At 43.2% G+C, this 288,358-nt stretch overlaps 1 protein-coding gene across 1 annotated transcript; it reads right to left on the minus strand.

Moving 5' to 3' along the window:
- Window positions 1–22,286: 22,286 nt before the first annotated feature.
- LOC138366008 (beta-1,4-galactosyltransferase 4-like) lies at window positions 22,287–151,242 on the minus strand. Its single transcript, XM_069326730.1, has 6 exons — window positions 150,999–151,242; window positions 112,430–112,584; window positions 75,825–75,906; window positions 66,182–66,365; window positions 47,067–47,306; window positions 22,287–22,524 (listed from the first exon to the last, which is right to left on the minus strand). Exons 1-6 carry the CDS (start codon window positions 151,240–151,242, stop codon window positions 22,287–22,289), a joined length of 1,143 nt encoding a protein of 380 aa, XP_069182831.1.
- Window positions 151,243–288,358: the final 137,116 nt, after the last annotated feature.

The following is a 288,358-nucleotide window of genomic DNA, read 5'->3' on the forward strand; positions in this document are numbered from 1 at the left end:
TTTGTCTGCCGGTCATTGAGTCGTGATTTTTTTCCGTGACACTTTGTCTGCCGGTCACTGAGTCGTGGTTTTTTTCCGTAAAACTTTGACTGCCGGTCATTGAGTCGTGATTTTTTTCCGTAAAACTTTGACTGCCGGTCATTGAGTCGTAATTTTTTCTGTAAAACTTTGACTGCCGGTCATTGGCGCAGGGGTTTTACAAACTTTTTTTCCCATGCCGGTCATTGGCGCAGGGGTTTTACAAACTTTTTTCTCCATGCCGGTCATTGGCGCATGGGGTTTTCTTGAATTTTTTCTACAAGTCGCTCTATGACCCCTACCATTAAGCTCAAGGGGATTAAAATGCCGGTCCCTGGCGCATCCAAATTCCGTTACCCCGGCGACCTTGCACGGGCATCGCCAATGGTCAATGACGTCACCAGCTAGCCGCTCAGCGTTCCTGCACAGGCACGTTCAAGGGGATTAAAAAGCCGGTCTATGAGTCGTGTGTTTTGCGATACAACAGTGACCTTGAAACCTAATGTAAAATACCATCATCCCTAGTCTATTTTTAATTTCATATTTACTTCCAACCATCGCCCATTACATTTATCAAAGGGGATCATGTAAGTGAGGGAAGAACATAACTTCAGCACTGCAAGAAGTTATGTGTGTATTTTCAAGTTCGTCCCCTGCTGCCTGTAGTTACCCAGGTCTTTTTCCTAAATATAAAACTTATCCAATTCATTCCTATTCTGTTTCATGTTGATACGTTTAATAGGTTATTAATATTCCCCTTTACTATGACCATTCAGTCACTCCTCTATCATGTCACCCCTATTTCTTCTTCGTCATCGTTCTAGAGAATGTAATTTGAGCTTTGACACTCTTTCTTGAAGGATCGTTTATTATGCATAGGGCAAAAAATAAAATGAAAAAACTGCTATCAGTCATTTATATGAAAAAACAGAGCCCTGGGCATTTGTAATTTCAATGCGTGGTCAGTAGTAAACCAATATTGTCCTTAACCGCATACACATCTCACATTCACTCAAAACATACCTACCACACCTTACTGTAGCATATAACAGATCAAAAATACTCATTCAGTAAAAGCAAGGCCTTCTGAAGTTACCGCCTTTTGTGCCGTCATCATCCCTAATGCGGCGAGGCGCGCTAAATGCGGATCCCAGGAGGTTCACACATAAGTGTGAACTCTTAATCTGGCTTAATACCTCAACTGTACTCTATGCTTCATCAGAGTTGATATTCAGCTACAATAGCTCGTATTTTCGCTCATTGCTTATATTTTCTGTTATTCATAAACCCTATCAAACCATCCTAACCTAACCTAACCTAACGTATTATATATAACAAACAAATACATTCTACAGACCAGTTATTGTTGTTGTTTAGTGACATCGTGAAAATCGACCTCAGGTATAGGGATAAGGTATTGCTGGCCATTAGCATATAGGTGTCAAGGTATTACAGCACCTGACTGGTCAACTATGTATGACGTCACCAGATGGCCAATGCGGCCTTTAGCTTCCTACCTGTATATGTACTGTATTTGATGTTATTATTAATCAAAAAATGACTAGACTAACCATCCTCACCTAACCTAATCAGAGGTTTAAGAATATACATTTTAGTCATTCCCAACTGTAATCATTATTCAGTGATAAGTTCAAAACTAGAATAGCAACCCAAATGTCGTACCGCAATTTGAGCAGAATCGTACGTCTGGCATCATGACAGGTAAGTTGACCTGGTTTAAGAATATACATTTGAATTATCCACAACTGTAATTATTATTCGGTGATAAGTGCAAAAGTATAACAGCAACCCAAATGTCGTACCGCAATTTTTTGTAAAATCGTACATCTGGCAGCATAGCAGGTGAGCTGAACATAAAAATAAAGGTAACTGCAAAAGTCCTATTGGCCCATACGAGGCAGCTCCTATATATTTCCACCCAATCTCATTCATATTCATGTCCACCCTATGCTTAAAGCAACCAAGGGAACCCACTTAAAGTATTAGTGTACAATAATAGTTTTAATAAATAGCTATCATTCTAGTTTTATACACAACAGCAATTATGAAACCCTATTGCTAGATATTCTACTATAATCCACAAGTAGCCACCACACATCTGGCAGCACAGCGGATTAGTAGCTGTGTTCATAGGCTAGTCAACTGTCCTCACATCCATCAAATAGCTATCCAAATGTCGCACCTCAATTCATCCATCTAGCAACTCAGCTGGATCCTAGCCACTATATTCATAAGCTAATCATTTCTACACCTCGAAAATAAAAAAATCCTAGTTTTGCTACACAAATCAGCTAACTTGTTTCTAAACCAACAGTCGCAAATACAATCATATATACCTACACATACTTCACACTATATATTCATAGAGAATAGCCTTATTATTTTTTACCACCATTTCCCCATTAATCAGATGTAATTTATGCCATACACATAAAATACAGCATTTACACACCAAATATGCCATTTATGCACAAAATATATTATTTACACACAAAATATACCATCACACAAAAATATGTCATTTATAGACAAAAATATGTAATTTACATACAAAAGATGCCAGTTGCACCCAAAATATGCCATTTACACAATATTGCATGTACACTCAGATTATAACATTTACAGAAAGTATGATATTTGTACAAATATATCAAAATGCTTATGCATTTAGACAATCAAAAACGCGCTTTTACTAAAATTACACAATTCCACAAACATAATTTTCACAAAATACTCATACATTGTCTCATAAACCAAATACACTTACACCACTAAGGTCTATTTTTTCAGATTACAGAGCTTACACAAAATACACAATTTGCACACAAAAATACAGTTGCACCAGTTCCACGTCAATAAATTAAAAACACAACTTGCATAAAAGCACTATTAGTACAAAAATTATTATAAAACATGTACAATTATTGCACAACTTGTGTAATTATTGTACATCTTTGCACAATTAATACAAGAAAACTTGCTATATAACTTCTCGACTTGCACAATGACAATATATATACAAAGGTATAAATAAACAATTCGTCCATATGCAATTACATAACATGCGCAATTAATAAACAACTTTCACAAATATTACACATCTTTCATAATTATTACACAACTTGCACAAATACATATCTAGCTCAAATACGTACAATACATAACTACCCCAAATATGAAAATACACCACTGGCATAAAACACGATTTACACAAATACAATTGTGACATTTACACAACTTGCTCAAAAATAAAATCAATACGCAACTGAACAATACATAACTAGCACATATTCATTAAATACACAACTAGAAAATTTCCACAAATACATATACAATTAATACATACGACTTGCACAAAACAATACACAATTTATAGAAATATAATCAATACATAATTGCAATAATCATACGACTTATGCAAAATATATAATCTACACAATCAATACACAAGTATATTAATTGTGCAATATATGTACAAATACAAACACAACCAACTGGGTCAAACAATACACAATTTGCAAGATATTTTTCTAGGTATATTTAGGACATTAATTACAATATGCTGAGTTTAACCAACTCCCCAAAAATCATAATTTCACATATTAAAAAGGTACATATGACTTCCGATGAGCGTTATTATTAACACATTCATTTTCCATTAATATTTCAACATTATCAGTGCTAAACTATTCATCTAACATATGTCCATTGTTTGTAATACATTCCTTGTTACATCCTCTCCAATCAGACCACCCATATATATTTATGCAAACCATCTAACAGACTTATTTATTGTAGCCTTAGTTATATTAGGTTTGGTGAAGTCAGTATTTTATATGATAATTTTAAGAAAATTTGCTATATCTTATCAAAAATGCATGCTATCAAAACCTAAATTCATCAAAATCTATAAAAAAAAATATACTTATACTTCACAAATTTACCTAAACTCAACCTAGTAAAAGCTAAACTAACAAAATATGAGCATCCCATATCCTCACATACAAGCCTATAACACCTCTATAAATACATTACATGAGTTGGCCATATAGCTCGAACCCCAAATAGGAAAATTTACACTATTTCATAAACATGCTAGTTCATGACCCCTAAGATATTATATGTATATGTCCTTCCCTACACGACCTCATCTAACCTGACCTAGCATATCCAAACCTGGATTTGGTTAAAGTTGGCGAAATTTATGCTATGCCACCTAAATATGACCTAATTTAAGGCAATTTCCACCAAATATACCCAAATGTTGTGTATCATAGCATCACCAAAGCCCATTTTTACCTACAATTTCTCCTATTCCATCCTACCCTACACAACCTCACCTCACCTATCCTAGCATATCCAAACCTGGATTTGGTTAAAGTCTGCGAAATTTAAGCTATTCCACATAAATTCGATCTAATTTAAGGCAATTCCCACCAAATATCCCCAAATGTTGTGCATTACAGCACTGCCAAAGCCCATTTTTACCTACATTTTCTCCTATTCCATCCTACCCTACGCAACCTTACCTAACCTATCCTACCATATCCAAACCTAGATTTGGTTAAAGTCTGCGAAATTTAAGCTATCCCACCTAAATTCGATCTAATTTAAGGCAATTCCCACCAAATATCCCCAAATGTTGTGTATCACAGCAATGCCAAAGCCCATTTTTACCTACATTTTCTCCTATTCCATCCTACCCTACGCAACCTTACCTAACCTATCCTAGCATATCCAAACCTAGATTTGGTTAAAGTCGGCGAAATTTAAGTTATCCCATATAAATTTGACCTAATTTAAGACAATTTCCACCAAATATACCCAAAAATGTTTTTGGAACATAGCACGGCCAAAGCTCATTTTAGCTGAGTTTTCACCTATTCCAACCTGCCCTAGACAACCCTACCCAGCCTCTCCTGGCATATCCAAAGTCAGATTTGCTTATAGTTGGCAAAACTTATGCCTTTCCCACCTAAATTTAACCTAATTTAAGCCAATTTCTACCGAATATACCCAAATGTTTTGTATCTTAGCATAGCCAAAGTTCATTTCACCCAAGTTTTCACCTATTCCATCTTACCTTATACAGCCTTACCTAACCTGACCTAGCATATCCCAAGCTGGATTTGATTAGAGTTCGTGAAATTTATGCTTACTCACCTAAATTCAACCTAATTTAAGACACTTTCTACCCAATATACCCAAAATGTTTTGTTACGTAGCTCAGCCAAAGACCATTTTAGCCGAGTTTTCACATATTCCAACCTACCCTACATAGCCTTACCTATCCCTGACCTAGCAGATTTGATTAAAGTTGGGGAAATTTAAGCTTTCGCCATCAAATTGGAGACAATTTCCACCAAATATGCCTAAATGTTGTGTATCATAGCACAGCCAAAACCTATTTTATCCAGATTTTCACCCATTCCAACTAAACCTAGACCCAACCTCTGATGCAACATATACTCAGAGAAGTGATGTTTTTTGGATATGAACCTAAATGCCCGTGCCTAACCTGCAAGAGTCTTGGAGCTTTGTTGAATATTTTATCTATTTTTCTTCGAAAACTGAAGTTTTGGATATGAACCTACCCGCACTGTGCCTAACCTGCTAGGTTCTTTGTTGAACATAGTAACCATATTCATAGAAAAGTGATGTTTTGGATATGGACCTAACAGCCCCTCTCCTTTAAAACTTGGAACTGTGTTCAATATTGTAGATATAGTGTTGGGTATGTGTTTTGTTTTTACACATCAACCCAACCGTCCTGGACCTAACCTCCCTTCATCTAACTTCAAATTTATCGTAAATATGGAAGGACGTGTTGTTTGTGCATCAACCCAACCGTCCTTGACCTAACCTCCATTTATCAAACTTCAAATTTATCATAAATATGGGAGGACCGTGTTATTTGTGCATCAACCCAGCCGTCCTGGGCCTAACCTCCCTTTATCTAACTTCAAATTTATTGTATTTATGGGAAGAAGGTGTTGTTTATGCATCAACCCAACCTCCCTGGACCTAACCTCTGATACACGAATCTTGGTTCAACATTGCATCATACTCGTAGCATATTTTTTTCACATAATTCAACCATCCTCAACCTAACCTCTATTACCTGGGGGGGGGGGAGGGAGGTTAATGGAAAATATGATAATAATGGGAATTTTCTCTACATCAGTTCAACTTAACCATCCTTAACCTGACCTTAGTTAGAAAGGGTTATAACTCACCAAAACTATTTAATTACCATTTACCTTATTTTCCTTATCCCATATTTCCCTGGTTATCCCATAACCAGAGGGTTTAGACCCCCCTTTACCTCGAAATTAGAGTACAGGGCTAAATTAGGGAATGTTAGGTTTATATGTGAAAATATATTCCTACCTTAAATATATAGTATAATTTCGAGGTAAAGGGGGGTCTAAACCCTCTGGTTATGGGTTAGGATAAGGAAGTCTGTTAGATGGTTTGCATAAATATATATGGGTGGCCTGATTGGAGAGGATGTAACAAGGAATGTATTACAAACAATGGACATATGTTAGATGAATAGTTTAGCACTGATAATGTTGAAATATTAATGGAAAACGAATGTGTTAATATTAGCGCTCTTCGGAAGTCATATGTACCTTTTTAATATGTGAAATTCTGATTTTTGGGGAGTTGGTTAAACTCAGCATATTGTAATTAACGTCCTAAATATACCTAGAAAAATATCTTGCAAATTGTGTATTGTTTGACCCAGTTGGTTGTGTTTGTATTTGTACATATATTGCACAATTAATATACTTGTGTATTGATTGTGTAGATTATATATTTTGCATAAGTCGTATGATTATTGCAATTATGGATTGATTATATTCCTATAAATTGTGTATTGTTTTGTGCAAGTCTTATGTATTAATTGTATATGTATTTGTGGAAATTTTCTAGTTGTGTATTTAATGAATATGTGCTAGTTATGTGTTGTTCAGTTATGTATTGATTTTATTTTTGAGCAAGTTGTGTAAATGTCGCAATTGTATTTGTGTAAATCGTGTTTTATGCCAGTTGTGTATTTTCATATTTGGGGTAGTTATGTATTGTACGTATTTGAGCTAGATATGTATTTGTGCAAGTTGTGTAATAATTATGAAAGATGTGTAATATTTGTGAAAGTTGTTTATTAATCGCGCATGTTGTGTAATTGCATATGGACGAATTGTTTATTTATACCTTTGTGTATTTATTGTCATTGTGCAAGTCGAGAAGTTATATAGCAAGTTTTCTTGTATTAATTGTGCAAAGATGTACAATAATTACACAAATTGTGCAATAATTGTACATGTTTTATAATAATTTTTGTACTAATAGTGCATTTATGCAAGTTGTGTTTTTAATTTGTTGACGTGGAACTGGTGCAACTGTATTTTTGTGTGCAAATTGTGTATTTTGTGTAAGCTCTGTAATCTGAAAAAATAGACTATAATGGTGTAAGTGTATTTGGTTTATGAGACAATGTATGAGTATTTTGTGAAAATTATGTTTGTGGAATTGTGTAATTTTAGTGAAAGCGCATTTTTGATTGTCTAAATGCATAAGCATTTTGATATATTTGTACAAATATCATACTTTCTGTAAATGTTATAATCTGAGTGTACATGCAATATTGTGTAAATGGCATATTTTGGGTGCAACTGGCATCTTTTGTATGTAAATGACAAATTTACAAATGTAAATTTTTCATATATACGACTGATAGCAGTTTTTTCATTTTATTTTTTGCCCTATGCATAATAAACGATCCTTCAAGAAAGATTGTCAAAGCTCAAATTACATTCTCTAGAACGACGACGAAGAAGAAATAGGAGTGACATGATAGAGGTGTGACTGAATGGTCATAGTAAAGGGGAATATTAATAACCTATTAAACGTATCAACATGAAACAGAATAGGAATGAATTGGATAAGTTTTATATTTAGGAAAAAGACCTGGGTAAATACAGGCAGCAGGGGACGAACTTGAAAATACACACATAACTTCTTGAAGTGCTGAAGTTATGTTCTTCCCTCACATACATGATCCCCTTTGATAAATGTAATGGGCAATAGTTGGAAGTAAATATGAAATTAAAAATAGACTAGGGATGATGGTATTTTACATTAGGTTTCAAGGTCACTGTTGTATCGCAAAACACACGACTCATAGACCGGCTTTTTAATCCCCTTGAACGTGCCTGTGCAGGAACGCTGAGCGGCTAGCTGGTGACGTCATTGACCATTGGCGATGCCCGTGCAAGGTCGCCGGGGTAACGGAATTTGGATGCTCCAGGGACCGGCATTTTAATCCCCTTGAGCTTAATGGTAGGGGTCATAGAGCGACTTGTAGAAAAAATTCAAGAAAACCCCATGCGCCAATGACCGGCATGGAGAAAAATGTTTGTAAAACCCCTGCGCCAATGACCGGCATGGAGAAAAAAGTTTGTAAAACCCCTGCGCCAATGACCGGCAGTCAAAGTTTTACAGAAAAAATTACGACTCAGTGACCAGCAGTCAAAGTTTTACAGAAAAAAATCACGACTCAATGACCGGCAGTCAAAGTTTTACGGAAAAAAATCACGACTCAGTGACCGGCAGACAAAGTGTCACGGAAAAAAATCACGACTCAATGACCGGCAGACAAAGTGTCACGGAAAAAAATCACGACTCAATGACCGGCAGTCAAAGTTTTACGGAAGAAAATCACGACTCAATGACCGGCAGTCAAAGTTTTACGGAAAAAAATCACGACTCAATGACCGGCAGTCAAAGTTTTACGGAAAAAATCACGACTCAATGACCGGCAGACAAAGTGTCACAGAAAAAAATCACGACTCAATGACCGGCAGTTGTTGAGGGGAGCGACGCATCAGCGGGGTAACGAAAATCACACGACTCAATGACCGGCATGGGAAAAAAGTAAAATTGCCGGTCATTGAGTCGTTTCCCACTACTCCTGTCAACGACCCCAGTGGGTCAAGCCATGCCCTCCCCAAACCCACCTTCCCATCCCCCCTCCCCTACTACCCCTTCCTACTCCCCTGCCCCTTCTACCCCATTACCTTCAATTCCATCTACTCCATCCCAGCTTCCACTGCACCCCTCTTCCACACACCCTGAAACCCCACCCAACCCTCACCCCTCCTATGCACCTCCAGCCCACATTTAACTCCCTCACCTTGTGACCCCCTAACACCTTCCCCAATCTCCCTCTCCCTCTTCTCCTCTTCTACCTCAAAACTCCCACCTACCCCCTATTCCCCCCTAACTAATACACCCTCTCTTCCACTCCCAGCACCCATGCTCCATTCTCCTCTCAGTCCTCTGCCCTCAATATCCCTCTCCCCTGCAACCTCTCAACCTCTATCTGACTCTCAGTCTCACTCTACTTCTCAACCCCTGTATGCCATTCAGACCCTCCCTAACTTTCAGACCCATTATGCCCTTCCTACCCTCCTAGATGCCCAGACCCCATTCGCCTACCAGGCACTCCCAGGCACCTCCCCAGCACATCCCCAGACACCTCCACAGCCCTCATTCGCTCCCCAGACCCCCCAGTTCCCCCCAGACCCCCGGTGAATAGGGGAACTCTGGCACCAGAGTTTCCAAGAAGAGTCTCAAGGTTTGGTACACCAATGCTGATGGGGTATCCAATAGAGCAGAAGAGATAAAAGAAAGAGTTAGTGAGGCAGACCCAGACATAGTGGCAATAGTGGAAACTAAAATAAATGGCATGATCTCGGATGCGATCTTTCCAGAGGGGTACCAGGTGATAAGAAAAGAAAGGACACAGAGACAGGGAGGAGGAGTGGCACTCCTAGTAAAGCGGAAATGGAAGTTTGATGAGCTGGAAAATCCGGGTACCAATGAAAGCACGAGCTCCATACATGGAACTCTGACAGTGGATGTAAAGAAGATTGTATTCTTGATACTCTACAATCCCCCACCAAACAGTGGAAGGCCCAGGCAGGAGTATGAAGACACCAACAAGGCTTGTATAGATGAACTGCAGAAGGCAGCAACAATAGCGCATAGAATGAGAGCGAAGCTGATGGTCATGGTGGACTTAAATCATGGAGAGATAGATTGGGAAACAAGGAATCTCCATGGCGGGGAGGAGACCTGGGGAGCGAAGCTGGTAGATGTTATTGACAGGAATTTCCTAACACAGCATGTGAAGGAAGACACTAGGGAAAGAGGAGAGGATACGCCCAGCCTATTAGACCTCATTTTCACCCAGAATGTAGAAGACATCGAACATTTGGAACATGAAATACCACTAGAAGCCAGTGACCATTGTGTCCTAGTCTTTGATGACTACATGATGGAACTTAAAATTGTGACCAAAGGACAAGAGGTCCGGGAAAGGAGACTTGATTACAGGAAAGGGGACTACAGAAGGATAAGGGACTATCTGGGAGAAGTGCAGTGGGAGGAAGAAAATAGAGGAAAGACAGTCCAAGATATGATGGACCTACTCATATAGAAATGCAAGGAGGCCAACGAGAGATTTATACCAACAGTAAAGGAAAATAGTAGGAGGGAATATAATAACCCATGAATTAATAGACAGTGTCAGGAAGCAAAAAGAGAAGCAGGAGGGAGTAGAGTAAGTACAGAAGACAAAGGACAGAGGACAACAGAATTAGATGCTATAGAGCTAGGAACGATTACATTAACATAAGAAGAGTATCGGAAAGAAATTATAAGAAAGATATTGCGATCAAAACGAAAAGGCAACCTAAATTACTACATAGCCATATAAGAAGGAAGATGTTGGTGAATGACCAAGTGACAAGACTAAGGAAAACAGAAGGGGCATATACAGAAAGTGACAAGGAAATCTGCGAGGCACTGAATGCCAGTTTTCATGGAATGTTCACAACCGAGCCTGAGCAGCTCCCATTGTTAGAAGAGATTACCCTCGATGAAAACGATATAGAGGTGACAGCAGAGGAGGTAATGAAACAGCTGACAACACTGGATGCCACTAAAGCAGTTGGACCAGACAAACTATCACCGTGAATACTCAGAGGCAGCGCAGACTCCCAACGTGCCTCTGGCAAGGATCTTTAATGGGTCAATTATGTCGGGAAATTGCTCCATTGCTGGAAGATGGCAAATGTCGTACCGATTTTCCAAAAAAGGGATAGGGAAGGCACTTAACTACAGACATGTATCACTGACAAGCATTCCCTGCAAAATACTTGAAAGAATAATTTGGCTAAGACTTGTTGTACACCTAGAGAACATTAGGTTTGTAAACAAACATCAACAGGGGTTCTGGAAAGGGAAATCATGCCTAACAGACCTTTCGGAATTCTATGATAAAATAACGAGGATAAGGCAGGACAGAGAAGGATGGGGGTAGACTGCATATTTCTGGACTGCCAAAAAGCCTTTGGTACAGTACCGCACATGAGACTGTTAATCAAACATGAGAGGCAGTCGGGAGTAAACGGAAAGGCCCCTAGCATGGGTAAGGAACTACCTAACAGGAAGGAGCTAGAGAGTGACGGTAAAGGGCGAGAAGTCGGACTTGCGAACAGTAACGAGTGGAGTACCTCAAGGATTGGTGCTGGGACCAATTCTATTTCTAATATACGTAAATGACATATTTACAGGAGTAGAATCCTACTCTTGTAATCCGCGAACATGTCGATGTTCGCGGATGATGCAAAATTAATGAGAAGAGTTGTGACAGATGAGGATTGTAGGATCCTCCAAGAGGACCTGAACAGGTTGCAGATTTTTGTTGTTGTTGTTGTTTATTTTTTATTATTTTCTACCACAGACGTGGTCACACATTTACAATGCTAACCAGCATATATACATTTTCTTCTGTCCCCTATGGACAGGGTTAGAGATCAGTTAAACATATAGTTCAGGGATTTATTGAACAATCAACCACAGAAGGTGATTCGGTACTTTTAAAATGCTAAGCTAACCTACATACATAAATACATAGATACACAGATTTACGTATGCCCTACATAAAGTGTTCGAAGTGTCATTAATGTGCATTTACAAAGGTGAAATGCAATTCTGATCAGCTTCCATATGTACTTTATACACATACATATACATACACACACACATATATACGTACATATACATATATACATGCATATATACACACATGCATTCACATACATTTGTCTCTTTTACTCTGACAGGGTGAGATAGCTGACAGAGAAACTAGTGTGCAATTAAGCACTTAATCACTGAAGGTGATTAAGGTGCTTTTACAAGCTCAGGTTATATAGTTACATCACATACATACATTGTATAAATGATACATTACATGGTCAATCTTGGATACAAGTCCAATATATCATCAAGTGTTCCAGTACTCATATAGTAATTACACAGTTCAGCATACCTCAGCCCAGAACGGCGAAAGTCAGACAATATGGGACATTCTACAATATAATGTTCAAGAGAGTGCATGTTTTCTCTTTCACAAAGTTGACACATTGTGTACTCGACATTTGGGTTTTGAGAAAGCTGCCAGATACGTCTATATCCCAGGCGTATTCTGGCCACTATAACATCACATGGCAGAGATGGTCAGAGAAAGGGCTACTGGAGTTCAACATGAGCAAATGTAAAGTTACGGAAATGGGATTAGGTGATAGGAGACCAAAGGGACAACACACAATGAAGGGGAACTGCCTACCTGTGCAGATTCGAGAAAAATACCTGGGAGTAGACGTAACACCTAATATAACTCCCGAGGCACATATAAATAGGATATCGACAGAAGTGCTATACAATGGCAAAAGTTAGAACATCATTCAGAGACCTAAGTAAGGAGGAATTTAGGGTGTTTTACACTGCCTACGTGAAACCTGTCTTAGAGTATGCCGCACCATCATGGAGTCCCCACTTGAAGAAACACACAAGGAAACTGGAAAGGTTCAAAGGTTTGCAACGAGGCTTGTCCCAGAGTTACGAGGGATGGAATATGAAGAGCGCATGAAGGAACTGAATCTTACGACACTAGAAAAAAGAAGGGAGAGGGGGGGATATGATAGGAACGTAGAAAATACTTTAGGGAATTGACTGAGTGGATAGACGAAATGTTCACATGGAATACTAACAGAACGAGGGGACATGGGTGAAAGCTGGAAACTCAGATGAGTCAGAGATGTTAGGAAGTTTTCTTTAAGGGGGCGTCTGGTTATTATAGTGAAAGTTGTTCAATGTCAACCAATATTTTTTGACTAGTTGTAAATGAAAAGTTCTGAAATTGTCCCAAGTTTCAGTACTGCAGCATAAATAGAAAGGGAGTTTTTTTTTTTTCCTCAACGTTTTTTACACATTTTCAAGTCCACACTTCAGAACACACGTTTCAGATATAATTATTCTGTGACACTTTTCTGACACATTAGCATATAATAAAGGATTTGGGGATTTAGAATTTCCAAAACATCTTTAGTTTTCCTAATACAAATGTTCAAAGTTCCCCAATTTTTTTTTGCAAATATGGCATGTTTATTGCTATTATAAAATCAATAAATGAACTTAGAGAAAAATGAAAGCCCCCCGATGTAGAGACATGCCCTCCACATATACTGTGTAAGTTTCATGTAAAATGAATAAAAAAGGAATCAGTTTTGTAAACGTTTGTGTCAATTGAAAAAAAAAACAGAAATTACTAAAGTCTAAGGTTCTAATATCTGTGGCTGAGGTTGACATCAACCAATTTTCTCCAAAATTGGCATCCTTACAGATAGGCTTACGTGCAGTCACGTGTGTAAGTTTGATTCAAATCGCCCCCCCCAAAAAAAAAAAATATATAAAAAAAGAAAAAAAATCCTTTTTTTTTCTTAAAATTTTTCTCCAATTAAACTAATTATAATATTTGTTTAATATATGCTATTGTGATAGCAAAGAGTCGTAGTTATGATTTCAGTTGACACTTTTGATTGATAATCGATTTTGACCATTTTTGCATAATTTTCACAACTACTTCAACATTTTTTTTCTCCCTTCCTATTTATGCTACGATGCTGAAACTTGGACCAGATGAAACACTTTTCATATAGAACTTGTCAAAAAAGTTTGATTGAAATCGAACGAGTTTTCATTTTTGCATTTTTGATGCAAATACATGGAACATACATGGAACATCAGAACATAAGAATGAAGGTAAGTGCAGAAGGCCTATTGGCCCATACGAGGCAGCTCCTATTCATATCTACCAAATCTCATTCAAATATATTTATCCACGCTTGAAACAATCAGTGAACCTCACTTAAGAACATAAGAGTAAGAGGTAATTGCGGAAGGCCTATTGGTCCATACGGGGCAGCTTCTATTTGTAACCACCCAATCCCACTCATATACATGTCCAATCTACGCTTGAAATAATCGAGGGACCCCATCTCTACCATGTTACCCGGTAATTGGTTCCACAAATCAACAACCCAGTTTTAGTGGGCCAGCCAGAGGCTTAGGGCCTGCCCAGGAATATCCCGGCCAAAAAAAAAATAAAACAGTTACCAAACCAGTATTTACCCAGGTCTTTCCTAAATCTAAACTTATCCAATTTACACTCATTGTTTCGTGTTTTGTCTTGTGTTGCTAGTTTTAACGCTATTAATATCCCCTTTGTTATTGCCATTCATCCACTTGTAATCCTCAATCATATCACCCCTAACTCTTCGTCTTTCCCACGAATGTAATTTAAGCATTGTCAATCTTTCTTCATGACAGGTTTCTAATTTGCTGGATTGACTTTGTCATCCTGTGCTGGACGTGTTCAAGTAAATTTATATCCATTCTATAGTACGGCGACCAAAACTGAACTACATAATCTAAATGGGGCCTAACCAAAGCAGATATAGCTGAAAAACAACAACAGGTGTCATATTACTAATGCTTCTATTAATAAATTCTAGTGTACTATTTGCATTATTACGAAATTTTATGCATTGATTTTTTTTAAATTCTTAGTGATCATAACTCCCAGATCCCTTTTGCAATCCGACTTCGCAATCTCAACACCATCTAGCTCGTATCTTGTAACTATCATCATTCCCTAGCCTCAAAACCTTACATTTGTCAGCATTAAATTGCATCTGCCAAAATTTTGACCATTTCAAAACCTTATTTAGATCTTCTTGAAGTGATAGTGAGTTTTTTCCATGTTTATTACCCTCCCGATTTTTATACCATTGGCAAATTTACAAATATTGCTGCTTAAATCTGAATCTAAATCATTTATATATATTATAAACAACAGAGGTCCCAGGACAGAGCCTTGAGGCACTCCACTTACAACATTTTCCCACTCTGACTTAACTACATTTATACTAACTCTTTGTTTCCTTTGGTATAGCCATGCCCTTTGTAGTACCCTCAATACCATGAGCCTCTATCCTTTTAATCAGTCATTCATGTGGCACTATATCAAAAGCTTTGCTAAAGTCAAGGTACACAACATCACAATCCTTACCACAATCAACTGCCTCAACTATGCTTGAATAAAAGGATAGCAAGTTTGTTGAATATGAACGGCCATTTGTAAAAAACATGTTGTGTATCATTTATTAATTTATGCTTTTCAAGATGAAGGCGAATGGTATTTGCAATTATCGATTCAAGTAACTTTCCTACAATAAACGTTATCAGCTCCTTTCCCACAAGTTAGGCGTTAGGCCGATAGTTTTACGCAAGTAATCTATCTCCTTTCCTGAAAATTGGTACCACACTAGCAACTTTCAACGACTCTGACACTCTGCCTGACTCTAATGATTTATTAAATATGGTAGAAAATGGCTCGCAAAGCTCTTCTTTTCATTCTTTAAGCATCCTGGCAACCACTTCGTCTTGCCCTGGGAATTTCTTTGGTTTGAGTTTCACTATTTGTTTAATAACATCCTCATTGATAACTGCTAAACTAGTCAACCTGTCCTCGTCCCCACCCACATAGACTTGTTCGGCTGAAGGCATAATGTTCTGTTCTTCTTTAGTAAATTACTGATATAAAATATTTATTAAAAATACTACACATCTCTTCGTCATTACAAAGTTATCTGACCTTTCTAAATTTTTAATGGTCTAATCCTTTTTTCTACTCTTAGTTCAATACAACTGAAAAAATCCATTAGGATTTGTCTTTGCTTGCCCTGCTTTGCGAACTTCACAGTTTCTTTTTGCCCTCCTTATCTCTTTTTTAACATTTCTAACCAGTTTTACGAATTCTTGTTCTAAACTGACTTCCTCATACCTAATCATTTTGTACCAAGCTCTCTTTCTACCTAAAAGGTTCTTCAGCTCCTTTGTTATCCAGGGTACTGTGCTTGGTTACTTATGGCGTTGCAAGAATATCATGTAGGGTACTGTGCTTGGTTACTTATGGGGTGGCAAGAATACCATGAAGGGTACTATGCTTGGATACTTATGGCGTGGCAAGAATACCATGTAGGATACTGTGCTTGGTTACTTATAACGTTGCAAGAATACCATGTAGGGTACTGTGCTTGGTTACTTATGGGGTGGCAAGAATACCATGAAGGGTACTGTGCTTGGATACTTATGGCGTGGCAAGAATACCATGTAGGGTACTGTGCTTGGTTACTTATGGCGTGGCAAGAATACCATGTAGGGTACTGTGCTTGGTTACTTATGGGGTGGCAAGAATACCATGTAGGGTACTGTGCTTGGTTACTTAGGGTGTATCAAGAATACTATAAACGTTCTTGTTTTATATTGAACTTTATTAACGTGATCTTTCTTAAATATATGCGAGGCCAACGTTTGTCAGTGCATGTTAGTCACAAGCTCACTTGGCTTTCTCCTGCTGCCACTCTTGACAATACGGCAAAGTGATCTTTATGTTCTCAATCTCTGGCTAAGTATCTCCTCTACCTTGCAGGTGTTGCTGCTCCTGCCTGACGGGGATTCTCAGCTAAGGAACAGACCAGAGTATAACATAGTTATCAGCAACATGATTTACTCTGATAGTCCTGGTCGTCGCCTGAACTTGGTGGGGTCCTTCAACGCTGTGCCATAACGTTTAACCGATCAGAAAAGTTTATTGTATAAAGTCTTATACAAGTTAGAATCTCAATAAGTAAGCCCGGTTTGTATTTACAGACTTCGGGATGATTAATTCGATCATGCACCAGTGATAAATGACTTATTTCAGAGTAGCTTAAACATAACCTGCGTGTCCAGCACTTCTTAATGTGGCTGTGAGGACAGATGATATTGTGGGCCTTTTTATCAAAATAAACCTTTACATAAGTGCAGTAGAAGGCTCTCAAATATATAATCAATATATAAGTACACCCGGGCCATAATATTAAAAAAAAGTTTATTTGAATTATAATATAATATAATTTAACATAAAACAGTGCACAGGTCTTTATAAGTTAGAATAATGGTCTTACCAGCGGTCTCATGTCTCAACCACAATAAACAGAACATAAACAATTATGACCTCAAATTCAGGTTCAATATTAATCCTAGACTATAAGAGAGAATGCAAGCAGTCAATGTCTAACACGTGCACTAAAGTTAAGCTTGTAATTAAAATTAATTAAATCACAAAATGTCAATGTGTTTCCTTCCAACATTAACCGTTGACTAATCTACTAAGCTGTATACGGATAAGAATATTTAGTCATAAATTCCAAACCAAAAGAAATATATAATTAAACATTTGTACCAAATCATTCCGTTTCATTATGAATTGGAAATATATGAGCATCACCAACACCTTGAAATGGTGAGAGCAAGAGACGACCAAGTGAATACTTGAGAGAGCCAACTGAGGTAAGGCAAGGAGTTAGAGCAGCCAAGCAGGACTCCGGCCGGAGATGAATTAAGTTCTATATAAAGACAAAAGGCAAGACTGGTCCATTATACCTAGAATCAACACAAACCTCTTCCGCACCTCATGCCTCTCCTCCTGTCTTCGGGGGCTCCATACACTGGACATACCCGGGTGCCTCTATACAGTGGATATACCTGGGTGCCTCATTACTCGGGACATGCCCGGGTGTCTCATTACTCGGGACATGCCCGGGTGCCTCTATACAGTGGACATACCCGGGTGCCTCCATACACTGGACATACCCGGGTGCCTCTATACCGTGGACATACCCGGGTGCCCCCATACACTGGACATACCCGGGTGCCTCCATACACTGGACATACCCGGGTACCTCTATACAGTGGATATACCCGGGTGCCTCATTACTCGGGTCATGCCCGGGTGCCTTCATACCCTGGACATACCCGGGTGTCTTCATACCCTGGACATATCTGGGTGCCTCCATACACTGGACATACCCGGGTGCCTCCATACACTGCACATATCCGGGTGCCTCCATACACTGGACATACCCGGGTGCCTCCATGCACAGGACATACCCAGGTGCCTCCATACACAGGACATACTTAGGTGACTCCATACACTGCACATACCCGGGTGCCTCCATACAGTTGGAGTTTTAATGGGTAATCAGGGCTGTGAGGGTTTCAGTGACTACATATCAGGTACCATAGCAACTGAAGGACAGAAAATTATTGTAGTAGTCATATATAACCCCCGCCAAATAACAGAAGACCCAGATAAGAATATGATAGAAACAATATGGCCAACATCAATATAATAGAGAGAGAATCTGCTGTAGCTAGCAGGAACGGATCTAGACTACTAACCATAGGAGAATTCAACCACGGGAAGATAGATTGGGAAAACAGAGACCCACATGGAGGACCAGACACATGGAGAGCTAAACTGCTGGATGTGGCAACAAGAAACTTTCTAAGTCAAACGTCAAGGGACCGACAAGAATGAGAGGAGACGACGAACCAGCTTTGCTTGATCTGATATTTACCCTAAATGAGTCGGTTGTAAGGGAAGTTAAGTTGGACGCCCCCTTGGGAATGAGTGATCATATTGTATTGAACTTTGAGTACCTGGTTGAGCTAGGAATTATCTCCCCCCAAAAAGAACTGGAAAACAAAGGGCTGGCATACCAAAAGGGAAACTATGAGATGAATAAATTCCTAAGGGATATACCATGGGATACAGAACTCAAAAACTAAGTCCGTACAAGACATGATGGACAATGTCACCCAAAAGTGTCAGGAGGCAGTAAGCAGGTTTATCCCGGCCCGACAGGAAAAACCCGAGAAGCAAAAGAAGAATCCGTAGTTTAATCAGGAATGTATAAAAGAAAAAAGGGCGTGGAGGAACTTCCGAAATAAGAGAACACCTGAAAGTAGAGAGAGATACCAGAGAACCAGGAACGAGTATGTTAGTGTAAGAAGAGCCGCTGAGAAAATGTATGAAAATAATATAGCTAATAAAGTCAAGACCAAACCAAAGCTACTACACAGTCGGCGGCACTCGGTTGGTAATCTTGGGCATAGCATTTTACCAAATCACCTCATTCTTTGGGGCACACGTGAGGAACACGTGTGCCCCAAAGGCTGTGGCTGTGAGGAACACTGTGAGGCTGTGGCTGTTTGGGGCTGTGAGGAACACAGCCTGATGCTATGACAAGCCAAAAATGCTATGCCCAAGATTACTATCCGAGTGCCGGCGGTGGGGTGGTTCAAATAGCCTCGGCTATCACCTCATTTTGTCCGGTCGTGATGGTCAAGTGGATTAAGGCGTCTTGTACATACCAGTTGCGTTGCTCCTGGGAGTATGGGTTCGAGTCACTTCTGGGGTGTGAGTTTTCAGTTGCATATTGTCCTGGGGACCATTCAGGCTTGTTTGCATATATATATATATATATATATATATATATATATATATATATATATATATATATATATATATATATATATATATATATATATATATATATATATATATATATATGTCGTACCTAGTAGCCAGAACGCACTTCTCAGCCTACTATGCAAGGCCCGATTTGCCTAATAAGCCAAGTTTTCATGAATTAATATATTTTCTCTATTTTTTTTCATATGAAATGATAAAGCTACCCATTTCATTATGTATGAGGTCAATTTTTTTTATTGGAGTTAAAATTAACATAGATATATGACCGAACCTAACCAACCCTACCTAACCTAACCTAACCTATCTTTATAAGTTAGGTTAGGTTAGGTAGCCGAAAATGTTAGGTTAAGTTAGGTTAGGTAGGTTAGGTAGTCGAAAAATAAATAATTCATGAAAACTTGGCTTATTAGGCAAATCGAGCCTTGCATATTAGGCTGAGAAGTGCGTTCTGGCTACTAGGTACGACATATGTATATATATATATATATATATATGTCGTACCTAGTAGCCAGAACGCACTTCTCAGCCTACTATGCAAGGCCCAATTTGCTTAATAAGCCAAGTTTTCATGAATTAATGTTTTTTTGACTACCTAACCTACCTAACCTAACCTAACCTAACTTTTTCGGCTACCTAACCTAACCTAACCTATAAAGATAGGTTAGGTTGGGTTAGGTAGGGTTGGTTAGGTTCGGTCATATATCTACGTTAATTTGAACTCCAATAAAAAAAATTGACCTCATACGTAATGAAATGGGTAGCTTTATAATTTCATAAGAAAAAAATTAGAGAAAATATAATTATTCATGAAAACTTGGCTTATTAGGCAAATCGGGCCTTGAATAGTAGGCCGAGAAGAGCGTTCTGGCTACTAGGTACGACATATATATATATATATATATATATATATATATATATATATATATATATATATATATATATATATATATATATATATATATATATATATATATATATATATATATATATATATATATATATATATATAGTGTGTGTGTGTAGCTTTTTCGTTAGTAAATTTCGTATAATTTTCCTGGCGTGTTTGAGTGCACCTCCATATATCTCTACGAGCATACACGAGTGATATCATAACCTCTACATTCGAAAAATGAGATTTTATATGAAAATGTCCTAGTGGCTGGCATAGTCAGAGCAACACAGACATCTATGGAAATGTATCCTAGGCTGGCAGTCCTGTTGTAGTACTGTAGGAGTAGGAACACTTTCGCTATCAGGCAACATAGAGTGTAACCTCTGAACTGCATTGCTGGGGTGCAGAGATGATCCCCAGCAACTGGGGACCCAGTTTGCGACCTTATTGGATAATTGAGAAACACAGGTGTGTATGAGGGACTTGTGAACTCTTGTTACAGCGGGCAAGACTAAGAGAAAGTGCTGTTGAAGGTAAATCTGAGTTTTCCCTCGCTCCTCTGTGGGGCAAGGCAGGAAATACTGTAGCAGTTTCCCCGTGGTTGACGGAAGGGCTCCCAAGGCGATCAGTGGCACCCAGGTGGTGGGAGCATAGACCTGCGGTGTTGGGCTTGACGTGGTCCTCATCTTTGGGACCAACATTCTCTAGTGAGTTACATGAGGCAGACAGACTGACCTTCTTTCCCCTGAACCCCTAGTAGCCTCCTCACCCACCCCCAGATGTAACAATTTATGGTCCTTAGGGATTTTAAAATTAGATAACGTCACCTTGAGTACAACTTAACCACGTTACACGCTTGTAAAACCCAAAACTTGGGGCCAGTATGTCCCACAATAACATACTTTTTAGACCCCCAAACTTGGGACCAATATGTCCCACTACAACTCGCTTTGAACCCAAACTAGGGACCAGTATATCCCTCAACAAGAGGCTTGTGAGAATCCAAATTAGGGACCAATATACCCCACAACAACACGCTAAAAAATACACATGATGAATTTTAGCTTGAAAACATTTAAAGAAACGTTCGTCAGTGTGGCAATAAATATTACGTCTGCAATATCTGTGCAACATTCATATTACCTCTGATGCAAGATGAAAAAACCTGCATCTTGAAAACAACAAATTGATTGAAAGCTTAAGTGTAATTGTTGTATTTATACAAGTAAAATATAACATATGGTTAATATGACGATATAGAAGATGACGAGTGACATTGTTCAACTGTCAATTTGCATTTATTGATTATACGTCATTCACAAAACAATGAATATTACATTTGTATTTCTTTTTCAGCAAATATTTTATATTATCTGTCACAATACTGTTATTCAGCCTTAACCCTAACTCGGAAAACCTTATATATTTCCACCGGGAAGTAATTATTGGAGTGAACTTGGTATGGTTGGTCAGTCTTTCCAACATTGGACATTTCTGTTGCCTTGACCTTTTCTTATTATTTTATTCATCAAGTTCTTCTCTTTACTGACTGTAATCTTATGTGGGGTGGGGATGGGGGTTGCTGACAGTGGTGGACTTGACAGTGGTGGACTTGACAGTGGTGGACTTGACAGTGGTGGACTTGACAGTGGTGAAGATATTAGGAGCGCTGGGGCTGATGTGCGCTAAAATGTTGGTGTAGAGTGGGTAGCGGGTGGTGTTGATGACGGAATATACGAGGGAGTTAAGGCCGTCGGTGCGCAGCCTCTCGACGCTGTGTGCCATTAACTTGTGCCTGTAGAACATATACATAAACATTTATCTGAGGACTAAGGTTGTCTGCCCACTAACGGAGAGACTCTGAAATAGTTTCATAACTATAAAATATAGTTATGGTGTAGCCGATCTTCATGAAATGAAATATACAACCCAACCACCTATTTTGATACAACGTTTTGTAACTGTTTTGTTACACCATCCCCACTCCTCCGACCCCTCGTCGTCCCCACCATTCCATCCTCCTCCGTCTCCTCGTCCTCCCCATTATTCCCCCCTCTCCCATCCCCTCGTCCACCCCACTATCCCCCACTCCCTCATCCCCTCTTCCTCCCAACCATTCCTCCCTCCCCCATCCCTTCGTCCTCCCAACCATTCCCCACTCACCCATCCCCTCGTCCTCCCCACCATTCCTCACTCCCCCATCCCTTCGTCCTCCCAACCATTCCCCACTCACCCATCCCCTCGTCCTCCCCACCATCCTCACTCCTCCAGCCCCTCATCCTCTCCATCATTCCTCCCTCCCCCGTCCCCTTGTCCTCCCAACCATTCCACATTCCCCTGTCCCCTCTTCCTCAACCATTCCCCCCTTCCCTGTCCCCTCATCTTCCCCACCATCCCCAACTCACCCATCCCTTCATCTACCCCACCATTCCCCACTCACCTATCCCTTCGTCCTCCCCACCATTCTCCACTCCCCCGTCGCCTCGTCCCCACAATCACCCACTCCCCCATCCTCCTCACCATTACCCCCTCCCCTCATCCTCCAACCATCTCCCACTCCTGTCCCCTTTCCTCCCCACCATTCCCCACTCCCTCGTCCTATGCGTTCCCAAATTATCTGATGTTCCCATCAGAAAAAAGGGAACATCAAATGATCTGATGTTCCCATCACTACAGAATAAGAAGAACAGTTAAAAAAAGATATTAAAACAAATGAAAAAACAAACAAAAAACTATCCTCACGAAATGAACAGAACAGTAAACAACACAGCTCAATTCCAACGCAATGTCACACAAAATAATTAAATTAAAATGAAAATAAATCGAAATTTATGAAAATTCATTTAATCAATGAAATTGGAAACATTGAAATGGAATCATAATGTATTTAGTGTGTGTTGCTCTGACGTGCAACAGATGGCGCTGTTTTAAAAAAGAAAACATTTTTTTACCTGTTACAGGTATGGCATCTATATATAGTAGGCATATAAAACACAGGCATATTCGAATGGAACGTTGTGTCAAAATGTCAAAGCAATCGGTGAAGAACTTTCAGAGATTATACCATGTGTTGCTCTTATGTCCAACAGATGGTGTTGTATAAAAAAAAAAAATTTTCTTGTCACAGGTGAGGCATGTATATAGTAGATATATAAAAACACGCGCCTTTTCGAATGCAACGTTGTGTCAAAATGTCAAAGCAATCAGTAAAGAGGTTTTAAAGATTTCCCTCACATGAAAAACACAGTTTTTCAAACAAACATGTTTTTCCCCTCACAAAAACAAAATTGTGCATTACACAATAGTTTTAAAATTAATACAATAATGTTAAGAAACGTAATCGTAACAAAACAAGAAAAATGTATTTAGTTTGGAATTAAAAAAGCATCAAGGAATAGAAGTAGCAATATAGTGGGAGATTTCTATTTTGATAAAATACACTAATCAGAAATGCAAGGTGATGCTGAGGCGGAGGTCTTTTGGGGAGAGGTTTGTCAGTGATTGTTTTTTGACAATGTTTAATAATGATATATCTTAGCAGAACAGTATTTTTTATTTAGTGTTAGCAAACTGTGAATAACTGATTTAAAATATTTAAGTGAAGTACACCTTGGAAGAATGTGATCATTATCAAATTAGATTTACTTGTTCAGACACATCATGCATGAAAGAATCATGTCAGGATTCCCAATTATCGTTGTTTTGATTATTTAAAATTGAAGTTGTATTTAAGATAGATCAAATGCACAATGCCTAATATTTGACCACAGATTATCCATTCCTAAAATGAAACAAACAACATTTTTAACAGCATCATATGTAATCACAAACCATAAATTAACAAATCAAAAGCATACCGAAGCCTCCAAGCCTCACAATAAACAAAGGTCAATTCTAATATCACAAAACCTCACTGACAAAACCTTACACAACCACCATCTTTTACTAACAAGAATACAATAAATCCATTACTTATTAACAAGACATGATCCCATCCAAACACCACCATTCTATATAAATAAAAATGTAAATGTTCATTTGTTCAAAATCGTTATTTCCGAAAGTTCTTCACCGATTGCTTTGAAATTTTGACACAGGGTCCCATTCGAATATGCACGTGTTTTTATATACCTACTATATGGATGCCATACCTGTGACAGGTAAAAACGTGCTTAAAAAACAGCGCCATCTATTAGATGTAAAAGCAATATACTCTATACTAAATATGTTACGATTCCAATTCAATGTTTCCAATTGCATTGATAAATATAATTTTCATAGATTTCGATTTATTTTCATTTGGTTTAATTATTTTGTGTGACTTTGACAGACTTAGACTTGCAATTGAGCTGTGTTGTTTACCATACCATTCATTTCATGAGTATAGTTTAATTTTGTATTTTTTCATTTTTTCACATAATTTTTTTAACTGTTCTTCTTATTTTGAAGTAAAGGGAACATCAGATCATTTGATGTTCTCATTTTTCTGATGGGAACATCAAATCATTTGAGAATGCATAGAACGAGGGAGTGGGGAATGATAGGGAGGACGAGGGGAGAGGAGTGGGAGATGGTTGGGAGGATGATGGGACGGGAGAGGGGGTAATGGTGAGGAGGACGAGGGAGTGGGGGATGGTGGGGACAAGGGTATGGGGTGGAGAGGACAAGGGGACGGGAGTGGGGGATGGTAGTGAGGATGAAGGGATGGTTGTGAGGATGAGGTGATGGGGTAGGGGGAAATGGTGGGGAGGACGAGGGACTGGGGAGTGGGGGATGGTGGGGAGGACGAGGGGATGAAGAATGGTTGGGAGGACAAGGGGATGGGGGAGTGGGGGATGATGGAGAGGACTAGGGGACGGGGGAGGGGGAATTCTTGGGAGGACGAGGGGATGAAGCTGTTGGGACGAAGGTCCAGGGGAGGGGGAGGGGGAAAGGGTAGGGAGGATAAGAGGCAGTAGAGTGGGGAATAGTTGGGAGGATGAGAGGGAGGGGGAGAATGTTGGGAAGACAGGAGGAGAAGGGGAGGGCTGTGGCTCAGCAATACACATGTGCTGCTGAGCCACAGCAACACGTGGTCGGGTACAGCTAGTTACGAATAAGGCAAAACCAAACACAAACTATCACTCATCAGTTGTAATAAAAAAAGAGTCCCTTGCTATCAAAATAAAACCCACTAAAGTCTCACCACTCACTAAAATGACAAAAATATAATTAAACCACCCATATGCACTATAAAGTGAAACGTTCACCCAAACCTCTGCAATTCACTAACATGACAAAACATCATCCAAACTATGACCTCTCACTAACAACACATAACCAGTTTCAAACTACCACCTCTCACTAAGAAGACAAGACAATTCCAATCCGCGAACCCCCATTAAGAAGACAAAAACACAACAGAACAACCACCTCACATCAAGAAAATAAGTAAGTAATTATCAAAAGAAGGCACCAAACCGGGAAGGCTATGTAGCACCATCAAATGTGCGGAATAATTAGAGGGCGCTAAATATCACCAAGGATGCCAATACGAGAACAAAAACGCATAGGGAGAACGATATCAAAAGTATCCGAGTCACCAAGAATTCTATTGAGGGACAGGTGACCGCGAGGGGCGGTCGGAAAGCAAGACACACGCTCGACCTGGAAGTCAGGACATTCAAGAAGGACATGCACGACCGAAATAGGGACAATGCAATTTGAACAATAAGGAGCAGGGCGGCGCTCCATCAAGTGACCATGGATTAAGCGAGTATGGCCAATACGCATCCTCGCCAGAGGTGTTTCCCATCGCCGGTTACGGTGGTAGGAGGACGGCCACAAGGAAACACAACATTTAAGAGTACGTAGTTTGTTACCAGTAACAGACAACCAAGAAGCCTGCCAATGGGTAAGGATGGAGGAATGGATAACCGGTTAAAAGTCAGAATTTGGAATACCTTTACGAGAGATGGGACAAGAGCGGACAGCTTTCTTGGCGGCAGCATCTGCACACTCATATAAAGACACACCAATATGGCTGGGAACCCAACAAAACTCTACCAACTAAAATTTACTGTGAACAAGAAACAGACAATGTTGGATCTCGACAACTACTAGATGAACCAGATTAAAGGACCCGAGAGCCATGAGGGCACTACGAGAGTCAACAACAACTACAAAGGAAGACTGACAACGAGAAACAGGAAACGAAGAGCATAGAGAATAGCATAAAGCTCCGCTGTAAAGATGCTAGTCTCCGGAAGTAAGCGACACATATAAGTGCGATCAGGAAAAACAACAGAGTAGCCAACACCGTCCGCAGACTTAGACCCATCGGTGAAGACGGAAACGGAGTAAGGTGAGAAGAAAAATGCTCAAGGAAAAGGCATTTTAGAACCATAGGAGGGGTAGAAGCTTTAGTGAAGCGGGTCAAGGATGTACAAAACTGCGGAAGGGAGGACTCTCCATGGGGGCAAAGAGGGAACAACACGAGGAGAAATATTAGAAATACGAACGGAAAGAGAAGCCTGTAAGCGAGATAACCGAACAGAAAGAGTGAGGTGGTGAAGAGGAACAGGAACCGCAGGAGGGGTAAAAGTTAAAGCACGACAAAGGCGAGACGAAGGATATTGCAAGGACCACACAAGATAGCGAAGACAGTAGCAATCACGGCGGTCCTGGAGAGATAGGAAGCCAGTGTCAACATTCAAGCTGAGGACGGAAGTCAAACGAAAGGCACCAGAACTGAGGCGCAATCCAGTATGGTGCAAAACATCACGACGGTGAAGAGTAGAAGGAGAAGTAGAGGAGTAAGCAGGGCAACCATAATTGAGCTTAGACAGGACGAGAGAGGAATGTAAAGCGAGGAGAGTGCGCCTACCCGCTCCCCATGAAGTATGGTACAATACCCGAAGGAGGGTAAGGGCCTTAGAGCACTCAACACGGAGGTAAGAGACATGGGGAGACCAAGACAAACGAGTGTCAAAGAATAACCCCAAAAGCTTCGCGGAATCTTTGTACTCAAGGGAACGACCATAAAGTGACAAAGAGGGACGAAGAACGACCCGTTTCTGAGTAAAAGTCATGGCACAAGTCTTAGTAGTAGAGAACTTGAAGCCATGATCGGTGGCCCAAGACGACACGGCATCAATCGCAAGTTGAAGCCGGCGCTGAAGGAGAAGCGAAGCATCACCCTGACAGCAAAGGGTAAGATCATCGACATAGAGAGTGGAGAAGACGCTTGAAAGAAGAGAGGAAAGACGACCATTGAGGGCAACGAGGAAAAGAGTAGTGCTCAGAACACTACCCTGGGGCACACCTTCGTATTGCTGGAAAGAGGTAGAGAGAGCGGTACCAAGCCTCACCCGAAAGAAACGACGAGAGAGGAAGCTGCGGAGACAGAGAGGGAGACAACTACGAAGGCCAAAAGAATGAAGCTAGGATAGAATATGATATCGCCAAGTGGTGTCGTAAGCCTTTTCCAGGTCAAAAAGGACGGCAACAACGGAGGTCTTCGCAGCAAAAGCAGTACGAATATAGACCTCCAAGTTCACCAGGACATCTGTTGTGCTGCGGCACTTGCGGAAACCAAATTGAGAAGGGGAGAGGAGGTGATGGTGTTCCAGGAACAACATCAGACGAACGTTAACCATACGTTCAAAGAGTTTGCAAACACAACTTGAGAGAGCAATAGGGCGAAAGTCCTTAAGGGAAGTACCCAGAGACCCCGGTTTGTGAACAGGGAGGACAACGGCATCAAGCCAGTCCTCAGGGACTGACGACGACTCCCAGATCCGATTATACAGACTCAGTAAATACTGAGACGTGCACGGAGGGAGATGGCGAAGCATCTCATAATGAATACCATCGGAGCCCGCCACTGTAGAACCGCAGAGGGCCACGGCAGAACGAAGTTCAGAGAGAGAGCCGGGATCGTTATAGGGAAGCTGAAGACGAGTGCAGAAATCTAAAGGACGAGATTCAAGGACAGGTTTACGAAGAAGGAAAGATTGGGGAAGATGAAGACCAGAGCTAACAGAAGAAAAGTGGGAACCCAGTTCGGTAGCGACCTGCAACGGGTCCCCCCACAGGAGTACCATGGAAGTGAAGGACCGGCGAAACATCAGGAACGAGCTTACCCGCTATCTTGCAGATACGCTTCCAGATCTGTGGTAGAGGAGTTTCAGATGTAATAGTGGAGACATAAGATGCCCAACATTCATGTTTAGCCGTACGGATGGTCCTACGGGCCCCCGCACTCGCCTTCCGAAAGAAAGGAAAAGAATCAGTCGTCTGCTGACAGCGGTCTCTCTTCCAGGCTGCACGCTTATAGCGGACAGCCCGAGCACAGTCCGCATTCCACCAGGGAATGCACTTCCGTGGACCCCGAGAGGAAGAGCGAGGAATAGAGCAGAGGGCAGCGTCGAAGACAGTATCATGAAAAAGGAGGAGAGATCGAGGTAGAGGCAGAACGGAGAGGTCAGAGCGAGCAGCACTGAAGGTAAATAGGTTCCAGTCCGTCTTAGCAAACTGCCACCTAGGGAATGAGAGGGGAGGGTCAAAAGAGAAAAAGGTAACAAGAATGGGGAAATGGTCACTGCCATGGAGGTCATCAAGAACCTGCCACGTGAAATCTAAATAAAGAGAAGACGAGCAAAGAGAAAGATCAAGACAGGAAAGGGTGCGAGTCCAAGAGTCCAAATACGTGGTCTCACCCGAATTCACAAAAGACAGGGAAGAAGAGAGGATAAACGGCTAAGGAAGGCGACCCCGGGTGTTCGTTAGAACATCACCCCAAAGGGAATGACGATAATTGAAATCTTCCAGCAGGAGCACAGGCTCCAGCAAGGAGTCCAGTAAGTGTTTCAGATCGGGAAGAGAAAGCAGGACACTTGGGGGGGCAGGGGGAGATAAATGGAACAAACGGTGTACAATTTCCCCACAAAGATATGAGCAGCAGAACAATGGCGAGAGGCGAAGGAAAAAGCAATGGGACAATGGAAACATCAGAACGAATCAAGAGAGCAGAAGAGTTAGGAGCCCCAGCAACAGCTGGAGGGAGGGGGGGGGGAGAGAAAGGAATAGCCACGAAAACGACCAGGACGAGCACCAAGCATCGGCTCCTGGAGACAGACACAAAGAGTCGAAAACCGCGAAATCAGAAGTTGGAGTTCAAGGAAATTGGCATAATACTCCTGAACGTTCCATTGAATAATAGACATCGACGAGTAGAGAAAGGACAACAACAGAGAACAAGGAAAAAAAAGGCAAAAGAGGAACATAGCACGTTAAAGAAGATCAGGGTCGGGATCTGGGTCAGCAAAGTCAGGGTTAGGGGGCATGGGTAAACTGAGCAGAGACGGAGGGAAGGAAGCGGGAGAAATGACCAGGGACCAGATTCACGAAGCAGTTATGCAAGTACTTACGAACGTGTGCATCTTTCTTCAATCTTTGACGGCTTTGTTTACAATTATTAAACAGTTAATGAGCTCCGAAGCACCAGGAGGCTATTTATAACAATAATAAAAGTTGATTGGCAAGTTTTCATGATTGTAAACTGTTTAATAACTGTAAACAAAGCCGTCAAAGATTGAGGAAAGATGTACACGTTCGTAAGTACTTGCGTAACTGCTTCTTGAATCTGGCTCCAGAGGTGGACGGGCGGGGTCCGGAGGAGGAGGAGGAGGAGGAGGAGGAAGAAGAGGAGGAGACAACCAAGAGGAGCAGTCAAGGACAGCAGCAGGAAGAGAAGGAGTAGAAAGAGGGGAGCGCACTTCAGCAAGGGCAGCAACCGAGAGGGAAGCGGGGGCCAAAGAAACCTCCATCACAGGAACAGGGGGCGCAGCCACCGAAATGGGAGGGGAAGAAGCGAGAAAGGTTGAAGCAGGGGCCAAGGAAGAAAGCAAAGCCTTCTTACCCGCCGAGGAGGAGGAAGGAGAGGAGCCAGGCTTACGCTTCTGACTTAAAGAGACAGGTGTCCCAGCAACTACGTACTGGGCAATGGATTCCAGCGTCTCAACAGAAGCTGAACGAGAGCACACACGACGGCCGTTGGGAGAGCGATGGACATCAGCCCGCACTGACAGGCGGCGGGGAGAGCCAAGAGACGGAAGAGAAGGATGAGAAGGAGGATCGGAGGGAGACGGGGAAGATGACACAGGAGACATAACAGACCGGGCAGAAAGAAAGGCAACCCCAGACAGAGGACCAGGAGGGGAACCTTCGGGACAGAACTCAAAGGGACAGAGGAGGGGGCAGTGGGCGTATCAGGGTCCAAGGCCCGGAAACGGTTGTGAGTCTGAGGAAGGTGGGAAGGACGAGGAGAGGAAGAGCGCAACACATAAGCATAAGAGACATTAGCATAAGGCGGGAGCCGGCGAACCTGGCGCCTCGCCTCAGGAAAAAATAAACGCTCCCGGTGCTTCAAGTTGAGGACGGCTGCCTCAAGCTTGTAATGAATACAGGCACGGGAGAAGGTAGGGTGGGCCTCACCGCAATTGAGGCAGCGAGCCTGGGAAGAAGTGACCTCCGACTTCGAGTGACCTTCGCCCACCACACAAAGAACAGAGAGACAGTTCCAGAGCAGCAGGGAGCACCATGCCCAAACCTCCAGCACTTATTACAGAGACGAGGAGAGGGAATGTACTCCAGGAGGGAGCACCTGGCACCAGCAAGAATAAAAGAGGGCGGAAGGGTCCTACCATCAAAAGTAACCTTCACAACCCGAAGGGGCTGACGGCGACGACCGCGAGGGGGACGAGTAAACATGTCCACCTGGAGGACAGAATGGCCCTGGGCCTCAAGGATATGCTGAATATCATCGTGGCAGTCCTGTAGATTCCGAACACCGGTTGCAACATAGGGCAGAAGGAGAATAGTGCTAACACAGGCATTCAACCGAGCGCTCTTGGAGACCCGAACAGGGGCCTCGCCAAGGCAGGATAAAGCAGCCAAGTGAGAGGGCCGCATCCTGAGAAGCAGCAGCAACGACACGGGTACCGAGACGGGAGGGGTTGAAGGTGACAGAGGCATCTATGGAATCAACAAGGTGCCTATGAAGGGAGAAATCGTCAGGAGGCAAAGAATCAAGAGGGAGGAGATCAAAGTATTTGGCCCACGAAGCAGGACCAAACAAGGTCCTTATAAACTTTATAAGCATCAGAACAGGAAGGAATCTGTGGCCGTGTCGAGGACGGCGTTGAGAACCCCCAGAGAGAGAGGGGTTAAAAGGCGCAGTAGTTACAACAAGAGACCGAGCCGTGCCAGGGGACGAGGTAGTCACCATTGGGGGCTTGGGGCTCGACCCAACCACATAGGAGGGAGGGGAGCCGAGAGGAGTAGTCAAGAGGGTCAAAGGAGGAGCTAGGTCGGGGCCCAACGCAGCGGGGGCTACAGAGCCCAGTCACCAATACAGTCCGAATCAAGGGCTTGTTCGCCCACCCCACGAGCCTGAGAGGAAACAAGAGGAACATTCATCAACATAGATACGAAAAACACACTTTCATCCACGAATGTGCCCCCCACACCCACCATAGAGCCACAATTAGAGGTAGGACACCCAACAAGAAGCTATCGCCGATCAAGCCGGGGCCCCCTAGGGGTGCGTCGTGAGTATACGCCCGACAAACGCCACCTTAAGAACCGTCAGTCCGTCGAGATCGGGTTCAGAGACGATAGGGGGATTGTCAATAAAAGGTTCCCCCTCGCTCGAGACGTTGGGTACTACAGTTCTACAGGTGCAAGAGTATGCCTCCTCAAACACCCGGGTGTCAAAACAAAAGTAGGCCAAAAGAATGATCAAAACAGGCACAAGGTCAGCAGGAAATGACAACGAGAAAGGAGAAGAGGGCGGAGAAAAACGAAACAAAAGGAAAAGGAAAAGGCGTCTAGCAAAATTCGTGAGGACAGCAGCAGGAGCACAAGGCTACAAAAGGACAGGGAGACTGCCCCAAGGAGCATCATACTCTGGCAGCCGCCCACCAAGCTCTCTCATGGCAGCAACGAGCTGGACAGGGAGGGGGTACGGTGGATGAACTACATTACCTACTCCGGGGTGATTGGGGATCATATGTAAAACATTGAATTGCTTCAGGATAAGCCTTCAGACTTCCTGTGATTTCAGTTGAAATCTGGTTGTAAGACTTTTACCAAGTCAAGGTGGTTCAGTAGTTAACATCAGTGGCTGGGATTCTCTTGGTTGCAGGTTTGAATCAACTCAGAGCTCCAGTGGATTTTCTCATTGATATGGATATATTACGTTAGTGTGATTTCCCTGTGTAATAGTTATAATGTCACCATTTTGTGACTAATTAAAAACGTTTGGAAACATTATGTGTTTTACTGGCAAGCCTGTTTGGTGGTTGATTACTTACTGTCTATTAAGTCAAATAGATAATTTATCATTTCACCAAACTCAAGCCTTAAGTTATGCAAGAAGATACTTATTACTATAGATGTGTCATGGAAACCTAGAATCACAGCTGTGTAATTTTTGACGTAACTGAGTTATCAAGGAGCACCACGAAGTGGTGAAAGATGAGAAATATTGAATTTCAAAGTGTTGCTGCATGATCAAGGTTCATCTATTTCCTCATTGACATAAGAAGGGTAAAATAGTTCTTGCCAACATTGGACCATTGTGAAGCACTGCGACGAGTATTGTCTGCATGTTCACCATAATATTGATTGTCAAGGGAACGAGACTTCAGCTGCTTGTTGTTCATCTGTCTTGTTTCAGGAACATCAAGTGTGTGTTACACACCAACAGGAGTAGCTACCTATAAGAGTGTGGAAAATGCCAAAGTTAGGAGTTGAACCCCAAAAGAGTTACCTGCCAACGGATCATTGTTACCAGCTACCTGTTCATCACCCATCTACCATGTGTTATAAGGGAATGTTGTACTCAGTGATACATTATCCTAAGAAGACTAGTGCATGCGACTGTATGAAGGAGACCTCCACCATTAAGTACCTGAGTAGTTGCATAAAAGTGTGAAAGAGGTCCTAACCACAATAAACACAGTATTCGGTATTATTGATAGATTATATTTATGTGTGAAGATCAGGGTGAAGGGATAGCAACTATCAGAAGAAAGCGCCAAGCCATTACGACTATATACCATTTCGAAGGGCGAAGGATTTAGGATAGACCGAAAGGAAGGAACAGTGTGTAACAACTTGGACCGTCGGGGATTGAACGCCAACCTGCATGAAGCGAGACCATCGCCCTACCGTGCAAACCAAGTGGTTGGGCTCAGCTCAGTGCGAACCACTAATGGGTTTTAACCTTCCCAGCAATTGGACAGGTTATGTCAGATATCAAAGGCAGTTAACGCGTAACTTATTTTTAAATGAAGTTCGTGGTTGAGTGAGTAATTTTCTGAGGATTACATACATACACATTTAGCTTGCTACAGATTAATGCATGATAATTCTGCATGACGAATACTTGTCCATTTGACATGATATCGAGATTTGTTGGACATGAATTGTGATTACCCGAACGACAGTAAGCTCCATTGTCTCAGGTGAGTACCAGAAATGGTTGATGAAGCCAAGTTAACGATTGGTTGTCCTAAGTGTTAAGGGAGGTTGTTCCTGTGGAAACCGTTATCAGTTAATAAGATATTTCATGTCTCTCCCATGAAATTTGGCTTTGACAGACACAAATTGCGAGAAAATTCAAGCAGCCAATGTATTAGCTTGCTTGAACTTACAGGCAGGACATGAGAGTGGTTGAGGTCATGTATGGCGTCGACTGCTGGTCAGACCACCGCTTTATCTGGTCCAAATACAACCTTCGCACCCAACCCAAGAGAAGACCTCAAGGTCAGAAAAGATTGTCTCCAAGCTGAAGATCAGTAGAGTTGCTGAAGAATTCTCCAACGACCAAGAAAGAAGTATGCAAGACACACCCCAGAATGTTCAGGACAGCACTAAGGAAGCGTAGGCAGCCTTTTGGGATTCAGTCTACTCGCATGCGTTGAGCACCTCGGACTAGCGTCCGGTAGAAATTGGGACTGGCTCGACGAAAACGATGAAGAGATACAGGCACTGCTGTCCGGAAAAAACATAACTATTCTGAGAACACCAGAATGACCCGTCATCACACGCTGTGACAGATGCCTTTGCCAGTGCACGAAGAAAGGTGAGAATTCCGTGAAATGCAGGACTGTGGGGAATATTTCCCACTTATAACATAATTAATATTTATTATAAACCTAATAAATATTTATAATAATGTACAGCAATGAGGATTCGTCCTCTGTTAAGTTTACATGACTAAATAAGAATTATTACTACTTAAACCGAGTTATTATGAGGATTATTCCTGTTCTCAATATATAAATTATAATAATATTACTGAGTGACGTGACATTTGTGACGTCAGTTAGCTCCACGTCACCACGAAGATTGAGGAACGGAACTACTTTCTTAGGTCTCGTTGGTGAGCCTCGTTGGTGAGCCTCGTTGGTGAGCCTCGTTGGTGAATTAAGGTGTGGAGAAAAAATCTAACATATATTCAACAAATCAAAATATTCAGTTCAGACTCTGTAATGATTAGAATTAAACAGCCAAACAGCCAATGTAATGACTATTAGTTGTGACATGACCGAGAGGGTGAGTGTTGGGGAGGAAGGACTGGCCATGTTGGTTTGGTCGGCAGTGAGAAGGGAAGAGACCTATCAGGAGAAGTCGCCAAGCCATTATGACTATATAGCACTTGGATGGGGTCAGGATAAAGATTTAGGATGGGATGGGTGAAGTAAGTAATTATCAAAAGAAGGCACCACACCGGGAAGTCTATGTAGCACCATCAAAGTGCGGAATAATCAGAGGGCGCTAAATATCACCAAGGATGCCAATACGATAACAGAAACGCATAAGGCGAACAATATCAAAATCACCAAGAATTCTATCAAGGGACAAGTGACCGCGAGGGACGGTCAGAAAGCAAGACACGTTCGTCCTTGAAGTCAGGACATTCAACAAGGATATGCATGACTGTAAAAGAGACAATGCAATTTGAACAATAAGGAGCAAGGCGGCACTCCATTATTTGACCGTGAGTTAAGTATGTATGGCCAATATGTAACCTAGCTAGAGTCGTTTTCCATCGCCGGTTACGGTGGTAGGAGGAAGGCCACGGGGACACGGGGCTTAAGAGTACGCAGTTTGTTACCAACAACAGAAGATCAACAACACTGCCAACGGGCAAGGATTGAGAAATGAATAACCGGGTAAAAGTCGGAAAAGGGAGTACCTTTATGGGAGATGGGACAAGAGCGGATAGCTTGTCTGGAGGCAGCATCCGCACGCTCATTAAAATAAACACCAATATGGCTGGGAACCCAGCAAAACTCTATGGATTTAAATTTACTGGGGATAAGAAACAGCCAATGTTGAATTTCGACGACCACCGGATGGACTGGATTAAAAGACCCTAGAGCCATGAAGGCACTACGTGAGTCAACTACAACCACAAAGGAGGATTGACAACGAGAAAGCAGGAGTCGAAGAGCATAGAGACTAGCATAAAGTTCTGCTGTGAAGATGCTAGTCTCCAGAGGTAAGCGACACATATATGTGCGGTCAGGAAAAACAATAGAGTAGCCTACACCGTCCGCAGACTTAGACCCATCAGTGAAGATGGAAACGGGATGGGAGTGTGAAGAAAAGTGCTCAAGGAAAAGGCGTTTCAGAACCATAGAAGAGGCAAAAGCTTTAGTGATGCGGGTCAAGGAAGTACAAAATTTCGGAAGGGGGACTCTCCACGGGGGCAAGGAAGGAACAATACAAGGAGCTGCTGTGCTACGGCACGTCCGAAAATCATATTGAGATGGAGAGAGGTGGTGATAATGTTCTAAGAACCACATCAGACGAACGTTAACCATATGTTCAATGAGTTTGCAGACACAACTCGTGAGGACAATAGGGCAGAAGTCCTTAGGGGATGTCCCGAGACACCCTGGTTTCCGAACAGGGAGGACAACAGCATCGAGCCAGTCTTCAGGTACTGACGACGACCCACAGACCCGATTATACAGACTCAGTAAATACTGAGACATGTACGGAGGGAGATGGAGAAGCATCTCTTAAAGAATGCCATCGGAGCCCGCCACCATAGAACCGCAGAGGGCCAGGGCAGACTGAAGTTCAGAGAGAGAACAGGGATCGTTATAGGGAAGCCGAAGACGAGTGCAGGAATCTAAAGGATGAGATTGAGGAAGATGAGAGCCAGAGCTATCAGATGAAAAGTGGGAACCCAGTTCGGTTGCGACCTGCAACGGGTCCGCCACAAAAGTACCACGGAGGTGAAGGACCGGTGAGACATCAGGAACGAACTTACCCACTATCTTGTGGATACGCTTCCAGATCTGCGGCAGAGGAGTTTTGAACGTAATGGTGGAAACATAACTCTTCCAACACTCACGTTTAGCTTTACAGATGGTCTTACGGGCCACCGCATTCGCCTTCCGAAACAAAACGAAAGAATCAGCCGTCTGCCGGCGGCGGTGTTTCTTCCAGACTGCACGCTTAAAGCTGCCCGTCCTCCAAAAATGGGGAGGTAAGTGTAATAGCCCCATAATGCAATTATGTACTTTGTATGGAAGTCAGGCATTGTACTTATTTACACTTAGTATTAAATCGTAGTCAAATATGTATTGTGAATGTTTGAATTTATCTGAAAAGCTGAATAGAAAACCACACCCTCACCTAACTGTCTTCGTTTTTGAAGATAAGCATTTTATTGCTTCTTAATTACAATTAATACGTAACCCATAGCTATATTGATATTACAGTTTTATAAAACAAATAAAACAAAACTAAAATATTTCAATGAATTGTAAAGTAATTCAGGATATTTTCAAATTTTGTATAAAATCTCTATTGTTTAATAAAACTGAAAAAAACTCCTTATATTTAAACCGTGGGTATAGTAAATTGAATTTCTTTGCACTGGCAGAACATCTTCAATCCCCCCCCCCCCCAGCCAACAGCAATACAAAACATAAACAGAGTAGAAACATGGATCCAACACTACCCTCAGGCCATCACACACTACCCTACCATTGACCTCACGACACTAGACGACTTACAAAGTGACCTCACAGAATCAATATTACCTGAAGAAGTTAAACTCATGCTCAAGAACTCCAGACGTAAAGCCCCAGGATTCACCGGCATTGGCCAAGCTCTCCTCAAGCAACTTCCAGAACCCCTAATCTTTGCACTCACTGACGTCTACAACGACTCACTAGCATCAGGATATTTCCCAAGCCCATTCAAAGAAGCCACAGCAATCCTCATTCCAAAACCCCCAAAATCCCCGACAGACCACAAAAACAACAGACCGATCAGCCTACTAGAGACACTAGGGAAAGTATATGGAAAACTCATTAATCATAAACTCAGGAATCACCTAAAACACAAAAACATATTGACAGACAAACAATTTGGCTTCAGACAACACCGCTCAACACAAGACGCACTGAACATAATAACAAACTACCTCTCCATAAATAAGCACCAGAGGGCCAAGACGGCCCTCATTGCAAAGGACGTCGAAAAGGCTTTTGACACAGTATGGCACGACGGCCTACGTTACAAACTCTGCACTCTATTTCAACTATCTGACAACATGCAGAGGTTACTTTGCAGCTTTCTAACAAACAGAAAGATGCAGATCAAGTTCCTCAGCAAGCTGTCAGGTTACTTCAACCTAAATGCAGGTGTCCCCCAGGGCTCAGTTCTCTCACCAACCTTATACATACTCTATAGAAACGACATTCCTGACCCAATATACTGGACATCAATGACCCTTTGCTACGCTGACGACGAAACCCATCTGATCTCGGACTATACGATTAACGCCCTCACACGGAAAGCACAGCAAGAAATAGACAAAGTCACCCTCTGGGAACACGACTGGCAAATAAAAACAAACCCCAACTAGTCTAAAATTACATACTTCTTCTACAACAAACGACGTAACCCTGCCCCAGTAAAACTCTACTCTCAATCACCAGATGCAACCCAGATCCCAAGAGTCAACAACACCACAGTACTTGGACTCACATTAGACTCTAACCTTCGTTTTCACACACATATAACACCCAAGAAAGCTATAGCCTCAAACGCTCTATCAAAACTCTTCCCACTCAAACATGCCTCCCAAGCCACCAAGCTCTATCTATACAAAACACTTATTCTCCCACTCCTAACATATGCACCGATCCCACTCTCACTTGCAGCACCAACAAATAGGAAGAAACTCCAGCGTACCCAGAACAGGGCTCTGAGATGGGTGTTCGATACCCATTGGCAGGACTTCACCACCAGTGAGGCCCTGCATGAGTGGGCGAACATCCCACCTCTGAACATAACCTGGGATACTATGGGGAAGAAACAGATTAATAGAATTCTCACCTATCATGACAACTACGACGCGTTCTTCAGAAACGTCCTAAGCAGACCCAGACATACGCACAACCTCTTTAACCTGATCGACGATCCACCTCCTGCTCCGTCCTTTACATGACCCCTCTCCTCTAATATACCACTACTCAAATCACCAAACTTCCAACTATAGCCTCCTAACTCTTCTCCCCCCCTCTTTAGGGGAGGGGGGGTGATGACTAGCTAGCTCCCGTTTTCTGGTGCCTTGAGTGGGGGCACGATGCTGATTAGCAGATCTAAGACCACATCTGGTGTGAGCCTCCAGGGCACACCCAGCTGAGGGCTGCTATCTCCGTGGGTGCTCAGAAAGACGAAATGTTGTCACAAAGATCCGATTCCTTGCCTTCATTGCCTAGTGTGGTCATAACGATTTCAATGCCATGCAGCTGGGTCTAGCCCTGCCACTTTACCTCATACTGAAAACCCTTCCTCTCACCCCCACTAATTCTTCCCCTATCCCCACTTCCACGCTCACCCATTAGGGTATCTTGACCTATATTTAATTGATTGATTGATTGATAAATTGAATTTTAAAGCTTCATCCTAAAATTCTGAGTGTTTTAACAGAAAACGAGGAGAATTAAATGGAGAGGTAAATGTACCAGCCCCATAAATGCAATTATGTACTATGCATGATAGTCAGGAAATGTACTATTACACTTAGTATTAAAACGTACTGTCAATTCGGAGGATGGGTTGCTTAAAGCGGACAGCTTGAGCACAATTCACATTCCACCAGGGAACACACTTCCGCTTTCCCCGAGAGATAGAGCAGAGGGCAGCGTCGAAGACGGCGTTATGAAAAAGGAGGAGGGCGCAAGGGAGAGGCAGAATAGAGAGGTCGGAGATAGAGGAGGGTAAATAGGCGCCAGTCAGCTTCGGCAAACTGCCACCTAGAGAAGGAGAGGGGGAGGGTGAAGAGAGAAAAAGGTAACAAGGACTGGGAAATGGTCACTGCCATGGAGGTCATCAAGGAACTATATAATTTATCTACTAAAAATTATCTGTTAGATTAAGGACCTGCCCGAAACGCTGCGCGTACTAGTGGCTTTACAAGATTGTAAATACCATGCTATGTATTCTCTCAAACCCAATGTACCTTCTTGTATATAAATAAATAAATAAAAAATAAATAAACATAGACCATTACCACATACTAACAAGACAAGACCAAACACACACCACTACCACATACTAACAAGACCAAACACAGACCACTACCACATACTAACAAGACCAAACACAGACCACTACCACATACTAACAAGACAAGACCAAACACAGACCACTACCACATACTAACAAGACCAAACACAGACCACTACCACATACTAACAAGACAAGACCAAATACACACCACTACCACATACTAACAAGACAAGACCAAACACACACAACTACCACATACTAACAAGACAAAAATAAACACAGACCACTACCACATACTAACAAGACCACACACAGACCACTACCACATACTAACAAGACCAAACACAGACCACTACCACATACTAACAAGACCAAACACAGACCACTACCACATACTAACAAGACCAAACACAGACCACTACCACATACTAACAAGACCAAACACAGACCACTACCACATACTAACAAGACCAAACACAGACCACTACCACATACTAACAAGACCAAACACAGACCACTACCACATACTAACAAGACCAAACACAGACCACTACCACATACTAACAAGACCAAACACAGACCACTACCACATACTAACAAGACCAAACACAGACCACTACCACATACTAACAAGACCAAACACAGACCACTACCACATACTAACAAGACCAAACACAGACCACTACCACATACTAACAAGACAAGACCAAACACAAACCACTACCACATACTAACAAAACAAGACCAAACACAGACCACTACCACATACTAACAAAACCAAACACAGACCACTACCACATACTAACAAGACAAGACCAAACACAAACCACTACCACATACTAACAAAACAAGACCAAACACAGACCACTACCACATACTAACAAGACCAAACACAGACCACTACCACATACTAACAAGACAAGACCAAACACAAACCACTACCACATACTAACAAAACAAGACCAAACACAGACCACTACCACATACTAACAAAACCAAACACAGACCACTACCACATACTAACAAGACAAGACCAAACACAAACCACTACCACATACTAACAAGACAAGACCAAACACAAACCACTACCACATACTAACAAGACAAGACCAAACACAGACCACTACCACATACTAACAAGACCAAACACAGACCACTAACACATGTGGAAAGTTCCCTTTATCATGGTAATATTATTATCTAAGTAATGTATTATTCATATCAAATCTATATCTCATCAAATCTATATCTCATCATCGGATTCATTATTTATTAATCATATCTACTTTATCTACATCAGCATCCTTCATGACCATTGGTCAAGTACACCATTGGGATTAATGCCTATATAATATTGTTGACATGATCACAAGAATCTAGAAGCTTCCATATAAACAAAAACATTATTGGAACTAAATTATCAGCTTCCAATGACGTGTTTTCAAAATCCTTAATAAAGAACAAATTTTACTTTCCATTACTATTATTTATCACTAAATCCACGTGGGAATTGTCTTGTTATATAACCTTATCACAATAATCAGTCTAAATAATGAAAATAATAAATCTATAAACACTGCCGGCACCTTGACTGACGCCACGGGCAGAGGCCAGTGGGACAGAAGCGCCAAGGGGAGTACCTGTTCGTCCCTTGTTGAAATCGGAGCGGCATGCAAGTGTGCAGTGTTGATAACATTTCAACGGACATTAAAAAACGAATTACATATCTAATCTCCAGTGTTAACTCTCTATATACCAGGGAACCTAGTGATCAATAATCTGATCAGCAATTTGATCTTTAGAACTCTTATCAAGCGGCGTGAGGCCAGCTCATGTACCCAGAGTCTCGTAATATTTTCTCCATTATAAACCTGATCCTACCAAGCAGCGTCCCTACAAGACGCTGTCCCACAGCAAACGCTGCCAGGGACAACCAGCATCAAGGCTGCCAGGGACACAACCAGCATCAAGGCTGCCAGGGACAACCAACATCAAGGCTGCCAGGGACACAACCAACATCAAGGCTGCCAGGGACAACCAACATCAAGGCTGCCAGGGACACAACCAACGTCAAGGCTGCCAGGGACACAACCAACATCAAGGCTGCCAGGGACACAACCAATATCAAGGCTGCCAGGGACAACCAACATCAAGGCTGCCAGGGACACAACCAACATCAAGGCTGCCAGGGACAACCAACATCAAGGCTGCCAGGGACACAACCAACGTCAAGGCTGCCAGGGACACAACCAACATCAAGGCTGCCAGGGACACAACCAACATCAAGGCTGCCAGGGACACAACCAACATCAAGGCTGCCAGGGACACAACCAACATCAAGGCTGCCAGGGACACAACCAACATCAAGGCTGCCAGGGACAACCAACATCAAGGCTGCCAGGGACACAACCAACATCAAGGCTGCCAGGGACACAACCAACATCAAGGCTGCCAGGGACACAACCAACATCAAGGCTGCCAGGGACAACCAACATCAAGGCTGCCAGGGACACAACCAACGTCAAGGCTGCCAGGGACACAACCAACATCAAGGCTGCCAGGGACACAACCAATATCAAGGCTGCCAGGGACAACCAACATCAAGGCTGCCAGGGACACAACCAACATCAAGGCTGCCAGGGACAATCAACATCAAGGCTGCCAGGGACACAACCAACGTCAAGGCTGCCAGGGACACAACCAACGTCAAGGCTGCCAGGGACACAACCAACATCAAGGCTGCCAGGGACACAACCAACATCAAGGCTGCCAGGGACACAACCAACATCAAGCCTGCCAGGGACACAACCAACATCAAGGCTGCCAGGGACACAACCAACATCAAGGCTGCCAGGAACACAACCAACATCAAGGCTGCCAGGAACACAACCAACATCAAGGCTGCCAGGAACACAACCAACATCAAGGCTGCCAGGAACACAACCAACATCAAGGCTGCCAGGAACACAACCAACATCAAGGCTGCCAGGGTTCAGAGATTCATAACAGGCACCATGACAACGGGAGGACCAAGAGTAGTAGTAGCAGTGATATATAACCCGCCACCAAATGAAAGAAGACCCAGGCAAGAGTATGACAGAAACAACATGGCAGTTAACATTATCATGGAGAGAGCAGCCACTGCAGCCTGTAGAAATTGATCCCATCTTCTCATAAGGGGGGACTTTAATTATGGAAGGATAGACTGGGAAACAGGGAACCACATGGAGGTGAGGAAGCATGGAGAGCGAAACTGCTGGAGGTTCAAGACATGATGGACTACATCACACAGAAGTGTAAGGAGGCAGCAGTCAAGTTCGTCCAAGTCCAAAAGGAAAAAAATGAAATGGAGATGAGAAAACCATGGTTTAATCAAAGTTGCAAGCTAGCAAAGCAGCTAAGTAAAAGGGAGTGGAGAAACTATATAAACAACAGAACACTAGAGAGCAGAGAAAGATACCAGAGCTCCAGGAATGAATACGTCAGGGTGAGAAGAGAGGTAGAGAGGCAATATGAAAATGACATAGCGAGAAAGACAAAGACTCAACCCAAACTGCTGCATAGCCACATCAGGAGGAAAACAACAGTGAAGGAACAGGTAATGAAACTGAGGATAGGGGCTGAAAGATTCACTACAAACGACAAGGAAGTGTGCGAGGAACTCAATACAAAATTCCAGGAAGTCTTCACCTCAGAGCAAGGAGAAGTCCCAGATATAGGGAGGGAACATCAAGCCAGACACCACTAGAGGAGTTTGTGATTACCAGTTGGGAGGTGAGGAAGCATCTGCTAGATTTGGACGTGACAAAGGCTATAGGCCCGGATGGAATCTCACCATGGATTCAAAAGGAAGGAGCAGAATCTCTGTGCCTATCACTTTCCATGGTGTACAACAAATCGCTGGTAACAGATGAACTGCCAAAAATTTGGAAGACGGCCAATGTAGTCACTATATACAAGAAGGGTGATAGGCAAGAGGCACTGAACTACAGGCCAGTGTCTCTAACTTGCATTCCATGCAAGATGATGGAAAAGATTGTGCGAAAAAAGCTAGTGGAACATCTGGAGCAGAAGAACTTTGTAACACAACATCAGCATGGGTTCAGAGATGGCAAATCGTGCCTAACAGGATTAATTGAGTTCTATGACCAGACAACAAAAATCAGGCAAGAAATAATAATAATAATAATAATAATAATAATAATTTTTATTTAGGTAAGGTACATACATAAAGAGATTTTACAAAGTTTGTTGGCTTTATAGATAGAGCTAGTACATACAATGCCTAAAGCCACTATTACGCAAAGCGTTTCGGGAAAGAGAGGGCTGGGCAGACTGCATATTTCTGGACTGCCAGAAAGCTTTTCACACAGTACCACATAAGAGACTAGTGTACAAACTGGAGATGCAGGCAGGAGTGAAAGGAAAGGTACTCAACTGGATAAGAGATTACCTAAGCAACAGGACACAGCGAGTCACTGTGAGGGGTGAGGTCTCGGAGTGGCGGGGAGTCACCAGTGGAGTCCAACAGGGATCAGTCCTTGGACCTATGCTGTTTCTGATATACGTAAATGATCTCCCAGAAGGAGATACATAAGACAACACACAAAAGACCGTCCCTCACTACAAAACAAGGCCACCCCCAGACCACCATCCCTCACTAAGACAAGACCACTCCCAGACCACCACCACCCCTCACTAAGACAAGACCACTCCCAGACCACCACCCCTCACTAAGATAACAAGACCACTCCCAGACCACCACCCCTCACTAAGATAGCAAGACCACACCCAGACCACCACCCCTACTAAGACAAGACCACACCCAGACCACCACCCCTCACTAAGATAACAAGACCACACCCAGACCACCACCCCTCACTAAGATAACAAGACCACACCCAGACCACCACCCCTCACTAAGACAAGACCACACCCAGACCACCACCCCTCACTAAGATAACAAGACCACACCCAGACCACCACCCCTCACTAAGATAACAAGACCACACCCAGACCACCACCCCTCACTAAGATAACAAGACCACACCCAGATCACCATCACCCCTCACTAAGATAACAAGACCACACCCAAACCATCACCACCCCTCACTAAGATAACAAGACCACACCCAGACCATCACCACCCCTCACTAAGACGACAAGACCACACCCAGACCACCACCCTTCACTAAGATAACAAGACCACCACCCCTCACTAAGATAACAAGACCACACCCAGACCATCACCACCCCTCACTAAGATAACAAGACCACACCCAGACCACCACCCTTCACTAAGATAACAAGACCACACTCAGACCATCACCACCCCTCACTAAGATAACAAGACCACACCCAGACCAATACCACCCCTCACTAAGATAACAAGACCACACCCAGCCACCACCACCCTTCACTAAGATAACAAGACCACACCCAGACCACCACCCCTCAGTAAGATAACAAGACCACACACAGACCACCATCCCTCACTAAGATAACAAGACCACACCCAGACCACCACCACCCCTCACTAAGATAACAAGACCACACACAGACCACCACCACCCTTCACTAAGATAACAAGACCACACACAGACCACCACCCCTCACTAAGATAACAAGACCACACACAGACCACCACCCCTCACTAAGATAACAAGACCACACCCAGACCACCACCACCCCTTACTAAGATAGCAAGGCCACACCCAGACCACCACCACCCCTCACTAAGATAACAAGACCACACCCAGACCATCACCACCCCTCACTAGGATAACAAGACCACACCCAGACCATCACCACCCCTCAATAGGATAACAAGACCACCCTCAGACCACAACCACCCCTCACTAAGATAACAAGACCACACACTGACCACCACCACCCTTCACTAAGATAACAAGACCACACCCAGACCATCACCACCCCTCACTAGGATAACAAGACCACACCCAGACCATCACCACCCCTCACTAGGATAACAAGACCCCCCAGACCATCACCACCCCTCACTAAGATAACAAGACCACACCCAGACCATCACCACCCCTCACTAAGATAACAAGACCACACCCAGACCACCACCCCTCACTAAGATAACAAGACCATACCCAGATCATCACCACCCTCACTAAGATAACAAGACCACACCCAGACCATCACCACCCCTCACTAGGATAACAAGACCCCACACATACACACACCACCACCTGTCGTTAACAAGAGTGAACCATTAAATAAACCATCACCCCCTTACTCGCAAGACTAAACTGCAACCGAACTACCACTCATCACTAACAAGACCAGCTCATCCTAACCCTAACACCTTACTACAAAGACAAAAAATAACCAAACTACCTCCCCCTTTTGGATTAAATAAGACAACACCCAATTTATATTTCCTCATTAAGAAGTCACGAATGGAACCAATAGACTATCCCTCTCTCACAAAACATGGCCACACTCAAACTACCGCCATTCTCACTACAATTCCCAATCCGAACAGCCCTTACAAATAATAACCAAATTACCGCCCCGTCTCTAACAAGAAAATATACCACCAAACCACCTCCCCTTAACAATACGTGAATACAATCAAACTACCAGCACACACTAACAAGAAAAGCTCTCACCCTAAACCCTAACTACATATAAATAACTACAATCGACCACATTAGGACAGAAAATGGCACTCACTGATATTTGGAGCCACCTGAACAACGGCCTCTCTCTTACCTCTCTTGATTGGGAGCTGCAGGTCTGTGTTGAATCATCTTGTATCTGACGTAAGGGTTCGGGTATCTCCACACCGTCATATCTGAAGACGTAACCCTATTCCACATATCATCGTCCTCGCATCCCCATCCCCAGTACATGTTGCTCCAGCCATTCACCTTTAATATGTGGCTCTCCATCATGAGACAACCACCTCCGAAATAGCTATGGTAGGGAATCCTGTGGGAGAAATAGAGTGAGCTGACATTTTGGGGCACTGAGATGTCCACTTGGGGAGTGAGTGTCGTGGCACTGTGGTGTCCACTTGGGGAGTGAGTGTCGGGGCACTGTGGTGTCCACTTGGGGAGTGAGTGTCGTGGCACTGTGGTGTCCACTTAGGGAGTGAGAGCGTCGGGGCCCTGTGGTGTCCACTTGGGGAGTGAGTGTCGGGGCACTGTGATGTCCACTTGGGAAGTGAGTGTCAGGGCACTGTGGTGTCCACTTGGGGAGTGAGTGTCGGGGCACTGTGGTGTCCACTTGGGGAGTGAGAGCGTCGGGGCCCTGTGGTGTCCACTTGGGAAGTGAGTGTCGGGGCACTGTGGTGTCCACTTGGGGAGTGAGTGTCGGGGCACTGTGGTGTCCACTTGGGGAGTGAGAGCGTCGGGGCCCTGTGGTGTCCACTTGGGGAGTGAGAGCGTCGGGGCCCTGTGGTGTCCACTTGGGAAGTGAGTGTCGGGGCACTGTGGTGTCCACTTGGGGAGTGAGTGTCGGGGCACTGTGGTGTCCACTTGGGGAGTGAGAGCGTCAGGGCCCTGTGGTGTCCACTTGGGGAGTGAGAGCGTCGGGGCCCTGTGGTGTCCACTTGGGAAGTGAGTGTCGGGGCACTGTGGTGTCCACTTGGGGAGTGAGTGTCGGGGCACTGTGGTGTCCACTTGGGGAGTGAGAGCGTCGGGGCCCTGTGGTGTCCACTTGGGGAGTGAGAGCGTCGGGGCCCTGTGGTGTCCACTTGGGAAGTGAGTGTCGGGGCACTGTGGTGTCCACTTGGGGAGTGAGTGTCGGGGCACTGTGGTGTCCACTTGGGGAGTGAGAGCGTCGGGGCCCTGTGGTGTCCACTTGGGGGAGTGAGAGCGTCGGGGCACTGTAGTGTCCACTTGGAGAGTGAGAGCGTCGGGGCACTGTGGTGTCCACTTGGGGAGTGAGAGCGTCGGGGCACTATAGTGTCCACTTGGGGGAGTGAGAGCGTCGGGGCCCTGTGGTGTCCACTTGGGGGAGTGAGAGCGTCGGGGCCCTGTAGTGTCCACATGGAGAGTGAGAGCGTCGGGGCACTGTGGTGTCCACTTGGGGAGTGAGAGCATCGGGGCACTATGGTGTCCACTTGGGGGAGTGAGAGCGTCGGGGCACTGTGGTGTCCACTTGGGGAGTGAGAGCGTCGGGGCCCTGTAGTGTCCACTTGGAGAGTGAGAGCGTCGAGGCACTGTGGTGTCCACTTGGGGAGTGAGAGCGTCGGGGCACTGTGGTGTCCACTTGGGGAGTGAGAGCGTCAGGGCACTGTGGTGTCCACTTGGGGAGTGAGAGCGTCGGGGCACTGTGGTGTCCACTTGGGGAGTGAGAGCGTCGGGGCACTGTGGTGTCCACTTGGGGGAGTGAGAGCGTCGGGGCACTATGGTGTCCACTTGGGGAGTGAGAGCGTCGGGGCACTGTGGTGTCCACTTGGGGGAGTAAGAGCGTCGGGGCCCTGTAGTGTCCACTTGGAGAGTGAGAGCGTCGGGTCACTGTGGTGTCCACTTGGGGAGTGAGAGCGTCGGGGCACTGTGGTGTCCACTTGGGGGAGTGAGAGCGTCGGGGCACTGTGGTGTCCACTTGGGGAGTGAGAGCGTCGGGGCACTATGGTGTCCACTTGGGGAGTGAGAGCGTCGGGGCACTATGGTGTCCACTTGGAGAGTGAGAGCGTCGGGGCACTGTGGTGTCCACTTGGGGAGTGAGAGCGTCGGGGCACTGTGGTGTCCACTTGGGGAGTGAGAGCGTCGGGGCACTATGGTGTCCACTTGGAGAGTGAGAGCGTCGGAGCACTGTGGTGTCCACTTGGGGAGTGAGAGCGTCGGGGCACTATGGTGTCCACTTGGGGAGTGAGAGCGTCGGGGCACTATGGTGTCCACTTGGGGAGTGAGAGCGTCGGGGCACTATGGTGTCCACTTGGAGAGTGAGAGCGTCGGGGCACTATGGTGTCCACTTGGGGAGTGAGAGCGTCGGGGCACTATGGTGTCCACTTGGGGAGTGAGAGCGCCGGGGCACTATGGTGTCCACTTGGGGAGTGAGAGCGTCGGGGCACTATGGTGTCCACTTGGGGAGTGAGAGCGTCGGGGCACTGTGGTGTCCACTTGGGGAGTGAGAGCGTCGGGGCACTATGGTGTCCACTTGGACGAGTGAGAGCGTCGGGGCACTGTGGTGTCCACTTGGGGAGTGAGAGCGCCGGGGCACTATGGTGTCCACTTGGGGAGTGAGAGCGTCGGGGCACTGCGGTGTCCACTTGGGGAGTGAGAGTGTCGGGGCACTATGGTGTCCACTTGGGGAGTGAGAGCGTCGGGGCCCTGTGGTGTCCACTTGGGGAGTGAGAGCGTCGGGGCACTATGGTGTCCACTTGGGGAGTGAGAGCGTCGGGGCACTATGGTGTCCACTTGGGGAGTGAGAGCGTCGGGGCCCTGTGGTGTCCACTTGGGGAGTGAGAGCGTCGGGGCACTGCGGTGTCCACTTGGGGAGTGAGAGTGTCGGGGCACTATGGTGTCCACTTGGGGAGTGAGAGCGCCGGGGCACTATGGTGTCCACTTGGGGAGTGAGAGCGCCGGGGCACTATGGTGTCTACTTGGGGAATGAGAGCGTCGGGGCACTTTGGTGTCCACTTGGGGAGTGAGTGTCGGGGCCCTATGATGTCCACTTGGAGAGTGAGAGCGTCAGGGCACTGTGGTGTCCACTTGGGGAGTGAGAGCGTCGGGGCACTATGGTGTCCACTTGGGGAGTAAGAGCGTCGGAGCACTGTGGTGTCCACTTGGAGAGTAAGATCGTCGGGGCACTATGGTGTCCACTTGGGGAGTAAGAGCGTCGGGGCACTATGGTGTCCACTTGGAGAGTGAGAGCGTAGTGGTACTGTAGTGTCCACTTGGGGAGTGAGAGCGTCGGGGCACTGTGGTGTCCACTTGGGGAGTGAGAGCGTCGTGGCACTGTGGTGTCCACTTGGAGAGTGAGAGCGTCGGGGCACTGTGGTGTCCACTTGAAGAGTGAGAGCGTCGGGGCACTGTGGTGTCCACTTGGGGAGTGAGAGCGCCGGGGCACTGTGGTGTCCACTTTGAGAGTGAGAGTGTCGGGGCACTGTGGTGTCCACTTGGAGAGTGAGAGCGTAGTGGCACTGTAGTGTCCACTTGGAGAGTGAGAGCGTCAGGGCACTGTGGTGTCCACTTGGAGAGTGAGAGTGTCGGGGCACTGTGGTGTCCACTTGAAGAGTGAGAGCGTCGGGGCACTGTGGTGTCCACTTGGGGAGTGAGAGCGTCGGGGCACTGTGGTGTCCACTTGAAGAGTGAGAGCGTCGTTTCATTTAGTGCAGTTATGTGTTGGAGGGAAACCTGGAGAATAGTTATTGCTGTGGCAAATTTGGTTTTGTGGGAGAGAATATAAGTTATGTATAATCAACCCCCACATCTGAAAATTATAAAGATAAAGTAAGTAATTATCAAAAGAAGGCACTAAACCGGGAAGGCTATGTAGCACCATCAAATGTGCGGAATAGTCAGATGGCACTAAATATCACCATGGATGCCAATACGAGAACAAAAACGCATAAGGCGAACGATATCAAAAGTATCCGAGTCACCAAGAATTCTATTGAGGGACACGTGACCGCGAGGGGCGGTTGGAAAGCAAGACACACGCTCGACCTGGAACATTCAGGATATTCAGAACATCCAGGACATTCAAGAAGGATATGCACGACCGTAAGAGGGACACTGCAATTAGGACAATAAGGAGAAGGGCGGCGCTCCATCAAGTGACCATGGGTTAAGTGAGTATAGCCAATACGCAACCTCGCCAGAGCCGTTTACCATCGCCAGTTACGGTGGTAGGAGGACGGCCACGAGGACACACAACATTTAAGAGTACCCAGCAAACACAAATCATCTACACAACGTTCGCCTATCTCTTCCCATAGGTGTGGGAATGATTTGCATTGAGAATGGTGCAGGAGAGCCTTTGAGAAACTTTTACTCAAAAAATCCAAACACAAAGGTTTAATTATAAATTGTTTTTCTACAATTATTTTCTTCCAAATGTAAAACAAATAGTTTTTACATGTTTAAATATAAAATTTATGGTGTTTTTTTGTAAAATTCATTAATAAATTGTGAATGATATATATTGGCTGAGTGAAACCTTTAAAATCCATTTAGTTATAATATGAACAGAAAAAAGTAGTTTTCCAAATTTTCTAAAAATTGCTCTTTTTAACACAATTTGACTCCTTATGCATTCCACTAAACACTAATATCATGTTTAAATATATAATTTATGTATTATTCCCTAAGATAATTTATATAAATTATAAAAGTTGCTGGAAAGTGGTGAGAAAGAATCTGAAAACGTTTTGTTGTCTTATATTGGCGTGTTCTTATTAACTAGAGTGAGTAAGAGTGAGCGCGAGTGGGTAAGAGTGAGTAAGGGTGACTGAAGGTGAGTGCCAGAGAGTGTGTAAGTGTGAGTAAGAGTGGGTATAAGTAAGAGTGACTGAGAGTAAGAGTGACAGAGTGAGAGTAAGGGTGACAGAATGAGTAAGAGTGAGAGTAAAGTGATTGAGAGTAAGGGTGAGTATGAGAGTAAGAGTGATTGAGAGTAAGAGTGATTGAGAGTTAGTGAGAGTAAGAGTGATTGAGAGTAAGAATGATTGAGAGTAAGAGTGATTGAGAGTAAGAGTGATTGAGAGTAAGAGTGATTGGGAGTAAGAGTGATTGAGAGTAAGAGTGATTGGGAGTAAGAGTGATTGGGAGTAGGAGTTAGAGTGAGAGTAGGAGTAAGAATGAGAATAAGAGTGATTGAGAGTAAGAGTGAGTAAGAGTAAGAATGAGAGTAAGAGTGATTGAGAGTAAGAGTGATTGAGAGTAAGAGTGATTGAGAGTAAGAGTGATTGGGAGTAAGAGTGATTGGGAGTAAGAGTAAGAGTGAGAGTAAGAGTAAGAATGAGAATAAGAGTGATTGAGAGTAAGAGTGATTGGGAGTAAGAGTAAGAGTAAGAATGAGAGTAGGAGTGATTGAGAGTAGGAGTGATTGGGAGTAGGAGTGATTGGGAGTAAGAGTGATTGAGAGTAAGAGTAATTGAGAGTAAAAGTGAGAGAGTGAGTATGAATGGGTAAGGGTGACTGAGAGTGAGTAAGAGTGACAGAGTAAGAATGACAGAGTAGGAGTGATAGAGAGTAAGAGTGACAGAGAGTAAGAGTGACAGAGAGTAAGAGTGACAGAGAGTAAGAGTGACAGAGTAAGAGTGACAGAGAGTAAGAGTGACAGAGAGTAAGAGTGACAGAGAGTAAGAGTGACAGAGAGTAAGAGTGACAGAGAGTAAGAGTGACAGAGAGTAAGAGTGACAGAGAGTAAGAGTGACAGAGTAAGAGTGAGTATGAGAGTGAGTAAGGATGACTGAGAGAAAGAGTGAGTAATAGTGTGTAAGAGTGATTGAGAGTTAGAGTGAGAGTAAGAGTGATTGAGAGTTAGTGAGAGTAAGAGTGATTGAGAGTAAGAGTGATTGAGAGTAAAAGTGATTGAGATTAAGAGTGATTGAGAGTAAGAGTGATTGGGAGTAAGAGTGATTGAGAGTAAGAGTGATTGGGAGTAGGAGTAAGAATGAGAATAAGAGTGATTGAGAGTAAGAGTGAGTAAGAGTAAGAATGAGAGTAAGAGTGATTGAGAGTAAGAGTGATTGAGAGTAAGAGTGATTGAGAGTAAGAGTGATTGGGAGTAAGAGTGATTGGGAGTAAGAGTGAGAGTAAGAGTAAGAATGAGAATAAGAGTGATTGAGAGTAAGAGTGATTGGGAGTAAGAGTAAGAGTAAGAATGAGAGTAGGAGTGATTGAGAGTAGGAGTGATTGGGAGTAGGAGTGATTGGGAGTAGGAGTGATTGGGAGAAAGAGTGATTGAGAGTAAGAGTAATTGAGAGTAAGAGTATGAGAGTAAGAGTGAGAGAGTGAGTATGAATGGGTAAGGGTGACTGAGAGTGAGTAAGAATGACAGAGTAAGAGTGACAGAGAGTAAGAGTGACAGAGAGTAAGAGTGACAGAGAGTAAGAGTGACAGAGAGTAAGAGTGACAGAGAGTAAGAGTGACAGAGAGTAAGAGTGACAGAGTAAGAGTGACAGAGAGTAAGAGTGATCACAGAGTAAGAGTGAGTATGAGAGTGAGTAAGGATGACTGAGAGAAAGAGTGAGTAATAGTTTGTAAGAGTGATTGAGAGTTAGAGTGAGAGTAAGAGTGATTGAGAGTTAGTGAGAGTAGGAGTGATTGAGAGTAAGAGTGATTGAGATTAAGAGTGATTGAGAGTAAGAGTTATTGGGAGTAAGAGTGATTGAGTGTAAGAGTGATTGAGAGTAAGAGTGATTGGGAGTAGGAGTAAGAATGAGAATAAGAGTGATTGAGAGTAAGAGTGAGTAAGAGTAAGAATGAGAGTAAAAGTGATTGAGAGTAAGAGTGATTGAGAGTAAGAGTGATTGAGAGTAAGAGTGATTGAGAGTAAGAGTGATTGGGAGTAAGAGTGATTGAGAGTAAGAGTGATTGGGAGTAAGAGTGATTGGGAGTAGGAGTAAGAATGGGAATAAGAGTGATTGAGAGTAAGAGTGAGTAAGAGTAAGAATGAGAGTAAGAGTGATTGAGAGTAAGAGTGATTGAGAGTAAGAGTGATTGAGAGTAAGAGTGATTGGGAGTAAGAGTGATTGGGAGTAAGAGTAAGAGTGAGAGTAAGAGTAAGAATGAGAATAAGAGTGATTGAGAGTAAGAGTGATTGGGAGTAAGAGTAAGAGTAAGAATGAGAGTAGGAGTGATTGGGAGTAGGAGTGATTGGGAGTAGGAGTGATTGGGAGTAAGAGTGATTGAGAGTAAGAGTAATTGAGAGTAAGAGTATGAGAGTAAGAGTGAGAGAGTGAGTATGAATGGGTAAGGGTGACTGAGAGTGAGTAAGAATGACAGAGTAAGAGTGACAGAGAGTAAGAGTGACAGAGAGTAAGAGTGACAGAGAGTAAGAGTGACATAGAGTAAGAGTGACAGAGTAAGAGTGACAGAGAGTAAGAGTGACAGAGAGTAAGAGTGACAGAGAGTAAGAGTGACAGAGAGTAAGAGTGACAGAGTAAGAGAGTGAGAGTGATTATGAGAGAGTTAAGAGTGTGAGGTGTGAGAGGGTATAGCAGGCCAGGGAGGCAGGATGTGTGGTCACAGGCGAGGCCTAGGCCTCGTGATCTCTAATGTTGGTTTTTATATATATGTTGGATTTTTTGTCCTGTTTCAAATTATAATTATTTAGCAGGAATGTAATAAGATATTGCACAGTATTAATGTGACAATAATATATGCATTATTTCCTTGATAATCAAACTTTTTGTTCAAAGATAATATACAATCTTTGAAGGAAACATTTTGAGAGCGCGAGCTGGCAACACTGGGCTGGTGGGTGAGAGAGACATGGTTAGTTGTTCTCAGACCTTCAGTGGTGAAGGGTGTGTCCCAGCTGGCCGCCACCAGCCGCCACCCGCCGCCCACCACCAGCCGCCACCCGCCACCACCCACCACCCACCCCCAGCCGCCACCCACCACCAGCCGCCACCCGCCACCACCCGCCGCCCACCACCAGCCGCCACCCGCCGCCACCCACCACCAGCCGCCACCCGCCACCCACCACCAGCCGCCACCGCCGCCACCCGCCACCACCCGCCACCCACCACCAGCCGCCACCCGCCACCACCCACCACCAGCTGCCACCCGCCACCACCCACCATCATCCGCCACCCGCCACCACCCACCACCAGCCACCGCCACCCACCGCCACCCACCACCGCCACTCACCACCTGCCGCCGCCACCCACCACCAGCCGCCACCCGCCGCCACCCACCACCAGCCGCCAGCCGCCACCACCCACCACCAGCCGCCACCCGCCACCACCCACCACCAGCCGCCACCACCCACCACCAGCCGCCACCCGCCACCACCCGCCACCAGCCGCCACCCGCCACCAGCCACCGCCACCCACCACCGCCACTCACCACCCGCCGCCACCACCCACCACCAGCCGCCTTCGCCACCAGCCACCACCAGCCGCCACCCGCCGCCACCCGCCACCCACCACCCGCCGCCACCCGCCACCCACCACCAGCCGCCACCCGCCGCCACCCGCCACCCACCACCAGCCGCCACCCACCACCAGCCGCCACCCGCCACCACCCACCACCAGCCGCCACCCGCCACCACCCACCACCAGCCGCCACCCGCCACCACCCACCACCAGCCGCCACCCGCCACCAGCCACCGCCACCCACCACCGCCACTCACCACCCGCCGCCACCACCCACCTCCCGCTGCCACCCGCCACCCACCACCAGCCGCCACCCGCCACCACCCACCACCAGCCGCCACCCGCCACCAGCCACCGCCACCCACCACCGCCACTCACCACCCGCCGCCACCACCCACCACCAGCCACCGCCACCCACCACCACCAGCCGCCGCCGCCACCACCACCCACCACCACCGCCGCCACCACCCATCACCGCCGCCGCCGCCACCACCACCCACCACCACCGCCGCCGCCACCACCCATCACCGCCGCTGCCGCCACCACCCACCACAGCCGCCGCCGACACCACCGCCACCACCCACCACAGCCGCCACCACCACCCACCACCACCACCACCACCCACCACCGCCGCCACCACCAGCCGCCACAAGCCGCCACCGCCCGCCACCGCCCGCCACCAGCCGCCATCACCACCACCACCACCACCAGCCGCCATCACCGCCACCAGCCGCCACCAGCTGCCACCACCACCAGCCGCCACCACCACCACCACCAGCCGCCATCACCGCCACCAGCTGCCACCACCACCAGCCGCCATCACCGCCACCAGCTGCCACCACCACCAGCCGCCACCACCACCACCACCAGCCGCCATCACCAGCCGCCATCACCGCCACCAGCTGCCACCACCACCAGCCGCCACCACCGCCACCAACACCTGCCACCATCCGCCACCACCGCCCGCTATCAGCCGTCACCGCCCGTTGCCACAGTCGCCACCGCAAGCCGCCACCGCCAGCCGCCACCAGCCCCCCCCACCGCCGATCGTCACCACCCACCACAGCCGCCGCCGCCCGCCACCGCCCGCCACCACCCACCACAGCCGCCACCACCCACCACCCGCCGCCACCACCCACCACCACCAGCCGCCGCCGCCACCCACCACCCGCCGCCACCACCCACCACCACCAGCCGCCGCCGCCACCACCACCCACCACCACCGCCGCCACCACCCACCACCACCAGCCGCCGCCGCCACCCACCACCCACCACCACCGCCGCCACCACCCACCACCACCAGCCACCGCCGCCACCACCACCCACCACGACCGCCGCCGCCACCACCCACCACCGCCAGCCGCCACCACTCATCACAGACGCCGCCACCCGCCACTGCCCGGCACCACCGCCAGACACAGCCGCCAGTGTCTGCCACCGCCGCCACTGTCCGCCACCGCCGCCACTGTCCGCCACCGCCGCCACTGTCCGCCACCGCCGTCACTGTCCGCCACCGCCGCCACTGTCCGCCACCGCCACCACTGTCTGCCACCGCCACCACTGTCCGCCCGCCGCCACCACTGTCCGCCCGCCGCCTCCACTGTCCGCCCGCCGCCTCCACTGTCCGCCCGCCGCCACCACTGTCCACCACCGCCGCCAAAGCCGCCACGGTCCGCCCGCCGCCACTATCCGCCACAGCCGCCACTGTCCGCCCGCCGCCACTGTCCGCCGGCCGCCACTATCCGCCACCGCCGCCACTGTCCGCCCGCCGCCACTATCCGCCACCGCCGCCACTGTCCGCCCGCCGCCACTGTCCGCCCGCCGCCACTATCCGCCACCGCCACCACTGTCCGCCCGACGCCACTGTCCGCCCGCCGCCACTATCCGCCACCGCCGCCACTGTCCGCCCGCCGCCACTGTCCGCCCGCTGCCACTATCCGCCACTGCCACCACTGTCCGCCACCGCCACCACTGTCTGCCACCGCCACCACTGTCTGCCACCGCCACCACTGTCTGCCACCGCCACCACTGTCCGCCCGCCGCCACCACTGTCCGCCCGCCGCCACCACTGTCCGCCCGTCGCCTCCACTGTCCGCCCGCCGCCGCCACTGTCCGCCCGCCGCCGCCACTGTCCGCCTTGCCGCCACTGTCCGCCCGCCGCCGCCACTGTTCGCCCGCCGCCACTGTCCGCCCGCCGCCACTATCCGCCACCGCCGCCACTGTCCGCCACAGCCGCCACTCTCCGCCGTACAGCCTCCCCTCTCTCCGTTAGTAAATAATTATAATTGTTAGTAAATAATAAAAGAAATATAAATTATTAGATTTTTTTTACCCTTAAATTGGTTTTAATATTTAAATTGAAAATAATAATATAATATAAAATATAATAAAAATAATATAATATAAAATATAATTTAATTTCAAGAAATTTAACTTTAAACACAAAGATGTGAAAAGGGTTCAGATTATTGGCTCAAACCTTTCATAAGAGATTCATATTGGTATATGAATGGATTATGAATGACTCATGTTAGGAGTGTAAAGTTGCCACAACATCTCAAATTAGTGTTAGATACATATGTCTTGGTTATAAGTTTTGGAAACCTATTTAAGTCCACACACAATATCGTATCTGATACGATAAAACAAACGTTTCCAATACTTTCAAATACTTTCCAGATATGTTGTGGCAACCTAAAATTGTTTGCTGGGTATGTAGTTTGTTACCAGTAACAGACGACCAACAAGCCTGCCAACGGGTAAGGATGGAGGAATGGATAACCGGATAAAAGTCGGAATATGGAACGCCTTTATGATAGATGGGACAAGAGCGGACAGCTTCCTTGACGGCAGCATCCGCATGCTCATTTAAAGAGACACCAATATGGCTGGGAACCCAACAAAACTCAACCGACTTAAATTTACTGTGAACAGTCAATGTTTGATCTCGACAACTACTGGATGAAACGGATTAAAGAACCGAGAGCCATGAGGGCACTGCGAGAGTCAACAACAACTACAAAGGAAGACTGATCACAAGAAAGCAGGAGACGAAGAGCATTGAGAATAGCATAAAGCTCCGCTGTGAAGATGCTAGTCTCCGGAGGTAAGCGACACATATAAGCACGATCAGGGAAAACAAGAGCAGCCAACACCGTCCGCAGACTCAGACCCATCGGTGAAGACAGAAACAGAGCGGGAGTGAGAAGCAAAGTGCTCAAGGAAAAGGGGGGGACTGCGGAAGGGGGGACTCTCCATGGGGGCAAAGAAGGAACAACACGAGGAGGAACATTAGAAATACGAACAGAAAGAGAAGCCTGTAAGCGAGATAACCGGACAGAAAGAGGGAGGTGGTGAAGAGGAACAGGAGCCGCAGGAGGGGTAAAAGTTAAAGCACGACAGAGGCGAGAAGAAGGATGTTGCAAGGACCACGCAAGATAGCGAAGACAGTAGCGATCACGGCGTTCCTGGAGAAACAGGAAGCCAGTGTCAACATACAAGCCGAGGACGGGAGTCGAACGAAAGGCACCAGAACTGAGGCGCAACCCAGTATGGTGCAAAGCATCAAGATGGCGAAAAGTAGAAGGAGAAGCAGACGAGTAAGCAGGGTAACCATAATCGAGCTTAGACATTACGAGAGAGGAATGTAAAACAAGGAGAGTGTGCCTATCCGCTCCCAAGAAGTATGGGACAATACCCGTAGGAGGGTAAGGGCCTTAGAGCATTCAACACGGAGGTAAGAGAAATGGGAAACTAAGACAAACGAGTGTCTTAATCACCCTGACAGCAAAGGGTAAGAACATCGACATAGAGCGGAGAAGACGCCTGAAGGAAGAGAGGAAAGAAGACCATTGAGGGCAACCAGAAAAAGAGTAGTGCTCAGAACACTACCCTGGGGCACACCTTCGTATTGCTGAAAAGAGGCAGAGAGAGCGGTACCAAGCTGCACCCGAAAGGAACGACGAGAGAGTCTTCGCAGCAAAAGCAGTATGAATATAGACCTCCAAGTTCATCAGGACAGCTGTCGTGCTGCGGCACTTGCTAAAACCAAATTGAGAAGGGGAGAGGAGGTGATGGTGCTCCAGGAACCACATCAGACGAACGTTAACCATACGTTCAAAGAGTTTGCAGACAACTTGTAAGAGCAATAGGGCGAAAGTCCTTAGGGGATGTTCCCAGAGACCCTGAGTTGCGAACAGGGAGGACAACGGCATCAAGCCAGTCCTCAGGTTTCTGACCACGACTCCCAGATCCGATTATACAGACTCGGTAAATACTGAGACGTGCACGGAGGGAGATGGCGAAGCATCTCATAAAGAATACCATCGGAGCCCGCCGCCGTAGAACCGCAGAGGGCCAGGGCAGAACGAAGCTCAGAGAGAGAGAGAGAGAAGGAATCGTTATAGGGAAGTCGAAGATGAGTGCAGAAATCGAAAGGACGAGACTCAAGTATAGGTTTACGAAGAAGGAAAGATTGGGGAAAATGAAGACCAGCCCTACAGAAGAAAAGTGGGAACCCAGTTCGGTAGCGACCTGCAACGGGTCCGCCACAAGAGTACCATGGAAGTGAAGGACCGGTGAAACATCGGGAACGAACTTACCCGCTATCTTGCGGACACACTTCCAGATCTGTGACAGAGGAGTTTCAGACGTAATGGTGGAGACATAAGATGCCCAACAATCACGTTTAGTTGTACGGATGGCCCTACGGGCCACCACACTCGCCTTCCGAAAGAAAAGAAAAGAATTGGCCGTCTGCCGACGGCGGTGTCTCTTCCAGGCTGCACTCTTACAGCGGACAGCCCGAGCACAGTCTGCATTCCACCAGGGAACGCACTTCCGTGGACCCTGAAAGGAAGAGCGAGGAATAGAGCGGAGGGCAGCGTCGAAGACAGTGTCATGAAAAAGGAGAGAGGGAGGGAGAGGCAGAAAGGAGAGGTCAGAGAGAGTTGCACTGAGGGTAAAGAGGTTCCAGTCCGCTTTCGCAAACTACCACCTTGGGAAGGAGAGGGGAGGGCAAAAAGAGAAAAAGGAAACAAGGATGGGTAAATGGTCACTGCCATGGAGGTCATCAAGAACCTGCCACGTGAAATCTAAGTAAAGAGAAGACGAGCAAAGAGAAAGATCAAGACAGGAAAGGGTGCGAGACCGAGAGTCCAAATGCGTGGGCCCACCAGAATTCCGATGAGACAGGGAAGAAGAGAGGATAAACGGCTCAAGAAGGCGACCCCGGGTGTTCGTCAGAACATCACCCCAAAGGGAATGACGACAATTTAAATCACCCAGCAGGAGGACAGGCTCCGGTAAGAAGTCCAGTAAGTGTTGTCGGAAAATCCGACACCATTTAATATCATACAGACAAATAATAGTTGCTGTGTTGTATAAACAAGTTACCCATAGAAAATGTAACTTGTAGTGGAATTCCCGCCTATAGAAAATGGGATATTACCACACACTATTATATATTCACCACCTATTATGGTGGGAATTATTCTTAAATATATTAGTCTTTTGACTTTACCATCATAAAAACATCTCATATAAATTAACTTAATTATCAATATTAAAGTAGAGTAAATGTGACCCTTCTATCACTTTCTGTCATCTGGACAATGTAAGCCAGGCGTCAGTGGTGAGGGAGGGGCAGCCATTGTTTATACTGAGACCAGAGGCGCAGGGAGCAATTCGGCTCCTGTTAATTTTACTTGGGTGAAGTGTTATGGAAACCAAAGGTGTACCATCATCAACACGCTGTCAACAAAACAAGTTAAGTGTTCTACGGAAACCCATTTATCTATCATTTGTGGCCATTAATGTCATTATGTAGGGTGACCTGGTTAGAACACGAGATCGCCTCATACTAAAGGTAATTAAGCCTAGGTATGTATGGTTCCATGTACAGTGTTTTCTCTGATATACCTGTCATATACTAGGATTCTGGCTTCACAGCTAGCGCCCTTTTGACAGGTCAAGACGAGGAAGCATGCTTTGTGCATCAGTTACCAGGGTGTTGGAAGCTACCTCAAAGAGGGAAAATGTGGTGTCTACATCCTGGTTATACCTGGTGGACTAAGGCCTGCTGTACAAATAAGATAAGGAACCTCTTCAATGTTTAATAATGTATGTAGTCTAATACTGTAGTTTGATTGGCTGCATATATATAAATTTAATAAACCCCCCTAATGTGTAGAGGATCGATTTGTGAGATTATGAGATTATTGCAGAAATACAGTCCACTTATCATCATACAAATTGCTATCGAAGTATATAAATTAACGTAAATATAAATTCTATATAAATTCATATAAATTAAATAAATATAAGTCTCACAGGTCGGTTCCCACAAGTGTTTCAGATCAGGAAGAGAAAGCGGGACACTCTTCGGGAAATTAATGGAACAAACAGTGCACCATTTCCCCACAAAGATACGAGCAGCAGAACAATGGAGAGGCGAAGGAAAAAGTAAGGAGACAAAGGGAACATCAGAGCGAATCAAGAGAGCAGAAGAGTTAGGAGCCCCAGCAACAGCTGGGGGGGGGGAGGGGAGAGAAAGGAATAGCCACGAAAGCAACCAGGACGAGCACCAAGAATCAGCTCCTGGAGACAGACACAAAGGAGCGAAAACCGCGAAATCAGAAGTTGGGGTTCAAGGTAATTGGCGTAATAACCCCGAACGTTCCATTGAAAAATAGACATCGACGAGAAGAGAAAGGACAACAACAGAGAACAAGGAAGAAACAAAGGTGAAAGAGCAACATAGCACGTTAAAGAAGATCAAAGTCGGGATCTGGGTCAGCAAAGTCAGGGTTAGGGGGCATGGGTAAACTGAGCAAAGACGGAGGGAAGGAAGCAGGAGAACAGACCAGAGATGGACAGGCGGGGTCCAGAGGAGGAGGAGGAAGAGGAGGAGGCAACCGAGAGGAGCAGAGGAGCGGGGAGGAGAAATGAGAGGAGCCAGACTTATGCTTCTGACTTAAAGAGACAGGTGTTCCAGCAACTACGTACTGGGCAATAGATTCCAGTGTCTCAACAGGAGAAGCTGAACGAGAGCACACATGACGGCCGGTAGGAGAGCGATGGACATCAGCCCGCACTGACAGGCAGTGGGGAGAGACATTAGATGGAGGAGAAGGATGGGAAGGAGGATCGGAGGGAGACGAGGAAGAAGACACAGGAGACATGACAGACCGGGCAGAAAGAAGGGGAACCCCAGACAGAGAACCAGGAGGGGGACCCTTCAGGACAGAACTCAAAGGAACAGAGGAGGTGGCAGTGGGCGTACCAGGGCCCAAGGCCCGGAAACGGTTGTGGGCCTGAGGAAGGTGGGAAGGACGAGGAGAGGAAGAGCGCAACACGTGAGCATAAGAGATATTAGCATAAGGCGGGAGCCGGCAAACCTGGCGCCTCGCCTCAGGAAAAGATAAACGCTCCCGGTGCTTCAAGTTGAAGACGGCTGCCTCAAGCTTGTAATGGATACAGGCACGGGAGAAGGTAGGGTGGGCCTCACTGCAGTTGAGGCAGCGAGCCTGGGGAGAAGTGCACTCCGACTTAGAGTGACCTTCGCCCCCACACAAAGGACAGAGAGAGACAGTCCCAGAGCAGCGGAGGGCACCATGCCCAAACCTCCAGCACTTGTTACAAAGCCTAGGAAAAGGAATGTACACCTGGACAGAGCACCTGGCACCAGCAAGAATGACAGAGGATGGAAGGGTCCTACCATCAAAGGTAATCTTCACAACCCGAATGGGTTGACGGCGACCACCACGAGGGGGACGAGTAAATGAGTCTACCTGGAGGACAGAATGGCCTTCATGGAATCAAGGATTCATGGATCAATGGAATCAAGGATATGCCGAATATCATCGTGGCAGTCCTGCAGATTCCGAACACCGGTCGCAACATGGGGCGGGAGGAGAATAGTGCCAACACTGGCATTCAACCAAGCGTTGTTTGAGACCCGAACAGGGATCTCGCCAAGGCAGGATAAGGCAGCCAAGCCGGACGCTGCATCCTGAGGAGCAGCAGCAACGACACGTGTACCAAGACGAGTGGGGTTGAAGGTAACAGAGGCATCCACGGAATCAACAAGATGTCGATGGAGGGAGAAATCATCAGGAGGCGCAGAATCAAGAGAGAGGAGATCAAAGTATTTGGCCCATGAAGCGGGACGAAACAAGGCCTGATACGCATCAGTACTGGAAGGAATCGAACGAGTGCGGCCGTGGCACGGACGGCGTTGAGAACCCCCAGAGAGAGATGGGTTAAAAGTCGCAGTAGTCACAACGAGAGACTTAGCCGCACCAGGGGACGAATTGGTCACCACTGGGGACTTGAGGCTCGACCCAACCACAGAGGAGGGAGGGGAGCTGGGGGAAGAAGTCAGGAGGGCCAAAGGAGGAGCAAGGTCGGGGCCCAACGCAGCGGGAGCTACAGAGCCTGGTCTTCCAATACAGGCCGACTCGGGGACTTGGTCGCCCACCCCACGAGCTATAGAGGGTACAACAGACACATTCAACGACATACAGATAAAGAGAGCCAAATTCATTCACGAATGTGCCCCCATACCCACCATGGAGCTGCAATTAGAGGCAAGACACCTAACAGTAAGCTATCGCCGATCATGCTGGGGCCCCCTAGGGGTGCGTCGCGAGTATACGCCCCACAAATGCCACCTTAAGAACCGTCAGTCTGTCGAGATCGGGTTCAGCGACGAAAAGGGTATTGACAATAAAAGGTTCCCCTCGCTCGAGACGTTGGGTAGTACAATGCACAGTTCTACGGGTGCAAGAGTATGCCTCCTCAAGCACCCGGGCGTCAAAATAGAAGAAGTCCAAAGGAATAACCAAAACAAGCAAAAGGTCGGCAGGAAACGACAAGCAGATAAGAGAAGAGGGGGAGAAAAACGAAACATAAGGAAAAGGAAAAGCGATCCAGCACAATTAAAGAGAGCAGCAGGAGCGCAAGGCCAGAAAAGGACAGAGGACTGTCCCACGGAGCATCACACTCCGGCAGCCGTCCACCAAGCCCCCCTCACGGCGCCAACGAGCCAGATGGGGAGGGGGTGAAAATTATAAAACTTCGACGTTTCTGTCCATCCTGGACCATTTTCAAGTCGGAGAATGACTTTAGTCCTGTACAACCCGAAATGTCGTAGTTTCTTGATTTTTAGATTTGTGGGTTAGTTATGAACTCCTCAGCCACATTATTATAAAAATATAAGGTATAATAAAATTATTTATTATAAAAGTATTATGAAAAGTTATACTAAACCATCGTGCTTAGTGATAACAAATCTTTATACATTTTCTCCATGTAATAATTTCTATCATACTCTGATAGATCTAGAGTTGCTATTGATTATTTTCCTATACTTTCTTCCTCAATTGATGAGGTCTCCAAGTTTCTCTTCTGTCGCCAGATCTACCTTTTATTCTACCACAGATCTTTCAATATTATTAGTTCTGTTTATTTTTATGTTATTTGATGACATTTGCACTCTTGCTTACGTTTCAATTGTAATCCTTCCCTTGCAGCCCACACTAAACCTTCACTCTTATGGCATGTACTCTTATTTACTCTATTTATTTATGCTCTTATTTACTCACATTTTATTCGTATATAAATATTCTTTACCTGTTTTCTGGAAAAAATCTTTTATCAATATCAAAATTACATTTAATATGTCCTTGAAGATAACACTACAACACATGAAAGACTGCCTCAACACTGGAGACTGTTGTAAAATGTAAATAAACATTTTCCTTTGTAATTACACTGCTCTACGAAAGTCTAATTAGCTTTTGTTTATAGCATGTGTCTCAAATCTAGTACTGCTCCTTTTTCACCAAAACGCTTCATTTATTCAACTTACACAAAAACTGTTCTAATTATTTGAACAGACATGCCAGGGTTGAGTCTTAAGCCTACAAAACATAGTTACATTACTTCTGTAGATACTTCTATGGCATCAGTTCTTAGGAACTTGCCATTTTAGTTCTCCTTTACACATATGTGATCATAATACTCACACTTCCGTCTCTATTAGCGGTAACCTTGAAACAGTCACTCAAGGTACTCAGCACTCTACTTGTTTCCGTTCGAAACCTTTGTCGTTGTATTGGCAACGACATAACTTTGCCGTTGTGGTGGCAACAACAAAACTTTGCCGTTGTGGTGGCAACAACAAAACTTTGCCGTTGTGGTGGCAACAACAAAACTTTGCCGTTGTGGTGGCAACAACAAATCTTTGCCGTTGTGGTGGCAACAACAAAACTTTGCCGTTGTGGTGGCAACAACAAAACTTTGCCGTTGTGGTGGCAACGACAAAACTTTGCCGTTGTAGTGGCAACAACAAAACTTTGCCGTTGTGGTGGCAACAACAAAACTTTGCCGTTGTGGTGGCAACAACAAAACTTTGCCGTTGTGGTGGCAACAACAAAACTTTGCCATTGTGGTGGCAACAACAAAACTTTGCCGTTGTGGTGGCAACGACAAAACTTTGCCGTTATGGTGGCAACAACAAAACTTTGCCATTGTGGTGGCAACAACAAAACTTTGCCGTTGTGGTGGCAACGACAAAACTTTGAAATGAGAACTAAATATTATCCCCATCAGTTTTGACTTCAAATTATTTAACAGTCGTCTGTGGAGTCTTATTCTTCCCTTCCAAAAGTTATACATTATTGAGTTAATAATGTTTCCTCTGATATTACCAGATAAAAACACAAATATGACTATTAGCACATGTCTAACATTTGATGCGAACAGTCAATATTTGACTAATAGCACAAGAAGACACGAGCATCAAATGCTGGTGTCTTTTTCTCACCTATAATTGAATGTTGAGAGAGCAACAGCCAGGTGTCTTGGCTGAGGTGAACAGTGATAGAGGTGGAAGTCATTTTCAGGCAGCAGATCAACGTCGTGAAAGGCGTAGCAGTCCCACGGACCCTCCTTGCGGGCCTCCTTGAAGCCCACGTTCAGTAAACTGGCGCGATTGAAGGGTGCCGACCCTGTTAGAGCAGAGATGTGATACATAAATGTATTGTCAACGTAATACGGGAACATTACCATTACTTGTAACATGATGGTTTGTCTGTGTAGAACGAATACATTGACAGGAAAATGAGAGTAGTAGTTAGGGAAATAAAATCAATAAACTAACAGACTTTAGAAAATATGAAAACAAAATTAGGTGAATATGAATATAAAATAGCAGGTAAACTAATGACTCCTGCACTTGTTTATTAAATTCCGGAACTCTGGTCGATTCAAATGATTTCAAACATATGTATGACAACCTGGATAAATAGCAACTGGCGAGTCAACAGCAGTTGCACACATCATGCCCTTAACTCAAGACTGGAACTTTAGGCCAGAAGTTACCAGGCTTACTGAGCAGGATAAAACATCTAATAGCATGCTAAGACATAGGACGTCTACTCTCCAGCAGGATACCCGGAGAGTAGACGATAAATGAGGAGCTAGAACCATGGCAAAGGACTGCCAGCTAATAATCAGGAAGGCAGCGGTTAATATGACAGACCATTTCCCTGTTTTACAGGATGAGAACTTGAACGAAAACTATGAGAACATTAGTGGGAACGTGTAAGCAGGACAGCTGCTCATTACTACAACAAAACAAAAGGAACAGAGAGGAATTTGATTGTTCTGGGATTTAAAAGTAGAAATATGGGTAGGATTTAGTCTAGGAATACAAGAAAAAGAGTTAGTGTATGTCTTCCAGGGACCATGGGGGTGTAGTCAGTGGATGGATTGATCAACATATTGTCAGGCAGCAACATCAGGCCTATCACCCGCGTCTCAGAACTTGGACAAGATACTTACCGTGGTAGAAGCTAGAAGCTGTTGGGTAAAAGAAGCTACTTGTAATAAAGTAGTACCAGATATAATTAGGTATTATGGAGTGGTCCCAGTCACGTGGCCGGAGTCGACAGTCAGGTGTGAGTGATGTAGTGAACGCCTTGTATAAACCGAGAGTGGTCCAACTTGCTCACTCTTTCAGCCACAAATGATAAAGCTCAGATGTTTGAGAGCCACAGACATCAACAAAATTTACACTTACGTTTTTATTGTTATATACAGTTTTTTTTTTTTACAAAAATTTGATTTAAATTTAAAAATCTGCACATTGAATGCCATAATATATATATTCATGCAGGCATTTTTTAAACTTAATTTGTGTTAGTTTCAGCAATCAGAGAGACAAATATTTAACAAAAAAATAGAGCAAAAAATTGAAATATTTTAAGATTAATTTTGTAAGTAAGAAATTTAATTATTAAAATTATATTTTTTTGACAAAAATACAATGCTACACATATCAAGCAATTTAAGACGCTATTTACTGCTAGTATTGGTCTTTTATGTCTTCATCTTGCATATAAGTCGTTCCCAATCTGGCTGATATGTTGTCAGAGCGAATTAGCTTCGGCAGGTGTTGGTTTGTAAGGACAGCACGATGCCTGCCCTTCACAAACCTCATTACAGAACAAACTCTTCCTCCGACTATGGCTGAAAATTTGAGTTTTCCTCTTCATATTTTCGTAATTTACAATTTGTAAGATATTTTCCTTCACAAAGTTTTCAAATACACTAAAAACTAGATTTAATATGAAGTGTACAAGCTAGGCCCGCACTTATTCTATTCTCCCTTCCCTAAGTATCCCAGCTGTTTATATAGCCATACGTTTCTTGCTCTGGATTCAGGACGACATTTCTAGAATATTTGAATTCACTAGAATTGCTCACGAACGGCATATTAAAGGTCAAATGGTCGCATGTGACTCCCGAGCCGCGGTATGGCCACCTCTGAAATAAACTAACGTCACGAAAAGTATTGTATGAATAATACAATATCATTCATGCACATCTGGGGCTCGTTGCTTGATAAGAACCAGGGAACATGCAGACAGAACAATGGGTTCCTCCTAGAAGTCAAGGAAAAAATACAGTACAACAGGCAACATGTCAACCAGAGGCCGCCCTTCTACCACACTGTAGAAGGAAAGACATGCAGACAGGATTTCAGTAGAGACACAAGGAACTACAGGACTCAGGGTAACAGTCGACTGGAAGGACGTGGAAATTGGTGGAATGGACATTTCTGTCACAATTAAAACAACAGCACAAGAAGAGACCAATCTTGGAACAGGAATGGAGGCGACAGACCTCCGAACCTCAACTGTACACAAACCCAGAGGTGACGCTCCAACCTGCGGCAAACCCAGAGGTGACCAACCTGCGGCAAACCTAGAGGTGACCAACCTGCGGCAAACCCAGAGGTGATGCTCCAACCTTCGGCAAACCTAAAGGTGAACAACCTGCGGCAAACCCAGAGGTGATGCTCCAACCTGCAGCAAACCTAGAGGTGACCAACCTGCGGCAAACCCAGAGGTGACCCTCCAACCTGCAGCAAACCTAGAGGTGACCAACCTGCGGCAAACCCAGAGGTGACCCTCCAACCTGCAGCAAACCTAGAGGTGACCAACCTGCGGCAAACCCAGAGGTGACGCTCCAACCTGCGGCAAACCCAGAGGTGACGCTCCAACCTGCGGCAAACGGAAGCAACAGTCTTATTATCCTCCTGGACAACAACTATGTGGACGGTCCAGTTCCAGTTGAAACCAGGAAAAGAGGAGGAATATTCTCAGCGGCATCAAGAGATAGCTTCATGGTCCACATTACTATGTTTCCTCCTCAATATTTCTTAGCAAGAGTGCATAAAGACTATCATCCCTCCAGAGGGTCTTGGTAGGACGGCCGGATCTGAATGGTTGGAGGGCTCCAACGAGGCCGGTAGATATAACCCTCACAGCGATCCTCTCTCCACTACTGAAACTATTGCTTGAGAGACTGTACGACCCTACATATTTTCTTCGTAAAATTGCTGACTTTAACCAACCATATCAGGAAGGAGCCAACCTTTTCTCTCTAGATGTCTCGGCCTTGTACCCAAACACACCTCAAGTGGCAGCAACCCGTTAAGTAACAGCTTTCTTTGAGGAACACAAAAGGAGAAATTGCAGACGACCTACCAGACGCCGGAGTAGACGTTTCCCCTGGGAGGGTGCTAGTGGGACGGTGCTTGCGCCATGTCTTAGACTGTAACCTAAAGGACACGCTCCTGTGTTCTGACAATAGCTTACCGACAGATTAAAGGAACAGCGATTGGAGTGTGTGTGAGGTAGAGGTCAATATTTTTCACACATGGGCTAATGGTTTCCGCCCAGATTGGAGTTTTACAGTCGAATCTATCCCTAAGGAGCTACCCTTCCTCGACACCTGTGTATAACTTGAATGAGAAAGAGACTCCAAACTAAAATGGTTTAAAAAGATTCTAACCTGCATTCTTATCTCTTGCATACTTCCTGTCATCCAGCATCCTTAAAGATATCTCTCGCCTATTCGTTAGTTATCCGAATAAAACGGATAACGAGTGTTAACAGCGAACTCAAGAAGGATTGTTATATAATTTGGTCGTGTTTCCCGAACAGAGAGGATTCTACCGGAAGAGGCACAAAAACTTTCTACACTACAGAAGCGCGACCTTTTGAGGACCGGACGACAGCAGATTCCCCTCTCCAGGATGGTGCTCCCTTCAACGTGTATTCCTACAGCATCAAGAATCTTCAGGGAGGAGATAACCAAACTTTGGCAATGGATGGAGGGCCCCTTTAAGGAGCACACAGCTTGGCTACATTTCCCTTCGGATCTCCCCTCTGATATCCTGGAAAATGGGAGCCTCTTTACAGGATATAAGGGTAAGGCCCGTTTCCCTGCTCACCCACAGTTGAAAGGGGGAGAACATGAATAGGAGCCAAATCTATTATAACCTAACCTAACCTGGGATCTCTTTGGTTTTGACTAACACATGTGATTTCTGGAGCTTCTAACAATTAGAAGCTACAGAAATTACATGCATTACAGTCAACCTCGTTATTCAAGCTCGTTCTGACAGTTCCTGCGACGGCGCAGGAACCAACTGTATTGGCGTTTGTCTTTCCATTGGAGGATTTCGGTGCCGTGGAGAGGAGAGACCTGCTGCATGGGTAACAGCTTCTCCACCGTATCAACCTACCCTGGATTTGCGCCCTGGAGAGGACACTCCAGACCGACAACCAGAGCGCAACTCCATAGTCTCCTGAGACTGACAGATGCCCACTTACTTACTTAACAATTAGGAGTGACTTCGACGTCGACCAAGCTCACGAGGCTCGTGACATCACCCTAACAAGAGAAATTCAGAATAAAAACATTTGCATATTAGACAAAATCCATTGAAAGATTTCAGATTCTTGAAGCCTTCAAATAAAAGTAGAACAACACACCATAAATACTCCAATAGCGGAACAATTAACTCTACCCACCATAAGAGTGAGAGCGAGACCGGAACGTGAAGATGCCAACGATGACGTCACGGCCCAAGACGCCATGCACACTACACGTGACTAATATTATTATGTATAGGTTATTTCCTCATGCCTCTTACCTTTACACCTTACTCGTCACCTAATTGTATGCATCTGACCTCCCAGCAATATAAATTCGACATGTTCTCTCCTGTCTCTCTCTCACAGCCCCGCTTCTGTGCCAGTTAAGTCCACTACGAGCTCACCATAGCCTGTGCTGCTTGGAACTTTTGTTATGAGTAGCTGAATCTAAAACTCCTGTCTCTGACCTCGAATAACTGGAGAAACCAAAGCAATACTCCACAAGGCAACAACAACCGAACAGATCAGGGGAGCAAAATGAGTACACCTGCTATTGCCTCCAAGACATCCCAAGCACAAATGACGACCCCCTTGATATTCTAATGCCCTAGTACCTGAATGTAGCAAAGACACCACGACCCAACCCAGATTCTCCTCACCTACCTAGAAAAAAGAAAAGGAGATAAAGATATATCAAGTGTCTACTGTTCCAATGATTATTGCCTCCCTGACAGACCTTCAGCAAGATGCTTGACAAAGTATTCCAAGCACTGGAACAGACCAACCCTCACTTAAAGAAGGAAATGTTAACAGAGGACCAAAAACAATCTATTGAACTTGTTTTTTCCACAAGTTTACAAGCCCTACCTGTAATGGTCTATGAAGTCGAAGAAGGTGACGAAGCTTAATGGTTTCAGCGCCCAGTGGCAGTCTCCACTCTAACTAAGACGACACAAGCAGTCGGGAAAATCAGCACATAATAAACTACAAACGAGTCAATGGTTTTGAGTCCTTGGTGGACTCTACTATAACATAATAATGGCCAATACCAACACTCATGATTATACATTGGATTATCAAAGGATTCAAAAACAAAACACAAACACTCAGAGCAGTGCTTCTCAAGGACAACATTGATATCGTTTTACTTCAAGAAACCTTTACAAGGACTGAAAGAAGTATCAATATCACAGGATATCAAGGTTTCCACTCCCCAATTGCACAAGGTGGCACCAGAGGCACTTCAATACTTGTAAGAAATCATATCAATGCCACAGCAATCAGAGACCTGCCTAACTGTGGTGAGGACGTCGGAATTATTCGAGTTAATCTCACTATGAGGAATTCAATCCTATACATCTTCAATGTATACAGGAGCCAATGTGAACACGATATGGATCTCTCTGCAATCTCTGAAATAACAGTCACCAAACCAACTATCATATCGGGTGACTTAAATGCTCATAATAAATTACTTGATTCACCAAAAACCGAAGCCAACAAAAGACATTGGAAACCTTTAGGATGAACAGGCCAAAGCTGCAGAAAGAATGGCTCTTAATTGATTTGAATGGAAAGCCAAACCACTGCACCAAAATGATTTTACTGACAGAAAACCCATAGAATGCCTTACCTCCCACCTGGATCAAATCTATGACAAACCAGGAATCCTTATTTTTCTGGACCTTGAAAAAGCCTTAGAGCTAGCCAATGCTCCAGCTACACTGTGCTGCCTTGTGGATAAGAAAATCAAGGGACACGCTCTTGCATTTGCCAAAGTATAATCAACAGAGAACCTAAAGTCAAATTCCAAGGAAAAACATCCTCCTCAAAGAGGCTGGAAAATGGGACTCCGCAGGGAGGAATACTAAGCCCCGTCCTCTTCAACTGTCTCATGGAACAATTCATGAAGCTCAAGTTACCAAAAGCCAAACTGCTTAACTATGCAGACGACTTTGTGGTTATCATCAATGGCAAAGGCGCTATGAAGGCACAAAAATGCCTAGATATCATCAGCAGGGAAGTGGAACACATAGCAGTTCCTTAGTTTATGCTCAGAACGCATAAACAACAAATGCAAAGCAATGGCCATTTTTTCACGGATATTCCTGCGCGGGCCCTAAGCCCCTGGCTCGCCCACTAAGTGTTGCTTGTTTCTGTTTTACTTGGGCGGAGTATGAGTAGTTATGATTCGTATGGTCGCTTCAGTAAGATTTTGCCATATGCGTTTAACAACTTCCTCTGCTCTGTTGAATCTAAGTTGAAATCTTAATGGATTTGTAACTGTGCACTGTGTTAGATAATGTTCCAGTGGTCTGTCGGGCTTTTCTCCACAGTGCCAATGGCCGTTAAAATGAGAACTCAAGGCATCAGAGCTGCAATTCAAGGAAAGGAAATTGAGTGGGTCACTAAAATTTTCAATACTTTGGTGTCATAATAGACACCTAGTTGTAATTAACTCAAGAAATTTAATATCTTCTGCAACGTTACAAAACCAGAAACTCAGCTTAGCATTCCCTGACAAGTTTTAGAGATGGTGCATCTCTACCAGTACTCAAAATGTACTACGTTCAAGCAGTTAGGTCACTCATTGACTATGCTGCTCCTGCTCATACATCCCCTAGCGATAACCAGTGGGAGAAACTGGAGTGTATCAAAACGATGCCTTCAAAACAATACTGCGAGCACCTATTCTCTCATGGCGAGAGAATCTAAGAATGGAAACCATCTTGCCAGCCTTAGAAAACAAAATTAAACAAAAAATATCCACCAAAACAGTAAAACGTGGTGGAACCACCGCCAGACTGCCAATCAAAGATTGCGTAAACAGATTACTGCATAGAAACCTTCAATATAGAACAAGTACTTGGACGGAAAATCTGGTCAAGATTGAAACGAAAGATTGAGAAAGTGGACTTGAAACTGACTATTAGAGAAAAAGGAGAAGATCGCCTATATCAACATTTTCGGCAAACTCCTCCATGGGAAAAACCGAGTTTAAAGGTAATCACTGAAGGATTACCAGTTAGAAAATCAGCTTGTGACTCCAAGAGGTTCAAAGCAGTAAAAGAACAACAAATGGAAACCATCTCATGACCGACAACCACTCACATCTTCACACATGGATCAGTTGATAAAAAAAAAAGATTCTGCTGGGGCAGCAGGTTACACTAAGAACCATGAAACTCACTAGAGCATGAACAGTAGGTACTCAACATTGCAAACATAATTATATTCCCTGACAGAGGCTATAAATTAAGAATAATTTACAAGATGCCATCATTCATACCATCTCTAAATCTTCGTTTCAGGCATTGTTATTCATCCAGCACAGAGATAATATACAACTTATCACATAAATCCTACATCTAGGAAAAGAAGCACACTATCTTTTTACAGCCAGCTTGGGGCCAGTAACAGGGTTCTTTCTGTTAACGTTTCTCATAACTTCTCCTTGATCCTACCCAAAGTCGATAGTAAGTTTTCAAGAATTGGTGGTAGCAAGTAACAGTGCAAGGAATAAAGGGGGAATAAACAACACGCAATTACACCTTCACCAATACATTATCACCTTCACCAATATATATCTCTAATTATAACTACACATTTACACTGTCGCTTTCACTCAGGACACTCAGTAGATCCGTAGTGTTCATCAAGCCCTAGTGAGTCCACTATCTTCACATATACATTATCTACACTCAATGGCAATCACTGGCGAATACACCTTCGACATGGGCCAGTCTACGCATCGTATCATCACAATGCCCTAGTACCCCACATCTGCTCTCAAGAAATTCACTGGCAAAGGGCTTCAGCCACAAGCTGACAGAGGTCCTAAATAATCATGTACAGGGTTAGCTAACACCCTGGCAGAAGTCTCTAGCAATACACTAGCAGCACTTCTCAACAGATGCACTACCGTCATCTCGTAACTCTTCTTGGCCAATTCCCAGGTACGTCTGTCCATACAACACTACATAAATCCAGCAACTAACACACTGCTACTATCGACGGCGGTCACTTTGTCCTCTCACAGGACCAAGTCAAGAGTTCTGGACTGCCCAAGGTGAACTGTCCTCCTCATCGCAATCGCCTCCTTACGTGACCACTGTGAACATAAAACGTCATTAACTAGACAGTCAGTATATTGGGTGACCTTAGGATAACACCCTTCTACCGGGGAATTGAAATTGTAATTGCTTTCACAACCTAGATGGCGTTGATATCGGTACGCAACCCACCAGAGGTCATCATCATCGACCTCACCATCTAACTGAGGTATGAAACAGGAGTCTTTCACCGGCGCCACACCACCACCAACAGATGACGTTGACTACATCGCACCTAATACCTGGGAGTTGGAATGCAGGTCCATAAATGGCACTGAAAATACCACTCCCCACTCCAACAACGGTGTCGATACCGAAACAGCTGTCAATCACCCTAAATTGGATACCAAGTCACATTGGCATAGTTGGTAATGAAAAGGCAGACTCACTAGCAAAAACTGCCACTGCTCTACCTGTTGTACAGGTAAAAATACCTCCACGTTTCTCACAGATTAAGGAGAAAATCAAGAAGAAAATGCTCCCAACTATCAAAAGTCGCCACAGAGCCAAATTAGCGGAAGGAAGATCCACTGCGATGTGTAATGAACAAGCCACTGGGTTCTCCTCTTTCATGCCTGGCAAAAAATATCCAAAGACATTGCAGTAGCCATACACAGACTCAGACTTGGTTACAAGTGCTGCTGGGAGGTAATAAACCCAATAGTTAGAGAGTGTCTTATCTTTGCAACAGAAGCAGAGGCGCCACTATTACATTACTTACTGGACTGTGAAGCATCTGAAGCCCTGCGCATCAAACTCATCATTCAACCAACAAGAGCAGCTGCATTAAATGCAAAATCCACATCGACTACAATGGTAAAAAAAATAGTTGAAGAATGTGACACACTTGTGAACATTGTGCATCTACATCCGCCACCAAGATAATGTTAATAAAGCAAACCTTCATTGAAAACTTTGACCCAAATAACACAGTAACAAGGTTATCGTAAATGTAAATCTATATAAACAAAAATGGAAATGTTCATTGTTCAAATAATTTAGATTTTTTTAGTTAACCTCAAACACATATGACATTTGGAGAGATCCTCTTCCAATTAAACTAAGAGGCAAGAGCACTAGTCAGAGGGATAGAAGCCCTCAACAAGGAAATATTAGCATCACTAACCTTCCTGCTCGACAAAGTAGATGGAGTAGTTAAGCTGCTGGCGCTGAAGGAACGGGTGCATGTGATTTAGGAAGGCCCCAATCTGGTAAAAAAAAAAAAATCAGTCAGGGTTGATGAATATGTATTATTAAGTTCTTATTGGTATCATATAGTTGTCATTGGGATTAAAACTTTCAAACCCATTAATTGAGGTGCACAGGTTGTTATATAAACATCAGTATATTATTAATAGCATTGTTCACATGTGGTTGCACACTCTCGTTATAAGTCTTGTTAGACTTATAATTTTCATAAGTGTTATAAGTCTTCAATCATGTCAAATAGATGTTAGTGGTTTCCGCATGTGTTCGGACCATGTAATATAGTGTCATCGCGGCTGCAACAGACATTGTCTGTACACGTGTTGACAAGGTTACTATACGCCTTCACTGGTGTGACGCAGATAATACACATTGTCTGTACACGTGTTGACAAGGTTACTATACGCCTTCACTGGTGTGACGCAGATAATACACATTGTCTGTACACGTGTTGACAAGGTTACTATACGCCTTCACTGGTGTGACGCAGATAATACACATTGTCTGTACACGTGTTGACAAGGTTACTATACGCCTTCACTGGTGTGACACAGATAATACACATTGTCTGTACACGTGTTGACAAGGTTACTATACGCCTTCACTGGTGTGACGCAGATAATACACATTGTCTGTACACGTGTTGACAAGGTTACTATACGCCTTCACTGGTGTGACACAGATAATACACAGCGGACACGTCAACATGCAGGTACTTGGGTTCTATTGCTAGTGGTCCAGATATTGTGGACTCTCCGCTGTTATATAAATAATTATATATCATTCCTGGTGTTATGTCGGCATTATTATTACCACTCATGTGTTATTCGGGGAGCATTATATCATCCCTGGCGTTACACAGGCAGCATTATAATATTCCTGGTGTTATGCAGGTATAATATGACTACACATGTGTTATATGGGGAGCCTAATGCTATCCCTGGTGTTATAATGGGAGCATTATACCATCCCTGGTGTTATACAGGGAGCATTATACCATCCCTTGTGTTATATGGCGAGCTTTCTACCATCTTTGGTGTTATACAGACATTATTATGACCATGTTATATGAGGAGCATTATACCATCCTTTTTTGTTATACGGGGAGCATTATACCATCCCTGGTGTTATGAAGGCATTATTATGACTACACATGTGTTATATGGGGAGCCTAATGCTATCCCTGGTATGATAATGGGAGCATTATACGATCCCTGGATGTCATGCAGGGAGCATTATACTATCCCTGGTGTTATACAGGGATCCTTGGTGTAATGAAGGCATTATTATGACCACACCTGTGTTATACGGGTAACATTGTACCATCCATCATGTTATACAAGAAGCATTATACTACTCCTGGTGTCATTCAGGGAGTATTATATCATCCCTGGTATTATGCAGGCATTATTATAACCACATGTGTTATATGGGGAGCATTATTCCATCTCTGGTGTTATAATAGGAGCATTATACTATCTTTGGTGTAATGCTGTCATTATTATGACCACACATGTGGTCATAATAATGCTGGGTCTAGAGGTTCTGCAGGGTCCTCAGAGAGGCTACCAGCCTGCTTCAGGTGTAGTACAGAGGTGGCCCTTCAGGTCCTCGTTCTCGTGTACGACCTCGTGCCTCTGGCGCCTTACAGCCAGCTGCTCCGGATAGATGGGACTCGACCGCCTGGGAAGGCAGCTCATCTAAGGAAAGGACAACCCTGATCTCAAACATCCGCTGCCTTGGGGCCATACCCAGTTTTGGGACGGGATTCAGGAGTCAACCTCGGGGAAAAATCTGGAGCTAGTGACCCTAAGGCAGATGTTGGCTTCAATCTCGTTCTGGCCGCTCCTGTGACGGTGCTGGACGCAAGCACATTGCCATTTGCCTTTCCACTGGACAATTGTAGCAACGTGGAGAGGGTGGAGCTGCTGCATGGGCTAACAGCTTCTCCATATCAACCATCCATGGTGTTATGCAGGCATTATTATGAACACACATGTGTTGTATGATAAACATCATACCAACCCCTGGTGTTATATGGGGAACATTTACCATCCTTGGTGTTACACTGCGAACATTATACCATCCCAGGTGTTATACAGGGAGCATTATACCATCCCAGGTGTTATACAGGGAGCATTATACCATCCCTGGTGTTATACAGGGACCATTATACCCAGGTGTTATACAGGGACCATTATACCATCCCTGGTGTTATACGGGGACCATTACATCATTATTGGTGTTATACTGAGAGTATTATACCATTCCAAGTGTTATACGGGGAAAATTATACCATCCCTGGTGTTATACTGGGAACATTATACCATCCCTGGTGTTATACTGGGAACATTATACCATCCCTGGTGTTATACGGGGGAAAATTATACCATCCTTGGTGTTATACGGGGAAAATTATACCATCCCTGGAGTTATTCGGCGAGCATTATACCATCACTGGTGTTATATGGAGAACATTATACCATCCTCGGTGTTATACGGCGAACATTATACCCTCACTAGGGTATAATGTTCATTATACAGGGAACATTATACCATCCCTGTTGTTACACTTCTTGAGGGTTTAGTGAAAGACTTGCGCAAGGATAAGAATCAATTGGAAACAAACTGCAAAGCCATGAAAGAAGAAAATAAACTCTTAAAAATAGCTTTGGAAGAAGTTAAAGTAAATTTAAACATAAATGACTACAATAGGTTAGGTAAGGAAATTCAACAGGAGAAACAGTTTTTGTCAGCACAGATGGAGGAAGTTACACAGGGAATAGAACAGTGCAAGAAAGATATGCAACTCACCTATGCACAAGTTGCCAAGGAGAAGGAAAAAATAGAAGAAGCAGTAAAGGAAGTCAAACACTGCAGCAACCAAGATAAAACAAACATTAGGCTGGAAGTGAGAAAAGAATTGGCATTCTAACCCGAAGTTGGTGCAAAACACAGTTGATCGGAGTAAGTCCCTGATCATTTTTGGCTGCAAAGAAAAGGAGACAACATCTAGGTCAGAAAGAGCTGTAGAGGAAGCAAAAGTAGTAGATGAAATTGTTGGCCTCGTGGAAGGTCATACAACCATAGAGAATGTGTGCGACTACAGGAGAATAGGCAGATATGTAAGAGGGAAAAATCAACCTTTGAGGATCACCCTAAATGGTGCCAAACAGATGGAAGAAGTACTAAGCCATGCTAGAAAATTACAAAGTGATGAGGATGGGAAAGTGTGGTCGTTAAGACGAGATCTTTCAAAAGAAGATAGAGAGAACCTGAAACTGAACCTCGCCGAGGCAAAACGTTTAAATGAGAGCAGGAATGAAGAAGAAATCAATTCTTTTTTCTACAAAGTGATAGGGGTAGGCAGGCCAGTAAAGTGGTACATAAAGGCAAACCAACAAAATCATTAGAGAGAGGGGGAGTGAAAAATAAGAAGAGGGGGAACAAGTTCCTCAAGATTGCATACACCAACATAGATGGAGTAAAATCGAAGATACTGGAGTTAAGTGATGTAATACAGCTGCAGACACCAGACATTGTTGCACTCACGGAGACAAAACTTGAAGATATTATTTTAAATGAGGTCATTTTCCCAAGGGGCTACTCAATTTGGAGACGGGACAGAAAAATTAGGAAAGGCAGTGGGGTTGCTGTGCTGGTGAAAGAACACTTAAAGGTGAAGGAAATAATGGCTGCCAATCCACAAGAAGTTGACATAATAGCACTAGAGATCTGCCATGAGGATGATAAACTAATGATCATAAATGCATACAGTCCACCGCCAAGCAGCACATGGTCAAAGGAGGACCTAGATAGTAAACGAGAAGGTCTTATAACAATAATGAGAGAGATCATAGCGAGAGTGGATAACGATAGTTCACGACTGTTGATAGTCGGCGACTTCAACTTGAAATCCATAGACTGGGAAGCATATGAAGCTAAAACAGAAGATTTTTGGACCTGTAAATTTGTAGACCTCATCCTGGAAACATTCTCGTATCAACATGTTAAACAAGCTACGAGGATGAGGGAAGGGGACGTTCCCTCCATGCTAGATTTGATATTTACCAGGAAGAAGGAAAAAATATTTGACATTCAGTACCTTCTTCCCTTGGTAAAAGTGACCATGTCTTTTTGGGAATAAAGTATGCAATGCGTTATAATCTGGAAGAAAATATGAAGGTTGATGCAATTGAAAAACCTGACTTTAGGAGAGAACATTATGGCAACCTTAGAAAAATTTTTAGTGATTATAATTGACAGACTTGTTGCTAGGCAAGGAAGTGAATGAGATGTATGTCAAGTTTTGTGAAATATATGATAAAGACACCAAAAAAATTATACCAAAACAGAGATGCAGAACTAGGAAACAGGATTGGTTCAACAGAAATTGCGAGAGGGCCAGAGACCAAAAGACACAAAAATGGAATCAATACAGGATTAGGCCAAACCTCCAAACATACCAGCAATTCAAAAATGCGAGAAACAACTACACGGCAGTGATTAGAGAGGCAGAAAGAAATTTTGAAAAAGGGATTGCAGACAAATGTAAAACAGAACCTGGTCTATTCTATAAATTCATAAACAACAAATTGCAGATAAAGGATAATATTCAGAGGTTGAAAATGGGAAATAGATTCACGGAAAATTAAAAGGAAATGTGTGAAACATTAAACGAAAAGTTCTAAAGTGTGTTTGTACAAAATCAAATCTTCAGGGAACCAGATCCAATAAGAAATCCAGAGAACAACATAGAGCACATAGAAGTGTCTAAAGACGAAGTGGAAAAAATACTCAAGGAGCTAAATAAGAACAAAGCAGTTGGTCCAGATGGAGTTTCACCATGGGTTCTGAGAGAATGTGCACCTGAGCTCAGCATTCCACTTCAACTGATTTTTCACGTATCCCTGTTTACAGGAGCTGTTACTGATGTGTGGAAAAAGGCTAACATAATTCCAATCTACAAAAGTGGAAGCAGGGAAGATCCACCTTAATTATAGACCGGTATCATTGACAAGTGTAATAGTCAAAATATTGGAAAAAATAATTAAAATAATGATGGGTAGAACACCTCGAGAGAAATTATATAATATCAGACAGACAGTACGGTTTTCGATCTGGAAGATCCTGTGTATCGAATTTACTCAGTTTCTATGATCGAGCAAAAGAGATATTACAGGAAAGAGATGGTTGGGTTGACTGCATCTATCTGGACCTAAAAAAGGCTTTCGACAGAGTTCCACATAAGAGGTTGTTCTGGAAACTGGAAAATATTGGAGGGGTGACAGGTAAGCTTCTAACATGGATGAAAAATTTTCTGACTGATAGAAAGATGAGGGCAGTAATCAGAGGCAATGTATCGGACTGGAGAAATGCCACAACTGGAGTACCACAGGGTTCAGTTCTTGTACCAGTGATGTTTATTGTCTACATAAATGATCTACCAGTTGGTATACAGAATTATATAAACATGTTTGCTGATGATGCTAAGATAATAGGAAGGATAAGAAACTTAGATGATTGTCATGCCCTTGAAGATGACCTGGACAAAATAAGTATATGGAGCACCACTTGGCAAATGGAATTTAATGTTAATAAATGCCATGTTATGGAATGTGGAATAGGAGAACATAGACCTCACACAACCTATATATTATGTGAGAAATCTTTAAAGAATTCTGATAAAGAAAGAGATCTAGGGGTGGTTCTAGATAGAAAACTATCACCTGAGGACCTCATAAAGAATATTGTGCGAGGAGCCTATGCCACACTTTCTAACTTCAGAATTGTTTTTATTTACATGGATGGCGATATACTAAAGAAATTGTTCACGACTTTTGTTAAGTCAAAGCAAGAATATGCCGCGGTTGTGTGGTGCCCATATCTTAAGAAGCACATCAACAAACTGGAAAAGGTGCAAAGACATGCTACTAAATGGCTCCCCGAACTGAAGGGCAAGAGCTACGAAGAGAGGTTAGAGGCATTAAATATGCCAAAATTAGAAGACAAGAAAAAGAGGTGATATGATCACTACATACAAAATAGTAACAGGAATTGATAAATTCGATAGGGAAGATTTCCTGAGACCTGGAACTTTAAGAACAAGAGGTCATAGATTTAAACTAGCTAAACACAGATGCCGAAGAAATATAAGAAAATTCACTTTCGCAAACAGAGTGGTAGACGGTTAGAACAAGTTAGGTGAGAAGGTGGTGGAGACCAAGACCGTCAGTAGTTTCAAAGCGTTATATGACAAAGAGTGCTGGGAAGACGGGACACCACGAGCGTAGCTCTCATGCTGTAACTACACTTTGGTAATTACACGGAGAACATTATACCACCCCTGGTGTTATACAAGGAGCATCATGCCATCCCTGGTATTATATGGAGAACATTATACCATTCCTGATGTTATATGGAGAACATTATGCCATCACTGGTGTTATACAGGGAGCATCATACCATCACTTGTGTTACACAGGGAGCATCATACCATCACTGGTGTTATACAGGGAGCATCATACCATCACTGGTGTTATACAGGGAGCATCATACCATCACTGGTGTTATATGAGAAGCATCATACCATCACTGGTGTTATACAGGGGGAGAGCATTATACCATCTCAGGTGTTATATGAGGAGCATTATGTTAGCCATTATATTCCAAATCGGTTGGTGTATAGCCAATCCTGAGGCCAGTGAGCCATGACCTGAAGAGCAGTGCCGTAGCCGCTTCCATGTAGTCCCCAGTACTACACAGACTGAGATTAGAGCAGGACCCTGGTGCGCTGGATATATATTTTCTTTGCTACAACTATTAAAGCCCAAGAAGTACAGGCTGTGTGTCTCTTCAGACCCAAGCACGATCTAATCAACAACTGAATTAAACACAAGGAACGAATACTGGTAGCAGCCCGTGGGACAGAAATTTTTTATCAAGCCGGAACCCAGTGTCTACTCAAACCACCGCCACAGCTAACTCGAGCCACCTGCCACAGATACACTAGTGTGTCATCAATATTCATACCAGTCCAAGGGCCCTATAATTAACCACCACTCTACGTCAACGTCTCAAGTACGGCACTATATCTAGCAACAAGAATATTACTTCATCAGGGAGAGAGAGAGCACAGTTCCCGCCCCCAGCCATTTTGAATTTCCGGCGTTTGTTGCCACCCCAGTCCACTTGCTCCAGGTGTTTTTCGTCTATACTCTTTAGCTACTGTCATCGCCGCCAAGTGTCGACTCCAGCTTCTATTGCATGTACTGCTCACTGGATGTGTGTGCAGTTATCTGAACAGTTGATATAATCCTGTGTTTCACTAACGACGCCATCATCGACGCAATTACCGACGCCACATTGATGTCACATCGACGTCATCACTGACGCGACACCGATGCCATTACCGACGCAACTGTTCTAGTACTCATCAGTGAACATCTGTCTACACTTCAACATACCACCTGTGCTTTTTCGCCGGTATCATCGCCTCTACAATAATTGCCGTCGTCTATCCATGACGTCACAGCAGTCCGTGACGTCAGCTCAGCTTCATGACACCGCCACTAGGAGTCCCACTCTCGCCTTCAGATGTAAACAAGAGTTGCGTGGTGACCGCCGGCCAGGTCGGACGTTCCTGAGGTTTCTCCGCTCCTGGCTAGTGTTTCCGTTGGGTGATTGCTTGTTTGCCCTGCTGGTGGTGGTTTGCCACTGACAGGGTGACGTTTGCTTAGCCATGGGGACGTCTCGCCCTCCAATGAAGAGGACGCTGTCGGCTGGTCTTCATGACACCGCCACTAGGAGTCCCACTCTCGCCTTCAGATGTAAACAAGAGTTGCGTGGTGACCGCCGGCCAGGTCGGACGTTCCTGAGGTTTCTCCGCTCCTGGCTAGTGTTTCCGTTGGGTGATTGCTTGTTTGTCCTGCTGGTGGTGGTTTGCCACTGACAGGGTGACGTTTGCTTAGCCATGGGGACGTCTCGCCCTCCAATGAAGAGGACGCTGTCGGCTGGTCTTCATGACACCGCCACTAGGAGTCCCACTCTCGCCTTCAGATGTAAACAAGAGTTGCGTGGTGACCGCCGGCCAGGTCGGACGTTCCTGAGGTTTCTCCGCTTCTGGCTAGTGTTTCCGTTGGGTGATTGCTTGTTTGCCCTGCTGGTGGTGGTTTGCCACTGACAGGGTGACGTTTGCTTACCCATGGGGACGTCTCGCCCTCCAATGAAGAGGGCGCTGTCGGCTGGTCTCGCGTTTACGGTGCCGGTGGACCATCCATTGGTTGGTGTCGCCCTAGTGGACGTGCTGCATGTGCAGCTATCTGACCTGGTGGGCATCCAGCTGCTTCAGGGCCACCGTGCTGTGGTCAAGTTCCGCCTCCAGGCTGCCTTTCAGGCGTTTCTCGAGTGGTGTGAGGGGCGTGTTTACCCTCTCCCTGATTCTGCTGGCTCCATTAAGGTGGTGAATCTTAGTGTCACCTTGACGTCTGTGGCGGTGCATGGTGCCCCCTTCGAATTTCAGGACGACTTTTTAACCTCCTGTTTCGAACGATTTGGGACAGGGTTAAGTATTCGTTGGAACAAGGTCGTTGCCGGGCACTGTGTTGGTATGCTTGACGGCTCCCGCACCCTGACGATGTCGCTGAAGTGTAGTGTCCCATCGTCGATGTCCGTGTTGGGTTACACACTCTGCTGCCAGTACCGGGGTCAACCGCGCACCTGTTATCTGTTTGGTCACGAGGGTCATCTGGAAGCGACTGGTCGGGTGCATGTTCTTCGTGCAGAGGATTTTCTGCCCCTGTTGCGTTTGGATGGTTCTGAGGACGGTGTGGGTGCTGTGCCTGAGGCGCCTGATTGCCTGTCTGCTGCTCCACCTGTTGAGGCGAGTTCTACGGCCCGTGCGACACAACAGGTGACTGCTGTGGCCCCTGGGGTTGTGAAGCCGGTGTGTGTGGGTGTCGGGCCGTCGCCTGCGCTGCGTGTAGTAAATGGTGTCCCGGTGGAGGTCATGTCCCGCCCCCGCCTGTGGATGTGATACCGGCTCCTGGGGACGCGGGTTCTGCTGTTTTGGAAGGGGTGCTTCGGCATGGTGAGGTGCCTGCCGTGTCTGTGTGTGTTGACGACTGTAGTTCTGCTCTTTCCATCCCTTTGCAGAAGCGTGCGCGTCGGTGTTCTGAGGCTGTTTCCGTGGATGATGTAGACAGTGTGAGTGATGTGGCCTCTGTGGACTCTTCGGACGGTGCGGGTGTGGCCTGGGTGGATGTAAAGATGGTGGCCGTGCCTGCGGAGGGGCCTGCTGGGCATGGTGTGGTGCAGCCTGTCTCGAAGCGTTCACGGCGGGCTCGGAGTGTGTCTACCTTTTGTGGTGTGCCTTGGGAGATGGTTGGGGAGTATGGTGATCTGGCGCCCCCCGCCGAGGATGATAGTACTGTGCGGGGCTCCGAAGTTCCTACCTGTGTCCTCCCTCCTTCGTCACCTGCTGTTGGATCTCCTCAGTGGGGGGTTGTTCTTGATGATCGGGACCTCGTCGTGATGTTGCGGAAAGATGTGCGCCGGGGGGCCTCGGCTCCTGTGCCCGGTGGTGGGGTCGATGCCGCGCCTGCATCCCCTGCTGTTCCCCCTCCTTCCTTCCTCCGGTCTGGGGGTTGCCTAGTCCCGTCTGCTGGGGTCGTGCCCTGTGAGGGTCCGGAGTTGGGCCCTTATCGGGATGCCCGGGTGCTTCCGGTCCCGTGGTGCTCGTCCACTATCTGGGTATCGTCGGAGAAGGAGTTTGTTTATAGGGTGCCGGATAGGATGTCTCAGCCGAGGGCGCTACCTGGTAGCCGGCTGCCTGCCGACCTGTGGGTGATTTGGGAAGCATACTGCTTGCGCTTTCTGATACGCAAGTTTCCGGAGAAGTATTAGTTGCCGTCTTGCATACACTGCTACGCCATGCGTGGATCAGCTGCCGCCGTGACCACGACGCCCCGCCCCCCAGTATGGGGTGTCTCCCTCTAACGTCCGCCTCTGTTTTTGTCGCCATTCCTCTCTCTACGGCCCGTCACATCTCCCGCTTTTGACTTTCTTCTCCTCCTAACCGTCAACGCGTCTCCTTACATCTGTCCTAGTGCAGTCATCGGGAGGGTTAACCCTTCATGCAAACTGCACCTATTCTCAAGAAGAAGATGTATACAAAGCCTCCACTCAGCTCTCCTGGTCCTGGTCGGCTCCTGGTTCAACCTTGAAGCCGAGCGGACGTCTGGGCACCTCCTCCGCCTGGGAGCCGCCTGTTCACATCTTGTTTTCGCGTTTTGGTTTTGCTGCTGCCGTTTGGCATCCCTTTTCAACGGTCCGGTTGTACAACGCCTGGCGTACATATCGCCTTGGGTCACGGGATTGTTGTTAGATTTTTTTTTTGCCGTGTTCTGGCTGGTTCTCCCGGCGGGGTGACGGTGTTCGGGGGCCGGCTTGGCCGAGAGGTGCCGGGGATTGGCCGGTCTTGGTGGGTTCCTGGCGGGCCCTCAGTCGTGGTGGGCGGCCGACTTCTGCTCTGCTGGAGGACATTGGATGACTTTTTGCGTTTTAGTTGGGGGCCGAGTTTTGGTTTTGCTACCTGGTGTTCTCTGTGTGGCACGGGGCCGGTGCTTGTCATCCTGAGGGACTCCTGGGGCTCCCCAATCATCTGCCCGTCTGTGCGTTTATTTGTCGTATGGCATATTAGTTTCTAGTGATTGGTGTCACTTGTTTCGCGGTTTGGCTTGGCGTTCCACCCTTCCAGGCTTCGCGATTCACCCTTAACGGGTACGCCGGGGCGCATCCGATCCCCCAATCGTCGTCGCCCCTAAATCAACAACAACTTACGAGTCCTCGCCGTTTCTCATGTTGGCCACTGTTGTGTAGGATATACTACACCGAGCTAAGTAAATTATAGCTGGTATTCACTGTGCTATACAATAATAGTGTTTCACAGAGGAATAACCCTGTATATTAATTATCTCTTCTTTTTGATAGTAGGTGCAGTTTGCATGAAGGGTTTGTCCTTCCAATGACTGCACCAGTTCAGATGTTGGCAGACGCGTTTATGTTGAGGATGATCGGAGTTACAAAGGTGCTTGTTGCGTTGTGCTGTAGACAGACGAGCAGTGACTAAAACAGAGGTGTGTGTTGGAGGGAGACTTGCCGCACCGTAGGGCGGTATGTTGTGTTTACGGCGTCAGCTGATCCTTGGTGCTGCAACGAGGCAGTTGTTTTCTGTGTTTGGCTGTTGGTGGCGCCAGGTATAAATGTAGCACGGGTCAGATGTGACCCAATTTGTTGGTCGACTGGAGATATTTAGCTAGTGCTTTGACTATTTGGTATTTTTCTTGTAACGAGTGGTCACCACCACCTAATATATGCTCGATGGTAAAGGGTATTTTAAGTGCGATAATGACTTGTTTGAAATTTACTCTGGTACTATGATGTCGGAAGCAGTGCAGGAGATAGTGTTCGACTGTTTCAGGCACCTGACAGTGAATGCAGAGTTCGTTGATGTATGTTCTGTACTTAGAGCTGTGTGCTGCTAGTTTGGTGTGTCCCAGCCTTAATCTGGTCATCGTTACATCAATTTCTCTGCTTTTATATCGGACATGTTTCCAAGTTTCCCATTTGTTTTTAATGGACCCTGTTACGGCCCTCTCGGGTCGCAACTGGGTTCTTACTCTGATGTCGTTAGAGGAAGGGTATCCGGCCCCAAGCCAATAGTGGCTTTCAAGGGATGTGATCCACAACACAAGTAAATCAAAAGGGGAAGGGAAATAAAGTCAAAACTTAATATAATATAATAACCGCCACCAATAAATAATATATAAAAGGTTACACAGGGGGAGGGGCATTAACACTACACAGGGGTATTATTTACACTGTCGTCTTCGTCTGAAGACCCTGGATCTTCTCGGTGCCAAGTTCTCGGTGCTCTCGTGGCCTCACGACGAATCCTTCGAAAAGCTGAGTCTACCCCGGTCACAGGCCAGCCAAAACACTGTTCCACTGGGGGCACCGCCGTGGAGGCCGTCAACCACAAGTCCAGCAGAGTGCTGGCAGGTTCCGAATCAGCAACGCTGGTTAGGCCACTCCACGAGCGATACTAGGGTAGCGCCCTAGTCAGGAGCCTCGTGTGATACCACAGATCACTCTCCTGTCCACAATACCCCAGTGGTTAATCGTCTCCACCAGTCAGTCCCGGGTATGACAATCCTCGACTGCCACTTCACAGGCAGGGTAACACCACAGTGTTCATCCGGGAGGCGACTCACAGCTGCTGCAGCAAAACACTTGGTGTCGAGACGGCTGCCTTGGGTAGACTGACTCAACTTCCCTTACAGCAGTCCCAGGTCGACTCTGTAAGCAGACACGTCATCAATAACAGGGACACACTAAAGCACCTCACTTACAGGCTCAGACACAAACGCCCGACGTATCCACTCCATAGATGGCATTGTCGTCTGAGCACCACCTCACCAGAGGTCAGCAGCGGCTGTGTTGTGAGCTGAACAGGACTGGAAACTGGCCCTTATGGCCAGTACACTTCGTCCTCACCAGGTGTCGTCGTCCATTTGGAGGGGGTTTCGGGAGCTGACCCACAGATGGCGCGGTCGTCACTGCTCCGTGCTTGGACGCTGGATTCGGGTCCGTAACAGACCCATAGTGCAAAGGTGAGCATGACGTTTTCCAGTTTGTTGCAAAATCCTGGGAGATGGTATCTTTGAAGGCTCCGTTACGTGCAACATAGGGAATTGGATGATGGGTAATGTGAGGCGTGTTGTGCATCGCTTTGGCTAGTTGGTCTACTAGTTCATTATGGAGAATACCACAATGTGCTGGGACCCATTGGATAGAGGTGTCATAACCGTTCAATTGATGTTTGTGAAGAAGTTGAAGGCATTGGTAGACAATCTCCTTGCACGTTTTTGAAGAGTACGTAATTGCTTGAATCGCGCTCTTGGAGTCACTACAGATTGTATGGTAATGTTGTGATTATTTTGGGAGTTTGATATAAGGCATATATTTCCGCTGTCAAAATAGATAGTTGGTTTGGTAACCGCCATCCCTGCTTGAGATGGTATTCCGGTATCCATACAGCGCTAGTGACCGAAGGTACGTTGTTCATGATGATGCGAGATCCATCTGTATAAATCGCTGTCGTAATTTTTCATTGTTGAGGTAAACACTGAGGCTATGGCTGAGTTTGGTGCAGATTTTGGAATGTTGTCTTCGAGTTGTGTTGCTATATTAGGAGTTGTATAAAGCCAAGGTGGAATAGGGGGAACAGGAAGCTGGGTTTCAGAGTTTTGGAATAGAGAGAGGTCTATATTGAGGTTATTTGTAGCCCGTGTGAGGAAAGGTTGCGAGTGAATGGTTGGGAAGCGGGGGTTATGTGGGTTAATTGTTGGGTTAATTTTTAATCTGTATGGGTGTGTCTGGTGAGCAGCGGTACAGAGTGACAGATAGTTGGCACACATTGCTACCTTCAGTGAACTTGATAGCAGAGGAGGTGGCTGCCCACTCCACACTCACAGCTTAATTGTGGTGTTTTGTGGAACAAGATTCCATTGTGCATTAGTAATATTCCAAGTGGTTCCAAGTTCATTCTGATCCAGTGCAGTCCAATAATGATGGTGTGCTTTCAGCCTCTGATACTGCTATTGAATTCAATAGGTTCTTCTGTCTATTGGGTCATCCATGGCTAATGATATTCCATCCTCCCGTACTAATGTTCATGACTTCCTTACAGGTAACTATCCACAGTCTCTGTACCTAACGCCTGCTAATTCCACTGATGTTAATGAGATAATCCTTTCCCTTAAAACTAAGTCTACTGCTTTTGCTGAGATACCAACTCTAATTTACAAAAAAAGCCTCCAGATTTTTAGATCCTGGCATTGCATTGCTGTACAACAAATCAATTGAAATCCAAATCTTTCCAGGAATTCTAAAACAGCGTGAGTAACCCCCCAATCCATAAATGAGGTGATCTCACCGATGTCAACAACTTCAGACTAATATCATTTCTGCCAAACTTGTCAAAAAATTTTGAAAAACTAATTTACAAGCAGCTCTACTCTTATCTAGCCAAACACAATATACTTAGCTCATGCCAATATGGCTTCAGACACAAAAAAAAACCACTAACGATGCACTTATTAGTATGATTAACTTGATACATGCAACTCTTGATAAAAATGAGTTCCCTGTTGGGTTATTTGTTGACCTGCGTAAGGCTTTTGACACTGTCAACCACCAAAACCTTCTTCTTAAATTACATCATTATGGAGTCAGAGGTCACGCCCTCCAATATCTTCAGTCTTACCTTACTGACAGGCTCCAGTATGTTTCTGTGAATAATTCCATTTCTTCCACCCTACCCATATCCATGGGTGTTCCTCAGGGCAGCATACTTGGCCCTCTCCTCTTTCTCATCTACATTAATAACTTTCCAAATGCCTCTCAACACCTCAAACCAATTCTATTTGCTGACGACACAAATTTCATTTTCTCCAGTCCTGACCCTCTTGCTCTTAATGTCACAATGAACACTGAACTAAATAAAGTCCATCTTTGGCTAACTGCCAACAAACTCGCCCTTAACATTGACAAAACTTTCTATATTTTGTTTGGCAATAAATCCTCAAATCAAATTAATGTAAGAATAAACAATATCCAAATTAATAACAAAGTAGATGGAAAATTTCTTGGTGTTCTCATCGATAACAAGCTGAATTTCCAGGGGCACATTCTAAATATATATAAAAAAATCTAAAACTGTTGGCATTCTTTCTTATATCAGATATTATGTACCTCACCCTGCCCTGGTGACGCTCTATTACTCTCTCATCTATCCTTATCTCAATGTATTTGTGCTTGGGGTTCTACTACACAAAATTATTTACGTAATCTAAATATTCAACACAAAGCTGCTATTAGAACAATATCTAACTTTGGCCCCAGACACCACTCGGTACCCTTACTCAAATCTTTGAATATGTTAGATATTAAGTCACTGCGCATCCTCTCATGCGTACTCTATATATTTCAAACTCTGAACTGCAATGTCAATCCTGACGTTAGAAGCTTCCTAGAAGATTGTAACATAACTCATGGGCATCACACCAGAAACAAATACCTATTTGATATTCCAAGAGTGCGACTTAACCAAACTAGAAATGCTCTACAAATTAAGGGACCCAGAATGTGGCATGATCTCCGCAATCATGTTAAAGGCTTTATCTCTCTCAACCAGTTTAAGAGTAAAACCAAGTGGTACTTAATTTACTCCATGTAACCTACCTTACCCCCTAAACATCAACCCATGTCTTGCTTTTGTTAAACAATGCTGTTTGTTATCCAACTTGTAAAATTGCTGATTTCTGCTATGTCCCCCCTTTTTTATTTTTTATTTATTTTTTAACACAATTTATACCTAATCCTAATTACTATTAAGTTTTAGTCTTAGTGTTTTTTTCCTCCACACCTTGCCCGAAACGCTATGCGTATTCGTGGCTTTAGGTATTGTATGTACTAGCTCTGTCTATAAATCCAACATTATGTTTGTAAATCAACTATGTATGTATGTACTTTTCCTGAATAAAAAATTATTTATTATAATTATTATTATTATTATTTATTATTTATTAAGTATGAAATACGTTTTTCCAGCAGTAAGAAGTGCACTATAGACTATTCATATATATATTTTTTCCCAAACCTTAATTGGAAGTTTTTCTTTCAGCATTTAAAATTAAATGTTACCTCTTCCCCCTCCCGGGAACCCACGCACCCACACCTCAATCTCTACCCACGGTGTCACACCACCACCCAACCCCCCAAACCCCTGCCAATGAACAAGACCCCTCCACTGTCTCCCATCTGGCTCCCCCTCCAGGCACTCCAGCTACCCACACTGCCCCTGCCCCACTAGTTGACCCCCATCCTGACTCCCAGGAGGTTGTCACTCCCGTTTGTGGCAAAGCAATATTAGACCGTATGATTCAACCTCATCCAACCGTCCTCCAAATATTGCAAAAGCAAACGGAACTTGAAAAAGCCCTCTGCCAGATTAAGACGACTCATGAACCAGTCCTCACCATCCTGCAACAGCAGAGTCCATCAAGAGGAGGTCCTGCACGCCAGAGACTGGTGCAAGATGGTGCAACACATGCTGCTGAGGTACGTCAGCAGACACAACCAGGACACCACCACACCAGTGCACACAGTAACACCAGTACACACAGTAACACCAGTGCACACAGTAACACCAGTACACACAGTAACACCAGTGCACACAGTAACACCAGTACACACAGTGACACCAGTGTACACAGTAACACCAGTGCACACAGTAACACCAGTACACAGTAACACCAGTACACACAGTAACACTAGTGCACACAGTAACACCAGTGCACACAGAAACACCAGTTCACACAGTAACACCAGTGCACACAGTAACACCACTGCACACAGTAACACTAGTTCACACAGTAACACCACTGCACACAGTATCACCAGTACACACAGTAACACCAGTGCACACAGTAGCACCAGTGCACACAGTAACACCAGTGCACACAGTAACAACAGTGCACACAGTATCACCAGTGAACAAAGTAACACCAGTACACACAGTAACACCAGTACACAGTAACACCAGTGCAAACAGTAACACCAGTACACACAGTAACACCAGTGCACACAGTAACACCAGTGCACATAGTAGCACCAGTGAACACAGTAACACCAGTACACAGTAACACCAGTACACACAGTAACACCAGTGCACACAGTAACACCAGTGCACATAGTAACACCAGTGCACACAGTAACACCAGTGCACACAGTAACGCCAGTGCATACAGTAACACCAGTGCACACAGTAACACAAGTGCACACAGTAACACCAGTACACAGTATCACCAGTGCACACAGTAACACCAGTACACACAGTAACACCAGTACACAGTAACACCAGTGCACACAGTAACACCAGTACACAGTAACACCAGTGCACACAGTAACACCAGTACACAGTATCACCAGTGTACACAGTAACACCAGTACACACAGTAACACCAGTACACAGTAACACCAGTGGACACAGTAACACCAGTACACAGTAACACCAGTACACAGTAACACCAGTACACACAGTAACACCAGTACACAGTAACACCAGTACACACAGTAACACCAGTACACAGTAACACCAGTGTACACAGTAACACCAGTACACACAGTAACACCACTACACACAGTAACACCACTACACACAGTAACAACAGTACACACAGTAACACCAGTACACAGTTACACCAGTACACACAGTAACACCAGTAGACACAGTAACACCAGTACAGTCAGTAACACCAGTACACACAGTAACACCAGTACACACAGTAACACCAGTACACACAGTAACACCAGTACACACAGTAGCACCAGTACACAGTAACACCACTACACAGTAACACCAGTACACAGTAACACCACTACACACAGTAACACCAGTACACACAGTAACACCAGTACACACAGTAACACCAGTACACAGTAACACCACTACACACAGTAACACCAGTACATAGTAACACCACTACACACAGTAACACCAGTACACACAGTAACACCACTACACACAGTAACACCAGTACAGTCAGTAACACCAATACACAGTAACACCACTACACACAGTAACACCAGTACACACAGTAACACCAGTACCGTCAGTAACACCAATACACAGTAACACCAGTTCACACAGTAACACCAGTGCACACAGTAACACCAGTTCACACAGTAACACCAGTGCACACAGTAACACCAGAGCACACAGTAACACCAGTGCACACAGAAACACCAGTGCACACAGTAACACCAGTTCACACCGTAACACCAGTGCACACATTAACACCAGTACACACAGTAACAACAGTGCACACAGTAACACCAGTGCACACAGTAACACCAGTGCACACAGTAATACCAGTGCACACAGTAACACCAGTGCACACAGTAACACCAGTTCAAACAGTAGCACCAGTACACACAGTAACACCAGTACACACAGTAACACCAGTACACTCAGTAACACCAGTACACTCAGTAACACCAGTATACACAGTAACACCAGTGCACACAGTAACACTAGTGCACACAGTAACACCAGTACACTCAGTAACACTAGTGCACACAGTAACACCAGTACACACGGTAGCACCAGTGCATACAGTAACACCAGTACACACAGTAACACCAGTACACACAGTAACACCAGTACACACAGTAACACCAGTACAGTCAGTAACACCAGTACACAGTAACACCAGTACACAGTTACACCAGTAGACACAGTAACACCAGTACAGTCAGTAACACCAGTACACACAGTAACACCAGTACACACAGTAACACCAGTACACACAGTAACACCAGTACACACAGGAACACTAGTACACACAGTAACACCAGTACACAGTAACACCACTACACACAGTAACACCAGTACACAGTAACACCACTACACACAGTAACACCAGTACACACAGTAGCACCAGTACACACAGTAACACCAGTACACAGTAACACCACTACACACAGTAACACCAGTACAGTCAGTAACACCAGTACATAGTAACACCACTACACACAGTAACACCAGTACACACAGTAACACCAGTACACACAGTAACACCACTACACACAGTAACACCAGTACAGTCAGTAACACCAATATACAGTAACACCACTACACACGTTAACACCAGTACACACAGTAACACCAGTACAGTGAGTAACACCAATACACAGTAACACTAGTACACACAGTAACACCAGTACACACAGTATAACACCAGTACACACAGTAACACCAGTACAGTCAGTAACACCAATACACAGTAACACCAGTATACACACACCAGTGTCACACCAGTATACTACATGATGGAATTCAAACTTATGACCATGGGACAAGAGATCTGGGAAAGGAGAGTTGACTACAGGAAAGGGGACTATAAGTGGATAAGGGACTATCTGGGTGAAGTGCAGTGGGAGGAAGAATTTAGAGGAATAACAGTCCAAGATATGAGGGACCTAGTCATACAGAACTGCCAGGAGGCCGAAGAGAGATTTATACCAACAGTAAAGGGAAAAAATAAGAAGGAATATAATAACCCAAGGTTTAATAGGCAGTGTCAGGAAGCAAAAATGGCCAGCAGGCAGGAGTGGAGGAAGTACAGAAAACAAAGGACAGAGGACAACAGGATCAGATACAACAGAGCTAGGAACGATTACATTAACATAAGACGAACATCGGAAAGGGACTATGAGAACGATATTGCAATCAAAGCGAAAAAACAACCTAAGTTACTAAACAGTCATATAAGAAGAAAAATGTCGGTGAACGACCAAGTGACAAGACTAAGGAAGACAGAGGGGGCATACACTGAAAGTGACAAGGAAATCTGCGAGGCACTGAAAGCCAGTTTCCATGGAGTGTTCACTACCGAGCCTGAGCAGCTCCCATTGTTGGAAGGGGTTACCCTAGATGAAAGACTATCAGATATAGAGGTGACAGCAGAGGAGGTAATGAAACAGTTGACAACTCTAGATGCAACTAATGCAGTTTGACCAGACCGTCGATACTAAAAGAAGCAGCGCAGGCCCTCAGCGTGCCTCTTGCAAATGATCTTTAATGAGTCACTTATGTCGGGAGAATTGCCCAGTTGCTGGAAGAAGGCAAATGTCGTGCCGATCTTCAAGAAAGGTGATAGGGAGGAGGCACTTAACTATAGACCTGTATCACTGACAAGCATCCCCTGTAAAATACTGGAAAGAATAATTAGGCTACGACTGGTTGCACACCTGGAGAACATTAGGTTTGTGAACAAACATCAACATGGGTTCTGGACAGGGAAATCGTGCCTAACAAACCTTCTGGAATTCAATGATAAAATAACGAGGATAAGACAGGACAGAGATGGTTGGGCAGACTGCATATTTCTGGACTGCCAAAAAGCCTTTGATACAGTACCGCACATGAGACTGCTGTTCAAGCTCGAGAGGCAGGCGGGGGTGGGGGGAAAGGTCCTAGCATGGATAAGGAACTACCTAACAGGAAGGAGCCAAAGAGTTATGGTAAGGGTCGAGAAGTCGGACTGGCGAACAGTAACAAGTGGAGTACCACAAGGATCGGTGCTGGGACCAATTCTATTTCTTGTATATGTTAACGACATGTTTACAGGCGTAGACTCCTACATGTCGATGTTTGCGGATGATGCAAAGTTGATGAGAAGAGTTGTGACAGATGAGGATTGCAGGATCCTCCAAGAGGACCTGAACAGGTTGCAGAGATGGTCAGAGAAATGGCTACTGCAATTCAACACGAGCAAATGTAAAGTTATGGAAATGGGACTAGGAGATAGGAGACCAAAGGGACAGTACACAATGAAGGGGAACAGCCTACCTGTGACGACGCGCGAAAGAGACCTGGGGGTGGACGTAACACCTAATCTATCTCCTGAGGCACATATAAATAGGATAACGACAGCAGCGTACTCTACACTGGCAAATGTTAGAACATCATTCAGAAACCTAAGTAAGGAGGCATTTAGCGAGCTTTACACTGCCTACGTGAGGCCAGTCTTAGAGTATGCCGCCTCATCATGGAGTCCCCATCTGAAGAAGCATATAATGAAACTGGAAAAGGTTCAGAGGTTTGCAACGAGACTCGTCCCAGATCTACGAGGGATGGGGTATGAGGAGCGCCTGAGGGAACTGTGCCTTACGACACTAGAAAGAAGAAGGGAGAGGGGGGACATGATAGGAACGTATAAGATACTTAGAGGGATTGACAGAGTGGACATAGATGAAATGTTCACACGGAATAGTAACAGAACGAGGGGACACGGATGGAAGCTTGAAACTCAGATGAGTCACAGAGATGTTAGGAAGTTTTCTTTTAGAGTGAGAGTAGTGGGAAAATGGAATGCACTTCAGGAACAGGTTGTGGAAGCAAATACTATTCATAATTTTAAAACCTGGTATGATAGGGAAATGGGACAGGAGTCATTGCTGTAAACAACCGATGCTCGAAAGGTGGGATCCAAGAGTCAATGCTCGATTCTGCAGACACAACTAGGTGATTACAACTAGGTGAGTACACAGTAACACCTGTGTACACAGTAACACCAGTGTACACAGTAACACCAGTACACACAGTAACACCAGTACACACAGTAACACCAGGACACACAGTATCACCAGTACACACAGTAACTCCAAACACCATGGAATACACGATAACACACACATGAACATAATAATTACACACACATAGCGCATCTGATGACAAACAACCTCAAAATGGATAATCACATCGCAGAATATCTCACTATACAACAACGGAACTGCAATAGAGTTCGCAATAGTATTAATGCTTTCATACACTACGTCTGTGAACACCAAATTGACGTCATAGTGCTACAGGAGACGCTGGTGGGTGATGACTTCAATCCAAGATTCAGCGGTTATCGCAAGTTTTCCCTTCCCTCAAGGTCAACAACCAGAACATTGAAACGTGTAGGCAGCACAAATACCTTGGAGTTGGTATTAACAGTGATATTGTAAATGATCTACACCGTAGGTTAAAAGAAAGACTAAAACCATTGAGAACACTTACTGGTAAGAATATTGGTATCAATATTAAATATGCTAGACTATTCTATATGATGTTCGTTAGATCTCTCGTTGATTGTAATGCTCTGCACTTAATTAATTTCCCCTCCTCTGTGTTGGACAAACTTGAAGTAGTACAGGATGAGGCCATGAGGATAATTCTTGGTGCTCCAAGATACACAAGAATCATCAACATGCGGGAAGATCTGAAGCTTCCAACCATACTAGAGAGAATAATGCAAGTCAACACCACCTTTTGCCTTAAAGTCATGAGAGATCCTACATCTCCTGCATTGCTCAGAGACAAATTATTTAGTGCTGTTAACACCCTTTTGACTTGTGCCGACATACCAACTCACTCCTTTTATGATAATTGGCTGAGCAACAATGCTGACAATTCCATTAAACTTAAAATTTCTTTTAAGTGCAATCTACCTGTCTCTGATATTCCTCTTTATCTGTACCCCACCATTCAAGTATCATAGACACCTGTCACCAGGAAAGATAATGAGAATCTTGCTCTTCTCAAAGCTGTCACACTTGAAACAATTGCCTCCTCCATCGAGAGTTTAAGATCTCACGAGCACTGTGTCTACGCCGATGGCTCAGTCCAATCCTTTACTGGACGGACTGCAGCAGCATGTAGGTTTTATAGAAATATTATTTGCACAAAGACTGTCTGTGTCAGGTTAAACAACTGGCTGATCTCCACACAAGCAGAACTAGCAGCATTACACCTAGCTACCAGTACATTAAAAAACATTGGAGGAGGAATAATATTTTGTGATTCAAAGTTTGCTTTTCAAGCAATCGAAAACTTCTCTTGGAAGATCGACAGCAAGAACCTCTTACTCCCAATTATAAATAACCTAATTGATGCACAGAGTAAAGGGTCTCGAATCTCCTTTGTATGGATACCTTCACACATGGTAATTATTACAGTCTTGTAAAGCCACTAGCACGCGCAGCGTTTCGGGCAGGTCCTTAATCTAAAAAAATTTTAAGGAGGTAAATACTTGCAAAATTTATAGACAAAAAAATGATAACAGTTACATGAAATGAAAAAAAGAAGATGAGAGAAAATTGTAGGTACAGTATATTAAAGCACATAGGTAGCTAAGATTGATTGCAATGACAGCTTGAATGGTAGTTGACAAAAATTGGTAGGCACAATACAGCAGAAACAATGAGTCATAATGAGACAGACATTGCAGCCAAATTAGCGTGTAACAAGTTTGAAGTTGAATTAGATCTAGGTATCCCCATCTCTGCTGTCAAAACTGTATTGGTTCAAACACTCAGATCTGATAGGAAAGAACTTACTGACTCCCAACGACCTGAAAGTACTAGTATTAGAAGCTATGATTTGTTCAGATCTGAAACCTATATCTATGGGCAGCACAAAACGTCCACTAGACTGTGCGACACAGTGGTTGCAAGGATCAGGTTGGGTTACCGTTACCTGTGGCAGGTGGCTGCAGGTGACAGGTCTCCCAATCCTGAGCACTCCAGTTTCAAACTCTGTGAACAGGAACTACGGCACGATCTCCCGCACTACATCACTGAATGCCCAGTTATTAGACCTTTCAGACCAATTGGCATGGGGTACCTGGAGCTCTGCAATTACTTTATTCACTCTCGTATTCTTGAAGATATCCTCACAGTGTACCCAAAATTTGCCAGTGCCGGCTACTAAACATATAGCCCTGTATGACTAACCATCCTGCGAGATGGGGGCTTTTATTACCACTGCCACCTTATTCAATCTTGTGTTGATGATATCCTCAAAATGCATCCGGAGTCTGCCAGTGCAGACTGCTTATCACATGCCTCTGTATGACTAACCATCCTGTGTGAAGGGGATTTTTTAGCATCTCCTAGTTAGCTCTTTTTTGACACACTGTACTCCACTTCATATAGTCTAGGGTAGCTGCACTAATGCAGATGTACCTCATAATTAAAAAAAAAAAAAAAATCCCGCTGGGGAAAGAAAACGGGGTCTCATCACTTTTGTAAACATCAACATACCTGCACAGATTATTGATGACCTCCACATGGGGGATGAGTATGAATCATTGGGGGTAACCCTTCACTTAAACAATAATGCCCTACATATAATCAGCCTATATGTGCCACAGACTAAACTTGATCTTGACACACTACCTGAATTTGTTAATGAGGAACCTACCCTGCTGGTCGGTGACCTTAATGCCAGGCACCCACACTTTGAAGCCAACTGTCATCAACCCAATATCAATGGACGGAAACTGTCACTCTATGTCAGGGGGAGTGAAAACCTTAGAGTCCTGGGTGATGAACAGCCAACTCAACTCAGAGGAGGAAGATTAGACTATGCTCTCCTGCTGAATGCACAGGACACGGATGCCAGTACACACATTGTACACAGTTTATGTAGTGACCACTGGCACTGATTACCACCGTCGACATGAGCAAGAAGAAGAAAGAGTCAAGTAGAAGAAAAAGGTTATTACTCGGACCAGATACGAGACCACACTTCATAAATAAGATGAGTGACTGGTTCACGGAATACCAAATCCCTGAAAACATTGATACATTTGTTGATGACCTTAATCACCAAATTGAGAGCTGTCTCAGAGTTCTGCGCCGTACGACTGGGCAAAGTAACCATCAGAGGAAGACAAATAAAATGGTTTGAGAACGATTACATAAAGATGCTTAGCGCAAATGAGTAGAGAGTACCGGAGACATCCCATTGAAAGTACCAAAGAGCTGTTTAAAACTGTGTGTCAAGTAGCCAGGGAAGAGAAGATTAAAGAGCGGGAGAGACAATGGCTTGAGTTCACTAGGTCTATTGGAAGGGAAACATCTGCAAGACAAGTGTGGGCAAAAATTCAGATAGCTAAGGGGGGGCAGAGCCAGGCCAGCGGCTCACAAAAACCCCCAGGGTAAGGCTGAAGAACTAATTCACAAGTGGAGTGATGCATCCTCCTCCTCCTACTCTTTCCCTGCAGAAGAAAGCTTGAAACAGCTCCTCCGACATAATGACAGAAGAATAAGGATAACAAGAGCACTGTCTAATGATGACGAATATGGAGAAACGATCACAGCCCAGGAAGTAAGGGGCGCTATGAAAAGGGGTTAAAGTACAGCACCTGGTGAAGATGGCGTCACCTACGACATACTCAATGCACTGTGTGAAGTGTCTGGGAATCCACTACTCCACCTGTTTAACAAGTCATTCCTAAGTGGAGTGTTGCCCACACAATGGAAACACGCAATAATTGTTCCCATACCGAAGCCCATTGAACCTGGTAATTACAGACCTATCAGTCTTATGTCATGCACTTGCAAGATGCCTGAAAAGATAATCCTAAGCCGACTGTTGAACAAAATAGGCAGGTTAGGGGAGGGGGTCAATGGATTTGTTACAGGACGGAGCACAGCAAACTGTATAGTTAATTACTTGGCTAATGACAAGGCTAGGTACTCTGTATTTGTTGACATCAAAGGAGCCTTCGACATATCCACAAGGGCCGTGACGAGGATTCGAACCTGCGTCCGAGAGCATTCCAAACGCTGCCTTAATCGACTGAGCTACGGCATGGACAAAAGGAGTTGAAACCGAAGTTCTACTGAACTTACTGGATCCTGCAGCCTCTCCGAGGCACAAACCAGGGTTTTACACAACTCCCCCCATGCACTCGAGCTATGTCAATAGGCCGTTCTCCCTCTTCGCCCTTACATCATCACACACAGAAATCACAATTGCGTGATGCATCAAATGAACAAATCCACAAGGGCCATGACGAGGATTCGAACCTGCGTCAGAGGCTCAAACCCTGGTTTGTGCCTCGGAGAGGCTGCAGGATCCAGTAAGTTCAGTAGAAATTCGGTTTCAACTCCTTTTTACCATGTCGTAGCTCAGTCGATTAAGGCAGCGTCTGGGATGCTCTCGGACGCAGGTTCGAATCCTCATCACGGCCCTTGTGGATTTGTTCATTTGATGCATCACACAATTGTGATTTCTGTGTGTAATGAAGCCTTCGACAAAGCGCAGGTAATTGTGATACTGGATGAGCTTGCATGCGTGGGTGTCAAGGGGAGACTCTTAAAATGAGTTGAAGACTACGTCACAGGGAGGAAGGTCAAGGTATGCTTCAATGGAGCAGTCTCAAAAACAATGAATATGGAACTAGGGAACCCCCCCCCCCAAGGCGGAGTCTTAAGCCCTACACTATTCAATGTACTTATGAACGCCATTGCAAATATTGATTTTCCGGAAGGAACACAACAAGTGGGATATGCAGATGATGTCCTAATACAAGCTCCCACCTTGGAAAAAATTAAACAGTCCATTGAACTCCTTGGAAGGATATGTATTGAGTTCGGTTTCACTCTCTGCACAAACAAGACGAAGGCATACTCCCATCACAAGCAGGGGGCAAATGAAGAACTACAAATTAATGGTGTAACACTTGATTGGGTTGACCACCACAGGTACCTTGGCATCATTGTCGGCTCTCACAAGGGAAAGAAAGAAGAGCTCAACCAACCCATAGGAACATGCAAAAGTCGACTCAGGGCACTGAAAACCTATGGCCTGGAATGGATAAGGAACCTCTATTGCCGTCCTTAAAATGGTGTACACAGCTCATGTGCGCTCCGTCATAGACTATGCTGCACCTGTTTTGTGTACCTACTCCCAAAACGATGTGAAAAGGCTCGAAAGCATAGAGAATGAAGCAATGACAATCATTCTTGGAGTTCCAAGAACTGCCAAATTGTCTAATCAACGAGAGGAGTTGTCCTTTCCCAGTGTTAAAAGCAGGATTAAGGAACTGAATGCTAAACTTGCAATTAGGATAACCAGAGATCCCTATTACAATGATATTGGCAAGAAAACTCTGGGTTCTGTGCTGTTAATAGGAGGAAACAGGAGAAGCAAAGAAGGGCATCACAGATCAGCCTGCTACTTCGAAGAACTTCACCTGCTTGAGCAAGCCCGTGAGCTCCTGCCTGTAGACAGGTTATCTTCCTGGGAGGATGACTCATGCAGGATTATCATCAATGAAATGGCAACAAAAACTCCAACATGATACCACAAGAAATGAGGCACAAGTATCTCTGGGACATTTATAAAGAAGCCGGAAATGAACTAGAACAAATTTACACTGATGGGACATCTAATTCTGTCATTGGCAGGGCTGGTGCAGCATTCTCTGTAATTAGGAATAATGCCTTTCAATGCAAAAACGGAGGGAAGGCATGCATTGAGAACTATGCCTCTTCATCGTAACCGGAGCTAATTGTCATTGTTATGGCGTTAAGATTCCTTGAATGAAACACTAATGGCGCAGTGATCTGCACTGACTCAAAAGCAGCACTACAAAGCCTAAGTAAAAATCGGGCAGAAAATCTTGCGATAGTCACTGAAATTAAGAGAGATATGAGGGTACTAATCAATCAGGGAAGAGTCGTCAAGTTTCTGTGGATCCCCTCCCATGTTGGAATATGTGGGAATGAACGAGCAGATGTGCTGGCTGCTGAAGGCGCTCTGCTACAAATTAGAGGTATTGTCAGGAAATATCACTGTGACAAGGTAACTGAAGAAAGGAGGATAGAAGCACAAACCAATAAATCTGTATGCTGATACAACATGGTTGCAGCTGGCAACCCTAATCATTATGAACGAAGAGGAGGTGGCCGTGGGAGAGTATCAGTAATAGTGAGAATCAGTCTTCGATACAAATATCCATGGCGATTCGGAATGGAAAAAAACAGTTGAGCAGCAGAGTTTCAGAATCTGTGATGAGAGTGACGGACACTGCCTTTACCATTACCTGAAAGAATGTGAACACCTGAGAGACTTTAGAAATATGTGTAGAATAATAAACCCCACATTGTTTGAGTTAGGAAAACACTATTTGTCAAATATTGATACTGTTCTTAAAGATTCCCCCCATTTTGCACCCGCAAGATAACGTAAGATTTTAAAGGCTGACAGATGTTAATCTTCTTGTTTGAGGAGCTGTTCACTTGAGACAGTTAAGCAAGTCCCAGCTGTGTCTGGGTACAAGTGACAGGATGAACAACTAAGTGGGTTTTCTTCCTACTGGGGAGTGTTGTACATGCTGCTAAGGCGGTATGTCCACTCACAGGATGAGTGGCGCTGCCCAATAAACTCACCCCTTGAGGGAAAATTAAAAAAAAAACTGTTACTGTACCATGTCATCAATTTAAGTGTTCCTTAAATTGCCTGTTTTTATAGTACTTTACCAGTTAATTACAGCATTTGCTATAAAATTGCAGTGTAATTTTTTTATTCTTTCAACATTCCATTTTATTTAAAATTTTACAGGAAGTTAATTTTGTTTTACATTCTTGATGCCTTATTGCCCAAATGTCCTGCATTACATGTTGATTCTTTTGAGTGCATTTTTCTGCATTGTATTAATTATTAAGCTTTTATTATGCCACATGTTGAGTGTTAAATTCTATTTTTGTTTAATTATTTTTCTTGAAATTTGCAATTACACCTTCTAGGTTTATAATCAAATTTGTTATGCTTTGCCTGGTTTAATTAATTACATTACTCTAGATTCAAGTCATGTTCATACCAGATTGCATATTTAATTTACAATTTTGCTGATTCCCATTTATTTTGTCGTGCCTAACTATAATTTAAATGTTTATTCTTTGCATTTACTTACTTGAGCCTAGTTTGATGTTCTGAATGTTGTTATTCTGTAAATTCTAATCTTATACCTAGTGTCTCAAGCACACACTAAGTTAGTGACAATGCCTGCAACTGTTGCAACTCCTTCTGACTCAAATGGAGCAGTTGCTCGTACTAATGTCCAGCGCTCCATACAGGAGATGGCTATTCTACTTTTTGCTTGAGTATCTCACGTATTGGAATCATGGTTTAGCAAAGTGGAAGCAAAGGCCAAAGTGCATTTCTCAGAACCTTCTGATGATGACTACTTGGCAATTGCTAGGTCAAGTTTTGACTCCACCAAAGGTGATGCTCATTTTGTAGATAATGAGAAAGCCATTGTTAGCCTCCAGTCATGGCCAGAATTTAAGGATTTCTTTCGCGTTTTCAAGGCTCATGACAAGCCTATTTAGTAAATTGATAGGTAGTACTCTTTTGGTATTCAGACTCACTTCCAGAACCTTGAGAAAGTACTTGCAAAGCTCGTAGAAGCAAATTTAAAAATAAAACTCTCAAAGTGCTCATTTTTAAAGGAGAAGATTAATTTCCTAGGTCATGCAGTCACCTCTTCAGGCATTACCTTAAATGAATAAAAAATTATTGCTGCACATGATTTTCCAATGCCTCGTACTGCAGAAGCCGTGAGGCAGTTTACAGGTTTTCTAGGATTTTATCGTTCGTTTATTGCTGGATTCTCTACAATAGCCACTCCACTTTACAAGTTGGAAAGAAACGATGAACCCTTTGTTTGGGAAGAAGCCCAAGAACAGTCTTTCAGGAAGCTCAAAGAAGCATTCATCTCTTCACCTGTTCATAGGTACCCAGATTTTTCTAAACCTTTTATGTTGGTCAGAGATGCTAGTGAAATAGGCTTAGGTGCAGCATTACTTCAAACTGAAGGTCACAGAGATCATGCAATAGCTCAATTAGCTGTACATTGTCTAAGGAAAAGAAAAATTATGGTGCAACAGAGCGTGAAGCTCTAGCAGCTGTATGGGCTTTTAAACATTTCAGGAATACAATTTACCCAGTTCATGCTGGCGATGAGTCACAATAACGTGGCTGAAGTATGTTGACCAGACCACACACTAGAAGGTGAAGGGACGTCGACGTTTTGGTCCTTCCTGGACCAAAACGAGGACGGACCAAAACGTCGTCGTCCCTTCACCCTCTAGTGTGTGGTATGGTCAACATACCCAGTTCATGTTCTTACAGATCATCAACCAGATATTTGCCAGATATTTACTCACAATTCAAGAATTTAATCCTTCATTTGGGTATATCCCAGGAAAACAAAATGTTGTAGCTGATGCATTTTCTTAACACATAGCTGCATATCCAGTTAAATTACCCAGCATGAGATGCTATAATAGTAGAGACAGAACAAAAACAAGACCACACATGGGCACCTGTCATTAAGTTTTTGATTTAGCAAGATACTCGTCGGATTCCCTCAGTAACATTGAAAGAACTAGTGATGATAGACAATTTACTGTGTAGAATAGTAAAGCTAGGGACACCCCCAAGGAAGTGTTATCAGTTAGTTGTTCCAGCTGTCTTGGTACCAACTGTGTTAAAGATCATCCATGATGCTCCTGTAAATGCACATCCAGGAAAGGATTGTACACTCCAGTAAGGTCGATTGAAGTATTTTTAGCCCAAAAGGGCTAAAGAGATTGCTCATTATGTTGACAGAAGTTTAACCTGCTTACAGTATAAGGGACACATCATTGGACCTAACCCAATTCATGTGTACCCAGCCCCTTGGGAATGAGTATCAATATATTTGTTGACAAATTTTGCAGAAACTGAAAAGGGTAACAAACACTTGCTTGTAATGGTTGAAAAATTTTCACGTTATTGCGAACTAGAACTGGCGGCCTCCGGCAACCAGGAGGCCTGGTCGACGACCGGGCCGCGGGGACGCTAAGCCCCGGAAGCACCTCAAGGTAACCTCAAGGTAAGGTAGTTCCTATCCTGAACAAAACAGCAGAAACTATAGCCAGTGCATTCCATGACCAAATAATTTGTAGATATAGTATGCAAAAAGTAATTCTCTCAGATAATGGTCCCGAGATCAGTAATAGTTTCTTAACTAGTTTGTGTGAATTATATAACATTAAAAAAATGTATTATTATGCCATATCACCCAGCAAGTACTAGGTTTGCAGAGCATACAAACAGACTATGCAGAGCGTACAAACAGAAAAGTGTTAGATGCCTTGAGAGTCACATTGATTTTTGATAACAGTAATTGGGATGAGTTCATATCCTTAATTCAGTGTGCCATACACTCTTCAATTAATGCTTCTACAAGAGACACTCCTCATGCTATTCTTTATGGTACATATAAGATTCTTCCCAATGAAGTGATCAATTCACCCCCTACTCCTTTGTATAACCTAGATGTTTTTTTCAAGTAATGCATTGACAAATGCAACCAGTCTTTAAGAAAATATGAGAACACTTGTCCAAGACAACTGCGGAGTTTACTCGAGCAAAGGAATGCTCAAGCTAAGTCCAGTAAGATGACTGTCGGATCTGTAGTAATGGTACTTAACGAACACAGGTCTGGCCCTATGTACACGTTAACTAAGAAATTTTTAGGTCCATATAAGGTAATAGAGCTTATCAAGATTAACAAGTACAGACTTAAGAATTTGTTAACAAGATAATTTATAAACGAATATTTATACCATATGAAGTTAGCTAAAATTACTGCTGGTGAGTCTGATGCAAAAGATGACAATGACCATGCCCAGACAGATTCTTCTATAGGGACACCACCTATTGTGGTTGACAGACCACTTGACGTAGACCTTCCCCTTGCCAGCACTTATCGTCTTAGATCTAGACCTTTAGTCTCAACCATGCACTCACCAAACGTCTATTGGCTAGATGTTAATGAGAATAACAACCCAGATGCTGCTGCTGCTAACAACACTGATACTGCTAGCATTAGTGTTGTCTGCTAGTATCAGTGTTGTTGCTGACATCAGTGTTGCTGCTGACATCAGTGTTGCTGTTGAGATCAGTGTTGCTGCTGATATCAGTATAACTGCTGACATCAGTATTGTTGCTAGCATCAGTGTTGCTGCTGACATCAGTGTTGCTGCTGACATCAGTGTTGCTGCTGACATCAGTGTTGCTGCTGAGATCAGTGTTGCTGCTGATATCAGTATTGCTGCTGACATCAGTATTTTTGCTAGCATCAGTGTTGCTGCTGACATCAGTGTTGCTGCCAGCATCAGTGTTGCTGCTGACATCAGTGATGCTGCTAGCATCTGTTTTGTCTGCTAGCAACAGTGTTGTTGCTGATATCAGTGTTGCTGCTGACATCAGTGTTGCTGCTGATATCAGTGTTGCTGCTGACATCAGTGTTGCTGCTGACATCAGTGTTGCAACCAGGATCAGTGTTGCTGCTGACAGAGTGTTACTGCCAGGATCAGTGTTACTGTTGACATCAGTGTTGCTGCCAGCATCAGTGTTGTTGCTGACTTCAGTATTGCTGCCAGCATCAGTGTTGTTGCTGTCAGCATCAGTGTTGCTGCCAGCATCAGTGTTGCTGCCAGCATCAGTGTTGTTGCTGCCAGCATCAGTGTTGCTGCCAGCATCAGTGTTGTTGCTGCCAGCATCAGTGTTGTTGCTGCCAGCATCAGTGTTGTTGCTGCCAGCATCAGTGTTGTTGCTGCCAGCATCAGTGTTGCTGCCAGCATCAGTGTTGTTGCTGCCAGCATCAGTGTTGTTGCTGCCAGCATCAGTGTTGCTGCCAGCATCAGTGTTGTTGCTGCCAGCATCAGTGTTGTTGCTGCCAGCATCAGTGTTGTTGCTGCCAGCATCAGTGTTGCTGCTGCCAGCATCAGTGTTGTTGCTGCCAGCATCAGTGTTGTTGCTGCCAGCATCAGTGTTGCTGCCAGCATCAGTGTTGCTGCTGCCAGCATCAGTGTTGTTGCTGCCAGCATCAGTGTTGTTGCTGTCAGAATCAGTGTTGTTGCTGCCAGCATCAGTGTTGCTGCCAGCATCAGTGTTGCTGCCACCATCAGTGTTGCTGTTGACATCAGTGTTGTTGCTGACTTCAGTGTTGCTGCCAGCATCAGTGTTGTTGCTGACTTCAGTGTTGCTGCCAGCATCAGTGTTGTTGCTGACTTCAGTGTTGCTGCCAGCATCAGTGTTGTTGCTGCCAGCATCAGTGTTGCTGCCAGCATTAGTGTTGCTGCTGACATCAATGTTGCTGCCAGCATCAGTGTTACTGCTGACATCAGTGTTGCTGCCAGCATCAGTGTTGCTGCTGACATCAGTGTTGCTGCCAGCATCAGTGTTGCTGCTGACATCAGTGTTGCTGCTGAGATCAGTGTTGCTGCTGATATCAGTATTGCTGCTGACATCAGTATTTTTGCTAGCATCAGTGTTGCTGCTGACATCAGTGTTGCTGCCAGCATCAGTGTTGCTGCTGACATCAGTGATGCTGCTAGCATCTGTTTTGTCTGCTAGCAACAGTGTTGTTGCTGATATCAGTGTTGCTGCTGACATCAGTGTTGCTGCTGATATCAGTGTTGCTGCTGACATCAGTGTTGCTGCTGACATCAGTGTTGCAACCAGGATCAGTGTTGCTGCTGACAGAGTGTTACTGCCAGGATCAGTGTTACTGTTGACATCAGTGTTGCCGCCAGCATCAGTGTTGTTGCTGACTTCAGTATTGCTGCCAGCATCAGTGTTGTTGCTGTCAGCATCAGTGTTGCTGCCAGCATCAGTGTTGCTGCCAGCATCAGTGTTGTTGCTGCCAGCATCAGTGTTGCTGCCAGCATCAGTGTTGTTGCTGCCAGCATCAGTGTTGTTGCTGCCAGCATCAGTGTTGTTGCTGCCAGCATCAGTGTTGTTGCTGCCAGCATCAGTGTTGCTGCCAGCATCAGTGTTGTTGCTGCCAGCATCAGTGTTGTTGCTGCCAGCATCAGTGTTGCTGCCAGCATCAGTGTTGTTGCTGCCAGCATCAGTGTTGTTGCTGCCAGCATCAGTGTTGTTGCTGCCAGCATCAGTGTTGCTGCTGCCAGCATCAGTGTTGTTGCTGCCAGCATCAGTGTTGTTGCTGCCAGCATCAGTGTTGCTGCCAGCATCAGTGTTGCTGCCAGCATCAGTGTTGCTGCTGCCAGCATCAGTGTTGTTGCTGCCAGCATCAGTGTTGTTGCTGCCAGAATCAGTGTTGTTGCTGCCAGCATCAGTGTTGCTGCCAGCATCAGTGTTGCTGCCACCATCAGTGTTGCTGTTGACATCAGTGTTGTTGCTGCCAGCATCAGTGTTGTTGCTGACTTCAGTGTTGCTGCCAGCATCAGTGTTGTTGCTGACTTCAGTGTTGCTGCCAGCATCAGTGTTGTTGCTGACTTCAGTGTTGCTGCCAGCATCAGTGTTGTTGCTGACTTCAGTGTTGCTGCCAGAATCAGTGTTGTTGCTGACTTCAGTGTTGCTGCCAGCATCAGTGTTGTTGCTGACTTCAGTGTTGCTGCCAGCATCAGTGTTGTTGCTGCCAGCATCAGTGTTGCTGCCAGCATTAGTGTTGCTGCTGACATCAGTGTTGCTGCCAGCATCAGTGTTACTGCTGACATCAGTGTTGCTGCCAGCATCGGTGTTGCTGCTGACATCAGTGTTGCTGCCAGCATCAGTGTTGCTGCCAGCATCAGTGTTGCGGCCAGCATTAGGGTTGCTGCCAACATCAGTGTTGCTGCCAGCATCAGTGTTGCTGCTAGCATCAGTGATGCTGTTTCTGCTGTCAGAATATGTCGGTCTGCATCAGGTGTTAGTATCTATACTGATGTGTCAGCTCTATCAATGAAACACTGACCCCAAACATTCTATCCAACTTTTTACCTTGTTCATCATTGACTAATTTACCAGTAATTGTTTCATTGCCCGCGATGAGAGCTTTCCCAGTGGCATTAGGACTGCCAGGTTCAGCTGGGTTCATCTTCCATCAGCATGTTCATTTTTGGCTGAATCTTTTTTTTTTAGATATATACAAGAGTTGTTACATTCTTGTACAGCCACTAGTACGCGTAGCGTTTCGGGCAGGTCCTTGGAATACGATCCCTGCCGCGAAGAATCGTTGTTACAACGATTCTTCGCGGTTTACAGTACAGTACACATTTTACTGTTGAGTTAAACAGAGGCTACAGTTAAGGATTTGCGCCCAGTAAATCCTCCTCGGCCAGGATACGAAGCCATGGCAAAGCGCTAGCGGAACGCCAGGCGAGTGTCTTACCACTACACCACGGAGACTGGTGACAAGTCAATCTTATCCCAAATCAAATGCCCCGCCCCGCTGACTCCTTACCACTGACAGACAGTGTCACCATTAACAGTGTCAGCACAAATGTCGGCCTGAGCAAAGCTGGTAATAGGCCCAGACCAGACGGAATATGTAGGCCCCATTTTGAACTGTTCACTAGGTATTACTCGGTGATAAATGCCTATGATTTATGCATTTCTATACACATGTACATGTATACACATGTACATGTGTATACATGTGCACATGTAGTGTAAGTTATATACTTACAGAAAAGAATGACAAATTATATTGATTGAATAAAAGGTTATTGGTAGCATTTTTATGAAAGTTGGCCCTCTGTGACCATTCATTGACCCCCCCTCCTGACCAAGCCTGAGCATAACCACCTGGCATGACCCCCCCCCCTCCTCCTGACCAAGCCTGAGCATAACCACCTGGCATGAACCCCCCCCCCCCCCCTCCTGACCAAGCCTGAGCATAACCACCTGGCATCTTTCACGTGATACGTCTTGCTAGTAAGAGAGAAACAGTGCAGTCACACTTGCCAGGTACAGTCTTTGTGGCGCAGTGGTAAGGCACTCGTCCAGTGCTTCGTGAGCGCTTTTTGGCCTGGGTTCGTATCTTGGCCGGTAGGTTTGACTGGGCGGCAGTCATTAACTGTAGTCTATATTCATCCAGCAGTGAATGGGTGGCTGGTTGTTAAACGATTTGGTGTGTCGTTTTCTGGGGAAAATTAAGATTAAAGTTTGACCTCGATAAAAGCCAAACGTGGATGCATACACTCTGGTTTCCTGTCCCCAGACGCAGTGAATTATTATTTCTCTAGTGGCCTCAACAGAGACAGGAAGTCGGCGGCTTGCCAAAGGTGCCCACTCTATCTTGAAGAAATATTCATACAACTTTCTTAGATCTGCAGAGTTTCATATTAATTAAATTCTGATTTTTGTCTTGAACATTCCTAATACTTTGATAGAAGTGTTCATCATCTTTTAAATTTTCTTTCTCCGGAATCAAAGAAAATTGTAAATATTTTATGGCACACTAAAGAAGAATTAAATTAGTCTGCGCATTATTTTCTTAAACAATTTGGTGAGCTATTAAGCAATTGTTTGTTATTTTAGATTTAGCTATTCGGAACAAAAAGTTTCATACAACACGGGCTATAATAAGCCCGTAGTGGACTTACCTGTCACAGGAGCGGTTCCTCCAAAACTCAGTTAATGAATAATAACATATAATAAGGATTATATGTTAAATAGGAAATAACTGGGAGTTTTTACCACGTTTCTGATGTTGACCTGACCATATGTAAACTGTGCAACCCGTCCTCGACTCAAGTCCATTTCATCCAGCGGTCGACCCCAAAGACGCATTGATAAATTTTTACATGTTGTTCATTCAATACAGGAATTTTCTCAAATATAAATTTATATTATAATATATTATCATATTGTGCATATATAGACATAGGTTAGGTTCGGTTAGGTTTGGTTTTTGTCTAGTGTTGTGTAACCCCCGTTTGGTTGTCACAGAGGAAAATGTATATATATTGCGGTTAGCATTGTTAATGCGTGGCCACGTCTGTGGTAGAAAATAATAATAGTGAAAAAACTGCTCAGTTCTTGATAACTTCACCCTCACTTGGGGTTGGATCTGTGAAGAAAGAGGCACTGACGCCTTATAGAAAGAGAGACGAAAAGAACCCGAATTATTGGCAAAGAAAGGTCATAACAGGCGTCATCTTGGGATTAAAGAAAACTTATTTCATAATAATAGGTAGTTGGGTCATTAAAAGCTTTAAAGAAGAGCAACAATGATAACAGAAAACTGAGAACCACAAAACAAATCAGTGAATACAAACCTGGGTTTCCCTATTCCTGTATGGCACAATTACAGCGAGGGACCATCTGGCTACACAGTGCTGGGGCGAGGAGAACCCGCCCTGCATCACTCCTGCCCTGTGACGCGCCTCCGCTTCACTCATGTTCACCTTCTCCTCAATTGCCAAATTACCACCTGTCGGTAGACATGGTTGCAAGTGGGAGATTGGTTAGCCACCAATCACATATACAAGGTGTGCAAGCACATTTTAAATTATAAGCACATGTACTGCCATTGGATAGTGAGTGCATAAATGAAATAACTAAAGTATTTGTTAAAACAAACTTGGCTTATTAGGCAAATCGGGCCTTGCACAGTAGGCTGAGAAGTGCGTTCTGACTACTAGGTACGACATATATATATATATATATATATATATATATATATATATATATATATATATATATATATATATATATATATATATATATATATATATATATATGTCGTACCTAGTAGCCAGAACACACTTCTCAGCCTACTATACTAGGCCCGATTTGCCTAATAAGCCAAGTTTTCCTGAATTAATATATTTTCTCTAATTTTTTTCTTATGAAATGATAAAGCTACCCATTTCATTATGTATGAGGTCAAATTTTTTTTATTGGAGTTAAAATTAATGTAGATATATGACCGAACCTAACCAACCCTACCTAACCTAACCTAACCTATCTTTATAGGTTAGGTTCGGTTAGGTAGCCGAAAAAGGTAGGTTAGGTTAGGTTAGGTAGGTTAGGTAGTCGAAAAAACATTAATTCAGGAAAACTTGGCTTATTAAGCAAATCGGGCCTTGCATAGTAGGCTGAGAAGTGCGTTCTGGCTACTAGGTACGACACACATATATATATATATATATATATATATATATATATATATATATATATATATATATATATATATATATATGTCGTACCTAGGAGTCAGAACGCACTTCTCAGCCTACTACGCAAGGCCCGATTTGCCTAATAAACCAAGTTTTCCTGAATTAATATATTTTTTCTATTTTTTTTCTTATGAAATGATAAAGCTACCCATTTTATTATGTATGAGGTCAATGTTTTGTTATTGGAGTTAAAATTAACAGAGATATATGACCGAACCTAACCAACCCTACCTAACCTATCTTTATAGGTTAGGTTAGGTTAGGTAGCCGAAAAAGGGAGGTTAGGTTAGGTTAGGTAGGTTAGGTAGTCGAAAAAACATTAATTCAGGAAAACTTGGCTTATTAAGCAAATCGGGCCTTGCATAGTAGGCTGAGAAGTGCGTTCTGGCTACTAGGTACGACATATATATATATATATATGTCGTACCTAGTAGCCAGAACGCACTTCTCAGCCTACTATGCAAGGCCCAAATTGCCTAATAAGCCAAGTTTTCATGAATTAATATATTTTCTCTAATTTTTTTCTTATGAAATAATAAAGCTACCCATTTCATAATGTATAAGGTCAGTTTTTTGTTATTGGAGTTAAAATTAACATAGGTATATGACCGAACCTAACCAACCCTACCTAACCTAACCTAACCTATCTCAATAGGTTAGGTTAAGTTAGGTAGCCGAAAAAGTTAGGTTAGGTTAGGTTAGGTAGGTTAGGTAGTCGAAAAACAATTAATTCATGAAAACTTGGCTTATTAGGCAAATTGGGCCTTGGATAGTAGGCCTAGAAGTGCATTCTGGCTACTAGGTACGACATATATATATATATATATATATATATATATATATATATATATATATATATATATATATATATATATATATATATATATATATATATATATATATGTCGTACCTAGTAGCCAGAACTCACTTCTCAGCCTACTATTCAAGGCCCGATTTGCCTAATAAGCCAAGTTTTCCTGAATTAATATATTTACTATAATTTTTTTCTTATGAAATGATAAAGCAACCCTTTTGTATGAGGTATGAGGTCAATTTTTTTTATTGGAGTTAAAATTAACGTAGATATATGACCGAACCTAACCAACCCTACCTAACCTAACCTAACCTATATTTAATGGTAAGGTTAGGTTAGGTAGCCAAAAAAAGCTAGGTTAGGTTAGGTTAGGTAGGTTAGGTAGACGAAAAAACATTAATTCATGAAAACTTGGCTTATTAGGCAAATCGGGCCTTGAATAGTAGGCTGAGAAGTGCGTTCTGGCTATTAGGTACGACATATATATATATATATATATATGTCGTACCTAGTAGCCAGAACTCACTTCTCAGCCTATTATTCAAGGCCCGATTTGCCTAATAAGCCAAGTTTTCCTGATTTAATATATTTACTATAATTTTTTTCTTATGAAATGATAAAGCAACCCTTTTCTCTAAGTATGAGGTCAATTTTTTGTTATTGGAGTTTAAATTAACGTAGATATATGACCGAACCTAACCAACCCTACCTAACCTAACCTAACCTATATTTATAGGTAAGGTTAGGTTAGGTAGCCAAAAAAAGCTAGGTTAGGTTAGGTTAGGTAGGTTAGGTAGACGAAAAAACATTAATTCATGAAAACTTGGCTTATTAGGCAAATCGGGCCTTGAATAGTAGGCTGAGAAGTGCGTTCTGGCTATTAGGTACGACATATATATATATATATATATATATATATATATATATATATATATATATATATATATATATGTCGTACCTAGTAGTCAGAACGCACTTCGCAGCCTACTATGCAAGCCCCGATTTGCCTAATAAACCAAGTTTTCCTGAATTAATATATTTTCTCTATTTTTTTTCTTATGAAATGATAAAGCTACCCATTTTATTATGTATGAGGTCAATGTTTTGTTATTGGAGTTAAAATTAACAGAGATATATGACCGAACCTAACCAACCCTACCTAACCTATCTTTATAGGTTAGGTTAGGTTAGGTAGCCGAAAAAGTTAGGTTAGGTTAGGTTAGGTAGGTTAGGTAGTCGAAAAACAATTAATTCATGAAAACTTGGCTTATTAGGCAAATCGGGCCTTGCATAGTAGGCCGAGAAGTGCGTTCTGGCTACTAGGTACGACATATATATATATATATATATATATATATATATATATATATATATATATATATATATATATATATATATATATATATATATATATATATATATATATATATATATGTCGTACCTAATAGCCAGAACGCACTTTTCATCCTACTATTCAAGGCCCGATTTGCCTAATAAGCCAAGTTTTCCTGAATTAATATATTTTTTCTAATTTTTTTCTTATGAAATGATAAAGCTACCCATTTCATTATGTATGAGGTCAATTTTTTTTTATTGGAGTTAAAATTAACGTAGATATATGACCGAACCTAACCATCCCTACCTAACCTAACCTAACCTATCTTTATAGGTTAGGTTAGGTTAGGTAGCCGAAAAAGTTAGGTTAGGTTAGGTTAGGTAGGTTAGGTAGCCGAAAAAACATTAATTCATGAAAACTTGGCTTATTAGGCAAATCTGGCCTTGCATAGTAGGCTGAGAAGTGCGTTCTGGCTACTAGGTACGACATATATATATATATATATATATATATATATATATATATATATATATATATATATATATGTATATATATATATATATATATATATATATATATATATATATATATATATATATATATATATATATAAATATATATATATATATTATTAAATATGACCGAAAAAGTAAGATTATTAATTCTAACACGAATTTTCTCGATCTTTCTTATATTTCTTTTCAGTGTTCATGGTAATTGAAAAATCAATTCTCCAAAATTCATTTTTATTTCTAGTCTGACGTGACACTTCAGCGCGTTTCATAAAACTTATTACATTTTCAAAGACTTTAGTTTACACACACACAACTATAACTGAATAGAGTTTAAACATCTTCGATTTTTTATACCTGCATTTGGGTGACGTGATATGTTACAACAGTTTTGGATGAGGTGAAAACAAACTTTCAACACAAGACAGAACACGAAATAATGGGTATTGAAGGTGAGAATGGAAGTAATTGCAGAGGGCCTATTGGCCCATATTTCTTGATGCTTCTATATTGGAGCGGAGCCTTGAAGTGGGTAGATTCTACCTCCTTCAGGTAGATTCTACTTGAAGGAGGCATCTCAAATGCCTCCTACAGCTCCTGCAGATGTCTGACATCAGGTACCTGTGTAAAAATGTCGTTAAGATACCTGCAGTATATGGCCGGTTTCAAGTTCATGTCGACTAAAACTTTTTGCTCGATGGTACCGATGTAGAAGTTTGCAAACAGGACACCTAGGGGAGAACCCATGGCGACCCCATCTACTTGCTTATACATGTGCCCATCCGGGCTCAAGAAGGGTGCCTCTTTAGTACAAGCTTGGAGTAGTTTCCTCAGAATATTTTCTGGTATATCAAGAGAAGTACAGGCTGGATCACGATACACTCTGTCGGCTATCATTCCGATTGTCTCGTCCACAGGTACGTTGGTAAACAGCGATTCTACGTCCAACGAGGCTCTTATCCCTGTGGCCCGTGTGCCCCGCAGTAAGTCAACAAATTCCTTTGGAGACTTCAGGCTGAAGGCGCAAGGAACATAAGGAGTCAGCAGGCCGTTGAGTCGCTTCGCCAGTCTGTACGTGGGTGTGGGTATCTGGCTAATGATTGGCCGAAGTGGGTTTCCAGGCTTGTGCGTCTTGACATTTCCATACGCATATCCAGGTTTATATTCCCCAATGATCTTTGGCAGGTGGAGTCCGGATTTCTTGGCGTTCACAGTTTCGATCAGTTTGTTGACCTTTGCTTTTAATTCGGCTGTAATGTCCTTCGTTACCCTTTGGAACATAGTTTGGTCAGAGAGTATGATGTTCATTTTCGCCAGATATTCGTCTTTTTTAAGAATGACATATATTGGCGACTTGTCACCTCTCCTGACAACTATCTCCTTGTTCTCACGAAGGCTTTTAGCTGCCGCTTTAAGCTCAGGGGACAGTATGGTGCTTCTGTAGTTGCCTCGATTCTTTCCTCCTTCTGCAATAAGTTCTGCTTGTAAGGTATCTTTGGTAGTGACCTTCTTTTGTGTCTCGAGGTCGAATATGTCGTCCAACAGAATTTCCAACTCTACTTTCCGGGCCATCTCATTCGGTCTGGACATACCATATCTGGACAGTTGTGTATTTGTTAACTAAAGTCTTTGAAAATGTAATAAGTTTTACGAAACGCGCCCGTGACGCGTCAGACTAGAAATAAAAATGAATTTTGGAGAATTGATCTTTGATTTACCTCCAACAGTGAAGCGTAATGTACGAAAGATTGAGAAAATTCGTGTTAGAATTATTAATCTTACTTTTTCGGTCATATTTAATAATATATGTATACAGGAAAGACTGCTACCAAAATATACTAATATTAAAGCGCACGACCCAGCAGCAAGGAATCAAGCCTTCATGATAAAATATCGCGTGAGGATATATCACACGTGATATATCCTCACGTGTGCCCCTAAGAATGAGGTGATTTGGTAAAATGCTATGCCCAAGATAACTATCCGAGTGCCGGCGGTGGGGTGGTTCAAATAGCCTCGGCTATCACCTCATTATGTCCGGTCGTGATGGTCAAGTGGATTAAGGCGTCTTGTACATACCAGTTGCGTTGCTTCTGGGAGTATGGGTTCGAGTCACTTCTGGGGTGTGAGTTTTCAGTTGCATATTGTCCAGGGGACCATTCTGGCTTGTTCGCATTTGTGTTCCTCACGTGTGCCCCTAAGAATGAGGTGATTTGGTAAAATGCTATGCCCAAGATAACTATCCGAGTGCCGGCGGTGGGGTGGTTCAAATAGCCTCGGCTATCACCTCATTATGTCCGGTCGTGATGGTCAAGTGGATTAAGGCGTCTTGTACATACCAGTTGCGTTGCTTCTGGGAGTATGGGTTCGAGTCACTTCTGGGGTGTGAGTTTTCAGTTGCATATTGTCCAGGGGACCATTCTGGCTTGTTCGCATTTGTGTTCCTCACGTGTGCCCCTAAGAATGAGGTGATTTGGTAAAATGCTATGCCCAAGATAACTATCCGAGTGCCGGCGGTGGGGTGGTTCAAATAGCCTCGGCTATCACCTCATTATGTCCGGTCGTGATGGTCAAGTGGATTAAGGCGTCTTGTACATACCAGTTGCGTTGCTTCTGGGAGTATGGGTTCGAGTCACTTCTGGGGTGTGAGTTTTCAGTTGCATATTGTCCAGGGGACCATTCTGGCTTGTTCGCATTTGTGTTCCTCACGTGTGCCCCTAAGAATGAGGTGATTTGGTAAAATGCTATGCCCAAGATAACTATCCGAGTGCCGGCGGTGGGGTGGTTCAAATAGCCTCGGCTATCACCTCATTATGTCCGGTCGTGATGGTCAAGTGGATTAAGGCGTCTTGTACATACCAGTTGCGTTGCTTCTGGGAGTATGGGTTCGAGTCACTTCTGGGGTGTGAGTTTTCAGTTGCATATTGTCCAGGGGTCCATTCTGGCTTGTTCGCATTTGTGTTCCTCACGTGTGCCCCTAAGAATGAGGTGATTTGGTAAAATGCTATGCCCAAGATAACTATCCGAGTGCCGGCGGTGGGGTGGTTCAAATAGCCTCGGCTATCACCTCATTATGTCCGGTCGTGATGGTCAAGTGGATTAAGGCGTCTTGTACATACCAGTTGCGTTGCTTCTGGGAGTATGGGTTCGAGTCACTTCTGGGGTGTGAGTTTTCAGTTGCATATTGTCCAGGGGACCATTCTGGCTTGTTCGCATTTGTGTTCCTCACGTGTGCCCCTAAGAATGAGGTGATTTGGTAAAATGCTATGCCCAAGATAACTATCCGAGTGCCGGCGGTGGGGTGGTTCAAATAGCCTCGGCTATCACCTCATTATGTCCGGTCGTGATGGTCAAGTGGATTAAGGCGTCTTGTACATACCAGTTGCATTGCTTCTGGGAGTATGGGTTCGAGTCACTTCTGGGGTGTGAGTTTTCAGTTGCATATTGTCCAGGGGACCATTCTGGCTTGTTCGCATTTGTGTTCCTCACGTGTGCCCCTAAGAATGAGGTGATTTGGTAAAATGCTATGCCCAAGATAACTATCCGAGTGCCGGCGGTGGGGTGGTTCAAATAGCCTCGGCTATCACCTCATTATGTCCGGTCGTGATGGTCAAGTGGATTAAGGCGTCTTGTACATACCAGTTGCGTTGCTTCTGGGAGTATGGGTTCGAGTCACTTCTGGGGTGTGAGTTTTCAGTTGCATATTGTCCAGGGGACCATTCTGGCTTGTTCGCATTTGTGTTCCTCACGTGTGCCCCTAAGAATGAGGTGATTTGGTAAAATGCTATGCCCAAGATAACTATCCGAGTGCCGGCGGTGGGGTGGTTCAAATAGCCTCGGCTATCACCTCATTATGTCCGGTCGTGATGGTCAAGTGGATTAAGGCGTCTTGTACATACCAGTTGCGTTGCTTCTGGGAGTATGGGTTCGAGTCACTTCTGGGGTGTGAGTTTTCAGTTGCATATTGTCCAGGGGACCATTCTGGCTTGTTCGCATTTATGTTCCTCACGTGTGCCCCTAAGAATGAGGTGATTTGGTAAAATGCTATGCCCAAGATAACTATCCGAGTGCCGGCGGTGGGGTGGTTCAAATAGCCTCGGCTATCACCTCATTATGTCCGGTCATGATGGTCAAGTGGATTAAGGCGTCTTGTACATACCAGTTGCGTTGCTTCTGGGAGTATGGGTTCGAGTCACTTCTGGGGTGTGAGTTTTCAGTTGCATATTGTCCAGGGGACCATTCTGGCTTGTTCGCATTTGTGTTCCTCACGTGTGCCCCTAAGAATGAGGTGATTTGGTAAAATGCTATGCCCAAGATAACTATCCGAGTGCCGGCGGTGGGGTGGTTCAAATAGCCTCGGCTATCACCTCATTATGTCCGGTCGTGATGGTCAAGTGGATTAAGGCGTCTTGTACATACCAGTTGCGTTGCTTCTGGGAGTATGGGTTCGAGTCACTTCTGGGGTGTGAGTTTTCAGTTGCATATTGTCCAGGGGACCATTCTGGCTTGTTCGCATTTGTGTTCCTCACGTGTGCCCCTAAGAATGAGGTGATTTGGTAAAATGCTATGCCCAAGATAACTATCCGAGTGCCGGCGGTGGGGTGGTTCAAATAGCCTCGGCTATCACCTCATTATGTCCGGTCGTGATGGTCAAGTGGATTAAGGCGTCTTGTACATACCAGTTGCGTTGCTTCTGGGAGTATGGGTTCGAGTCACTTCTGGGGTGTGAGTTTTCAGTTGCATATTGTCCAGGGGACCATTCTGGCTTGTTCGCATTTGTGTTCCTCACGTGTGCCCCTAAGAATGAGGTGATTTGGTAAAATGCTATGCCCAAGATAACTATCCAAGTGCCGGCGGTGGGGTGGTTCAAATAGCCTCGGCTATCACCTCATTATGTCCGGTCGTGATGGTCAAGTGGATTAAGGCGTCTTGTACATACCAGTTGCGTTGCTTCTGGGAGTATGGGTTCGAGTCACTTCTGGGGTGTGAGTTTTCAGTTGCATATTGTCCAGGGGACCATTCTGGCTTGTTCGCATTTGTGTTCCTCACGTGTGCCCCTAAGAATGAGGTGATTTGGTAAAATGCTATGCCCAAGATAACTATCCGAGTGCCGGCGGTGGGGTGGTTCAAATAGCCTCGGCTATCACCTCATTATGTCCGGTCGTGATGGTCAAGTGGATTAAGGCGTCTTGTACATACCAGTTGCGTTGCTTCTGGGAGTATGGGTTCGAGTCACTTCTGGGGTGTGAGTTTTCAGTTGCATATTGTCCAGGGGACCATTCTGGCTTGTTCGCATTTGTGTTCCTCACGTGTGCCCCTAAGAATGAGGTGATTTGGTAAAATGCTATGCCCAAGATAACTATCCGAGTGCCGGCGGTGGGGTGGTTCAAATAGCCTCGGCTATCACCTCATTATGTCCGGTCGTGATGGTCAAGTGGATTAAGGCGTCTTGTACATACCAGTTGCGTTGCTTCTGGGAGTATGGGTTCGAGTCACTTCTGGGGTGTGAGTTTTCAGTTGCATATTGTCCAGGGGACCATTCTGGCTTGTTCGCATTTGTGTTCCTCACGTGTGCCCCTAAGAATGAGGTGATTTGGTAAAATGCTATGCCCAAGATAACTATCCGAGTGCCGGCGGTGGGGTGGTTCAAATAGCCTCGGCTATCACCTCATTATGTCCGGTCGTGATGGTCAAGTGGATTAAGGCGTCTTGTACATACCAGTTGCGTTGCTTCTGGGAGTATGGGTTCGAGTCACTTCTGGGGTGTGAGTTTTCAGTTGCATATTGTCCAGGGGACCATTCCGGCTTGTTCGCATTTGTGTTCCTCACGTGTGCCCCTAAGAATGAGGTGATTTGGTAAAATGCTATGCCCAAGATAACTATCCGAGTGCCGGCGGTGGGGTGGTTCAAATAGCCTCGGCTATCACCTCATTATGTCCGGTCGTGATGGTCAAGTGGATTAAGGCGTCTTGTACATACCAGTTGCGTTGCTTCTGGGAGTATGGGTTCGAGTCACTTCTGGGGTGTGAGTTTTCAGTTGCATATTGTCCAGGGGACCATTCTGGCTTGTTCGCATTTGTGTTCCTCACGTGTGCCCCTAAGAATGAGGTGATTTGGTAAAATGCTATGCCCAAGATAACTATCCGAGTGCCGGCGGTGGGGTGGTTCAAATAGCCTCGGCTATCACCTCATTATGTCCGGTCGTGATGGTCAAGTGGATTAAGGCGTCTTGTACATACCAGTTGCGTTGCTTCTGGGAGTATGGGTTCGAGTCACTTCTGGGGTGTGAGTTTTCAGTTGCATATTGTCCAGGGGACCATTCTGGCTTGTTCGCATTTGTGTTCCTCACGTGTGCCCCTAAGAATGAGGTGATTTGGTAAAATGCTATGCCCAAGATAACTATCCGAGTGCCGACGGTGGGGTGGTTCAAATAGCCTCGGCTATCACCTCATTATGTCCGGTCGTGATGGTCAAGTGGATTAAGGCGTCTTGTACATACCAGTTGCGTTGCTTCTGGGAGTATGGGTTCGAGTCACTTCTGGGGTGTGAGTTTTCAGTTGCATATTGTCCAGGGGACCATTCTGGCTTGTTCGCATTTGTGTTCCTCACGTGTGCCCCTAAGAATGAGGTGATTTGGTAAAATGCTATGCCCAAGATAACTATCCGAGTGCCGGCGGTGGGGTGGTTCAAATAGCCTCGGCTATCACCTCATTATGTCCGGTCGTGATGGTCAAGTGAATTAAGGCGTCTTGTACATACCAGTTGCGTTGCTTCTGGGAGTATGGGTTCGAGTCACTTCTGGGGTGTGAGTTTTCAGTTGCATATTGTCCAGGGGACCATTCTGGCTTGTTCGCATTTGTGTTCCTCAAGTGTGCCCCTAAGAATGAGGTGATTTGGTAAAATGCTATGCCCAAGATAACTATCCGAGTGCCGGCGGTGGGGTGGTTCAAATAGCCTCGGCTATCACCTCATTATGTCCGGTCGTGATGGTCAAGTGGATTAAGGCGTCTTGTACATACCAGTTGCGTTGCTTCTGGGAGTATGGGTTCGAGTCACTTCTGGGGTGTGAGTTTTCAGTTGCATATTGTCCAGGGGACCATTCTGGCTTGTTCGCATTTGTGTTCCTCACGTGTGCCCCTAAGAATGAGGTGATTTGGTAAAATGCTATGCCCAAGATAACTATCCGAGTGCCGGCGGTGGGGTGGTTCAAATAGCCTCGGCTATCACCTCATTATGTCCGGTCGTGATGGTCAAGTGGATTAAGGCGTCTTGTACATACCAGTTGCGTTGCTTCTGGGAGTATGGGTTCGAGTCACTTCTGGGGTGTGAGTTTTCAGTTGCATATTGTCCAGGGGACCATTCTGGCTTGTTCGCATTTGTGTTCCTCACGTGTGCCCCTAAGAATGAGGTGATTTGGTAAAATGCTATGCCCAAGATAACTATCCGAGTGCCGGCGGTGGGGTGGTTCAAATAGCCTCGGCTATCACCTCATTATGTCCGGTCGTGATGGTCAAGTGGATTAAGGCGTCTTGTACATACCAGTTGCGTTGCTTCTGGGAGTATGGGTTCGAGTCACTTCTGGGGTGTGAATTTTCAGTTGCATATTGTCCAGGGGAAAATTCTGGCTTGTTCGCATTTGTGTTCCTCACGTGTGCCCCTAAGAATGAGGTGATTTGGTAAAATGCTATGCTCAAGATAACTATCCGAGTGCCGGCGGTGGGGTGGTTCAAATAGCCTCGGCTATCACCTCATTATGTCCGGTCGTGATGGTCAAGTGGATTAAGGCGTCTTGTACATACCAGTTGCGTTGCTTCTGGGAGTATGGGTTCGAGTCACTTCTGGGGTGTGAGTTTTCAGTTGCATATTGTCCAGGGGACCATTCTGGCTTGTTCGCATTTGTGTTCCTCACGTGTGCCCCTAAGAATGAGGTGATTTGGTAAAATGCTATGCCCAAGATAACTATCCGAGTGCCGGCGGTGGGGTGGTTCAAATAGCCTCGGCTATCACCTCATTATGTCCGGTCGTGATGGTCAAGTGGATTAAGGCGTCTTGTACATACCAGTTGCGTTGCTTCTGGGAGTATGGGTTCGAGTCACTTCTGGGGTGTGAGTTTTCAGTTGCATATTGTCCAGGGGACCATTCTGGCTTGTTCGCATTTGTGTTCCTCACGTGTGCCCCTAAGAATGAGGTGATTTGGTAAAATGCTATGCCCAAGATAACTATCCGAGTGCCGGCGGTGGGGTGGTTCAAATAGCCTCGGCTATCACCTCATTATGTCCGGTCGTGATAGTCAAGTGGATTAAGGCGTCTTGTACATACCAGTTGCGTTGCTTCTGGGAGTATGGGTTCGAGTCACTTCTGGGGTGTGAGTTTTCAGTTGCATATTGTCCAGGGGACCATTCTGGCTTGTTCGCATTTGTGTTCCTCACGTGTGCCCCTAAGAATGAGGTGATTTGGTAAAATGCTATGCCCAAGATAACTATCCGAGTGCCGGCGGTGGGGTGGTTCAAATAGCCTCGGCTATCACCTCATTATGTCCGGTCGTGATGGTCAAGTGGATTAAGGCGTCTTGTACATACCAGTTGCGTTGCTTCTGGGAGTATGGGTTCGAGTCACTTCTGGGGTGTGAGTTTTCAGTTGCATATTGTCCAGGGGACCATTCTGGCTTGTTCGCATATATATATATATATATATATATATATATATATATATATATATATATATATATATATATATATATATATATTTATATATATATATATATATATTATTAAATATGACCGAAAAAGTAAGATTAATAATTCTAACACGAATTTTCTCAATCTTTCGTACATTACGCTTCACTGTTGGAGGTAAATCAAAAATCACTTCTCCAAAATTCATTTTTATTTCTAGTCTGACGCGACACGGGCGCGTTTCGTAAAACTTATTACATTTTCAAAGACTTCACAAATACACAACTGATTAGAACTTACGTCTCTCTGATATTATATCTACATTTGAGTGAGGTGGGAAGGGTGATGTGGCATTAACACAAGACAGAACAGGAGGGGATATTAATAGGGTATTTAAAGTATCAACACAAGACAGAACAGAAACAATGGGTATTGAATAGAAGTGTTTGTAGAAAGCCTATTGGTCCATATTTCTTGATGCTTCTATATTGGAGCGGAGTCTTGAGGTGGGTAGAATATAGTTGTGCAATAATTGGCTGTTGATTGCTGGTGTTGACTTCTTGATGTGTAGTGCCTCGCAAACGTCAAGCCGCCTGCTATCGCTGTATCTATCGATGATTTCTGTGTTGTTTACTAGGATTTCTCTGGCGATGGTTTGGTTATGGGAAGAGATTATATGTTCCTTAATGGAGCCCTGTTGCTTATGCATCGTTAAACGCCTAGAAAGAGATGTTGTTGTCTTGCCTATATACTGGGTTTTTTGGAGCTTACAATCCCCAAGTGGGCATTTGAAGGCATAGACGACGTTAGTCTCTTTTAAAGCGTTCTGTTTTGTGTCTGGAGAGTTTCTCATGAGTAGGCTGGCCGTTTTTCTGGTTTTATAGTAAATCGTCAGTTGTATCCTCTGATTTTTGTCTGTAGGGATAACGTTTCTATTAACAATATCTTTCAGGACCCTTTCCTCCGTTTTATGAGCTGTGGAAAAGAAGTTCCTGTAAAATAGTCTAATAGGGGGTATAGGTGTTGTGTTAGTTGTCTCTTCAGAGGTTGCATGGCTTTTCACTTTCCTTCTTATGATGTCTTCGATGAAACCATTGGAGAAGCCGTTATTGACTAGGACCTGCCTTACCCTACAGAGTTCTTCGTCGACTTGCTTCCATTCTGAGCTGTGGCTGAGAGCACGGTCGACGTATGCGTTAACAACACTCCTCTTGTACCTGTCGGGGCAGTCGCTGTTGGCATTTAGGCACATTCCTATGTTTGTTTCCTTAGTGTAGACTGCAGTGTGGAAACCTCCGCCCTTTTCCATGACTGTTACATCTAGAAAAGGCAGCTTCCCATCCTTTTCCGTCTCGTAAGTGAAACGCAGCACGGAACTCTGCTCAAATGCCTCCTTCAGCTCCTGCAGATGTCTGACATCAGGTACCTGTGTAAAAATGTCGTCAACATACCTGCAGTATATGGCCGGTTTCAAGTTCATGTCGACTAAGACTTTTTGCTCGATGGTACCCATGTAGAAGTTTGCAAACAGGACACCTAGGGGAGAACCCATGGCGACCCCATCTACTTGCTTATACATGTGCCCATCCGGGCTCAAGAAGGGTGCCTCTTTAGTACAAGCTTGGAGTCGTTTCCTCAGAATACTTTCTGGCATGTCAAGAGGAGTACAGGCTGGATCACGATACACTCTGTCGGCTATCATTCCGATTGTCTCGTCCACAGGTACGTTGGTAAACAGCGATTCTACGTCCAACGAGGCTCTTATCCCTGTGGCCCGTGTGCCCCGCAGTAAGTCCACAAATTCCTTTGGAGACTTCAGGCTGAAGGCGCAAGGAACATAAGGAGTCAGCAGGCCGTTGAGTCGCTTTGCCAGTCTGTACGTGGGTGTGTTCAATGCGTACCCGCATTGAACAACACCTCGACATCCTCACAGACCAACATCACCTCAGCACTGAAACAAGGATTATCAAGAAACTAACAACATTATATGGAGGACCTATGGCAATTCCACGACCAACAGATGGCTTCCTGAACCTTGCAGGAATTAACCTCACTGAGGACCAAGTCACTCTCCTAAATCTGGCCATAAACTGTCATGTTATGTCCAGACCGAGTGAAATGGCCAGGAAAGTAGAGTTGGAAATTCTGTTGGACGACATATTCGACCTCGAGACACAAAAGAAGGTCACTACCAAAGATACCTTACAAGCAGAACTTATTGCAGAAGGAGGAAAGAATCGAGGCAACTACAGAAGCACCATACTGTCCCCCGAGCTTAAAGCGGCAGCTAAAAGCCTTCGTGAGAACAAGGAGATAGTTGTCAGGAGAGGTGACAAGTCGCCAATATATGTCATTCTTAAAAAAGACGAATATCTGGCGAAAATGAACATCATACTCTCTGACCAAACTAAGTTCCAAAGGGTAACGAAGGACACTACAGCCGAATTAAAAGCAAAGGTCAACAAACTGATCGAAACTGTGAACGCCAAGAAATCCGGACTCCACCTGCCAAAGATCATTGGGGAATATAAACCTGGATATGCGTATGGAAATGTCAAGACGCACAAGCCTGGAAACCCACTTCGGTCAATCATTAGCCAGATACCCACACCCACGTACAGACTGGCGAAGCGACTCAACGGCCTGCTGACTCCTTATGTTCCTTGCGCCTTCAGCCTGAAGTCTCCAAAGGAATTTGTGGACTTACTGCGGGGCACACGGGCCACAGGGATAAGAGCCTCGTTGGACGTAGAATCGCTGTTTACCAACGTACCTGTGGACGAGACAATCGGAATGATAGCCAACAGAGTGTATCGTGATCCAGCCTGTACTCCTCTTGACATGCCAGAAAGTATTCTGAGGAAACTACTCCAAGCTTGTACTAAAGAGGCACCCTTCTTGAGCCCGGATGGGCACATGTATAAGCAAGTAGATGGGGTCGCCATGGGTTCTCCCCTAGGTGTCCTGTTTGCAAACTTCTACATGGGTACCATCGAGCAAAAAGTCTTAGTCGACATGAACTTGAAACCGGCCATATACTGCAGGTATGTTGACGACATTTTTACACAGGTACCTGATGTCAGACATCTGCAGGAGCTGAAGGAGGCATTTGAGCAGAGTTCCGTGCTGCGTTTCACTTACGAGACGGAAAAGGATGGGAAGCTGCCTTTTCTAGATGTAACAGTCATGGAAAAGGGCGGAGATTTCCACACTGCAGTCTACACTAAGGAAACAAACATAGGAATGTGCCTAAATGCCAACAGCGACTGCCCCGACAGGTACAAGAGGAGTGTTGTTAACGCATACGTCGACCGTGCTCTCAGCCACAGCTCAGAATGGAAGCAAGTCGACGAAGAACTCTGTAGGGTAAGGCAGGTCCTAGTCAATAACGGCTTCTCCAATGGTTTCATCGAAGACATCATAAGAAGGAAAGTGAAAAGCCATGCAACCTCTGAAGAGACAACTAACACAACACCTATACCCCCTATTAGACTATTTTACAGGAACTTCTTTTCCACAGCTCATAAAACGGAGGAAAGGGTCCTGAAAGATATTGTTAATAGAAACGTTATCCCTACAGACAAAAATCAGAGGATACAACTGACGATTTACTATAAAACCAGAAAAAACGGCCAGCCTACTCATGAGAAACTCTCCAGACACAAAACAGAACGCTTTAAAAGAGACTAACGTCGTGTATGCCTTCAAATGCCCACTTGGGGATTGTAAGCTCCAAAAAACCCAGTATATAGGCAAGACAACAACATCTCTTTCTAGGCGTTTAACGATGCATAAGCAACAGGGCTCCATTAAGGAACATATAATCTCTTCCCATAACCAAACCATCGCCAGAGAAATCCTAGTAAACAACACAGAAATCATCGATAGATACAGCGATAGCAGGCGGCTTGACGTTTGCGAGGCACTACACATCAAGAAGTCAACACCAGCAATCAACAGCCAATTATTGCACAACTATATTCTACCCACCTCAAGACTCCGCTCCAATATAGAAGCATCAAGAAATATGGACCAATAGGCTTTCTACAAACACTTCTATTCAATACCCATTGTTTCTGTTCTGTCTTGTGTTGATACTTTTAATACCCTATTAATATCCCCTCCTGTTCTGTCTTGTGTTAATGCCACATCACCCTTCCCACCTCACTCAAATGTAGATATAATATCAGAGAGACGTAAGTTCTAATCAGTTGTGTATTTGTGAAGTCTTTGAAAATGTAATAAGTTTTACGAAACGCGCCCGTGTCGCGTCAGACTAGAAATAAAAATGAATTTTGGAGAAGTGATTTTTGATTTACCTCCAACAGTGAAGCGTAATGTACGAAAGATTGAGAAAATTCGTGTTAGAATTATTAATCTTACTTTTTCGGTCATATTTAATAATATATGTCTACAGGAAAGACTGCTACCAAAATATACTAATATATATATATATATATATATATATATATATATATATATATATATATATATATATATATATATATATATATATATATATATATATATATATATATAAATATATATATATATATATATATATATATATATATATATATATATACATATATATATATACATATATATATATATATATATATATATATATATATATATATATATATATATATATATATATATATATATATATATACATATATATATATATACATATGTGCAACAATGATCACAAAAACACTGATCCAAGTATGCAGAATAACCACATATGAAAATTAGAAACTGCTTAACGCGTTTTCGGCTAATTCGCCTTCATCAGAGCAAAGTAGAATGAGCTTTCTACTTTGCTCTGATGAAGGCGAATTAGCCGAAACGCGTTAAGCAGTTTCTAATTTTCATATGTGGTTATTCTGCATATATACATATAAATATGTATATATATATATATATATATATATATATATATATATATATATATATATATATATATATATATATATATATATATATATATATATATATATATATATATATAGATCATCCCCCCAGCCTCCAACCGCCCCCCACCCTCCAGTCTCCACCCGATGTCCACCCTCCCGCCCAGCGCCCGCCCAGCACCCGCCCATGTCGCAGCTCTCAACAGATAGCCAGGCTTCTCCAAGCCAAGATGAGCCATCAAGCAGGGGTAGACAAGGTAGATGTCAGACGTGTGACAGGGTATGCAGTATCCGGTTGAGTGACGATAATGTGCGCCTTCATTACCACAACGGAGCCAGGTGTTTGGGTTCTGGGTGCCCTCCCAGGGAGAATACCAATCAACAGCCCACACCGCCAGTAAGGCAAAACACCTCCCAGACCTTCATTCCCACAGAAAATTTATTAGAAGCTATCAATGCAACATCGGCCAGAAGCTTGCAACACATCCCTAAAGCAGCCCGCCCCCATGCAGCAGCCAAATTATCTGCCCTCCTGAGAAAGGTCAACGACTCTCCTGGAACGACCCAAGCATGGCACAACCTCCTAATGTTTGGCAACATATGTCTAGCCACCCCTGCAAGGAGAGACAAAACCTTAGCTGCCTCAGTCATCAAAGCTATAAATGAATTTCCCAGGGAGGACAACCAGGTGTGCCTTCCCACTCGCGCGAGAAACACCCACGGCAGGAAGAGCAACAGTGGCATATCCGAGACATAAAAAATCAGAACATCAGTCACCAAGAAAATAGAAGAAGGAAACACTATTGGCGTAATACGAGTCATCACCAGTGAGGACTCAATTGCCGACAGAGATGCCGCATCAGCTCAAGCCCTAAGGGAGAAACACCCCCCCAGGGCTCCACGTGAGGACGACATTGTACAAGTGGGGGCAACCGGAGCAGAACCTCTCTGGGTGGCTGAATCTGTGGTCCATAAAGCAGCCATGTCCTTCCCTACAGGATCAGCAGGTGGGTTCACAGGACTAAAACCCAACCACCTCAAGCAAATGCTCAACCCTGCACTGGGTGACATTGCAAAGAACCTCTTGGTGGAACTAACCAGATTCACCAACACATGTCTAGCTGGCAACATACCAGCGTCCATAAGACCTATCTTTCTTTGGAGCATCTCTCTGTGCTCTAAAGAAAAAGGATGGAGGGATCAGGCCAATAGCTGTGGGCAATTCTCTCCGGCGTCTCGTCGCAAAGGCAGCTGCAAGAACAGTTAGTGATGCAGCGGCCAACATGCTGAAGCCAAAACAGCTCGGGTTTGGCATTCCACAAGGGTGTGAGGCGGCAGCCCATGCAGCTCGAGCCTTCATCGCCAACATCACAGACGAAAAGGCCCTTATCAAGCTTGATTTCAAAAATGCCTTCAATTTGGTGCGGAGGGATGCTGTACTCCGTGCGGTTCACAGTCATTTCCCTTCCCTCTGGCCTCGTAGCCTGGTGGATAGCGTGCAGGATTCGTAATTCTGTGGCGCGGGTTCGATTCCCGCACGAGGCAGAAACAAATGGGCAAAGTTTCTTTCACCCTGAATGCCCCTGTTACCTAGCAGTAAATAGGTACCTGGGAGTTAGTCACCTGTCACGGGCTGCTTCCTGGGGGTGGAGGCCTGGTCGAGGACCGGGCCGCGGGGACACTAAAGCCCCGAAATCATCTCAAGATAACCTCTCAAGATATACCCGTTTGTACATTCATGCTACAGTATGGATCTTAAGCTACTTTTTGGCGAACATGAAATTGACTCGCGAGAAGGCGTCCAACAGGGTGACCCCCTTGCTCCTCTCCTTTTCTGCTTAGTCATCAAACAAGTCACAGAGGTCCTGTCCAGCGAGCTTAACATCTGGTTTTTGGATGATGGTACCCTAGCTGGTTCCCAAGACTCCCTCCTGGAGGACATCAGAAAAATCCAGGAGCAAGGTGCAGTTTTAGGCCTCACCCTGAACCCTTCTAAATGTGAAATAATATGTTCCAACCAGGGCATCGTAGAGAGAATAGAGGGTCTTCTGCCAAATATCCATAAAACTAAACCTGAAGACAGCACACTCCTAGGAGCTCCCCTGGGGTTGAAAGCCATCGATGAGGTCCTTGATAAGAAAATCGCCGACCTTAAGAGGATGGATGGGAGGATTGAGGATATTGATGCTCATGATGCACTCTACCTCATCACCAGATGTCTGTCCCTCCCCAGGTTAACCTACTTTCTGAGGTGTTCACCATCTTACAGTAGCCAAAAACTAAGTGAGTATGACCGGTTACTGAAATCAATGCTAGAAAAAGCCCTTAACCTCTCTCTCGATGACCTACAGTGGAAACAAGCCTCTCTTCTCGTAAGACTTGGGGGCCTCGGAGTTCGAACAGCAAAGCAAATCGCTGTTGCAGCCTTCCTGTCCTCCTTATCAGCATCCAACGACCTTGTGAAGGAAATTCTACCTGCCCACTTACATTAGCTGGCAGGTGTACATGATCCCAATTTTACACGCTGTGCCACAGAGTGGGCCGCTCGTGCAGGCCAATCACCTCAACCACCATCCCCAAAAGCCCACAAGCAATCCAGCCGGGATGGCCCCATTGTAGACCAAGTTGCTGCAGAGTGCCTGGGTGCTGCAACAACACAACACGACATTGCTCGCCTCACAGCAGTAGCAGCACCACATGCAGGGGATTTCCTGTTAGCAACCCCAATGTCGGCAACTGGAACGCGTCTCACACCACACGCTCTCCGAATTGCTGTGGCCCTCCGCCTTGCTGCCCCAATCCACACCAGATATAGGTGTATTTGCGGCGAGGTGGTGGCTGACAGGTACGGCCACCATGGCCTACTCTGCCAAAGCACAGGGGGGATGGCACTCGAGGCACAGTGAAGTTAACGACATCATCAAGAGGAGCCTCACCACAGCTGGATGCCCAGCTGAAAGAGAGCCCAGTTACCTAACGCCCCGTAACTCTGATGCTCTTATTGGTCGCCCGGATGGTATCACAGTGAACCCCTGGAAGAATGGCAAGCAGTTGGTATGGGACTACACGTGCGTATCAACCCTGACTAACACCTACATTAACCTCAGTGTTTCACAACCAGGTGGCGCTGCCACCCACAGGGAAGCGGCCAAATCCCGTAAGTATAGAGAACTGGATCACCACTACAATTTTGTCCCCATTGCTTCTGAGACACTCGGCGCCTGGGGTAAAAGTGCTACCAGTTTTTTGAAGGAACTGGGTTCTAGGCTCATTGAAACAACAAGGGACCCAAGAGCTGCAAGCTTTCTTTTCCAGCGCCTCAGTGTGGCGATACAGAGGGGAAATGCGCACTGCATCCAGGGTTCCTGCCCGCCATCTGAGGAGCTGGAGGAACTCGACAACCTATGATAACCATCTTTGTAACCCATATGTAACTCCTTTTTTTTGTAAGAAAGTTCAAATAACGTAAATATATATGTGTACATACAAAAGAATGGGGGTGGTAGGAGAAGATAATATTAGTGTTCAGTGAGAAACCACAAGGTCCCCTCTAAATACTTTTTATTTTCTTCTCCGAGGCTATGGGTCCCCACATTGGCACCAGAGGTGGTACCCTCACAAACTTTATATATATATATATATATATATATATATATATATATATATATATATATATATATATATATATATATATATATATATATATATATATATATATATATAGATATATATATAGGGGAAATTTCAGAGGGGGAAATGCCTGTTGCGTCTCCAGAGGGGAAATGCCTGTTGCGTCTTGGGCACTAGTCCAACTTCAGAGGATTTCGAAGAAGTGTTTGACTTGCAACAATGATCGAACCCGTCTGTGACATTCATCAATGTTTCCCATTGTTGTGTTTTTCAAGAGATCCATAACCTTTAAGCACCTTTTTGCATTATTATTTTTGTATCAACCCATGTATATCTTGTAACCATCAAATGCATAATAAAGCACAAAAAATAAAAAAGGAAGGGGGTGGTAGGAGAAAAGCACACAGAAACTGTATTGGAGGGGATCTAAACATTCCCTCTAATGCATTATGCGTGGTTTCCTCCGAGGCTATGGGTCCCCCTTCTTCCAGCAAGAGGTGGTACTCCCTTCCATATGTATATACATATATATATGTCGTACCTAGCAGCCAGAACGCACTTCTCAGCCTAATATGCAAGGCCCGATTTGCCTAATATGCCAAGTTTTCCTGAATTAATTGCTTTTCGACTACCTAACCTTCTAACCTAACCTAACTTTTTCAGCTACCTAACCTAACCTAGCCTTTAAAGATAGGTTAGGTTAGGTTAGGTAGGGTTGGTTAGGTTCGGTCATATATCTACGTTAATTTTATCTCTAATAAAAAAAAATTGACCTCATACATAATGAAATGGTTAGCTTTCTCATTTCATAAGAAAAAAAATAGAGAAAATATAATATATATATAAAATATATAATATATATATAAAATATATAATCTCCTTCTATTTGGGAATGCATGTCTAGCATTACCGCCCAGGAGAGACAAGTCATTAGCAACCTCTGTAATCAGGGCACTTAATGAATTCCCCAGAGCAGACAACCTGGTCCGACTCCCCCCTCGTGTCAAGAACACCAGCCGCAGGACGACCAACAATAACTCATCTGAGAACCACAAAATGAGAGCACAGATCACCAGGAAAATAGAAGAGGGCAATACCACAGGTGCCATCAGAATCATGACCAGCGATGACACAATTGCCCCCAGGAACGCCACGACAGCAGAGGCTCTTCAAGACAAACACCCACCCAGAGCCCCCGACAGCAGCAGGGATCCCCAGGAAAACAATGCTGGCATAGAACCCTTGACTGTTCGAGAATCTGAGGTGTACAAAGCAGCCATGTCTTTCCCAACAGGTTCAGCAGGGGGCTTTACAGGCCTAAGACCCCAGCACATCAAACAAATGCTGAACCCGGTGCTTGGAGATGCTGCAAAGGACCTTCTAGTGGAACTTTCCAGATTCTCCAACATGTGTTTGGCTGGCGGCATCCCTGAGGACATCAGGCCTGTCTTTTATGGAGCAGCACTCTGTGCTCTAAAGAAGAAGGATAGGGGTATCAGGCCCATTGCCGTTGGCAACACCCTCCGACGCCTTGTAGCTAAGGCTGCAGTGAGATCTATCAGCCAGGAAGCAGCCACCTTGCTGAAACCTCATCAGCTCGGGTTTGGGATTCCCCTAGGTTGTGAAGCTGCAGCACATGCAGCGCGGGCTTACATTGCTGATCTCCCGGACCAGAAGGCACTAGTAAAGCTTGACTTCAAAAATGCCTTCGATCAAGTCAGACGAGACGCTGTCCTCAGGGCTGTACACAACCATTTCCGTCCCCTTTACCCATTCATCCGATCGTGCTACAGTGGGGACTCTAAGCTTCTTTTTGGGGAGCATGAAATAAACTCCTGTGAAGGTGTCCAACAAGGTGACCCCTTAGCCCCCCTCCTTTTCTGCCTAGCTATCAAAGAGGTCACTGATAGTCTTACAAGCGAGCTAAACATCTGGTACCTGGATGATGGCACTCTAGCTGGAACTCCGGAAACCATTTTGGAGGATATAAGGAAAATCCAGGAGCAGGGAGCAGCCTTAGGCCTCATTCTCAATGCATCCAAATGTGAAATAATCTCCCGCAACCCAGACATCACTGGGCAAATACAAAATGTTCTTCCAGACATTCTCGTTGTCGAGCCACCGGACTGCACTCTCCTGGGTGCCCCCATTGGCCCACGAGCAATCGAGGAGGTCCTGGTTGCAAAAATCACTGACCTAAAGAGAATGCAGGACAGGATTGACAAGATTGATGCCCACGATGCTCTCTTTCTCCTTGCAAGATGCCTGTCTCTCCCTAAGTTGACCTACTTTCTGAGATGTTCTCCATCCTACAGCAGCCCTAAGTTAAATGTGTATGACACCCTTCTGAGGTCCATGCTGGTGAAAGTCCTGAACCTGCCATTGGACGACTCTCAGTGGGAGCAAGCAACCCTTCCTGTAAGACTCGGCGGCCTTGGTGTCCGCACAGCCTCCCAAATTGCTCTACCAGCCTTCCTTTCCTCCTCTCATGCATCGCACGACCTCATCAGAGATATTTTACCTGCAACCCTGAGAGATTCAGCAGGAATACACGATCCTGCTTTCACTGAATGTTCAAATCAGTGGGATGTTCTTGCAGCCCCAGCAACCATTATAGAGCCAACAAAACAACACAAACAGTCCGGCTGGGACCACCCTCTAGTGAAAAAAGTAGCTGATGCCATGCTCAGCGTCGCAACATCAGACAAGGAGAAAGCCCGCCTCAGAGCAGTGCGTGCCCCCCATGCAGGAGACTTCCTCCTGGCAGTACCCATGTCAGCAATGGGCACGCGCCTAGATCCAGAATCCCTTCGTGTAGCAGTGGCCCTCCGCCTTGGTGCCCCAATTCACACTGAATACAAGTGTATTTGCAACAGGTTGGAAGCAGACCAATACGGACTGCATGGGTTGCATTGCGGAAGCACAAAGGGCTGGCATGCAAGACACAACGAGGTCAATGACATCATCAAGAGAAGCCTCGTCTCAGCTGGGTGCCCAGCGGAGAGAGAACCTCGCATCCTAGGGGTCCAAAACCTGGATTTCCCCGCACTTCGCCCTGATGGCATCACCATATACCCATGGAAGGAGGGTAGACAGTTGGTGTGGGACTACACATGTGTATCCACCCTGGCTGACACCTATGTACACTTCGGAGCTGATCAAGCAGGTGGGGCGGCCAACCACAGGGAAACAGCAAAATCACTCAAGTACAGGCGACTGGAAGGTCAACACCTCTTTGTTCCCATAGCGTCTGAGACGCATGGCTCCTGTGGCAAGAGTGCCTTGGGATTTCTCAAGGAATTGGGTTCCAAGCTCATTGACGTCACCAGAGACCCAAGGGCTTCCAGTTTTTTATTTCAGCGTCTCAGTGTGGCGATCCAGAGGGGAAATGCTTGCTGCGTCCTCGGTTCTTGTCAAGAAGCGGAGGAGCTTCAAGAGATCCATAACCTTTAGGCATTTGTCTTGTATGTTTTGTAACCTTTAAATACACAATAAAGGAAAAAAGAAAAAAAAAAGGGAAGGGGGTGGTAGGAGAAAAGCACACGGAAACTGTATTGGAGGGGACCTACATTCCCTCCAATGCGTTATGTGTGGTTTCCTCCGAGGCTATGGGTCCCCCTTTATATTTTACAAGCAGAACTTATTGCAGAAGGAGGAAAGAATCGAGGCAACTACAGAAGCACCATACTGTCCCCCGAGCTTAAAGCGGCAGCTAAAAGCCTTCGTGAGAACAAGGAGATAGTTGTCAGGAGAGGTGACAAGTCGCCAATATATGTCATTCTTAAAAAAGACGAATATCTGGCGAAAATGAACATCATACTCTCTGACCAAACTAAGTTCCAAAGGGTAACGAAGGACACTACAGCCGAATTAAAAGCAAAGGTCAACAAACTGATCGAAACTGTGAACGCCAAGAAATCCGGACTCCACCTGCCAAAGATCATTGGGGAATATAAACCTGGATATGCGTATGGAAATGTCAAGACGCACAAGCCTGGAAACCCACTTCGGCCAATCATTAGCCAGATACCCACACCCACGTACAGACTGGCGAAGCGACTCAACGGCCTGCTGACTCCTTATGTTCCTTGCGCCTTCAGCCTGAAGTCTCCAAAGGAATTTGTTGACTTACTGCGGGGCACACGGGCCACAGGGATAAGAGCCTCGTTGGACGTAGAATCGCTGTTTACCAACGTACCTGTGGACGAGACAATCGGAATGATAGCCGACAGAGTGTATCGTGATCCAGCCTGTACTCCTCTTGACATACCAGAAAATATTCTGAGGAAACTACTCCAAGCTTGTACTAAAGAGGCACCCTTCTTGAGCCCGGATGGGCACATGTATAAGCAAGTAGATGGGGTCGCCATGGGTTCTCCCCTAGGTGTCCTGTTTGCAAACTTCTATATGGGTACCATCGAGCAAAAAGTCTTAGTCGACATGAACTTGAAACCGGCCATATACTGCAGGTATGTTGACGACATTTTTACACAGGTACCTGATGTCAGACATCTGCAGGAGCTGAAGGAGGCATTTGAGCAGAGTTCCGTGCTGCGTTTCACTTACGAGATGGAAAAGGATGGGAAGCTGCCCTTTCTAGATGTAACAGTCATGGAAAAGGGCGGAGGTTTCCACACTGCAGTCTACACTAAGGAAACAAACATAGGAATGTGCCTAAATGCCAACAGCGACTGCCCTGACAGGCACAAGAGGAGTGTTGTTAACGCATATGTCGACCGTGCTCTCAGCCACAGCTCAGAATGGAAGCAAGTCGACAAAGAACTCTGTAGGGTAAGGCAGGTCCTAGTCAATAACGGCTTCTCCAATGGTTTCGTCGAAGACATCATAAGAAGGAAAGTGAAAAGCCATGCAACCTCTGAAGAGACAACTAACACAACACCTATACCCCCTATTAGACTATTTTACAGGAACTTCTTTTCCACAGCTCATAAAACGGAGGAAAGGGTCCTGAAAGATATTGTTAATAGAAACGTTATCCCTACAGACAAAAATCAGAGGATACAACTGACGATTTACTATAAAACCAGAAAAACGGCCAGCCTACTCATGAGAAACTCTCCAGACACAAAACAGAACGCTTTAAAAGAGACTAACGTTGTCTATGCCTTCAAATGCCCACTTGGGGACTGTAAGCTCCAAAAAAAACAGTATATAGGCAAGACAACAACATCTCTTTCTAGGCGTTTAACGATGCATAAGCAACAGGGCTCCATTAAGGAACATATAATCTCTTCCCACAACCAAACCATCGCCAGAGAAATCCTAGTAAACAACACAGAAATCATCGATAGATACAGCGATAGCAGGCGGCTTGACGTTTGCGAGGCACTACACATCAAGAAGTCAACACCAGCAATCAACAGCCAATTATTGCACAACTATATTCTACCCACCTCAAGACTCCGCTCCAATATAGAAGCATCAAGAAATATGGACCAATAGGCTTTCTACAAACACTTCTATTCAATACCCATTGTTTGTGTTCTGTCTTGTGTTGATACTTTTAATACCTTATTAATATTCCCTCTTGTTCTGTCTTGTGTTAATGCCACATCACCCCTCCCACCTCACTCAAATGTAGATATAAAATCGGAGATACGTAAGTTCTATTCAGTTGTGTATTTGTGAACTAAAGTCTTTGAAAATGTAATAAGTTTTACGAAACGCGCCCGTGTCGCGTCAGACTAGAAATAAAAATGAATTTTGGAGAATTAATTTTTGATTTACCTCCAACAGTGAAGCGTAATGTACGAAAGATTGAGAAAATTCGTGTTAGAATTATTAATCTTACTTTTTCGGTCATATTTAATAATATATGTCTACAGGAAAGACTGCTACCAAAATATACTAATATATATATATATATATATATATATATATATATATATATATATATATATATATATATATATATATATAAATATATATATATATATATATATATATATATATATATATATATATATATATATATATATATATATATATATATATATATATATATATATATATATATATATATATATAAATATATATATATATATATATATATATATATATATATATATATATATATATATATATATATATATATATATATATATATATATATATCCTGATGTCAGACATCTACAGGAGCTGAAGGAGGCATTTGAGCAGAGTTCCGTGCTGCGTTTCACTTACGAGATGGAAAAGGATGGGAAGCTGCCCTTTCTAGATGTAACAGTCATGGAAAAGGGCAGAGGTTTCCACACTGCAGTCTACACTAAGGAAACAAACATAGGAATGTGCCTAAATGCCAACAGCGACTGCCCAGACAGGTACAAGAGGAGTGTTGTTAACGCATATGTCGACCGTGCTCTCAGCCACAGCTCAGAATGGAAGCTAGTCGACGAAGAACTCTGTAGGGTAAGGCAGGTCCTAGTCAATAACGGCTTCTCCAATGGTTTTGTCGAAGACATCATAAGAAGGAAAGTGAAAAGCCATGCAACCTCTGAAGAGACAACTAACACAACACCTATACCCCCTATTAGACTATTTTACAGGAACTTCTTTTCCACAGCTCATAAAACGGAGGAAAGGGTCCTGAAAGATATTGTTAATAGAAACGTTATCCCTACAGACAAAAATCAGAGGATACAATTGACGATTTACTATAAAACCAGAAAAACGGCCAGCCTACTCATGAGAAACTCTCCAGACACAAAACAGAACGCTTTAAAAAGAGACTAACGTCGTCTATGCCTTCAAATGCCCACTTGGGGACTGTAAGCTCCAAAAAACCCAGTATATAGGCAAGACAACAACATCTCTTTCTAGGCGTTTAACGATGCATAAGCAACAGGGCTCCATTAAGGAACATATAATCTCTTCCCACAACCAAACCATCGCCAGAGAAATCCTAGTAAACAACACAGAAATCATCGATAGATACAGCGATAGCAGGCGGCTTGACGTTTGCGAGGCACTACACATCAAGAAGTCAACACCAGCAATCAACAGCCAATTATTGCACAACTATATTCTACCCACCTCAAGACTCAGCTCCAATATAGAAGCATCAAGAAATATGGACCAATAGGCTTTCTACAAACACTTCTATTCAATACCCATTGTTTCTGTTCTGTCTTGTGTTGATACTTTTAATACCCTATTAATATCCCCTCGTGTCCTGTCTTGTGTTAATGCCACATCACCCCTCCCACCTCACTCAAATGTAGATATAAAATCAGAGATTCGTTCTAATCAGTTGTGTATTTGTGAAGTCTTTGAAAATGTAATAAGTTTTACGAAACGCGCCCGTGTCGCGTCAGACTAGAAATAAAAATGAATTTTGGAGAAGTGATTTTTGATTTACCTCCAACAGTGAAGCGTAATGTACGAAAGATTGAGAAAATTCGTGTAAGAATTATTAATCTTACTTTTTCGGTCATATTTAATAATATATATATATATATATATATATATATATATATATATATATATATATATATATATATATATATATATATATATATATATATATATATATATAAATATATATATATATATACATATATATATATATATATATATATACATATACATATATATATATATATATATATATATACATATATATATATATATATATATATATATATATATATATATATATATATATATATATATATATATATATATATACATATGTCGTACCTAGTAGCCAGAACGCACTTATCAGCCTACTATGCAAGGCCCGAATTGCCTAATAAGCCAAGTTTTCCTGAATATATTTTTTCTAATTTTTTTCCTATGAAATGATAAAGCTACCCATTTTATTACGTATGAGGTAAATTTTTTTTTATTGGAGTTGAAATTAACGTAGGTATATGACCGAACCTAACCAACCTTACCTAACCTAACCTAACCTATCTTTATCGGTTAGGTTAGGTTAGGTAGCCGAAAAAGTTAGGTTAGGTAGGTTAGGTTGTCGAAAGATAATTAATTCATGAAAACTTGGCTTATTAGGCAAATCGGGCCTTGCATAGTAGGATGATAAGTGCGTTCTGGCTACTAGGTACGACACATATATATATATACATATATATATATATATATATATATATATATATATATATATATATATATATATATATATATGTATATATATATATATATATATATATATATATATATATATATATATATATATATGTCGTACCTAGTAGCCAGAACACACTTTTTGGACTAGTATGCAAGGCCCGATTTGCCTAATAAGCCAAGTTTTCCTGAATTAATATGTTTTCTCTAATTTTTTTCTTATGAAATGATAAAGCTTCCCATTTCATTATATATGAGGTCAATTTTTTTTATTGGAGTTAAAATTAACGTAGATATATGACCGAACCTAACCAACCTTACCTAACCTAACCTAACCTATCTTCATAGGTTAGGTTAGGTTAGTTATATACGGTTAATATACGAAATGACGCAATAATTGCGTCATTTATAAAATACCTTGTAAGGAATGTAATAAGTTCTATGTCGGGCAAACATCTAAAGATTTAAAATGTAGAATATCGCAACATAAATACTCTGTAAGACATGGCCAATTATCTAATGCTTTGTTTGTGCATTTGTCAGAAAAAGCTCACCAAATTGATTGGGAGAGTGCGTCTTCAATAACAAATTGTAAAAGCACCTATAACAGAAACATAATTGAATCCGCTTTGATACAGATCACCAAAGAAAGTAATTTGAATATTAGCAGTGGTCTATATAACTTAGATCCATTTCTAATAGATCAGCTAAAGGGCGATTTAAGTAGAATCATTGAAAAACATTTGTCTCACTAATTTATTGTATATATTTACCTCTTTATGTTATAATTACCTATGTATTATGCTTGTATGTCTGCTGTATCAGATGGGCCATTGGGCTACATCAGATGGTCCAATTGGGTGCATCTGATGGGCCAATGGGCCTTCTGCGTTGTCCAAGTATTGTACCTCACCTTACTTCACCACTCTCTCCTGCCTATTTATACCCATCACTCGATCTGTAAAATGACCTTCTGAAGATGTATTTAATATACGAAAGTACTTAAGGAAATTTCCTGTTTCATTTTCCTTCGTGGTCTGACATTGTCACATTCTTAATCACGTGTTTATTTTCGTGATATACACATATATATATATATATATATATATATATATATATATATATATATATATATATATATATATATATATATATATATATATATATATATATATATGTCGTACCTAGTAGCCAGAACGCACTTCTCAGCCTACTATGCAAGGCGCAATTTGCCTAATAAGCCAAGTTTTCACGTATTATTATATTTTCTCAAATTATTTTCTTATGAAATGATAGAGCTACCCATTACATTATGTATGAGGTCAATTTTTTTTCATTGGAGTTAAAATTAACGTAGATATATGACCGAACCTAACCTAACCTAACCTATCTTTATAGGTTAGGTTAGGTTAGGTAGCCGAAAAAGGTAGGTTAGGTAGGTTAGATAGACGAAAAACAATTAATTCATGAAAACTTGGCTTATTAGGCAAATCGGGCCATGCATAGTAGGCTGAGAAGTGCATTCTGGCTACTAGGTACGACATATATATATATATATATATATATATATATATATATATATATATATATATATATATATGTCGTACCTAGTAGCCAGAACACACTTCTCAGCCTACTATGCAAGGCCCGATTTGCTTAATAAGCCAAGTTTTCCTGAATTAATATATTTTCTCTAATTTTTTTCTTATGAAATGATAAAGCTACTCATTTCATTATGTATGAGGTCAATTTTTTTTTATTGGAGTTAAAATTAACGTAGATATATGACTGTACCTAAACAACCCTACCTAACCTAACCTAACCTATCTTTATAGGTTAGGTTAGGTTAGGTAGCCGAAAAAGGTAGGTTAGGTTAGGTTAAGTAGGTTAGATAGACGAAAAACAATTAATTCATGAAAACTTGGCTTATTAGGCAAATCGGGGCTTGCATATTAGGCTGAGAAGTGCGTTCTGGCTACTAGGTACGACATATATATATATATATATATATATATATATATATATATATATATATATATATATATATATATATATATATATATATATATATATATATATATATATATATATATATATATAATCTTTGGACAACACCCACCAGTGGGACTCGAACCCAGAAAGCACAACTACCTTCCAGTAGCTGGCATAACTAGTATGCTTTAACCCACTACGCCATCAGACCTTACAAAAGAAGTAGATAGTTCGAGATATATATATCTCAAACATCTCTACCTCCCGAAGGCACCAGATGAGTGAGGGGTCAGTCTGCAATTTTCGTCAAGCCACTGTCAATGTGAGAGAACTCGTGTCCAGCTTATAAGCCTATACTTGCATAAACCACAAGTGAAGATAAACAATCTTTGGACAACACCCACCAGTGGGACTCGAACCCAGAAAGCACAACTACCTTCCAGTAGCTGGCATAACTAGTATGCTTTAACCCACTACGCCATCAGACCTTACAAAAGAAGTAGATAGTTCGAGATATATATATCTCAAACATCTCTACCTCCCGAAGGCACCAGATGAGTGAGGGGTCAGTCTGCAATTTTCGTCAAGCCACTGTCAATGTGAGAGAACTCGTGTCCAGCTTATAAGCCTATACTTGCATAAACCACAAGTGAAGATAAACAATCTTTGGACAACACCCACCAGTGGGACTCGAACCCAGAAAGCACAACTACCTTCCAGTAGCTGGCATAACTAGTATGCTTTAACCCACTACGCCATCAGACCTTACAAAAGAAGTAGATAGTTCGAGATATATATATCTCAAACATCTCTACCTCCCGAAGGCACCAGATGAGTGAGGGGTCAGTCTGCAATTTTCGTCAAGCCACTGTCAATGTGAGAGAACTCGTGTCCAGCTTATAAGCCTATACTTGCATAAACCACAAGTGAAGATAAACAATCTTTGGACAACACCCACCAGTGGGACTCGAACCCAGAAAGCACAACTACCTTCCAGTAGCTGGCATAACTAGTATGCTTTAACCCACTACGCCATCAGACCTTACAAAAGAAGTAGATAGTTCGAGATATATATATCTCAAACATCTCTACCTCCCGAAGGCACCAGATGAGTGAGGGGTCAGTCTGCAATTTTCGTCAAGCCACTGTCAATGTGAGAGAACTCGTGTCCAGCTTATAAGCCTATACTTGCATAAACCACAAGTGAAGATAAACAATCTTTGGACAACACCCACCAGTGGGACTCGAACCCAGAAAGCACAACTACCTTCCAGTAGCTGGCATAACTAGTATGCTTTAACCCACTACGCCATCAGACCTTACAAAAGAAGTAGATAGTTCGAGATATATATATCTCAAACATCTCTACCTCCCGAAGGCACCAGATGAGTGAGGGGTCAGTCTGCAATTTTCGTCAAGCCACTGTCAATGTGAGAGAACTCGTGTCCAGCTTATAAGCCTATACTTGCATAAACCACAAGTGAAGATAAACAATCTTTGGACAACACCCACCAGTGGGACTCGAACCCAGAAAGCACAACTACCTTCCAGTAGCTGGCATAACTAGTATGCTTTAACCCACTACGCCATCAGACCTTACAAAAGAAGTAGATAGTTCGAGATATATATATCTCAAACATCTCTACCTCCCGAAGGCACCAGATGAGTGAGGGGTCAGTCTGCAATTTTCGTCAAGCCACTGTCAATGTGAGAGAACTCGTGTCCAGCTTATAAGCCTATACTTGCATAAACCACAAGTGAAGATAAACAATCTTTGGACAACACCCACCAGTGGGACTCGAACCCAGAAAGCACAACTACCTTCCAGTAGCTGGCATAACTAGTATGCTTTAACCCACTACGCCATCAGACCTTACAAAAGAAGTAGATAGTTCGAGATATATATATCTCAAACATCTCTACCTCCCGAAGGCACCAGATGAGTGAGGGGTCAGTCTGCAATTTTCGTCAAGCCACTGTCAATGTGAGAGAACTCGTGTCCAGCTTATAAGCCTATACTTGCATAAACCACAAGTGAAGATAAACAATCTTTGGACAACACCCACCAGTGGGACTCGAACCCAGAAAGCACAACTACCTTCCAGTAGCTGGCATAACTAGTATGCTTTAACCCACTACGCCATCAGACCTTACAAAAGAAGTAGATAGTTCGAGATATATATATCTCAAACATCTCTACCTCCCGAAGGCACCAGATGAGTGAGGGGTCAGTCTGCAATTTTCGTCAAGCCACTGTCAATGTGAGAGAACTCGTGTCCAGCTTATAAGCCTATACTTGCATAAACCACAAGTGAAGATAAACAATCTTTGGACAACACCCACCAGTGGGACTCGAACCCAGAAAGCACAACTACCTTCCAGTAGCTGGCATAACTAGTATGCTTTAACCCACTACGCCATCAGCCGAAAATTGTTTTATCTTCACTTGTGGTTTATGCAAGTATAGGCTTATAAGCTGGACACGAGTTCTCTCACATTGACAGTGGCTTGACGAAAATTGCAGACTGACCCCTCACTCATCTGGTGCCTTCGGGAGGTAGAGATGTTTGAGATATATATATCTCGAACTATCTACTTCTTTTGTAAGGTCTGATGGCGTAGTGGGTTAAAGCATACTAGTTATGCCAGCTACTGGAAGGTAGTTGTGCTTTCTGGGTTCGAGTCCCACTGGTGGGTGTTGTCCAAAGATTGTTTATCTTCACTTGTGGTTTATGCAAGTATAGGCTTATAAGCTGGACACGAGTTCTCTCACATTGACAGTGGCTTGACGAAAATTGCAGACTGACCCCTCACTCATCTGGTGCCTTCGGGAGGTAGAGATGTTTGAGATATATATATCTCGAACTATCTACTTCTTTTGTAAGGTCTGATGGCGTAGTGGGTTAAAGCATACTAGTTATGCCAGCTACTGGAAGGTAGTTGTGCTTTCTGGGTTCGAGTCCCACTGGTGGGTGTTGTCCAAAGATTGTTTATCTTCACTTGTGGTTTATGCAAGTATAGGCTTATAAGCTGGACACGAGTTCTCTCACATTGACAGTGGCTTGACGAAAATTGCAGACTGACCCCTCACTCATCTGGTGCCTTCGGGAGGTAGAGATGTTTGAGATATATATATCTCGAACTATCTACTTCTTTTGTAAGGTCTGATGGCGTAGTGGGTTAAAGCATACTAGTTATGCCAGCTACTGGAAGGTAGTTGTGCTTTCTGGGTTCGAGTCCCACTGGTGGGTGTTGTCCAAAGATTGTTTATCTTCACTTGTGGTTTATGCAAGTATAGGCTTATAAGCTGGACACGAGTTCTCTCACATTGACAGTGGCTTGACGAAAATTGCAGACTGACCCCTCACTCATCTGGTGCCTTCGGGAGGTAGAGATGTTTGAGATATATATATCTCGAACTATCTACTTCTTTTGTAAGGTCTGATGGCGTAGTGGGTTAAAGCATACTAGTTATGCCAGCTACTGGAAGGTAGTTGTGCTTTCTGGGTTCGAGTCCCACTGGTGGGTGTTGTCCAAAGATTGTTTATCTTCACTTGTGGTTTATGCAAGTATAGGCTTATAAGCTGGACACGAGTTCTCTCACATTGACAGTGGCTTGACGAAAATTGCAGACTGACCCCTCACTCATCTGGTGCCTTCGGGAGGTAGAGATGTTTGAGATATATATATCTCGAACTATCTACTTCTTTTGTAAGGTCTGATGGCGTAGTGGGTTAAAGCATACTAGTTATGCCAGCTACTGGAAGGTAGTTGTGCTTTCTGGGTTCGAGTCCCACTGGTGGGTGTTGTCCAAAGATTGTTTATCTTCACTTGTGGTTTATGCAAGTATAGGCTTATAAGCTGGACACGAGTTCTCTCACATTGACAGTGGCTTGACGAAAATTGCAGACTGACCCCTCACTCATCTGGTGCCTTCGGGAGGTAGAGATGTTTGAGATATATATATCTCGAACTATCTACTTCTTTTGTAAGGTCTGATGGCGTAGTGGGTTAAAGCATACTAGTTATGCCAGCTACTGGAAGGTAGTTGTGCTTTCTGGGTTCGAGTCCCACTGGTGGGTGTTGTCCAAAGATTGTTTATCTTCACTTGTGGTTTATGCAAGTATAGGCTTATAAGCTGGACACGAGTTCTCTCACATTGACAGTGGCTTGACGAAAATTGCAGACTGACCCCTCACTCATCTGGTGCCTTCGGGAGGTAGAGATGTTTGAGATATATATATCTCGAACTATCTACTTCTTTTGTAAGGTCTGATGGCGTAGTGGGTTAAAGCATACTAGTTATGCCAGCTACTGGAAGGTAGTTGTGCTTTCTGGGTTCGAGTCCCACTGGTGGGTGTTGTCCAAAGATTGTTTATCTTCACTTGTGGTTTATGCAAGTATAGGCTTATAAGCTGGACACGAGTTCTCTCACATTGACAGTGGCTTGACGAAAATTGCAGACTGACCCCTCACTCATCTGGTGCCTTCGGGAGGTAGAGATGTTTGAGATATATATATCTCGAACTATCTACTTCTTTTGTAAGGTCTGATGGCGTAGTGGGTTAAAGCATACTAGTTATGCCAGCTACTGGAAGGTAGTTGTGCTTTCTGGGTTCGAGTCCCACTGGTGGGTGTTGTCCAAAGATTGTTTATCTTCACTTGTGGTTTATGCAAGTATAGGCTTATAAGCTGGACACGAGTTCTCTCACATTGACAGTGGCTTGACGAAAATTGCAGACTGACCCCTCACTCATCTGGTGCCTTCGGGAGGTAGAGATGTTTGAGATATATATATCTCGAACTATCTACTTCTTTTGTAAGGTCTGATGGCGTAGTGGGTTAAAGCATACTAGTTATGCCAGCTACTGGAAGGTAGTTGTGCTTTCTGGGTTCGAGTCCCACTGGTGGGTGTTGTCCAAAGATTGTTTATCTTCACTTGTGGTTTATGCAAGTATAGGCTTATAAGCTGGACACGAGTTCTCTCACATTGACAGTGGCTTGACGAAAATTGCAGACTGACCCCTCACTCATCTGGTGCCTTCGGGAGGTAGAGATGTTTGAGATATATATATCTCGAACTATCTACTTCTTTTGTAAGGTCTGATGGCGTAGTGGGTTAAAGCATACTAGTTATGCCAGCTACTGGAAGGTAGTTGTGCTTTCTGGGTTCGAGTCCCACTGGTGGGTGTTGTCCAAAGATTGTTTATCTTCACTTGTGGTTTATGCAAGTATAGGCTTATAAGCTGGACACGAGTTCTCTCACATTGACAGTGGCTTGACGAAAATTGCAGACTGACCCCTCACTCATCTGGTGCCTTCGGGAGGTAGAGATGTTTGAGATATATATATCTCGAACTATCTACTTCTTTTGTAAGGTCTGATGGCGTAGTGGGTTAAAGCATACTAGTTATGCCAGCTACTGGAAGGTAGTTGTGCTTTCTGGGTTCGAGTCCCACTGGTGGGTGTTGTCCAAAGATTGTTTATCTTCACTTGTGGTTTATGCAAGTATAGGCTTATATATATATATATATATATATATATATATATATATATATATATGGTGGAGCGATCACTGGGGTGATCGCTCCAGCCAACGGTGTGCTGCTATGGGCACCTCTGGGCTCGAGTGCCATTGAGGTAATCCTCAAAGAAATGCTGAATGACCTAAGGGGCCGTAGTACTGAAAAATGCGATAAATGAAAACTGGTTTGATTTCAATCAAACTTTTTTGTCTAGTCGTATGTAAAATGTGGTTCAACTGGCCCAAGTCTCAGCATCGTAGCATAAATAGGAAGGGAGAAAAAAATATTTAATTATGTGTTGAAAATTTTCCAAAACGGTCAAAAATTAACATCAAACAAAAGTGTCAACTGAAATCATGTCTATGACTCTAAGCTATCACAATAGCATAACGTATTTTAATATTTAGTTTTATGCCAAAAAAAATATAAAAAATATATTGAGATTTTTTTTCTCTCAATTTTTTTTTCATATTTTTTATCGGCCGATTTGCATGAAACTTATATACCTTACAGAACATAAGAATATCTGTAAGGATGCAAGTTTTGGAAGAAATTGGTTGAAGTCAACTTCAACCACAGGAGGCAGAATCTTTGATCTTATTTATTATCCATTAACTTAAAATTACTACGCAGCTTTCATTTTTTTTTCAATTTAAATGAAATTTACATCTTCTATGTAGAGTTTACGTCTCTACAGACTATATTAAGCACTTTTTCTAGGTTCATTTATTGATTTTATACTTCATTTTTAAACATGAAATATTGGCATATATTTTGGGGGAACTTTGACTACCTGTATTAGTAAAACTAAACATATTTTGGATAATCCTTTCAATACAAATCCTCTTTTATATGCTAATGTATTAGATGAGTGTCATAAAATGATTTCATTTGAATCATGTGGTTTGTGAAATATATTGAGAATGTGTAAAATTCGTTGGAAAAAAAAACAAAAAATAACAATAACTCCCTTTCTATTTAGGGTGCGGTACTGAAACATAGAACAGTTGCAGTCCTTCTTATAAACAACTAGTAAAAAATGTTTGGTCGACATTAAACAATAATTAAAAATCGTGTAATATGGCACCTAAGAAGGATGGAGGGAAGAATAGGGGCTTTGGATGCTGACGATGCTTTGTACCTCCTCGAAAGGTGCCTGGCTTTGCCCACACTTACATATTTCCTAAGGTGTGCTCTCTCCTTCGACAGCTCAAAATTAACAAAATATGACGCACTCCCAAAGTCAACAACCATGCAAGTGTTAAACCTCTCCCTGCAAGATGACCAATGGAACCAAGCAACGGTCCTCGTTAGACTCGGGGGTAATGGTATTCGCAAGGTGACACAGTTAGCATTGCCGGCATTCTTATCCTCGACCAGTATTACAGGTCAATTAGTGAATGAGACACTGCCAGAATACCCAGGTGACTCCATTGGGATTTATGATCCAAAATTGGCGGATGGGACATTCTTATCAACTCTCAACCTCGACCAACCTTTCCAAACGACTGCAAACGTGCCAAATGGGATAGCCCAATAGTGGAGAACATTGCCACATCAATGTTGGAGGCAGCTTCTGGGAAGGGTAAAGTGCGTCTCCTAGCTGTGCAAGCTCCCCATGCCAGGAGCTTCCTGTTGGCTGTTGCTAATTCCGCCTTAGGCACTCGTATGAATCATCGGGACCTAAATATTGGTGTTGCCCTTCGCCTTGCTGCCCCTTTCTCCACCGAACACTGGTGTATCTGCTGCTATGCGTCGGCAGACCAATACGGCAGCCTTGGTTTCATCTGTCATAAGTCACAAGGGAAGAGTGCCAGACATGAAACAGTGAATGACATCATCAAGAGAAGTTTGGCTACAGCTGGGTGTCCAGCACAAAGTGAACCTCAGTGATGCAGACTGGATTTACACTGGTTTTAGTCCTGTTTTTATAACATTATCTTCGTGGTGGATATCGATGCTCAGTATTCACTAGCCGTTTCCATGGCTAGTGGGAATGGGCTAGTAGAGGTCCCATTCTTCAACTGCTCTTTTAATCATTGTAGTCGCTATGGAGGGAGACAGGATTGATTTATGAAGACTAAGCCACCCAAAGGGTGGCTTAGTCTTCATTGATTGTTGTTATTGCTTTAGATGTCTTTTCATTTCTGCTTCTGTTCTAACGCACTGGTTTTAGTCTTGTTTTAATAACATTATCTGGGTGGCGGATATAGATGCACAGTGTGTCCCAATCTTCAACTGCTTTTCTAACTATTATAGTCGCTGTGGATTTTGCATCTAATGCAGCTGCTCTCGTTGGATGAATGTTGAGTTTGCTGCGCAGGGTTCCAGTTGCTTCACATTCCAGGAAGTAATGCAATAGTGGCGCATCTGCATCTGTTCCACAGATATGACACTCCTTAACCATAGGATTTATTACCTCCCAGCAGCACTAGTAACCAAGTCTGAGTCTATGTATGGCTACTGCAATGTCTTTGTATATCTTTTTGCTAGGCTTGAAAGAGTAGTACCCAGTGGCTTGTTTGTACCACATCGCAGTGGATATTCCTTCCGCTACTTTGGCTCTGTGGCAACGTTTGATAGTTGGGAGTATTTTCTTCTTGATTTGCTCCTTAATCTTTGAAAAACTTGGAGATATTTTAATCTGATCAACAGGAAGAGCAGTGGAAGTTTGCCTTTTTATTACCATCTATGCCAATATGACTTCGTATCCAATTTAGGGTGATTGACAGCCCTAGATTCTGCAACCCGTTCTCGCAAATTCGTAAAGTCAATATTGACTTATTAACTACGTGCATAGGTGATATACTAAACATAATAGATACCCCTAAAAAGATTCATAGAAAACACCGACCTTACCTAACCTTGTTAGTATCTTAAGATAAGCATCTTATTGCTTCGTAATTACAATTATTACTTAACCTATACCTATTATAGGTTAGGTAATAATTGTAATTACGAAGCAATAAGATGCTTATCTTAAGATACTAACAAGGTTAGGTAAGGTCGGCGTTTTCTATGAATCTGTTTAAGGGTATCTATTATGTTAAGTATGTCACCTATGCACATATTTAATAAGTCAATATTGACTTATTAAATTTGCGAGAACGGGTTGGATTCTGTGCTTCTTTTCCTATGTAGGATTTCTGTAATGAGTTGGATATTATCTCTGTTCTGGTTGGATAACAATGACTGAAGCGAGGAAGGGAATTATCAGGAGAAAGTGTCAAGCCATTACGACTATATAGCACTTGGAAGAGGTCAGGATAAGGATTTGGGATGGAACAGGGAAAAAGGAATAGTGCCCAACCACTTGGGCAGTAGGGCATTGAACGCCGACATGCATGTAGTGAGACCGTCGCTCTACAGTCCTGCCCAAGTGGTTGGGCAACAATGCCTGGAGCGAAGATTTAAGAGTCGGTAGGAATGATGACATCATGTAAATTATTCTCAATTGCATAATTTATTGCCACTTTCAAGACATTTTCCACGGTAAACTATTATTTTTTCTCTCTAGTACCAAGTATGGTGAACATGTCAGTGAAAAAGGTTTATAGGTGCAATTCTGCATATCCTCTTAAATAACCATACATATAACATTAGTTGTCTTACAGATATGTGATCATTCTTTTTTGCTTGTTTCAAATACATTAATGTTCAGAACAACTTATTCCTAAATAGTTGAACATATTTAATGTTCAGAACAATTTATTCCTAAATAGTTGAACATATTTAATGTTCAGAACAATATATTCCTAAATAGTTGAACACATAAAATTTGCTTTGGGTCAAACAATTGTGAGTTCATTTATTTCATGATATGTCACCGTCATTGTAGACTATCGTATGAGGTTATCAATAAACAACCTTGTTTTGTATCTAATGGAAGGCTTTTCCAATTCAACAGCTTTTGAAACATTTATGTTCTCGATTTTCTTGATTACCTTCTGTACTGAATCTTTTATTATGGTAATAATGTTACTAGGAACCTATACAAATAATATTGTGGGCTAAGTACTCACGGAGGTGTGGAGGTGTAGAGGGGCAGCCAGGCAGTGAGGGAGTGTTGTAAGCTCGCATTACATGGAAGTCAGGTCTGCTGCTCACCATCACACACACCATCACTATCATTGTAGTTATCAACAGGTATGCTACAGCTGTCTTTTTTACCACTTTACGTGCCGAATAACCACCAAGCCACGTCATAACTCGGCCTGTACATTGCCTGCTGATCCTAGGATAGCTGTGATTGGAAGACTGGTCTGGCGAATATTTGATGTTCACCATGATGAGTATACTGACACTGGTCAGTGTTGGCGTCGATCAGATGTCACACGAAGTCTGACTTGCGTGGCTTTCTCTTCTTCCAGACACGATCACCTCTAACAAGTGGAAGAAATAACAGTGTGCGAACTAAGTCTGCTTTTGAAACAACATAAGTTTGTATACATTCTTTATAAATGTATGTATGTGTGAAACAGGATGTCTGACAGTACGAGGAAGGCGGCCAGACACTTGGGACCTAACCCACTTTTCACACATATAACATCGAGAATCTGACTGTATAAGCCAGTTGTGGTAGGCGCGAGTACCATACCTTAAGAAATATCTGCATCATAAGTGGCCCCCTCCCCAATCCTGTCAATTTTCATTAAGCCTGAAATAAAATTGGGCAAGTTTTTCATATATATATATATATATATATATATATATATATATATATATATATATATATATATATATATATATATATATATATATATATGCGAACAAGCCTGAATGGTCCCCAGGACTATATGCGAATGAAAACTCACACCCCAGAAGTGACTCGAACCCATACTCCCAGAAGCAACGCAACTGGTAACTACAGGGCGCCTTAATCCGCTTGACCATCACGGCCGTCAAAAGGAAGTGATAGCCGAGGCTATTTGAGCCACTTCCCCGACGGCAACTCGGATGGTAATCTTGGGCATAGCATTTCACCAAATCACCTCATTCTTTGGGGCACACGTGAGGAACACAAATGCGAACAAGCCTGAATGGTCCCCAGGACTATATGCGAATGAAAACTCACACCCCAGAAGTGACTCGAACCCATACTCCCAGAAGCAACGCAACTGGTAACTACAGGGCGCCTTAATCCGCTTGACCATCACGGCCGTCAAAAGGAAGTGATAGCCGAGGCTATTTGAGCCACTTCCCCGACGGCAACTCGGATGGTAATCTTGGGCATAGCATTTCACCAAATCACCTCATTCTTTGGGGCACACGTGAGGAACACAAATGCGAACAAGCCTGAATGGTCCCCAGGACTATATGCGAATGAAAACTCACACCCCAGAAGTGACTCGAACCCATACTCCCAGAAGCAACGCAACTGGTAACTACAGGGCGCCTTATTCCGCTTGACCGTTACCAGTTGCGTTGCTTCTGGGAGTATGGGTTCGAGTCACTTCTGGGGTGTGAGTTTTCATTCGCATATAGTCCTGGGGACCATTCAGGCTTGTTCGCATTTGTGTTCCTCACGTGTGCCCCAAAGAATGAGGTGATTTGGTGATATGCTATGCCCAAGATTACCATCCGAGTTGCCGTCGGGGAAGTGGCTCAAATAGCCTCGGCTATCACTTCCTTTTGACGGCCGTGATGGTCAAGCGGATTAAGGCGCCCTGTAGTTACCAGTTGCGTTGCTTCTGGGAGTATGGGTTCGAGTCACTTCTGGGGTGTGAGTTTTCATTCGCATATAGTCCTGGGGACCATTCAGGCTTGTTCGCATTTGTGTTCCTCACGTGTGCCCCAAAGAATGAGGTGATTTGGTGAAATGCTATGCCCAAGATTACCATCCGAGTTGCCGTCGGGGAAGTGGCTCAAATAGCCTCGGCTATCACTTCCTTTTGACGGCCGTGATGGTCAAGCGGATTAAGGCGCCCTGTAGTTACCAGTTGCGTTGCTTCTGGGAGTATGGGTTCGAGTCACTTCTGGGGTGTGAGTTTTCATTCGCATATAGTCCTGGGGACCATTCAGGCTTGTTCGCATTTGTGTTCCTCACGTGTGCCCCAAAGAATGAGGTGATTTGGTGAAATGCTATGCCCAAGATTACCATCCGAGTTGCCGTCGGGGAAGTGGCTCAAATAGCCTCGGCTATCACTTCCTTTTGACGGCCGTGATGGTCAAGCGGATTAAGGCGCCCTGTAGTTACCAGTTGCGTTGCTTCTGGGAGTATGGGTTCGAGTCACTTCTGGGGTGTGAGTTTTCATTCATATATATATATATATATATATATATATATATATATATATATATATATGTCGTACCTAATAGCCAGAAATCACTTCTCAGCCTACTATGCAAGGCCCGATTTGCCTAATAAGCCAAGTTTTCATGAATTAATGTTTTTTCGACTACCTAACCTACCTAACCTAACCTAACCTAACTTTTTCGGCTACCTAACCTAACCTAACCTATAAAGATAGGTTAGGTTAGGTTAGGTAGGGTTGGTTAGGTTCGGTCATATATCTACGTTAATTTTAACTTCAATAGAAAAAAATTGACCTTATACATAATGAAATGGGTAGCTTTATCATTTCATATGAAAAAAAATTGAGAAAATATATTAATTCAGGAAAACTTGGCTTATTAGGCAAATCGGGCCTTGCATAGTAGGCTGAGAAGTGCGTTCTGGCTATATATATATGTCGTACCTAGTAGCCAGAACGCACTTCTCAGCCTACTATGCAAGGCCCGATTTGCCTAATAAGCCAAATTTTCCTGAATTAATATATTTTCTCAAATTGTTTTCTTATGAAATGATAGAGCTACCCATTTCATTATGTATGAAGTCAATTTTTTTTATTGGAGTTAAAATTAACGGAGATATATGACAGAACCTAACCAACCCTACCTAACCTAACCTAACCTATCTTTATAGGTTAGGTTAGGTTAGGTAGCCGAAAAAGTTAGGTTAGGTTAGGTTAGGTAGGTTAGGTAGTCAAAAAACAATTAATTCATGAAAACTTGGCTTATTAGGCAAATCGACCCTTGCATAGTAGGCTGAGAAGTGCGTTCTGGCTACTAGGTACGACATATACATATATATATATATATATATATATATATATATATATATATATATATATATATATATATATATATATATATATATTGTGACGGTAACGCGTTGGTGTTCGGCTGTTTAAGGCTAGGGGTATGGCCTCGTCACATAGTTATAAAAAAAAATAGAAAAAAATGGAACTTCGTCTGGGGTAAGGTAAGGAGAAGACACACAAAACACAAGTAAATTTTAACAATGAAATTTTAATTACGTTAAATAAATTAAAACATGAAAAAAATGGACAAACAAATTGTATAATAAAATCAATCAATCAAAAGAATAAGAATAATTAAATGACACAATGAAAAGTTACGTTAAGACAAAATAACAAGAAGTGCAATACAAAAATAAAGTGAGGTGCTGGAATATTGGCTTTAAGCTACCACCTCTCTCAGTACACGCTAACGTCTAGCCGGGAGGAGTGGTAACCGTGGAAGCACTGAATATTCTGAGGTCTGAGGTCGTGGCGACCCCAGACATCAAGTAGTATGGGGGGGGCGAGTGCAGTTGCAGCCAGACCGGCGACCAATCAGCGGAGCCGGTAGTGATCAACAGGTAGTTTGGCGGTTTGAGTCTGAACAGGTGTCCCTGGCTGCATACGTTTTGTGCTCTGGCAAACCTTGCTGGTGTTGTTGTCGTTGTTGGACATTTCTTTCATAGTAGCTTTATATAATTTTAACGACGTAATTGTGGAGGGAAGAGCAGGCTCAATCTCTTGAAGGAGATTATCGTCACAACTCTCCCCCGAAGCCTGCGGTTCTGGAAGAGGTACGTCGTTATGTGGTGGAGTAATGGATGGAGTCGCTTCTACTTCATAAACTCTGGAGAGATCATGGGCTAAGATGTTGTCAGACTCTTGGTATAGCGTGTCTCCAGGTTGAATTTTTGCAGGTAGCGAGCCCATAGTAGAAGACGTTGAGATGAGAAGTGGGCGTGCTGCAGGAGGTGTAGGGTGGTGTGGTCCGTATTGATGGTGGACCGAGCACTTTTCAGGTGTGGAGTGAAGTGCTGAAGCTTCAGGATGAGGAAGAGTAGCTCCTTGCCAATTGTTCCGTAGTTCCTTGTAGCAGTAGTCGCTGACAGGTGTATTCTTCTCGCCTCGTTGCTGCATCACGACACCATCAACGTCGGTACCATTGGCGTCGACATGGAGGATGAAGGGCTTATCTGACGAGGTGAGAGTGGAATTAGAAGAGGGCAAAGGAGCACGATTATTATCCTGAAAGCATTTGGGAAGATCATTAAGGATTTCGGAATTAGAAAGCGCTGACTCCTTGTCAGTGCTTTCGGGAGGAGAAGCTGGGAAGGTCTCACTGTGGATGTAGGGTTCTGTGAAGGTAGAACAATTAGTCAGGACAGTGGGAGGAGTACCATTATATTGCTTCAGGAGGTTGACGTGGCACAGCTGGGTCTTCCGCCGCCTATCTGGAATCTCTATTACGTAGTTGTTATTATTCCTGCACTCTTTGACGCGGTAGGGTCCTGAAAACCTGTTTTGTAAAGGTGAACCTGGGATAGGGAAATATGCAAGGATGAAGTCTCCCGGCTTGAATTTTCTTACTTTGCTCGTCTGGTCGTAATGAGTCTTCATTCTCACCTGGGCTTTCAATAGATTATCATGGGCAAAGCTGTGGACTCTCTCTAGAATGTGTTGAAGGTTTTGAAGAAACTGGGGCACATTCTGATGCTCACTGAAGGTGGCATCTCTGAGAGAGTCTTTGAAAGCCTTAAGGGGAGTACGGCACTTACGGCCGTAGAGCATCTCATAAGGAGATACTCCTAGGGACTCATTGGGGAGACTTCTGAAAATACACATTATTAGGTCAATCTGCTTATCCCAATCCTTCGAGGTTTCACTACAAAACTTTTTCAAGAGTGCTTTGATAGTCTGATGACTACGTTCAAGAGAACCCTGTGAAGCAGGATGATAGGGGCTGGACAATACCTGTTTGATGTTGAACTCCTCCAGTGTCCTTTTGAAGAGGTCACTGGTGAAGTTGGTACCACAGTCGCTTTGAATCTCCCTGGGAAATCCGTATTGAGTGAAGATCTTCAATAGATGTTTTATAACCGTAGCAGCCGTGATGTTCTTCACTGGAACTGCTATGGGAAATCTGGTGGTAGGACACAGGATGGTTAGGATGTAGGCGTTACCTGAACTGGTCCGAGGTAAAGGACCAACACAGTCTATTATGAGTCTGTGGAAAGGTTCCACAGGCACCTGTATGGGAATCAGTGGCGCTCTGGGAATGGAGATGTTCGGTTTGCCTGCCATCTGACATGTATGACACTGTTTTACGTACTGTTTGACGTTATTTACCATACCTGGCCAGTAGTAGTCTTGACAAATCCCATGGTAAGTCTTGTTGAAGCCGTAGTGGGAGAATGCTCCGTGGGCCAGGTGTAGAATAGTGGGCCGCAGGCTGGTAGGAATCACAAGTTGTTCGATGTTGGCCCAATCGTCCTCCTCCATCAGTTTACTGGGTCTATATCTGCGGTAGAGTAAGTCGTTCTCTAGGAAGAACCCAGGAATACTGTCGGGTTGAGTCTCAGCCTGGAAAAACAATGGTGTTAAAGTAAGATCTTCCCTCTGCAACTTACGGAACTCCAACTTGGTCAGATGCGGGGGGAGTTTCTGAGGGTCTTGAGGGACAGCGGTAGCAGTAGAGTCAGCTGGCTGTGGACGTGCGGCTTGTGCACGGGTGGTCACGAGAACCGGAGGAGAAACTTCATCACTCTCTTGAACCTCTGCTGGAACATACTCTAGAATAGGGTTTATTGGCACAGAGTTACAAACCTGGGGTTTGTCCATGACGATCAGGTTGGTCGGTTGCAGGTCTTCTGCCAAGTCGTTGCCTAGGAGAAGTTGCACTCCAGGCATGGGAAAAGGCTTTTCCCTGACGGCGACTTGGACTTCCCCGTTCACGTAGGGACAATCCAGGTGGACTCTGGCGAGAGGGTATGGAGTGGTAGCAGTGAGGTCAGTGATGAAGACAGTTTCTCCGGTGTAGGTGATGTTGGGCACAGCCGACTTCAAGATGATCGATTGAAGAGCCGCTGTGTCCCTCAAGATCTTCAATTTGAAACGTCCCTCCGGATTTGAACCGTTGGCAGAGACAGTTCCAGTATACAGGTGGTTACTGAAAAGAGAAAGATCATTAACCTCAACACCAACATTCATCACAGGCTTACCGGACTTAGGAGGAGTGGGTTTGGGTCTTTGTTGGTCAGTGATTCCCTTGTATTGAGACTTACCACACTTGTCTATGGTATGTCCATAGAGTCTACAATACTTGCAGTACAGTTGTGAACCAGCTTGATCGGGGCTCACCTTCTCGTAACTGCACCACGACTTCTTACTGGAGGATGGTTCGGGTGTCAGCCGGTGGATGAGGCTGTAAGTGTCAGCCGACTTAGCACACTTCAGGTAGTCGGTTTCTTCTTTATCTGCTAAGTAGAGGCGGACAGGAGGCGGCACACGTCTCAAGAATTCTTCAACAAGCATCAGGTTGACGAGTTCTGTAAAAGTAGAGACATGTGCTGCTTCCAGCCATTTCATGAAATACCTCCGTTTCGTGTTAGCAAACTCAAGGAAGGTAGTGGTACTTGCCTTCAGGTGGTCACGGAATTTCCTTCTATAACTTTCGGTGGAAAGTAGGTAGGCGTCTAACACTGCTTGTTTCAGAGTGTAGTAGTCATTCTCAGACGCCAAAGTACTGAGTGTGACTGCAGCTCTACCTGTAAGATGGACTCTGAGAAGTGTGGCCCATTGGTCGACAGGCCAACTGAGTTGATTAGCAAGGGTTTCAAAGGTGGTGAAAAACACATCAACTTCTGCTTCTACAAAGGATGGCATTAACTTACTTGCATGGGATATATTAAAACTGACGGGAAGATTGGCAGTAGCTTGCTGGCGTTGAGCGAGGTGTGAAGTTTCCAACGTGTATTCCCGTTGACGACACTCTAGAGCCAGAGACGCTTGTTGCTTGTCATGTTCGCGTTGCATCTCCAACTCGCGTTGTTTGGTTACAAGCTGTAAGCGTTCCCGCTCACGGAGTGTTTCAAGCTGTACTCGTTCCCGCTCCTGGAGTAAGGCAATCTCACGTTCTTGTTCTTCTCTTCGTATGGCAGCTGCTTCCCTTTGCTGCTCACGTTCAATCTTGGCCAGCTCTAGTTTGAGTTTCAGCGTTGCCAAATCAGTTTAATCTGCAATATAGTAAGTTTCATGAGTTTCAGAGTCTATCTTACCTTGCTCTAAATAGTAATCCAGCAACAGGTTGTATAGGTCATTTTTGTTGGCTTGGTAGGGAACTTCTAGTTGATACTCATGTGCAAGAGTTTGTAATTCAGTCCTCTTGGCACGACTTAAAGTCCCTATTTCACCTGCTGGATTTGCACGGAAAGCTTGGAGACGAAACATGGTGAAATTAGCAAATAAAGGTACACGAATATTCAATAGTGAATGTCAGAAACAGGACAACGTGGCAACTGGTACCTATCCTGTGTGATCTTTAACAATTAAAGTTAAGTAAAAGATATTAAATGATTAAATTAAATCAAGGGCGCAGGAAATCTTGTACCCGGTACTCATGTAAGAGGATAAGGGCAAGAAAATCCTACTAACAAATGAAACAGAGTTTTGAAAACAAATGAAACAATTAAATGCTTCAAAAGTAAAATTGGTAGTCCAAGGATGTAGGCATACCTTGCCAAGTCTCTATAGGACATAAAGCAAGTTTTTCCTACTGAATTTAATATGATACTTACAGAATTAGCGAACTTTTGTGCTCTGAAAAGTAAGCTAATTCCCTACCGTTGTATGTATCATCATCTCTGACTGACGTGTAGGGGTGCGAGGTGTCAACTGGTGACGAGAACTGCTGCTGAGGTCCCAATTCAGCAACTAAAGTTCGAGCTAGAGGAACTATGGCCCTCTTTGTCCTCCTACAGTCAGATTGCAGAAGATTGGGTACTCTTGACCCGAGGCAGACCACAGTACCAGGGTACCAATATGATGATCTGTCAAAATGAGAAATATTCAAGGGACAAAGATGGTAAACACGAGTAATAACACGGAGGGAGAGATGACCAATTAAGAGTATGACTGCGGCCTACAGTCACCACGTAATCCAAAGTTGTCTCACCTTCACTATATGTTACTCTCGTAATGCACAATACACCGCACCTTATAAAAGATGAAATTGAATGAAAAATAGTAAAGCTACGTTAACAAAGTTAAATACGCTTACCATAAATTACCACTTGGCACCAGTACCTGAGTGAAGCTCCTAGGACAGGCCCCCATATAACTTGTGACGGTAACGCGTTGGTGTTCGGCTGTTTAAGGCTAGGGGTATGGCCTCGTCACATAGTTATAAAAAAAATAGAAAAAACTGGAACTTCGTCTGTGGTAAGGTAAGGAGAAGACACACAAAACACAAGTAAATTTTAACAATGAAATTTTAATTACGTTAAAAAAATTAAAACATGAAAAAAATGGACAAACAAATTGTATAATAAAATCAATCAATCAAAAGAATAAGAATAATTAAATGACACAATGAAAAGTTACGTTAAGACAAAATAACAAGAAGTGCAATACAAAAATAAAGTGAGGTGCTGGAATATTGGCTTTAAGCTACCACCTCTCTCAGTACACGCTAACGTCTAGCCGGGAGGAGTGGTAACCGTGGAAGCACTGAATATTCTGAGGTCTGAGGTCGTGGCGACCCCAGACATCAAGTAGTATGGGGGGGCGAGTGCAGTTGCAGCCAGACCGGCGACCAATCAGCGGAGCCGGTAGTGATCAACAGGCAGTTTGGCGGTTTGAGTCTGAACAGGTGTCCCTGGCTGCATACGTTTTGCGCTCTGGCAAACCTTGCTGGTGTTGTTGTCGTTGTTGGACATTTCTTCCATAGTAGCTTTATATAATTTTAACGACGTAATTGTGGAGGGAAGAGCAGGCTCAATCTCTTGAAGGAGATTATCGTCACAATATATATATATATATATATATATATATATATATATATATATATGTATGTCGTACCTAGTAGCCAGAACGAACTTCTCAGCCTACAATTCAGGGCCCGATTTGCCTAATAAGCCAAGTTTTCCTGAATTAATATATTTTCTCAAATTTTTTTCTTATGAAATGATAATGCTACCCATTTCATTATGTATGAGGTCAATTTTTTTTTATTGGAGTTAAAATTAACGTAGATATATGACCGAACCAAACCAACCCTACCTAACCTAACCTAACCTATCTTTATGGGTCAGGTTAGGTTAGGTAGCCGAAAAAGCTAGGTTAGGTTAGGTTAGGTAGTCGAAAAACAATTAATTCATGAAAACTTGGCTTATTAGGCAAATCGGGCCTTGCATAGTAGGCTGAGAAGTGCGTTCTGGCTACTAGGTACGACATATATATATATATATATATATATATATATATATATATATATATATATATATATATATATATATATTTTTTATCGTGAAGGCTTGATTCCTTACTGCTGGGTCGTGCGTTTTAATATTAGTATATTTTGGTAGCAGTCTTTCCTGTAGACATATATTATTAAATATGACCGAAAAAGTAAGATTAATAATTCTAACACGAATTTTCTCAATCTTTCGTACATTTCTTTTCACTGTTGGTGGTAATTCAAAAATCAATTCTCCAAAATTCATTTTTATTTCTAGTCTGACACGACATTTGAGCGCGTTTCGTAAAACTTATTACATTTTCAAAGACTTTAGTTAAACATACACAACTGAATAGAACTTACACATGTCCGATTTGTTTATATCTACATTTGAGTGAGGTGGATGAGGTGAGGTGGTATTTAATAGGGTATTAATTTCATCAACACAAGACAGAACACGAAACAATGGGTATTGAATAGAAGTGATTGTAGAGAGCCTATTGGTCCATATTTCTTGAAGCTTCTATATTGGAGCGGAGTCTTGAGGTGGGTAGAATATAGTTGTGCATTAATTGGCTGTTGATTGCTGGTGTTGACTTCTTAATGTGTAGAGCCTCGCAAACGTCAAGCCGCCTGCTATCCCTGTATCTATCGATGATTTCTGTGTTGTCGCCAGAGAAATCCTAGTAAACAACACAGAAATCATCGATAGATACTGCGATAGCAGGCGGCTTGACGTTTGCGAGGCACTACACATCAAGAAGTCAACACCGGCAATCAACAGCCAATTATTGCACAACTATATTCTACCCACCTCAAGACTCCGCTCCAATATAGAAGCATCAAGAAATATGGACCAATAGGCTTTCTACAAACACTTCTATTCAATATCCATTGTTTCTGTTCTGTCTTGTGTTGATACTTTTAATACCCTATTAATATCCCCTCCTGTTCTGTCTTGTGTTAATGCCACATCACCCTTCCCACCTCACTCAAATGTAGATATAATATCAGAGAGACGTAAGTTCTAATCAGTTGTGTATTTGTGAAGTCTTTGAAAATGTAATAAGTTTTACGAAACGCGCCCGTGTCGCGTCAGACTAGAAATAAAAATGAATTTTGGAGAAGTGATTTTTGATTTACCTCCAACAGTGAAGCGTAATGTACGAAAGATTGAGAAAATTCGTGTTAGAATTATTAATCTTACTTTTTCGGTCATATTTAATAATATATGTCTACAGGAAAGACTGCTACCAAAATATACTAATATTAAAGTGCACGACCCAGCAGCAAGGAATCAAGCCTTCACGATAAAATATCGCCAGGATCTGATTCGTGATCAGATATACAAGGCAGAGAATGAAATCAAAGACAACAAAACGCAACTACTTCATGCTACAAACGAGTGGAGAAATAGCAGCATCGACCATAGTATCCGTACCCGCATTGAACAACACCTCGACATCCTCACAGACCAACATCACCTCAGCACTGAAACAAGGATTATCAAGAAACTAACAACATTATATGGAGGACCTATGGCAATTCCACGACCAAGAGATGGCTTCCTGAACCTTGCAGGAATTAACCTCACTGAGGACCAAGTCACTCTCCTAAATCTGGGCATAAACTGTCATGTTATGTCCAGACCGAGTGAAATGGCCCGGAAAGTAGAGTTGGAAATTCTGTTGGACGACATATTCGACCTCGAGACACAAAAGAAGGTCACTACCAAAGATACCTTACAAGCAGAACTTATTGCAGAAGGAGGAAAGAATCGAGGCAACTACAGAAGCACCATACTGTCCCCCGAGCTTAAAGCGGCAGCTAAAAGCCTTCGTGAGAACAAGGAGATAGTTGTCAGGAGAGGTGACAAGTCGCCAATATATGTCATTCTTAAAAAAGACGAATATCTGGCGAAAATGAACATCATACTCTCTGACCAAACTAAGTTCCAAAGGGTAACGAAGGACACTACAGCCGAATATATATATATATTGTCACATAATTCACTTGCATATCCGGGTAAGCTGCCCCTTCACTCTCACCCTGGTCGTTGATAGCCTTCTTACAATGCAACGAGAACTACAATAATCGTAAATCAGCCGTTCTGAAGCTCAATCAAAGTCCAGACACCTGTTTAGACAATACTCCCAGCGTATATCCCTTACCTCCCGTCATCCCATCACAGGTGTGTTCGCCGGTTGGCAGTTGTAAGCTAAAGATTGCTTGTTATTCTGCGATGACCTGTTCCGGCCACCTTTGACAAATGATGTGACGTCACCAACAGCGGTATGAGTACACCAGACCCGAGCCGTCATCTTCAATCTCTCTTCAGATGCTCTGGGATTATGACATTACGAGTGGTCATGAAGTCAGGTGTTCTGCCAGACGTTCCTTGCCCAGGATGTGCTGTCTTCAGTGTAACTATTCTGTCACATATTTTATTCTCTTTGTGTTAACGTAATCTTTCGTGTGTTATTCTTTCTCTTGTGTATCACCCAAGTGGTGTAAATCAGGGTTTTTTTTTAATTCAGATGTTATTTCTTTATTATAGAGTAAATTGTTATATGTTTGTCGAATTCGAGTATTACTTCCACTCTTTCTCAATTCTCACACTGCAAAGGCCTATGCATTTTATTTAATTTAATGAGTGTGTGCAACTTAGCATCTGCCCAGTACACCCGCAGTATTGTATTGCCTCACATTAATGGGGGGTCTGTCAATCTGCTTTCTTAAAACCCATATGTCGTGTACACAATGTGTCAACTTTGTGAAAGAGAAAACGTGCACTCCCTTGAACATTATATTGTAGAATGGCCCCACATTGACTGACTGCTGAACTCTGTAACTACTATATGAATACTGGTTGAGGATTCGCTTGTTGGTCGCCAGAGGGTCAAGACGTGCTCGCCTGACCTGCCAGTTGTTGCCTGGTGTTGAGAGGGGGCAGTTGCGGTTTGCGGTGCGGTGTACCCGGCTGGCGGTATGGTTGTTGGTGGTGATGCCCGAGTTCGGCGGGTTGACACGATGCGCTTGGATTTTTCTGGTGCTGTGGACTGGCCCATTGTGGAAGTACTGCTGTTGGATGTGCTCCGTGTGGACGTCCCTGATTTGTTAGGGTTGGAAAAGCTCTCGCCTACCCGAGTGGCAGTGTCCTTTGCCACGACTTTGTTTTACTGGTAGTTTGTGGCGTGCTGGGATGCCCGCACGTTTACTCTTCTTGATTTGGCTGTGACCGTGAAGATTTCGGATCCCTGGGGGTCCTTGAGATATGCGAGTGTTCACGGTGACTTTTCCCATGGAGGAGCTGACGTCGGTCTTTACGCGGTATGGTGTGATGGTGAACCACCGATTCAACACTCTGAGTGTGGGCCGGCTGCGAGGGGTACGTTTGGGCGCTCATCATGCGAGTCACGACCCCTTTTCCGTCCAGGATTTTGTATCGAGAGCTCCCTCTACGGATCTTTTATCAGGGCCAGACAAGGACCTGTTTCCGGTGTGATGCTGAGGGCCACGTGGCAGCCGGCAGTGACGCTCCTCGTGCTGAGGCCCCTTCGGTTTTTCTGGAGGGTGACTTTCCCTGCTTGTCTGAGTGTGGGGGTTTCCTCGGCGGATCCTCACTCTGTCCTGGTACTGGCGTGGTTCCTCCTGCGGTTTCGGCGGACGTTCCGTCTGGCCCTGGTATGTCTGCCCCTCCTGTGAGCTCTGTGGACATGGAGACTCCTGCTTCGGATCTTCGTCGTTCGGGGGTTGCAGAGGTGCATCCGCGGCCAGTTGATTCCGTGGGGGCCTTGGATGCTGCTGTAGGGGTGGTGCCTGCTTCTCCTGTCGGCGACCATCTGTTTCCCGGAGCTGTCGGGGTTGTGGTGGGTGAGCCCTACCCCCTGCCCTCTGCCTCATCTACCCCGTCGCCTTCGGTGGCTTCCTCGCTCCCTAGTGCCTCTTTGCCTGCACCGGCTCTGTCATCCGTGCTGAATACCTCACGTGTGTTGGAGTGTGCTCTCCCGCCTGCTGTGTCTGATCCTTCTCCGTTGCCGGTCTCCGGGCATGGTAGTGGCTTTTTGCCCCGTGCTGTTGAGGCTACTGTTCTAAGTGATCGTGCTGCCCCGGCTTTGGGGCCGCTTACCGTTGGGTCTTCTGGGGCACCGCTTGGGGGGGGTGACAGTTCCGACGATCATCGGCGTCTTTTTAAGCGCCGTCGCTCGGCTCGGGGTGCGTCGCCTCGCCAGTCATGGGCAGAGGAGCGTGATGCAATGGACGATGATGCTGTGGCCGACGCTGTGTTGCCTCCGGTGGTGCCTTCTGTGTTGGACTCTGTGCCTCCTGCTGGTGGCTGCCCTCAGTGGGCGGTTGCCCTTGGTGATCGCGACCTTGTAGTGGTGTTGTCAAAGGATGTGCGGTGAGGGGACTCTGCTCCTGTTCCGGTTGGTGGGAGTGCTGGGGCCCCTGCGGAGCCACCCTCCGCGGACCTCGGTGCGGTACCTGGCGTCGACCAGAGGTCACGCACTAGTGGGCGGGCAGGTGTGCGGCCTGTCGTGCAGTCCGGTGTGCGGCCCTGTGACCAGCTTCCTATGGAGAAACCCTTCCCTTTCGTCCTCTCGTCCGGCGAGGTGGTCTGCCCCGGGGCAACTGTAGTTTATGACTGTAATGACCTGATGTGTCCTGTTCCCTGGTGCCCATCTACCGTCTGGGTTCTACGGGTGCGGTGTTTTGTCTCGGATGTGCCGAATTTGATGCCTTGGCCTATAGCGCTACATGGACGTCCGATTCATGAGGGTAACCAACTTCTTTGGGAAGGTTATTGTTTACGGTTTCCAGCTCTGGAGTACCCGGAGAAGTATGAGTGATTAGTGTGTTTGGTTTCTGTCTGTGTTGTGTGTGATGTTTCCCCAGTGCCAGTGTGCACAGGTGGGTGTCCTTGTCTGTGAGTGTGGGTGTTGTACTTGCCCATGCGTGGCTTATTTTATTGTACTTGCCTTTTATACGTGTTTGTGGTGTGGTTGTGTGCAGTTGTGGGTGTTTGGTGTTCTTTCTTGTGTGTCATTGCGCGACCCGTGTTTTGTGTTGGGGTGGCGGGCAGTGTGGTTGTGTTTGATGCTTGTGTGCGTGTGTTTCTTTTCTTGGCCTCGTGTATTGCTTAATTATTTATACTACATTCCTGTTTTTTATGTTATTTCTGTTTGTATTTCACTGTTTATGTATTTCGCTGTTTTTGATTTTTGTTGTTTCCTGTAGTTTGTACTTTTACCTATATTTCAGTGGTTTAGGAGGCCTGTTATTGTTATGTACTATTTTGCACCTGTGTCTGGGTTGGGCCGGGCTTGTTTGTGTGTTCTCTTTTTGTATTTCTGTACTTACGGTTTTCTGGATGTGATTATGTTTTGGTATGCTTGTGTGTAGGTATGATTCTTTCCTGGCTCCTGCGTGGGCCATCTAGTTTGCCCTGTGTGGGTTTATTTACTTTGTTCTGTTCGTTCTGGTGTGGGTGCTTGTTGCGTGTCTGTTTCTGTACATTATTGTTCCCCCCTTTTTACTTTGTAGGGGTTTTTGTTTTACTGTTCCTGTGCATTGGGTGTTTTTTGCCTTTATTTACTGTTATTTGTCTATTTCATGTGCCATGTGTTTTTTTGCCTTGTGCTGCTTATGTGGTTGTATACGACGTGTGTGTGTGTGTGCTTGGATTTATTATGTGTACATTATTTCTGTTATTTATGTTCTTCCCGTTTGCATTTCCCTGTTTATGTATTTGATGTATTTCTATTTTCTTGTTTCCTGAATTTTTCTATATTGCCTCTTTGTCAGTAGTTTCGGAGACCTGGTGGTGTTTTGTACTATTCTACACCTGTGTTTGTATTCGTGTGCCTATGTTTTATGTTATTTATCTCTTATGCTATTTATCTGTATCGGTTCTGTTTTATGTGGTCGTTCCCGTGCCCGTTTTAGGGTTTTCCCTTTTTGTTCTTTTGTCCTGTGTTTATGTACTTGTTTTCTTCATGCTGTACCTTGTGTAATTTTTTATAAAAATAAAAAATTAAATATGAATACTGGAACACTTGATGATATATTGGATTTGTACCAAAGATTGTCCATGTACTGTATCAACTATACAATGTATGTATGTGATGTAACTATATAACCTGAGCTGGAGTCGGCCACCAGAGAACGCCATGGGTGAGTGTGGGCTGCGAGCGCTTCCTCAGTCTTGACACAGCTTTGGTGGACTCTGCACCGGGGGTGCAGTCCTCTGGCTGTTAGGGGTTGGCGCGATGGGGCCCCCCTTCCCCCTATTCGCCGTTCAGAGACCATTGGTCTTGAGTTCACGGAGCAGGCGTCGTACCTCGCTGTTGAGGTTATTCTCATCGATTTTCCGTGTTCGTGTGGAGGATGTGTTTGGTGCTTTTAACGACTCACTGTGCACTTGTCAAGTTCCACTCCCCGGATGTTTGATGACTTCGTGACCCGTTATGATGGGCGCTCGTTTGCCCTGCCTGGCGACGTGGGTACTGTTTCTATCTCCGACCCCTGTTGCTCTCTGACATATGTGGCATTACGTAGTGTTCCCTTCGAGTTCAAGGAGGCCCTGCTAGGGTGGTACTTTGAGAAATTTGGCGCTGTAGTTTCCCACCGGTTGAATTTTGTCTCTTCCGGAAGGTGGCGTAGGGTCTCTTGTGGTACCAGGAATCTTGTCCTCCATCTGTCGGCAGCGGTATTGTCGCCTTTCCTGTCTCCGCCCTCCTCTTCCGTGTTTCCTGCTTCTTCGGCGGCGGTATTTCGGCGGAGACTGCATTTCAGCAGTCTCTGCCTTCTTCTTCCGTGCCTCCGGTTGTGTCGGCGGCGGTGTTCCCGCCTCTGCAGTCTCCACCCTCTTCTACGGTGTCTCCTGCTTCGTCGGTGGTGGTATTGCCGTCTCTTCCACTTCTTCCATCGTCTTCGTCGTCCTCTGTCCAGGGGCAGCCAGGTCCGCCCGAGTGTCCGCCTGATATAGTGGTTCCGACGTACATGAAACGGCCGTGGTGTTGGGGGATATTTACCCAACCAAACAGGAGTGGAATGTTTGGAATGCTTATTGTCGGAAGTATCTGGAAGCGCTTTAACCTGAGAAACATAATGAATATTAATGTCTTTGTTTTGCAGTGTTTGTGGTTGTGTGTGCACTTCTGTGGTGGGTGGTTGTGTGGGTGTGTAGTTGGTAAGATTGTTCCCGGTTCCTGTGTGTTCCGGTTTTGTGTTTCTTTGCTTTGTTTTGTGTGTGGCCTACTGGCTTGTTTTTCCGTTATGTTATTTAATTTTTTACTTCCTTTTTTCTGATCTGTAATTATGTCTTTGTATACAGGTTGTATGGTGATGGTTATTTATGTATGTCGAGGTCATTATGTATCTGTTCTGTACTGCCGGTTGTGGTAATGTACTTACGACTCTGTGCATGTGTTTTGCTCGGTTGGTTGTGTTGATCTCCTGCTGTATTTGGGTGTGTGGTTTGTGGTGCTGGTTGGTTTTTGTACGTGTGTACTTACGGCTTTAGTGTCCGTTTCGGGTTTATATATATTCTTTGTATTTTTTCTTGTGTATGTTTCTTTATATGTTTCCTTGTTATGTGTATCCTGTTTGTTCTCATGTTTCTCTGTTCTGTGTGTCCTGTTTATTTTTATGTTTTGTTTCCTTTGGTCATTGCCTATTTTGTTCTTTGCTATTATGTACTTACTTTTATAAATAAAAAATATATATATACAACCTGAGCTTGTAAAAGCACCTTAAGCACCTTCAGTGGTTAAGTGCTTAATAACACACTAGTTTCTCTATAAGCTACCTTACCCTCTCAGAGTAGGAGAGCCATAAATGTGTGTGTATATGTATATGCGTGTATATGTATATGTGTGCATATGTATATGTATGTGTATAAAGTATATGTGGAAGCTGATCAGAATTACATTTCACCTTTGTAAATGCACATTAATGATACTGTGTATAGAACACATCGACCACTTTATGTAGGGCAGACGTAACTCTATGTATTTATGTCTGTAGGTTAGATTAGCACTTTAAAAGCATTACAATCACCTTATGTGTTTGATTGTTCAATAAATCCCTGAACTATATGTTGAACAGATCTCTGACCCTGTCCATGGAGGACAGAAGAAAATGTATATTTGCTGGTTAGCATTGTAAATGTGTAGCCACGTCTGTGGTAGAAAATAATAATAAAAAATAAATAAATAGGAGCGATGGCCTAAATGTATGTGTTAATTGGTATACTTAGCTATTACACATATCTTACTTTTTTTAATTATTCATTTTAAAGTAAATTTTATATATGTGACTAAGAATCATTTCACTACAGGTGTAACAATTTGTAATCTGTTTATTAGACTGACTTGTGGTTACGTGATGTTTTATATGCAAATTCTTGCTCATAATGGTTAATCTGCTAAACTGTTGCTCTACCATGTTTGCCCATACTGTTCTTGTCCCAGCTGAAGTGACTTATTCAGGCTAATCACCCTCTCGGGTACTTATCTTGTACTTTGGTTTGTCTCAAAACTAAACAGTTGCATTTTGCATTACAAGATTGGAAGAAAGTATTGGACTAAATTTCTATTAGCATCACAGCTTTGTTGTAGGTTCGGGACTCGTACACAAAGCCTTGCCACAGCCTTGACATTCGTGATTCAGTGCTTAGGTAGGGAGTTTGCTATTCTTTCACAGAGCACAAGGAATGATAAATTCTGCAGTTGGTCTCCGAAACTCCAATAGGAAACCTCTTGCCCTTATCCTCAACAGTAGAGACAATTTACTAGAGTACCGGGTCAAGACATCCCTACACGTTCCTCTTAATTTTACTATCTCGAAACATTAATTTATTTTGATTCATCAATTCCTTACTGATGTCAATCGAGTTAGTTTAATATCATTTTATAATATTCAGTACAGTAATTTATCTTGTGCATTTATGCCTTATATTGTCTTCCATGATAATTACAGTGTTGCCAGTTCATTAACAGTCACTCACAAGCATGTTGCCACATCGCTTATAAGTCAGTCTGGTATATATCGCTTATTGTTTTGCCTACAGGATACGAGCGAATTCTTCCACTACTTCTTATTTGTATTTGTTTTATATTTACCATGTTTTACTTAGCAGCATTTCGTGTCAACCCAGAGGAGGAACTTCCTAGTTTAGTGCGTGCCACCAGAGTAGAGTTGTTAGACATTAAGCTCAGAGTATCACCTCACTGTGCCTCTTGGCACCACAGGAGTAGACATTTATAATCTGATTCTCGATTATTTAGCAGACAATGATATCATCACTTCCGACCACTTAGAACAATATCAAGATGCAGACAAATCTTCCCTAGCTCATACGAAAATGAACAATTAGAGGCACGATTAGAAGCAGCCGCCGACAAAAGAATAAGGGAAATGAGAGAACAGGAAGCTGAACTAGAACAATAACGTGAACGAGAAAACAGATCTTAGCGTTAGAAATTGAGCTACAACAACGAAAAGAACACAAACTGAAATAACAGTTTGGGTAGAATGAGAGAAGGCCGCCACCACTCTAGATACCGAAGTTAGGAGTTGGGACTCTTTTTAAATAAATAAATAATAAATAAATGTTTATTTAGGTAAGGTACATACATTCAAGAAATTTTTACAAAGATTGGTTGACTTATAGGTAGAGCTAGTACATACAATGCCTAAAGCCACTATTACACAAAGCGTTTCGGGCATGGAAAACTTAAATGACAAGCTTAATACTAACTGAGCATAAAGAGTAGAACGAAAACAAGAAATGAAAACATAGCTGAAAAAGCAGCACAAATACAATTATGTCGACAAACAGCGCTCTTTAAAAAAACAAAACAGACATTGGTTGACAATAGAAGGGTAAGGTAGGTTACAGGGAATTTATTAGGTATAGCTTCGTTTTTATCTTAAACTGGTTGAGAGAGGTTCAGTCTTTAACATGGTTGGGAAGGTCATTCCACATTCTGGGCCCCTTGATTTGTAGAGCATTTCTAGTTTGATTAAGTCGTACTCTAGGAATATCAAAACTGTATTTATTTCTGGTGTAGTGCTCATGGGTTCTGTTACAACCTTCTATGAAGCTTTTGAGATCAGGATTGGCATTATAGTTTAGCGTTTTATATATGTATAATACACATGAGAGAATGTGCAGTGACTTAATGTCTAACATATTCAGAGATTTGAGTAGGGGTACCGAGTGATGTCTGGGGCCAGAGTTGGATATTGTCCTAATAGCAGCTTTGTGTTGAGTAATTAGAGGACGTAAGTGATTTTGGGTAGTAGAGCCCCAAGCACAAATACCATAGTTGAGATATGGATAGATAAGGGAGTAATAGAGAGTCACCAGGGCAGGGCGTGGTACATAATATCTGATCTTAGAAAGAATGCCCACAGTTTTTTAAACTTTTTTTTATATATTTAGAATGTGTCCCTGGAAATTCAGCTTGTGGTCAATGAGAATGCCAAGGAGTTTGCCATCTAATTTGTTACAAATTTGGGTATTGTTTATTTTGAGATTTATTTGATTAGAGGATTTATTGCCAAACAGAATATAGAAAGTTTTGTCAATGTTAAGGGTGAGTTTGTTGGCAGTTAGCCAAAGATGGACTTTATTTAGCTCAGTATTTACTGTGGCATTTAGAGCAAGGGGGTCAGGACTGGAGTAAATGAAGGTTGTGTCGTCAGCAAATAGAATTGGTTTGAGGTGTTGGGAGGCATTTGGAAGGTCATTAATGTAGATGAGAAAGAGGAGAGGGCCAAGTATGCTTCCCTGAGGAACACCAATGTTGATGGGTAGGGTGGGAGAAATTGTATTATTCACAGAAACATATTGGAGACTGTCAGTTAGGTAGGATTTGAGGAATTGCAGGGAGTATCCTCTGACTCCATAATGATGTAATTTAAGAAGAAGGTTTAGGTGGTTGACAGTGTCAAAAGCTTTACGCAGGTCCACAAATAACCCAACAGGGAACTCATTTTTATCAAGAGCTGTATGAATCGAGTTAAGCATACTAATAAGTGCATCGTTAGTGCTTTTTTTGGGTCTGAAGCCATATTGGCAAGGGCTAAATATATTGTGTTTGGCTAGATATGAGTAAAGCTGCTTATAGATTAGTTTTTCAAAATTTTTTGACAAGTTTGGCAGAATTGATATAGGTCTGTTGTTGTTAACATCTGTGAGATCACCACATTTGTGGACAGGCGTTACTCTCGCTTTTTTTAGAATATCTGGAAAGGTTTGGAGTTCAAGTGACTTGTTGAAGAGCAAAGCAATAGCAGGGGCTAAAGATCTAGAGGCTTTTTTGTAAATTAAAGTTGGTATCTCCTCAAGGGCACTAGACTTGGTTTTAAGGGAAAGGATTATCTCATTGACGTCAGTGGAATTAATAGGCTTTAGGTACAGAGACTGTGGATAGTTACCTGTAAGATAGTCCTTAATGTCAGTACTGGAAGATGGAATATCATTTGCAAGGGATGAACCAATGGAAGAGAAGAACCTATTGAACTCAATAGCAGAATCAGAGGCTGAAAGCTGACCATCGTTATTGGACAGGAGTGTTGGTTTGTTATTTAAAGACTTCTTTGATCCCAATATTTGTGAAATTGTGCTCCAAGTTGGTTTAATGTTGCTCTTTATTTGGGTAAATTTATCTTCGTAGTATTTAGTTTTGGCTCGTCTAATTATCTTAGATAGCAATAATGAGTAATACTTTGAGAATTCTTTGGAGACAATTCCTAACCTATACTTCTTCTCAAGGTCATGTTTTTTATTAATGGATTTAAGTATTCCCTTGTAAGCCAGGGATTGTTAAGCCTTTTGGTTGTGACTAGTTTTGTAAGCATAGGACAGTGGGTGTTATAAAGGCTAAGAGTTTTTTGAAGAAAAGATTGCACTGCTAGGTTGATGTCCTCTATGTTACCTAATTCGGACTCCCAGTTGACATTATCAGCAGCAGTTATAAAATTGTCTATAGCAGTTTCATTGTGCAGTCTAAAACGTAACTCTCTTGACTCTAGAGGTGGTTTGCTAATGTTAGTTAAGAGAAATGTGGGGTAATGGTCTGTAGTGCTATCGGTGATTATACCTGAAGTAAGCGGAGAGGTTATGTTTGTCCAGATGTGATCTAGAGTCGTGGCAGTGCTATCAGTGATTCTAGTAGGTCTAGTGATTAAGGGTATGAGGAAGCAGGAATTCATACAGTTGAGGAAGCTAACAGCAGTAGGGTGTTCAGGCTCGCAGAGGTCAATATTAAAGTCCCCTGCGATAATTAGGTGGTTTTTGTTCAGTCTGTTATCAAGTATTAGATTTCTAAGGTTTGAGTTGAATTCGGACACATCAGTGTTAGGAATTCTATAGACTGCACCCACAGACAGGACAGACTCGGCACCCTTGACTCTGAAGCTGGCGAAGATATGCTCCCCATAGCAGTCTCTAGTTCTAATTTCTTTTAAGCATGTTAGTTCTTGGTGGTAGTAAAGAGCAGTGCCACCACCTCTCTGAAGTTGACGACAGTTGTGAATTGCCGAATAGTTAGGCATGTTAAAGAGTTGAGTATTATCCTCTTTCAACCATGTTTCAGTAAGTATAATAAAAGAGAATTTGTTGTCAATAGTTTCAATCAAGGCACTAACATCATCGAAGTGTTTACCTAGGGATCTAACGTTCAAGTTGATTACAGAGATATTGTGATTATGAGTTAATACATTGTTTACATCATGTGCTGCAAAATATCTGCAATTTAGATCATTAAAGTGATGATTGTCATAGATAGTGGATAAGAGGTTTAGTTCTGGGTCTGTACTTGTCTGCATAAAAAAGCTGATTGCAGGAAAAACAAGGCAAGAAAGGCAAATTACACAGTAGAAATAAGCTATAAAATAGGGAAAAATATGTACACAATACTGTACAAAACAAACACAAAATGAATAACAAAAGAAAAAAATGAGGTAGCTTACAAGGGGCTTACAGGGGTACAATGGAGTAAGGGAGTATGGCTAGGCTAGGCAACCTAGGTAATAAATGAGATAAAAGAAAAAACATATAAACATGGACTATACAAAACAAAAGATATAGAAATACAAAACAAAGATATAAACAAGACTAAACAATACAAAAACAAATTGAGCAAAAAATAAAAAATGAGGTAGATTGCTTACAAGTACTCTCAGGTACACTGTAAGTAACAATTTGCAATTTGAGATGCAGGCAAAGCCAGGGGTACAATGGAGTAAGGGAGCATGGCGAGGCTAGGCAACCTAGGTAATAAATGAAATCAAAGAAAAGTTGAATAATAAACATAGGCAAATTTAAGCTAATGATTATTAACTATAAATAGTTCAGTTATGACTGTATAATTAATAAGACCTGAAGAACTATTAATGCACTCAATTAAATAATTTCAGTAAATGACTAGTTAAGAGTAAGTTAAAAATTAAGTCAGAAAATGAAACAAGGAGACTTAGAATACCTAGCCCCACTAGTTGACAATGGGGTTAATTAAGTTAATTCATTGATAGTGATTTTGGGCCGAGATAAACTTTTCTGCAGCTTTCTCGCACTTCTGGGTGACGTAGTCCATCATATATTGTACAGTCTTTTTTTCTGAGTTCTGTTTCCTATGGTATTTCCATTAGGAAGTTCCTCGTCTCGTCATACTTTCCTCTTCAGTAAATTAGCTTTTCCTTTCAGATCGCTTCCTTCGATAGGTTATCCCTACCTCCACCAGATACTCAAATGTCAATACACTGTGGGTTTCTCATTCCCATGGGTGCTTCATATTTGACTTCCCTTATTTTTGACTCATTCAAGGTGAATATCAGGTCGAGTCTAGCTGGTTCAACATTGCCTCTCAATCTTGTGGATTCCTTAATATGTTGGCTCAGAAAGTTTCTTGTTGCCACTTCAAGAGTTTAGCTCTAATTATATCTGCATCTCCATGTGGTTTCCCTATTCTCCCAGTCTATCTTTTTATGGTTGAAGTCGACCATGATTAAGGTCTAAATCCATTCCTGCAGTCAACTGAAGCTGCTCTTTCTATTATAACAATGGTTGCCATTTTGTTCCTATCAAACTCCTGTCTGGGTCTATGTCATTTAGTGCAGGAGTGTAAATGACTGCCACTATTATCGTAGGTCCCCCCATTGCCATAATTCCTGTTATGTAGTTTCTGAATCCTTTACAGCCCGGAATTTACACCTCTTAAAAATTCCAGTCATTCCTTATCAGTAGGGCCACTCCTCCTTCTCCTGCTCTCCCTTCCTTCTCTTTCCTTACTATATAGTAGTCGAGCAGAAACACTATATTTGTTATGATTCCAATTTTGTTTCTGTGAGTCCTATTACATCTTGGTTTTCTTCCTGTGCCCTTTCGGCCAGTTCACTTGCTTCGTTAGTAATCCCGTCGATGTTTGAGTCCATTACCTTGAAGCTTATTTTCATATATCCATTATCACACACACTCCCTACTGGTGTAGCAAGCTGTTCCATTGGCAGGGCTACTTGGGTAGGCTCATCCTCCTGTGCGGTAGTTACCAGAGGTTTGTAGGGAGGTTGGGTGCAGGATGGAGGGCTTAGATCTTGTCTGGGCCTGCTTAGGATAAGAAGTCCAAGGGGTAAGGGAAGGGGGACAGAGAGTTCTCAGGGTGAGGGCTTGTTCTAATGTGGGGTTGTTACCAGATGTTTGGGGGGAGGTAGTTTGGGAGATAGAGGGCTTAGATCTTGCCTGTGCCTCCTTCAGGCAGGAAGAAGAGCAGGGAATGGGGAGACAGGGGGCTCGGGGTGAGGGAGAATTTGGGAAGTATGGTGGGCATTGTGTAAGGGAAAGGAAAGGATTTGGTTTAGGGTGTTGAGGACTCTTATTGCATGGCAGGTGGGGGTGTTGCAGTACTTTCTGGGGTTCCTGAATTGTTGGTGTAGGGTTCCCCACTCCTCTCTGGGATTGTTGGGTTGGAGGCTGTGATTCCCAGGCTTCCTTCACCTTTTTCTTCCTGCCTGCATAGTCTCGTTCCTTTTCATGTCCTGCTGAAGGAATACCTCTCTGTATTCCCTTAAATATTGCAGTTTGCTCTTCTTTATTATAATGTCTTTTTGGTGGCCTCGTTCCTGAATACTACCTTTATCAATCGATTTTTGTCTTTGTTGTACTGGCCTAGCCTGAAAAAATTTTCTATTGTATTGCTCAGCCTCTTCTATTTGTATCTCCTTTGGAATCCCTGACACTGCAGCTTTATCATTCAGCCCACCACTCATCCTGCACTGGAACCTCCTTGTTCCCTAATACCTACCATGACTACAGCTCTTTATCTTTCCATTAGCTGACTCGTGCATCTTGCTGCCTCATGTGAAGTTACTGCTTTCATTACAACTTCCATGACTGTGGACATGGCTGCTGGGTTTTCCTCAGCATTAAAGGAATGATGGCACCCATTGTAGAGGTCCCTGCCATTGAGTTTGAGGAAAACGTTTCCGTGTCATCTGCCCTTCTCTTCCTTATTTCTATGGTCTTCCTAAGACTCATAAACCTGGTGTTCCTCTTCGTCCCATCATTTCTTCACGGGGCTGTGTCAGCTATCCTCTTGCCTCCTGGCTAGCTAAAACCCTGACGCCTTTCCTTGGCACTTTTTCTCCTGCCCACCTTCATCACTCTCAGGACTTCATAGAAAGACTGTGCCTACAACCCTCTTGTAAGATGCTTAGTCTTGATGTCGACTCTCTGTTCACTAATGTTCCGCTCGATGACGTTCTCTCTTTCCTTAGACAGAAGGCGTCTGAGGGCCTTCTTCCTCTCCCGCTTCCCACTGACGTTTTCCTCGATGTGGGGGTTTTCTTTTTTGCTTTCACGACTGCAATGCGTACGTCGCCAATGTACATGTGGCAGACGCTTCACGAAACTGTCGGAATTAGCAGAATAGAAAATACGAGAGCAACCGTACAGGGCCTGGGAGCAAGGTCGAGTTAGAGCCCTTGAGGGTCTCTTCTCAGACTAGCCTCACCTGGTCCTGGTCCACGTTGATCATTGGAATCTCCTCAATGATTTAACACTTTAAGGGACTCCTAGGGGCCTCATCACATTTATAGTTTAGTGAATTAGGCAACTCGGTGTTGAAGACACCTAGAGCTAAAGGCTTGAGTAACGTTGGCAGTATTCAGAAGTGGTTCAACGGAAACACCGCATAAAGCTTAACAGTAGTTTATTTACTAACTTAACCACTAGTACACAGGGTGCTTGATTTACTTTAGATGGGCGTCAGCAAAGCTATGGTTGTATTAGGGAGACTCTTGACGTCTGGCTAATCGACTCGTATCCACTCGTGGCGAAACACCTAACTTAACACAGTTGACAGCCAATCATTAACATGGCAACCTAACTGCCGGTATGCAAGGGGATCACAAGAGTTCCAACCGGATACTCGGTAATGATGATATGCAATAAATCAACAACTACACTGTCAATGGGGCAGGCAATAACATGCACAATAATATTATCACATAATAACTAAATGTGTGGTGTATGTGAAGCTCACATTCAACAGACGAGTGAAATGCCGTGATACCACACAGATAAACACGCATACATCGTCGATTCACCTATAACCTGTGACAGGTATGAGAAGGTGAAAACTGTGGTTGATACCTCAGATCAACACAGACAAAATAAAACAATGACAAGATCTTGTACTTACAGATAAGGTACCTCTCTTTACTCACTCACTCACTCAGGCACATTTATGCAAGAACTCGTAGGTGGCCTGATAGCTGGTTTCGCTCGTAGACACGGAGGGTACTCGCAATAGGGCATACAGACACACGAACACACTTTTGGCACTGGCGGTGAGTAAGGGTAGTGACGTCACGTGGTACAGTGAGGGCGGCGGCGGCTGGCGGCTGCAGGTTATATGGTACCATGCACTACACTGTACGCTGTGGTACAGGTACATTGTGGTAAAGTCACACACAGATTACTTAGGCGGTGGCACTGCCTTAGTTCACTCTAAGTCACTCACAACGATCTTTGTCACCAGGGGTTACCTGATACCAGTCTGTTTCGCTCTGGAGATTTGTCACTTTAGGCTTCTGAACAATATATTCACACTCGTGATTCTGGGCGAGTGTGTCGTATATCGCAAAGACGCTGAGTAAACTTGACGGTGAGGAATGGACGGTGTTCAGTTTATTTGGCCGAATAGACACAACAGCTACACGTCCTCTATGCAGTAGTTCCCTCACGAGAATACTCTACAAGGGCTGCAGGGCATCTCGTGGCACACAACACAAAAAGAGTTACAATTTGACCAATAGCATTGCAGCAAATTAGCGGGAACCAGTCATAATGACCGTTCGATGATCAGTAGCAGAAGTGATGTCATGAACACGTCACGACCACATCATAGCTGTTATTCTCCATCGTGCCTGTTGAGGTTGACCTTTGCTTTGTTATTGGGTCACACTGTCGCTTCACAGGCGTCCCCTCTACTCTTCTCACGATCCGCACCGGCCAATGTACTCACTAACCCTTGGTGGCAAGTATGCTTAACTCCCTGTATCTACTTCCTGCCTGGACATACGGCGGCCTCCGTATTATAAAAGTGTTCCTGGTTAAGTGGGCATTCTGGAGATACCCAACATGCCAGGTCACTATCCAGGATTAAGAGAGATAGGCTTGTGCACAAGATCAGTGCACTGTACACTGCAATGAGCCATTCAAATCAGCTGTGGGAGACTCTTGAGAAACCATATTCTCACACTCGAACTCATTAGACTCTGTGTTGACTCTAACTCTTTCTCTTTCAACGGTAAATATTACACTCAAACTTTCGGTGTTGCTATGGGTTCCCCTCTCTCCCGTTCTTGCTAATTTCTACATGGAATACTTCGAAACTGTTCTTCTTCCTTCTATTAATACTCGTCCCTCTCTCTGGCTTCGCTATGTTGATGACATTTTTGCTTTATGGCCTCATGACCTTAGTCTTTTCCAGCCTTTCCTCTCCTCTCTTAACAATCTGGCTCCTTCTATCCATTTCAAAGTTGAGTGGGAATCTAATTCCCTCCTTCCCTTTCTTGACGTTCACGTTCACAGCTCTGTGTCCGGGTTCTCTTTCTCTGTCTACCGTAAACCCATGCATAGTGGCATGTAGATTCGCTTCTTTTCCTACCATCCTCCTTCTGTTAAGAAAAGTGCCCTCGTCTCTCTCTTCCCCCGCGCTCTACGCATCAGCGACACTCAGTTTCTGGATTCTGAAATTGCCTTTATCTACAAATCATTCTCTCGCCTTGGTTACCCTTTGCATTTCATCAACTGTGCCTACTCTCAAGCTAAACGAAATTTCTTTCATCCTAAACCTGCTTCCAACACTAATAGCACTGTACTATGCCTTCCCTTCATATCTGAACTCAAAACTTTTACCAATACCTTTCGCCCTCTTGACTTAAAGCTCGCCTTTCGACAAACTAACACACTTCATAGCAATCTAGTTCACACTGCTCCTCCTGCTTCTAATGCTGCTGGTGTCTACTCTATTTCCTGTTCGTCTTGTCCTCTCCAATACTTTGGCGAAACTGGCCGTACACTCAATGACAGACTTAAAGAACACAAGAGAAGTGTTAAGTCTGCAGACACTAACAATGCTCTCTTCTGTCATGTGAGGGGATTCCAATCATCCTATTGATTGGTCTTCCTCCAAAATAATCTTTCCTGCCTCTACTCTACACAGACGCCGCCTTGTTGAATCGGCTCTAATACACAATGTACCCAACATGAACTTGAGTCCTGGCTTTGTTATTGCTGTTGACTCTTCCCTTTCACAGTATATACTTAAATGCTCTAATCTTTCTAACAAACGTGACCTAACATAAGCTTGCCCTTCCATTTATCTTTCTTCCTCTTTCCTTTTCTTTCTCTCTTCTCTCTTTTCTGTTCTTTGTTTTCTTTACGTTCCCTTACTATCATCTTCTTATTCCTATTACTATCTCCTTCTCATTCGGTGGTTATAATAGGAGCTGCCTCGTATGAGCCAATAGGCCCTCTGCAGTTCTTATTCCTACGACTATCTCCTCTACTACACTTTGCTCTTCACCTCTCTCTAGCCTATTTATTGCCTGTACCTACTTCCTCATCACAATCGACTTGAGAATGGTCCGGGACGGACCGAAACGTCGTCGTCCCTTCACCTTATAGTGTGTGGGTCTGGTCAACTTACTTTAGCCACGTCACTGTGACTCATCGCCTGCATTGTTCTAATATTTCCCTGAGCAACCGCATTATATTATTCATTATTTCTGAGATCCATTGGCACTGGGTTCTCTAATTTATTAAATTTATATAATTAATTTATTTCTCCCTTATAGGGAGTGGTCATTCGATATTATTACAATTATTAATATTCTGGAGCCAGATTTTCCAACAAAGGGAGACTTTGGGAGGGGGGAAGAAGGGAGGTCTTGGGTTATGGGGGAGGGTTTGGGGGTTGGGTGAAGAGGGAGGGCTTGGGGGCTGTGGGCGATGGGGGCAGGTGAGGAGGGAGGCATTGGGGGGAGGTGGGGAAGAAGGGAGGGAGAAGGGAGAGAAGGCAGGGCTTGGGTTGGGGGAAGTGGAAGGGGCATCAATCAACCCATCCAGCTCTCTCAGGAAAAAGCTGACAATGAAAAGACTATCATAAATCTCGTGCACCAGCTACTGGACTTAACACAACCAGATCAATCAGTTGACTCCTTACAAGCTTTTCGTTTTCAGCTGAAGTCATTGCTAAGATCCTTCAGCAATGAAGTGGATCAACCCACTGCTAAATGGATGACTAAAATTGTTATCCAGAGAAAATTGTCTAGCGAGGTGCTAAATGAATTGTATTCATACCAGAATGGTATTGTCCTGTTAATGCAGGATATATATACAAGGTTTGCATAATATAGTCCATAATAACCAAGCAAACCAGGCACTTACTGCCTATTCTGAATGAACAGAAACTGTACCCCTCATCAAGTTCCTAAATTGAAACTCCTAAAGTGACACAATCATTAGGTAATAAGGGTACTAATAAACAATGTAATACCAACAGGTCAAATACTGATTTATCAGCGAGACCTAAGAGTACCACCAGTACTCACAAGAGTCCAATAAGTGCTCCCAAGAGCCCAATAATTACTCCAACAGTACATCAAGTACTCACAAGAAATAAATTAAGAAACACCAGCAAGCAGCAAAGTCTTCACAACCTGTATTTGCAGTTTCACCTAAAACGGTGACCCTTAAACGACCTGTAGGTCGAGGGTTATGTTTGTTTTGTCATCAAAAACATTCTCTGTACAAATGTACAAATTATCCTAATAGAGACACACGAGTCAGACGACTCAGTTACACAGATGTACTAGGTGTCTCAAACCACATAATACTAACAGTTGTGAAACCCCACTGAACACCTGCAATAGGTGTAGAAGGGGAAAACATCATGTTGCATTGTGTAAATTTGTCAAATCAAATTATTTCAACCCTAGAATAGGAGGTAGAGAATCTATATAAGTACAGTGCTGCAAGGTGCGAGAAGTTTACAGCGTAACATCACCAGCGTCTCAAGTTGTCATATTGCCCACTGCCCAACTTCAAGTAAAGAATTAAGGAGCCAAGATCGCCAGTCGAGGCCTATTTGATCAAGGGTCCCAGAAAACTTTCATTACTCGGAAAGCGGCAGAGGCACTTAAATTAAAACCAATAAAACAGGTAAAATTAAACCTGTCCAGGTTCATGATAAATAGAGGATCCCAAGAATATATAGTAGTATAACCGCTCATACGACTAAGTGGTTATGTCAGGTCTATTCAGGCCATAGTTGTAGATCAAATCCCATTTGACCTAAATATTAAGGGTCTAGGGTACACAGCCAAATTCCTACAAAGAAATGGATGTAAATTGGTTGACAAGCAGTTAATGTGTGACCGCCTCAAAAATGTAAATTTACTAGTAGGAGCAGATTACTACTACCAGTATATTACTGGGCATGTTAAACAAAGAGGCATGAATTTACTCCAATCTGCAGGTGGCTACTTACTTTCAGGTAAACTTTTAAACCTGAACTAAGCCTATGCCTGCTAACAACATATTAATAGAAATTAATCAGCAGTAAATTAATTCTCCAGTAACAAGCCTAAATGAGAAACCGAGCTGAGTATTAAACCCAGATTGAGCCTGGTACAATTAATATTTGGCCAAATGTTTATATGAGTCTGAGTGGAAAATCAGTGGTTCGCAGCCTAAACAGGTGCATGTCACAGTGACCAAGCCTCTGAACTCCCTGTAGACCCGGAATTATTGTCGACAGTAATAATTAACCACACTCAGTCTTCCTATGTAAATTAATAAAATTAGGCTAGAGATTCTAGCATCAAATGAATTTAGGAGTACCATCAAGTCATCAAGAAACTTCCACATTTGTAAATTCACCAGGACCAAGGTCCAAAATAATCCAGCACTTAATGTCTGCCAAGAAAACCTTATGGTAGTCTTAATCAGACAACCACATTTATTCAGAGTTTTCTGCACTAGGATTCTAATGATTTACCTGCTTTAGTTTTATTAGAGCATTTTTTTCCTTTCGCTTCTTCTGTTAATTTTTGTAGAAGCGCAGCACGAGCAAGAAAGCAAATTTGTAAGTGAACTTATAACAGAGAACTATTAAACCATGAAACGTATTGGTTGGGATAATCCGTGACAAATTATCTTCCAAGCAAGATTGGTCATAGTAACAATATCAATTTTTTATAGCAACCTTAGGTTTCCCATCATTTAATGAATTAGCATTAAACTAGGTAATTTACCAGTCTCTGTGGTGTAGCGGTATGACACTCGCCTGGTGTTCCGCAAGCTCTTTGTCATGGGTTTGTATTCTGTCCGGGGAGGATTTACTGGGCGCATATCCTTAACTGTATCCTCCGTTTAACTCAACAGTAAAATGGGTACTTGGTTGTAACAACAATTCTTCGCACCGGGGATCGTATTCCAGGGACCTTCCCGAAACGCTACGCGTACTAGTGAGTAGTGGAAACCGGGCGAGATAGGGACCGTTTTGCTTTTTTCGGCGGTCCTTATCTGGCCCGCCTGTTTTTAGTTACAATGGTGAGGGGTCCTCATCTGGCCCCATGTTTTTTCGTTACCTCAGTGAGATTCAACGGTCCTCATCTGGCCCCAAGTTTTTTCGTTACCTCAGTGGGATTAAACTGCAGCGATATGGCCCCATGTTTTTTCGTTACCTCAGCGACCCTTGCACAGGCATCGCCAATGGTCAATGACGTCATCGGCTAGCCAGTCTTCAACTTGTCTGGGGATTAAAAGGCCGGCTCCTGGCGTACCCAAATTCTTTTACCCCAGTGACCTATGCACAGGTATCGCTAATGGACAAATGACGTCATCAGCTGGCCAGTCTTCATCTTCCCTGAATAAGTTAGTTTACTGAAATAGCATATTTAAACCCATTTTCCTAATGTTAGCAATTTTCAAAGTCCATTTTATAGATAAGATCTCATATTAAACATGATCTTTATATATAAGCTTTATATTTATAGTGTCCGGCCAAGGATCGTTTATTGAACATAGAAATGAATGAAACCCACCATCGGCCATTGCACGTAGCAAAGGGGGAGCAACACAGAGCGTGAACTATCATGTATCTCAGCGTTCACCCCTGTTACCGAACCAGTATTTACCCAGGTCTTTTTCGTAAATTTAAAACTTATCCAATTTATACCCATTGGTTCGTTTTCTGTCTCGTGTTAATATTTTTAATGGGATATTAATATCCCCTTTATCATGCCCATTCACTCTCACCTCTCTATCATGTCACCCCTATTTCTTCACCTTTCGAGAGAATGTAATTTAGGCCTTGTCAATCTGTCTTCACAGATTGCTTATTGAGCATAGGGCAAATAAAAATGAAAAACCCACTATCATCCATTTGTACGAAAACAGTCCCCCTCTTAGGTGTGGTGACTTCATTGCAAGTTCAGTAGTAATCCAATATTCCTGAATAAATGCACGTGCATAAATATATATGCACATCTCACATTCGCTCAAAAAACATGCCTCCCCACACCTTACTGTAGCATATAACAAATCAAAATTCTCATTCAGTAAAAGCAAGCCTCTCATGTTTTGAAATAAGGCCTTCTGCAGTTACCTTCTTGCTGACGGCATCATCCCTAATGCAGCGCGACAGCTTCTAGCCAACGTGCTAAATGCGGATCCTAGGAGGTTCACACATTAGTGCGAACTCTTAATCACTCTCAATACCTCAACTGTACACTGTGACATCACAGGCAATATTCGGGTAACTTTGCTCGTATTTTTTGCTCATTGCTCATATTTTATGTTATTCAATTCATATGCCCTAACAAACCATCCTAACCTAACTTATTATATAACAAACAAATAAATTTCTACAGACTCGTTGTTGTTTAGCGACATCACGAAAAGCGACTTCAGTATGGGGATAGAGTATTAGCTCCCATTAACAAATAGGTGTTAAGGCACCACAGCACCTGACTGTTCAACTATGTATGACGTCATCAGATGGGCAATGAGGTCTTTTAGCGTCCTACTAGCATATGTACTGTATTTGATGTTATTTTATTCAAAATGGCTAGACTATCCATCCCCACCTAACCTAATCAGAGGTTTAAGAATATACATTTTAATCATCCACAACTGTAATTATTATTCGGCAATAAGTGCAAAAGTATAACAGCGACCCAAATGTTGTACCGCAATTTAAGCAGAATCGTACATCTGGCAGCATAGCAGGTAAGCTGAACATGACAATAAAGGTAACTGCAGAAGTCCTATTGGCCCATACGAGGCAGCTACTATATATTTCCACCCAATCTCATTTATATTCATGTCCGCCCTATGCTTAAAACAACCTATGCATCAACTCAACCACCCTGTACCTAACCTCTGATACACAGATCTTGGTTCGTATTACATCATTTTCGTAGCATTATTTTTCACCTTAACTTAACCTTTATTACCTGGGGATGAGGTTAATGGAAAAATATGATAATAATGGGAATTTTCTCTACATCAGTTCAACTTAACCATCCTTAACTTAACCTTAGTTAGAAAGGGATATAACTTACTAAAACTATTCAATTACCATTTACCCAATTTTCCTTAACCTAACCCATAACCAGAGGGTTTAGACCCCCCCTTACCTCGAAATTATAGTATAGGGTTGAATTAGGGAATGTTAGGTTTATATGACAATATATATGAAGTTTACGATATTTGGTTTATGAAAATATATTCCTACACAGGTTCTAAATTAAGCAGCTGACATATGTTGACACTAGCTCTCCACATATGTCAGTTGCTTAATTTAGAACCTGTACTTGAGGTCGATCTTGAACCCATTGTTGATGTGATGACTTATATTGAATTTTGTAACTAGCTCATCAAGATTGTAACTTGCTTAGCTAAATGAATTGTGGGGTTCAGTCCCTGAGCCCATTATGTGCCTCTGTCACTCTTTCCACTACCGCCCACAAGATGGGTATGGGGTGCATAATAAATGAACTAAACTAAACTAACTAAATATATAGTTTAATTTCGAGGTAAGGGGGGGTCTAAACCCTCTGGTTATGGGTTAGGATAAGGAAAATTTGGTAAATGGTAATTGAATAGTTTTAGTAAGTTATATTCCTTTCTAACTAAGGTTAGGTTAAGGATGGTTAAGTTGAACTGATGTAGAGAAAATCCCCATTATTATCATATTTTTCCATTAACCCCCCTCCCCAGGTAATAAAGGTTACCTTGAGGTGCTTCCGGGGCTTAACGTCCCCGCGGCCCGGTCAGTCGACCAGGCCTCCTGGTTGCCGGACTGATCAACCAGGCTGTTGGACGCGGCTGCTCGCAGCCTGACGTATGAGTCACAGCCTGGTTGATCAGGTATCCTTTGGAGGTGCTTATCCAGTTCTCTCTTGAACACTGTGAGGGGTCGAGGTTAAGTTGAGGATGGTTCTATTGATGTGAAAAAAATGCTACGAAATGATGCAATATTGAACCAAGATCCGTGTATCAGAGGTTAGGTCCAGGGTGGTTGGGTTGATGCATAAACAACACTTTCCTCCCATAAATACAATTAATTTGAAGTTAGATAAAGAGAGGTTAAGTAATGGGTGGTTGGGTTGATGCACAAATAACACGTTCCTCCCATATTTACGATAAATTTGAAGTTAGAAAAAGGGAGGTTAGGTAGGGGACGGTTGGGTTGATGTGTAAAAACAAAAACACCTACCCAACAATATTGAACACAATTCCAAGTTTTAAAGGAGAAGGGCTGTTAGGTCCATATCCAAAACATCACTTTTCTATGAATATTATTACAATGTTCAACAAAGAACCTAAGTAGGTTAGGCACGGTGCGGATAGGTTCATATCCAAAACTTCACTTTTCGAAGAAAATAGATAAAATATTCAACAAAGCTCCAAGACTCTTGCAGGTTAGGCACGGGCATTTAGGTTCATATCCAAAACATCACTTCTCTGTGTATATGTTGTATCAGAGGTTAGGTCCAGGTTTAGATGGAATGAGTGAAAATGTGGGTAAAATGGCCTTTGGCTGTGCTATAATACACAACATTTAGGCATATTTGGTGGAAATTGTCCCAATTTGGTGGCGATAGCTTAAATTTCCCCAACTTTAATCAAATCTCCTAGGTCAGGGTTAGGTAAGGCTATGTAGGGTAGGTTGGAATATGTGAAAACTTGTCTAAAATGGTCTTTGGCTGTGCTGAGTAACAAAACATTTTGGGTATATTTGGTAGAAATTGTCTTAAATTAGGTTGAATTTAGGTGAGTTAGCATAAATTTCCCGAACTTTAATCAAATCTAGCTTGGGATATGCTAGGTCAGGTTAGGTAAGATCGTGTAGGGTAAGATGGAATAGATGAAAACTTGGGTGAAATGAACTTCAGCTATGCTAAGATACAAAACATTTGGGTATATTCGGTGGAAATTGGCTTAAATTAGGTTGAATTTAGGTGGGAAAGGCATAAATTTGCCAACTTTAATCAAATCTAACTTTGGATATGCGAGGCGAGGTTGGGTAGGATTATCTAGGGGAGGTTGGAATAGGTGAAAGCTTGGCTAAAATGAGCTTTGGCTGTGCTGATACAAAACATTTTTTGGGTATATTTGGTGGAAATTGTCTTAAATTAGGTCAAATTAATGTGGGATAACTTAAATTTCACCGACTTTAACCAAATCTAGGTTTGGATATGCTAAGTTAGGTTAGGTAAGGTTGCGTAGGGTAGGATGGAATAGGAGAAAATGTAGGTAAAAATGGGCTTTGGCGATGCAATGATACACAACATTTGGATATATTTGGTGGGAATTGTCTTAAATTAGATAAAATTTAGGTGGGAATAGCTTAAATTTCGGCAACGTTAACCAAATCCAGGTTTGGATATGCTAGGTCAGGTTAGGTGAGGTCGTGTAGGGTAGGATGGAAATAGGAGAAAATGTTGGTAAAAAAATGGGCTTTGACAGTGCTATGACACACAACATTTGGGTATATTTGGTGGAAATTGTCTTAAATTATGACAAATTTAGGTGGGAATAGCTTAAATTTCGGCAACGTTAACCAAATCCAGGTTTGGATATGCTAGGTTAGATTAGGTGAGGTTGTGTAGGGTAGTATGGAATAGGAGAAAATGTGGGTAGAAACGGGCTTTGCCAGTGCTATGATACACAACATTTGGGTATATTTGGTGGAAATTGCCTTAAATTAGGTCGAATTTAGGTGGCATAGCTTAAATTTCACCAACTTGAACTAAATCTAGGTTTGGATGTGCTAGGTTAGGTTAGGTGAGGTCGTGTAGGGAAGGATATATATAATATCTTAGGGGTAATGAACTGGCATGTTTATGAAATAGTGTAAATTGTCCTATTTGGGGTTCGAGCTATATGGCCAACTCATATAATGCGTGGACAGAGGCGACATAGGCTTGAATATGAGGATATGGGATGCTCATATTTAGTTAGTTTAGCTTTTGCTAGGTTGAATTTAGTCAAATTGGTGTAGTATAAGTATATTTTTTGATAGATTTAGATGAATTTAGGTTTTAATAGGATGCATTTTGATAAGATATAGCAAATTTGCTTAAAATTATCATAGAAAATACGGACTTCACCTAACCCCACCTGCCCTAACATAACTAAGGCTTGAACAAATAATTCTGTTAGATGGTTTGCATAAATAAATATGGGTGGCCTGATTGGAGAGGATGTAACAAGAAAGGTATAAATAAGACATTAATAATAATGGACATATGTTAGATGAATAGTTTAGCACTAATAATGTTGAAATAATAATGGAAATGAATGTGTTTTATATTGAGCTCATAGGAAGTCATATGTACCATTTTTATATGTGAAATTCTGACTTTTGGAGAGTTGGTTAAACTCAGCATATTATAATTAATGTCCTAAATATACCTAGAAAAATATCATGCAAATTGTGTATTGTTTGACCTAGTTGGTTGTGTTTGTATTTGTACATATATAGCACAATTAATATACTTGTGTATTGTGCAGATTATGTATTTTGCATAAGTTGTATGATTATTTCAATTTTGTATTCATTATATTTCTATAAATTGTGTATTGTTTTGTGCAAGTTGTATGTATTAATTGTATATGTTTTTGTATGTGTATTTGTGGAAATTGTGTAGTTGTGTATTTAATGAATATGTGCTAGTTATATATTGATCATATTTTGGTAAGTTGTGTATTAATTATATTTTTGAGCAAGTTGTGTATTAGTTGTGTAGATATCGTAATTGTATTGTGTAAATCGTGTATTTATGCTAGTTGTGTATTTTCATATTTGGGGTAGTTATGTATTGTACATATTTGTGCTAGATATGTATTTGTGCAAGTTGTGTAATAATTATGAAAGATGTGTAATGTTTGTGAAAGTTGTGTATTAATTGCGCATGTTATGTAATTGCATATGGACGAATTGTTTATTTATACCTTTTGTATTGATTGTCATTGTGTGAGTTGAGTAATTATATAGCAAGTTTTCTTGTATTAATTGTGCAAAGATGTATAATAATTACACAGATTGTGTAATAATTGTCCATGTTTTAAAATAATTTTTGTGTTAATAGTGCATTTATGCAAGTTGTGTTTTTAATTTGTTGAAGTGGAACTGGTGCAACTGTATTTTTGTGTGCAAATTGTGTATTTTGTGTAAGCTCTGTAATCTGAAAAAAATAGATTTTCATGGTATAAGTGTATTTTGGTTTATGAGACAATGTGTAGGTATTTTGTGAAAATTGTGTTTGTGAAATTGTGTAATTTTAGTGAAAGCGCATTTTTTATTGTCTAAATGCATAAGCATTTTGATATATTTGTGCAAATACCATACTTTGTGTAAATGTCATACTCTGAGTGTACATGCAATATTGTGTAAATAGTATATTTCTGTGTGCAACTGACATATTTTGTATGTAAATGTCATATTTTGTCCATAAATGACATATTTTTGTGTGGTGGTATATTTTGAGTGTAAATAATATATTTTGTGCATAAATAGCATATTTGGTGTGTAAATGCTGTATTTTCTGTGTATGGCATAAATTACATCTGATTAATGGGGAAATGGTGGCAAAAAATTAGGCTATTCTCTATGAATGTATAGGTTGTGGAGTATGTGTAGGTATGTATGCTTGTATTTGCGAGTGTTGGTCTAGAAACAAGTTAGCTGATTTGTGTAGCAAGACTAGGATTTTTTTTGAGTATTAGATTAGCCTATGAATATAGTGGCTAGCATCCAGCTGAGTTGCTAGATGGATGAATTGAGGTGCGACATTTGGATAGCTATTTGATGGATATGAGGACAGTTGACTAGCCTATGAACACAGCTACTAATTCGATGTGCTGCCAGATGTGTGGTAACTACTTGTGGATTATAGTACGATATCTAGCTATAGGGTTTCATAATTGCTATTCTGTATAAAACTAGAATGAGAGCTATTTATTAAAACTATTATTGTAAACTAATACTTTAAGTGGGATCCCTTGGTTGTTTTAAGCATAGGGCGGACATGAATATGAATGAGACTGGGTGGAAATATATAGGAGCTGCTTCATATGGGCCAATAGGACTTCTGCAGTTACCTTTATTCTTATATTCAGCTCACCTGCTATGCTGCCAGGTGCACGATTCTGCTTAAATTGCGGTACGACATTTGGGTCGCTGTTATACTTTTGCACTTATTACCGAATAATAATTACAGTTGTGGATGATTAAAATGTACATTCTTAAACCTCTGATTAGGCTAGGTGGGGATGGTTGTTGTTGTTGTTTTAGATTCAGCTACTCAGAACAATAAGTTCCAGTAGCACGGGCTATGGTGAGTCCGTATGTTGAGGCTCTTTGGAGCCATTATCTATATCAGTGGCTGATACTAGAGATCTGGCGATGGATGGGGGTCTTCATGATGGTTTTCAGCCTGGAGGGCTGGCTATACCAGTTATGGAGCTGGTGGGGTTAGTTTAGACCTCTAGGTTTTCCGTTTTTTCTTTGCCTGCGACTTTGGCTGAGCAGTGCTGTCGTTGGAGTTTGGTGACGTGGTCTCCATGAGGAAGTCTTGAACCGTGTAGGTGTCGTATTTGTGATGCGGCGGTCGAGCTCCTACTATGATTTCCTCGTCTGAGGAGTCCGTAACCTCTTTGTCTTTCGCCTCTCAGCCTTAGGTAGGCTTAGGTATCGTTGATTGGTGGTTGTAGCTATTTGAGAAGCGCTGGTGGTGCTGTTATCGTTTGTAGACAGCACGTCTGCTAGCACAGCTGCTGAGATAGTGATGGTAGGAGTGTTGGGAGCTGAAGAAGGAATTACCTCTGTGTCGCCCGGGTCATGGGCGGTTCTGGAGTCGGTGTTGAAGTTGACCGCCTGGTCGTCCTGGTGGTAGTCTCCGGAGTGGTAGAGGAGGCAGTGAGATTTACGCCAGTGGCTATGATGGGGGCCAGGCCATTGTCTATGTATAATGCGTTTAGTTCACTGGCAAAGCGCTGGTTGTCTGGTCCTACAAGCCTTTCCGCTAGTCTAATAAGACCAGGGATAACGCCTGCACGTGATGCAGGGGGCTGTGAAGAAGCCTGTGGGTCCTTGGGTCCCCAATGAGAAGGCCGTGTCGCCTGCTGGGAGGAGCCACATGTTGGTAAGACCGGAAAGTCTTCTGGTCGATTAGCGAGAGCTAAGGTGGTGGGTTGAACGCTTGGGGCTCTGGTTGAGGAGGTAGAAGGGTTGTTTCTCTTGGCTTCAACCCGGGCCTTGATGCTTTCCTGTCTGCGGGGGCAGCGGTAGGAAATTGCAGGGGTGATTGCCATCACAGAGCAAGCAGCGATGGACTGTTGCCTTGCATATGGAGTAGTGATGGTCCAGTGCGCACAGGGTGCTGACACTTGTTGGTCGGGTGGGAGAGCTCGTAGCACTTAAATTAAAGCACTGCTGGATCTCATGGTATCGTTCCTTTTTTATTTGGTGGGGTGATATTTTTAGGCCGAAGCAGTAGAATCCTTGTGTGGCAGCCTGGGTGGCCGCAGCTATGGTGGTGAACGTAATCTTCATTGATGTTTTGTCGGTGTTGCAGAACTCTAGGTTGAATATTGCCAGGTTTTGATTTTCGTCCTCGATATTGTCCATGATATGATGTTGAGGTCGCTCAGCGATCCACCGGCTGGTCCTGCTGGTAAAAACAGTTCTTCTGGCCAGGAACTAACGTGGGAAGTGAGGATGTAGGTGGTGCTCTTTGCGAAGAATGGCATCGTTAGTGAGGAGTTTTTCTAGCTCCTCTTCACATGAAAAGAAGAGCACGATATCTTCACCCTCCTGACTAATGTCAGCGGGTTTGAGGCCAGTAACGTCCTTCAGGACCTTTAAAGTATTGCTTTTCCCGATAGCATGACCGTCAAGTGGTGTAGCTCTGACCTAAAGACGTTTGGGTCGCATTGTGACCACACTGCTCCTTGTGATGTGTTGGCGGGAGATGTCTCCTCCCGTCTGCAGATTTAGATTTAACTACTCAGAACGAAGTGTCCATGTACCACGGGCTATGGTGAGCCCGTAATTGAGTTCGGTTATTCGCGATAACCTTGTTTCTGTGATATAAGATTATCATCCTAATCTTAGTTAGGATGATAGTCTAGTGGGGATGGATGGTTTAGCCATTTTGAATAAAATAACATCAAATACAGTACATATGCTAGTAGGACGCTAAAAGACCTCATTGCCCATCTGATGACGTCATACATAGTTGACCAGTCAAGTGCTGTGGTGCCTTAACACCTATTTGTTAATGGGAGCTAATACTCTATCCCCATACTGAAGTCGCTTTTCGTGATGTCGCTAAACAACAACGAGTCTGTAGAAATGTATTTGTTTGTTATATAATAAGTTAGGTTAGGATGGTTTGTTAGGGCATATGAATTGAATAACATAAAATATGAGCATTGAGCGAAAAATACGAGCAAAGTTACCCGAATATTGCCTGTGATGTCACAGAGTACAGTTGAGGTATTGAGAGTGATTAAGAGTTCGCACTAGTGTGTGAACCTCCTAGGATCCGCATTTAGCACGTTGGCTAGAAGCTTTGAGCTCTTTGGCATGTCGCGCCGCATTAGGGATGATGACATCAGAAAGAAGGTAACTGCAGAAGGTCTTATATCAAAACATGAGAGGCTTGCTTTTACTGAATGAGAATTTTGATATCTCATTAAAATGAGAAATCAAAATTGCGCCTGTCAAATGAGAAATCAAAATCACGCCTGTCCGCTCCTGACTGCCTGTCAGGGGCGGACAGTCGCAGTGAGAGGGTGTGTTAGCCGGAGCTCCTGAGTGTAGTTATATTATCATAACAATATGGAAGTTGTGGTTAAGGAACTGATGAATATGGTTGGGGCTCTGAGGACAGAGTTGGACTCTCTACGGGAGGAGGTACGACAGCTGAAACAACAACAAGAAGGAACGCAGGAGACCACTAGTAAAAAGACCTCGTCTTGGAAAGTTGTAAAGGACAGGGGCCTTAAGAAGACTTTCATAAAGCCGCCTACAGACGCCCTAAGAACGTCTAATTCATTTGCCGTATTGGAGGACGAGTGCTGTGGTGAGACTGTGGATCACGCAAAAGGGAATGCAATGAAGCGCAGGCCCCTCAGAGAGTAAAGGAAGTACCTAAGCAAACTTTAGTTGTGGAAGATTCCCAGATAAGGTATTTGGATAGAATGTTTTGTGCTAGAGATAGGGGTAAAAGGTTAAGGGTTTGCTATCCAGGAGCTGGTGTTGGTGGTATTATAAACAACATGAATGATATTATGGCTGGAAATGGGAACAATCCCGTTATTTGCATTAGCGCGGGAGGAAATGATGTTGGTCGAGTTAGGAGTGAGGAACTGATTCAGAGGTATAAAACAGCAATTGAATTAGTTAGAAGCAGTACCACTTACGGGCTATTCATGCCCGTGCCACCTCTTGGGTGGCTTAATCTTCATCATCAGTTAGAAGCAAGGGAGGAATCCCGATCATATGTGGCATTCTTCCAAGAAAGGGAGTGGGAAATGAATGGATGTCGAGGGCACTTGGTGTCAATTGCCGGCTGGAAAGATATTGCAAATCAAATGTCAATATCTTTCATAGACAACTGGGAACACTTCTATGGAAGAAATGAAATGTTTGCTCGCGATGGGGTGCATCTATCGAGGGCTGGGTTTGTTGTTGTTGCGAAATCGTTGGAACCAGTGGTTAGAGGCGTTTGTTTGGGTTTAAACTGTTAGTAGATAGTGGTATGGGAATCGATTTGGAGGAAGGAGGTAATAAAAGTATGTGTTTGTGGGAGAAAAGAATTGGCAAAATGATCAGGGAAAGAGAAGGGCCTCAAAATATCGATTCACTTAGGGTATATTACACTAACACTAGAAGTCTAAGAAATAAAATAAACGATTTAAATGCTCTTGTCTGCACAGAAAAAATAGATATTATTTCACTTACCGAAACGTGGATGAATGTAGAAAATAGAGAGCTATTAGCTGAATATCAAATAAATGGATTTAAACTATTTCACATATATAGATATATTAGACGAGGTGGGGGTGTAGCCATATATGTTAGAGGCAATTTGAAATGTAGTCTCAAAGAGGGAATCAAAACTGAGCCACATACAGAAACTATTTGGATAGAATTAAACGAAAAAAGCAAATAATATTTTAATAGGAGTTATATATAGGCCACCAAATTTGGACAGAATGGAAGCAAAGAATCTATGGGACGGCTGAGACTTCGGGAGGAAACGAAGGAGGAGACCAGTGTTGACGGGACCTCATCGCTGAGAGTCGTGAAGGACAGGGGTCTTAAGAAGACCTTGACAAGGCCGCCTACAGACGCCCTAAGGACAGCAAATTCATTTGCCGTGTTGGAGGACGAGTGCTGTGGTGAGCCTGCAGTTCACTCGGAACGGAAATCAGCGAGGAGCGGCGGAGCGCAGGCCCCTCAGGCTGCTCAGAAAGTTAAGGAGGTACCGAAGCAAATTTTGGTTGTGGGAGATTCACAGGTGAGGTATTTAGACAGAACGTTTTGTGCCAGAGATAGGGGAAACAGATTAAGGGTTTGCTATCCGAGAGCTGGAATTGAAATGATATGACGGGAAATGGGAACAAACCCATTATTTGTATTAGTGCAGGGGGTAATAATGTTGGGCGAGTTAGGAGTGAGGAACTAATACAGAGATTCAGGACAGCCATTGAATTAGTTAGGAGCAAGGGAGGAATCCCGATCATATGTTGCATTCTTCCAAGAAAGGGAGTGGGAAATGAATGGATGGCGAGGCCTGATCAAATTTCCAAATTTCAAGATCACCAAATTTAGGCAGAATGGAAGCAAAGCATCTATGGGATGAAATATCTAGAGCATCTAGATCTAACAGTATTTATGTCATAGGTGACTTTAATTTTAGTGGAATAAACTGGGTGAACAAAACAGGGAATAGTGAAGCAGAAGATTTTCTAGAATTAATTGACGATTGCTTTCTTACGCAACACATTAAGGAACCAACGCGGGAAAATAATATTTTAGATTTAGTGTTAACTAACAGGGAAACACAAATTAATGACATCGAAATAGGGAGTGAGCTAGGGAACAGTGATCACAAAGTAATCAGATTTAGCATAGAATGGAATAGACCTGTAGGAGAAAATTCTGTTAAAGTGCCAGATTTTCGAAAAGCTGATTTTAATAGCCTAAGAAATTTTTTGGGTCAAATAGATTGGAAAGTCTTGGGTATGGGGTGTGGGCCGGTCTTGGAGCGAGACATGAACCCAGCGACAGGTGACGTAAAAAGGGATTTCGATGTGGATTTAATATATAACTTATTTAAGAATATTTTAAACAAAGCACAGGAACGTAGTATTCCATACAAATTGAATAGATCGAATACTAATGACCCAAAGTGGATAACAAATAATTTTAAGAACCTTATAGGTAAAAAGAGAGCTTGGTACAAAAGGATTAAGAATGGGGAAGTCAGTTTAGAACAGGAATTCATACAACTGGTTAGAAATGTTAAAAAAGAGAATAGGAAAGCAAAAAGAAACTATGAAGTTCGCATAGCAGAGCAAGCAAAGTCAAATCCTAAAGGGTTTTTTCAGTTATATCGAACTAAGACTAGGGAAAGGATAGGTCCATTAAAATCTGAGACAGGTCAAATAACGGATAATGACAAGGAGATGAGTAGTATTTTTAACAAATATTTTATATCTATATTTACTAAAGAAGAACTTAACATTTTCTGCACAGAAAAAATTGATATTATTGCACTTACCGAAACGTGGATGAATGTAGAAAATAGAGAACTATTAGCTGAATATCAAATAAATGGATTTAAACTATTTCACACAGATAGATATATTAGACGAGGAGGTGGAGTAGCCATATATGTTAGGGACAATTTGAAATGTAGTCTCAAAGAGGGAATCAAAACTGAGCCACACACAGAAACTATTTGGATAGAATTAAACGAAAAAGCTAATAATATTATAATAGGAGTTATATATAGGCCACCAAATTTAGACAGAATGGAAGCAAAGCATCTATGGGATGAAATATCTAGAGCATCTAAATCTAACAGTATTTATGTCATGGGTGACTTTAATTTTAGTGGAATAAACTGGATGAACAAAACAGGGAATAGTGAAGCAGAAGATTTTCTAGAATTAATTGACGATTGCTTTCTTACGCAACACATTAAGGAACCAACAAGAGAAAATAATATTTTAAATTTAGTGTTAACTAACAGGGAAACACAAATTAATGACATCGAAATAGGGAGTGAGCTAGGGAACAGTGATCACAAAGAAATCAGATTTAGCATAGAATGGAATAGACCTGTAGGAGAAAATTCTGTTAAAGTGCCAGATTTTCGAAAAACTGATTTTAATAGCCTAAAAATTTTTTGGGTCAAATTGATTGGAAAGTCTTGGGTATGGGGTGGGGGCCGGTCTTGGAGCGAGACATGAACCAAGCGATAGGTGACGTAAATGGGGATTTCGATGTGGATTCAATATATAACTTATTTAAGATTATTCTAAACAAAGCACAGGAACAAAGTATACCATACAAATTGAATAGATCGAATACTAATGACCTAAAGTGGATAACAAAGAATTTGAAGAACCTTATAAGTAAAAAGAGAGCTTGGTACAAAAGGATTAAAAATGGGGAGGTCACTTTATAACAGGAATTCGTACAACTGGTTAGAAATGTTAAAAAATAGATAAGGAAAGCAAAAAGAAACTATAAAGTTCGCATAGCAGGGCAAGCAAAGACAAATCCTAAGGTTTATTTTCAGTTATATCGTACTAAGACTAGGGAAAGGATAGGTCCATTAAAAACTGAGACAGGACAAATAACAGATAGTGATGAAGAGATGAGTAGTATTTTTAATAAATATTTTGTATCTGTGTTTACTAAAGAGGAACTTAACAATATGCCTTCAGCCGAACAAGTCTATGTGGGTGGGGACGAGGACAGGTTGACGACTTTAGCAGTTACCAGAGAGGATGTTCTTAAACAAATAGTAAAACTCAAACCAAACCAAAATTCTTACTAATCATAACTCCGAGATCCCTTTCGCAATCTCAACACCATCTAGCTCGTATCTTGTAACTCTATCATCATTACCTAGCCTCAGAACTTTACATTTATCAGCATTAAACTGTATTTGCCAATTCTTTGACCATTTCAAAACCCTATCTAGATCAACTTGAAGTGATAGTGAGTCCTCCTCCGAATTAATTTCCCTACCGATTTTCATATCATCGGCAAATTTGCAAATTTTGCTACTCAAACCTGAATCTAAATCATTTATATATATTATAAACAACAGAGGTTCCAGGACAGAGCCCTGAGGTATTCCACTAACAACATTATCCCACTCTGACTTAACCCCATTTATACTAACTCTCTGTTTCCTTTGGAATAGCCATGCCCTAATCCAACTTAATATAGCACCCCCAATACCATGAGCGTCTATTTTTTTAATTAGTCTTTCATGTGGCACTGTATCAAAAGCTTTGCTAAAGTCAAGGTACACAACATCACAATCCTTACCACTATCAACTGCCTCAACTATGCTGGAATAAAAACTTACCAAATTTGTTAAACATGAACGGCCATTTGTAAAACCATGTTGCGACTCAGTTATTAATTTATGTTTTTCAAGATGGAGACGAATTGCGTTTGCAATTATTGATTCAAGTAACTTTCCCACAATAGACTTTAGGCTAATTGGCCGATAGTTTGACGCAAGTGATCTATCTCCTTTCTTAAAAATTGGTACCACATTAGCTACCTTCCATGACTCTGGCACTCTGCCTGACTCTATTGATTTATTAAATATGGTAGACAGTTGCTCGGAAAGCTCCTCTTTGCATTCTTTAAGCACCCTGGCAAACACTTCATCCGGCCCTGGGGATTTGTTTGGTTTATTTTTTCTAATTGTTTAATTACATCCTCCCTGGTAACTACTAAACTAGTCAACCTGTCCTCATCCCCAGCCACATAGACTTGTTCGGCTGAAGGCATATTGTTAAGTTCTTCTTTAGTAAATACAGATATAAAATATTTGTTAAAAATACTACACATCTCCTTGTCATTATCTGTTATTTGACCTGTCTCAGATTTTAATGGACCTATCCTTTCCCTAGTCTTAGTTCGATATAACTGAAAAAACCCTTTAGGATTTGACTTTGCTTGCTCTGCTATGCGAACTTCATAGTTTCTTTTTGCTTTCCTAATCTCTCTTTTAACATTTCTAACCAGTTGTATGAATTCCTGTTCTAAACTGACTTCCCCATTCTTAATCCTTTTGTACCAAGCTCTCTTTTTACCTATAAGGTTCTTTAAATTATTTGTTATCCACTTTGGGTCATTAGTATTCGATCTATTCAATTTGAATGATATACTACGTTCCTGTGCTTTGTTTAGAATATTCTTAAATAAGTTATATATTAAATCCACATCGAAATCCCCTTTTACGTCACCTATCGCTGTGTTCATGTCTCGCTCCAAGACCGGCCCACACCCCATACCCAAGAGTTTCCAATCTATTTGACCCAAAAAATTTCTTAGGCTATTAAAATCAGCTTTTCGAAAATCTGGCACTTTAACAGAATTTTCTCCTACAGGTCTATTCCATTCTATGCTAAATCTGATTACTTTGTGATCACTGTTCCCTAGCTCACTCCCTATTTCGATGTCATTAATTTGTGTTTCCCTGTTAGTTAACACTAAATCTAAAATATTATTTTCCTGCGTTGGTTCCTTAATGTGTTGCGTAAGAAAGCAATAGTCAATTAATTCTAGAAAATCTATTGTTTCACTATTCCCTGTTTTGTTCATCCAGTTTATTCCACTAAAATTAAAGTCACCCATGACATACTGTTAGATCTAAATGCTCTAGATATTTCATCCCATAGATGCTTTGCTTCCATTCTGTCTAAATTTGGTGGCCTATATATAACTCCTATTATAATATTATTTGCTTTTTCGTTTAATTCTATCCAAATAGTTTCTGTGTGTGGCTCAGTTTTGATTCCTCTTTGAGACTACATTTCAAATTGTCCCTAACATATATGGCTACTCCCCTCCTCGTCTATTATATCTATCTGTGTGAAATAGTTTAAATCCATTTATTTGATATTCAGCTAATAGTTCTCTATTTTCTACATTCATCCACGTTTCGGTAAGTGCAATAATATCTATTTTTTCTGTGCAGACAAGAGCATTTAATTCGTTAATTTTATTTCTTAGACTTCTACTGTTAGTGTAATATACCCTAAGTGAATTGTTATTTTGAGGCCCTTTTCTTTCCCTGATCATTTTGCCAATTCTTTTCTCCCACGAACACCTCTAACCACTGGTTCCAACGAGTTCGCAACAGCAACAGCCCCAGCCCTGGATAGATGCATCCCATCACGAGCATACATTTCATTTCTTCCATAGAAGTGTTCCCAGTTGTCTATGAAAGATATTGCATTTGATTTGCAATATCTTTCCAGCCGGCAATTTACACCAAGTGCCCTCGACATCCATTTATTTCCCACTCCCTTTCTTGGAAGAATGCCACATATGATCGGGATTCCTCCCTTGCTCCTAACTAATTCAATGGCTGTCCTGAATCTCTGCATTAGTTCCTCACTCCTAACTCGCCCAACATCATTACCCCCTGCACTAATACAAATAATTGGTTTGTTCCCATTTCCCGTCATAATATCATTCATGTTTCCAACAATATCACCAATTCCAGCTCCCGGATAGCAAACTCTTAATCTGTTCCCCCTATCTCTGGCACAAAACGTTCTGTCTAAATACCTCACCTGGGAATCTCCCACAACCGAGATTCGCTTCGGTACCTCGTTAACTTTCTGAGCAGCCTGAGGGTCCTGCGCTCCACCTCTCCTCGCTGGTACAAAAGGATTAAGAATGGGGAAGTCTGTTTAAAACAGGAATTCGTACAACTGGTTAGAAATACTAAAAAAGAGATAAGGAAAGCAAAAAGAAACTATGAAGTTCGCATAGCAGAGCAAGCAAAAACAAATCCTAAAGGGTTTTTCCAATTATACTGGACAAAGATTAGGGAAAGGATAGGTCCATTAAAAACTGAGACTGGTCAAATAACAGAAAGTGATGAAGAGATGAGTAGTATTTTTAATAAATATTTTATATCTGTATTTACTAAAGAGGAACTTAACAATATGCCATCAACCGAACAAGTCTATGTGGGTGGGGACGAGTACAGGTTGACTAGTTTAGCAGTTACCAGGGAGGATGTTCTTAAACAAATAGTAAAAAACTCAAACCAAAGAAATCCCCAGGGCCGGATGAAGTGTTTGCCAGGGTGCTTAAAGAATGCAGAGAGGGGCTTTGCGACCCACTGTCTTCCATATTTAATAAATCAATAGAGTCAGGCAGAGTCAGTGCCAGAGTTATGGATGGTTGCTAATGTGATACCAGTTTTTAAGAAAGGAGATAGATCACTTGCAGTCAAACTATCGACCAATTAGCCTAACATCTATTGTGGGAAAGTTACTCGAATCTAAAATTGCAAATAAAATTTGTCTTCATATTGAAAAACATAAATTAATAATTGAGTCGCAACATGGTTTTATAAATGTCCGTTCATGTTTAACAAATTTGTTATCTTTTTATTCTAGCATAGTTGAGGCAGTTGATAGTGGTAAGGATTGTGATGTTGTGTACCTTGACTTTAGCAAATCTTGTGATACAGTGCCACATGAAAGACTGATTAAAAAAAATAGAGGCTCATAGTATTGGGGGTGCTATATTAAGCTGGATTAGGGCATGGCTATTGTTACGGACCCGAGCCCATTGTCCGAGCCCGGAGCAGTGACGACCACGCCATCTGTGGGTCAGCTCCCGAAACCCCCTCTAAATGGACGACGCCATCTAATGAGGACGAGATATACTGGCCACAAGGGCTAGTTTCTTGTCCTGATCAGCTCATAACACAGCCGCTGCTGACCTCTGGTGAGGTAACGCTTGGACAGCAACACCATCTATGGAGTGGAGAGGTGGGCGTTTGTGTCTAAGCCTGTAAGTGAGGTGCCCTAGATTGTAACTAGTACTGATGATGTGTCTGATTACAGAGTCGACCTGGGACTGCTGTAATGGAAGTTGGATCAGTCTACCCAAGGCAGCCGTAGAACCTCCACACTTTTGCTGTAGAAGCTGTGAGTCACCCCCCGGATGAACACTGTTGTGTTAGCCTGCCTGTGACGTGGCAGTTGAGGATTTGTCGTACCCGGGGCTGACTGGAGGAGAAGACTAACCACTGGGGTGTTGTGGTGAGGAGAGTGATCTGTGTAATCACACGAGGCTCCTGCCTAGGGCTCGCAACCCTAGTATCGGTCGTGGGATGGCCTACGCAGCGTTGCTGATTGGAACCTGCCAGCTACAGGCTGGATTTGTGGTTGACGGCCTCCACGACGGTACACCCAGTGGGACTGTGATTGGGCTGGCCTGTGGCCGGGGTAGACTCGCTAAGAGAATCAAAGGAAACAGAGAGTTAGTATAAATGGAGTCAAGTCAGAGTAGGAAAATCTTGTAAGTAGAGTGCCGCAAGGCTCTGTCCTGGGACCTCTGTTGTTTATAATATATATAAATGATTTAGATTCAGGTTTGAGTAGCAACATTTGCAAATTTGCCGATGATACAAAAATCGGTAGGGAAAGGGAAATTAATACGGAAGAAGACTCACTATCTCTTCAAGTTGATCTAAATAGGGTTTTAAAATTGTCAATGGATTGGCAGATGCAGTTTAATGCTGATAAATGTAAAGTTCTGAGGCTAGGTAATGAAGATAGAGTTACAAGATACAAGCTAGATGGTGTTGAGATTGCGAAAAGGATCTGGGAGTTATGATTAGTAAGAATTTAAAACAAAAGGATCAATGCATGAATGTTCATAATAAGGCAAATAGGACACTAGGATTTATTAATCGAAGCGTTAGTAACAAGACACCTGGTGTGGTTCTTCAGCTATATCTTGCTCTGGTTAGGCCCCATTTAGATTATGCAGTTCAGTTTTGGTCGCCGTACTATAGAATGGATATAAATTCACTTGAACATGTCCAGCGTAGGATAAGAACATAAGAACAAACGTAACTGCAGAAGACCTATTGGCCCATATGAGGCAGCTCCTATTCTATAACCACCCAATCCCACTCATATACTTGTCCAACCCGTGCTTGAAACAATAGATGGACACCACCTCCACCACGTTACGCGGCAATTGGTTCCACAAATCAACAACCCTGTTACTGAACCAGTATTTACCCAAGTCTTTCCTAAATCTAAACTTATCCAATTTATACCCATTGTTTCGTGTTCTTTCTTGTGCTGATATTTATAACACCCTATTAATATCCCCCGTGTTATGTCCATTCATCCACTTGTAAACCTCTATCATGTCACCCCTAACTCTTCGCCTTTCCAGTGAATGCAACTTAAGCTTTGTTAATCTTTCTTCATATGAAAGATTTCTAATTTGGGGAATTAACTTAGTCGTCCTACGTTGGACACGTTCAAGTGAATTTATATCCATTCTATAATACGGCGACCAAAACTGAACTGCATAATCTAAATGGGGCCTAACCAGAGCAAGATATAGCTTAAGAACCACACCAGGTGTCTTGTTACTAACGCTTCGATTAACAAATCCCAGTGTCCTATTCGCCTCATTACGAACATTCATGCATTGATCCTTCTGTTTTAAATTCTTACTAATCATAACTCCCAGATCCCTTTCGCAATCCGACTTCGTAATCTCAACACCATCTAGCTCGTATCTTGTAACTCTATCATCATTACCTAGCCTCAGAACTTTACATTTATCAGCATTAAACTGCATTTGCCAATCATTTGACCATTTCAAAACCCTATCTAGATCAACTTGAAGCGATAGTGAGTCCTCCTCCAAATTGATTTCCCTACCGATTTTCGTATCATCGGCAAATTTGCAAATGTTGCTACTCAAACCTGAATCTAAATCATTTATATATATTATAAACAACAGAGGTCCCAGGACAGAGCCCTGAGGTACTCCACTAACAACATTATCCCACTCTGACTTAACCCCATTTATACTAACTCTCGGTTTCCTTTGGAATAGCCATGCCCTAATCCAAGTTAATATAGCACCCCTAATACCATGAGCTTCTATTTTTTTAATTAGTCTTTCATGGTGGCACTGTATCAAAAGCTTTGCTAAAGTCAAGGTACACAACATCACAATCCTTACCACTATCAACTGCCTCAACTATGCTGGAATAAAAAGTTAGCAAATTTGTTAAACATAAACGGCCATTTGTAAAACCATGTTGCGACTCATTTATTAATTTATGTTTTTCAAGATGGAGACGAATTGTATTTGCAATTATTGATTCAAGTAACTTTCCCACAATAGACGTTAGGCTAATTGGACGATAGTTAGACGCAAGTGATCTATCTCCTTTCTTAAAAATTGGTACCACATTAGCTACCTTCCATGACTCTGGCACTCTGCCTGACTCTATTGATTTATTAAATATGGTAGACAGTGGCTCGGAAAGCTCCTCTTTGCATTCTTTAAGCACCCTGGCAAACACTTCATCCGGCCCTGGGGATTTGTTTGGTTTTAGTTTTTCTAATTGTTTAATTACATCCTCCCTGGTAACTGCTAAACTAGTCAACCTGTCCTCATCCCCACCCACATAGACTTGTTCGGCTGAAGGCATATTGTTAAGTTCTTCTTTAGTAAATACAGATATAAAATATTTGTTAAAAATACTACTCATCTTCTTGTCATTATCCGTTATTTGACCTGTCACAGATTTTAATGGACCTATCCTTTCCCTAGTCTTAGTTCGATATAACTGAAAAAACCCTTTAGGATTTGACTTTGCTTGCTCTGCTATGCGAACTTCATAGTTTCTTTTTGCTTTCCTAATCTCTTTTTTAACATTTCTAACCAGTTGTATGAATTCCTGTTCTAAACTGACTTCCCCATTCTTAATCCTTTTGTACCAATCTCTCTTTTTACCTATAAGGTTCTTTAAATTATTTGTTATCCACTTTGGGTCATTAGTATTCGACCTATTCAATTTGTATGGTATACTACGTTCCTGTGCTTTGTTTAGAATATTCTTAAATAAGTTATATATTAAATCCACATCGAAATCCCCTTTTACGTCACCTATCGCTGGGTTCATGTCTCGCCCTAAGACCGGCCCACACCCCATACCCAAGAGTTTCCAATCTATTTGACCCAAAAAATTTCTTAGGCTATTAAAATCAGCTTTTCGAAATCTGGCACTTTAACAGAATTTTCTCCTACAGGTCTATTCCAATCTATGCTAAATCTGATTACTTTGTGATCACTGTTCCCTAGCTCACTCCCTATTTCGAAGTCATTAATTTGTGTTTCCCTGTTAGTTAACACTAAATCTAAAATATTATTTTCCCGCGTTGGTTCCTTAATGTGTTGCGTAAGAAAGCAATCGTCAATTAATTCTAGAAAATCTTCTGCTTCACTATTCCCTGTTTTGTTCACCCAGTTTATTCCACTAAAATTAAAGTCACCCATGACATAAATACTGTTAGATCTAGATGCTCTAGATATTTCATTCCATAGATGCTTTGCTTCCATTCTGTCTAAATTTGGTGGCGTATATATAACTCCTATTATAATATTATTTGCTTTTTCGTTTAATTCTATCCAAATAGTTTCTGTGTGTGGCTCAGTTTTGATTCCCTCTTTGCGACTACATTTCAAATTGTCCCTAACATATATGGCTACTCCCCCTCCTCGTCTAATATATCTATCTGTGTGATATAGTTTAAATCCATTTATCTGATATTCAGCTAATAGTTCTCTATTTTCTACGTTCATCCACGTTTCGGTAAGTGCAATAATATCTATTTTTTCTGTGCAGACAAGAGCATTTAATTCATTAATTTTATTTCTTAGACTTCTACTGTTAGTGTAATATAATATATGTTAGTGTAATATAGAATTGTTATTTTAAGGCCCTTTTTTTTCCCTGATCATTTTGCCAATTCTTTTCTCCCACGAACACATACTTTTATTACCTCCTACCTCCAAATCAATTCCCATACCACTATCTACTAACAGTTTAAACCCAAACAAACACCTCTAACCACTGGTTCCAGCGAGTCCGCAACAGCAACAACCCCAGCCCTCGATAGTTGCACCCCATCACGAGCATACATTTCATTTCATTTCTTCCATAGAAGCGTTCCCAGTTGTCTATGAAAGATATTGCATTTGATTTGCAATATCTTTCCAGCCGGCAATTGACACCAAGTGAATGATATTATGACGGGAAATGGGAACAAACCCATTATTTGTATTAGTGCAGGGGGTAATGATGTTGGGCGAGTTAGGAGTGAGGAACTAATACAGAGATTCAGGACAGCCATTGAATTAGTTAGGAGCAAGGGAGGAATCCCGATCATATGTGGCATTCTTCCAAGAAAGGGAGTGGGAAATGAATGAATGTCGAGGGCACTTGGTGTCATTTGCCGGCTGGAAAGATATTGCAAATCAAATGCAATATCTTTCATAGAGGTCTCGTCAACACTGGTCTCCTCCTTCGTTTCCTCTCGAAGTCTCAGCCGTCGTACCTCCTCCCGCAGGGAATCCATCTCTGCTCTCAGAGCTCCAACCAAACTCACCAAATCATTAACTAATCCTTCCATTATTGCAATAATAATGTTACTCCAGAGCTCCAACTAACACAACCTCTCACTGTGACAGCACCTGACTGACTGATGACTAAGTTAATTCCACAAATTAGAAATCTTTCATATGAAGAAAGATTAACAAAGCTTAAATTGCATTCACTGGAAAGGCGAAGAGTTAGGGGTGACATGATAAAAGTTTACAAGTGAATGAATGGACACAACAAAGGGGATATTAATAGGGTATTAAAAGTATCAACACAAGACAGAACACGAAACAATGGGTATAAATTGTTTAAATTTAGATTTAGGAAAGACTTGGGTAAATACTGGTTCAGTAACAGGGTTGTTGATTTGTGGAACCAATTACTGCGTAATTTGGTGGAGGTGGGGTCCCTCAATTGTTTCAAGCGCGGGTTGGACATATATATGAGTGGGATTGGGTGGTTATTGAAAGGCGCTGCCTCGTATGGGCCAATTGGCCTTCTGCAGTTGCCTTTGTTCTTATGTTCTTATTTGTTATATGCTACAGTAAGATGTGTTTTGAGCGAATGTGAGGTGTGCATATATATTTATGCATGTGCATTTATGCAGCCATATTGGACTACTATATACATTATAATATATATAGTAATATATTATATATAATATATTATATATATATAATATATATAGTAATTTAATATATATAAATGATTTAGATTCAGGTTTGAGTAGCAACATTTGCAAATTTGCCGATGATACGAAAATCGGTAGGGAAATCAATTTGGAGGAGGACTCACTATCGCTTCAAGTTGATCTAGATAGGGTTTTGAAATGGTCAAATGATTGGCAAATGCAGTTTAATGCTGATAAATGTAAAGTTCTGAGGTTAGGTAATGATGATTGGGTTACAAGATACGAGCTAGATGGTGTTGAGATTGCGAAGTCGAATTGCGAAAGGGATCTGAGAGTTATGATTAGTAAGAATTTAAAACAAAAGGATCAATGCATAAATGTTCGTAATAAAGCAAATTGGGCACTTGGATTTATTAATCGCAGCGTTAGTAACAAGACACCTGGTGTTGTTCTCAATCTATATCTTGCTCTAGTTAGGCCCCATTTAGATTATGCAGTTCAGTTTTGGTCGCCATATTATAGAATGGATATAAATTCACTTGAACGTGTCCAGCGTAGGATGACTAAGTTAATTCCCCAAATTAGAAATCTTTCATATGAAGAAAGATTAACAAAGCTTAAGTTGCATTCACTGGAAAGGCGAAGAGTTAGGGGTGACATGATAGAGGTTTACAAGTGGGTGAATGGACATAACAAAGGGGATATTAATAGGGTATTAAAAGTATCAACACAAGACAGAACACGAAACAATGGGTATAAATTGGATAAGTTTAGATTTAGGAAAGACTTGGGTAAATACTGGTTCAGTAACAGGGTTGTTGATTTGTGGAACCAATTGCCGCGTAACATTGTGGAGGTGGGGTCCCTCGATTGTTTCAAGCATGGGTTGGACATGTATATGAGTGGGATTGGGTGGTTATAGATAGGAGCTGCCTCGTATGGGCCAATAGGCCTTCTGCAGTTGCCTTTGTTCTTATCCTATGTTCTAAAATTCTTAAGAATTTTCAGGACTGGTTGATTTTAATCCCGCACTAGGTCAGGTGATAATTCAATAAAGATGGAAACATGGGGGGATACATAAGGGATAAATGTGGGGTGAAACATAAGAACATAGGAATAGAAGTAACTGCGGAAGGCCTATTGGCCCATACGAGGCAGCTCCTATCTACATACAAAGATTAATCAAGTGTAATTGGCCTGTTATGTTGAACAGTGTCTTCTGTGTTGGCATCGTTATGTTCTGATCTTGTCCTTACTCTCATGGTGGGCACTTTAAGTAGTTCTGTGATTTGGGTGTTCATGGTAGGTTGTTCTATTCTTATGTGAATTGCTTCGAGAATTTGTAATCTTGCATCTTGGGTTTTGTCTATTATACAGGTATTTTTGTTCAACATTTCTCTTGTTAGGGTGATGTCATGGGCTTGTCTCATGTGATTCCTGGGGGCACCGGATTGAAGATGGCATGTCAAACGCCTCGTCAGCTTGGTCGACGTCATACCTATGTACTTAGATTGAAGGTTACATCCTTCGTGGGGGCAAGTGTACATGTATACAACGCTTGACTGCTGTAGAGGGTTCTCCGTCGGCTTCGGGCTGTTTTTGATAAGGAGTTCGGAAGTCTTCTTGGTTTTGTAGAATATTATCAGGTTTATGTTTTGGTTAGGAGTAATGCTTTTTACTCCTTTACGGATTATTTCTTTCATTATTCTTTCCTCTTTTATACGTTCACATAGCATGATTGATTTGTAATATAATTTTATTGGAGGTATTGTGGTTTCTGTTCTAGGTTCAGGATTATACCAACGGTCCAAGTGTCTTCTTATAGCAGCGTTTATTTCCGCGTTGCTATATCCGTTGTTCACCAATACCTGAGTTTCTCTTTCAAACTCTCTACTCACGTTGCTCCATTCAGAGCAGTGGGTAAGCGTTCGACGAATATAAGCATTGAGAACACTGGCTTTGTATCTTTGGGAGCACTCACTTCTACCGTTCAGGCTATGTTGGTACGTGGGCTTAGTATATACGTTGGTGCTTAAAGAGGTTCCTGTTTTTGTTATTAGTACATCCAAGAATGGCAGACTGTTATTTTCACTATTTTCATATGTAAATAGTTTTATTATTATTATTATTTTTCTACCACAGACGTGACCACACATTTACAATGCTAATCAGCATATATACATTTTCTTCTGTCCTCCATGGATAGGGTAAGAGAAGTGTTAAACATATAGTTCAAGGGTTTATTGAACACTCAACCACAGAAGGTGATTCGGTGCTTTTAAAATGCTAAGCTAACCTACATACGTAAATACATAGATACACAGATTTACGTGTGCCCTACATAAAGTGTTTGATGTGTCTTTTACATAGTGTCATTAATGTACATTCACAAAGGTGAAATGTAATTCTGATCAGCTTCCATATATACTTTATACCCATACATATACATACACACACACACATATACATACATATATATACACACACACATGCATTCACATACATTTGTCTCATTTACCCTGACAGGGTGAGATAGCTGATAAAGAAACTAGTGTGCAATTAAGCACTTAATCACTGAAGGTGATGAAGGTGCTTTTACAAGCTCAGGTTATATAGTTACATCATATATATACATTGTATAATTGATATATTACATGGTCAATCTTGGATACAAGTCCAATATATCATCAAGTGTTCCAGTACTCATATAGTAATTGCAGAGTTCAGCATACCTTAGCCAGGAGGGCGAAAGTCAGTCAGTATGGGACATTCTACAATATAATGTTCAAGAGAGTGCATGTTTTCTCTTTCACAAAGTTGACATATTGTGTACTCGACATCTATGCCCGAAACGCTTTGCGTAATAGTGGCTTTAGGCATTGTATGTACTAGCTCTACCTATAAGTCAACCAATCTTTGTAAAAATTTCTTGTATATATGTACCGTACCTAAATAAACATTTTATTTTATTTTATTTTTATTTTATCTGGGTTTTGAGAAAGCTGCCAGATACGTCTATATCCCAGGCGTATTCTGGCCACTATAACATCACATTGCCGGGTTCTTGTTCTATTAGTCCCATATGTGAATGTTTCCTCACGATATCTATCATAATATTTAATGCTACAACTTTTAGGTCTTTGTGAATTTGTTAGGTCGGTGAGATCTTAATTACATATTTGTTTAAGTATTCTCTTTGTCACTGCTAATGAAACACCCATATAAATTTCTACCACTGGTTTTCTACAGGCTGTCTTTGCAAGCATATCAACAGTGTCATGCCTTGAGATGGGCATGACACTGTGATGGTATCCATGTGATGGTATCCATAGGAATTTAATCTCAAATCTGTTTTCTTTAGCAGCTAAAACATTCATTCGAATATCACTGACTATTTTCTGGGTGTCACTACTATGTGCGTTCAATGCCAGGAGTGCACTCTGCGAGTCACAGTATATAAGTCCACTGCCTTTGTCTTAAAAATTCAGTGGCAAGGTATATGCCTGCAAGTTCGGTTTGAGTTGTACTTGCCCAGTCATTGACGCTCTTCATTGCTGTATGTACGAGAGAAGATTGTTCAATTATGTTACATGCACATCCGGTACATCGTCCACCTTCTTCTACAGAGCCGTCGGTATAGCACTGATACACATCGTTGCCCATACTTTGAGTACTTTCAGTGATGCTTTTCAGTGTTAACTGTTTTAATAATGTAGTGTGCACACTATCTTTCTTGGGCGCATTTACAAAATCAACTGATAGAACCCAGTTGTCCCATGGAGTAATTGGCTGATTAATCATTAGTTGAGTTGGGTACATATTTAATATTTTGATGGAGTTGGCTTCCTTGTAGAACCAATATACATAATCAGATTTCGTTCTTCTTCTATAGACCTCAGGTGAGTGCAGCATATTAGAAAGTTTAGCTTGAAACTTCATGTGTTGTCTAGATCTACTCAGTGCCTTCACGCCGAAAACTGTGCTAATACGGGAGACATCTCCCGTCACGCAGGGTGCAGTCGCACCTCCACAGATCTCCAGTATCAGCTATTGATACTGGTAATGGCTCAAAAAGGGCCACCACTTACGGGCTATTCATGCCCGTGCCACCTTTTGGGTGGTTTAATCTTTATCATCATCATCATGTGCTAATAGACAAAATTCTCTCACTTATGGTAGGTAATTTTAACTCTGCTCTCATATTAACTATTCTCGTGAACTTTGGAGCCCCAAGGATGTGACGCATAGCTTCATTTTGCAAGGTTTCAAGAGATTTCAGCTCTTTGTCAGTATACAGTGTGAGATGTAGAGCATTGTAGTCAATCACAGAGCGTATAAATGATACATAAAACATTCTAGCAAGTCTCACGTTAAGTCCATGATTGACACCAACAAGGACCCGCAAGGGCTTTAATCTCTCCTAAAGTCTCCTCTTGAGCGAAGAAAGGTACCCAGGGTCGTTAATTTGGACACCAAGGTATCTGTAAGACTCGCAGTTCTCAAGTGCTCCCCCATCTATATGATAATTGGGTGGTAGAATACCACATGGAATGAGGGCACGAGTTTTCTGTACAGAGATAAGGAGGCCACATTCCTCAGCTCTAGTAGCAAAAGCGTCGAGCAGAACTTCACAAGCAGTACCACCACTGCAGTCACTCTCTCCATCACCTGTGTTCCCTTACCAACACCGCTCCCAACCACCAATCACCAGGTGTATTCAACAACAACCACCACATCGACAAACTTCACCAGCCCTATTAGAGATATTTTCTGAAACACTAGCACGTGTCGGAAAGACGTTTTATAAGAAGGTCAAGTAACTATAGTCAGTCAGGTGAAGTCACAGTGAGAGGTTGTGTTAACCGGAGCTCCTGAGTGTTGTTATATTATCATAGCAATATGGAAGTTGTAGTTAAGGACCTGGTGACTCTAGTGGGAGCCCTGAGGACAGAGTTGGAATCTCTGCGGGAGGAGGTCCGTCAGCTGAAAGAACAACGAGAAGTAACGAAGGAGGAGACCAGTAGTAAAGGGACCTCGTCTTGGAGAGTTGTGAAAGACAGGGGCCTTAAGAAGACTTTGATAAAGCCGCCTTCAAACGCCATAGCAACTTCTAATTCATTTGACGTTTTAGAGGACGAGTGCTGTGGTGAGACTGCGGATCGCGCAAAAGGGAAAGCAACGAAGAGAAAGGAAGCGCAGGCCCCTCAGAAAGTAAAGGAAGTACCTAAGCAAACATTAGTTGTGGGAGATTCCCAGATAAGGTATTTGGATAGAGCGTTTTGTGCTAGAGATAGGGGGAACAGGTTAAGGGTTTCCTATCCCGGAGCTGGCATTGGTGATATTATAAACAACATGAATGATATTATGGCTGGTAATGGGAACAATCCCATTATTTGCATTAGCGTGGGAGGAAATGATGTTGGTCGAGTTAGGAGTGAGGAACTGATTCAGAGGTATAAAACAGCCATAGAATTAGTTAGGAGCAAGGGAGGAATCCCGATCATATGTGGCATTCTTCCAAGAAAGGGAGTGGGAAATGAATGGATATCGAGGGCACTTGGTGTCAATTGCCGGCTGGAAAGATATTGCAAATCAAATGCAATATCTTTCATAGACAACTGGGAACACTTCTATGGAAAAAATGAAATGTATGCTCGTGATGGGGTGCATCTATCGAGAGCTGGGGTTGTTGCTGTTGCGAACTCGTTGGAAGAAGTGGTTAGAGGTGTTTGTTTGGGTTTAAACTGTTAGTAGATAGAGGTATGGGAATTGATTTGGAGGAAGGAGGTAATAAAAGTATGTGTTTGTGGGAGAAAGGAATTGGCAAAATGATCAGGGAAAGAGAAGGTCCGCAAAATAACAATTCACTTAGGGTATATTACACTAACAGTAGAAGTCTAAGAAATAAAATTAACGAATTAAATGCTCTTGTCTGCACAGAAAAAATAGATATTATTGCACTTACCGAAACGTGGATGAATGTAGAAAATAGAGAACTATTAGCTGAATATCAAATATATGGATTTAAACTATTTCATTCAGATAGATATATTAGACGAGGAGGTGGAGTAGCCATATATGTTAGGGACAATTTGAAATGTAGTCTCAAAGAGGGAATCAAAACAGAGCCACACACAGAAACTATTTGGATAGAATTAAACGAAAAAGCAAATAATATTATAATAGGAGTAATATATAGGCCACCAAATTTAGACAGAATGGAAGCAAAGCACCTATGGGATGAAATATCTAGAGCATCTAGATCTAACAGTATTTATGTCATGGGTGACTTTAATTTTAGCGGAATAAACTGGTTGAACAAAACAGGGAATAGTGAAGCAGAAGATTTTCTAGAATTAATTGACGATTGCTTTCTTACGCAACACATTAAGGAACCAACACGGGAAAATAATATTTTAGATTTAGTGTTAACTAACAGGGAAACGCAAATTAATGACATCGAAATAGGGAGTGAGCTAGGGAGCAGTGATCACAAAGAAATCAGATTTAGCATAGAATGGAATAGACCAGTAGGAGAAAATTCTGTTAAAGTGCCAGATTTTCGAAAAGCTGATTTTAATAGCCTAAGAAATTTTTTGGGTCAAATTGATTGGAAAGTCTTGGGTATGGGGTGTGGGCCGGTCTTGGAGCGAGACATGAACCCAGCGATAGGTGACTTAAATGGGGATTTCGATGTGGATTCAATATATAACTTATTTAAGAATATTCTAAACAAAGCACAGGAACGTAGTATACCATACAAATTGAATAGATCGAATACTAATGACCCAAAGTGGATAACAAAGAATTTGAAGAACCTTATAGGTAAAAAGAGAGCTTGGTACAAAAGGATTAAAAATGGGGAGGTCACTTTAGAACAGGAATTCGTACAACTGGTTAGAAATGTTAAAAAAGAGATAAGGAAAGCAAAAAGAAACTATGAAGTTCGCATAGCAGGGCAAGCAAAGACAAATCCTAAAGGGTTTTTTCAGTTATATCGTACTAAGACTAGGGAAAGGATAGGTCCATTAAAAACTGAGACAGGTCAAATAACAGATAGTGATGAAGAGATGAGTAGTATTTTTAATAAATATTTTGTATCTGTATTTACTAAAGAGGAACTTAACAATATGCCTTCAGCCGAACAAGTCTATGTGGGTGGGGACGAGGACAGGTTGACGAGTTTAGCAGTTACCAGGGAGGATGTTCTTAAACAAATAGTAAAACTCAAACCAAACAAATCCCCAGGGCCGGATGAAGTGTTTGCCAGAGTGCTTAAAGAATGCAAAGAGGAGCTTTGTGACCCACTGTCAACCATATTTAATAAATCAATAGTTTTTAAGAAAGGAGATAGATCACTTGCGTCTAACTATCGACCAATTAGCCTAACGTCTATTGTGGGAAAGTTACTCGAATCCATAATAGCAAATAAAATTCGTCTTCATCTTGAAAAACATAAATTAATAATTGAGTCGCAACATGGTTTTATAAATGGCCGTTCATGTTTAACAAATTTGTTATCTTTTTATTCTAGCATTGTTGAGGCAGTTGATAGTGGTAAGGATTGCGATGTTGTATACCTTGACTTTAGCAAAGCTTTTGATACAGTGCCACATGAAAGACTGATTAAAAAGATAGAGTCTCATGGTATTGGGGGTGCTATATTAAGCTGGATTAGGGCATGGCTATACCAAAGGAAACAGAGAGTTAGTATAAATGGAATCAAGTCAGAGTGGGAAAATGTTGTAAGTGGAGTGCCTCAAGGCTCTGTCCTGGGACCTCTGTTGTTTATAATATATATAAATGATTTAGATTCAGGTTTGAGTAGCAACATTTGCAAATTTGCCGATGATACGAAAATCGGTAGGGAAATTAATTCGGAGGAGGACTCACTATCACTTCAAGTTGATCTGGATAGGGTTTTGAAATGGTCAAAGGATTGGCAGATGCAGTTTAATGCTGATAAATGTAAAGATCTGAGGTTAGGTAATGATGATAGAGTTACAAGATACGAGCTAGATGGTGTTGTGATTGCGAAGTCGGATTGCGAAAGGGATCTGGGAGTTATGATTAGTAAGAATTTAAAACAAAAGGATCAATGCATAAATGTTCGTAATAAGGCAAATCGGACACTTGGATTTATTAATCGCAGCGTTAGTAACAAGACACCTGGTGTGGTTCTCAAGCTATATCTTGCTCTAGTTAGGCCCCATTTAGATTATGCAGTTCAGTTTTGGTCGCCATATTATAGAATGGATATAAATTCACTTGAACGTGTCCAGCGTAGGATGACTAAGTTAATTCCCCAAATTAGAAATCTTTCATATGAAGAAAGATTAACAAAGCTTAAGTTGCATTCACTGGAAAGGCGAAGAGTTAGGGGTGACATGATAGAGGTTTACAAGTGGATGAATGGACATAACCGGGGGATATTAATAGGGTATTAAAAGTATCAACACAGGACAGAACACGAAACAATGGGTATAAATTGGATAAGTTTAGATTTAGGAAAGACTTGGGTAAATACTGGTTCAGTAACAGGGTTGTAGATTTGTGGAACCAATTGCCGCGTAACGTGGTGGAGGTGGGGTCCCTCGATTGTTTCAAGCGCGGGTTGGACAAGTATATGAGTGGGATTGGGTGGTTATAGAATAGGAGCTGCCTCGTATGGGCCAATAGGCCTTCTGCAGTTACCTTTGTTCTTATGTTCTTATGTTCTCAACTTGCATTCTAGGCTCGGAGGCAGCCTGTAAACATATATCATCAACATAACAAATGACAGTGTCTTCATTATTAGTTGCAAGATCTTTAATAAGTTTATGCATCAGAACGTTGAACAACAAGGGGCTGAGGACCCCTCCTTGTGGAGTTCACAGTTCAAAGTGTTTGCTCTTTGTGCTTTTAACACCATTAAACAAAACATATGCTGTTCGATTAGACAAATAGCCCTTTATCCATTTCAGTAATTTTCCTTGTATTCCCAGCTCGGCAAGCTGTTCCAGTATGATTTCTCTGTTTGCTGTATCAAAAGCTGCTAGGTCGATGAAGACTGTTTGAGGGGAAGCTTCAATATGTGCGAAGTACTCAGCAAAACAGTGTTGTGTACTGAGCCCAGGCATAAATCCAAACAGTTGGGGGGTGACAAGTGCCCCTGTATAGGATACATGAGTCGGTTAAGAACAATACGTTCACGCACTTTGCAAACACACGATGTTAGAGATATGGGTCTATAATTATCTGAGTGTGGTTTGGGGATGGGAACAATGACACTCTTTGTCCAAGCATCAGGTAATACTCCTTCACGTAAACTCATTCTGTACAACACTAATAGTGGATTACCTGGTACGTGTGAGACTAATCTCAGTAGACTGTAAGTAATACCGTCCTCTCCAGGAGCAGTTGATTTTCCCATCTTTAGTGCATGATTTAATTCCTATTCAGTTACATCATTAAAGTCCGACACGTCGATAGCTGTACAGGCAAGATTGATGGTTCGTTGTCTGTTGGGGCGTGTGTCATCAAGTTTGTGCTGTATGTTAATTGGGAGTGAGTCGTAGCTCGATGTTAGTGCCCATTGATCAAGGAGGATGTTTGCTTGTTCTAGTGGGCTGTAGTGCAGTGGTTTGGTTGGGCTGCTTCTAGAGATTTTTCGTATCTTTTCCCAAACTTCAACAAGTGTTGTTTGCTCATTTATACTTTGTAGGAACTCTTCCCAATGTTTATTACGTATAACGTTGCTCATGTCTCTCACCTCTCTATTTGCAACTAGAAATGCATGCAAGTCACCTTGTGCTTTGGTTCGTTTGTACGTATCTCCAAGTTACTTTACTCGTTCATGTTCTTTAACAAATACGGGGTCAAGGACCCACTTGGGTGGTGGTAGGTGTTGCCCACTTCTGCTAGGCTTACGACCTGTTCCCAACACACCCATGTGTCGTAGTGGGTAGTAATTGTATCAACGAGATCTCTGGAGAAGACTTGTACATTCGTTATTGTGTAATCTTGATACCATTTTGAAATACAATTAATAAAGTGGTCATGCAAGCCATATGGAATATTCATTTTCCGTCTCTGATGTCTATTAGGTACATCACCCTGTACCTCATAGGAAGCAGAAACTGCATAGTGATCACTAACCAAGTGATTTACCAACGAACATTCCATCCTATCATGCACAAGGTTTCTACCCATTACATAATCAAGTCTGCCTCCCAATAAATGAGTTTGGGTATCCGTAGTATACACGGTTAATCTGTTGCCATAAACATATTTTATAAATTTGCATCCAGTATCGTTAGTATTGTCTTCCAGCGTAATATGTCTAGCATTAAAATCTCCCATGTATATTGTCCCATGATTGTCTAGATCCGGGAACAATGCTACATTGAGTTTCTGGCTTCTGGCATATACGTTGAGGAATGAGAAGTGGCCTGCTGCAGTTTGTACATGAAAGTGATGGTACTGTGTGTGTACATTGTGTGACGTGCTCACAAGAATGTGCGGTAAATCACTTCTGACGTAAGATTTTTTTTTTTTTTTTTTTTTTTACATGCAAGCATGCGTATAATGTACAATAAAAACAGAACAAATATAACATAGAACAAAAGTACCAAGCACACACACGTACAATGACAAAGGAACAAATCAAGAGAAGACCAGCCAGAAGGGCTGACCACAAAACAAAAATGCATACACAAACATAACACAAATATAAACACAGCGTAATACAAACAGAAGGGAAACAGAGAGGCGAGAAACATACAAAACAAGTCCGCTAACACCTCACACACATAATGCACACATAACAAAGAGCACACCCCAACAGCCTGAAGGGCACACAAGATGACAAACAAGCGCACATGACATCCACAACCGAACACACAAACGCATAGGAACCGCACACCCCCCACTAGCCATACAAGAAAACCCACAATACAAACCGGAGCACGCAGGAACCGGGAAACAATACCCACCCCACCCACTCACACACACACCCCACAACCAGGCAACACAAAATACATAGAAATCACTTGCGAGGAACCTCGTGAGAAATGTACTTCTCCGGGAAAAGATCATGAGGATATTTCGCCTTGTAAGCTTCCCAGACTAGATCTTCAAGGTCGGTAGGGTTTTTGATCCCCCGCTCTCGAGCGGGTATCATAAACTCGGGAACATCTATATCCGGCGGCATCGGCCAACGCCCAAGGTCACTGACGCAAGTCGCATAACGAGGCTGGGGAGCGCCAACCACGCCCTTCGAGGAAGCAGATGACACCGGAGAAGCGGACAAGGGTCGCCGAGCCTACCACGCCTTCTTCATCGGAGCAGGTGCCGGACGCTGAGACGATAGCACCTCCACGGATACCGCAGGAGACACGGAAGGGACTGCAGGAAACGGAAGAGGCGGCAAGACCACTGCCGAGGAAACGGGTAACGAGGAAGGGGCCACAGAACATCCAGAGCGAGCATCCTTTCTCAACATCACCACCAGGCCACCCCGCTCACCACCAACTACAGCAGGGGGAACCACCGCCCACGAAGAACCGGAGCCATCCGACGCAGGCAACGCACCTGAAGCAGGACCCTCGGACACCGGACCAGAAGTTGAGGCCGAAACGCCGGCACCGGCATCCTCAGGCAAGTGTACCTCCGCCACCACCGTAGTGTGCACCACATCCGGAGCCACTCCACCGTCAACGGAAGGACGACACTCGTCGAATTCGCCAACATCAGCCCAAGCAGAAGAACGCCGGGAACGCTTAGGCTCGGGCCGCACATCATCAGACCCGGAGGCAGACTCAGCGACCCGCGCAGCACCAACCGAGCGAACCGACGCACGCCGCAGCACGGCAGCCTCCTCAACCACACGGGGCACCAGGCCAGGCACAGGAGGGAATGCCGGAACCACCTCATCTCCCAGCACAGCCGGAACAGATGGCGAGAGCGCAGGGACCGGGACAGACACAGCAGAGGACAAACTGGAAGACGAGGGGTCCGAGCAAACGGCAGGCGGAAGAGGCTCAGGGACACCAGCTGGAGCACTAGGCGAGGACCCAACCTCCGGAGGAGATGCGGCAACAACAGGGGGCGCAACAGGCGGAGCAACAGCTGCTACAGAGGGCACCTCCTCAGCCGAAGAGACGTCCATACCCACCGAATCATCCCCCACAGGAAGGGGCGGAAAATCCTCCTCACTGAAGAGATTCACTGGTGCAACAGCAGGCGCAGAACAGTCAGCAGCCTGATGGCCCAAAAGACCACAACGATAACACGTCCGCGGCTGACGGGCGTAAAACACCCGAACGTTGTACCCCATAAGGCGCACAGAGGACGGAATATCCGCCCGGAGTCTCATGCCCAGGGTGCGAATGTTAGACCTCACACCCTTAAGAGGACTAGAAGACACCACGTTCACTCTCACACTAACAACTGCGCCAAACCGGCCGAAATACCGCCGTAGCAGAGCCTCTGGAAACTCCAAGGGAGCCCCATGCACACTGATGTAAGTAAGTGCACCACTCTTATCCGAGAGGGTGACAGTGCCCGAACCATCCGGCAGGGGCAGTGTCCGCCCCTCGTATCGCCGGAGAAAACCGCGATACGCCACCTCCTCTGCAAACTTCACAATTGCCCTACGGGCCGTTACCAACTCGACCCCATAAATCGCAAACACAGGGACAGAGAGCATTTCACAAGCCAGGGCAATCTCCGGGTAACCAGCCCGCACAGAGAACTCTAGTCCCACAGACTGAGCCCGGACGACAGGGGGTAGAGGGACCCCCATCGTAACGCCACGTCAGCACAGGCGAGCAAAGACACACCCGCCCCCAACCGGCCGAAACGGGCAAACAACACCAACTGCTGGAGCCTGACGTAAGTTAATAGGCTTGTGGCGTTACTGTTATTATAGGATGCATACCCTCTGATCTTTGGTGGGGTTTTGTTTATCATGTTGGACGTGTAGGGCTCCTGTATAGCAATTATATCTATGTTCTTTCTGGTAACATGTGCAATTAGATCATTCAGTCTTTTGTTGATGCTACGAATGTTCCAACTGAGAAACCTAATGGTCCTTGTGTCAACAGCAGCCATCGTCTTGGTGTTGTTCCTCCCTGGGACTGGTGGTCCCATTAGTGTCCTCGTCCCACTTATACAATGTGTCAATAAGTGAATCTACGACGTAAAGAGCTGCACCAACCTGGCGTTTGGTGTCGTCAGGAACATCTGGTGACATCATCAGTTTCTTGATCACTGAGCAAATCGGGATGGTCCGCGAGTGAATGTTCTCTGTAAGTCGTATGGCATAATTACTGTCACTCAGAGTATTATCTTTTTCATTCTCGTACTTGGCTTGAGAGCGTTCCTTAAGGTCATGAATCATTTTAAAATATGCTGATGCAGATCGACTTCCTTTTCCAGTTAATGTTTCTGTGTCACTAACACTGCTGTCATCCCTGAGTTGACTGACGACGTCGCTGCCACCGCCTCTGTTGTCGCTCTCCTCTCTGCTGCCGCTGCCGCCGCCGCCACCACCGCAGGTACCATTACCAGCGCGGGCCACGGCTGTGACACAGCAGTGTGGAGGCTGCTGTATCTCTTGTGAAGGAGCCTGACGTAGCGTCTGTATAATTTCAGCCAGTTCTGCTACCTGGAGTTCGCCCTGAGCAGCCGTGGCGTGCGGACGTGTCCCGTCCACTGTGACTGCTGGGGTTGTTTGCCAATTTGGTCACCAGGTGGTGGGGGCGTTTCTGCCCTCCCAGTGTTGTTGCCTGCCTGGCTGTGTGCTGACGTGGCAGTTCTGACATGGGGGGGGGCCTTCTAATTCCTCCTGTTCTACGTGTGAATTCCGTGGGGCTGGAGTTCTCGTGTAAGGCTGGTTATCCAGCCGTTGAGTTGGTGATGTGCGACATGCTTCGTGTTGGTTGATACCTGGTTGATAGGGTTCTGGGAGTTCTTCTACTCCCCAAGCCCGGCCCGAGGCCAGGCTCGACTTGTGAGAGTTTGGTCCACTAGGCTGTTGCATGGAGCGGCCCGCAGGCCCACATACCCGCCACAGCCTGGTTGGTCCGGCACTCCTTGGAGGAATAAATCTAGTTTCCTCTTGAAAATGTCCACGGTTCTTCCGGCAATATTTCTTATGCTTGCTGGGAGGACGTTGAACAACCGCGGACCTCTGATGTTTATACAGTGTTCTCTGATTGTGCCTATGGCACCTCTGCTCTTCACTGGTTCTATTCTACATTTTCTTCCATATCGTTCACTCCAGTACGTTGTTATTTTTCTGTGTAGATTTTGTACTTGGCCCTCCAGTATCTTCCAGGTGTATATTATTTGATATCTCTCTCGTCTTCTTTCTAGTGAGTACATTTGGAGGGCTTTGAGACGATCCCAATAATTTAGGTGCTTTATTGCGTCTATGCGTGCCCTCTGTATTCCCTCTATTTCAGCTATCTCTCCTGCTCTGGAGGGGGAAGTGAGTACTGAGCAGTACTCAAAACGGGACAACACAAGTGACTTGAAGAGTACAACCGTTGTGATGGGATCCCTGGATCTGAAAGTTCTCGTAATCCATCCTATCATTTTTCTGGCTGTCGCAATATTTGCTTGGTTATGCTCCTTAAACGTTAGGTCGTCAGACATTATTATTCCCAAATCCTTTACATGCTGTTTTCCTACTATGGGTACATTTGATTGTGTTTTGTACTCTGTATTATTATTAAGGTCCTCATTTTTACCGTACCTGAGTACCTGGAATTTATCACTGTTAAACATCATGTTATTTTCTGATGCCCAGTCGAAAACTTTATTAATATCAGCTTGAAGTTTTTCAATGTCTTCAGCCGAGGTAATTTTCATACTGATTTTTGTGTCATCTGCAAAGGATGATACGAAGCTGTGACTTGTATTTTTGTCTATATCTGATATGAGAATAAGGAAAAGCAGCGGTGCAAGGACTGTACCCTGAGGTACAGAGCTTTTAACTGCACTTGGACTAGATTTTATATGGTTGACCGTTACTCGCTGAGTCCTGTTTGACAGAAAACTGAGTATCCAGCGTCCTACTTTACCGGTTATTCCCATTGACTTCATTTCGTGTGCTATCACGCCATGGTCACATTTATCGAAAGCCTTTGCGAAGTCCGTGTATATCACATCAGCATTCTGATTTTCTTCTAATGCCTCAGTGACTTTGTCGTAGTGCTCAAGTAGCTGTGAGAGGCACGATCTTCCCGCTCGAAATCCATGTTGGCCTGGGTTGTGAAGGTCATTGGTCTCCATGAAATTGGTGACCTGACTCCTAATCACTCTCTCAAATACTTTTATGATGTGCGATGTTAGTGCAACTGGTCTATAATTCTTTGCCAATGCTTTGCTCCCTCCCTTGTGTAGAGGGGCTATGTCTGCTACTTTAAGTGCATCTGGTATCTCCCCCGTGTCCAAGCTCTTCCTCCACACTATACTGAGTGCCTGTGCTACCGGCATTTTGCATTTCTTTATAAATATTGAATTCCATGAGTCTGGACCTAGGGCCGAGTGCATGGGCATGTTTTCAATTTCTCTTTCAAAATTTAGTGCGCTCGTGTTTATATCAGTTATATTTACAGGGGTTTGAATATCCCGCATAAAGAAATTGTCGGATCTTCCACCTTCATGTTGTTTATTGGAGTGCTAAACATGTCCTCATACTGCTTTTTTAGGATTTCACTAATTTCTTTGTCATCCTTCGTGTATGAACCTTCACTTGTACGAATAGGTCCAGTACTGGCAGTGGTTTTTGCTTTTGATTTCGCATATGAGAAGAAATATTTTGGATTTTTCTTTATTTCCTGAATTGCTTTCTGTTCTAACTGCCTTTCTTCAGTTTCATATGAGTGTTTCAATTTCCGCTCGATTTCTTCAATCTCCCTATTTAAATTATTCCTTCTTTGACGGGAAATTCGTGTCTGCATAAGCAGTTCCGTTATTTTTTTCCTTCTTTTATAGTGTCGTCTACGTCGGATCTCTTTCTGGCTTTCCTCAAAGGAACATGCTTCAGACAGACTTGATACGCTTCTGAAGTCAGTTTTTCTATTCCTTCTGTAGGACGTGTATTACTTAGAACAGTTCCCCATGGAATGTTTGTAAGTTCCCTGTTTATTATCTCCCAGTCTATCCTTTTATTATTAAAACTGAATTTACTGAATAGCCCCTCTCGCTTTATCAACGTTTTAGGTCTGTTCTGAGTATTGATGGTCGTTTGCACTTCAACGAGCTTGTGATCTGAGTATGTGGTGTCTGATATCGTAATGTCTCTGATAATGTCTTCATTGTTCGTAAAGACCAGATCTAGAATATTTTCATTTCTCGTTGGCTCCGATATCTGCTGATTGAATGAAAATTTGTCACAGAATCTAAGTAATTCTCTAATCTGTGGTTGGTTAGGTCCTGATAGATTTCCTGGGATAATATTATTGTTTGCTGTTCTCCACCTGAGACTAGGCAAGTTGAAGTCACCTAGGAAGATAATATCAGGTATCGAGTTCTCCAAATTATTAAGGCTATTCTCTATTTTGCTTATCTGTTCTGTGAATTCCTAAGCCGTTGCATCTGGCGGTTTGTATATTAGAATAATCACTAAATTTATTTTCTCTATTTTCAATCCCAGTACCTCTACCACCTCATTTGTAACGTTTAGGAGCTCCGAGCATACAAGGTCTTCCCTAATATACAGACCCACTCCTCCATGTGACCTAATTTTCCTATTACACCTGTATAGGTTATATCCTGGAATCCAGATCTCACTGTCCAACAATTCCCCTGCATGGGTTTCTGTGAAAGCTCCAAATACTGCATTTGACTCCGTGAGGAGGCCATTTATGAACTGTACTTTGTTGTTTGTTCTTGTTTTCAGTCCTTGTATGTTGGCAAAGATGAATGAGGTTACTCTATTAGTGATAGTTTGAATGGGAGACTTTTTCGGCAAGCCCATTATTTGTGGACATAATGAGTTTGCTCTGACCAGTACTGATTGTTGTTGGGCAGTTGTCTGTCGTAGTTGTAGTTTCCTTTCGGTGGGTAATTGTATCTGTAATTCTGGAATGCAAGAGGATCTGGCATCCAGTTCCCTACATTCTCCATGCTGCTCCTTTTGAATTCTCTGCCGGTCTTGTATAAAAAATTTATAGAGTTTCCTCCAAATTCATTATCCTGCTTGCCACTCTTTATGTAGCGTTCCGTGCCTTTCACGTGAAAGTGTGGGCAGCTGAGGTCATATCATTTTCTGTCCTCAAGTGACGTTTGGCACATGTCAGGATGGAAAAACCTACATATTGATCCAAGTCGACACTCACCTTTCCTAAGCATATTTAAACATTTTTTGGGATGTTGGTAACTGCATTCTAATCCTTTCTTATTACCAGCATATCTATGTCTGCATATGCCCTTTGCATAAAATTTGCATAAGTCTGTCCTTCTGTTCTGAATTGCTCCATCGGGAACCGTCGTAGTGTCTGTACCTATCGAGCTGTCAGTGCTGTCTGGTACACTTTCTAGTTTACTGTCATCTACATCCTGGCCTACTGAGTCAGAGTTTACAACTTCCTGAGTTTCAGCCTCAGTTTCATCCCTGACTATAGCCTCCGCCCCTTGTATATTAGAATTATTGTTGTTCCTTTCCCACTCCTTCTGGATAGCTGGTAGGCTTCCAATGAATGATGTTTTCCGATCATGCGTCATGTTATCTAGAAGGTTTTTTAGGATATTCCAAGCTGGCAGGTCATTTTTACACACCCAGAGCAAGTGGCCAGCTCTCAGTGCCGTAGTGTTACTCACTCCTGTACAAGCCGAATGGAATCTAGTCTTACAGATATAACATTCAATTCCCGTTACCTTCGTCTTTAAGGAGTTGTTACAGTGGCCGCAATTTTTTTTATTTACTCCCATTTTGCCTTGTTTTGTTGTATATATCTATATAATTATAATATTATATGTATATTGTATATTTGTAACAATATATATGTATATATATTTATATGTTTAATATTTATAATATTATATGTATACCGTATATTTGTAATATTATGTATGTTATTTTGTTCAAACTTTATGGCAGGTACTTAGCGTAGGGCAGCGAGGCTGGTCCCCGGTCGGTACAGGTGACCTCTTGTGGCCCAGGTTGATGTCACCAGTTTCCAGTTACCTGATTTATAACCACTGATGCCGCCTCTTGCCACTATTCTATATTTATAATATTCACTTCCAACTTATATGTTGTTGTGATACCCGTTCCACATCACTGTTCCATGAATCACCGTTCACTATTTTTTTTTCCTACTACACGCATATACACAAAGCCTCGTTCACTGGCTCACACGTGGTCTAACGTTTATTCTCTATTTAACACAAAGTTCTATTGTTAATGACTATTTTCAATTTTCCAGCGGGTCACTATGCACTTTGTTATGTCTGTAATCAGTAATCCACAGCAGTAGTCCTAAGAATCCCGGTTAAGGTTACGATTTTAACGGAGCGCGCACGGTACGTCTGCCCCCTCCCTCGACCTCGATATCGGTGGAGGCTGTCTACGGACTTGAGCTTGTTACGGCCCACCGGGTGATTGTCAAGTTCGTGAGGGAGGAGGAGTATCCGGACTTCCTCCGTCGGTACGAAGGGCGTTCATTGCAGTTGCCGAATGGCGCCGGCTCTGTTGTGGTCTCGGACCGCAGTGGTGCCCTGACTTATGTCAGTGTGCACGGTGCGCCCCTGGAGTTCCCTGAAGACCTTCTCCGGCGCTTCTTTGGGAGGTATGGTGTTGTCATCAGTGTGCGGGTGAACTCGCTTTCATCGGGGAAGTATGCTGGGAAACGGACGAACATCCGTACCTTAGGTATGCGCCTGCGGTCGGATATCCCATCTTCTGTCCGGCTGCTGGGTTACTACGTTCGGGTGTATTATACCCGGCAGCCCCGTACCTGTTTCCGTTGTGGCCAGTTAGGGCATCAGGCTGCCGGATGCTCTGAGGCCCCTGCTGCACCTGTTAACTTGTTCCGAGAAGAGGATTTCCCGCCGCTCCCTCAGGGCCTGGTCGACGACCGGGCTGCGGGGACACTAAGCCCCGGAAGCACCTCAAGGTAGCCTCAAGGTAGGGCGTGGATTCCGGAGATGAAGAGGGGCAGGTCCCGTTCGCTGCTGATGCGGCCCCCCTGCGTCACCCGACATGCCCCCGGTGGTTGTTGTCCCTCCTCCGCCTGTTCTGGTGGCTCCTGTCGCTGGTCAATTCACTGTGCCAGTTGCTCCCGAGGGTCTTCCGGATGGTCTCTGCGAGTCGTCTACATCTTCCTCGTCTCCTGCAGCTGTGCCTGGCCCTGAGCCCTAGCCAGGTGTTACGGCTGTGCTGGGTGCTGGGGGGGCTGTGGAGCATCCTGTAGTGTGCGGCCCGGTTCCCCCTGTGGTTGAGGCTGCTGCCGTACTGCGACGGGCGTCTGGTCGCACAGTTTGTGAGGCCTGTGGTTCTGGATACGCCTCCGGCAGTGAGGATGTGCGGCCAGTGCCCAAGTGTTCCAGGCATTCTTCGACTGCTTGGGCTGATGTGGAGGACTTCGGCCCAGGTGGAGCTTCGGGCGATGATGTGGCGGTTCCGGGTGCTTTGCGCTCTACGTCGCTGGTGGTTGCTGACGTCCATGTGTCTGCTGTTGACAATGTTTGTACCTATGATTTACCTCCTGTTCTTTCTCCTGCAGAAGGTTCTCCGCAGTGGGGGGTGGTCGCTCCTACAGACGTGGATGGTGAGAGTTCTGGTGCGCGCCGAGGCATCAATCTGGTACTGAAGAAGGATGCCAAGCGTGGGGGGTCCCAGCAGGTACAACGTTCGGTGGTGGATGACGCGGGGCCCTGTGAGGCAGCCGAGGAGGCTCCCAGTGCGCTGCCCATTACCCGGCCTCGTGGGAAGGAGCCCCTCCCTCTCGTCTTGGCCTCCGGCGTGGCGCATGATGCTTAGCATCCTTTGCTGTTTGACATTGTTGACCGCTTGCATCCTGTTCCGTGGTGCCCTTCTTCCATCTGGGTACAGCGGGCTCGGTGTTTTGTGCCGGAGTTAATGCCTGATCCTCGTACTGTTAATAATGAACCTGTTTCGGATGACGTCATGTTACTGTGGGAGGCATATTGTGTTCGATTCCCGGCGGCGGAGTGGCCGGATAAGTATGAACAATTTGAGTAGTCTGTGTGCTTGCTGTGACCTGTGGTTTGTTGCAATGTGGTGTACCTATTGTGCGCCCTTCAGGCCGGTGTTGTTTTTTTGTTGTATTTATTATATTTCTGTTACCCTTCTGTCCGGTGTTGTTGTGTTTCATTGTGTTTATGCTCATTGTTGTGTTTTTGTTGTCGGCCCTTCAGGCCGGTATTTAGTGTATTTGTGTTACTTTGTATTAATTTGCTTTGTGCTTTTTTATTTTTTTGTTGTCTGATTGTTTGTTATTGGTTTATTATTTTATTGTATTTATTCGCATGTTCGCATGTAAAAAAAAAAAAAAAAAAAAAAAAAAAAGTTCTGCTACCTGTGCTTGCAAGGCTGTCAACTGTCCTTTAACTGTTGTCTCAGGCTGTTGTGTGTTGTCAGGGGCGTTGCTGGTACTGTCACCGTTATGGGGTTGGTCAACAGTACTAGAGCCGGCATCAGTAGGCACTTGTTGAGTATCGGACACTTGCCTCCTTGTGCCAAGTGAGGCTGGCCGTTTGGTACAGTCTGAGTGCCAGATGGTTACTCCTTCCGTACCACATCTGAAACACTTCAGCGGCGGTTTAGTTGGAGTCACAGTTTCAGGTTGTTGTGGGAACCGTCCTGTGAGATTTATATTTATTTAATTTATATGAATTTATATTTACGTTAATTTATATACTTCAATAGCAATTTGTATGATGTTAAGTGGACTGTATTTCTGCAATAATCTCACAAATCGATCCTCTACACATTAGGGGGGGTTTATATTAAATTTATATATATGCAGCCAATCAAACTACAGTATTAACTACACATTAGTGTACATTGAAGAGGTTCGTTATCTTATTGTAAGCACGGGCCACTGATCATGGCTTCAAGTTCTCTACTTCTAAGACTTGTGCCATGACATTTACGCGGAAACGGGTTGTTCTTCGTCCCTCTTTGTCACTTTATGGTCATCCCCTTGAATACAAAGATTCCGCGAAGCTTTTGGGGTTATTCCTTGACACTCGTTTGTCTTGGTCTCCCCATATCTCTTACCTCCGTGTTGAGTGCTCTAAGGCCCTTACCCTCCTTCGGGTCTTATCCCATACTTCTTGGGGGGCAGATAGGCGCACTCTCCTTGCTTTACATTCTTCTCTCGTCCTGTCTAAGCTCGATTATGGTTGCCCTGCTTACTCGTCTGCTTCTCCTTCTACTCTTCGCCGTCTTGATGCTTTGCACCATACTGGGTTGCGCCTCAGTTCTGGTGCCTTTCGTTCGACTCCCGTCCTTAGCTTGTATGTTGACACTGGCTTCCTGTCTCTCCAGGACCGCCGTGATCGCTACTGTCTTCGCTATCTTGCGCGGTCCTTGCAACATCCTTCCTCTCGCCTCTGTCGTGCTTTGACTTTTACCCCTCCTGCGGTTCCTGTTCCTCTTCACCACCTCCCTCTTTCTGTCCGGTTATCTCGCCTGCAGGATTCTCTTTCCGTTCGTATTTCTGATGTTTCTCCTCGTGTTGTTCCTTCTTTGCCCCCGTGGAGGGTCCCTCTTCCGCGGTTTTGTACTTCCTTGACCCGTATCACTAAAGCTTTTACCCCTCCTACGGTTCTAAAACGCCTTTTCCTCGAGCACTTTTCTTCTCACTCCCGCTCCGTTTCTGTCTTCACCGATGGGTCTAAGTCAGCGGACGGTGTTGGCTACTCTGTTGTTTTTCCTGATCGCACTTATATGTGTCGCTTGCCTCCGGAGACTAGCATCTTTACAGCGGAACTTTATGCTATTCTCTGTGCTCTTCGTCTCCTACTTTCTCGTTGTCAGTCTTCCTTTGTAGTTGTTGTTGACTCTCGTAGTGCCCTCATGGCTCTCGGGTCCTTTAATCCAGTTCATCCAGTGGTTGTCGAGATCCAGCATTGGCTGTTTCTCGTTCATAGTAAATTTAAGTCGGTTGAGTTTTGTTGGGTTCCCAGCCATATTGGTGTGTCTTTAAATGAGCGTGCGGATGCTGCCGCCAAGGAAGCTGTCCGCTCTTGTCCCATCTCTCGTAAGGGCATTCCGTATTCCGACTTTTACCCGGTTATCCATTCCTCAGTCCTTACCCGTTGGCAGGCTTCTTGGTTGTCTGTTACTGGTAACAAGCTACGTACTCTTAAATGTTGTGTTTCCTCGTGGCAGTCCTCCTTCCACCGTAACCGGCGGTGGGAAACAGCTCTGGCGAGGTTGCGTATTGGCCATACTCGCTTAACCCATGGTCACTTGATGGAGCGCCGCCCTGCTCCTTATTGTCCTAGTTGCATTGTCCCTCTTACGGTCGTGCATGTCCTTCTTGAATGTCCTGACTTCCAGGACGAGCGTATGTCTTGCTTTCCGACCGCCCCTCGCGGTCACCTGTCCCTCGATAGAATTCTTGGTGACTCGGATACTTTTGATATCGTTCGCCTTATGCGTTTTTGTTCTCGTATTGGCATCCTTGGTGATATTTAGCGCCCTCTGATTATTTTGCGTATTTGATGGTGCTACATAGCCTTCCCGGTTTGGTGCCTTCTTTTGATAATTACTTACTTACTTATTGTAAGCAGGTGGCCTGGTGGACTAAGCAGGCCTTAGTCCACCAGGTATAACCAGGATGTAGACACCAAATTATCCTCTTTGAGGTAGCTTCCATCACCCAGTAACTGGTACACAAAGCATGATTCCTCGTCTTGACCTGTCAAAAGGGCGCTAGCTATAAAGCCAGAATCCTAATATATGACAGCTATATCAGAGAAAACACTGTACAAGGAACCATAAAGACCTAGGCTTAATTACCTTGTTTGAGTCGATCATTTGTGATCTAACCGGCCCACCCAATATCTACTGACATTAATGGCCATAAATGAAAGATAAACGGGTTTCGGAAAGACACTTCCCTTGAGATTGATGACAGCGTGTTGATGATGGCAGATCACTACTCTGATCTTCCATAACACTTCGTCCAAGAGAATTTATAGGAGCCGTAATTCGCTCCATGACTCTGTGGTCTTAAACAATAACAATGGCTGACCACTCCCTCCTCACTGACGCTACTGGCCTACATTGTCCAGATGACAGTAAGTGATAGAAGGGTCACATTTACTTTATTTTAATTCTGATAATTAAGTTAATTTATATGAGATGTTTTTATGATGGTAAAGTCCAAAGACTAATGTATTTAAGAATAATTCCCACCATAATAGGTGGTGAATTTATAATAGTATGTGGTAATGATATCCCGTTTTCTATAGACGGAAATCCCACTACAAGTTACATTTTCTATGGGTTACCCCCTCCCCTTCCGGCCCGTTGGCGTCGTGAGGGGGCTTGGTGGACGGCTGCCGGAGTGTGATGCTCCGTTGGGCAGTCCTCTGTCCTTTTCTGGCCTTGCACTCCTGCTGCTGTCTTCTCCAATTGTGCCGGATCGCTTTTCCTTTTCCTTATGTTTCGTTTTTCTCCCCCCTCTTCTCCTATCTGCTTGTCGTTTCCTGCCGACCTTTTGCTTGTTTTGGATTATTTCTTTGGACTTCTTCTATTTTGACGCCCGGGTGCTTGAGGAGGCATACTCTTGCACCCGTAGAACTGTAGTACCCGACGTCTCGAGCGAGGGGAACCTTTTATTGTCAATCCCCCTTTCGTCGCTGAACCCGATCTCGACGGACTGACGGTTCTTAAGGTGGCGTTTGTGGGGCGTATACTCACGACGCACCCCTAGGGGGCCCCGGCATGATCAGCGATAGCTTCCTGTTGGGTGTCCTGCCTCTAATTGTGGCTCCATGGTGGGTATGGGGGCACATCCGTGGATGAATTTGTCACTTTTCGTCTCTATGTCGTTGAATGTTTCCGTTGTACCCTCTCAGGCTCGTGGGGTGGGCGACCAAGCCCCCGAGTCGGCCTGTATTGGAAGACCAGGCTCTGTAGCTCCCGCTGCGTTGGGCCCCGACCTTGCTCCTCCTTTGACCGTCCTGACTTCTTCCCCCAGCTCCCCTCCCTCCTCTGAGGTTGGGTCGAGCCTCCAGCCCCCGGTGGTGACCACTTCGTCCCCTGGTGTGGCTAAGTCTTTCGTTGTGACTACTGCGCCTTTTGACCCCTCTCTCTCTAGGGGTTCTCAACGCCGTTCGCGCCCCAACCGCACTCGCTCGATTCCTTCCCGTGCTGATGCGTATCAGGCCTTGTTTGGTCCTGCTTCATGGGCCAAATACTTTGATCTCCTCCCTCTTGATTCTGCGCCTCCTGACGATTTCTCCCTCCATCGGCATCTTGTAGATTCCGTGGATGCGTGTGTTACTTTCAACCCCACTCGTCTCGGTACACGTGTCGTTGCTGCTCCTTCTCAGGATGCGGCTTCCCGCTTGGCTGCCTTATCTTGCCTTGGCGAGATCCCTGTTCGGGTCTCCAAGAACGTTCAGATGAATTCCAGTGTTGGCACTATTCTCCTCCCACCCCATGTTGCAACCGGTGTTCGGAATCTGCAGGATTGCCACGATGATATTCGGCATATCCTTGATGCCCAAGGCCATTCTGTCCTCCAGGTTGACTCGTTTACTCGTCCCCCTCGTGGTCGTCGCCGTCAACCCCTTCGCGTTGTGAAGATCACCTTTGATGGTAGGACCCTTCCATCCTCTGTCATTCTTGCTGGTGCTAGGTGCTCTGTCCAGGAGTATATTCCTTCTCCTCGACTTTGTAATAAGTGCTGGAGGTTTGGGCATGGTGCCCTCCGCTGCTCTGGGACTGTCTCTCTCTGTCCTTTGTGTGGGAGTGAAGGTCACTCTAAGTCGGAGTGCACTTCTCCCCAAGCTCGCTGCCTCAACTGCGGTGAGGCCCATCCTACGTTCTCCCGTGCCTGTGTCCATTACAAGCTTGAGGCGGCCGTCCTTAACCTGAAGCACCGGGAGCGTTTGTCTTTTCCTGAGGCGAGGCGCCAGGTTCGCCGGCTCCCGCCTTATACTAACATCTCTTATGCTCGCGTGTTGCGCTCTTCCTCTCCTCGTCCTTCCCCCCTTCCTCAGACTCTCAACCGTTTCCGGGCCTTGGACCCTGATACGCCCACTGCCCCCTCCTCTGTTCCTTTGAGTTCTTTCCCGAGGGGTCCCCCTCCTGGTCCTCTGTCTGGGGTTCCCCTTCTTTCAACCCGGTCTGTCATGTCTCCTGTGTCTTCTTCCTCGTCCCCCTCCGATCCTCCTTCCCATCCTCTTCCTCCATCTATCGGCTCTCCCCGCCGCCTGTCGGTGCAGGCGGATGTCCATCGCTCTCCTAACGGCCGTCGTGTGTGCTCTCGTTCGGCTTCTCCTGTTGAGACACTGGAATCCGTTGCCCGGTACGTAGTTGCTGGGACACCTGTCTCTTTAAGTCAGAAGCGTAAGCCTGGCTCCTCTCCTTCCTCTTCCCCGGCGGGTAAGAAGGCTTCGCTTTCTTCCTTAGCTCCTACTTCTGGCTCTGTTGCTCCTTCCCCTCCCGTTTCAGTGGTTGCGCCCCCTGTTCCTGCTATGGAGGTTTCTTTGGCCCCTGCTTCCCTTTCGGTTGCTGCTCTTGCTGGGGTGCGCTCCCCTCTTTCTACTCCCCCTCTTCCTACTCCCCCTCTTCCTACTGCTGTCCTTGACTGCTCCTCTCCGTTGTCTCCTCCTCTTCCTCCTCCTCCTCCGGACCCCGCCCGCCCACCTCTGATCTGTTCTCCCGTTTCCTTCCCTCCGTCTTTGCTCAGTTTACCCATGCCCCCTAACCCTGACTTTGCTGACCCTGATCCCGACCCTGATATTCTTTAACGTGCTCTGTTGCTATTTTGCCTTTGTTTCTTCCTTGTTCTCTGTTTTTGTCCTTTCTCTTCCCGTCGTTGTCCATTCTTCAATGGAACGTTCGAGGTTATTACGCCAATTTCCTCGAACTCCAACTTCTGATTTCGCGGTTTTCGCCCCTTTGTGTCTGTCTCCAGGAGCCAATGCTTGGTGCTCGTCCTGGTCGTTTTCGTGGCTATTCCTTTCTCTCCCCCCCCCCCAGCCATTGCTGGGGCTTCTAATTCACCTGCTCTCTTGATTCGTGCAGATGTTCCCTTTGTTCCTTTACTTTTTCCTTCGCCTCTCCATTGTTCTGCTGCTCGTATCTTTGTGGGGAAATGGTACACAGTTTGTTCCATTTATCTCCCCCCGAGTGTCCAGCTCTCTCTTCCTGATTTGAAACACCTCCTAGACTCCTTGCCGGAGCCTGTGCTCCTACTGGGTGACTTCAATTGTCGTCATTCTCTTTGGGGTGACGTTCTGACGAATACCCGGGGTCACCTCCTTGAGCCGTTTCTCCTATCTTCTTCCCTGTCTCTTCTGAATTCTGGTGAGCCCACTCATTTGGACTCTCGGACTCGCACCCTTTCTTGTCTTGATCTTTCTCTCTGCTCTTCTTCTCTTTACTTAGATTTCACGTGGCAGGTTCTTGATGACCTCCATGGAAGTGATCATTTCCCCATCCTTGTTTCCTTTTTCTCTTTTCGCCCTTCCCTCTCTTTCCCTAGGTGGCAGTTTGCTAAGGCAGACTGGACCCTATTTACCCTCAGTGCTGCTCTCTCTGACCTCTCCCTTCTGCCTCTCTCTCGCGCTCTCCTCCTTTTTCATGACACTGTCTTCAACTGCTGCCCTCCGCTCTATTCCTCGCTCTTCCTCTCGGGGTCCACGGAAGTGCGTTCCCTGGTGGAATGCGGACTGTGCTCGGGCTGTCCGCTGTAAGCGTGCAGCCTGGAAGAGGCACCGCCGTAGGCAGACGACCGATTCTTTTCTTTTCTTTCGGAAAGCGAGTGCGGTGGCCCGTAGGGCCATCCGTACGGCTAAACGTGAATGTTGGGCATCTTATGTCTCAACAATTACGTCCGAAACCCCTCTGGCCCAGATCTGGAAGCGTATCCGCAAGATAGCGGGTAAGTTCGTTCCCGATGTTTCACCGGTCCTTCACCTCCATGATACTCTTGTGGCGGACCCGTTGCAGGTCGCTTCCGAACTGGGTTCCCACTTTTCTTCTGTTAGCTCTGGTCTTCATCTTCCCCAATCTTTCCTTCTTCGTAAACCTGTCCTTGAGTCTCGTCCTTTAGATTTCTGCACTCATCTTCAGCTTCCCTATAATGATCCCTTCTCTCTCTCTGAACTTCGTTCTGCTCTGGCCCTCTGCGGTTCTACGGCGGCGGGCTCCGATGGTATTCATTATGAGATGCTTCGCCATCTCCCTCCGAATACGTCTCAGTATTTACTGAGTCTGTATAATCGGATCTGGGAGTCGTCGTCAGTCCCTGAGGACTGGCTCGATGCCGTTGTCCTCCCTGTTCGCAAACCGGGGTCTCTGGGTACTTCCCCTAAGGACTTTCGCCCTATTGCTCTCACAAGTTGTGTCTGCAAACTTTTTGAACGTATGGTTAACGTTCGTCTGATGTGGTTCCTGGAACACCATCACCTCCTCTCCCCTTCTCAATTTGGTTTCCGCAAGTGCCGCAGCACGACAGATGTCCTGGTGAACTTGGAGGTCTATATTCGTACTGCTTTTGCTGCGAAGACCTCCGTTGTTGCCGTCCTTTTTGACCTGGAAAAGGCTTACGACACCACTTGGCGTTATCATATCCTATCTCAACTTCATTCTTTTGGCCTTCGTGGTCATCTCCCTCTCTTTCTCCGCAGCTTCCTCTCTCGTCGTTCCTTTCGGGTGTGCCTTGGTACCGCTCTCTCTCCCTCTTTTCAGCAATACGAAGGTGTGCCCCAGGGTAGTGTTCTGAGCACTACTCTTTTTCTGGTTGCCCTCAATGGTCTTCTTTCCTCTCTTCCTTCTGGTGTCTTCTCCGCTCTCTATGTCGATGATCTTACCCTTTGTTGTCAGGGTGATGATTCGCCTCTCCTTCAACGCCGGCTTCAACTTGCAATTGATGCCGTGTCGTCTTGGGCCACTGATCATGGCTTCAAGTTCTCTACTTCTAAGACTTGTGCCATGACATTTACGCGGAAACGGGTTGTTCTTCGTCCCTCTTTGTCACTTTATGGTCATCCCCTTGAATACAAAGATTCCGCGAAGCTTTTGGGGTTATTCCTTGACACTCGTTTGTCTTGGTCTCCCCATATCTCTTACCTCCGTGTTGAGTGCTCTAAGGCCCTTACCCTCCTTCGGGTCTTGTCCCATACTTCTTGGGGGGCAGATAGGCGCACTCTCCTTGCTTTACATTCTTCTCTCGTCCTGTCTAAGCTCGATTATGGTTGCCCTGCTTACTCGTCTGCTTCTCCCTCTACTCTTCGCCGTCTTGATGCTTTGCACCATACTGGGTTGCGCCTCAGTTCTGGTGCCTTTCGTTCGACTCCCGTCCTTAGCTTGTATGTTGACACTGGCTTCCTGTCTCTCCAGGACCGCCGTGATCGCTACTGTCTTCGCTATCTTGCGCGGTCCTTGCAACATCCTTCCTCTCGCCTCTGTCGTGCTTTAACTTTTACCCCTCCTGCGGTTCCTGTTCCTCTTCACCACCTCCCTCTTTCTGTCCGGTTATCTCGCCTGCAGGATTCTCTTTCCGTTCGTATTTCTGATGTTTCTCCTCGTGTTGTTCCTTCTTTGCCCCCGTGGAGGGTCCCTCTTCCGCGGTTTTGTACTTCCTTGACCCGCATCACTAAAGCTTTTACCCCTCCTACGGTTCTAAAACGCCTTTTCCTCGAGCACTTTTCTTCTCACTCCCGCTCCGTTTCTGTCTTCACCGATGGGTCTAAGTCAGCGGACGGTGTTGGCTACTCTGTTGTTTTTCCTGATCGCACTTATATGTGTCGCTTGCCTCCGGAGACTAGCATCTTTACAGCGGAACTTTATGCTATTCTCTATGCTCTTCGTCTCCTACTTTCTCGTTGTCAGTCTTCCTTTGTAGTTGTTGTTGACTCTCGTAGTGCCCTCATGGCTCTCGGGTCCTTTAATCCCGTTCATCCAGTGGTTGTCGAGATCCAGCATTGGCTGTTTCTCGTTCATAGTAAATTTAAGTCGGTTGAGTTTTGTTGGGTTCCCAGCCATATTGGTGTGTCTTTAAATGAGCGTGCGGATGCTGCCGCCAAGGAAGCTGTCCGCTCTTGTCCCATCTCTCGTAAGGGCATTCCGTATTCCGACTTTTACCCGGTTATCCATTCCTCAGTCCTTACCCGTTGGCAGGCTTCTTGGTTGTCTGTTACTGGTAACAAGCTACGTACTCTTAAATGTTGTGTTTCCTCGTGGCAGTCCTCCTTCCACCGTAACCGGCGGTGGGAAACAGCTCTGGCGAGGTTGCGTATTGGCCATACTCACTTAACCCATGGTCACTTGATGGAGCGCCGCCCTGCTCCTTATTGTCCTAGTTGCATTGTCCCTCTTACGGTCGTGCATGTCCTTCTTGAATGTCCTGACTTCCAGGACGAGCGTATGTCTTGCTTTCCGAACCGCCCCTCGCGGTCACCTGTCCCTCGATAGAATTCTTGGTGACTCGGATACTTTTGATATCGTTCGCCTTATGCGTTTTTGTTCTCGTATTGGCATCCTTGGTGATATTTAGCGCCCTCTGATTATTTTGCGTATTTGATGGTGCTACAGTAGCCTTCCCGGTTTGGTGCCTTCTTTTGATAATTACTTACTTACTTCTATGGGTTAACTTGTGTATACAACACAGCAATATTATCTGCCTGTATGATATTATTAAATGGTGTCGGATTTGTGTTACTTTGTATTAATTTGCTTTGTGCTTTTTTATTTTTTTGTTGTCTGATTGTTTGTTATTGGTTTATTATTTTATTGTATTTATTCGCATGTAAAAAAAAAAAAAAAGTTCTGCTACCTGTGCTTGCAAGGCTGCCAACTGTCCTTTAACTGTGTTCTCAGGCTGTTGTGTGTTGTCAGGGGCGTTGCTGGTACTGTCACCGTTATGGGATGGTTCAACAGTACTAGAGCCGGCATCAGTAGGCACTTGTTGAGTATCGGACACTTGCCTCCTTGTGCCAAGTGAGGCTGGCCGTTTGGTACAGTCTGAGTGCCAGATGGTTACTCCTTCCGTACCACATCTGAAACACTTCAGCGGCGGTTTAGTTGGAGTCACAGTTTCAGGTTTGCCCTGCTTCTGTTACAGTGTTCTGTTGCTCCTGTTGCAGTTTTCTTTGGTCGCTGGTCTTCTTATACGGACAGTTCATCAGTGGGTGATCACCAGAACAGAGAGCACACTTGGGTGTGGAGCACCAGCAGTGCTTAGCTATGTGGCCACTGCCACAGCACTCGTAACACTCCACAGGGTTCGGCTCCCACACCCTGAACGTGATGGGGGCGCATACACCCCACCAAACCAATACTTTTTAGGTGGCGGATCAGGCTTCTTCCAGACTATGACTATTTGATTGGTGGGTTTACCATTTTTAGTCAATCTTCTTGCTTTGTGAACCCCGTCTAATTCATAGACCCACTCTAGGGGATACTCGTGATGGTATCTGTAGACCAGGTATTCATCCATCTTCTTGTTTCGCGATGGATTATCTTGAAGGGAGAACTTTATACCACCTATTGTTCCTTGCTGAAGAGCACCCACGACATGCTTATTCTGTCTTGAAACGTACACATATGGAGAGTTGACATGTGGACGTAGGAGGTCTACAGAGCCAGGATTGTACGCCTTGCTCAGTTCCTTGCTCCAAACAATCTTGTCAGCTACACTCGTGCCTTTAGGGAAGGCCAGGCGCGTGTACTCTGTCTTTGGTGCTAGCGGACGTCGTCCACCCTGTTGTTCACCAAGCTTTTGTTTCCTTCTCTGATTTTTACTTAACACGATCATAAACCCATCACTGGATGGTGGGGTGACAGTGTCACTGGTCATGGTGGGGGGAGCCCTGATGGCCCGGCAGCTACCTCCTCCATTACTGCTTCTTCAGGCGACATTAATTTGAAATAATATCGTCCGATACCTGGTTAATACCATTTATAACCAAGTGATGATAACATGACAAATGGCAGTGCAAGCAGCATGCCTTACCAGTCATCAGCGCCAACAGTCATAAACCTGTTCTGAGAGGTAGAGCACTCTGTGGGTCTGAGAGTGCTCAGACCACTTGGATAAACACTTGGATATTCCTCTTGGTTGGTTGGGACTCGCGGAGGTTAGTGACTTATTCTCCTATGTGTGGACAGAATGTCCCCTAAGACAGCCTAACCCTGCTACAAGGGTGAACAGATGCCCAGATCAAGTGGCCCCCAGATTTTACAGGTAACCGCATGAGCCACTGGACCGTTCCAGTTGACCTGTTGAAATGGTGAAATGAGAAGAATAAGAGAAAGTGGGGAAGATAAGTCTTATAACTAGGAATGTACAGGTGCTCTGTACAAAGCTGGTATCATTGAAGTGTTGGCGGCTGTCAACCTCCCGCCAGGGAAGGGATAGGGGGGACCGTTGGGTCAGCGCTCTAACCGCAAGGGTCAGAGGTCCGTGGGGGACAGATTACGATCCCACAACTCTCCTTGCTGTTTGTTGCCTGAAGCTGTAGATGCCCTGTGGTTCTTGCTAGAGAGTCTTACAGTGAGTCCCAGGTACACGGTACAGGTGATGCTGTGTTATTAGCACCAGCAATGCATCAAACACTAATGTTTGGTAGGCTTCTCCTAAGGGAGCGGAGGGGGCAGGCTAGCCTGCCTCCAAGCCTCAGGCGCCACTCCCTAGTTCACTCTAGGGTTCCTTTGATACTAGTGACTTATGCAACAGTGTTGGAACACTCAGCAGCACAGTAGTATTGTGACGATACCGCCCCGGCGATCACAGCACAAGGTTTGGGACGAGGGACTTAACCAAAAGAGGGAGAGGAGGCGCGCACATCCTCTCAGCCCAAGGCCTGGCCAGCGAGTGGGCAGTGGTGGTGAGGCGCCGTCAGCAGGAAGAGAAGTATGGGCGGGTAGGTTTATGGGAGCGGAGAGATGTGGGTAGGCCTCAGGGGAGCGGTGCCAGACTACAGTCACTGGACCACCCGCTCCCTGGGCTACATCCCCCCCCCCCTGGTCACTGGTCCACCTGTGCCCTGAGTCGATATTCGTTTTGGTCCCTGCCAATTAGGCCTCGTGCTGCAGTGCCGGTTCCACTGCATGGTGGGGTTGCTGGCAATTGACACATTTGGGTGTTACAGCGTTATTAGTACTAAGCTTATCCAGACTTAGTTTAGTGCCGTGAAAGCCACTACAATACCCACATCTAGTTCTCTGGTCACATTGCCAGGTTCTGTGGTCCCACCGTTGACAGTTGCCACATAAGGATGGGCTGCGAATATATCGAGTGGAACGAATATATATATATACGAATATATGAGTGGAACGAATATATCGTTCCACTCTACAAGGCCTTATGCCTGGTAATGCAATAACAGGGGGCAATTCTCCCTCCCACATAGCGATTACTTGATTTTTTGCCACTCCCCCATGTCCCGTGTTGCGCTTGACCCAGATGATCTGGGGAAGTTCATTAATGTACTCAATAGCAGCATGGATACTGTAGTTCTTAATAATTTTGGTCCGTTTATTCTGCGAGTTTACTTCCAACAGTTTAAACCTCTTACCTTCATAGTCATGGTTATTGTTTGTGAAGAACTGCAAGGTTCTGGCCCCAAACACCCGTAAAACAACATTTCTATCTACAAATCTGCTCTCAATGCGGTGCTTGTCACTATGGGTGCGGGTGGCTTTAATGATCCATCTGTACTTCTCTGCTGATCCCATATCCGTTGTAGGAGAGAAGATTAGGGTGTGCCACTCACCATCTTTGGCTGGTTGTTGTTGTGGTCGATGATGATGATGATGCTGTTCTCGTTGTGGTTGTGTTTGGTCCTGTTGTCGTTGTAGTTGCTGTTGCAATCGTTACCTTTCCTGTCTCTTAAATGTTTTGCTCCTGGCTGTTTCATAGCCGCCTTCATCTTCTGATGAATTGTCACTCCCGCCATCACTGTCGGTAGTCCCCGGGGGTGGAGCCTCACCCATGCCAGGGTGGGAGTTGTTGTGGTGGCCAGATGTGCTAAGAATACTCACTTGTGTGCTTGCCTGCCTGTGTTGTTGTTGATGCTGCTGCTGCTGCTGTTGTTGTTGCTGCTACTGCTGTTGCTGCTACTGCTGTTGCTGCTCCTGCTGCTACTGTTGTTGTTGTTGTTGCTGTTGCAGCTGCTGCTGCTGCTGCTGCTCCTGCTGCTGCAGCTGTCGTCGTCTTGTCTGACTTCTGGTGCCCCTCATCTTTATTTATCTATTTATTTATTTATTTATTTATATACAAGAAGGTACATTGGGTTTGTGAGAATACATAGCATAGTATTTACAATCTTGTAAAGCCACTAGTACGCGAAGAGTTTCGGGCAGGTCCTTAATCTAACAGATAATTTTAAGTAGGTAAATTCTAGCAGAATTAATAAAATGATAACAGATACATGGCAAGAAAAAAATGAGATGAGAGAGATTAGTAAGTATAGTAAAGCACATTGGTATATTAAAGCTCTGATTGATTACATTGACAACTTGATTGGTAATTTAAACAAGATTAATAGACACCATACAGCAGCACATATAAGAAGCATATATATATATATATATATATATATATATATATATATATATATATATATATATATGTCGTACCTAGTAGCCAGAACGCACTTCTTAGCCTACTATGCAAGGCCCGATTTGCCTAATAAGCCAAGTTTTCCTGAACTAATATATTTTCTCTGATTTTTTTCTTATGAAATGATAAAGCTACCCATTTCATTGCGTACGAGGTCAATTTTTTTTTATTGGAGTTAAAATTAACGTAGATATATGACCGAACCTAACCAACCCTACCTAACCTAACCTAACCTATCTTTATAGGTTAGGTTTTGTTAGGTAGCCAAAAAAGTTAGGTTAGGTTAGGTTAGGTAGGTTAGGTAGTCGAAAAAACATTAATTCATTAAAACTTGTCTTATTAGGCAAATCGGGACTTGCATAGTAGGCTGAGAAGTGTGTTCTGGCTACTAGGTACGACATATATATATATATATATATATATATATATATATATATATATATATATATATGTCGTACCTAGTAGCCAGAACTCACTTATCAGCCTACTATGCAAGGCCCGATATGTCTAATAAGCCAAGTTTTCCCGAATTAATATATTTTCTCTAATTTTTTTCTTATGAAATGATAAAGCTAACCATTTCATTATGTATGAGGTCAATTGTTTTTTATTGGAGATAAAATTAACATAGATATATGACCGAACCTAACCAACCCTACCTAACCTAACCTAACATATCTTTATAGGTTACATTAGGTTAGGTAGCCGAAAAAGTTAGGTTAGGTTAGGTTAGGCAGGTTAGGTTGTCGAAAAACAATTAATTCATGAAAACTTGGCTTATTAGGCAAATTGGGCCTTGCATAATAGGCTGAGAAGTGCGTTCTGGCTACTATATATATATATATATATATATAGCTTATACATATATATATATATATAAATAGCTTATATATATATATGTTGTACCTAGTAGCCAGAACGTCGTACTCGGCCTACTATGCAAGGCCCGATTTGCCTAATAAGCCAACTTTTCCTGAATTAATATATTTTCTCCAATTTTTTTCTTATGAAATGATAAAGCTACCTATTTCATTATGTATGAGGTCGATTTTTTTTATTGGAGTTAAAATTAACGTAGATATATGACCGAACCTAACCGACCCTACCTAACCTAACCTAACCTATCCTTATAGGTTAGGTTAGGTTAGGTAGCCGAAAAAGTTAGGTTAGGTTAGGTTAGGTAGGTTAGGTAGTCGAAAAACAATTAATTCGTGAAAACTTGGCTTATTAGGCAAATCGGGCCTTGCATAGTAGGCTGAGAAGTGAGTTCTGGCTACTAGGTACGACATATATATATATATATATATATATATATATATATATATATATATATATATATATATATATATATATATATATATATATATATATGTCGTACCTAGTAGCCAGAACGCAATTCTCAGCCTACTATGCAAGGCCCGATTTGCCTAATAAGCCAAGTTTTCCTGAATTATTATATTTTCTCTATTTTTTTTCTTATGAAATGATAAAGCTAACCATTTCATTATGTATGAGGTCAATTTTTTTTATTAGAGTTAAAATTAATGTAGATATATGACCGAACCTAACCAACCCCACCTAACCTAACCTAACCTATCTTTATAGGTTAGGTTGGGTTAGGAAGCGGAAAAAGTTAGGATAGGTTAGGTTAGGTAGTCGAAAAAACAATAATTCATGAAAACTTGGCTTGTTAGGCAAATCGGGCCTTGCATAGTAGGCCAAGAAGTGAGTTCTGGCTATTAGGTACGACATATATATATATATATATATATATATATAGATATATATAGCTATAGATATATATAGCTTATATATAGCTATAAATACATATAGCTTGTATATAGCTATAGATACATATAGCTTATATATATAAGAAGATATATATAGCTTATATAGCACATATAAGAAGACAGCAATGATCACAATGGTAAAGGTGTTCAGATTGGGTACATAAGGATTGGGAGATTGGGTAGCAATAGATACAGTGTAGTTTTAAAGCAAAAGGTAAAACACTATGAAGATGAATTAGGTACTTTTTAGTTTTGTTTTTGAATGATGCAAAAGTTGGACAGCTTTTCAATTCATTAGGGAGTGAGTTCCATAGACTGGGTCCCTTTATTTGCATAGAGTGTTCACACAGATTAAGTTTGACTCTTGGGATATCAAAGAGATATTTATTTCTGGTGTGGTGATAATGGGCCCTATTGCATCTGTCCAGGGTGAATTTCGGAGCAGGATTTGCATTTAAGAACAGGGTTTGTAAATGTAATTGACACAAGAGAATTTGTGGAGTGAGGTTATGTTTAGCATATTTAGGGAGTTAAACAAGGGGGCTGAGTGTTGTCTCAAAGCAGAATTTGATATTATTCTGAACAGATTTTTGCTGGGTGATGATGGACTTGAGGTGGTTTTCAGTGGTTGAACCCCATGCACAGATACCATAATTAAGATAGGGATAGATTAGTGCATAATATAGAGAGATGAGAGCAGAGTTAGATACATAATATCTGATTTTGGAGAGTATCCCATCTATTTTTTCAGTTGGGATACTGAAAAGAGACTTTCTTAGTTATGTGTTGTATGTGGGTGCTGAAGTTGAGTCTCTTGTCTAGGAATAGGCCAAGAAACTTTCCATCATTTTTATTGCTAATGTTTACACCTATCTGAAGCTGAATTGCATTTGTAGATTTGCTTCCAAATAAGATGTAGTAGGTTTTTTCTATGTTAAGTGTTAGTTTGTTGGTTGACATCCATAAGTGGACTTTTTTTAGTTCATTATTAACAACATTATTTAGTGTATGAGGGTTGGGGTTAGAGTAGATGAGGGTTATCTTGAGGTTATCTTGAGATGATTTCGAGGCTTTTAGTGTCCCCGCGGCCCGGTCCTCGACCAGGCCTCCACCCCCAGGAAGCAGCCCGTGACAGCTGACTAACACCCAGGTACCTATTTTACTGCTAGGTAACAGGGGCATAGGGTGAAAGAAACTCTACCCATTGTTTCTCGCCGGCGCCTGGGATCGAACCCAGGACCACAGGGTCACAAGTCCAGCGTGCTGTCCGCTCGGCTCCCCTGTTAAGGGTAGTATCATCAGCAAACAAAATAGGTTTCAGAATGGAAGAGACATTAGGCAGATTATTGTTGTATATAAGAAATAGGAGAGGCCCCAGGATGCTGCCCTGTGGCACTCCAACGGTTATTGGTAGAGTGGGAGAGGTTATATTATTGATAGTGATAGACACATTGGTGTCTATCACTAAGATAGGATTGGATATAGTCCAGTGCATGGCCTCGAATTCTATAATGATGGAGTTTACGTAAGAGGTAATTGTGATTAACAGTATCAAAGGCCTTTCTCAGGTCAATGAAGAGTCCAATCGGAAACTCATTTTTGTCAAGGGCTGAGTAAATTATATCAAGGAGACTAATAATTGCATCGTTGGTACTCTTTTGAGAGCGGAAGCCAAACTGACAGGGGCTAAGAGTGTCGAATTTTACGAGATAGGAGTAGAGCTGTTTGTAGATATTTTTTTCAAATATTTTTGATAGTATGGGTAGGTTCGATATTGGTCTATAATTGTTTATGTCTGCCGGATTACCTCCTTTATGAACTGACGTTACTCTTGCTTTTTTAAGGATATCAGGGAAGGTATGACACTCAAGGGATTTGTTGAACAGCAGAGCTATAGGTGGGGCAAGGGCATGGGAGGCGCTCTTGTATACAATGGATGGGATTTCACTGATGTTCCCAGCTTTGGTTTTTAGTGAGTGTATGATGGACACAACATCTGTCGGGCTGACTGGTGAAAGGAGAAGAGAGTTTGTGTAGCTGCCTGAGAGATATGTGTTGATATGTGTCTGAGTCTGTGGGATTTTTCTGGCAAGATTAGCACCAACCGATGAAAAGAAGCTATTAAATTCATTTGCCATTTCTAAGTCAGTTGACGGTGTAAAGCCATCCTTAGAGAGTGTTATCTGGTTGTGGGAGTGTTGTTTAGTTCCTAGGATATTAGAGATGGTATTCCATGTGCTTTTCATGTTGTCTTTTGCTTCTTTGAATCTAGTCTCATAATACGAAAGTTTAGCTTTTCTTATGATACTGGTAAGCCCTGATGAGTACCTTTTAACTACTTCCTTTGTAACTAGGCCAATCCTAAATTTCTTTCCATATTCATGTTTTTTGTTGATTGATTTGATTATGCCACTAGTGAGGCACGGATTGTTTTTCTTTTGTCAGTTACTTGTTTGGTAAAGAGGGGACAGTGAGTGTTGTAGAGGCTTAGAGTTTGGAGAGAAAGAGGGTAGTTAATGAGTTTATATCCTGTGTATTATTGAATTCAGATTCCCAGTTAATATTGTGAAGTGCATTAGAGAGATTGCCTAAAGCTGATTCACTGTGTAGCCTGAATGAGAGTTTCTTGCTTTCTGGTGGTGATGTGTCCATGTTTGCTATGAGGAAGGTAGGAGAGTGGTCAGTTGTTCTGTCATAGATTACACCAAATGTAAGGGGAGCTGTTATATTAGTCTATAAGTGATCCAAGGTAGTGGCAGATGTTTGAGTGACTCGGGTGGGCTTGGTGATTGTGGGGATTAGCATACAGGAGTGCATGCTGTTATGGAAATAGTCAACTTGAGGGTTATTTTGAAGACCCAGGTCAATATTGAAATCACCTCCTAGAATGATATGATTCTTGTTGAGATTGTTATTTATGATAAGATTCCTTACGTTGTCTGAGAATGAAGCTCTGTTGGTATTAGGAAATCTATAGATGGCACCGATAGTCAGGGAGGATTTAAGGGATTTACTGGTGAACTTGGCAAAGGTATATTCACAATAGTCGTCTCTGTGTGCCTATGACAATGTAGTTGTTACGTGTAGCAGTAAAGGCACTATACAGAACTGTATACATTAGCTAGGGGGTGAGCTCTCAGGTTCCTCATGTAAACAACACCAGCCGTTCAGGGAGACCGCGATGTTAAGGAGGGAGGGCACAGGGGCTTATATATAATACTAAAGGCCCACACTATATATAACATATATAGTGTGGGCCTTTACCGGGAGATTGTCCCACATGTTTACCTGTAACCGGGAGATTTCTCACACATTGTTAAAACTTTGCTCATTCAAATCTCCATTCCTAGGGAAAGTGTGACCTTGGTAAATTATTGCCAGTGTTTCCAGCCCAGTGAAAAGTGTTCTTACTATACCCAGTCACCATCAATTTAAACGCTTCACAATTTTAGAGGTAAGTCATCATATGTTTAGCTTGTGCAGTAAGGCCAAGCAAATTTTCAGTGTCGATTCAATTAAGTACGTAGTGTAGTGCCATTCTGTTTAAAATTATTTAGGAGAAAGTGCAAAGTGTTAGTTAACAATGGAGGATCAAGTTGAGTCGTTGTTCGCTAGTCCTGACTTTGAGGGAATTAAAAGCCTAACAAAGTCTGCCTTAATAAGTATGACAAGTAAGTTAGAGTTAGTAGCCAACAATAGGATGAATAAAGCACAGATTGTGAGAGTGATAGTGACCCATCTAGTAGAAGAAGGTGAATTAGGAGAAGAAATTCTAAATGAGGTACGTGAAGAGACAAGTGAGCAGATTGCTTTAAAGCGTCTTTAGGCAGAAACTCAGATAGAATTTACTAGGATTGAGGCTCGAGAGAAACAATTTGAATATGAAAGGCAACAGAAAATATAAGATACAGAGGCTCAACAAAGACAACAACAATTAGAACTTGAGGCTAAAGAAAGACAACAACAAAGAGAGATTGAAGCTCGACAGAGAGAAATTGAGGCACAAAATGCGAGAATGGTAGTTCAGTTGCAATTAGAGGCAACAAAGCAACAACAGTTAGAAATTCAGAGAAAAATGGTAGAGGATAATAATAGAGTAGAAACACAGAGACTGGCAGCTGGACATGGAAATACTAGCAATGTCCCTAACAATAATGATATATCTCAAATTATAAACAAGTATGTCGAGTTGTCATGGTTCAAGGACGAGGACCCTGAGGTTTTCTTTTCACATTTCTCTAAAATTGCAGTTAGTATGAACTGCCCAGTAGACCAGTGGGTAGTAATTATGCAGAGCCAACACAGGGGAAAGAGTTCGGAATTTTTCGCCTCCTTGCCTGACGCAAATAGTTTCAATTACAATTTTGTTAAGAACAGCATCCTAAATGCTTACCAGATGAACCCTGAAGCACACCGGCAGAAGTTTAGAAATTTAAAGAGGGCAAGTGAACAAACAATTGCAGATTTCACCAGGTTAAAAACTAATTACTGTAACAGATGGCTTAAGTCTCTTTCTATAAATGAGTTTGATGCTCTTAAGAATCTTCTTATCACAGAAGAAGTGTTATCATGCCTCCCAGATAAATTGTCTACTTTTATGGCAGAGCAGAAGAACATAACAGATATTTATGAGCTGTCTAAGCTCGCTGACGAGCATGAATTGTTAACCAAGGCACATTTTAAAGCCCAATCACCTAAGTTTAACCGTAGAGTAAATTATAATGCTCACAGAAATACTTATTAGAACCAATCCAGTACTAGTGCTCCAGTTACCCCCATGAACTCTTCTCTTACAAAACCTAAACTTGCTACTCCATTGCCAGGAACATCAAATCCTAGTAATGTTAATTCTAAACCTACAGTTGGTTCCACAGGTGTGTCCACTGTAAGGTACTGTACCCATTGTAAGAGAAAAGGCCATGTGATTAATTCTTGTTTTAGTTTGCACCCTGAGTTACGACCAACTGGTCTCATTTATTGTAGAGGTGTGCAGAGTAAATTTACTAATGAACATGTCACTGTAGGTCCCAATTGGGTAAAACAGTATTCTCCATATATGTTTTCAGGCAAAGTTCTGTGTGAAAATGGAAGCCAGTTGTTATTCTTCGTGATACTGGTGTTTCCCAAACATTAATTTCTGCCCGTATACTCTCTAATGTTGCAAAGAGAGATACTGAAGAGTCTGTAGTTCTTCAGAGTGTTACAGGATGTAAAACTGTACCTCTGATAGATGTTAATTTGAGATCCACTATTACCCCAGGTTTATGCACTGTTGGTGTTGGTAAACAGTTGCCCATGGATGTTATTTTGGGTAATGATGTGGTCATTAATCATGTTGTGGGGGAGATTGATCCCAGTTTGTTTAAACAGCCAGGTGCAGACCCTGTTGTTTATTCTGCCTGTGGTGAGTTTAGATCTATGAATGAACAACCTGTTGTAGTGGATGGTGTTGCCCACTCTACCTGTGCTGATGTCAGTACTATTATTAATCCAGTTGTCAGTTCTGATATTACTCAAGTATTTGTTCCAGTAACCAGTACCTCTTCAGAGGAGAAGTGGAATGTGGTTGTTCAAGATCCATGGGTGGCCAACCTAGTTGTTGAGAGTAAGCCTGGTACTATGACCCCGCTTTATTCCAGTCCAGAAGATGATTTGGGACAGGATGTCCATGTACCATTGTCTTGCCCGCTCACTACGAACGTTGTGCCAGGAGTTGAAAGAAGCTTAGATGCCACTACTCTATTGTATTGTAGCCAAGTGAATGGTTTAGGACAAGATGTTGGGTTGTCAGAAGTTTTCTCGCTCACTCCAAAGTTCGAATCAGTGGACCAGTTCGGATCAGTCGTGGAGAGTAAGCTTGTTGTAGGGGCCCCGCCTCACCCTAGTCAAGGTGATAGTAAAGGGGAGGAGGTCAAATTACCTGTTACTTGCCCGCTCACTACAGATTCCGAGTCATTTAGTTTATGTAAGTTGAGTAGAACTGACCCCAAGATTTCAGAGAGAAGCAAGGAGACAGTCTGTACTGTAGGTCCAGTATTGGAGAGTGTGGGAGAGCAGCGAGAGGATCATCTTCTGTCGAGTAGATGGAGACCCATTGAGCCTCCCTCTTCAGTTGTCTGTGAGGATGTGACCCAGCTTGGTAGTGTTATTGATTGTGAACAGACAGTACTCCGAGCAGCTTCTGATGTCATGGGAGGAAGATTTGGTAAATCGTGTGAAACCATTAAGGGTGGTAAAGTTTCTTTTAGATCTAAGTTGCATAGTTTTGTGGACTGTGATTCTTATTCCATGGGGAGTAAGTATTTGCCATTGTGTCACTTGAGTCAGAGGATGTTCTTAGGATGTTCTTGCAATTTATTGTTATTCGGCAGGAGCCATTCTCCTTTGTAGAAATGGACTGTGGGACATCTTTGTCCTGCCTTGTTGTTGAACAAAGAGAGTTTACTCCAATAAGTTGTGCATCCAAGTTGGGAAAAGTTGTGTGTAGGATGTTCTTGCAAGCTATTTTGATTCCGCATGAGCCATTCTCCCTTGAAGTAATGGACTGTGGAACATCTTTGTCCAGCCTTGTGGTTGAGCAGAGAAAGTTTGCTCAAGTAGGTTGTGCATCCAGTTGTCCGGAGGAAGTGGTGAGTCATACTAGAGCAGTGTCTCTACCTTCAGATCCAGTTTATTTTGGTGTAAGAGTAGTGAACAACATGTATGTTCCACTCAAGTGTTGTGTTGACTTTCAGAGTCAAAATGGTGTTGAAGGATTTAATCAGATTTTGTAGCAGATGTTCGATGCTCCAGGTGTGTGTTTCAAGTTGGGGGACAAATATTATAGACTGTGGGTTGGTTGGTGTTGTCGTCGTTGATCCTTCTCTATGGACAACCCAACCCACAACTCGGCAGAGTGCTTATACTAGGAGATCACCCTTGGCGCTTCTGGCTCTTGGAGAGGGGCTCAACGTCACACGTTTAGGGGATGCGGCTCCAACACTTAGCCTCGTTGTCACGTGCACACACCCACTCGAGCCGCTGTGACTCCCCACTCTCTCCTTATGAGATATGATCTCCTCAATCCCCTATGACTTACTAGTATTACCTCCTACCCTGTCCACAGCAGTGGTTCTTGGTTCTTTCTCTCTCTCTCTCTCCTTCTTTACTACCTCCTGGGTAGCCTCACTAGGACAAGGGCAAATACCAGCAAATTGTGACACATTTACTGGACAAAGCACATACACGATACATACACACATATAATAATAATGAATCCTATACTCTATAATATCACAATCAGGTTGCACTCCAACACCATCAGAACTCTATTATCAGCTTATCAAGTGGTATCCTATCTCCTGGTTCACCACCTGATACTATTAACCTCCTCAAGTTGATCAAGCCTACATACACTGTTGCACTATCAGCAAGATAATGTATATATAGAAAACCAGCATTTGAATGCAATAACATATATCAGTATAAATGTTCATTGATACACAACAATGATTAATCGATCACTGTCAGTCCTCGAGCACATACATCTGTAGGTAATCAAGCCTACGACTGCAACTCTAAGCTTCAGAATAAATCACTCCTTGACATAAGAATGCAAACAGTCACTCACCTCTCACTGCGTCTTGCACGCTAATGACAACCAAACACTATCAACTCCCTATAAGTAATCCACCAGAACTTCCCCTTCCACCTCTGGAAGTTCACTACCCTAATATCCTTAGGTTCTTCCGGGCTTCACTACCAGGATCCTCTGCAGCTTCTCCAGGCTGCTATCATGAAGTTTCCTTGAGTAACTACGGTGCTTCACCCTTCTGCTAGGTTCCTCCACAGCTCTCTTGGCTGCTACACCACCTCTACAGAAGCACGTGACACTCCTCTTCACTGCTTCTCCTCACAGCTCGAGGTCCTCTGCTTCACTACCTTGGAGTCTCATCAATTACCTCATCTAGGTGGCTTCGAAGTTCTCAGCGACTTCTTCCCCAAAGACAAACCACAGATTAATTGATCGAGGGCGCTTTCCCTCTGATGGCGTCTGGTCAGGGCGCTCCACACAGCCCACGAAAATGCCTCTGAGCAGCTTATTAAACTCTCCTCGCCGTCCAAGACTTGACACCACAACGTTCTCAGCTCAATTCCACAGCTGGCACGTCTGCACACTTCTCTTCTCTTAGAGATATATCACTAGGGGTTCCCTTCTGACGGGAGCTCAACGGAGCGCGGCTTCCCCCTGCGATGTCTGGCACTCAAGTGAGGTCAAAGCCCTTCCAGAAGCGAGCCTCACGCCTCCAGCAAAATGTCCACATCTCCTAGCCAGTCATTTATCTGTTTTCTCCTTCATTGCCCATAATCTCAAACTGTTATACATATCCAAGCAACTATTTTACATATGGGTTATCACCTCAATATTTGCTAGACCTTCTAGTCAGGTCAGGCTTGATGAATAACTCTCAAGGAGGGAGACTCGTTTCTCCTGTAGGCTGAGATCATAACACAAGGTTATCCCACCTAGTTGTTTTAATGTGAGAAGGGTTAAAGGTTATCCTTGGGTGGTTCCCAGGTAATCTGCTGTGCATCTTCAAGATGATAAAACCCTTAAACCTCTTGTTTGATTGTTTGTCACCAGAAGGAAGTCACTTACGGAGTGAAATCCATGGTAAGGGTTTTCATGGTTTCAGCATGTTTTTGTTATCTTTTTGGAAGAATAGAATGTTTATGAAGGTGTGGGTTGTATTCAAGTCCACCATTAGAGGGTGTGAACTTGTTTTTGGTGTGAACTTGTGTTTATGACTGGGATATGGTGCATAGGCATAATCCTGTTTTCTTTCGCTGATCGTTATGACAGAGTTATGAAGAAATTGACTTACGTGTTCCTTGAGGGTCATCTGAGTCAGTTCGATCAGGTAGTCTTTGCACTGGTCCTTGGGGGTTGTATTTGTTGAATTTGTTGGATTGGAGATCAAAGGTTTGCTAAGTCGTTGTTTTGTGTTTCTGCAGGTTCTACGATTGAAGAAGTTTTATATGTATTTGTGAGGTTTAACTTTTTTTTCTACTTTTAGCATCAATTGGGCGATGGTATGTGTTACACAGAGGATCAAGTGTGATGGGAGGCAGATACCCTTGCCAGGGCATACCCAGGAGAGGTCCTTAAACCACCTTGCATCCCATCAGTTTCTTCAACTCCAGAAATAAAGGGAATTGACCAGTAGAACATGTATTGGAAAAATGTACCAGATAGAAAATTAATATGGAGCTATGGGACTGCTCTCAGATCAATAGTAGAAACAGAAGGAAAGATAATAAGTGGTATTGACCTTGTGAAAGCAGTTACATTTATTGACAATTTTATTCATGAATATAATAATAATATTGTTGATAGGAGTATGAAATATTAGCTCCTAAAATTAAGTGAAATTAATGAGATAGTACCTTGAAGAGATAAATTTACATACTCCAGAGTGAGTATGTGTGAAATTCCTGATATATATAGACAGTGATGTAGAACATGATCACAGGATTAAATTCAATACATTTCCAGTGTCACATTTCTGCTTCAGAAAACATGCCATTGATCTTCAATCAATGGCATTGTTTTCATTGGAGGTGGAAGTGTGTTACGAATTTTTATTTAAGGAATACTCACATTAAAGTTATCCTATATTTTGGCAACATAGAGGAGTATGGTGCGTGATTAAGTCACACGTCCAGGACCTGTGAGTTTGTGAGATCATAAATTTTGATCCTGTTCAGTTGTGTAGTTGCCAGTTCTTTCCTCTTTATTGTTCTCTATTATTTTTTCTCTATCTCTATTATTCTTTATTTGTTTATGTAAAATATGTTACCTCTGTTTATTCATGTCAAACTGACCATTTAAATTTAAGTTGTTCTTATATTTGTATTAGCACGAATTCGTTGCTCAGTTAAATATATTAAAAAATTTTTTTACCACTCATCATGTTGTGGGGGGGCGAGAGCTGAGGGGGATCTGATGCCTGGAAGTTTAGTGAGCTGGAAGCCGGCCTGGCAGGATATTGTCTGATAAGTTTGTTGTGTTATATTCTGTATCTTGTCGTAGTAGATTTTATTCATCTGTGGAGCTGCCGTATTATAATTATCTTAGTGTGCCATTATATTACTTGAGATATATGAGTATATATTATTTGAAATATTATATATCTAATTTTACATGCCTGTGTTTATTTTGTAACTTAGTAAAATCCTTAATTATTCTTGTATGGTACGTACTGATGAGGCACCCTGGTTGAAAGCATTTAGATACAGGGTTTTTTCTTATCCCCTAGACAACGTAAATTCTTGGTCCCATAAGTTCAATGAGCGGAGCGTAACAGACGTAACAGAGGGGACGGAAGAGGGGGGAATGGTGGGGAGGAAAGGAAAGGATGCTGTGGCTCAGCAATGTACATGCATTGCTGATCCACAGCAACGCATGGCTGGGTATAGCTAGTCTATATAAATACAAATGTAAATGTTCGTTTGATCAAAATCGCTAATCTGCGAAAGTTCTTTACCGATTGCTTTGAAATTTTCACAAATCATTCTATTCACATCTGAGTGCGTTTTTAAATACATATTATATAGATGTCACGTCTGTGACGAAAAAAAACATGTTTTATTTAAAACTTGTGATTTTCATGTGTTTTTCATGCACGGAAAATCTTTGAAACCTCTTTACTGATTGCTTTGAAATTTTGATACAACGTTGCATTCGAATAGGCGCATATTTTCATGTACCTACAATATACATGCCTCACCTGTGATAGGAAACAACATTTTTTTTAAAACAGCGCCATCTGTTGGACCTAAGACGTAAGATTACAGCACACGCTGTAATCTCCGAAAGTTCTTCACCGATTGTTTTGAAATTTTGACACAGTGATCCATTTCAATACGAGCGTGTTTTTATATCTACTATATATATATGCCACATCTGTGACATTTAAAAACATGTTTTTATTTTAAAAACAGCGCTATCTGTTGCACGTAATAGCAATAGACACTATACTAAATATGGTACAATTACATTTCAATGTTTTCTGACTTTTCTGACTGGAAATTGAATTTCCATAGATTTCGATTTGTTTTCATTTGATTTAATTATTTTGTGTGACATTGCGTTGGAATTGAGCTGTCTTGTTTCCCATACCATCCATTTTGTAAGTATAAGTATGAATGCCACATCTGTGACAGGTAAAAACATTTTTCTCAAGAAATAGCACCACCTGTTGTACGTAAGAGCAACACACACTATACTAAATATGCTATGATTCCATTTCAATGTTTCTGATTACATTGCCGAATTGAATTTTCATATATTTTGATTTATTTTAATTTTGATTTAATTATTTTGTGTGACATTGCTTTGGAATTGAGCTGTGTTGTTTACCATACCGTTCATTTTGTGGGTATAGTTTATTTTGTTTTTTCATTTTGCTTTTTTAACTGTTTTTCTTATATTTCAGTGATGGGAACATCAGATCATTTGGGAATGCATCGGATGAGGGAGTGAGGAATGGTAGGGAGGACGAGGGGGAATGGTGGGGAGGACGAGGGGGCGAAAGTGGGACATGGTGGGGAGGACGAGGGGATGGGGGAGTGAAGAATGGTTGGGAGGACTGGGAGACAAGGGAAGGTTACTGTGGCTCAGCAACGCACATGCGTTGCCGTAATGACTATAGGTATGGATATTATAAGCCTAGGTAAAATAGGTCAGGATAGGCTATGACAGGTTTGGATAGATAGAAGTAGGTTAATATAGACTAGGCTAACTTAAGTTAGGATAACAAAGAGAAAAAATATTTGGTTTGGATATGATAGTTGAAAATATATTAGGATTCAATATAACATGTACCGTCCCAATGTACATTTTGTATATAAATAAATAAACATATATTAAGAGTAAATTAAACTGTAGAAGATTAGAAAAGACTAGGTTAAGATAAGATAGGTCAGGATGGGATAGAATAGAAATGGATAACATAGAATACGTTTGTATCGGTTAGGGAACAATAGCTTAGGATATGATAGAATAGGTTAGTTCAGGATAATGTAGATTAAGTTTGCATAGTACAGGATATTTTAGATTATAGTAGGATATGGCAGGATAGGATAGATTAGGATAATGTAGGAGAGAAAGGTATAAGTTAGGATAGGATATTATAGGTTAAATAGCCGAGTATAGGCTATGAAAGATGATAATAGGATAAGACAGGACAGGATAAAGTTGGTTAGGAGTGGTTAGTATACGATGGAATCGTATAGATTAGGAAAGAATTATATAAAGTAGGATATTTTAAGGGTAAGATATTATATGATTAGAGAGTATATTTTAGGATTGGATAGTACCGGATAGGTCAGGATTGATGCTTCAATTATTTCCGTTTTTCTATCCCTCTTAATGTTTGCATTACGGGCGGCGCAGAAGGCTAGGCGCGCGTCCCCGGGATGACCTCTGTGTCGACGCTCATCATACCTCATACTCCCTACACTAGGAACTGTGTACCTAGCCTCCTCACCTTCCACCGCTCCCCCCACTCCTCGAATAGTCAGTTCCTCACCCCTCACCTCTGTTCCAACCTCACCCCCAGCTCTGTACCCCACACCTGTACCTCTGTGCCCCGTACTCCCACACCCCCAACTCTGTACCCCACACACCCCGCCTCTGTACCCCACACCCCACCTCTGTACCCCCCACACCCCACCTCTGTACCCCCACACCCCACCTCTGTACCCCCACACCCCACCTCTGTACCCCCACACCCCACCTCTGTACCCCCACACCCCACCTCTGTACCCCCACACCACACCTGTACCTCTGTGCCCCGTACTCCCACACCCCCACCTCTGTACAAAGAAACCCAACACCCAACCTCTGTACCCCCACATCCCAACTCTGCAACCCGTTCTCGCAAATTCGTATAGTCAATATTGACTTATTAACTACGTGCATAGTTGATATACTAAACATAATAGATACCCTTAAAAAGCTTCATAGAAAACACCGACCTCACCTAACATTGTTAGTATCTTAAGATAAGCATCTTATTGCTTCGTAATTACATTTATTACTTAACCTATACCTATAATAGGTTAAGTAACAATTGTAATTACGAAGCAATAAGATGCTTATCTTAAGATACTAACAATGTTAGGTGAGGTCGGTGTTTTCTATGAAGCTTTTTAAGGGTATCTATTATGTTTAGTATATCAACTATGCACGTAGTTAATAAGTCAATATTGACTATACGAATTTGCGAGAACGGGTTGCAGTGTTTCTGATTGCATTGATAAATTGAATTTTCATAGATTTTGATTTATTTTCATTTTGATTTAATTATGTTGTGTGAATTGCAATGGAATTAAGCTGTGTTGTTTACCATACCGTTCATTTCCTGAGTACAGTTTATTTTTTTATTTTTTCATATTTTCATTTCATTTTTTAACTGTTTTATTATATTTCAGTGATGGGAACATCAGATCACTTGATGTTCCCAATTTTCTGATGGGAACATCAGACCATTTGGGAAGGCATCGGACAAGGGAGTGGGGAATAGCGAGGATGACGAGGAGCCGGAAGTGAGAGATAGTGGGGAGGACGAGGGAACAAGAGAGGGGGTATTGGTGGGGAAGGACGGGGGACAGGGGAGTGGGGAATAGTTGTGGGGCCGAGGAGACGGGTGAGCGGGGAATTGTGGGGAGGACTGGGGGACAGGGAAGGTTGCTGTGGCTCAGCAATGTACATGCATTGCTGAGCCACAGCAACGCGTGGCCAGGTACTGCTAGTAATTATATGTAATTGTAGTGTCACAAAGCCAGTGTGTTATTGCTGTAGTTGCAGTATTTAGTATTATTGCAACCGGATTGCAACGTGTGGGGCCGTGTTCTAAGAGGTAATTAGAATACCAGGGGTTATTGCAACGGGACAGTAAGGTGTTGTGCCGTGTTCTAATAGATTGAAATTAGAGCACCTATCCGTGTGTATTATTGCAGTCAATAAATCATTACGTTGGGCCATGTTCTAGTGGACTAGAGCCCTGAGTGTTATTTACTGGTGTTCTGCAGTAATTGTAATTGCAACCGGATGTTATTATAAATCACTGTGTTTGTTATTGTGATTTATTATTGTCGTGGGTGAAACTTTGGCATTGAGTCGAGTACTTGGTGGTTATATTTCCTGTGTGCCTGGTGGACATCAATGTCCAGCATTCAGTGAGGTGATTGCAAGGCAATTGATGTAACGTAACCAAGGGAACACCCATTGCTTATTGAGAATTTGTTCTTTAACAATTTGAGTAACGTATGATGCGTTTGGGTTAATTATTTCCTAGGAACAGCTGTGTTAGTCTCTCATGGAGCTTAGCCAAAGCCAGACAAAGTATTGTAACATTCCGTGAGGGCTGAATCTTACTCTTATTATTGTCTGTTGAAATTATCGGTCAGTGGACAGGTACTTATCGGGTTCCAGGAAGTCAAGATAATTAACTTCGATCAGTGTTGATCGACTCACACGAAGGCTCCATTGTTCCATTAACGTAACGTCAATTATTGATCTGTCAGAGGACAGGTAATTTGATTGACTCGTGGGAAGAGTAACATCATTGTAAACTAATGTAGACGTGGTGATTAATTATCAGTTCGTGGGATCGTGTATTAGTCACCTGAATTCGTCGTGGTATGGAAGGCCTGACAGAGTTCATACATTTAATGTAAATTGCTGATCCAGTGTGAAAGGTTACGAATTTGTATTAATTAATTATGGATCTTCGGGATAGTAATTAATTGCTCGAGGTCAGTCAAGCAATTGCCGTTCTCTTAGCACTTTGGACATTGTGATTGGAGTAATCAATTGAAGGGGCGATAGTAACCGATAGCGTAGATAACGTAACTCGTGCAGGGATTAATCAGCTGTCTGAAAGTCCAGGGATTAATGTGGATTACTCACTGAATGCTCGACGGGTAGAGTGTTTGTGTAATATCTGAGTTACTAGTGATAGTTGTACATTTGATTGTCTGTGAGAGACAAGATTAAGTTAACGTAAATGTTACTTTGATAGTAACGTAAATCAATTTGTTATTGATTGTTGATCGTCCGAGGGACGAAGTGTTAACATAAGAATTTAATTGAGGAGGATTTTCGGAGTTGCCAGTAACCCCCGTTAGACATTGTCATGTCATTGATAGGCTTCTAATTTGATTGCATTGCAACCGCCATTGCAGGTATAGGCTGCAAGAGGCATAGGAAACTGATAGGAGGTTATTGGAGGTGTATCTCCTAGCCTACCATATCGGCTAGGAGATACACCTCCAATAACCGATAAGATAGGTACACCTACCGATACAATAACCGATACACCTCCAAGGAGATGCTTGATTGATTCCTCAGTGTTCACTCAATATGTTCATGTTAGTTCATGTTGCAGCCCTCGGGGCTGGTGTCTAGCTGTCAGTGAAAGTGTCACGGGAAGGATTTCGGGTAACGTCATTGATATTTCTCTCATTGTTGTAGTAGTTAGTACTTTATTGACTAAACTGTGTTGTTATGTTGAACACTGTCTTTTCGTTTCACCCCACACATTTTATTGCTATTCTATTGTTCTGCCACTCGACTTTTAAATTGAGACTGCTTTATGAGCTTAGTTCTGAATTCATAGCCCCACACAATAATTAATTTTGTTGTGAGAGCTCAGGACCTACTAGTTAGATTTGCTCCTGCGAATGACGAAGGTCAACGGCCTAAGTGACGGGGATTTCAAACTTTTGAGGTCTCGGCGTTTGCTCGCGCCTAGGCAATTGTTCTTATATGGTCCCAAAGTGAGGAATGAGCTGTTTACTACACTTGGTGTGTTAGCTAAGCAAGTCCTTCCTCAGGCGACCCATCTAGACTTTAGAGTAAAGTCAATGGATGAAATATTAAAATATCCCGACAGGAATAAAGGTAAGGATTTTTTTGGTTAGAAATTACCAATTTCAATTACAAATCCCAAAATTCCAAACTCAAGCTCTCCCACCTCCCATCCCCCCCAGCCCTCATCTCTCCCCCACCCACCCCCTTCTTCCCCATATCCCAAGCCCTCCCCCTTACCCACCCCCCCAAGCCCTTCCTTCTCTCAACCCCTCAGTCCCACCCATCTATGCCACCCCACCGTGATATCCCCCTCTCTCCCCCCCCCAAGCCCTCCCTTTTCCAAACACCCCAAACCCTACCCATCCCTTCCCGTCTCCCCACCTAAGCCATACTTTCTCTCTTGCCACCACACTAAGCCCTCTCTCTTCCTCCACCTCCTCAACCCCTCCCTCCTCTCCCACCTCCCAAGACCCATTCTCCCCCACCCCTCAAGCCCTGCCTTCCCCCCCCCCACTCCGCATACCAGATCCTCCCATCCGAGATCCCCCCCCCCCCACCTTTCCTAAGTTCTCTCATTCAAGACTCTCCTTGTTTCCCTACTTCATTAGAATTAACAGAAACTGACTATTGACAGAAGAGAAACAGCTTCAAAGTGATGTACTTGAACATAGATGGGATTACAAGTAAGGCAAGTGAACTTAGGGAAAAAGCACAAGAATTTAATATGGATGTAATTGGAGTCATGAAAACAAAACTCTCAGGGATGCACCGCAAATACGGTGTTTCTCCACCGCGCAAAAATTTAGAGTAGAGAAAGATACCAGAGTACAAGGAATGAAGATATCAGGGTGAGAAGAGAGGCAGAAGGGCAATATAAAGAATATATAGCCAGCAAGGCAAAGACTCAACCTAAATTACTGCACAGCACATCAGGAGGAAAACAAAAGTGAAGGAACAGGTAATGAAACTAAGGATAGGGGCAGACAGATTCACTACAAACGACAAGGAAGTGAGCACAGAACTCAGTAAGAAATTCCATGAGGTCTTCACATTAGAGCAAGGGGAAAGTTCCAGAGGTAAGAGAGGGAATAGTTAACCAGACCCCCACTAAAGAAGGTTCGGATTGCCAGTGGGAAGATAAGGATGCTCTTGTTATGACAAGTTGGAAGTGACAAAGACTATAGGCCTGGATGGAATCTCAACATGGATACTAAAGGAAGGAGCAGAAGCACTGAGCCTGCCACTTTCCATGGTGTATAACAAATCACTGGTAACAGGTGAACTGCTCAATATTTGAAAGACGGCTAATGTAGGCCTGATATACAGGAAGGGAGACAGACAAGAGACACTGAATTACAGGCCAGTGTCCCTAACTTGCAGAACTAGTGGAACATCTGGAGCAAAAGAACTTTCAAACACAACATCAGCATGGGTTCACAGATGGCAAGTCCTCTCCTCACAGGATAAATTGAATTCCACGACCAGGCAACAAAAATCAGGCACGAAAGAGAGGGGTACGCTGATTGCATATTTTTGATTGCCAAAAAGTATTTGAAACACTGCCACTCAAGAGACTAGTGCACAAGCTGGAGATGCAGTCAGGAGTGAAAGGGAAGGTACTCCACTGGATAAGGGAGTACTTAAGTAACAGAAGTCAGGGAGTCACTGGGAGGGGTAAGGTATCAGAGTGGCGAGGCGTCACCAGTGAAGTCCCACAGGTGACCTATTCTGTTTCTGATATACGTAAACGTTTTTACAGAGGAAATAGACTCGTACCTCTCATTGTTTTTTTGATGATGCAAAAATTATGAGGAGGATTAAAACACATCAAACTAATAACATCAGCGGCATATGCAACTGTAATGGTATGTGCAGACCATAGCTCCTTCCCTTTCCTCTTTCCCTTCCCTTTCCTCTTCCCCTTCCTCTTTCCCTTCCCCTTCCCTTCCCTCGCTTGTCTCCCCTCCCGTGTCCATCCCTCCCATGTGTCGGTCCGACCCTCTGGTCATTCTCCCTCTCCTTGTTAGCCGTTTTCCCGTCATAACCAGAGTCAAATTACCCCTTAGGCAGGTGGTCAATTCACTTGTTCCCCCAATCCCTATTTTTCGAATCTTTCCAATCGTCTCCCAATCCCCTTTTCCAATCCGTTTTCCCCTCTCCCTCCTGTCCCTCTTTCCAGTGACGAATTGGAAATAGTACATCAGGGCCAATAAACTTGTGCTCTCAAATTACACGTTGGTGCCCAGACGGCGTTTCCCACAGGACAGTCGTTGCTGCTTTCCCAGTTACTTGAGTTTTTCTGTCAAGAGGAATTGACCCTTATGGTCAAGCCTGGTTCTGATTGGTTGAAGCCATGGAGGGCTGTGGAGGCGAGGTCCCCCCAGGGTAGTGCATGTCCATGCCATTGGCCAAGCTTCTGGAGCACCTAGTTGTGTTTAAATTCATTGGCCATAGGCTTGGAATAGGCGGAGTTAAATTGGGCCTAGGAACTAAGTGGGTAGAGCCTGTTCCACTGGTAAGCGTTTTTAGAAAATTTTAGTGTGTCTTGGAAGTGTACTGGAGTCCAGATCTCATGATCTGGGGGCAGCCAATCAACATCGTGGCTGGGGTTGCAGGATTAAGGTAATGTCTGTCTGAGTTTTGGTACAACAGTAAATGCACCTCAAATTTTCCAATTGCCTCTTAGGATGTGTTAGGACATTTGAAATTTGATTTTAATTTACGTGCTTAATTTAATAAAGAAAATATATTTGTTCCAGTGGTATTCAGTTAATTCCCCTTTTATTAATATATTTTTCTACTTTGTCATATTTGTATGTGGTTGATGTGTTGGCTTGGAAAGTTTCTGTGTTCTCCTCCATCTTATTAATATTAAAGTCGCTCTTGAATCCCCGTTCAGTTCAGTAAAGATTACAGGATTACTTCTCAAGAAGAGTTATTTACCAAGATTCTTATTTGCCCTTTTAGTTCCATGATTATTGAGTCCCTTCCTTCCCGGGAAAACAATAACTTCGATACATTCATTTATGTATTGGGAAGGTGGTGGCAGTGTTTTAAAGATTTTAATTATTAGTTATAAATTAATAACCCCTGTTCTTGTTGTGTCCTCCTAATGAAATAGAGAAATAAATCTAGATAGTGAACATCTAAAAAATTTACTAACCGTCCGTCCTTGACACAGACGTTACCTAACCTGACACAGGGTTGGTGTGCGACCTGGGTGGAGGCGGAGTATGCAGAGTGGTTAGGAGGGGCCTACAAGTACAAGTGAAATAGAGAAATAATTCACATGGTCAAATACGGTTCATGAAAACCTTATGTTTACCCTCGAACACAGTGACTCCACAATAAATTTCCTATCTACAACAGTGTATATAGACCAGCTAACCAGGGATCTGCATACGAAGGCATACTATAAACTGACTAACCTTCACACGTATCTGAAATTTGACTCAAGCCACCCACTAGCCTTGAAGAAATCGCTACCCTACTCACTTGAACTCAAGCGGATTAACAGCAAAGAAGAGACGCTATATCCCCAGCTAGATGACCTATGGGATATGTTCAGGAACAGAGACTACCCAGAGACAATAATACATGCGGCCCAGGAGAAACTCAGAGAAAAAACAGGGGCAGAGCTACTCAGACCTAGAACACAAGAAGTGGAAGACAAGAGATGGATTCTCCCAACCATTTTCTTACTCAGCCTTGCAGCACAGCTTAAGATAAAACTCCAGGATGTATGGACATGGATGAGGGAAACGTACAGTGAACATCCATCCTGGGTAAAATTACCACAAAACCCTCCCATAATCGCCTGGAGGCGAGGTAAGTTTATAAAGGACCACCTTGTTAGAGCAGCTGTGGAGGTAGATCATCTCAACCGAACTGGGGAAGAGGACCAGCCCCAGGTTACAGTTCAAAGAAATAAAACTTACAGACCCAATCCTAACTTGACACAGGTTTGGTGTGCGACCTGCGCGGAGGCAGAGTATGCAGAGTGGTTAGGAGGGGCCTACAAGTACAAGTGAAATAGAGAAATAAATCTAGAAAGTCAACATCTAGAAAACTGTTACTAGAAAATTACCCTGTCTATAGATAAGTTGTATGAGTGAACTGGTTTGAGAACCATCTAGTACAGTCTCTAGAAACGTGGATCAGTGGGGAACTTTATTTAGATTTTTCTAGATCCTAGATACTGATATATATATATATATATATATATATATATATATATATATATATATATATATATATATATATATATATATATATATATATATATATATATATATATATATATATATATATATAATTTTTTTTTGTGGTTCACTGAACCACAGTCTGAAAAATGTGTTCACCCGCTGTTGCTGCGGACTTGAGTATGAACTCTGGGATATTAGGAGTTTTAGAAACTCATATCCAGTGTATTTTTGTTCGTTAAGAGACATGTCTGTGGACATTGATTTTTTCTTTAATAAAAACATTTTTGGTGTATTTTCTATATATTTTAAGCATCCAGATACGCTGTAGTGGGCAGTTGCCTCAACTGTGGAGTGGAATACTAGGTCCCTGAAGGGTAGTGTTCTCTATTTGATTTTTTTTTAATTTTAATTGACATTGTTTTATTTTTAATGTTTCTATTTTCATGTGATGTGATGTGATGTGTTTGATCTTTATTCCAGGAGGAATACTGGGATAGCTGAGGGCTATTGGATGATTTTAGCTAGTGTAAGTTGTTAGGTATGGATTTTTACAGTTTATTTGTTACTATATCAGGACAGGTATAGGATAGTTTTGTCTTCCAGGTAGTTGGAAGGCTACAGGGCTGCATCCAAGTGGACAGCCAGAATTATAGGGACGATCTGTGTCCTTACGTTTTATGTATTATTGCTGTTGTTTTGTTATGTATGCATACATGCTGGGGCACACCTTTCGAGGGGTGCCATTATTGTTTTGGAGGATTGTTGAAATTAGTTAGGATTAGATATTTTCTTTTGTTTTTGAGGCATTGGGTTAATATATAGTTGGGTTGAAAATGTTGTTTTTGGAGTTAATGGTTAGGGTAGGACAGGATTTCAGGGTAAGAAATTTGTGCTATAAACTTCTTTACACACAAATTTCTTAATTTCTGAAGAGGGGGAGTTGTAATGGTATGTGCAGACCATAGCTCCTTCCCCCTTCCCCCTTCCTCTTCCCCTTCCCCTTGCCTTCGCTCGCTTGCCTCCCCTCTCTTGTCCATCCCGCCCATGTGTCGGTCCGACCCTCTGGTCATTCTCCCTCTCCCTGTTGGCCATTTTCCCGTCATAACCAGAGTCAAATTACCCCTTAGGCAGGTGGTCAAGTCACTTGCTCCCCCAATCCCTAATTCTCGAATCTTTCCAATCATCTCCCAATCCTCTTTTCCAATCCGTTTTCCCCTCTCCCTCCTGTCCATCTTTCCAGTGACGAATTGGAAATAGTACATCAGGGCCAATAAACTTGTGCTCTCAAATTACACGTGGGTGCCCAGACGGCGTTTGCCACAGGACAGTCGTTGCTGCTTTCCCAGTTACTTGAGTGTTTCTGTTAAGAGGAATTGACCCTCATGGTCAAGCCTGGTTCTGATTGGTTGAAGCCATGGAGGGCTGTGGAGGCGAGGTCCCCCCAGGGTAGTGCATGTCCATGCCATTGGCCAAGCTTTTGGAGCACCTAGTTGTGTTTAAATTCATTGGCCATAGGCTTGGAATAGGCGGAGTTAAATTGGGCCTAGGAACTAAGTGGGTAGAGCCTGTTCCACTGGTAAGCGTTTTTAGAAAATATTAGTGTGTCTTGGAAGTGTACTGGAGTCCAGATCTCATGATCTGGGGGCAGCCAATCAACATCGTGGCTGGGGTGGCAGGATTAAGGTAATGTCTGTCTGAGTTTTGGTACAACAGTAAATGCACCTCAAATTTTCCAATTGCCTCTTAGGATGTGTTAGGACATTTCAAATATGATTTTAATTTACGTGCTTAATACAATAAAGAAAATATATTTGTTCCAGTGGTATTCAGTGAATTCCTCTTTTTTTAATATATTTTTCTACTTTGTCATTTTTATATGTGGTTAATGTGTTGGCTTGGAAAGTTCCTGTGTTCTCCTCCATCATATGAATATTAAAGTGTTTTAATGATTTTAATTATTAGTTATAAATTAATAACCCCTGATTCTTGTTGTTAATATTCAGCTTATATTCGTGGCAGTCCAGTGAGGGGTCATACTGGACTGTAACAGTGTTAAGCTGGGGTATTGAGTGAAGGGAAAGAGTGGAGAGAGAGAGTAGGAAAGGAGTTATTACAGTGGTTAGCTTTCAGTACCATTGCAAAACATCAGGACTGCCTTCAGGAACCTGTGTAAGAAATCCTTCAGAACCTTGTATACCACATATGTAAGACCAATCTTGGAATATGCGGCCCCAGCAAGGAGTCCATACCTTGTCAATCACAAGACAAAGACGGAAAAAGTTCAGAGGAATATCACAAGGCTAGTCCCAGAACTAAGAAGCATGAGTTACGAGGAAAGCTTGCGTGAAATGCACCTCATGTCGTAGGAATAACGTAATAGATTGGGGGGACAGGATCCCTACCTACAAAATTCTCAGAGGATTCTTTTAAGGGAAATTCCTGCACGGGCCCTAAGCCTCTGGCTGGACCACCAAATGTTCCTTGTTTCGCTTTTACTTAGGTGGAGTGTGAGTATTTATGACTCGTTTGGTTGCTTCAGCAAACTTTTGCCCAATGTGTTTAACAACTTCTTCTGCTCTGTTGAATCTAAGTTGAAATCCTATTGGGTTCGTTACTGTGCACTGTGTTAGATAATGTTCCAGCGGTCTGTCAGGCATTTCTCTACAGTGCTGACATTTCCTCTCATCTTCTGGAACCTGTAAGCCTATTTCCCATGCACAATGGTATCCAAGCCTGATGCGATGTAAGTGTATTTCTGTTGTTCTTCTGCTTCTTCTGTTGTTCCCTTTCATGAAAATAAATGGTTTGTAGTTGGTTGAATTCTTGTACCAACTCGCAGATCCCAATGTTGCAACTGCTGTGTTGTGGTCATTGTACATCATCTGCATTGCTCTATTTCTAATTACATTCTTCATCTGTGATAAACTCTGTGGTATGTAAATGTCTACATTTTCTTCGCTATGTTGTAAGTTTTGCAGCTTCGACTGCAACGCCATTTCCTATTATTCCCACATGACTTGACATCTAGTTGATAAGTACCTGAGGGCCATGACGTTTGAGTGCTTGCATTAATGATATGAGATTTCATATGATATGATATGACATATGAGATGGATGTTGCCATGTATGTGTTCTTCTTGCAAGGTTTCAGTGGCAGTTCTCGAATCTGTATGTATGATAACATGTTGTCCGTGTTCAGCAAGAGCATGTTCCAAAGCCTTTTGAATGGCTAGCATCTCTGTTTGTAAAGTTGAACACCCATTTGAGAGTCTCCAACTATTTACAGAGTTTCCTGCTTTAACTGCAGCTCCGGTTACTTGTCCCTGCTGGTCTACTGAACCATTTGTGAAGTATTTGAAGCTGTCAGATGCCAAGTTTGCTTCTATTTGCATATGTGCTATATTACGTAGCAGATGAGGATTCGTCTGATTCTTTTTTTCCCTCAAGAACCTTAATCTTAAAGTCTGCTGGCAGCGATTCCCAAGAGGCTTGCATAACGAAGTCTTCATGTATTTCGTCGACTTAGTGGAATTGACAGGTTAGATAAAAATAAACTGTTTAACACGGGTGGCATGCAAACAAAGGGACACAGGTGGAAACTGAGTTCCCAAATGAGCCACAGGGACGTTAGAAATATCATTTTCAGTGTCAGGGTAGTTAACAGATAGAATGCATTAGGCAGTGATGTGGTGGAGGCAGAATTCATACACAGTTTCAAATGTAGATATGATAGAGCCCAGTAGGTACAAGATTCTGTACACCAGTTCATTGACAGTTGATAGGCGGGACCAAAGAGCAAGAGTTCAACCCCTGCAAGCACAACTAGGTGAGTACAACTGGGTGAGTACTTGGTAACAGAGTTTTCAAGAAGTCTCATGGATTGGTACACTAATGATGATGGTGTATACAATAAAGAAGAAAGGGTTAGTGAAAGAGATCCTGACTTAATTGCAATAGTGGAAACTAAAACAATATTTTCTCAGACGCATCCTTCCCAGAGGGATTCCAAATGATAAGGAAAGAAAGGATACAGAGACAGGGAGGGGGAGTGGCACTCCTCATATAGAAAAAAAATGAAATTTGAGGAACTAGAGAATCGGGGGACTAATGGAAACTCAAGCTCCATACATGGGATTCTGACAGCAGATGGGAAGAAGATTTATAATCTTCAATCCCCAACCAAACATAAAAGACCCAGACAGGAATATGATGACAACAACAAGACATGAATAGATGAACTGCAGTGGTCAGCAACAACAACTCACAGAATGAGAGCAAAACTGTTGGTGATGGGAGACCTCAATCATGGAGAGAGCAATTAAGAATCAAGAAACCCCTACGGTGTGGAAGAAACGTGATGAGCAAAATTAATGAAAGTTATAGACAGGAATTTCCTAACACAACATGGGAAGGAAGACTCAAGGGAAAGAGGAGGGAATACACCGAGCATATTAGACCTGTTTTTCACTTAGAATGAGGAAGACATCTCGAATATGGAACATGAAATGCCACTTGGAAGCGGCGAAAATTGGTTACAAATGCTTATGAATCACCTCCTCGGCGAACCAGATCGTCACGGAGAAGAAATACAATGTGAGACAGTGTTACAAGTGCTTCAGCTATAAGCACTTCTCAAACAAGTGTCCAGAGGAGACGGCTAAGTGCAGATTTGGTTCTAGCACTCATAACTTCAAGGACTGTACCGCCACCGCCAAAAAATGTGTGACTGTGGAGAACAGCACGCCGCCACCTCCTACCTCTACATAAAAAGGAATGAGAAACTCAAGAACCTTAAGGAAAAGGTCACCACACCTCCGACTACTCAGAGGCAAGTCGCCGCGACCTTGGACCATAGACCTGACCAGTTCCTGAGCCTCGCTTTAACAAGCCAGATGTGGAGCACGACCGTATGAACTTGACGCCAACTCAAGCCTCAGCAGCAAGACACAACGAAAACAGGAACGTCATCATCCATGTCCCGGTCATTATTGCATATGCAGAAAGAGTTGCGAAGTACGACAATGACCTGTACCTGAGAACAGTGAACAGGCTTCTGGAGGTAACCGACATCGCACCAGTAATGCTACCAGTGACGGAATGAAGAAATGCAACCACTCAAACAGACGATACATGGACGACGACATATGCGGACACCCAGACGACGCTGACAGCGGTACACATCACAAAAAAGAAGGAATGCTGACGATTAAGGACGGAAAGGACTACGAGCATGTGGACGATGATGATCTCTCCAGTGATGATAAGAATGGCTCCGAGGATGGAGTCTCGACGCTTCAAAGGGTACAAACGCCCATGTTTGAAGGTAACAATGCACCTGGCATTTTGGTCATTGTCACAGATCGATACACAGCTTTAAAAAGAATAGCCAGGCGATCACAATCGACGTACTGCGGATTATCGTCAGATTTCCCACGATACCTTACACCGTCGACTGAGGACACCCATGTACAGACACGAAGCCAAAACAAGAAACAAAACTAGAAAAATAGAACCCTGGGGTGCACCCATAGATAGTGATGCAATAACTTCTGGCTGCTGCTTGGCCTCCCCCTTCCCCCGGTGCTTTGTGCATTGCGATTGAATCCGCTACACATCAATCCAAACATCCTCGCCCTGCTGCTGGGTTAAGCCCTGACTCTACTCTCTACGACATGTGAAGCTTCCTCTCCAGATTATACTTCCGACTACCCCACTTCCCGCTCACGATTTACCTGATTGATTTGATCTTTGCAACACCAGAAGATCCCATCCATCCACCGATCTGTAGTATCGGCTAATAGTACTGGCAAAGAGCCTTGATTTACGGACTATTCATGCCGGAGTCACTTCTTGGGCGGCTTAAACTTTATTAATAAATCACTACGAGCCAGTAATCATTGTCATAATCTTTGACTACATGATCGAGCTTAAAACTGACCACGAGGCAAGAGATCTGGGAAAGGAGAGAAGATTATAGGAAAATGGGATTACAGGAGAACAAGGGAATATGTGGGTGTCGGAAATTTCCGACATCACTTACTAACCCCTGACATACCAAATTAAAATGCTTATGTCAGGTAACTACTAACATTACTAACATATCAGATAAAATGGTCATAGAGACTCCCTGGAAATAATGGCACGCAAAAAGGGTGATGCGTGCCTTATCTCTTGTTAAACTTTTCTAACAAGTTGTACAAATTCTTGTTCTAAACTGACTTCTCCATTCTTAATCCTCTTGTAGGATTAAGAATGGAGGCTCTCTTTCTACCAATAAGGTTCTTCAGATCCTTTGTTATCCATTTTGGTCATTAGTATTCGATCTATTCAATTTGTATGGTATAGTATGCCCCTGTGCTTTGCTTAGAATGTTTTTAAATAAGTTATATTTTGAATATATCAAAATCCCTTTTTACATCACACATCCATGGGTTCATGCTTCGCTCCACGACCAGCCCACCCCCAATGCCCAGGACTTTCCAATCTATTTGACTCAAAAAATTTCTTAGGTTATTAAAGTCAGCTTTTCGAAAATCTGGCACCTAAACAGAATTTTCTCCTACAGATCTATTCCATACTTTGATAAATCTGATTTCTTTGTGATCATTGTTCTCTAGCTCACTCCCTATTTCAATGTCATTAATTTGTGTATCCCTGTTAGTTAACACTAAGTCTAAAATATTATTTTCCCGAGTTGGTTCCTTAATGTGTTGCATAAGAAAGCAATCATCAATTAATTCTAGAAAATCTTCTCTTTATTATTCACTGTTCTGTTAAACCAGTTTATTCCACTAATATTAAAGTCACCCATGACAAAAATACTGTTAGATCTAGATGCTCTAGATATTTCATCCTATAGATGCAGGTGATGAGTCACAATAACGTGGCTAAATTATGTTGACCAGACCACACACTAGAAGGTGAAGGGACGACGACGTTTCGGTCCGTCCTGGATCATTCTCAAGTCGATTGTCACAATCGACTTTAGAATGGTCCAGGACGGACCGAAACTTCATCCCATAGATGCTTTGCTTCCATTCTTTCTAAATTTGGTGACCTGTATATAACTCCTATTATAAGATTATTTGCTTTTCTTTTAATTCTAATCAAATAGTTTCTGTGAGAGGCTCAGTTTTGATTTCCTCTTTGAGACTACATTTAAAATTTTCCCTAACATATATGGCTACTTCTCTTCGTCTAATATATCTATCTGTGTAAAATAGTTTAAATCCATTTATTTGATATTCTAGCTAATAGTTCTCTATTTTCTACATTCATCCACGTTGCGGTAAATGCAATAATATAATATTTTTCTGTGCAGACAAGAGCATTTAAATCGTTTATTTTGTTTCTTAGACTCTAACTGTTTGTGTAATATTCCCAAATTGTATTGTTATTTTGAAACCCTTCTTTTCCCCTGATCTTTTCGCCAACTTGTTTCTCCCACAAACAAATACTTTTATTACCTCCTTTCTCCATATCAATTCACATACCACTATCTACTAACAGTTTAAACTGCATGCCACATTTACACACAGAAATCACAATAGCGTGATATATCAAATGAATAAATCCACAAGGGGCCGTGATGAGAGTTCGAACATACGGCCAGGATAGAGAGCAGTAGCTATCCAGGTTGCAATTCTTTTGACCATGTCGTGACTCAGTCGATTAAGGCGCGTCTGGGATCATCCTGGACGTAAGTTCGAACCCTCATCACGACCCTTTTCTCTGAGTTCTGTTTCTCATGGTGTTCCCATTAATAAGTTCCTCATTTCGTCATATTTTTCTCTTCGGTAATTTAGTCTTTTCCCTTCCGATCCTTTCCTTGGATAGGTTATCCCTACCTCTACCAGATACTCAAATGTCAGTGTGCTGTGGTCACTCACTCCCATGGGGGGCTTCAAATTTGAATTCCCTTATGTCTGACTTAAGGGAATTGATATGTAGGTGAATATCAGGTCAGGTCTAGCTGGTTCGTCATTACCTCTCATTCTTATGAATTCCTTGGCATGATGGCTCTGAAAGTTTCTTGTTGCCACATCCAAGAGTTTAGCTCTCCACGTAGCTGCACCTCCATGTGGTTCCCCATTCTCCCAGTTTATCTTTCCGTGGATGACAGACATTCAGACATGCAAACATCCAGACATTATCTCACATGTACATAAATGTTGATGGTTGAATGTAAACATTGCACTTATATAGTTAAGATAAAACAATGTCTTATCCTATCCCAGAGAGAATGTAAACATTGCACTTGTATAGCAGTGTCTTACCCTATCCCAGATAAAATGTTAACAGTGCACTTGAATAGTTGAGATAACACAGTGTCTTACCTTATCCCAGAGAGAACAGGAACAGCACTAGCACTAGTGCAAGCAGCCTGCTGTGACTCCACACACTGCAACGTCAGCATCCAGCCAGACAATCGTACACCTGACGAAACACCTGTTAAATAACGGACTGCCACATGCAATGAAACAATCGCATGGATAAAAAGTACTGCAGTTATAGCTATCACTGCCGTTCATCATTTTCCTATCATTTCATTTTTTGATGTACACGCTGTCTACAGCACGCACACTATTCCCTTCTTCCTACAGCACGCACACTATTCCCTCTTTCCTACTGCATGCACACTATTCCGTCTTTCCTACAGCACGCACACTATTCCCTCCCTACTACAGCACGCACACTATTCCCTCCCTACTACAGCACGCACACTATTCCGTCTTTCCTACTGCACGCACACTATTCCGTCTTTCCTACTGCACGCACACTATTCCCTCTTTCCTACAGCACGCACACTATTCCCTCCCTACTACAGCACGCACACTATTCCCTCCTTCCTACAGCACGCACACTATTCCGTCTTTCCTACAGCACGCACACTATTCCCTCTTTCCTACAGCACGCACACTATTCCCTCCCTACTACAGCACGCACACTATTCCCTGTTTCCTACACCACGCCCACTATTCCCTCCTTACTACAGCACGCACACTATTCCCTCTTTCTTACAGCAGGTACACTATTCCCTGCTTCCTACAGCACGCTCACTATTCCTTGCTTCCTACATCATGCATTCACCCCGAGCCCTCCATGTCCGCATTCAGTTACCCAAACCCTCATTATTCACCTTCCCTTCCCCACCTACCCCTGACCCTTCAACCCTTCCCACCACTAGCCCTTCCCCTCCAAACCCCAGGATCCACCAGGGCACAACTGGTGCCCTGGTGTCCTTAAGGGGGAGCATCTTCTTACACCAGTGGAAGGGCCATCAAGGGGAAGAGGAAGCGAGAATGGACAGAAGAAACTGAGTTTCTAGATAATGTTCACAAACATAGATGGAATCCCAAATAGTACAGGCGAACTTTAAGAAAGGTCACAAGTAGAAAAGTCAGACTTAATAGCACTCACAGAGAAAAAAATACCAAAAGTCATAACAAATGCAGTGTTTCTGACGGAATACTACGTGGTAAGGAATGAGGGGGGGAGGGGAGAGGTGGAGTGACTCTTCTGATAAGAAAAGATTGGAGTTTAGAGACAATGCCATATCCAGGGCTCTGAAGGGTTCAGTGACTACATAACAGGCACCATTGCAATCGGAGGACAAAAAATAATAGTAGTACAAACATATAACTCCCACCCATTGACAGAAAACTTAGACTGGAATATGATACGGCAGACATAAACAATTACAGACCAATATCAAACCTACCTATATTATCAAAAATATTAAAAAAAAATTATTTACAAACAGCTCTACCCATATTTCGTAAAATTCAACATACTAAGTCCCTGTCAGTTTGGCTTCTGCTCCCAAAAGAGTACCAACGATAAAATTATTAATCTGCTTGATATAATCTACTCAGCCCTTGACAAAAGTGAGTTCCCGATTGGACTCTTCATTGACCTGAGTCTTTGATACTGTTAACCATAACTACCTCTTGCTTAAACTCCAACATTGTGGAATCCAAAGCATTGCCCTGAACTATTCGATCCTATCTTAGTGACAGACACCAATATATAACAATCAATGATATAACCTATCCCACTCTAACATTACTTAAAGCAGTGCCACAGGGCAGCATCCTAGAACCTCACCTATTTCTTATATACATCAATGACCTGCTTAATGTCTCTAATGTGCTTAAACCAATATTAATTGCTGATGATACTACCCTCATCTATTCAGTCCCCAACCCACACACACTAAATAATGTTGTAAATAACGAATTAAAAAAAAGTTCACTCATGGATGTCAACCTACAAACTCACATTAAACATTGAAAAGACCTACTACATTTTATTTGGAAGCAAATCAACAAATGCCATTCAGCTTCAGATAAACAATGTTAATATCAGCAGTAAAAATGATAGGAAAGTTCCTTGTCCTATACATAGACAAGAGACTCAACTTCAGCACCCACATACAACACATAACCAAGAAAGTCTCAAAAACGGTTGGTATACTCTCTAAAATTAGATAATATGTTCCAAACTCTGCTCTCCTCTGATTTTACTAAGCGATAAGCTATCCCTATCTTACTTACGGTATCTGTGCATGGGGTTCAGCTTCTCCAAACAACCTCAAGTCCTTCATCACCCAACAAAATACTAATATCAGAACAATTACAAACTCTGCTTTCAGACAACACTCATCCTCCTGTTTAACGAGGGAACGAAAAGCAATAGTGGAATCCATGCTTTAATTGGGCATGCGAGGAAGCAAGGCACTCATATTCAAGGGTACACAGAGCAGCTAGAGAAATAACAACACGCCAGAGAGCAAATGGATGAATACTAAAGGCCTAGAATGAATACCTCAATGAGAGAAAAAACAGTAGACACTATGAAAATAACATAACAATAAAACCAAATCCGGCGCAAAACTGATCCACAGTAACATCAGGTGGAAACCAAGTGGAAAAAAGTGATGAAACTTACAACGGGGTGAGGACAGGTACACAAAGAATGACACGTGTAAAAAACTAAATAAGAGATTACAGGTCTTCACAGGAGAACAAGATGTCCCTGAACTAAGAAAGGTGGCAATTACAAACCAGGCAGCTTTGGAAGGGACCAAAATTGCCAGGGATGAAGTTAAGTTCAAAATTGTCAGAGATGAAGGTAGGTTCAAACATACCAGATCTGTTGGATCTGGACGTGAGAAATGCTGTTGAACCCGACGGAATCTCTCCATGGATACCAAAAGATGGCGCAGAAACACTTTGCTTGCAACTCTCCGTGGTATATAATAAGTCATTGGAAACAGGAAACCTACAAAAAATATGGAAGTCATCTAATGTCCCAATATACAAAAAGGGTGACAGGCAAGAAGAACTGAAGTACAAGCCAGTGTTCCAAAATTGCATACCATGCACGGTGATAAGAAAAACTTACAAAATCTGGAGAAATACATCTGGAGAGAAGGAGCTTTGTGACACACCACCTACATGGGTTTAGGGATGGCAAACTTTGTCTCACAGGTTCAATATAATTCTACGATCAGGTGACAAACATTAAGCAAGAAAGAGAAGTGTGGCAGACTGCATTTTCTTGGACTGTCGGAAAGCCTTTGACATAGTACCCAAAAAGAGGCTGGTGCATAGTCACAGAAACAGGCTAGAGTAACTGGTAAGGTGTTACAGTGGATAAGGAAGTACCTAGGCAATAGGAAGCAGGGAGTTACTGTGAGGGGCTAGGTGTCATGATGGAGTGATGTCACAAGCAGAGTCCTACAGCGACTCGGCTAGTGACGGATCTACCTGCTTTGGTACTTAGATCTGAGTACTCGGATTTATCCTGTTTTTTATATATGTAAAAGATTTTCCAGAGAGTATAGACTCATTCCTGACAATGTTTGCTGATGATGCTAAAATTATGAAAAGGATTAAGACAAGGGTAGACAGCTTGACGACCTGAACAAACTGAAGGAATGGTTCTGACAAATGGCAATTAATTAATTATTTAAAGTTTAACTCAAGCAAAAGCAGTGTAATGAGGATAGGGGTAGGGAGCAAGAGACCGGATACAAGGTACTATTTTGGAGATGAGATCCTTAAAACATCTGGAGGGTGAAAGACTTGGTAATTTATATCATTCCAGACCTGTTCCTTAAATTCCACATTATGAGGATATTATCAGCAGCATATGCTAGGTTGGCTAACATAAGAACTGCCTTAAAAAACTTGTGTAAGGAACCATTTAGGACCTTATATACCTCATATGGCAGACCAGTCCTGGAGTGTGAAGCTCCAGCATGGAGTCTGTACTTGTCAAGAAGAACACTAAATTGGAGGCCTCGCGGCTTAGTGGACAGCGCTCGGGGGTCGTTGTCCAAATGGCCCGGGTTCGATTCCCATTGGAGGGGGAAACAAATGGACAGAGTTTCCTTCACCCTGTTGCATCTGTTCACCTAACAGTAAATATGTACCGGGGAGTTAGACAGCTACTATGAGCTACTTCCTGAGTATGTGTGTGTGTGTATTCACCTAGTTGTGCTTGCGGGGGTTGAACTCTGCTCTTTCGGCCCGCCTCTCCACTGTCAATCAATCAACTTTTACTAACTAGTAACTATTTTTTTCCACACACACACACACCCACCCAGGAAACAGCCTGTAACAGCTGTCTACCTCTCAGGTACCTATTTATTGCTAGGTAACAGAGGCATCAGGGTGAAAGAAACTCTGCCTGTATTTGTTTCTCGCCGGCGCCGGGAATTGAACCCGGGCCACAGGCTTACGTGTACAGCGTACTATCCACACAGCCACCGGCGCCCGATGGCTGTGTGTGTGTGTGTGTGTGTGTAATTACCTAAGTGTAGTTACAGGATGAGAGCTATGCTCGTGGTGTCCCGTCTTCTCAGCACTCTTTGTCATATAACGCTTAAAGTTCCAGGTCTCAGGAAATCTTCAATATCGATTTTATCAATTCCTGTTACTATTTTGTATGTAGTGATCATATCACCTCTTTTTCTTCTGTCTTCTAGTTTTGGCGTATTTAACGCCTCTAACCTCTCCTCGTACCTCTTGCCCTTCAGTTCTGGGAGCCACTTAATAGCATGTCTTTGCACCTTTTCCAGTTTGTTGATGTGCTTCTTAAGATATGGGCACCACACAACCGCTGCATATTCTAGCTTTGGCCTAACAAAAGTCGTGAACAATTTCTTTAGTATATTGCCATCCATGTATTTAAAAGCAATTCTGAAGTTAGAAAGCATAGCATAGGCTCCTCGCACAATATTCTTTATGTGGTCCTCAGGAGATAGTTTTCTATCTAGAACCACCCCTAGATCTCTTTCTTTATCAGAATTCTATAAAGATTTCTCAAATAATATATAGGTTGTGTGGGGTCTATGTTCTCCTATTCCACATTCCATAACATGGCATTTATTAACATTAAATTCCATTTGCCAAGTGGTGCTCCATGTACTTATTTTGTCCAGGTCATCTTGAAGGGCATGACAATCATCTAAGTTTCTTTTCCTTCCTATTATCTTAGCATCATCAGCAAACATGTTCATATAATTCTGTATACCTAATGGTAGATCATATATGTAGACAATAAACATCACTGGTGCAAGAACTGAACCTTGTAGTACTCCACTTGAGACATTTCTTCAGTCCGATACATTGCCTCTGATCACTGCCTTCATTTTTCTATCAGTCAGAAAAAAAATTTCATCCATATTAGAAGCTTACCTGTCACCCCTCCAATATTTTCCAGTTTCCAGAACAACCTCTTATGTGGAACTCTGTCGAAAGCCTTTTTTAGGTTCAGAAAGATGCAGTCAACCCAATCATCTCTTTCCTGTAATATCTCTGTTGCTCGATCATAGAAACTGAGTAAATTCGATACACAGGATCTTCCAGATCAAAAACCATACTGTCTGTCTGATATTATATCATTTCTCTCCAGGTGGTCTACCCATTTAGTTTTGATTATTTTTTTCCAATATTTTGACTATTACACTTGTCAATGATACAGGTCTATAAATAAGGGGGTCTTCCCTGCTTCCACTTTTGTAGATTGGAACTATGTTAGCCTTTTTCCACACATCAGTAAAACTCCTGTAAACAGGGATGCCTGAAAAATCAATTGAAGTGGAATGCTGGGCTCAGGTGCACATTCTCTCAGAACCCATGGTGAAACTCCATCTGGATCAACTGCTTTGTTCTTATTGAGCTCCTTTAGCATTTTTTCCACTTCGTCTCTAGACACCTCTATGTGCTCTATGTTGTTCTCTGGAATTCTTTTTGTGTCGGGTTCCCTGAAGATTTCATTTTGTACAAACACACTTTGGAACTTTTCGTTTAATGTTTCACACATTTCCTTTTCATTTTCCGTGAATCTATTTCCCATTTTCAACCTCTGAATATTATCCTTTACCTGCAGTTTGTTGTTTATGAATTTATAGAATAGACCTGGTTCTGTTTTACATTTGTCTGCAATCCCTTTTCAAAATTTCTTTCTGCCTCTCTACTCACTGCCGTGTAGTTGTTTCTCGCATCAGGATATCGTTGGTAAGTTTGGGGGTTTGGCCTCTTCCTGTATTGATTCCATTTTTGTGTCTTTTGGTCTCTGGCCCTCTCGCAATTTCTGTTGAACCAATCCTGTTTCCTAGTTCTGCATCTCTGTTTTGGTATAAATTTGTTGTGCCTTTATCATATATTTCACAAAACTTGACATACATCTCATTCACTTCCTTGCCTAGCAACAAGTCTGTCCAATTATACTCTCTAAAGAAAATTTCAAAGGTTGCCATAATGTCTTCTTCTAAAGTTAGGTTTTTGAATTGCATCAACCTTCTTATTTTCTTCCAGATTATAATGCATTGCATACTTTATTCCCAAAAAGACATGGTCACTTTTACCCAAGGGAGGAAGGTACTGAATGTCAAATATTTCTTCCTCCTTCCTGGTGAATATCAAATCTAGCATGGAGGGAACGTCCCCTTCCCTCATCCTCGTAGCTTGTTTAACATGTTGATGCAAGAATGTTTCCAGGATGAGGTCTACAAATTTACAGGTCCAAAATACTTCTGTTTTAGCTTCATATGCTTCCCAGTCTATGGATTTCAAGTGGAAGTCGCCGACTATCAACAGTCGTGATCTATCGTTATCCGCTCTCGCTATGATCTCTCTCATTATTGTTATAAGACTTTCTCGTTTACTATCTAGCTTCTCCTTTGACCATGTGCTGCTTTGTGGTGGACTATATGCATTTATGATCATTAGTTTATCATCCTCATGGCAGATCTCTAGTGCTATTATGTCAACTTCTTGTGGATTGGCAGTCATTATTTCGTTCACCTTTAGGTGTTCTTTCACCAGCACAGCAACGCCGCCGCCTTTCCTAATTTTTCTGTCCCTTCTCCAAATTGAGTAGCCCCTTGGGAATATGACATCATTTAAAATAACATCTTCAAGTTTTGTCTCCGTGAGTGCAACAATGTCTGGTGTCTGCAGCTGTATTACATCACTTAACTCAAGTATTTTCGATCTTACTCCATCTATGTTGGTGTAATGCAATCTTCAGGAACTTGTTCCCCCTCTTCTTATTTTTCAACCCCCCCTCTCTCTAATGATTTTGTTGGTTTGCCTTTATGTACCACTTTACTGGTCTGCCTACCCCTATCACTTTGTAGAAAAAGAATTGATTTCTTCTTCATTCCTGTTCTCATTCAAACGTTTTGCCTCGGCGAGGTTCAGTTTCAGCTTCTCTCTATATTCTTTTGAAAGATCTCGTCTTAACGACCACACTTTCCCATCCTCATCACTTTGTAATATTCTAGCATTCCTCAGTACTTCTTCCATCTGTTTGGCACCATTTAGGGTGATCCTCAAAGGTCGATCTTTCCCTTTTACATATCTGACTATTCTCTTGTAGTCGCACACATTCTCTATGGTTGTAAGACCTTCCACGAGGCCAGCAATTTTATCTACTACTTTTGCTTCTTCTACAGCTCTTTCTGACCTAGATTTTATCTCCTTTTCTTTGCAGCCAAAAATGATCAGGGACTTACTCCCATCAACTGTGTTTTGCACCAACTTCGGGTTAGATGCCAATTCTTTTCTCACTTCCAGCCTAATGTTTGTTTTATCTTGGTTGCTGCAGTGTTTCACTTCCTTTACTGCTTCTTCAATTTTTTCCTTCTCCTTGGCGACTTGTGCATAGGTGAGTTGTAGATCTTTCTTGCACTGTTCTATTCCCTGTGTAACTTCCTCCATCTGTGCTGACAAAAGCTGTTTCTCCTGTTGAATTTGCTTACCTAACCTATTGTTGCCATTTAAGTTTAAATTTACTTTAACTTCTTCCATAGCTATTTTTAAGAGTTTATTTTCTTCTTCAATGGCTTTGCAATTTGTTTCCAATTGATTCTTATCCTTGCACAAGTCTTTCACTAAACCCTCAAGACATTCAACTTTGCTATTCAAATGGTCATTACTTTCTTTCAATTTACTAATTATTTCTTCATGAGAGTTCACTATAGTATCTAATTTTACCAACTTGTTGTGTAGACTGGTTATATCAATGCTTTCTTCATTTAATCCAGCAAAATCAAGGTCTGTTTTGTATTTCCTCTTGCCGGCGGCCATCTTGAATGTTATTCTCTGCACAGGAAACACTAGGGCAACATTTTCTCATCCAATTTTTCACTTCCCTTCGCACATTCCTGTTATCTCACCTATTTTTCAAAAGCCCTATACCTTTATGTTCTCTGGGACACCACTCACTATCATCATCCTGTACTACAATACTTAGGATTGTTGAAATATGCTACAGCTCCTCATGTCTGCCTCTTGGGAAAGAACTTTGGATAAGGTGTGTGTGTGTGTGTGTGTGTGTGTGTGTGTGTGTGTGTGTGTGTGTGTGTGTGTGTGTGTGTGTGTGTGTGTGTGTGTGTGTGTGTGTGTGTGTGTGTGTGTGTGTGTGTGTGTGTGTGTGTGTGTGTGTGAGTTTGTGAGCGTGTATTCACCTATTTGTGCTTGTGGGGGTTGAGCTCTGCTCTTTCGGCCCTCCTCTCAACTGCCAACAAACAACTGTTAATAATTACTAACTATTTCTTTCACACACACACACACACACACACACACACACACACACACACACACACACACACACACACACACACACACACACACACACACACACACACACACACACACACACACACACACACACACACACATGGAGAAACTATAGGAATAACAGGACACTGGAGAGCAGAGAAAGATACCAGAATGCCAGGAATGAATATGTCAGGATGAAAGAGAGGCAGAAAGACAATACGAAAACGACATCGCAAGCAAGGCAAAGACTCAGCCTTAATTTTTACATAGCCACATCAAGAGAAAAACAACAGTAAAGAAACAGGTTAAGAAATTAAGGATAGGGGCGAAAGGGTTCACTACAAATGACAAGGAAGTGTGTGAGGAGATGAGTAAGAAATTCCAGGTCTTCACCTTAGAGCAAGGAGAAATTCCAGAGGTAAGAGAGGGAATAGCTAACCAGGAACCACTGGAAGACTTTGATATTACCAGCGGGGAAGTAAGGAAGTGTTTACTAGAGTTGGATGTGACAAAGGCTATAGGCCCAGATGGAATCTCCCCTTGGGTTCTAAAGGAAGGAGCAAGAGAACTGTGCCTACCACTCTCCATAGTGTATAATAAATCACTGGCAACAGGGGAACTGCCAGATATTTGGAAAGCAGCTAACGTAGTCCCGATATACAAGAAAGGGGATAGACAGGAGGCACTGAACTACAGGCCAGTGTCCCTAACCTGCATACCATGCAAGCTGATGGAGAAGATTGTGCGAAAAAAACTAGTGGAGCATCTGGAGCGAAGGAACTTTGTAACACAGCATCAACATGGGTTCAGGGATGGCAGGTCCTGACTCACAGGGTTACTTGAATTCTACGACTAGGCAACAAAAGGCAAGAAAGAGAAGGGTGGGCAAACTGCATATTTTTGGATTGTCAGAAAGCCTTTGATACAGTGCCACACAAGAGGCTAGTGCGAAAGTTGGAGATGCAGGCTGGAATGAAAGGGAAGGTACTCCGGTGGATAGAGGAGTACCTAAGCAACAGGAGACAACGAGTCTGTGTGAGGGGTGAGGTCTCAGATTGGCGAGACGTTACAAGTGGAGTCCCGCAGGGGTCAGTCCTTGGACCTATACTGTTTCTGGTATATGTAAATGATCTCCCAGAGGGTATAGATTCCTTCCTCTCAATGTTTGCCGACGATGCAAAAATTATGAGGAGGATTGAAACAGAGGATGATAGTAGGAGGGTACAAGATGACCTAGATAGACTGAGTGAATGGTCCAACAAATTGCTGTTGAAGTTCAACCCGAGTAAATGCAAAGTAATGAAACTAGGCAGTGGAAACAGGAGGCAGACACAGGATACAGAATAGGAGATGAAGTACTTAATGAAACAGACAGAGAGAAAGATCAAGGAGTTGATATCACACCAAACCTGTCTCCTGAAGCCCACATAAAAAGAATAACGGCTGCGGCATATGCGAGGCTGGCTAACATCAGAACGGCGTTCAGGAACCTATGTAAGGAATCATTCAGAATCTTGTACACCACATATGTAAGACCAATCCTGAAGTATGCGGCCCCAGCATGGAGCCCGTACCTTGTCAAGCACAAGACGAAGCTGGAAAAAGTCCAAAGGTATGCTACTAGACTAGTCCCAGAACTAAGAGGCATGAGTTATGAGGAAAGGCTGCGGGAAATGCACCTTACGACACTGGAAGACAGAAGAGTAAGGGGGGACATGATCACAACCTACAAAATCCTCAGGGGAATCGACCGGGTAAACAAGGATGAACAATTACACACTGGAGGGACGCAAACAAGGGGACACAGGTTGAAGCTGAGTACCCAAATGAGCCACAGAGACATTAGAAATAACTTTTTCAGTGTCAGAGTAGTTAGTAAATGGAATGCACTAGGAAGTGATGTGGTGGAGGCTGACTCCATACACAGTTTCAAATGTAGGTATGATAGAGCCCAGTAGGCTCAGGAATCTGTACACCAGTTGATTGACGGTTGAGAGGCGGAACCAAAGAGCCAAAGCTCAACCCCCGCAAACCTCAATTAGGTGCGTACACACACACACACACATTTCCCTCAGGAAATGATGCAGGAAATGAAGAATGAAATAAGCAATCTAAAAAGAGAGCTGACAGCAGCAAAGGAGGAGATTAGAGCCCTCAAAGAGAACAGTATCGATGCTGAGGCTCAGATAACCACCCAGGGAGAAGGTGGTAATAGTACTTTGGAAGAGAATGCCACATTAAAAGCAACATTTGCAGAAATGCTTAAAAAAACAACTCTGAAGTAATGTCTGCAGTGATGGAGGTAGCAATGAAAGCAGCCACCTCACAGGAAGCGGCACGCTCCACTAGCCAGCTGCTGGAAAGGAAAAGAACAGTGGTAGCTGTTGGTATTAAAGAGCAGGAAGGCTCAAATAGGAAAGAGTGGAATGATAAGGACAAAGCGGCAGTGAATGAAATACTGAAGGCACTAGACTTGGTAGGGCCTGAGCATAGCATTGAGAAGGGTTTCAGGTTAGGCTGGTACAAAAGAGACCGAGACCGTGTGTTAAAGATAGTGTTTGCAAACGAGAACACAAAGGACACGATTCTAACAAAGAAAAGCCACCTGCAACATGTGGGGGAATTCAAAAAAGTATTCCTCCAGAGGAACATGACAAGGGAGGAGAGGGCCATAGCGACAGAAGCAAGGAAGAAGCGCAGGGCGAGAGGGGAAAACCAGGAAACCACAGCTCCCAACACATCACCCCCCAGAGGCGAGGGGGGATCCCACAACCAGCTACCCAGTAACACCAGCGGAGAGGGCAACCCCACCACCCTCCTCTGCATAGAAAACCCCCCTTTCCTTTCTGTCCTCCCGCCCCATTAACCCCATACCCTCCCTGTCCTTCCCCCTTCACTTGACCCCCCCACCCCTCATCCCAGTATCCTCTGCAGCCCTGGAATCCACCTCACAAATCCTCACACCCATGGCACAGCTTCCTCCACCAACAGAACATTCACCAAGGAGGAGATTTGAGAAGGGACAGAAGAAAGTGAGCCTCAAGGCAATGTACACTAACATAGACGGTATTACAAATAAAGCAAATGAACTTGGAGAATGGGTACTAGAGGAAAACCCAGACATAATAGCTCTCACAGAAACAAAACTGACGAAAACAATAACAAATGCAGTGTTCCCACAGGACTATTATGTTATGAGGAAAGAGAGAGAAGGAAGAGGTGGGGGTAGTGTAGCTCTGCTGGTAAGAAAAGGCTTGGATTTCGAGGAGTTGGTTGTTCAGGGATGTGAAGGTTTCAGTGACTACATAATAGGAACAATAACAACTGGAGGGCAAAAAATTATAGTCGTAGTCATATATAATCCGCCACCAAATGACAGAAGACCCAGACAGGAATATGATAGAAACAATATGGCCACCATTAACATAATGGAGAGAGCAGCTTCTGTTGCTAGTAGGAATGGATCTGGACTACTAATCATGGGAGACTTCAACCATGGGAAGATAGATTGGGAGAACAGAGACCCGCATGGAGGACCAGAAACATGGAGAGTTAAGCTGCTGGACGTGGCAACAAGAAACTTTCTAAGCCAGCACATCAAGGATCCAACAAGAATGAGAGGAAAGGATGAACCAGCAATGCTTGATCTGATATTTACCCTAAATGAGTGGGATATAAGGGAAGTCAAGATGGAAGCGCCCTTGGGAATGAGTGATCACAGTGTATTGAACTTTGAGTACCTGGTAGAGCTAGGAATTATCCCCCCCCCCCCAAAAAAAAAAGAACTAGGAAACAAAAGGCTGGCATACCGAAAGGGAAATTATGAGGAGATGAGAAGCTTCCTAAGGGAAATACCTTGGGACACAGACCTCAGAGCTAAGTCTGTACATTATATGATGGACTATGTTACCCAAAAGTGTCAGGAGGCAGTAAGCAGATACATCCCGGCCCAAAAGGAAAAATCCGAGAAGCAAAAGAAGAATCCATGGTATAATAGGGCATGTATGGAAGCAAAGGTACTGAACAAAAGGGCGTGGAGAAACTTCCGGAATAACAGAACACCAGAAAGTAGAGAGAGATACCAGAGAACCAGGAATGAGTATGTCAGGGTGAGAAGAGAAGCAGAGAAAAGTTATGAAAATGATATAGCAAACAAAGCCAAGACCGAACCAAAGCTACTCCACAGTCATTTCAGAAGGAAAACAACAGTGAAAGAACAGGTAGAGAAACTTAGAACAGGCGAGGACAGGTATACAGAGAATGACAAAGAGGTGTGTGATGAACTCAACAAGAGGTTCCAAGAGGTCTTCACAACAGAACAAGGTGAGGTCACTGTGCTAGGAGAAAGGGAAGTAAACCAGGCGGCCTTGGAAGACTTTGAAATTACGAGAGAGGAGGTCAAGAGACACCTGCTGGACCTGGATGTTAGAAAGGCTGTTGGTCCAGACAGGATCTCGCCATGGGTACTGAAAGAGTGTGCAGAGGCAATTTGCTTGCCACTCTCCATAGTGTATAGTAGGTCACTGGAGACGGGAGACCTACCAGAAATATGGAAGACGGCAAATGTGGTCCCAATATACAAAAAGGGCGACAGGCAAGAGGCACTGAACTACAGGCCAGTGTCCTTAACTTGTATACCATGCAAGGTGATGGAGAAGATCGTGAGAAAAAACCTGGTAGCACATCTGGAGAGAAGGAACTTCGTGACAAATCGACAACATGGGTTCAGGGAGGGTAAATCTTGCCTGACTGGCTTAATAGAATTCTATGACCAGGTAACACAGATTAAGCAAGAAAGAGAGGGCTGGGCGGACTGCATTTTCTTGGATTGTCGGAAAGCCTTTGACACAGTACCGCATAAGAGGCTGGTACATAAGCTGGAGAGACAGGCAGGTGTAGCTGGTAATGTGCTCCAGTGGATAAGGGAGTACCTAATCAATAGGAAGCAGAGAGTTACGGTGAGGGGTGAGACCTCCGATTGGCGTGAAGTCACCAGTGGAGTCCCACAGGGCTCTGTTTTCGGTCTTATCTTGTTTCTTATATATGTAAATGATCTCCCGGAGGGTATAGATTCATTTCTCTCAATGTTTGCAGACGATGCCAAAATTATGAGAAGGATTAAGACAGAAGAGGACTGTTTGAGGCTTCAAGAAGACCTAGACAAACTGCAGGAATGGTCGAACAAGTGGTTGTTAGAGTTTAACCCAACCAAATGTAATATAATGAAGATAGGTGCAGGGAGCAGGAGGCCAAATACAAGGTATTATCTGGGAGAGGAAATTCTTCAGGAGTCAGAGAAAGAAAAAGACTTGGGAGTTGATATCACGCCAGACCTGTCTCCTGCAGCACATATCAAGATTACAACATCAGCGGCATATGCCAGGCTGGCCAACATACGAACGGCATTCAGAAATTTGTGTAAAGAATCATTCAGAACTCTGTATACCACATATGTCAGGCCAATCCTGAAGTATGCAGCCCCAGCATGGAGTCCATATCTAGTCAAGGATAAGACTAAACTGGAAAAAGTTCAAAGATTTGCGACCAGACTAGTACCCGAGCTGAGAGGTATGAGCTACGAGGAGACACTACGGGAATTAAACCTCACTTCGCTGGAAGACAGAAGAGTTAGAGGGGACATGATCACCACATTCAAGATTCTCAAGGGAATTGAATATAGATAGAGACAGGCTATTTAACACAAGGGGACACAGGTGGAAACTGAGCGCCCAAATGAGCCACAGAGATATTAGAAAGAACTTTTTTAGTGTCAGAGTGGTTGACAAATGGAATGCATTAGGAAGTGATGTGGTGGAGGCTCACTCCATACACAGTTTCAAGTGTAGATATGATAGAGCCCAATAGGCTCAGGAATCTGTACACCTGTTGATTGACAGTTGAAAGGCGGGACAAAAAGTCCAAAGGTATGCCACTAGACTAGTCCCAGAACTATGAGGCATGAGTTACGAGGAAAGGCTGCAGGAAATGCACCTTACGACACTGGAAGACAGAAGAGTAAGGGGAGACATGATCACAACCTACAAAATCCTCAGAGGAATCGACCGGGTAAACAAGGATAAACTATTCAACACTGGTGGGACGCGAACAAGGGGACACAGGTGGAAACTGAGTACCCACATGAGCCACAGAGACGTTAGAAGGAACTTTTTCAGTGTCAGAGTAGTTAACGGATGGAATGCATTAGGCAGTGATGTGGTGGAGGCTGACTCCATACACAGTTTTAAATGTAGATATGATAGAGCCCAGTAGGCTCAGGAATCTGTACACCAGTTGATTGACAGTTGAGAGGCGGGACCAAAGAGCCAAAGCTCAACCCCCGCAAGCACAAATAGGTGAGTACAAATAGGTGAGTACACACACACACACACACACACACACACACACACACACACACACACACACACACACACACACACCATCAGTTCAGTTCTGGAGAGAGTCACACGTGGTGTCCGTAGGGTCCGGGAATAACATCAATTATCTCGAGACATTGAAGGGTCACCGAGACAAGAAACAGTTTTTTTGTCACAGAAGTGTACGCAAACGCAGTGATCAAGTGTATAGTGAGCTCCTACAGCGGTAGAGCAATTAAGAAACAAAAATAAGGCCGAGTGGCAAGATCAGTGTGTACCGTTGGGTCAGCTAGCCACCCAGCCTAGCAGGACCTACGTTTTGTTTGCTGAGTAATGTGTTGTGAAGCGGATTGTAGCATACTTAGTGATTGATCCACCGAAGTGTGTGCACCGTTTAGGATCGTATGCTAAGTGCACATAGTGGTGACGACCAGTGAGGAAGATAGGAACGAATGTTACCAGGAGCACGTGGAGACAACAGTAGCACGTGGAGACAACATTGATACCAGAGAGAGGAGAGGGCAAGCGACCAACCCCGTCATAAGGACATCTCTTCAAACTCACCTAGGCGTGCTTGCTCGGGGTGAGCTGACGGTAGGTACCCCTCTCTAGGTCATCAATAAGGTGTACAGAGTGACTTAAAATACCTAATTTAAAGTAGGTCTCAATATCTCAAATATACAACTCCGTGGCTCACTTGGGTGGGGCTTGACACATGATACCCTGGTGACCACTCACGATCCTCACCCCTCACCTTCCCACGCCTTACACTACCCTAAGACACCCCCCTACCCCTTCCCCTATACACAAACACCCCAGCACCCAACACACACACACACACACACACACACACACACACACACTCACACACACACGCACACGCACACACGCGCACACACACGCGCACACACACACACGCACACACCCGCACACACACACACACACACACACACACACACACACACACACACACACACACACACACACACATATACACACAAACACACACACACACACACACACACACACACACACACACACACACACACACACACACACACACACACACGCACGCACACAAAGACACACACGGACACACACACACGCACATACAGACACACACACACACACACACACACACACACACACACACACACACACACACACACACACACACACACACACAGGCTGGAGTGAGAGGGAAGGTACTCCGGTGGATAGAGGAATACCTAAGCAACAGGAGACAACGAGTCTGTGTGAGGGGTGAGGTCTCAGATTGGCGAGACGTCACAAGTGGAGTCCCGCAGGGGTCAGTCCTTGGACCTATACTGTTTCTGGTATATGTAAATGATCTCCCAGAGGGTATAGATTCGTTCCTCTCAATGTTTGCCAACGATGCAAAAATTATGAGGAGGATTGAAACAGAGGATGATAGTAGGAGGCTACAAGATGACCTGGATAGACTGAGT

Source organism: Procambarus clarkii, chromosome 2, assembly GCF_040958095.1.
Source record: "Procambarus clarkii isolate CNS0578487 chromosome 2, FALCON_Pclarkii_2.0, whole genome shotgun sequence".
NCBI classification, from domain to species: domain Eukaryota; kingdom Metazoa; phylum Arthropoda; class Malacostraca; order Decapoda; family Cambaridae; genus Procambarus; species Procambarus clarkii.

Excerpts from the sequence above, each read along its gene's own strand:
- LOC138366008 (XM_069326730.1), bottom strand. The coding sequence starts at position 151,242 with ATGGTTAAGGAGTGTCATATCTGTGGAACAGATGCAGATGCGCCACTA. Across the intron at positions 112,585-150,998 it reads AACAAGACTAAAACCAGTGC|GTGGTAATTTGGCAATTGAG; the intron begins GTTAGAACAGAA and ends GTCTACCGACAG. Across the intron at positions 66,366-75,824 it reads CTACTTTGTCGAGCAGGAAG|GGTCGGCACCCTTCAATCGC; the intron begins GTTAGTGATGCT and ends CTGCTCTAACAG.